The following is a 288,358-nucleotide window of genomic DNA, read 5'->3' on the forward strand; positions in this document are numbered from 1 at the left end:
AAATGTCCAGCAAAAACCTCAGAAGTACCCCACACAAGTGACCATAAACCCTCTTATGCATATCCGTGGTCCACTGCTCCCCAAACCATCAGCTCTTTCCCAAAAAGTTCCTCACTTTACAAGAGATGGGTCTAATAACCAAAGGCTCTTCCAAAGAGGGGATTTGTTAGAGCTGTCTGAGAGAGGTGGATGAACCTGAAAGTGTGCCCCGTGTTCTGTCTGGCCACTGTCTATAGCAAGTGTTTAAACTAAATGTGATTTTTTAGATTGACTGGAGTTGGATAACTTCCAAGTAACTAGGACCTGTAAACTCCTAAAAGACTTATCATCCTATAAGCTCCAGGAGAGTCTGGGGATGGACCTAACCCAGAGGGGAACATTTTGATCAGTGAAACAGCAAAGTCCAAGACAAGACTTTTAAATTTTTCCCCTCTGAGCTCCAACACGGAGTTCCCTGGCTGAGAGCAACTCCAGGAGCAGTGACCTGGCATGTCCAGGCCTGGTCTGAAAGATTCTTCAGCACAGAGGTTTACTGTATGCAGTCCTTACTTACACCAACCTTCCCGCCTACTGCATGGAGGCTTTTATCAAAGTCACTAAGATCTGATACAGCTCAGATGCACAAGTTTTCAGTAAATATTAGTGCCACATTGCCAGATAACTTCAAAATATAAGTAATTATTGAAGTGGTCCCAGACCAGTTTGTGACTATTGCAAAGGGACAGATGGGTTACCTGGAGCAGAGCAGAAAGTACAAGGCAGAAAACTGAAGCACTGTAGCTGGAAAATTCCTGGAGTCTTCTACAGGCCCACGTTTTACTGCTCCCAGCCCTGGGTTTCTCTGCATGACTGAGTCAGCAAATTAAGACTTAAGCCATTATAAAAATTTGCATCACATCAGAATCATTTGGTACTCTGAGGATGATGTATTTGGCACAGTCTGACAGCCAGCACTGCATGATGGCAGCAATCCCCAGTGGGACCAGAGTCTGGACACAGCACAGGATACAGGGGGACCACCAAGAAGCCTTGATGCCAATCATTTTGGAGTCCTGTATTTCAGTCAGCAAATGGAAAGTTTCCTTGGCACTCGTAAGAGTGCCAGGAGCAAGAGAAATAATCGTATTGAACAGGCACTGTCCAATCACTGCAACTAATACACTACAGCTGCTCTTTGGACTGAGGCTGCATGGCTACTTTCCTTAGAAAATTAAAAGATTTACATGTTTATGGAGTCTTGCAGCTTCCAAATCCTTAAGCAATCATCACTGTTTTCATCTTCTGCAAGGAGGAACTGAGGAAGGATTCCCAGTCGCAGAGGGGCTGGACAAGCAATGATGCATACACAGGTCCCAGGTCCACGTCCAAAGGAGAAAGTTTATCCTCCCCTAGGCTTCTGACTTACCTGACAAAACCAAATAAACATCAGCTGCTCATAACTGTCTACAGATAATGGAGTTATTTACTGACTAAACTGCTCTGTGAACAATATTCAAGCACTTGTTTCTCCCCATCTGCTTCACTGTCTTATCCAATGTGATAAACAGGTGAGGTTTCTTCCTCAATTTTTGTTCATTTCCTTCTTAGAATTAACCATATCACCTCTTCCCAGCAGCATGAGAAACACCTCATTCCCTGTTGAAACTGTCATTAGATTCAACAAGAAAAAAAAAATATTGCATCCTGCTGGAATTTCACCATCTCTAGAGAGAAGATCTGGATAAAACATATTTGTCTGATACCCTCTGATACAGCTTAACTTTTTGGGAGGGGAGGGGTCAAAGAGATGGGATGAAAATATACAGAATCTTTTTCACTTTCCATCCATCCAAAAAAAAAGAAAAGTAAGAATACAATCAGCAAACACAAAGTACTTCTCTTTGGGTCGATAGCTGGTAAAGCTCTCTGCAAAGAATCCCTGACCTCAACTGAATGACCTCCAAAATGATGCATGATCCTAAGATCTGCCATTTGACCAGTCACGCAGTCGAGAGTGTGCCCACCCCTCCCTGAAAAAACCATTACTAGCAACCGCAACCAGAATTGAATTTGAACTCAGAGGCAAAGAACTGGACTGTATTGATCTTCTTATCTGGAATTCAATGACTCAGTGGGGAGTCCAGAAACCTGAAATTATGGGCTGACTATAAAACTCTTCCCTCCTGTTGTATCCAGGCAATGTACTTTACAAAAAGCCAATCCACTACTTTTAATTTGGTGTCTGGCCCTGTAGCTTTCTTTAGAAAAGAATGATTATCTGGTAAATATTCAATTACATTTCAGTTGTTACTGTTCCAATTATTGAAGTAACCCATGTTTGTCAGAATTTTATTATTTTCCTCACGCTCATTAACAGCATCTAAATGTCAAGCAAAAAGCATCTTTGTGTGTACGTTCATCGTACTGTCCCAATTTATTCACTGAGCAAAGGTCAGGAATATGCTGACTTACAAATGCAATTGTTTAGCACAAGTTAGTACAACTTCGCGAAAGCTGCACTCAATTTGTTCAGCCCAGCATCCTGGAAGTTCCCACGGAAAAATATTGTGCCAGACCTATAAAGTGCAAATTGCATTATAAATTCATTTATAATCAAAACTGCCATTTCTGTGCCTCCTGCCAGACTCCATTCTGCTGAACAGACACATCACTCTATCCCTTGCTGTTTCTGTATTGGTTTTACTCTTCACAACAGAAGAGTAAGTCTTTCCACCTCCCTGGGAAATGCACATGCTCAAGAAACTGAGGCAGGAGTTAAGCAGCACTTCCACAACCCTGAAATGCTCGGAGCACAGGAGCTGCCACCTCTCCATCCGCCGCATCTCTCCCCCTCCCCGAGGGTGCACTAAGCACACCGGCCTCAAAAGCAAATGTGGGGTGTCCCTGCAGGCTGGACCTCTGCTCTGAAGACTCTGCCTGTCTCCCTCCAGTAATGATGGAGGGGACACCAGGGATTTGGTCCTCTCTGCTAAATGCCTAGAGACACTGAAGAAGGAACCACCAAGGACACCCATCTCCTTGCACTGCTCAGTGCCCATCTCTTCATGAGGCATCCATACCTGCCATAGTGCCCTCCCTGGGGCAATGAGGCTCCACTCAACATGGTTTCATCTCCAAAAAACCCCAAGCAGCTTGTCTGCTACCCCCTCACCTTGCTGGCAGTGGTACCACAGCCCCTTGGCAAGCCCGTACACTGCGCAGGGTGGACACTGGCCTATGGACTGTGCAGCCCCCATAAGTCCGTACCTTTCTCCGCTCCCACATGTTTATGTGGCAAACAGCTCATTATGGACTGCGGTAGCCCAAATCATCGCATCAGCACATGTAGATCATTTGAAAAGGCCTAAAGAGGATCTATCAAGGGAGAAAAGCAGGAAAGTATAGCACATGCTAAAAACCACTGTGTCACTGGGAAGACACCTCTGATGCTGAGCGCAGCTCCATAGTGAAACAGGTATTTATCACCATAGAAATCCAAGCACAGACCCAGGACTCCACAGAGTCAACACTTCTCTCTCTGGCATGATACACAGCCCAAGGTTGATCTGTCTGTGCTGAGCATCCCTTTACTGATCCCCTCCAGCAGAGCAGTATTTATGGCATGTACCCCACGGGACAGAGCTGGTCCCAGTATCAGTTGCGCCTTGCCCGGGTTCCTGCCAGGCCAGGACACAGATATAAGCTTTCCTTGTGAATTTTCAGTTTAAAGCAAGCTTATGGTACCCTTGGTTAAAAGGGCAAGAGAAGTGCAACTTAATTACCCAGTATTATAACGCAGCTATTCTGAGAGGCTGCAGAAGGAAATTGGCACCGTTCTGATGGAATATTCCATGTGGTTAACAGCAATTTCATGCAGCCTCAGAGAAGACAGGCAGTTATCTAGATCTGTTGAAAGGTAAGAGTGACACGCAAAGTGTTATTCTTTCCTTACATAAAGTATAACCATATATTTTCACGCTAGATAGCTTATATTTTTAGATGAAAAGAAAGCAAAGCAAGAAAAAAAAAAACATAAGTCAAGCTGAAAACAAATTGGATGCGATTCAAAAGGACAGTGGAAAAATACATGATGAGAAGGAGGTGGTAAAGCAACAAGTCAATAGAAAAGGATCAGGGCATCACCACAAATCACAAGTCAGCAGTGCCCCACAAGCATTGTGTGCATCTGCACCACGCAGAATGAACGAGGATCCTACCACAAGTAAACAGCTGGGAATGCTGGAGGCAAGTATCACCCAGGAATCACTTGCTCTTCTTGGCTCTAAGATCTCAGCAGGAAAATCAAGTGTAGCCTTGGGTGTCTGTTTCAGATGCGTACCAACTGAAGACACCCTCCCCAGGAGACCAACAGGCACAATCAGCAACCCAAAAAGTACAGCCTGAGGGAAAAGGCTGGATTAAGTGAGGGTTAGGCAGGTAAGGGGGGAGAAGGCTGAGAAGAGGCTTGATAATTCCCTTGAAAGATGTAGAAAGGAGCCACCAAGCCAAAAAGACTAGTTGTCTTCTCTGGCATCAAACCTACAAAGTTTAAATCAGCAGAAGGCTTAGAGTAGACAAGGAAGGACTTTTTAACAGGAAGGGCTTCTTAATGATAAGGGTAGTGAAGGTCTGGAGCAGGTTGCCTGGATAAGGTGTAAAGTCTTTGGTGAATGTAAGTAAAGGAAAGGTACTTCAGGCATAGTCCACCGTCTCTGGGACAATGGATGGCCTCTGACTTCTACAGGTCCCTTTGGAGGCCTGGCTTCTATGGCTGCACCCAGGAGTGGATTGGGGCCCTGACACCCAGCCCTGCAGGAAAACAAGTCCAAGCCTGCTTTGAATCACCCTTTCCATTAAGATATCTAAAGACTGAGCAGCTCACATCATGCTCTGAAATGTCCTCAGGACCACATGAGGACGGGCTTTGCCCTTGCTAACCAGGCAGATGTTTGGGAAGGAGCTTCCAAGGGACCTGGAAGAGGTGCTCCTTTTGCCTCTTGGGCTGCAGGTGGGTAAGGAGAGCCACTGGCTGGTTTCTCAACACCAGAAATGACCAAACCAACCTGACCTCAACAGCATGCTCACTCATCTCCTTATTCATCAGAAAGAAATTAAACAACCTGCACAAGGAGTACAAGCAGAAAGAAACCAACAGCATTGGAGGGGAAGTTCAGCTTGGCTTAAGTAACATCACAGCAGCATGCGAAGCTCTGAGTTGCAAATGTCCTGGAGGGTGGGCAGCAGGCCGTAGCTGGGTTTTCCCACAGAGACTTGTCCTGTACTTGGTTCACAAACCTTGTTACCTCTTCTTGGACACTAATAAAAGTCTCCAATCTCCATCTAACAGCTCCTGTCAATGTTAATTCTCCCCCAAATGGCTTGCTACTCACAGCAAGATAACTAAAGCAGCACTCATTACTTTAACTAGTGAAGGAGACAAAAAAATACAACCAGGAATTGCAAAACAGTCATTGTTACTTTATTTTAAATGCCTGCCACGGGCCTAAACCACAAATACTTTTAACCTCTGCCCATAAAATTTGTAAGCATTCCTCTGCGTATGTTGTCTACATGACAGAATTTCTTTTCTGCTGAGGAGAGCTGCACCAAAACAGAAAATACACTTTAAAATCTTCCAGGACAGATGTATCCAGAAAGACATTTTATAAGTGCTACTATGAAACCCAGGGCTACACTGAAGCAAATGATACAGGTGCAATGTCTCCAAAGGGACCAAGAACCAGAAAGCTCACCAGTTTCTTCAGCACTCTACTGCAGCGATAGCTTACGCCTGGACTTCAATTCAGAATTACTATTTACCACTGAGAAAATAGACTTTCCTTGGCTTTTTCTTAACAGTCATTCGACATCCCCTTGCCAGTAATGAAAACTGGTCGCATGTTTAACTTCTTTCCCTGATGAGTCTAGCTCCAAAAAGGAAAGCGGGAGGTAGATGTGGTGGGTTACACCCTAGTGACTGTGAAACCCTGGGAGCACGCCTGTCTGTGCAAGGCTCTGCCGGAGCAGTGAAAGACCCAATTACGCTTGTCATTTTTTAATTAGGAAATGACATGTTATTTAGAAGCCTTAATGCAGTGTGGTATTTGAACAGCCAGGAGTGACATTTCAGAACAGCATTAGAGTAACTTTTCCTTCCCCTGCCTCAAGCAAGGCATTCAGACAAAGAGCAAAAGTCCTTTGTCTCGGTTTTAATCCAAACTACTGGAGTCATGTATGTGTTCTTTTCATTCTTTTTTTTCATCTTTTTTCCCCCTCTTTTTATTTTATAATGATACAGTTTCTTCCCTGCAGGCAGCAATGGCAACTGTGAGTCCACCTGTCTGGATTCCAGCATACGTAATCAGGATCTGAGTTCCTCTTGAAAGAAAGAAAAGGGAATTCACAAAGCCTGGAAGAGAATTGTGCACCCACCATTCCAGTCATGTCCGAGACCTTGTCTGCATGAAGGGCTGTGGCTGGCATGGACCCAGCATCATCCTGCAGCCCGCTCCTCAGCCACATCCACCACTCACTGCTGGTCAAAGTCATGTCCAGCATGTGAGGTCCCAGAGCAACGGAGAGAGGAGGATGGCACTGATGTACAGTGTATGAGCGACAAACCTCCCAGAGAAATTGTGTGCAAGGAGCTCACTCTCAGCACACAAAGCTTGATGGGTCTGAAGAGGAGGAAGTTTTGTTCTTATCTCCTGCTGCTGCAGAAAGCACAGCACTTCAGTTACACAGCTTGCAGGCAAATATCCGACCACATGATATGTCCCCTTACCAGGGCTCAAACATGGTGAGGCACCTGGTCTCCACAGATCTGGTGAGACTTTTAAATTAAGTCATCATCAACCATGCAAAGGCCAGGAAGAAGGTCATGGCATCTTTAGAAACTCGCTCTCCAGACACCCAACCAGGCTATGGGAGATCACAGCCCCATGGTGGCAGCACAAAGGACTGTGGGGTGCTCACTCGGCACTGGTGGTGGGTACTCTGAAAGCAGCCTAGAATGTGTGAAACTAAAGCTATGAAATTATAACTGGCTGTGTGGGACGTAGCTGTGGCCTGCCACTTCGCATAGAGCTGTTACTACAAAAGTAAATCCCCTCCGTGCACACAAATCTTGAGCATATGTTCCGATTTTGTTTGGGGGGAGCTAAGGTAGCAGCTTCTGTAGGAAACTGCTAGAAGTCGCTCCCCTTTGTTCAGTGCACTCGGCCGGGCCTAGGGTGGACCTGCTGCTGGCCAAGGCCGAGCCAATTGGTAGCAGAATGTCCCGTGATAACACCTCTGTGATACCGTGTTTAATAAGGGGAAAACAGGAAAAAAAAAAAAGGAGAGAGAAGATGTGAAGCAGGTGAGTGGGGGCAGAGAGAGGGAGGCACAAGCCTTGTGGGCCTTGCAGGCCTCACCTTCTGGCCTCTCACCAGGCAGCCGACTGGGCCCGGCCTGGCTGCAAGAAGTGGAGAGGAGACGAGCAGTGAATAAGACGTAAAATGGATCCTGAGAGGTGTCTGCCAGCCTGTTGTGAGGAACGGCTGCAGACACCAAGGTCAGTGAAGAAGGAGGGGGAAGAGTAATGTGGCTCCTGGCCAAGATTCCCCTGCAGCCTGTGGTGATGACCATGGTGGAGCAGGTTGTCCCCCTGCAGCCCATGGAGGTCCACAGAGGAGCAGAGATTCACCTGCCGCCCATGAAGGACCCCACTCTGGAGCAGGTGGAGGCCTGAAGGCGGCTGTGGCCTGTGGAGGGCCCACTGGGGCAGCTGTTCTGGAGGGACTGCACCCCGTGGAAGAGATGACCCACGCTGGAGCAGTTTCACGAAGGACTGTGGCCCGTGGGAGGGACCCCACGCTGGAGCAGAGGAGGAATGCAAGGAGTTCTTCCCCCAACGATGAAGTAGCAGCTTAAAACAATGCGTGATGAACTGACCGCGACCCCCTTTCCCTCTTCCCCCCTGTGCTGCTCGGAGGGGAAGGTAGTAGAGATAATGTTAAGCCCGGGAAAAGGTAGGGATGGGGGGAGGTTATCTTGTTCCCTGTCTCATTCTCCTGCTAGTTTTAGAAATAAATGAGTATTTTTCCCCAAGTCGTCTGTTTAGCCCGTGGTGGTAACTTTAAGGATTTCTCCCCGTCCTTATCTCAAACCTCGAGCTGTTTTTCTTATATCATCTTCCCCTGTTCTCTCAGAGTGTGGGAGGAGCGAGAGAGAGACTGCATAGTCTGGTCCCGATCCGGGCTGAACTACGACAGCGTAACACAGGCTCTCCAGAAGAAACGCATCTCACTGGTACACACACACACACAAGGGCTTTAAGGAAGACAGAAAGAGTACAGAAGCCGCTAAGACTGCAGGTGGAAACTTCACTTGAGAACACCACAGTGTCAAAAACAAGAGGACAGAAATATTAATGCAACCCTTTCCTGCTGGGAGGAATACAGGAGCAGAAAGGCTGGCATAGAGTGTTTCAGAGTCAGAGGCACAAGTCAAAGCATGACTTCAGATAGCCAATAGAGATGTTTCTTCATCACAAAAGTCATAAGTGGATACAACCAGGCCAGGAATCAAAAGACTCATTCTAGCTGCACCACACCACTGTCCATGAAAACTCACATGTCTGAATGGGCTTGGCCACCAGTTTCAGCTGGAAGGCAATCATTTCCTCCAGTACACCACCTCCATGTGAAGAGGTGAGTATAAACCAAAGAGTGATGTGGGGACACAAACCATGCTACTGTGATCCTTGATCAAGTGCAACCTGAGGAACCACTTGGATCATCACAAAGCCTTGACTATTTTAACAAGCCCTGGAGCATTACGCAGGGAAGTGAGCGTCCAAAGCAAAAATGCCCAAAAATCTACCTGGAATGAAAAGCCAACATTAAGGAGGTAGCTGCTAAAACTGAAATTGCATTGCTAGAAACCATACTTCAACATAATCATCATATTTATATAGTTAAACAAAAATGTTTTGTACTGTTCAGGCTTTATTAGACCACTCACAGTTGAAATAACTGCTAAACCTTACACATTCAAAACTGATTTTTTTTTTTTTTTGCTATCTACATCTTTTCATTTTGACCAAAATATTAAGGTTTCCCACCTTGAGATTTGACCTTATCCCGATAAAGATGACCTGGACAATCTGAATTAAATTATCATTGCAACACAATTAAAAAATACCGCCTGTCGACTGCTAACGCGTAAATATCATTCAGTGATGATACAACATTAAATTATGCCATCCTTGGAACCTGCAGCTCCCAGGTTCCAATTCAGAATCCAAGCCCATGTAATTTAAATCTTGCCTCTCCTTAAACTGAATAAAACATGACCTGTGTTTGTTTATATTCTGCATATTTCATTCACTGTAGCTCTCTTCTGTGCAAGTTTCAAAGAGAAACTCAGTAAAATACAGAGGAAGATCATGGGATATCCATCTTCCAGGCTGACTTGCCTTTCACCTCTTTTAATTAATTTCACTGTTGATCTCGTTACTAAAGCACTCCAGAACAACTCACTATTTTTAGTAATTCTTCAGTTTTGTTTGGCTTTATCCATTACTCCACCTAATTCTAGGTGCTTCTGTTCATTTCAATAACCATGACAGAATTGGCACTATCCTACAGATAATTGAATTTCTGCTTTCTCTCCCACTACAATATCACATGGGCTTTGCAAGGGGATAACCTGCTGGGGTGAGAACGAGGCAGGATGAGCAGCAAGACTCAGCTACAAGAGAGTTGGGAAGAGTTGCTGTAAAGTAAAATGTGTTGTATGTCCTACCTGAGCCTGGTTTTCCAAAGGTAACACCACTAGTGGTACGATGAAGAGATAAAACAGATGATTCAATCTGTGAAGAAATATAATGGTGATGCACAGCCGCACGTGGAAGGCTTTAAATAGGACAGGTACTGGGTGAGAGGACACATACCTTAAATATTCCCACCTTTCCTGGTCAGAGATGAAGGAAGAAGTCTCTCATACAGCAGCAGCTGGAAGCTTTATCAGGAACACAGGGGAGTCTGGTCCAATTCCTTCAACTGCCTCAAAGACTTGAGCTGGTGTCTGAATTTGGTTACTTAAATCAACCCCAGGCTTCAGGGTCCCTCAGGGCTGGGTTCACTCGGTCACTTCCCTGCTCCGGTCACTCACTTCCCAGGTGGGAATGAGTGACCCCTATCAGGCTCTTAACAACTCACCAGGAGCAGCTGGCTTCCCTCACCTTAAAAGACTTGTGCTTCCGGGTAGCCAAGCCACAAAATACACATTGCATTCCTTAGAAAGCCAAAGAGCTGGGATGAGAAGGGGTACCAGCTCCCAAAGGCCATGGCTGGAATCGGTTGCTGGAGTCAGCTAAGCAAATCCAGGCTGCCTTGAAGGGATTCGGCAGCTCCAGCATCAGCAGCCCCTACTCTCCCCACGCACTCCAGTCACCCACAAGCTGGCTGCTCCCACACTAAAGTACAGATGCACATTCGGAGGCTCTTCCCTGGCCCAGCAAACACCCAGTTATTGAACTTAAGAGGGAACAAGTTTGACAGGCAGAGGACAAAACCCCTGGGGAGCATATAACCTGCACCCCATGGTGAGAGCTGGCAGGGGGAGCAAGAGAGGGGACACCTCATGTGGGGGTCAGAGCCAGGTACCAGCCGCTCACTGCCGTTGCAACCAGCCCTGCAAGCCCAGAGGAAATCTGGCTGGTAGGAAGGATGCATACCCTGGGATTTCAGACTCAGGCTGAGGGCCAGCTCCAGTGGGGGTTAGCATCAGGCTGCTTTGTAGCAGGCAAATAAAACACGAGCGGTGGAGAGTCATTTCTTGCCCTTTTTGCCGATTGCAAGCAGCTTTTTCAGCAGACAACTAAGCAGGAGAGGCTTTCCTCTACACCAGGGCACTCTGCTGTTGCCAAGCAGCTATAGCAGAGCACAGCAAGGACAGCTTGGTCCTTTTATCTATGAGGGAAGAATGTTAATTTTGCAAGACAGAAAAGATGTGCTTGATTGTCTTTTTAACTCCTTCCCCAGGGAAGGCTGTGCATCACAATTCTGCTTCTTCACAGATCTAATCACCTGCTTCATCTCTTCATCCTGCAAAAGTTGTTGCAAAAAACAGCCTGGTAATAAGTTTACTGCAGTTTACATTTTAGATCCTCAAGACTGTCAGCAAATTGCTGCTCCCTCCACACATCAGGCTGCCCAGAACAAAGTTTGCCAAACAGCCCAGACTCCACCTGCAATGCTCCCTGGATGATGCTGTCCCACAGCCCCAAGCAAGCCTGGGCATCTCTGCAAACACGGAGCTTGCTCATGAATGGTCCCCAGTTGTCTCAGATCTAACTCTGGAGTGACATGCAACAAAAAGGACACCTGGTTTTGGAAGAAGGTGCATCTCTGTGCAGCAGATGGGATCAGAGGGGTAGTCTTTGTCCTCATCACTGCTCCTATCAGCAGAAGAAAAAAAAAAAAAAATCACAAGCTTGAGAGTTTCTTTCCTTCAAGGACCTGTCAAATACATTAGCAGCCAAGGAACAGAGGGAATTCACCATCTGATGTCTTGCCATGAGACAGAAGAATGAAAAAAAACTGCAAAAGCAAAGAATGAGACAGTATGAGAGACAGTACGACATTGTTAGTGCAGGAAAGCACAGAAAACATGTATTTCTGTAAGCAGCAGGCCACTGTTTGCAGGAATGTTTATATGAAGGGTCTGTTCAGAGTCTTCACATAAAGGGTTAATAATGACCACAAAATACATGCATGTTTATGTATGTTAGTAAATACATAAGCTAACATGTAAATACATTGTTTATGCCCATCCGTAACACTTACTACTTTCATCTGATTTTTGTTATACAATCCTTACATCCATGACACGCTTATGAAGATCCATTCAACAAGTTAATCTTTGATACAGATTAAGCATGACCTAAATTTTGGTCTGCCTCTCTCATATGCTGTTGCAGGAGAAAGGCTGTGTTCAGAGAGCCATCATTCCTGTAGGTGGTCTCTGTGCCTAAAGGGGCTGCTCAGGTATCAGCCAGCATGAACACAAACACAGCTTGAGGATCTGCTCTGCGCGAGCCTGGGACGGCCTGTGCCCACCTGGGCAGAGACGCTCCAACACCCCTTTCTTCTCTTTCAGCCACATTTTGAATATGCAAGCATCAAATGAAAAAAAAAATAAATCAACATGAGCATCACGCCACTTGCACTCTTCATTTCAGCTGAGACGCCATGTCAAGCAGAACATCAGGGCAGAGTAAGCACAGGGGAGAGACAGGAGGAAAACAGGTCACACAGAGAGGAAAAAAAAACACCAGACAAAAAGCATAACAGAGGAGATCGGCAGCAAGACAGGGAAATTCAAGAGGCAGGCACTGATGAACTTGACAGGTGACACGATGCGAGGAGCCTGTATATGACTGTGGGTTTCAGCAGATACGATGATGCTCTTGTTCCTATCCAAATGGCTGTTGCATTAATGCTTTCTCCATGTCTCTCTCTTTACTTTTGCTGAAACCAGGCTGTGGCAGGCCCCAGCCCAGGACAAGCAGCAGCCTTTCAGAACTCAGTGATAGTCTGTGACACTACGGAGAGCAGCTCAAAGACAAGCAGGGCTGGATTTGGCTGTAGGGGCCTGCACCATTCCTGCCTGCTGCTCACAGTCCAGAATATTAGTGTAACCCACCCTCCTTGGGTTCACTCACTCTTTAGCAATCGCATAACCCTGGGGATTAAGCAGCAAACAGAGCGCCTGCTCAGCAAAGGTCTGGGAAAGATTGCGTGAGGCACAAAAGAGGGAACTGGAGGTGGACAGACTTGACCCCAGCATGAAGCGAGGGACCAGCAGCCAGGCAGCACTGAGAAACCCATTTACAAAGCCCACAAGCTTCAGATGCATCAGGGACATGATGTGGTTCCAGCTCTGTAAAGCTGGAAATCACCTGACCAGATGTAAATGTCAAAAAAGGAGTTAATCACCAAGATTGCCTGTGCCATCCACGGAAAGAGACAAGCACTTGATAGGCACCTTCTGTCCCTCTGAAAGCTGGCATCTGATACTGGTCAGATGAGTTGGCCCTTCCCCTTCATCATCTCTAATGGGAGCCTGGGGCTACCAGCCCAGAAACAAATTTCTCTGCCACAGGCATGGAAACTTAGATGAAACAACTCACGTGTGGCCCTTGCTTGTCACACTGCCACATGCCTGCTCCATGCCAGCATCTCTTTGCCCAGGGTGAATAAATATCCTTTTGACAGTCTGATATTTAAAAATACACATCTTCCATACCATGTCAATGAAGACTGAGGGCAGTGGCTTTATGTGATAATTAACAACTTTTTAGGGAAATTATTCATTATGTTTTAAGGGCAACGTTATTTGTCATATACTTGTCCTAATTAAGATCAACACCAAGGAAATGTGTCTGCCTTTTAGGAAATTACTCTTCTTGCAGACATTATCCTCTTGAAACATGAAGACTTAGCAACAAGTGCCTGATTTTGAGTGAAGGTCTAGAAGACTCTAGGGGGGCTGGGGGCATTTCTTATGGGCCTCCAAGAAAGAACAACAATCCACCCTTTTGGGAATCTGTACCCAAAGTACCATGCAGATGGGCTGTACCCACACTGAAACCCCAGCTAATGACACATATCATCGTGCTTCAGCACTGACCTGCTGCTTCTGCACCTCAAGTCCTGTTCCAAGGCATCAGCACCGCAAGCGGAGCTAACAACAAAACCCAGCATTAGCAACCTTGGCTCTGCGGAGGGAGCCACAGCCCCGTAATGCAAGATGAGGTTAATAATATATTTTGGACACACGGGTCTGGGTAACACAAATGACATGATGGTGATTCAGTTTAATTATAAACTTCCTGTTAGAAATATCAAGGTTCCTCTGATGGCACTGGCAATTGTTCTTCTGACTCATCCAGCTGTTGCCGTAACTAGGCAAAACAAAACCTTCTTTGATCCTTAAGGTATAAATAATTAAAGAAACCATTATTTTGAAAGAGTACCTGACATTTCGTAGTTACTGAAACACTAGCAAAAAATAGCGACATGCAGAGAGAAGTACGGCATTCTGCTTAGGCACGGTGGCTTTTATTACCATCTCCACTCCCTGAAAGATAGCGTTAAAACATCCATCTCATGTGGAAGAGGCAGATTAACTCCCCACCCACACATGCTTCCTGCAAGGTTATCCTACATGGCCAGATGGATCATCACTAGTTAAGTGTGAATCAGGAGTCCATACCCTCCAGGCCACTCTTACAGGATCCAGAGTTCAGAAAGCCCAGCTCGTTTGACACATAGGCTCAAATTTTCCTGCAAGTTAGTACTGTCTTAAAGCGCAGATCTAAAAGCCCAGACCTGAGAAGCAAAGTAGCTCCCAGAGGCAGTGCTAAGGTTGCAAAATATCCCACAAAACATACTATTTACCACCTTACACAGTGAATCCCATGTCCCGGACCACTGCTGTCCCTGTTCCCACAGTCTGGGAAGAGCCTCTTGCAGACAGGGGGATGATCTCCAGCCCCACAGAGGTGACCTGCATGAGCAGAGAAGCCCATGTAAGATGCCTGGCCAGACTGGACATGCACCTGAAGATGGAGGGACTTCTACCCACCCTCAGCCCAATGCACAGGACCAGCTGCTGGTGGACACTCCTGCATCTCCCAAACCTGCATCTCACACCCATCCAGCCAGACAACCTTAACCCTTAATTGCCTGAAGTCCACTAGTCACTTTGCTCCTGACTCTGTGGAACCAAAGTTTTCACCCCCTGTAGAGAAATTTAAGGGCACTACACCCCTTTCCAGCTGAAAGCCTAAACCTTCCCCATGAGAACAAGGGCCCTTGTACCCAGGCCCAGAGGGAAAATATATTCGTGGTAAACAGATGGACAGGAGGACAGATCGGCCCACACCAGCCCACAGCAAAATGATGCTGAGCCTCTCCTCTGCCTCAGCAGAGCCTCCAGCACAAAGTGAGAAGCAGCCTCCTTGCCATAAGGCTCTCAGGGCTTCCAAAGCAAAAAAAAAAAAAAACAAAGTTATGTTTTTAACTCACCCCTCAGGTCATCTCGAACAGGAATTGCAAAGCCTCAGGACCAAGCGGGCTCTCGCAGCACACAACAGAGCATCACCCCAAGCTCCTGGGAAACATCAGGGCAGCGGTTGGTTAATTAGGGTAGGGTTTGCAAGAGCCTCACAGCCAGCTCCCACCCTCATTACAGGCAGTACCAAGTTGTGCCATTCACTTCAGCAAGGGCAGGATTAAGTCACTTATGGTTCACAGTAGCCCACTTGTTCCTCTTGATTAGTCCCTTGTCTCTCTCTGGCACAAACAACTCAAAAAGCCCATGGACCTAGTTCCTGAGCCCTACGCAAAGGTGAGACAGCCTTTCCAATCTCCACTCAGTGAACTCCAAGATGAGGCATGGGGCATAACAGCCCCCATAACAGCATAACTTCAAGGTCTATTTTTTTTTTCTAACACTGTCTTCTATTTTATTCAAGAACTCCATTTTGGGAGGCACAAAAGGCCTGATTTGCCAAGACGCTGTGATTGACTTTGGGGGGGGGCTGGGGGGAACAGATGTACAGCTCTTCTGAAAATCACGTCTCACATTGTGAAGCCAAAGACCAAAAAATTACCAGTGAGAGCTCTATTTTTAGCTATCCTGTGTCATAAAGTTCACCATTCCCAAGCAAACTTTCTGGCAAATATTTAGATTGAGACTCACCACCTCATACTTTGTCAACAAAGCACAGCGATTACCTAGGGCAGCTGTAGGCACAGCACCTGCAGCACTGCAGACTGCATTGTTTCAGCCAGTTACCATGGCACTTTTAGTTGGATTCTGCCCATTTGCGTGTGCAGGATGCAAGATAAACCTTTTATGTTTTTAATATGTGATGAGCAGGGCACAAGTGACCCCAAATAAAATGGTTTAAAGGGCTCACCGAAGCCAGGGGAAACACTTTCTGAATTTTCACAGCCAGGCCTTTGTGGCAGCTCTGAACAACGCTTGTTGGCTGCTGGAGAGCTTTTCGTGGGTGGGTGCAGGTACAAGCCAGATGCAGAGGCAGATGCTGCTGTGCCCAGGTGTGGTGGGGCTGCAGCAGGAAGGGCTGAGGTTAGGCACCACGCCGCAGCCAGCTCCATCCCCTGCTAGCAGCCACATCTCCGGCATCACCCTGTGCCAGCACCTGCATGAACACAGGCTTGGTCCTCAAAGCTGCACGTGTAACCACACTGTGGGGAACTCCCTGCAGTTGTTCGGAAGATGTAACTTCTGCATTTACAGCACAGTGCATTTTAAATGAACTACCGACACAAGAATACATGGTTTTCTCAGCAGGTGAAATGCACCCTTCAGGCGAAGCCACTGGAAAAAAGAACTGCCTTCCACCCAGGTTCAGTGTCACCAGTGGTTTGTTCAGCAGCAGAGAGAGGGCACGTGCCAAGGTTCAGACCTACCAAACCCACCTTTAACACCTCACTTTGTGATTGCACCTGATATAAATTATTCCTGGACTGATCCTACCCTGAGCTGAGAACCCACCCCAATTAGAGGATTTGCAGGACGAAACAAGAGCCCCTCTCTGCTCTCTTATTTCACACCCTCCCATCCACCTCATTAAATTCACCTTTCTGCTTGGATTGGTTTTATCTGCTGAAGGCTGGAAGGAGAGACATGAGCCTGATTCCTGAGGGACTATTAGAAGACATTAGGATCCTCCCCTTCTGAGGGCAATGTGGTTGCATCCTGAGAAGTCCTTCTCTACGGGAGCTATCCTGCTTGTTTGCTATGGCCTCAGCATCCCGAAAGACCTGAGCACAGTCCGGAAAGGGCACCCAGAGCAGTGGGTGCCAGAGAGCACTAATGGAGTTCTAGCATTCTGAAAATACATCGATTTGCAAACCATTCCCATCCTCAAGCTGTCATGTTGCATGGTGAAATTAAGCACCTATGATGCACTTCCATGTAGTGCCATGTCTGTGAGGTTACAAGAGAAACATCCATGTTGCAGAACAGGCAGCTCCCTAAAAAAAAAAAAAACAGCAGCCCGTACTATGTTAAAAGAGAAAGTCTGCTATGGAACGTTGTGCAGAGCAGGATTTGCACATGTAGTCTCCTGCCCTGCACGCCGTAAGCAAACAGATAGGGACCGTACCTATGTTCACATAGGGAGGTCAAGCCCCAGCAGCCCAGCTTCTCCCAGATGTGACTGTCACCTCGCATTCCATAAGCGGCTGGCGCTCGGCCCTGTCACCTGAACTACTGGAGCAGCTGTTGCTCCCTTTACCGAGAAACTCCCCTGGTGACAGCCAGATGTAACACTTGCAGCAGGTAACCTGCAATCCAGCACAGATTACTCCAAACCAAGCTTTTAGATTACCCAACTCAAAGGGAAATAACGTTGAAGTGAGGAGAGAAACATACCAGCGAGAGGAGGGGATGGCAGGTCGTGGGAACACCCATCTCCTCCAGAGCCAGACATGCCATCCCAAGGGGCACAGCAGCACCCTGTCAACCTGCCTGCTCCCCTCAGCATGGTCACCAGGACCAGTCGCGTAACGATTGTTCTGGAAAGCCCATTCCTAAATGACTCCTTCAAGCAAAATCACTCTAACGTGGTGAAGAACTTTCCCTAATCCCCAGAAAATTCACTCCCCCAAAAGGAGCCTGAAGAGCTGTGCCTGAGTGGATAGGCAAATTTAAATGTGTCTCAATCTGGTTTTGCCTGTGTTATTTGTGAATATAAGTGGTGAAATCGCATCTGCTTCTTGAATATCTACACAGCAATGTTTAACATTTTATTTGAAACATTTTTGCTTTAATTAATTTAAATGCAACCCAGCCATCCTACTATCTCGCACATAATCCCAGGGATTTAGTCGTGGGAATGCAGTATCACAGCTAAATAATGGAAAGGTGGCAAGATTAAAAACTTATCGTAGAATTAGCCTACTTAGCACAGTAAATGGCTTTTCAAGTTGACAAGGGATAACCATTTTATAGAAACGTGTATTAAAAAATAATCCTGTTAGATTGCCCAATGTTTGCCAGTCTTAGTTCACACACAGCAATAAACCCAGATGGGAGTAACTTTCCTGAAGTCTGTATATCTGTACATATTTACAGTATTATCAAGAGCAACTATAATAGTTATATCAATAGAAGGAGATATGATTTTCAGAAGCAGTAATTGAAGCAGCAAAGTTATTGCTAAGCCTTCAATAAACCTACAGTGTATTCTGCTTAAAGTTATTACAGAATCCAATCTGCAATTAATACTTCTGTTCCTTTTAGGAGTGAATTACATTTTGGTCCTCTTTATAGCTGAGATTGCATTTAAGCTGCATTACAGAAATTTACAGCCAGAACAGACATCGAACGCTCGGCCCAGTGAACATTTCTCTGTTGTGAAATGCTCATTTCTAACACACCCCCTGCCTCAAAGCTCTGCTTCTCACGTTCATCTAATGACTGCTGGTTGCTCCACAGCTTTCCTGCCAAGTCGCTGCTGTCTGCTGAATGTTAACTTCTAAAACAGAGAAATTTAAGGATTTGGGTTTTTCTTTTGAGGGGGTCATGTTAGCATCACCCTGAAAATAAATTCAAATAAGAGATAAATAATTGAACTAAATACCAAGAGTAGACAGAGATGTATGGAAATCCAGCTGTCAGCATATTCTCTGCTACTTACAGAACCTCGATTATTAAACTAAAGCAGGTGGGAACTCGAGACTGCTATTTATTTGTGTCCTGAGTTGGGAAAACACATTTCAGTGTCTCCCAGAGCAGAGATCCAAGGCTGGGAGGACGGAGATCCATTCTGAAGCACTGACCCCAACACACTTATTGTAAGCTCCTGAATCACATCAGAACAACATCATTACACAAAAGAGTGCAAAGGAAGTGATAAAGTCACCACAAGAAACACGACTGAAGCCAAATGCTTCATCCTGATTTTGAATCACATCAGGATTTTGCTAGTTGAGTATTTCAGAGATAAACTCTGGCAAAATATTTTCGTTTTTAATGAGGCAGCGTCTTCTGAAGGGAAGCAGGGAAGATTTGGCCAGCACTGGTCACAGGGCAGACTCACTGCAGCCCCTGGCAGTGGAGCAGCACACAGGGCTGCAGAAGGATCCTAGACCACGCAGGCAAAGCAGGGCTTGGTGTTTGCTGTTGCCTGGCCTGGATCAACATGAGCTTGCAAATGCCTCTGAGCTGGATCATCAGGGTAACACCTTGCAGAGCATCTAGGAGCTGGGTTCTAGACAAGCAAGGTAGATAGCTCCCCACCTAGGGGAAGGATAGGAAAAACACCTGGTGATGTGGCTAAAGGTGTCAGAGAAGGCCAGCAAAATATGAAATAAAATGCTGTGTAAGTAGCCAAAGATGCAGATGAGCATCAAGTGAGACTTTGAAATGAATGGAAGAGAGTCACTCCACTGTCCACCCCAGTGCTCTAGCACAAACAGCACTGTTGGAGCCAAAGATGCAGAGGTACGCTTTTTCCAGAAACATACCTGGGACGTAATAGGCAAGAACTGGTTTGCCTAAATATTAGTCCATCCACAAAAAATACCTGCAAGCACCTTCCTCTAGGGCCAAACACCTCATTCTTTAAATGACTGATTAGCTGACTGGCTTAGTCACCCCACAATTCATTTGGATGCCATGAACTGGCTTAGTTACCAGACAACCCATCTGCTAGATCCTCCTTAAAATGAGAATCCAGCAACAAATAAACTCCACCACACTGCTAGGCCTGATCCAAGGGGGAGGAAAGACCACCCAAGCCATCCTGGATTCTATCAGCAGCACTTCACAATGTGAGAGGCTGTTAGCAGGGGTAACAACACCCCCTAACCCCAAAGAACAGAAACACACAGCTCAGCTTTTTTGGAAGCTCAGCACTCCTGAGATTTGGACACCTAAGAACTGTGAACTGCCCCCTACTTTAAGAGAAATCCTACAATACTGGGAAAATACAAATTACTCACCAGTAACTGGCAGCAGAAACTGACCTGGGATGCTTTTTTCCTCAGTCTGCATCTCAGAAGCACCAGTATGTATCCAACACCAGAGTCTTCACCCTTAGGCCAAAAGAAAAGCCTCAACACACAAGTGTTCAGCATCTGGCAAATGCTCCCAAGTGCTCTATGGCTTAAGCATCTCCTGGTAATTCACTGTAATCTTCATCTGATGAAGAACGCACTGTGGCTCAAACTACACACTGTATTGTAACCAGCGAAAAGCAGAAGAGGGCTTTGGTTACTCGAAAGAATTGCAAAGCCATTCCACTAAGGTATTTTTATATATATATATATATATATATATATATATATTTGAAGTTTAAAAAAAAAAAAAGACCAACAGCAGGGGGGGAAAAAAAGGCATTCACTTTAAATTCCTTCACCCTGCTGCATCTTAGAATTTGTACTTGCAGAAGGAGGATAAGCACCCACAGCAGGGAGGGCTTTAACACGACCCATTCTGCTGGAGCACAAGGCACTCGCCTTCAAGCTCTTTTCTCCAGCAGATTCAAAAGCAGTGTGGTGTGGGAGAAACCTAAAGTGAGGAGCCAAAGCCACAGCTCTGGTGGCCAGCCAGTGCCCTGGGATTTGCTGTTCTGGATCGTGATGGTGACACCAGTTTCTCAGCTGATACCCAGCAGAGCACCTGCCCCATCTCCGGCTGTGGGAATGAAAACTGGTATTCCTTCATCAACCCACAGCCATCTCTAAGAGCAGATGCCCAAACACCACCATTTTTCTGCTGATCAACGATATCGGCAAGATCTCATCATTGGAGTCCACAGTACATTCTAAAGGGATACAATGTTTTACTCCCATTTCTCTGCAGGCTCGGGAACTAGCAATGTTATCATTACTTCAGAGATCAATTTGACACAGCTTTAAGACAAAAACCACTATCTGACACAAGAATCTGACACATCTCAGATGTTTCTTCCTGTTAGCTTAATCTTTCGGCCATTCTTTATGTAAAGACTGTGCCATGCAGATCATCAGATCTCAGTAACACTCCCAAGGGATGAATTCCTAAAAAAAAAAAACAACCAAAAAACAACAATTGTCCATCAGCAAACAGGACACAAGACTTAGCTCTCTGTAACTCTTCAATCCTTCCTGATGAAAGCATTTACTTCTCATAGCTCGTTATGCACAAAAAGAGAGGCCAAAGCCTCTAATCAACACCTTAAAATGAAATGAGATGTGGCCAACTGTGAAAAGTAGGCTTTGAACGAGCACAGCTCCCTTCATTTGCTGCTTTCTGCCAGGCAAAGTTTCTGATTATTGACTGATGCAGAGGAAGCAGTTACCCTTCAGGGATCGCACCAGCCTGTTAACAGGCCTCCAGATTTGCAGGCTAGCTGCACTCTGAGCAGCTGCAACTGTTCTCTGACCTCTTCTGGGCACAAATTGCTGTAATCACTCCAGGAAATTTGAGAAATCTGGGGATTTTCTTTTTGTCATTACGCTCTGGTGTTGCAGTTGTTTCCTGAGGACAAGGCTGACATTACGTTGCTGCTCTTACTCCTCCACATCGCTAAGGTTTTCCACATTTGATATGTAACCTGAAGTGAAAAGGTGTCAATTAAAGAGTTACAAAAGCATTCTTACCTGAACCCATGCAATGTTTTAAACAAATTACAGTAGGAAATAAATATAACAAGAGAAACTATGTTTGAGGTTACTGTTCTTCCATGTTGTCTGCTGCTATTAAAAGCCATTAATTTTAACAGCAAGAAAAAACATGGGGGATAGCTAGGGATCAGCTCTGTATAAATTAACAACAGACATCAGGGTATTGCACCATCAAATATATCCGGTTTTACTTATCCCTCAGTATTTTTTCCCTCTACTAGCCTAATTGCTTCTCACTTGCGGCAATTACTGTGCCAGAACCCCTACTAGACAGCTGCTCTGATTCATACATTGACAAAAAAAAAAATATCAGCACTTGGTTTCAAATCCCTCCTGGTTCTCCAAACTTCATTCCAAAACAAATTCCAAAGGGTCGGCCAAATTTTTACTGAGACTTATTTTTCAGAGTATTAGTTTATTTTCTGGAAAGAAATTAAAAGATTGTTATCTCCTCAATGCTTATAAGGATCAAGTGTCAAAACAACTAGCATCTCATTTGAATTGGAAAGTAATCTGTTTTCAGTAAATAAGTATTTTATCAAGACCTGGACATAATCTATGCAAACTAAGCAACAGCAAGACTTTAAATCTGTGAGAACTGAGAATTAAAATAGGTGGGACCAGATGCATAACTTCTCCCCAGACTATACATTAAAAACTGATTTGCCTTATAGCAAGTACATAAACCAAAACTAAGTAGGCATTTAGACATCAGTGGCACCAGGATAAGATTAATACCAGCCACAGGAAGTCTTATTCTCTTGTTAAATTACTTCTAATTCTTATCTAATCACTCTCTGATGTATCCATGTCTATAGTATCTATTACCCTATAAGAGCAATACTTGGCTAAAAGGGACATTCTTCCCACCTGCCATTACAAATTATTACTTGGCCACCACACATCCATTTCAAGCAGTCCTTCTACATTATGTTGAAGATACAGTTCTAGTTCCTGTCTCCCAGAATTAAGGATAACAAGTTAAAGCTTTCCGCTCTAATCATTTCCATGTATTGATCCTTGGCACACACTAAGAATCAAGCGGGAAGAGATAGCTGTATCACCAGACCCTACTCATAGATAAGTCTTACCCTTTTTCTGTACTACTAAAGTATATAAATTAACAGATTTGAATATAAATTGGGTGCTGCTAAATCAGACTTCAGTCCAAACTGACCTCAGTACATTATTACAGTCTCATCTACGCTCTAAACACAGCCCTACACCATGAGTTCTGATGCGTTGTGTCAGACTTAATTTGATCAAAGCTTTGACTGCTAAGCAAAGGCAAAAAAAAAGCACAGGACTCCATTTGCTGAAAACAAAATGCTGGTATTTAGCCAGAAACCTGCCTTGTCTTAAACAAGCATTACATTTCAGGGCTTCAAAATGTTGTGTCTGGCTATTTAACTTAACATGTCCTTGTTCCAGTTCCTAATAGATTCTTCTCAGACCATGGCAATCGCTGACCTGCTACTAGTGGGGCATTAGAGAGCCATCTGTTAAGTCTTCTATCTTCTACTTTGAATGCCAGACTTTTGGGGCTTGGGATTTTTTAATTATTGATGTTTCCTCTGCTTAGTATAGCCTTAGAAACACGCACATCCTACTAGCTTCACAGACCCAGGGGAACAGTCACACACCATCACCTTCAGGGCAATCAAGAGCAAAGGAGCAAAGACCAGCAAGTCTGTTAATTTTTTACCAAGGCAGCATCTCTCAAAGCAGCACCATATCTATATACTACACTTCAAAAGAGGGAGCACTTTAGCAGAAAGAAGCAAACTCCAGCATTCTTTCCATTGAAGGAAATGCTTTAAGTTCTGTAGTTTATTTTCCATATCAACTACACTTGAAGAAGGCAGACTTGCAGGACAGTCCTTGTTAGTTAGGTGTTAGATCAAACCATGGAATCAACTCCTTTTTGTACATCAGGGCAGTAGTTAATTTCAGTCTGTCCCATTGTCATTTAATCTCACTGCAGATCATTTGCAGGCACTCTAATCTCAGACCACAGGGAAGTCCTTCATAGACTGCATGCCCTTACCAAAGTTACATTAAGCATACTCATTCATGTTGCTCCATGTTTAGTGTCAAGTAACAATGTTGTAGCACCTACTTAGTTTTTACTACTGCTAGGTATTAAAGCCAAAACTTAACTGCATGATGCAGAAGCTAAGAATGCTGCTCCAGCCTGAATCAGTTGCATTTACCCTGAAACACCATCCATTTAGTGCAGCCGATCTGAAAGTCAAGCTAAGCATAACAATTTCACTCAGCATCTACCAACCACATGACTAAGCAGCTATTTCCTGCAGAACTTGCATTTCCTCAAGAAGTCTGCAATTCAGAAGAAAATTAACACATAGCTTTGCCTACTGGAGCACAGAAGCCAGCACAACATTTGAATCCAACCAGCTCTTTATTATTACATGAAATACTGTTTGCAGATATTAAAGAAAAGGCAATTAAGTCCAGAAGCCAGCTGCATGTTATTTTCCAGTAACCAGAATATCTGATTCAAGTTCTTCACCTTTCATATCAAGTTTCTTCCTGTTCTTCGATAGGTTTCAAAAATCAATATAGTTTGATTCGCAGCACCATTTTTAAGTTACATACCCGGAAAAAAAACCACAAGTCATGAAAGTTTAGGTTGCAAAACTATAGATTTAGACTTGCATTTTACCAGTCGGGTATTACAAGAGTTTTGTTTTTTTTTATTTTAAAATTAAAGTGCCAGGTTTATGTACAAACTATTAACACAATAGTAAAAAAGGTAAACTTAAAAAACCTGCTAAGAAAGCAGTGAGGTCATGTAGTTGCCTCCAGAGTTTTCTGCAGACTAAAATTTCTCAACTGCTCCTTTGTTTATGGGGAGAACAGCAGAAGCTAGCAGTCACTGCCCATAACCTCCTGTCTTGCAGAAGGAAGGTGCTCATATCTTTCACAAAATGGAGTAGCATATGTTGTAGGAGATACATCTAAACATTCTATGAATTAACACCATTGGCAAAGTCTAATAAAAAGGGATTTTACTGCTGGAGCTACACTATCCTCCTGAAAAGTACCAATATCGCCACACTTTTCAAGAGTGGGATTTTAGTACAGGAATCAAGTCACACTGTGACTCTGTATTTAATGTTTCCCTGTAAACAGGGGAGCACACACTAACTCCTATGGTCTCAGTTCATTTAAAATTCTGCATCTAGGGTGAAAGAGTTGTCTGTGGGCTTCGACATGACTCCCATCCTCTGATATTCACCCACTCGCTTCTCAAAAAAATTGGTCTTGCCTTCTAGAGAGATGTTTTCCATGAAGTCAAAAGGATTCTCCGCTTTGTATATCTGAAACACAAAGGCAATTCTACAGTCACTACAGGTGCTCACATCTTGAATACGTGAGAGCATTAGAGATCAGCTGGAAGGAGTCTAAAGACAGCATCCGCAGGCTTACTGTACATAGTGAAAAAAAACCTCCACCCCAAGTCCTTTCTAATGTACTTGTTTTTTGCCTTTCAGCTGCAGCAGACAGAAGCACAGCAACTCTTATATAGCTGTTTTTCCATAGCATCCTTTTGCTTTTCCTTCTGTGTATCTCGAAACAGGTTCTAGCAGCAGGATCACTAAATGGTTTTACAAGTTATACCAATATTGCTGCAGCCATTTTAGGATTTGGGTTTCTGGAGGAAATTAAAAGTAATGTTATCTTTTCCCCACAAACAATTCAGTGTATTAGAGCCTTACCTTATTAAATCCCAGTTCCAACATAAGCCGGTCTGCTACAAACTCTATGTACTGTTTCATTAAAGTGCAGTTCATGCCAATCAGTTTTACAGGCAGTGCCTCCGTCAAGAATTCCTGTAGATAAAAGCAGCACTTTATGTACAGAAACTGGTATTCACTCTGTACAGTCTATGTTAATTTTATACCCAACAGCTCCCCAGCTTTCTGCTTAATTGCTATCAAGTTCCCAAACAAGGAGTAGACAATTACCTGTTCTATGAGAACAGCATTCATGATGATTTCCTTTACTCTCTCCTCTGATGGTTTGCGTATCAAGTGCTTGAACATGAGGCAGGCAAAATCACAGTGCAAGCCCTAGAAAGAAGTTTCAGGAAATTATTTCAGAACACTGATTTAAAAGGGCCACTCAAACCAGTAGCACAGAACAAAAGAACCCGATATCTAGACACCATCTTTGCCTTTGCCACATTAGTGTTCTTTACAACCTTCTGCCTAACCCAAGAGGAGGCAGAAGCAAGTTCAGCCAGTACCAGCTGCACTCGCTCCAAACAGCAAAGCACACTGAGTGCAAGAGTTGGCAAGAGCCCTTCAGCTACTTTAGAGGAAGTAAAATGCTAAGTTCATTCATTCTCTGCTGCAAGATCCATGATGACACATGTTTACACACTTTAGTGAGCTTTATAGACTGCCTGTTTCTAAACATACTCCTGTTTTCAAATACAGGCTCCAATTGAATATCATTACTTCAAGCTACTGTGGCACATTACCATCTTAACTGCTAAAATTTGATTCATACCTCATCTCTACTGATGAGCTCATTAGAAAAAGTGAGTCCAGGCATTAATCCTCTCTTCTTCAGCCAAAAAATCGATGCAAAAGAGCCAGAAAAGAAAATTCCTTCCACTGCTGCAAAAGCTACCACACGTTCTCCTGTTAAGAAAAGTAGTATCTCCTGTTAAGAATAGTAATATCACACAGAAAAACTTGACAGGACTAATACCCAGAAGTTGTGAATAGAACAATGCACTGCATCCTACAAGGAGAGTGCAGAAGTTTCTACTCAAGTGTGCTGTAGCCTGTCCTTAAAAAACTATTACAGGAAAGGCTTCTGGTCATTAAGCAAAACTTTTAAACATGAGAGGAAGTAAAAACTAGAGTAGCTACTAAGCAGCTAAAGCCAAGGCTCCTTCTTCCAGCTTTACCACTAATATCATCCTTTTTCAAAGATCACACACTGAAAAAGTGTAATCATTTCAGCAGCTGATTTAAGTCAGTGTTTGCTCATCTTTGAGTAAGGACCTTCGGCCATTAAGAATGCTTTAATACCAGTGAAATAATGAGCTGTACCATGTCATCTCACTTTTGAAGCAAGACATCAAGAATCAGTAAGGCAGAGAAGCTACAGTCTCCAAATGTACATGTCTGCTGTAGACAGTCATTGCTGAAGAGACTAAGGACACTTTACAGCTTCCCAGGTTTCACTGATGTACAGTAAGCTGGGAGGAATATAGCAATAACAGTTGACCCAAACCAGCCAAAGAGAATATTCCATGCCATGAACATCATGCTCAGTATATAAATGGTATATAAATGACAGTTGGCTGGGGGGCAGCTCTCTTGCTCCTTTGCTTGCTGCTCAGTTTTATTTCCACGATTACTGCTCAGGACAGGCTGTATCAGTCACTGGGACATCAGGGAGTGAGAAATTGTGCATTGTTCATTTTGTATATTTTAATCTTTGTATTTTGTCATTATTGTCATTTTTCCTTTGCTATCCTAGAAAACTGTCATCATCTCAACCCACAAGTTTTTTTTCCTTCCCAATTCTCTCACCCCTATCCTGCTAGGGGGGAGAAGGGAGAGCAAGCAATTGCATGGTGACTAGGTCTAAACCACAACAGCTACCATTACTCAAAATGGCAGCAATTTTACAAAGATTCATGTCAGTAGCTCATTTGGAAGAAGAGAATTATTTTCTTCATCTCCAGAATTATACCAGTGTCTCACACTGAAGAGCATGTACTTTCCCCATGACATCAATAATCCCTATGAACTGTAGAAATGGTGGTTCCTCCTTCATTTTAGGGAAAACATTTCACTTTGCTTCCAATAGATGTACTCACCATATGTTGCTTTCTTGTCCCCAATCCAGCGCATGGCCCAGTCAGCCTTCTTCTTAACACATGGTAACGTTTCAATAGCATTAAAAAGAAATTCCCTGAGAAGGATAAAACTCATTAGGATCGGAGATCAGCACAACTAATACAATAAGCATTCACTGCCATAGATGGTCTTACTCACTTACAAGTGCTCTGCACCTTCACTCTGATAAGTCTCCTTCCTCATCTTATTTTGCACCAATCTAGCTCCATTTGTACCCATCAACTTTTTGTCACCTACCCATCACATCAACACCAGTTCACATGAACTCCCATGACAACACCAAGGGGAGTACTGTTTCTTCAAGTGTTGTATTTGAACAAGTCTTTCGAAACTACAGATCAACCAGCACCCATTTTCCAGTGGCAAAGCAGCAGAGCTGTCACATAAGCAACTCAAAATATTTAGCAGAATTAAGCATCTGGGGGTAAAAATGACATGGTCAGCTTTCCACAAAGTAGCAGCAATTAAATATATCTAGACTGCAAATAGCATTGCAACACCACATGACATCTTGCTTGACTGGGTGTTGGTCTGACGAGACAACACCAGAATAACCGAGCCTGGACTGCTCAAAGCCCCACATTTAGTTTTAAGATAACACTCAAATTGATTCATTTTGTTATGAAAATTTTACTTTGGTTATGTTTATTTAAGACCACAAGCCACTTTCTGGCAAATGCAATATGCTCCGCCCCCCCAACCCCAAGCAAAATACTCAGGAGCAGTAAATGCTATGCAAAAGTGCCAGCCATTAACTAAATGCACTAGGGTTTAGAGAACATTTTATTAAAAGTGGTATCATTCTCAAAGAAACTTTTCTGCATAGCTTTCTACAAGGTGCAGGGGTCTTCCATGTGAGCACTTACTGTAATTTAGTATACTCCCCTTATTTGACTGTTCCCTCTTCTACATAGTTTCATTCCTTTATTTTAGTATTAGATGGTTTCAGTTTCACTCAATCTAAACAAGTTCTTGCTCATACACTTCAGAGAACGATATCTTGAAGTAAAGCTGCTCTTAAGCACCAGTGGTATTTTGTATAAACCTAGTTTAAATCCTAAAATTATCCTTAGAGTGACTGATAAGCATCATTTAAATCTCAACAGTTAAGAATTTTGAACCTTTCATCACCAAGCAATACAAACCTTTCTTTAGAATCTTTAATGTAGGTGTCAATAAGAAGACTGTACATTTCTGAATGTATATTTTCCATGGCAATCTGGAAGCCATAGAAACAACGAGCTTCTGTGATTTGTACTTCTTGACTGAAGCGCTCCACCTAGAGGAAAGAAAGGTGTGTTTGCAAAAGCCTTTATAACTAAGTTGCAGGTTAGAGGCATTGATGCTGTCCGTAACAGCTCTCGCTCGGCCCACTTCAGAGGAATTCCAGATATGGGGGTTATTAACAGCAATATGAAGAGCCGTAGCCCCTCACAGCTCTGAATCACGAGTTATCCTTTTGTCTCAGGAGAAATGGAAAAACTACTTAGCTTTACTTATACCCCATTAGGGAGAAGAGCACTGAACCCACAAAGTGTCACTGTAAGGCAAGGCTCAGTGCCCTGTTGGGAATCAGCAAACTTTTGGATTACAAAAGCAACCCCAATTTGCTAATTAGCATACGACAGCATTACACATTGTAATGCTGTGATGCTATGGGATCCAGCAAACAAGCTAGATCTGTCAGTGGGCATGCCAAACATGTACTTATCCCGTTATCCTCACAAAGTGGTGTTTCTGTCCCTTACCAAGTTTTCATTGACGATGCCATCACTGGCAGCAAAGAAGGCGAGGACATGAGAAATGAAGTACTTCTCCTCAGGCTTCAGGGACTCCCAGTGCTGGAGGTCTTTGGAAAGGTCCACCTAGAACATGGCCAGAAGCAGTGAGCAAACAAATGAAGGAGGCTCCGGGTCGGAGGCCGGTACCAGTGCCCCGGGGCTGCCCCCTCACCTCCTCCGCTGTCCAAAAAGAGGCCTCGGCCTTCTTGTACATCTGCCAGATGTCATGGTACTGGATGGGGAAGACGACGAAGCGGCGGGGATTGTCCCGCAGCAGCGGCTCCTCCTCCTCCTCCCGCGGCACCTGGAGCGGCAGAGGGCGGCTGGGGCTGCGCTCGCCTGGGCGGCGGGGCGGGCCCAGGCGGCGCCGGGCTCTGGCGGGATGGTGGGGGGGCAGCGGGCTGGGGTGGGGGGGCCCATGAAGGAAAGGGGCGCGGGAGGGGCACCCGGTGGGGAGGAGCGGGCACGGGCGGCCCCGGTGGGGAAGGGGAAAGGGAGAAGGGGAAAAGGGAGAAGGGCGGGCGCGGTGCCCGCGCCTTCCGCACCCACCGGCTTGCTGTCGCTCTCCTGGAAGATCTTGCGGGCCGCCTTGCTGGCCAGGACGCGGGCGCTGCTGAGCGCGGGGGGCTGCGGAGAGAGAGGGGCACGGTCAGGGGGCTGCGGCGCTCCCGGGAGCGGGCAGCGGGAGGGCGGAGGGGCGGGCGGGCGCTCACCGTGTTCTCCTTGTCGCTCAGCGCCAGATGCTTCATGGGCGACAGCCGCTTCGCGGGCGACAGGCGGGGCTGGTCGTGGCGGGCGGCGAGCGGGGCGCGGGCGGGCAGCATGGCAGCAGCGGCAGTGATGGTGGAGCGAGCGGCGGGAGCGGGCGGTCCCGCGCCGCCCCTTTATATCCCCTTCGAAGTTGGCGCCAGAAAGGCCGACTGGCCACTCACAGCCCGCGCCGCGCCCGCCGCCGCCCGCCCCCGCACTCCCATTGGCTGACGTGCCGGACGGGGCCCCGCCTCCCATTGTGGTGGCGGCGGGAGGGAAAGATCCGCCCTTTGCTTTGGCGCCAGCGGAGCCGGGGAGGGGGGGTGGAAAAGGCGGGAGAGCGCAGAGGCCACGCCCCCGCCGACCCCCCCGCACCGCAGGCTGGCGCGCAATTCAAGGCGGCGCGGAGGTGCGGGAAAAGCGCGTCCTCTCATAAAGAGGGGCTCGGCTGCGTGTCCCCCACATTGCATCCGCTTGTAAAAGATGTGGGGTGCAACAGGAAAGCAGAGAACGTGTTTCCCGATGTGGGAACGGCCCCGACCGCTGTTTAAGGTCTGGAAACACCGCACAGCCCCGTCCCTGCGTTGCTCTCCCCTGCTCCTTTCTGGTCCCCACGGATGCGTTTTCACTTCCAACACTGATTGATTCCGGCATTCAGAGACAGGTTTCGCTTCCCTGCATTTGGCAATAGAAATTGGCTTCCTGCAGAAGCCGGCCCTGTGTGCCCGTGTAGCACAAGAAAGGGAGCACACAGGTATGAAGAAGAAAAGGCGGATGTTCATCTTGTCTAAAAAGTCAGCATTTATTCTATATTGATTAAATTGCCTCTGTTTGAACAACGTCCTTTCCCTCATCCATCTCCACAAAGAATCTGCTGTTGTCAACCAAAATGTTTTTACCCAAAGCCGTGTTAATGAAACCAGGAGCTTAAGGAGACCTGGAGGCTCCTCTGCTGTGTGGGATGTGCAGTGTCCCTGATGGACACGAAGCAGTCGTTGTCACCTGAGCACGCGCTCCCGGGAACCCGGATGATGAGTTACTCGGCCCCGCACTGCACTGCGCGTGGCTGGGGAGGCAGGGAGGGCGGGAGGGCAGCGGGAGATGGATACCTCACCGGGGGGTCAACGCAGTCATGCCAACAGTGCAATGACACTACGTTACATTTACTGCTGCGACAGGTGGATTTGGGAGAAAATCATTTACCCTCCCACCCCAATAAAGGACCCCAAGGCCACCAGCCCGCAGGCCCTGGGCTGCCGCCAAGGGCCGTGGTGATGCAACGACAGCGCTATCGCTGCAGCTCAGCCACTCTTCCCAGAAGCCGGTGGCAGGGGGTCAAAGCCCTGCCCTGGGGACCGTGGCTCTGCAGGGAGAGCACAGAGAGGGCCTGCGAGGAAGCACCTTGCACCTCTGTGCTGCAGCAAAACGGTATTTGGGAACGAGTGGCCACGTTGAATTTTCCTGTCGCAGCAGCAGGAGGAAAGCAAGTGTGAGGAGCCCTCTCCCCTCCACATACCCCTCCTCCATGATGCGACTGCATTTTGGGACCAGCGTTTTCAGGCCAGCTCCTTTGCCAGAGCTGGGTTCTGGGCAGCAGGCTGCTGCCCTACTTTGAGGTGCCACCCCAAAACTTGATTTAGTTTCACGCCTTCTTTGTTTGCAGGAATGTAGGCACTCAGAAAGGTGGAAGTAAGAGTGGCCCAGGGCGGCCAGGCGAGGCAGGTGCGGGGAGTTGTGTAACTACGCTGTTGGCACAGGCCCCCCTCCAGACTGCTCACCCTGGGGTTCCAGCCAGAGGAGTGACCCCAGGACCCACCTCCACCCAGGCCCTGGCATGTCTCAGCAGCTGCAGATGGAGCTTGGCCAGGGACTCTGCCCCAGCCACAGCTGTTACTGTGTCCTCAGTGCCACTGTGATGAAGCCCCTTCCCACCAGGCACAGCTTACAGACCCTCAAACCTCGGGTCCCCATCCCATGTCCATTTCCTTGTAATGGATACGGCCTGTGCTCTTGGCTGACCTGCTTGGTGCCATTGGGTAATGCTCAGGGCAGGGTCTTCCTTGCTCAGAGGATTGGTTTTCTTCCATTTTAATGCAGATTGCCTACAGGACAGACAGACCGTGACTCCAGGTTGCTGCCTCCCACTACTGCAGTGACTGATCTAACTGATGAAAGCTGGTGAGGATAACTCCATGGGAAACATGGGCTGACTCATCACTAGCTGAGAACACAGCATTTGCTGACGATTTTCCCCTGATTTGAGGAAGGTGATTTGTTTGCATGGCCTCATCCATCCACATTAATCCGTGCCAAATCCTGAAATCCTCACCCATTGCTCAGTCTGGCAGGGCTGATATTTGTATAGAGCACCATAGAATGATACAATCTTGAAGGCTGGAAAAGACCTCCAAGATCATCAAGTCCAATGGTCAACCTATCACCACCATGTCCACTAAACCATGTCCTGGAGTGCCAAGTCTACCTGTTCTTTGAACACCTCCAGGGATGGTGACTCCACCACTTCCTTGGGCAGCCTGTTCCACTGCCTGACCACTCTTTCAGTAAAGAAATTTTTCCTAATATCCAATCTAAACCTCCTCTGCTGCAACTTAAGGCCATTTCCTCTCATCCTAGAGACCATGCTGAAGAGCCCCTGCTTAGGTCTGAGAATCCCAAAGCCTGAGTTCCACATGGAGCAAAAAAAAATCTAAATACTCTAAATATAAGCCGAGGCAGGGTGGGTGAGCAGGAGGAGGCCATCAGCCAACACTGCCAAGATGACAAGCGGTGGTCTCAATGGCCACCACTTTCTCCAACAGTTTTGGAGGTAGCCCTCAGCATTTCCTCGCACCCTCACCCAGCTGTGCTGAGGAGAAGGATGCTCCACATTTGCACAGAACCCATCCGAGCCATAAGGACTTAGACCAAAACTTCAACGGTTTGAACGAAAAATTTGCCCAGATAGCTTGCCTCTCTGTTTAGAGGTAGTTGCCCTCCACTGGCTGGAGGGTTTATAACACAAGGGAGCACTCTGCAAAAACTGAGCTGCAGGGCTCTGCCTGTTGAGCCAAGGCACTTTAACAGCCTGTTTCACTGCAAAATCTAGGGCTTAACAAAACAAGTCTTTATTAACTTGATTCTGGCTGGGTATCACATTTGCCGATGCAGCCCATTAATTTGCAGATCTGAGAGCACCATCATTCGCCGCTTGCTTACCTGATGACCAGCCTCTCTGGAGGCAATGAGCAGCTGTTGCAAAGCAAAGCCCTCACGTGCTTAGCCTCCCCACTGTCTTTAATTTTTGAAAACCACATTTCTCACATATTCAGGGTCCTTACCCCTTGTTTACAACCCTCAGCACAAAGTCTGCAGGTAATATACAACAGCATATGGGGTAATACTGGTGTAACTGGACTTGTTTCTTTGCTGTTCATGAAGCTGCGCACAATGCTGCAGACACAGTTCCACCAAGTGCCAGGCAGAGGAACTAGTGTTAAAAGACTTTCAAGAGCTGGAAAAATAAAGCTTTCTGATCAGCTCCACTTGCTGGTCATCGGTGGTCAGTAATACACAAGAATACCCCCAATTTTGGTGCTTTCCTCAGGATCTATGAGCACATTGTGGAGCTGGAGTAGCAAGACATGGCACTGCGTTTATATGTGTGCTCAAGGAGGTTTTCACTCTTCCTTCTTGGTAGCACCATCTTCTTGTTTCCTGCAGCAGAAGGCAGCAATGGCATCAGCAGAAGACTTCAGCCCACCGTTGACTCACCTCAAGCAGGTTTCATCTCGGCTCCTGTGCTCTGATCATGGGGAATGTGATCTCTTGCCACACATGGAAAATTACAGATCATTCCTGCTCTAGCAGCCTGTCAGTCACCACGGACAAATAGTGAACTTTCCTCAGGGTTACATTCCTCAGCACTTACTCATCCATAACTGCGCAGGGGAGGAAGGCAGCCCCAGGTCCCTTGTTTCTGGGCAGGCCCATGTTGTTTACATTGAGCAGGGCTCTCGCTCAGCAGCGTTTCTGATGCATCTCCCTCATTGCTATGGCACGCACCAAGTGGCCTGAGCCCCCATTGCTACAGCACGCACCAAGTGGCCCGAGCCCCCTCTTGCTCTAGAAAACAAGCTTGATGCATTAACAAAGCAGCCAGGAGCCCCCTGTACTTCTGAAACCATGAAAGTCAATAACCAAGGAGACAAAGGCAGAACCGCAAATAATTTTGCTTAACCAGATCACTGGTGAGTAGCTTGCTTCTTACCCAAACCTTGCTCATCGGCAGGGAAGTCCTGGGTCCCAGGTACCCCCCGTCTCTGCTCTACCTGCTCCCAATGACCTTTTCTCCCTCAGCAGAGAAATTTCTTCCCCTGGAAGATGTAGATCATCTTCAACAAAGCAGACACCTTCTACCACCAGGTTTTCTGGTCTATGCTGCCATCCCTACCCCAAGAAATCACCTAGTCAAGATTGGCATGAAAGGGCTGAGAAGGGATCCTGCCTCTTGTCTTTGGGACAGTACAGCACCTTGACCCTGTTCTGCTGCAGATGCCCAAGACATCTGCACACTTCCAGCAGCACAGAGAACCTACTGTTGCACATTTTTGCCAATGGCATTTTTGCCAATGGCATCTGCCAGGCGCTTCCCTGCAGAGCCTGAGAAGGTTCAGTATTTGTCAGGGTTCAATTGCAATTATTGGCCAAAAGGGGACTGAGAAAAGCAGGCTCCTTCCATACTGTGTCCCGTTGCTCTGCCAGGGCAAATTTCATTGTGGGGTCTAGCAGTGACCCCATGGTGACAGGACAAGGTGCAAGGGACAGTTTACCAGGTCAGTCCCTGTCCACAAAGAGGCAACAGTAGAAAAGATCCTGAATACGTTCAAGTAAGTGAAAGATGAGATAGGCATGTGCCTACATATGAAGGCAGTAGTTGACCCTCTGAGTTGAAAAAAGAGGTAAAATGGAAGTTAGAAAGATAGAGGCAAGTGCCCACAGCTCTCAGGGGACCATGGAAACACAAGAAAAGTGGTTTTATATTGCACTTGCATTCAAAGGGATAACTGCAGGTGGATAAATCGATGCAGGTCTGATCGTAAGTGACATAGAGGCCTGTATGGAGATATAGGAGACAAAAAAAAGATTGGCAGCCATTATCCTTTCGGCAGTATAGTCACGCCGATCAAAGGAAATCCCTTGCTTTATAAGGGCACATTTGATTTACTGCTTCGTGACACTAAGAGGATTAAAACTGTTTAACTGATAGACTTCAGAAAGCCATTGCAGGGGCATATCGTTACCAGCTCAGCGTCCTGAGATGGTCTGCAAAGTTTTCATGTGGTAGATGTGGTGGGTGGTGAATAATGAGCGTAAAAGCAGACTGACTTACTCTGCCCTTGGCGTTAATGAACCTAAATGCAAGATCACGCACAAGGGAAGAAAAGTGAAGATATTGCCTGTGAAACCCTGGGCTGTTGCTGCAAAGCGGGGCTCCTGGGTCATGATACATAGCAGCTCCATCAGCATCCTCCCAGGCTAACTCCTGGTCGCGGGGCAAACCAGGTCCTCTGCTGCGGAGGCAGAGGGATTGCAGCTGGAGGCAGCACTGCCTCCTCCTTGCATCCCATGGGAGAGCATCCGTGGGGCAGCCCAGGGAGGCTCAGTTCAAGATTCCGCCACCCAAAGGCAGGTACCTACCCATGGGTGGGGTGTGTAGGCACTGAGGGTACCCCAGACGTCCTAAAGCATCCTGCCTGCCCTCACTGATCCCTAAAGGTCTTTCATACCTCCTGTGTCACCACTGCCAGCCACACACCTCAGTCTCCTGGAGCCTCTCAAATGGCACACGTGTCCTTATTTAGGAGAGCCGAGCCAAGTCATCTGATACGAGAGAGACAGACCTGCCTCTGGAGATCTAAATGCGGAGTCACTATCTCAAACCCATCCCACCCACTGTGCCCAGTCCCAGCAGCAAAGAGAAGAAAGGGTGTTGACAGTGTGGGAGCAGTTCAGAATACAGCCCCAGGGCAGACTGGAGGCCTCAAGAGGAGCAAGACGCTGGAGAAAGCTGTCCTCCTCAGTGCTACTGAGAGGAAGCTGAGGAGCAACTCGATAACCACCCTGACCAAGCACAGCTGTAATCAATGTATGGGGGAAAAAAAAAGCTTAAGATCTTACAGCTTTGAGCAATAACCAGAAAGTGGGTTTCAGAAAGGAAATATTTCTTATCAACGGTAATTATGCATTGAACCAGCTTTCCTGGAGACAGGGTAGATTCCTCAATTCGAGGTCATGATTTCAAGACCTCACATGACAGTTTTATTCAGTCATATTATTTGCTCAGCAGTTACTGGCAAGTTTCATCTAGGGTAAAAGGATTAGGATAGATTATTTCATTAGTCCTTTTGTCTGGCATCCGTCAAGATGCTTTTTCATTGCACAGCAGGAGCAAGGGCATGCCAGCAGCTCAGCTCCCCCCAGCTGTGCCCGCTGACACACCCAACTGAAGAACAGAGCGGGGGGGAATCTTCAAGATAAAGTTTTAACAACCAAAACATCAATAAATAAATCAGTGGCATTTCACCAGAACAATCTAGTCTAGTCTAAGAACAGCAGACAAAAGCATAAAACAGGAGAAAACTCCTAGCCAACAGAGACCCGCTGTACCTGCTCCATCAGATATTGTCACATCAGGGGTTCAGTGACCTCTAGCATTTTCAGCGAAGCTGAGACAGAAATAATTTATTTACGGGAGACAGCAATTCCCATCCCTCTTTCCTTCTAAAACCCTTAAGCAAATCCACTCTCTCCTCCTTTCCCACGCCAGTCCTTGGGGAAGAAGACGGATTATTTTATTTTGTTAACAGATATATTTCTGGAGCTGAATTACTACTGGTATTTCCTTTCCAGCAGGAGTTGGGAAAGCTTCTGCTATGTGAGCATCCTGGATCAATCACACATGGACACAGCAAGGCATTATATGGGGATAGATGGGGCATCTACCACCTCTCTGAGCAACCCGTGCCAGTGTTTCACCACCCTCAGTGTAAACGTTTTTTTCCTTATGTCCAGTCTGAATCTACTTCCCTCTACTTTACAGCCATTACACCCTCATCCTATCAAACCTAAGTAATTCCCTGTATCACACTTAATGTTATGTGGAGATAATAAGAAGGTGAAGGAAAGCAAGAAACTGGTAATACAGCTAAAATATCCTGGGAGCCAGAGCTCAGACAGTTCTTTGTGTGTTTGAACCATCAGGGAGAAGGGTCCTGCAACAGCGAGGCTGGAGCAAGCATGGGGACCCACAGCCTTCACAGCTCCTGGGCGTGGGGCTGCTGAGGGTGAGATTCCCTTCATCCCACCCCTGCCCTGGGCCTGCCACCATGCTGTGCCTCAGCAGAAGCACTCGCCACCGACGCTGAGCCCAGTCCTATCCTGGATAGTCGAAGCCATTCGTTTGGCACATGTGGAGAGCGAGGCGCTGGTCTTGCCCCATGTCTCCCATCACACTGCTTCTACAGATCACCTCTATAAGCTGTAGCAATAATTCCTGGGAAAGATGAGCCACAGGAAGAAAGCAGAAGGAATTAAGGACATCACCGTTTCCCAGGTCCCTGCTATCACAAGGAATGAGTTATCCACCAACAAAACACATATTTGCACAGGCATTTAAATGCCCAGAGGAATGGTCCGTGTCAGATGAGAGCCAACAGCAGGCGCTTGTCTCCCACAAGGAGCTAGCAGTTAAAGAAAATATACATTAACTCCTGGCTGAGCATCTCCTCCTCCCACCACTGCCAGGAGGAAAACGTGCCTTTTCCTAACGTGCTCACGCTGCTTTCATATGGAAGCACTAATAAAAACACAGTGCCAGTACAGTGTGTCCTTTCTTGCAATGTTAGAGGGGAATCAGCTTGTCTCATCCAGATATTTGACAACTCAGAGGTCCCCTCTCTGCTCCTGGAAACAGAGCCTAGCTTTGCTCCAGCGGCAGCAGCTCTCTGACAATGCATGTCTGCGTGGCTGCGGGCACCGGTGGGCTTCAGGGGCAGCTCATGGCAGCTGGCAGGAGCCTGCTGCTGAGGCTCTTCTCAACCTCTGTTTGTCAATTGGCTCAACATTTAAAAAGACATCTTCAATTTGCATCACCCCAAAATGCCTCAGGCCAGCATCTTCTCCAGCGCCTTACTCCAGGGGAAGTCAGGGATCGTGAGGAGCATAGTCCATGACTTTGGAGGGCCCACAACTGCTTCATTTTTCAAGTCAGTCCAGCTGACTGCAGCCACAAATCATGCAAAGTCTTGTTAAATTGGGAAGAGAGCTGCACTGAGTTTGCCTGGCAAGCACAGGAGGAGCAACCACGGCTCAGGAAAAGTTTATTACCTGCCTCAGTGGTGCTGCTCCCATTTACCGCAGAGAGAGGTGAATGGCTATCATCTGCTCTGATGAGGCAGAACAGAAATATGGCAAACTCAGACGTATTTAGCAGCTGGGAATTTATACAAGTATCTGATGATGTAAAGAGTAACCACCATCCTGCTGTCACACCGAAAAACAAAAGGATTTGGCTGCCTGCCTCGACCGTGGTCCAGGCCTAGAGGAGCACAGCGCAGCCGTTGACACATCCCTCCACCAGCCCTTACTCATCCTCCAGAATCAGCTGGGTCTTTTGATCCTAATTTTGTGGGGTGAGCCCAGATTTCAGCAGGCGACTCACAGTCCCCCTGCAAGCTACAGCTCAGTAAGTCGAGGTGAGAGCTGGGAACAAAGCATCCCTCACTTCCAAAGGCAATGAGACCAATGTGGTCATCTCTAGAAAATGCTGCAAAGCGTTTTCATGGCTCTTTGAAAAGCCTCCCACAATAGCAGAACTTCAAACCAACAGGGAAAAAAACCCAAGCCTTGGTGCAGCACAGCATCCAAGGGCAGAAGAGGAAAGAAACCTCTCCCAGGTATTCCTGACATGGTTTTTACTCTCTGTCCCCTTCTCCCTCTGTGAAGAGGCAGGAGGGTCATAAACCTACTAAGGACTTAGCTGCCACCATTGCCGCTACATGGGAGTGTTATATCCAGCACAGTGGGATGCAGGTGAAAGTCTGGAAAACCAGCGTCTCCTAGCAGGTATCTCAATCCCTGATCCCTGTCCCCATTCCTCATTAGATCTCAAGCAGCTCACCCATGTGCTTGCAGAGACGTGAGGGACATCGCGCCCCTGCAGAAGCTGGGCAGCCCTGGTGCACGCATTCAGCCAAATACTGCCCCCCCTCCCATGGTTTCATGGAGATGGCTTTGTCTGAACAAGGACCGCAGGACTCAGCCAGAACCTGCTTGCAACCCCTAGAAAACCTTTCACAGCCATCATGAGATGCAAGTACATCAACCCCCTGGCCGTTAATAACTCCAAGCCAGCTAGATTTAGGGCAGGGGTTAAACCCAGCTCTGGCTGTTGCTGCTGAGGCAGGAGGAGGCACGTCCCTGCTGCACTGGGCGTACAGCGATGCTCTGCTTGCACACAGCGCGCGTGCGTACACAAAACCCACACTGGGTGCGGCTGGTGGGCTGCAGACCTCGGAGCTACTTCTGAAGCCTCAGGAAATGGCATGTCCCATGAGCAGGGGATTTTGTACCCAGCGCAGAGGTGGTGGCCGGCTCCTTGGGGGCTTGGACACAGCCCTCGAACTGGCGAGGGACCTTGCAAGCTGAAAGCCTGATCCTCCATCTCCTGCTGCTTCCTAGGCTGCAGCCACAGCATCCTGGAGGGATTACAAGCACAGGGCAGGGGCAGCCTTCAAAACTGGGTGGCCACAGCCAAACCACCCAACAAAAGTGGTCACTGATGATGTCAACTTCCAGGGGACCAGAACCTGGCTGGTAGGGCAGAGTCGTGCAAAAGGAGGTGCTGCTGAGCTGCTCTCCATCCCTTCTGTCAAGGTCCTGGGTCTGATCCAGGCTCTGTGTCAGGGACAGTGCTGGGCAGTGGCCACCCTGGGTACCACCAGTGACATGTCCTGTGGTAAATATGGGGTTTCCCAGACCTACACCACTGTTACAATCAGGTTTTCACCCTCCCTCAGTGCCCAACGTTGGCTGAGCCGTAGCCAACTTCCACGTACGTCTGCGTTTTGAACTGTGTAGTGTCAGAGATGAAAGCATTGAGGGCTGCACCCCTGAGGTCTGCTCCTGACTCCAAAAGGTAACACACTTTAGATGTTCACTGGTTGAGAAGTGCTCATAAAAACCACCATATCCTGAAGTGACAGAAAACAGTGACTCTCTTCACCAAACTGGACAAGCATTTCCCTGTTCATTGTTATCTCCTTTTCCCAGGCTTCCAGTGGTGACATTTTATGAGCATATTTTTAGATAGCTTCTTCTCACTGTTTGCTCAAGCCAGTTCAATCTGTTATAACGGTTGCAGTCGACTTACATGTAGCATTATAACAAAAAAAAAAAAAAAAAAAAAAAGACTCCTGACAGTTTGGATTTAGATAGAGGAAAAAACATGGTGATGTTGAGGGGTTTTTGTTGTGGTTTTTTTTGACCTAAAGCCAAATCAGCCTCCAGGCAGTAAGCTAGAAAAAAAAAAGTTTCTAATGCAGAAAACCTCCCTGGTCTCTAGTAAGCATTAAATGTCTGTGCTTTATTCACCATGGGGAGGGCAGAGGGTCTTCTGCTCACAGTCCTTTCAAGATTATTACTATTCTACTTAAAATGCCTTCAGAAGTCTGCTTTTGAGTCTAATCTGCATTAAAAAAAAAGAGCTGGGGGAAGCTTTGTCTGGTGAGCTAATAGAAGCCTCGTTTCAAACTTAAAATAACCCCTTTATGCGAAGTTCTTCTGGAATCAGTGTAAAAACAAACCTTAAAAAAAACCAAAAAACAACAAAAAAAACCAAAACAGGAAAGAGAAGAAGAAATTATATCCTCCTTGTTCCCAAAGCAGACCTCTGCTGCCACCGTTGCCCTCCGTGAAGAGCCGCTCTTTGCAACCCTCCTTGCTCGGAGCGTGTGCACATCCCAAGCCCACGTGCATTTATCAGCAGGCTCAAGTCTGTAAGCGTTAAAAGGTTCATTTATGATAACATGAAAATTAAATACCTTTAGACTTGAAGAGAGCAAGGGCTGTCTTACAAATACCGTACTCAATGTTCAAAACTAACAGGAATAAAAAAATATACTTTTCCTTTTGTTTTCCCATTTTTAAAATAAAGCCGGGTGAAAAGTAATAGAAATCTTCAGCAAGATGCCTGTTGACACCAGCCTGTGTTTATAGCACAATGTAGGTTCCTATGACCTTGTTTCAGAATGATTATAAATATTTAAAATAAAGACTACTATATAGCCGTGCCTGAAATTATTATAGATATCTGAATACTACAAAAAAGCTAAAGAAAGCAATGCAGTTAAGTAACAAAGTGCTGAGAAGTTCTCATGTCTCTCCAGATTAATACTTCTCCTTTGTAAAAAGTTACTAAATCCAACTTCAAAAGGGGCTTTGTTCCCCTGATGCCTGAAAATGACAATTTAAGGATACACTTGTAACGGCAGCACACTCTAAAAGTCACTGTGTCATTCTTACAGCTAATAAACCCAAGGTAACCTGGGTACAATATTAAAGCGGTCAGCGTTAATGGGTTACAGGACGTGTAAGCAATCCTTCTGTGGAGGCATCCAAAGCACTGCAGGAATGCAGTGCTGCTCCCCGGCTTGGACCTGTGGTCTCAGTCTAGGACTTCTCCATCTCAGGAGGTGGTAGATCATTCGGATGATGGTCTCGTTTGGTTTGTTCTTGTGATGGAGATCTAGAAACACTGCAGAAAGCAGGCAGAGACTGTGGCTGAGGCTGTAAGCATATCGCACCCGCACTGGGGCAAGGCACTCCATGCCAGTCACACCACACAGTGTGTGGGATGAGAAAGTTACTCTCAGGTGGGTGGAGGAGGCGTCACCACTGGGACACGTAGGAACAGACACCAGCACACAGCAGGCCCCAGGGCTTGGCATAGTCCGTCTGTACTTCGGGCAGTGTGGTCTGGCACATGTGCATCCCCCAGGTGCCAAGGTCAGGGTGTGGATGTTTCTCTGATCACTGCAAGACCAAGAGCTGCACAGCTCAAATCACATCTTTAGTGGGTGCAGCAGGACCCACTCTGTTGGGTGCTCTTCACAGAGCACGTACTTGAAAGAAAGATAAGTTCAGTCACAGAGCAGGTCAACAGCAGAACGAAGAACAAAACCCAATCTTCTCACTCCAAGCCCAGTGACCCACCACCAGTGGTTTTTGATGCACATTTTCTGTAGACCCCAAGAGTCTTCATACTATTTCAGCAGGTCTTCAAAAGTCAACTAAACCTATGGTCACAACAGGCTGAGGCTCACACCTCTAGGACGAACAGCCTTTGGGGACCCCTCAGATCAAAAGGAAGCATGAAGATGTGCCGTGTTCAACCAAATAGCATTCCGAAACATGTTCTGAAGCACATTCTGAAACACGGCCAACTGTTGAGCGGAGGCTTTTGCCGCTGCCATGGACCGACTCAGCTAAAAGCAGCACGGCATTAGACTGCCTTATGGGAAATGCGCCACCGTCAGCACAAAGTGAGCCCATGCACAAGATCTCATAGCACGCCATTTATTATTTCCATCCTTATTACACCAAGGTGTCAGACAAGATCCTGAAGATGAAACAGCAGCAGTTACCATGCTAATAGGTATACTCATTTTCAGCCCCACGCCACAGCATACAAACCACTCAGACTTGGAAAAAAATGTAGCCTGCCTTGGCATGAGTACTTTGCAATTAAATTCTCACCTTGACATCTCTTGCTCAGAGCACTGTGTTGCTAGAAATAGTGCAGCCCAGCTCTGGCTGCCCACTTTTCTCACATTTTTACTCTTCCAGCAGACTGAGACCACTTGGTTTGCGAGGGCCAGCAGTTAATAAATCCTTGCCTTGATGTATGGGAAGCCAAATCGCGATAGCACAGAAACCACATCAACACTGCTGTTATACACAGGCTCTGAAAGCTTTGCAGTTAAATCCATTAAGCGTGTTCATTTATGGGAGACACAGTGACTTTGCTTGTAGCTGTATCCTGCAGAAACACTGTGGACTTTCAGAAACAACCACCACTCTAGATCTCTGTGAAGTGAGAACTTGCTAACTAGTCATTCAGTTGCGCAGCACATTGCCAGCTAAGGGAAGCGTAGGCAGCCTCTTCTACAGCCTTTGTAACTGCGGTTTTAAAGAAAAAAGACATGAAATTTTAATTAAATATGCTTACTTCAAAACCAAAACCTACCCACATTATCAGGAGATGTAGCATTAAGTTCTTCTGGGGATGTGGGAAGCTTTTGTACCAGCCAACGAGGCTTCTCTGCGCTCTCCGTTTTGCCAAGGTGACCACATCCACCCCAAACGGGGGCAGGGAAGCTTAATTAACTGACGGTTACACAACGCTTTCGCAGGGAAAACACGTGTTTATGGTTTCATTTTGTAATAATTAGTGTCACATACTGCAGCAACGTCTCCAGGACTTTAATACTCAATCTGTGCAAGGGGCATTTCCCAAAGGTCAGCAAAAAAAAATCCTTGTTATTAAGAAACCTATTATTCTCACATAAGTATGCTCTGCTCTTACAGGCGCCCTGACATGTCTCAGAAGGAGCAGGTAGTAGGCAAAAGTTTGACTTGCTCATGACTCAGTGACATTACATCAACTTGCTGTAACTAACTGTCTCTAACAAAGTGAGCTCTGTTTACCCCACTATTAAAAAAAAAAACAAAGAAAAGAAAAAAAAATGTGTTCTTCCTTCACTGAAAACAAGCCTGGTTCAGACAGCTATTTGAACACACGACTGGAGGAAAGACATTATTTGGTGCTTTCTGAGCTAAAACCAATATATTTTTCAGGACTGGTCAACAGAGAAGTCCAAAGCCATGTTGTTCATTGTGAGACTGGAGTTATAACTACAATTCTCTTTCATCGCAATGCTTGGACTTCACGATCTTGGGTGCCTCTTCCAACCTTAATATTCTATGGTTCACTGACCCCAGGTCTAGCCATTGGTCTCTCTTGGGGTCAAGGCAACTGATCAGACAAGCAGATGTGACAACAAACTTCCAAATGGTCTGCTAATGGAGATCACTAAAGGCCTTCAGTAGACGCATCTTTTGATATATCTGGGCAAAACCACATTTCCTTTTGATCACTGTCAGATGTCATTTGAGTACTAATCCCTAGAAATACCTGAGGCACATGACCTCCTTCTTCTGGGAACCTCACCCTGTGTTTTGGAGACACAGACTTGTCTGCAAGCACTTACTGAACTGTTGCTGAAAACTGATCCAGACATTTCATAGAGGGACAAGAGCCCTAGAGAAAGAAAAGGAAGGATTTTTGCAGAGATGATGTCTGGGTGGTATACACAGACTTTTAAAACCAAGGGCATAGAGGGTCATTTCAGGTCTTGCCTGTCATCAAGGCAGGCCTGTAGAAAAGCAGAGTAACAGTAGAAGAGAAGTGCCTGTGAGATTAAAGGTAATGAGTAAATAATGTCACAGATCCCATAGTTTCATTTGAAATTACTTTTCTATGCAGGACACCTGGTATCTGCCCCCATAAGCTACCCCATCTCCCTGATTCTTCTGCTCAGGTTTTCAATCTTCAGCCACGCACACATGACAAATCCACCAAGACTGCCATTTACACACATCCATATCTACCTCCAGCTTTCCATCAGCTCCAGAACAGACTTTTCCCTTCAGTGCACCACCCCACTGATGCTTAAAACTTCATACAAACGTGGACATTGAACTTAAGTGCACCGTTTTCCGCACACTAGCCCTGGCTTGACCAGCCAGCCCAGATCTTCAGGGTCAACCACTCCAGTGGTGATTTGTTCTGTCAAGCTGCCTCATTCCCATCCCTGTTAATCCATGCCAGCACAGACAGAAAGGGAGCATTTCCACCTCTTGCTCCCACTACAGCTAGTGTGATGCTGGCCACCCGTTTGGGATCCACCCAGCAGTACCTCCTGGAAAACAAGACTGTGGCCTTCCTTGCAAACCAATGCTCCTCACACAGAAGCAGATGTCCTGGAGGATCCTCCCCACACTTTTCTCATCATTCCTACACTTACCAACCAGTTCGGAGCTCAGGATTTGCCACGTTTTCCTGCAGCAGTTGTTAGAAACGAACCTGTCCCCCAGCATAGCATTGAGCTCCTCTGAACCAGGACAGAGCTGATGTTTGGGACACACTCCTATCTCAGCCCCTTGGCCGGGTTGATGGACTTGCATGGGGCTGGTCCAGGCCACAGGTGAGCACCACAGGGGCCAGGGATGCACAGCAGCTGCCTCCTCTTTCCAGCAGGAAGGTCTTTGCTGCCAGGACCCGGCAGCTTTGTGTCCTACAGCTGGTACAACTCCCTGGCAAACGCAGTACAAGGTCACAGGAAAATTCACAGAATCATAGAATAGTTTGGGTTGGAAGGAACCTTTAAAGGTCATCTTGTCCAACCTCCCCTGCAAGGAGCAGGGACATCTCCAACCAGATCAGGTTGCTCAGAGCCTCCAACCTGGCCTTGAATGTTTCCAGGGATGGGGCATCCACCACCTCCCTGGGCAACCAGTTCCAGTGTTTTCCTGCCCTCATTGGCAGAATTCAGGTGGCATGAGCCTTGTGATGGTTGCCTGCTCCAGGCCCAGTTACCGCTGTGCAGGAAATTAGGCTTTGGTGCTCTCCTCCTATTCCCTTCTTACTCGTATTACAGCCATTTATTTGCCACCTCAGCTTCTTGCCCAGTCTTAGATGCAGCTCAGACATCCCAGCGAGCAGCCTGGGAGTGGGGTCCTGTGCTCCTCAGGTACACGTTGGCCCAGCCAGCTTCAGGGCTGGGGGTCACAACCTGCCCCTTGCCCTTCTTCAGCAACACTGCTAGGTCACGGGTTCAATGTGTCCACGAACATGTCACATGGACATTTTGAGAGAACTCATAACGGGTGGTGATGCAAATGAGTACTGGGAATAATTCTGAGCAAAGCACCTGAGGGTTTCAGTAGCCCACTTGTGGGAAAGGTAAAAGAGCAAACATTATCACTTAGTTCAGTTGTTTCCACATGGGCCATGTGCTGTTTTTTTCCCCTGTGCAGACAGGCTGCATGCACATTAGCGAAAATAACTCCCCTACGGTAGAATTTGATTGTCCAAACAAAAGCTAGTGTCACAACATCCATGACTCTTCTCAGAGATGCTCAGCAACAGGACAAGAGGCAACAGCCACACACTGGAACAAGGGAAACGAGTTTTTACCATGAAGATGGTCAAGAACTGGAGCAAGTTTCCCAGGGAGGATGTGGACTCTCCATCCTTGGAGATACTCAAAAATGGACAAGACCCTGAGCAGCCTGATCTAGCTGTCCCTGCATTGAGCTGAGGTTTGGACTAGAGACCCTTCCAGGTGGGACATCTGTAGGGCATCTAAAATGGCTCTATGTTCCCATGGGGAGATTCAGTTGAACTGCAGTTTGCTGGATTCTCTGCTTCTCCGTGAGCTGGAAAAGCAAAAAAAATCTTCCTTGCCAGCAGTACCAACTTGCCTATCTCCGTTCCCAGTCAAGCTATTCTGTGTTTCCAGATTTGCCTCTCAAGGAAGATGCAATCACTGAGTTTACAAGAGCCTTGGATCTGTGACCTATATCTTTGGGGAGATGAAGAGAGCAGTCCTGGCTCTCCTCCTTCCGTTTTGTAACTTCCCAGCAGCACAGAGCTGAAGGCAACATCAATCCCTGAGCTCCCAGCCCTTGGGCCTGCCTTCTGGAGTAGCACAGCTTGACATCATTAACAACATGCTGAAAGGTAGATTGCACATCAGTTACATGCTGTACGGATTGACTTTTTTATAAAGGAAATGCTTTTAAAAACTTCCCTGCCATTAGTCTCTTCAAATGTGAAATACCAAAAATTGTAGAGAGTGCTTTCAACTAGAAGAATGCAAAGGCTTCCCCTCGAGGTAAATGTGCGTGATTTCGCACTTTAAAGCCAGAGTAGATGAAAGAAAGGTCTCTTCACAACTGTTACCTCCAGCACAAGCCATCCCATCCCCTTTGCACCCACCACCCTTTTCAAATAAAGCTCTGGAAAGCCCTGCACTGCCTCTCCCTTGGGCCAGCCGGCTCGGTGGTCCCCCCTCCACTGCCTCCTCCATCCCACCCAGGGGCTGGATATGCTCTGTCACGGGGCAGCTCCAGAGATCTTTGTAACAAACCTGCCTCAACTCTGGGGCTCATTAGGAGACACAGGTTGGCTGGCACTGGGATAAGTCACACGTACTGTGCAGGGACTAGGCAGGATCCCGTTACAGCCGCTCAGTGAGTTACTCCATGACCTGAGCCATAAAACCTGACATTACCCAAGCACATGCTTTTAACCTGGCTCGTCCATGAGACACGGGCTTGGCTGGAGCCTGAAGTGGGCTAAGAGCACAGAGGGGCAGTCAGCATGGCCCTGCTGCCAGGGGGTGACCCTGTCAGCTCCCCTAACTCAGACGGGTGCCTGAATACCGGGCAGTTTTGTTGCTTGCTGGTAAGGCATTAAGCTCGGCTATTTTTTCTCACCTGAGCAAGTTAAACCAGTTTGACTGCATCTATATTTGGTGGTCTCTCTCTATCAGACCTCTCTGCACAAACAGGGCTTGGCCCTGGCTCCATAGAGCTGAGTAGCAGAGTATTTATTTAATCACAGGAGTCCCAGTTTGGTGATCAGGAAGGGCACAGGGCCGGAGGCCAACAGACCTACCTGTCCCAAGTGGCAGTAGTTTATGTTTGCCCTTGATCCCCCTTCACCTCATTTGCAGGGCTCCAGGCTGTCAGGCTGGGGCAGAAAGCAAAGGAGAGACGTGCCTGGGCAGAGACGTTTTGATAGCTGAGCTTGGTGAAGAGGACAGACAGCAATCCCCGGTGTGATGCTGCAAGTTGCTCTCCAGACAAGCATCACCAGGCTGTGCTGAGCAGGAAGCCGGGGAAGCGCTCCTGCAGCCCGATGCCTTCTCCCAGGCTGGGACAGGGCAAAAGCCACAGGAGAGGGCTGGAGCACCTCTCCTGTGAGGAGAGGCTGAGAGAGCTGAGGCCGTTCAGTCTGGAGAAGAGAAGGTTCCAGGGAGACCTTATAGCAGCCTTCCAGTACCTAAAGGGGGCCTGCAGGAAAGACCGGGAGAAACTCTTCAGCAGGGCCTGTTGCGATAGGACAAGGGGTAATGGTTTTAAAACAGAGGAAGGTAGATTCAGATTGGACATCAGAACATTTTTTTTTACAATGAGGCTGCTGGAACACTGGCACAGGTTGCCCAGAGAGGTGGTAGATGCCCCATCTCTGGAAACATTCAAGGCCAGGTTGGAGGGGACTCTGAGCAACCTGGTCTAGTTGAAGATGTCCCTGCTTCTTGCAGGGGGGTTGGACTAGACGACCTTTAAACACCCCTTCCAACCCAAACTCTTCTATGATTCTATGATTCTATGAGAATCAGATGCTGCCCAGGCAGCAAAGCAGATTCTGCTCAGAAGCCAGGCCTGGTGTCACCTGCCTGCTCACCTGTCACCCCAGGCACCCTGCCTGGTGTCACCCCAGGCTTGTGCAAGTCTGCTGAGGCCCAAGCCCAGCAACTCTACAGCACATTTGACTGCTGAAGTCTGGGATACAGTGCCTTGCTTAGCTGAAATCCCACAAGGTGCTGGACACTGGGCATGTTCAGCCAGTCTTTATAGACTTCAACCTTGTCCACACTGAGGATGAGAAGCAATCTCACAAAACTGGAACAAGAACAAAGTTTCTGCTGAGAAGAGGAAGTTCATCTCCTGCTGATCAGCTTCGTACACCCACAAGATCTCTGCAAAGTTCTTTGGCTTCCCTATGCCCTTGTGTTTACCCAACAGAGTTAGAAGCAGCCATCTCTAAAGGCCACCCACAAAGTCCTACCTTGAGCACTAGGACAAAGAGAGGAGACATAGCTGGACATAGCTGAGGAGCCACAGCAGGATGGGGCAACCCACCAGGGATGGGGCAAGGGCACGGGGTCCACAGGGTGTCCCCTGTTTGGAGGGACAGCAGGTTTAGGAGTCACAGTGGGAAGGGCCAAGGGAAGCGAGGCTTGAGATGAGGAAACCATGCCAAACTCAGAGGAGCCAAGTGGGGCTGGGGGGAGGCATTTATGCTACCGATGAGGCATGAACACCACAGAGACAGCTTAAATCACTCCTCCACCTTGGTAACTACATCCACACTGCGGTCACTGATTTCATAGTTGGAGTTGTAAGTCACTGCGGGGAATGCAGCACTGCCAGTGGACACCATCTTGTCCGCATGGTGCTGTGCCTCACCCTCAGGAGGCCCAAGAACATCCCTACCATAGATGAGAGCAGGATTTTGGCCTTTTTTCCTCATCTGGGTGTAGTCAGACACTGACACAGCGACTCAAAAGAGAGGGTTTGTCTTGTCAGCACACAAGCTGCTCGTAGGGGACATACTGTCACGCTCCAGCTGTGTCACAGCTGCCTCTGGCACACAGAAATGCTTGGGCAGGAGCCATCTGCAGCTGTCGCTGGCGGAAGCACGCCCAGAGCACGAGCCCTCCGCACTCCTAAAGGAAAGGCTGCAGAAAGGCAGAGTGGTGAGACAGACAGAATGTAAATCTTCACCAGGCTGGGTCTTTGTTCTCCTGTTTTTGAACAAAGCAGAGCCCTTCCCTTAAAATGTGGGAAGCAGGGAGAAAAAAAGCATTTACTAACAACGCTTAGAGTGCAGTGAAATCCAAGATGTCTTGAAAGGACACTCCTAAAAAAGATGCTTTTATATTTAAACATCTGTTCTGAGCAAGTTTTTTTCAAATTAGATGAGTCAAACTCTAGCCTGGGCCAAAGCCCAGCTCCACTAATTACATGGGGACAACCTCCATCCCTCCTCTAGCTGTGGTTTCTCCGCTGCATCCTGGGCCCTGTCCTGCTGTAGAATGGCTCTTCAGCAAGGGAACTGGTCTCTGTCACTATGAAGCGCCCACCTTTCCAGCTCATCTCAGCTGGTGAAAGGGACCAGCAACAGAGATGGAGCAGGCTTAGGAACATTAACTCTTAACCATCACCTTCCACCTCAGCCTCTTGGACCTTTCCTCTCTGTGTGTCACTGGCCTCTCTCTTGCAGTTATTTTTCTTCAGACAGCTTGTGGCAGCAAAGCCCATTCTCTCCTCCCACTCCCCCTTTGTGTCCCCACGCAGAGAGCGCTGGCTCTGGGCTCTGCTGTCAAGCCTGGCTTTTTCCACACGCTGTATTTCACAGCACGTCAGCTCAGGATGTGGCTCAGACTCACAGAACATGAGGTCTCTGCATCAAAGCAAAGGCCTGAAGAACTGTCAAAATTAGAAATAAGTTTCACTGGATTTTTGTGACAGAACTGTAGAAAACCCAAGTGAAAACAACATCTGGAAAAGGCTTGGAAAGCCGGGTGATACAGGCTGGCTCTGATCCGAGCAATGTACACATTGCCTTTGCTATGCACAAGTGAGTGCTAGAAAGGCAGATTAATAAATAAACCTGTTCACTGGAGGGTAACACGAGTCCTGCAGTTTGCAGAGGGAAAGACAAAGGTTTTCCCCCTTGCTCCATGGAGACCAAATCTTCTTATTTTCTTCTTAGAGCACGGCAAAAGCTACATTGGCTGTTTTGAAACCTAAACAAAACACTAATGGGCATTCACTGGGCTTCCTCTAACAAATCCACAGTAAAAATCTGTATCAAAATCTCCAGGCTCTCTCCAAACATGCCAGTGTGTCCTCATGGCACAAGGCAGGAGTGTCAGGGTCCCAGCAGTGGTGGGGCAGCATCCGTGCCACCGTGGGGGACAGCTGGGAAGACACGGCATCTCTCCATGCTGCATCCCAGAAGTGGATACCCGCAGGGGGACCTTGGGATACCCAGACAGCACAGTAAACCGTCTTTTTAGTTTGTGAGCAAGAGGGAGAAATTCATTCTGACATGATGCATTTTAACTTAGAATTATAATCCTTTTTGTGGTTAATATAGAAGACCACAAAAAAAAAAAAAAACAACCAAAAAACAAAACCCTAGCTTTCCAGATGTCTTATGCCAAGGGACCATATCTATCTCTACCGAAGACTTGCTGAAACTACAGCAAGTATCAGGAAAGAAGACAAAACCTAAACACATGTGGTGTGATATTTATTGTTACAGGATCAGCTTCTTCAATGAACTAACTGCAAACAGCCTAGAAAATTTCTGATGGGAACAAAAACCTGAAAAAACAGAGCTCCCCATGTTCTGTTTTGGTTATTATACTGGAGGGAGCCTGTTATTCTACCCAGCAAGCAAACTCCTCATGTGCTTGTTCCCTGGTGCTCCCATAATAGCTACTGGCAGTGCTGCAGCTGCCTATCATGCCTTACCAGGGTGAACAGCAATACAGCCCGGACAAAACACCCCATCCCAAATGCCGGTGCTGGGACCCTCTTGGGGTGTTGCTCCTGCCAGGGGAGCCTTGTCTGCAGGACAGCGGGTGTGTTGGTGCCTTGTGGTGAACGGAGTTAAAACCAGTTGGTGGCTGGTCACGAGTGGTGTTCCCCAGGGCTCAGCACTGGGACCAGTTCTGTTTAATACCTGTATCAATGATCTGGACGAGGGGATCGAGTGCACCCTCAGAAAGTTTGCAGACAACACCAAGTTGGGTGGGAGTGTCAATCTGCTCAAGGGTAGGAAGGCTCTGCAGAGGGATCTGGACAGGCTGGATTGATGGGCTGAGGCCAATTGTATGAGGCTCAACAATGTCAAGAGCTGGGTCCTGCACTTCGGTCACAACAACCCCATGCGACTCTACAGGCTTGGGGAAGAGTGGCTGGGAAGATGACTGGCAGAAAATGACCTGGGGGTATTGGTTGAAAGCTGGCTGAACATGAACCAACAGTATGCCCAGGTGGCCAAGAAGGCCAACAGCATTCTGGCTTGTATCAGGAACAGAGTGGCCAGCAGGAGCAAGGAAGTGATCGTGCCCCTCACTTGACACTGGTGAGACCACACCTCGGATACTGTGTGAAGTTTTGTGCCCCTCAGTACAAGAAAGACCTCGAGTTGCTGAAGTGCGTCCAGAGAAGGGCAACGAAGCTGATGAAGGGTCTGGAGCACAAGTCTTATGAGGAGCAGCTGAGGGAACTGGGGTTGTTTAGTCTGGAGAAGAGAAGGCTGAGGGGAGACCTCATTGCTCTCTACAACTGCCTGAAAGGAGGCTGTAGTGAGGTGGGTGTCAGTCTCTTCTCCCAAGTAAAAACAATGGGACAAAAGGAAAGCCTCAGGGTGCACCAGGGGAGGTTTAGATTGGATATTAGGAAAAATTCTTCACCAAAAGGGATGTCAAGCATTGGAATGGGGAAGTGATTGAGTCACCGTCCCTGGAGGTGTTTAAAAGACTGTACATGTGGCGCTTAGGGGCATGGTTTAGTGGTGGACTTGGCAGTGTTAGGTTTACGGTTGGACTCTATGATCTTAAAGGTCTTTTCCAACTTAAATGATTCTATTATTCTGTTCCTTATCCTTCCCATCCCCTCCTCGCACTAAAGCTGCTGAGAGGGACGGGCCATGCTGGTCCTTGCACCTGCTAAAGCCACAAAGATCTGTCCTGTGGCCAGGGGGTTACTTCAGGGGTTGCAGCCAGAGAGCAAAGACCCGAGGAAACAAAAAGCTGAAGCTCTGGATCACAGGGAAGCAGCAAGCCCTTGGCTTCAATAGAGAGAAAGTCTGGGACTACAGGGTCTCAATTTGAGGCTGAGATAACATGTAGGACAAGGTTTGTGAGACCATCCTGCAGTGACCAGAGGCTCACGACAAAGCAGGGAACAAGGAACTTGACTGGAGCTGGCTGCATTTTTTCTCATGCCCTGTCCCTTTGCAGATGAAAGACTGTCAGGAGACAGAAGAGGGACAGTCCTATCTAGTCTGGGGATGGGATGAGACATGGGATGAGACAGAGTTGGTCTGATTTATTCTTATACTCAGGGAACAAGCAATCTGAAAATAAGATCTGAAAGTCCCATTTAGTCCAGGCAATCACATGTCTCAACTCCGCTTTGGCCATTGCTCTTGAAAGGCCAGTACAATACCACAACAAGACAAACCAGTGATAGCGGCTGCAATGGATAACAGCAGTCTTAAAATAATGCCATGTTCCTCAAAGGTATAAAGACACAAACGTGATGGTTTGGGCAAGATTTGGATGTTAATATGTATAAGTACAGATATGTGTGTGTGTATGCATGCATATATATATATATATCTCCGTAATTAGTTCTTTTATTAGAAGAAATGACTGCCAGGTTTGAGGAGCGCTGGCTGACAGAGGTAGGCAGCCTTTCACATTCAGCATATGTGCTCTTCTTCCTCAGATCAGAGGCTGAGGGTGCCAGAACAGAAGGAGTTAGAAGAGGCCACCTACCATGCAACTCCAGGATCATTCTCCAGAAAAGCTCCCAGGCTTCCACAGGGTTGGGAGAAACCAGGAGCTGGCTCTGTTGGCTCTCTCAGTGCTGCACTTTGGATGTGAAGGCTTCTGGCTCCTTGCCGGCCTGGCTGGGTGCCATCCAAAATTGATCCACGTGCCATACTTGGCACTTGCGCTACACACTTCCAACCCTTGCTCTTGAAGATCAGCCAAGGTATTATCTATAAAACCTGCTGGTAAAAAGTGTTAAAAGCCACCAGTCCATCATAAAGAGGAATTTGATAGCCAATTTTCATTTATTTTCCTGAGAAGTCATTTGCTTATCAGGCCCTTAGCTTTTGGAAAATCCTCTCTTTAATTCTCAGCCATCCTAAAGTCTTTGCAGCAGGGAAATATCACTGAATGGCCTCAGAGTCCTTCGGCGTTGCTGCTAAACCACTGCAGTGTTTGGGGTCACCGCTGCTCAAACACTTTCCTGCCTTCAGCAGCAAGCTGCTTCAAAATGCGAGGAGCTTGGCTCATTTTGACAGCTGGTTTATGGAGCCAGCGTCGCTTCCAAGTGAATCTGAGGGACTGCCCTGGAATGAACTGTTTCCATGCGGGCAGCCAGGAAGCTTTCCGGGAGGCTCCAGTCCTTCAGAGGCAGCCCACAGGGATAGAGGAGGAGGAATCTGCTTACTTCTTGTTGGGAACGCTTTTGGTCCCTTGTGCCTGCAGAGCCTTTCTCCTTGGGGAAGGACGCACCGCACATGGTGAACCTCAACCCGCAAGCCCCCAGGAGCCCACACTGGGGAGAGCTCAGAAACGCTGCCTCTCACAGATTGAGAAAACAGGACAGGAAAAGGCATCAGAGCCCCACATCCTGGCAAGCCCTGTGTCCCCGTGAGCCCCAAGAAACAGCACCACCACAGCCCATGGGGGCTGATGACACCTCTGCTCCCACCCAACCCAAAGCCCCAGCTGCCTCCTCTGATTTCAGAAACGCTTACATCTTAACCAAAAAGCAATACGACTACAGAAATGTTTTTTCCCTGGGTGAAACAACGTAGGCTGGGTTAATTCAAGGAACCAGTTTGAGTTAAAACTTGGGACTGAACCTCCTCGTTATTGTTAGCAGGGCCAAGGTCAAAAGTCCTCTCCTGCCCCTCCCCTCTTCTCCAGTTGGACCAGCCCATTGCACTAATGCGCATGAGATGTGCCAGCGCCCAGAGCCACATGGTGCATGGGAAGAGATGGGGCTGCCTTTAACCACTCAGTAAACATGACCACGTGGCCAGGGAGAGTGCCTCAGCCTCCCTGCCAAGAAGATCTTCATAAAGTGTGTGCTGCTAGCTTAGAGCAGAATGGTGGCAGTACCTCGCCTTGCATCATTCAGCTGTTTCATATGTTGAGTATTTTGTTTGGGGCTATTTAATTCCATGTTCAGCTTCATCATCTTCTCCTCAACAAGCAGGCCCCATCGCTTCTCCTTTCTCCAAGACCTGCTTCAGATCCAAAGCATCTTTTTTGTCACCTCCCCTGCCCCAGAGCCAGGTCCTGTGTGTGACGCTGCATCCCTAGACTCCTAGCTGATCTCCTCCTTCTGCAGAACATCCTTCATAGAATCATAGAACAGTTTGGGTTGGAAGAGACCTTTAAAGGTGATCTAATTCAATCCCCCTGCAAGGAGCAGGGACATCTCCAACCAGATCAGGTTGCTCAGAGCCCCATCCAGCCTGGCCTTTAATGTTTCCGGGATGGGGTATCTACCACCTCTCTGGGCAACCTGTTCCCCCAGGGTGGGGGAAATTACAGCCTTGTCTTTAACAGGTGCTTTTTAAATTTGAGTGATACTTTCCAGAGAGTCCAACAAATGTGCAAGTATTTCGTTCTCAGAAGCAAGGACAAAAAGGAGCAGCCAAGGACAATTAGGGGGTCCACTCCATGGGCTCAATGCTGCTGAGAAGCAGAGAGTGACTCTGGCCATGGGAACAGGCTGCAGAGCTGCCCAGCTGTCCCCTCCTTTGCATGGGGGCTTCCCCGAACCTCTGCTCCTTTTGCTTGTTTGTTCCGGGGCAGAAAAGTTACCCGGTTCAGGAATACTGCCGGAACCAACAGCCAGTGCCCAAAACCTGCCCCAAATTACATCCTCCGGACTGTGTTACTCTCTTAAGCATTTTGTTTGGGGCTATTTAATTCCATATTCAGCTCATGTGTCAGGCACTGGAACAGGCTGCCCAAGGAAGTGGTGGAGTCACCATGCCTGGAGGTGTTCAAAGAGTGCGTAGACACGGCACTTCAGGACATGGTTTACTGGACATGGTGGTGTTGGGTTGATGGTTGGACTTGATGATCTTGGAGGTCTGTCTGAGCAAGGTGTGCCTGGATTTAGCCCAGTTCCTGCTGCATGCTCCCCAAAGACGACCATGTTCTCACCCTTGGCTCCCAGAGATATGTGTAAGGAACAAGAGCTCGGGAGGCCTGAGGTAACGGGATGATTTGACGGTTTTTGGAAGGATAAGCAGGGCGAGGCAGCCTGCCCGCTCTCCGGGCTCAACAGAAGCGTGGTGATAAAGGTCCGTGCATCCCTCCCCTGCATCCCCGCCTCATTCCCGTGGCCTTCGGGGCTCTTCTGGATGGGTTTTCCTCCTGCCCCACTTCAAAAGGTTTTGGGAGACCCGGGCTCCGAGCCCCGCGCCCGCCCCGGCCGGGAGAGGCGGCGGGGCCGGGGAGCGCTTCCCGCCGCACCCTCGCCACCCCCCCCCCCCGCCCCCGCCCCGGCCCAGCCCCTCGGCTCCGGCACCGGCGGCCATGGGCAGCGGCAGCAGCCGGCGGCGGGGCCCGCCGGGCGGAGCGGCGGCGGCGGCGGAGCGGGAGCCGCTGCGGGCGGTGCCGGCCCAGCGCCGGGAGGCGGTGGCGCTGCCCGAAACTGGACCCCGAGCCCCGGACGGCGCCCACCCGCCCCCGGCCGCCGGGCGCTGCTGGGAGGAGGCGGCGGCGGCTGAGGGTGGAGGGGGAGGTGGCGGCGGGACCCTCCCCGAGCAGCCGGTAAGTGCCCGCCCGGGACCCCGCGGCTGCCCCGGGACCCCCATCCCCTGGGTGGGGGTCACAGCTGGAGTGGGGGGGTCCTGCCGCAGCCGGCCCTAACCGCCGCAGCCGCCACCGCCTCGGATGAGAAATGGCATTCCGCTCCTTCTCTCCTCGCTGGCAAACCGTGCTCGACCCCGCTCGCTGCTGCTCTGCGCCTTTGCTCTCTCTGCTGCGGGGGAAACACCGCCCGGCAACCGCCGACCCCTTCTCCTGCCGCCCTGCGCTACCGGCAGCTGCTTCTCCTGCCTTGGGGAGAGAGCTAGGCTTTGTAAAGTACAGCTCACACTGTTCCCTGGGTCGGGCTTGTAAACAGAAGTTTGAAAATGTGAACATAAAGCTGCTGTTTAATGTTTGCCAATCCGCTCCAGTTGCAGTCTGGCTCTTCCTAAAGACGCATTTCTGTTTAACAAGTAGCGGACCTGACTGTGAGGGAGCTGAGATTTTTTTTTTTTCTTCTTTTTTCTTCCTATCTGAACGTAACAGCAGCATTGATATCATCTGGTGATAAGGCCAAAAATCACCGACTTCTTTTGCCTTAGCTTGGCTTTGGAAGTTGCATGCTGTTTGTTAGAGAAACGCTGCTCCGCGCAGATGCACAAAACTTGCCAGACTAAAGCAATAAGTTTAAAAATAGAAACGAATATTTAGGACCCAGGACTTTCTGCTTCACTTGCCTCGGTTTTGCTCTTTAGAAGTGTGTCGTTTCTGTTGCCAAACTGCGTGTCCGTGGGGTAAGGATAACTTCAATACAAAATAATTTTGCCGTTAGGAAACTTGGCAGGGTTCAGTATGAGAACCCCTTTTTTAAACAAGTTTTAAAGAAAGGCCTCCAAGAAAGTAAGACTTGGAAATGGAAAAAAAATTAGAGATCTTGTCTTGTCAGATTTTTTCCTTGCCTTTTTAACTTCAAACCCTCCCACGGTATGAACGGGAGCTCGGTCCAGCACTGCTTTCCCTCTGAGGGACTCCCATTTGTTTCCACTCCTCCTGGCTTCCCCCGTTTGTCTCTGCTTAAGGGAACAGAGGCTGCTGGTGTCCAGGTTTCCTCTGTCTCCACGTGTGAATATCGTGGCTGGATCTTTGAAAATCATAATTATATTGGTCGTGAATTTTCCTGAGCATAAAGTGGTATTTTAGCTGTATTCTGCAGGGATGTATATTCTACCTATCAGAAAGGCAGTGGAGCCACCCCATCTTTCTTTACAAAAATCAGTAGGGAGACTGTGTACCATGGCAGTAGGTAGTGAACTAATGACAAGGGGCAAAACAGAAAGGATGAAGAATTTAAGATGTGGGAGTCACCATGCTCCCTGCCGCAGACCTCCTCCTCTGGCAGAAATGGTGATGAGGAACCCGTAGCATCCCCTCAGCCACCCCAGGTCCCAGACACACCCAGTGCAAACCTGAGGTGGGAACACCATCAAGCCTTGCAGCACTGAGATGTCTGCGAAGGCCCTCAAAGTTCAGCCCAAAGCAGGCGTGCGGGGCTTCAAATGCCCATTTTGGCCAGGTGGGTGCAGCACGCAGCTCTGCCTCCCGTGAGGTGACAGCGATACTGAGCATCTCATGGGTTTTCTCGTCCAGCTGCCACTGATGCCTCTTGTTTGGGAAGGAAGTTCACATCTCTGGGGTGCACCCAGACAGGTTTTTTGAAAGATAGCAAAGAATTACCAGTGTTTTTCAAAGATATAATAGACAAGACTTAGATATTTTAAGGCAAACTTGAAGCTCTTTTTGGTAGCACTTTCTTTACCTCAACCTGAGGTGGCCATGGTCCCGTTGAGACAACAGGCATGGGCTTACCGTTCTGACTCCTCAAGGCCTAAAAAGTCACTAGGCTGAGAGAAGGAGAGAGAAAACTGTTTGCAGCACCAAGTTTTGCTTGTTTACTGGATGCAATTTAGTCTTTTAGGTCATTGTGCAAACTGTAGTCCCACCCTTCCCATGAGGCTGGTGGAGGAGGTTTCTGGAAAGGGATACCAGCTTTGTTGAGTCACTAGTTTCTTGCTAGAAATTTTGAGGGCAATTTGTCTCAGTCTTGCCGGTTTCTCAGCCAGCCATTCATAACTTGTTTCATGGTGGGAACTTGCTTGCTTTGCCCTATTCAGCTGTGCAAACTGGGGGATGAGCAAAGAAATTTCAGAGAAGAAAGGATGTGTTGGTTGAGCAGAGCTAATGGGGGAAAGATGAGGGAGGAGGAGAAAAGGCAATGAGGAGATACTGCAGTAGAAAAGTCTGATGAGAAATAGCCCGTGGAGAAGCAGAACTTGGCTGGTAGGAGGAGAGGAGAAGTTTGCCACTGGCCAAAAGAGAGCGGTTGCCTGCAAGCAGGACTCACCTCCCTGCTGTCATGGTTGGGTTTCTCCTGGGCGTGATGTGTGCACCAACGTTGTGCTTTCCCACCTGAACCCAAATGCACTTTGTCACCCAGCAGCAAGCTGACAGCACCAATGGGCGGTCGGGCTGGGCAGCAAGGGCTGGTGGAGAGGAATGTGGCTGCGTTCACAGGCTTGAGCCGCCTCTACTGCTTTCAGATAGTGCTTGGGGGTGAGAAGAGTGAAAGCACATCACAACAATGGGCTGGGAACCAAATCCTGGTGGGGAACATGAACCCAGACCCCAACACCTCCTTGCCAGTCCCAAACGTCCATTTTCAGGCTTGTTTTCAGTTCTGTTTGGTTCTACAGGCTTTTTCCTCATTTCTTTGCTCAAGGCATAAAAAGAGCAGGGTGGCAGCTCTCGGTGGAAACCAGAGGAGAGGCTGCAGCCTCAGGCATTTCCCCATTGGTTTCCTGAAATGGAAAAATCATGCAGACGTGCTAGGGTCTTGCTTTTAACAGCTTTTTCCGCAGCGCCGTCACTCCTCCTGACTAGAGACGGGGTGATTACAGTAAGCCAATCACCCCAGCTGCAGCGCGGGAAGAACACAGGTAGAGGGTGCATTTACCATCTTCTAGAGAGAATATCATATATTTCCAAAACTCCTAAGTCTTCAAAACTTTGCCTGGTTTTTTTTTTTAGCCAGATAAACCCTGTTTCTGCAGATTGGTGTGGTGCAGTGTCATCTCATGGCTGGCTGGTCCCAGCTGCAAACACATAGGGGTCCTGTGGGGACATTTAGTGTCATACCCCATTAGTTTCTTACAGTAATTCAGATAGGTTTATTTTTCTACTCTTGTTAAAATATGCTTCCCACCACAGAAATTTGATCTTTCTAATTCAGGGCTGATAGCAATTTATTTCTGCATTTTCTTCCTGGTTGTATTGATGGTCAAAAATGCCTTCAGGTCAAGATGGTCTCCTACAGCCGTGCAGGGAGCCATGCTCCACCGGCCAAGATGACTTCAGAAAAGGTCTTTTCCACCTGAACATCTGGAACTCCTTGAACTCCAGACAGCTAAGGGAAGCAGCTAAGTGAAAAGTCCAAAGTCAGATTGTATCAGATTCTGCAGTTAATTTCCAGGTGTGGCTCTGGCAATGGCTGAGCAAGAGGTCTCCCTCTCTTTCAACTTTACCTTCCTCGTCTTTTTAAAAGTACCCAAAACTCCACCGAAGCCCAGTGAGCAATGAGTTGTGCTGTCCCTTCAGCCAGTGTCACTCTCCCAGCACAGCTGTTTTGCAGCTGGACTCAGAAAACTGCTGACGAGGTATTTTTTCCGCAGCATCACTCAGCAGAGCGTGGATCACTTTTGCCTTGAAGCAGAGTAGCAGGGAGCTGGTGTTTTAGGTGGCAGGAGAGGAGAAGCGTGGGAACTCCTCACATCCCTGCCCACTTCCCATCCACCGCCTGTTCCTAATTCCTGCACTGGCCAGAGGATGTTGCTGCAGACCGGAGCAAGGCTGGGTGTGCTTTGCCTGGAATGCAGCTGGGGCTACACAGCCCCTTTGGTACCTACCGACACGTTAGGTAAGTTAGATTTTTTTTGGCCAGTGGTGACTCCAGCTATGGGTTCATGAGAGGCTGTTTTCGGCAGTGATGACTGGTTTAGTCGCCCACATCCTTTGCTGGTGTTGCTGGAGGGTGCAGCCCTTCTGCTGTACCAGCTCAGCCATCCTCAGCTCCGCTGCAAACGGCATCTGCGATGTGCTCTGCCTGACATCGCCTCCCTCTCCTCCAAGGGGAGGGATTTTAATTTCGTCTAAGTCTGGTCCTCTGGTCCAGTTTTCAGAGTGTTTGTAAGGAGGGATTTGGGAGCAGCAGAGGCAGGGAAGGAGGCACTGGCTTAGATCCCACAGAAAAACCGTGCTACGAAACCACAGCCCAGCAGAGCAGCACTGGCAGGGGACCACACTGCTCCCATGTAGATGTTTTAGGTGGCTCAGTCAGTCTCCAGGCTCCCTTGTACGTGACAGGATCACTCAGGGTCTGTATCTCTACTGTATCTCAGAGCTGTATCTGTACTGGTAAACTGCAGCATAGCAGGAGCCTGGCATCGGACTGTGACGGTCTGCCCCGCTGAGCTGCTAGGGTGGTCCCTGGCATGAGTTTGGCCTGGGCCAACTTGCAGTCTCCCAAATGATTCTTGGGCATGGCTCAGGGGCCAGCACAGGGACCAGCCCCAAGAGGGAGCTTGAATTTGGCCACTGAGTTTTGGAGACAATGAGGTCAAGACTCCAGTTGACTGGTTTCAGTGCAGCTTGGGGACAGCTCAGAGCTGCTGAAGGTGCCTGGCTCCAGTTCACCTCGCGGATCCCAGGGGAGGGTGTTCTCCCTCAGCTTACCCGAAGCTGCTGGAGATGACAGAGGGAGAAGGGAGGGACCGGAGGGGGCGAGAGCTGGCAGGACGGGTGAGGAGCACCAGCCAGAGCTCATACTGGGCTGGGGTGAGTGGGAAGCTGCACCCCAGAAGCGCTGGTTCGTGCAAATGGTAAAGAGAAATAGCTCCTGCTTCCAGTCTGCCCTGACATAAAGGGTGGCTGAACTGCATGTGCAACCACTGTCAAAGCACTTGACCTCACATCTCCTTACGTTAAATCAAACCCGAGTAAATGCTGAGGGAGCTTAATATCCAAGCCTTTAAACTTGGAGGAGGTGGTGATGTGGGGCTTTATAGCACAACGGACCCCAGCACAAGATGCCTATGTTAGAACAGGGTGGAAAACAAGGAGCCACACTGCGGTCTGGATGAGTAATAAAAAGATGACTGCAAGCTGCAGAAAGGAGAAGCTGACTTCATTTATCTCTTAACAGAGCACAGGCCAACCAAGCCAGCAATTACTTATTTAGCTGTAGGATAGGAACCCATAATATTAAAGTGTCATGACGTGCACATCATCTTAACCCACATAAAGGGCTAATACTCATTATCTGCTGAACTTGCAACATATACATTACAGCAATCCCGAGCGGGCTGGGTGGGGTCAGGTTTTATTGTGTCTCACTGCCTGCAACGACCGACCACTGCTCTGCATCCTGCCCGGCGCATGGCGTCACCCGGGCATCACGGAGCCACGCGTCGTTTGCCCGGATTAATTAGGAGCAGCTCCCGAGGCATGGAGGCTCTGGTGGTGGTGGAAAGCTGGAGGCTGGAGGTGCCTTTTGTTTTCACTCACCACAATTTTCTCCTCATGCACCGCATTAAATATCGGTACAGATCTCCCTGCGCCAATGCCGAATTCTCTTGGGAAAGAAGTGTTGTTGCTGACAGATCCCTTGGAGAAGGTGGGAGCTGATTTTGCACAGAGAAGCAGATTTTGCTAACCAAAGCTGCTCTGTCCTGATGACTAATTAATTCTGTCTTCCACCTACACAACACGTACAGCTCATAACGTGGAGGAGTCAGCCACAAGTGAAGAAAAAAAGACAACCTACTGTACAATTCGAACCCCTCCCAAAAATGATCCAAACCCATCCTTTGCCCGGAAGTGTTGGAAGCCAGGTTCTTGCTGTGGGAAGAGCAGCATCAAAGCACTTCTGGAGAACTGTGTTCCCCTTGGTGCCGAGGAGCAATGATGTTCTTAGCCTGGTGGAAGGGAACCGGGGTGGCAGCTGTAGTCAGGTGAGTGATGGTGATGGCAAGGATGAGGGGCTGCGTTGCAGGGCGCCCTCCCAGGAAGAGTCAGCCCTCAGAGCTCAGCATGGCATCCTCCTGGCACTGCCACTTGCTCTTGTTGTTTGTGGGACATGTTGCCAAGAAATGATGCAAAATAACCAGGTGGGAGCCCTCTTCCCTCACCATCAGCTTCATCACAAAGCCTCGTCTCCACCTGGACCCAGGAGCTGCCTCTAGAACAGTTCAGGCTCTTCCAGAGGAAACAACCTTCTGAAAGGAAGTGGAGTGCCTTTTGGCAGGTACCAAAAGATGTTACAAGTCTTTCATAGAGATTTAGTTTGTAATTTTAAGCAAGCAGTTAGGATATGAAATGCTGCAGATAGCAGACGCTTTTCACAGCTCCCGAAATTGAAGATACTTAGAACTCACTTGGAAGAGGTGTTGACCCACTGCCATGAGAGGTGTCTTTGCTGCAGCTCCCACTCACCCACTTAAGCACGGGAGCCAAAGATGACGGTGACCATGGCAGCACAAAACCCACCAAAGAAGCAGGTAAGAGCTGAAGAGTTTGCTGCCAAGCACCTGCCTACCTAGCAGCGTCAGAGACCACTGTGTTTAAACCTCAATTCCTGTCCATTCGCATGTGAAGCAGCTAAGGAAGGAGAGTAGTGGAAACATATCCTCTCAAATTAAAATCAGGTGTCACGAGATCCCCAGGTGGATGTTTCTATCCAGCGGATGGCACATACAAGCCTGACCAATACCAACTGATTTAAATCAGCACAAAACCGCATAAAGCCATCATTCCTGTACCAGCACTGCCTGTAGAGGGATATCTCTCCTCTGTAGCTCCGACATTTAACGAGGACCAGTCTTGTGCACTGCTGGACCTCAAGGCAGTGCAGGTTTGAGCTATTCCAAGAGCAGATAAATGATCTTACTGAGCAATCGCTTGATCCCATCCAGCCCTACAGAAACACTGCACAGCAGTGCTCTGAGCTGCAAGCTTTGCCACACCACTCCCTGGTTCCTTTGCTTCTCTTTTTTCTTGTACAGAAAAATCTTGTCCTCTTTTCCCTGCTGATGGAACAACTTTTAATTTCTATTTTTCTGGAAGCCAAGTCCCCACTTCTGTTCTGTGCTACCTGTTTAACATCTATTAGTGTCATCATGAGATTCAGGATAACTTGTATGAAGGAGGCCCACCAGCTTTAGGACTGAAGCTCAGAAAAAAATAATGACAAGCCAAAATGGGTCTGTTTTGTGCAAAGCCTTGTCCCCATCCCCGTCCCTTTCTCTGTAAGTGTACAGTGAAGAAAAAGATGAAAGCTGTATTCTTCTCAGCAGCATCTGGCTGCAGGGGGTTTATTTTATTACTGGGCCAGCTGGGGGCTCAGACAGACACAAGGTCCCAGCAGTACTCCAGGTGGGGTCTCACAAGAGCAGAGTAGAGGGGCAGAATCACTTCCCTCAACTTTTAAGTGTTATAACTGAAATATGCTTCTTTTGTTCTTCCCCAGGCCTTGTCAACCAGAAGCCCGCCAGCCCCGGAGAACAACAGTGCTGACCATCAGTGAGTACCCCATGTTTTCATTGTGTCTTCAGAGGGGAAAAGCAGCTGCAAGGAAAAAGCATAAAGGGGAAAGCTACTCCTACACTCCTCTTGCTGTGCAAAAGAGAGGTGGGAATGGTGTCAAATTGTTTATAGCCCGAAATAATTTGTCCTTTACCTATTTGCCAATTTAAAAAAAATCCAGGAGCTGCACTGCCTGAAAAGATCCAGGCTCCAGCTCAAGTACAGTATAGAGATTCATTCTTGGTCATGATCAATGCAGAATTTAGGATGCCCGCATGTCACACAGGCATCTCGAAGGAGTTTGTGAAAAGCTGAAGAGGAGTGCTCCAACAAGTAGCTCAGGCCCTGGTTCACCCACAGGGCAAAAACGAGGATAACGTCTTGCTCCCCAGGAACCATAAGGAAAAACTCCTAAGACGCTACCGTGCTACACCAGTTAGAGACATGAGCATCCCTCAGAGACAGGAGAATGGTGGGCACCTACTGCACCATGTATCAAACGACAGAAATCGGAAATCTTCCTTCCACAAGATAAAGTCAGTGAGCAAACTGAGCCTGCACCGAGGGCAATGGGAACTGCTTGACACACACGTTAAAGAAACTCAGATGAAACAAAAAGGCTTGAAAAACCATCTTAAAGTACCTTCTCCTTACGCTAAAGAGTGAATCTCTTCAACGTTAAGCTCTCTCTGAAGGTCATGCTCTGTTCCTGCAACACTCAAGGGCAGAATAATCTGTGGGTCCTGGCCATCAGCCTGTGTGACCTACTAACGCCAAACAGGGCTGGTAGATGTGACATGAGAGCCCAGGCGCCCGCCGTGGTCCTTCCTTCTCCCCTCCCTCCCAGCTGGCACAGAGCTCGCCTGGGGAGGCTGCTGTCTTCGGGAGCACTCAGAAAACATGCCTGAACCCTGGCTTTCCCAACAGCAAGGCTCCTACAGGCACTCTCGTGGGGACCACAATCTCTCTTGGGCTCTCCAGCATCCTTGATGAGCTTTGGGCTTTGATGGCAACTGAGTAGCTTCCTCTGGGGGTGTACACACAGCCCTGCCACCGTCCCCCACCGAGCTCCCCAGCCCCAGGCTCTTGCTGGCCCCTCTTGTCCCCTGCCAGGACTTTCTTCCTCCCTCCCTCTTTGAAACACAAAGGGAAGACTTGAGACAGCAGAAACTGGTTTCTGATCTGGGATGATGAAACAGGAGCTTATTTTCATTTGGATAACATTTAATTTATACCCACTGCGGAGTCTCGTAGTGCAGCGCACGTGTGAAGTGCCTGTACCGCCCGTGATAAGCAGGGCTGCAATTTCTGCTGTTAACAACTGCATACAAATATTTTTTAAATGGTCCAGCACCCAGCAAAACTGTATTTTGAATAAATCAAATCAAATCAAGCCCCAGAAACAGCAGTTAATGTGCGTAGGTGTCTCATCCTTCACATTTCTGCAGCTAGAATTATTCTAGGTAAACACTCACATTACAAGCAGCAAAAAATCAGCCTCATCTTGGTGGAGTTGCTGACTGAAGAAATTCCCAGAGAGCCAATTAAAGAAGAAATCAATGTCAAGCAAGGAGAGAAAAAAAAACCCCTAGGTATAGAGACTCAATACTATCTGCCAGGAGAGCAGTCACGCGAGGGAGATGCTGTAGGGGTGCACCTCCTGTGCTGCAAATATTCCTGTGCGACACCAGGCAAGCAACTAAACCAGGCCCCAGTAAATACCTTCACTGTGCATGGGAACAGAGCTGAATGTGTTCCTGATCATGCTGTGTTACCTCTCCTTCCCCCTGCAATTCTTTTGGGAAGCGCTCTCTAGCATCTGGTAGTGCACGGGGGGGGATGACACAGCCCAGGAATGCTGTAGTGATCTTACAATTGCTGCCAAGGCTCATGTCACTGGTGGAGTTACTGGGGTGTTGTTTTGACCCATTTTTCAGCTGCAAGGTCTTGCAGAAGGCATTGTAGAGATTAACCCTGGACTTTCCCATCCTCAGAAAAACAATAAAAAACACTGGCCTAGATTCACCCTAACCTAATTTTCAGTCACTTAACTCGGGTTTCCACCTCGGGGCTTGTCACCCTAGCCACTCATCAGGGATGTTGTCACCAGAGCCCGCGGGCTGCTCTCCCCCAGCCCAGGCAGCTGCCTGGCCCCGGGGATGCAGCTCTGCCAGCCATCCCCGCTGCTGGGGAGGATGGCACACCATGCCTGACATCTTGCTCAAAGGTGGGTTTTGCTCACTTTCTGTCTAATTTTGCCCTTTGAATTTTCTTCTCCTCATTACATAGTTCATGGTCTTTCCATTAAAAAATAAATAAATAAATAAATTCCTCCTTCCCTTAATAATCTTTAAATACAGAGCAGCCTTTAGCTGAAATGGAGCACTTCTGTTTTCTTCTTTCCTAAATGGCTTCACTCTAGCCCCTTAAATCACTTTTATTGCTTCATTCTAAACTCCCTCCAAGCTGTTAATAACTTTTTAGTAATGAGATACCCAGAAATCTGCACAGTAATCTTGATGGAGCTGTGTTGGCTTTTCTTTCTTTGCTGTTCTGCCATGCTGCAAATTCCCCTCTCACACGTTTTTCAGCTAGCTCTTTCCCCCTCAGCATTGCTACTTTCCAGGTTTCTCTCTTCCCCTAGAACATCTGAGGTTTGAAAAATTTTTCCCCTCTATGTGCTGACCTGTTATTTGCCGAACCAGAAAGTCTAACAGCCTGCAGCTGGGTTCACTGTCATTGCACGTCCTGATCTGCAGCCCTGGGTGCATGTTGAGGAGCGCAGCAAGGGGCCTCCTCTCCTGCTGTTAGCAGCTGGAAGGGTGCAGGAGCAGGATTGTGGTCCACCAGCTCCTGTCCTGCCCATGTCCTGCGCTCAGAATTTCCCTGCCACAGCCTCTCACTTAATTCCAGGACCAGCAGAAATGGCTGGAGTGGAGCTGCACCCTTGAGATCACGGTTCAGGTTGGGAGGATGTCAGGAGGTCTCTAGTCCAGTCTCCGACTCCAAGATAGATCAGGCCAGACTTTGTCCCATCAGGTCTTGAAAGCCTCCAAGGATGGAGCCTGCACAAGCACAGGCTCTTCCTCTGCTTGTGTCCTCAGGGTGCAGAATTTTCTCCTTTTATCCAGATTAAACCTCTCATTTTTAAAATTTATTTCATTTCAGTTTTTCCATATTAAATGATACAGAACTTTGCAACAGCAAGAGAGAGAGAACATGAGCAGCACCTCTGTTTTGCTTTGCTCCTGGAATAAACACAGCCCTCTCTATTTCTTTGAACTCTGGGATGTGCGTGGAGGGGAGGGTTGCTTTCGTTTTTATGAAAGCATGTCTGTGTTTCACTGAGTTTGAATTTTACCTGGAGATTTTCTCCCATGCTTGGAGGTCATCATGTAAGCCAAAGCATCAAGAATAATTAACAGTGGGAAATTATGTAACTGCTAAGAGAAACAATGACTCTTCTGTGGGCTTGCAAGCACACGGCCAAGCGCTGTGCCTCTAATTCACCACGTCATAAAAAATTAGTTTAAGGATTGTCACAGTGCAGAGTTTAAATCACTAAATGGTGTGTGTAAGTCAGATTTCTACGTTTCGTTTTCCCAATTCTTACAAAGAATTTGCTTTGTAGCTACTGGTGTGTGGTTTGAGCTCTTGGACTTTTAGCCTCCTTCGCAGCTCTCAGTTACTGTGGTGGAAACTGAATTGCTTACACTCCATCAGAGGAGGGAAAATTAATAAAAGGAATAAGCAGAAGGGTCCACTTGCTAAATCCAACTTGCTGCTAGTAGAACTTGCCATCAAGGGCACGGTGCACTGTGAATAAGTGCAGGACACCCACATGGCCCAGCTGCCATGCCAGTTGGTCATCAGGTGGCTCCAGGGAAAATACCAAACTATTTCTGACATGCAGGGGGCACGGCCTTCACACAGCTAGGTCAGAGCAGCTGGGCTGGGGTGAAGCCTTTCTGACTTGGACACATAAGGACAGAGCAGAGGTTGCATTGGTGCCGTTTGCTCTGCAGTAACTGCAGGAGACTGGCTGCTGCCTGTTTGAAGAACGTTGCAGATGATCCCTCAGCCAAAGAGAGCAGTTTATGAGCGTACCTTCTCTATATGACAAAGTTTTCTTAGAAAAGCATTTCAGAGATGTTTTCTTCGATTTTCATTCTGCATTTACTTACCTACTTTGAGGCAGGTCCTGAGATTTCATCTAATAAACAGGTCCTCAGTTTTTTCACTAAAGGATGCTAATGACCAAAGTCATCCCAGCTGCAAGACCAAAGATGAGAGAGATCTCATCCTTAGAGAAATGGTAAGTCAATAGATGCTACGTAACAAGTCTGGGACAGAATTAGAGCCATGCTATTGGATATGAAAATCTCTTTAGCAGCCAACTAGCCACCGTACAAAACCTTTTCTTGCTTATTTGTTCTCCACCAGTGGATGGCCACAAAGTAAGCCCGCCAATCTCAGTTGACATGGCGTGACAGAGCACTTCACAGTTTGCATTTACCAACTTAAGTCTCCACTTAGCTCTGCACCTTACCCTTCCCTCCTTTTCATGGAACCACGTGCTCCATCTTCCAGAGAAGACTAGCCAGAGGGCTCGGGTTGCTCACCTCCCAGTTCCCTACAAGGCCAAGGAGTGCTCACTTGTCAGCTGTTGTCCCCTCTCTTGAGTCCTGGAGGGCAAGGTCGAGTAGACCCATTTGGTAGTGCGAGCTACAGTGGTCAAAGCTTGCAGAAGATTTTTCACTGTCCTCCCTCAGGCAGGTAGGGACAGATTTCCCTTGTACCCAATATAAACCACCTTTGATAATACCAATAAAACTCATACCAGTTCCCTTTGAATTGTACATCAGTTCCCACTCATGGGAGTTATGTTGATGTGAAAATAAATAAAAGACCTAAGAGCAGTTTGAGGTAGCTGCATTCATATTTTGGTTGAAACTCAAATCCCTTACAGATACAAACAAAAAAATCCCTTTCTCCTTAAAACTAGTAACTAGCGTAAAGGTTATGCAGTGCTTTAGCTGGGCCTCGAACCTAACTCACTTGAAAGGTCTGTGAGTTTGATCTGAAGCACTGTAAGGGCTGTACTGTACTGAACTCGCAGACTAAAATAGATGCCAAGTGATAGCAAATGTCAGCAATCGCTGTGCCTGTGCGGTATGGGAACTAGATGTGACAGGGTATCTGTGTCTCAGTAAGCCATGTGCAGCTCGATCTTTCCATTCACAAAAAAAAATGAAGTAAGGGTAATTTTGTGTCTTCAGAGCTTGATTCTTTCTCATGACACCAATAACTGGTTCACTTCCATGGCAGGAGCCCACAAAGGAACAGCAAGAAGTCGTCAGGACAGTCCACAATATCGTATGATTACTCAGAGGAGGAGCTCATGGCAAGCATCGAGCGGGAGTACTGTCGTTGAACCCAACCCCACACCACGAGAGCTTCAAGCACGTTCTGGAAGCCCAGCTGGAGCAAAACTGCTGCTGACAAAATAATCCTGCGTGCAGTGAGACACCATGGGAGAGGTGGGTTGCGAAGGAAGGTGAGGTGTGTGAGGCAGTGTGGCTGCTTGTGGGAAGCACAGAGGAGAGAGCCCTCCTGACCAATTCTGAGTGACAGAGTCAAGATCCTCACCAACTGCTGATTTCTGATTGGTGCTGCTGGAAGAGGGACCAATTAATCTTGCAAATCAATATTTAGAAATTCATTTCTAAATGGTATTTAGAAGTGAAAACATACTAGAATTGAAGTGTCATACAAGAATTAATGTGTTGAGACATGGCGCTTTGAAGGGAGAATTTGTTTTGTCTTAGCAAGGAGAAAAATGCGGCAAAATAATTTCATTCAGATGTCACTTAAGGGGGTGGTGCATGAAATTCATGTTCCTGCCACTTGAAACAGGCCAAATCCACTCCTTGTGCTGTGCAAGCCTCCAGTCCAGGTCTGAATTTGGCACTGTCTCTTCAAACATTGGCCTCAGCATGGGATGTGAGATGAAAAGGGGAGTGAGCCCACCATCCAGCATGTAGGCTCACCTCAGAGTTCAAATCCCACCACCTAGGCAAATGAGGCTCCTGGGAGCCAACAGGGAGCATCGGATTTGCACAACCCCTTTGAGGTGGGATCCCAGCATCGGTGTGGTACCTGAGGCTCCTTGGGGTAGATCCTTCAGCAAAAGCAGGCACGTCCCCAGTGCTGCCTTGCTGCGGCCAGCAGTCATCTGTCTTGAGAGGGACTTGCACGCTATTGCAGAGCAGCTGTTTGTGATCAGTTTCCAGAATTATCAGACCTGGCCTCTCATTTATTTCTTGTAGGTAACCTAGGAGAAAAATCACTATGTTTTACCACTAGGTGACTGCAAAGTAAAACAGAAGGTCAACTCTCCAAATAAAACCATATATTTTCAGTGCTCCCTGACAGGGAAGCCTGTTATTTCAGGGTTTCTGCCTTTATTTTACCTGCATCTTAATGTATTATGAGTAGCTGCTTATTATCAGGAATAGAAAAATACCTTATTTCTGTTTTCAGCTGAAGTATAAAAGATATCAGATTAAATCTTCACTGTGTAAATGCAAGAAGAAACAGCAGGACACATCTTAAGATGCTGTATTTTAACTTCTTTGTAATTCCTGGTATTTGTGAAACAGAAATAAATGCACCTGTACTCTATGTAACCCACAGTAAAGGCATCAAATGTTGTTTTGAAAGAGGCTCTCCAGCTTACATGGCAAATCATCTTATGGTGCCTGCAGAGACGAAGCACAACACATCCTTGGGGGATGGCAGGAGGGATGCCGTGAGGCAGACTTGAGATTACACCGCTGGCACACATACTCATGCTCCAGTTGTCTTTCCTGCTGCAGCCTTCAGCGAGGCTGGCCATTGTGCTCTGCCCCAGGGCTCAGGAGCTGCCAGGCAGCCCGCAGAGGTGGGCAGCAGAAAGAGAGCCAACCTCCCACAAAGCTACATAAGCTTGGAGGCAAGAGCTCCCAGCACAGTGGCTGAGGCACTTTGCTAGGACAAGGGGTAATGGTTTTAAACTGGAGGATGGTAGATTTAGATTGGACATAAGGAAGAAATTCTTTACTGTGAAGGTGGTGAGACACTGGAACAGGTTGCCTGGAGAAGCTGTGGATGCCCCATCCCTGGAAATGTTCAAGGCCAGGCTGGATGGGGCTTTGAGTGATCTGGTCTAGTGGAAGGTGTCCCTGCCCATGGCAGGGGGGTTGGACTAGATGGGGGGTTTAACCTATCTTTAAGATCCCTTCCAACCTAAACCATTTTCTGATTCTGTGGTACCTCGGTGGCCCAGAACTAGCCAGAGTAGGAAGCAGATATCCTTGCATAGCTTGGGGGCAAGTGTGCCCCCTGGAGCATGGACTCTGAAAAAAAAAAAAATCAATTTTGAATGCTAACACTTTATTTTTTGGCAGAAACAGTCAATTTAGACCTACCGATGCTGCTGAGCTGTGGCAGGAACACAGCCCATTTCTCTGCAGCATGTCAAGCGTCAGCAGCCAGATCTCCCAGAGCTTGCATTAGTTTTCAGCAGCTCCCAAAGACCTACTGGTGTGAGCAGAATGTGCCTGTGGTGAGCAGGAAAAACACAGGAGACCTGCTGACTCCAGCACCATAGGTGACCACGGTGCCCTGCCTCCCCTCGCAGAGTTCTCTCTCTGAGGCTGCATTTGGTGAGTGGCTGAGGCAACAGCTGTACAAGCCATTTCAGGCTCTCCTAAAGGAAAGTCTCAGTATTAACAATTTTGCAGAGAGTGACTAATGAAAAAAAAAACAAAAAACACTAAACTGAACTTGTTAAGTGGACAGAAGTCTCTCTTGACTGAACACAGCAAACGACTAAGCTTCTTTACAAAATTAGTTTATTAAATAGCCAAGGGACAGGCAGGTTTCTGCACCTGGAATAAAGGTGCTGTGGGTTCCACAGGTAGCTTTTGCAGCATCATCCACAGAAAAGGAGGAGCCACAGGAGCATGGGAAGGCCCAGAAGGGAGTGATGCAGGTAGGACACTTACTGCACCAGGGAAAAGGTGGGAGAAAGAAGATTTGGGGATGCAAGGAAGGGCCTCAAAGTGTGCCATGGCCTCACAGGCTTTCTCTGTGCTGTGAAATTACACGTGCTCGGTGCTGTGCTCTGACCATAGAGCCAGCCAGCAAAGAACCACTCACAACCATCTATCTTACTCTCATGCCATGCAGAATGCAGGCAGTGACACCCAACCAGCTCCCCAGTCCCCTCAGGAATTGTCAGGGACTGTGCTCCTCCACCTGTGTCAAACCTGCGCCAAACAGTGCACCAGAAATGGGAGGGTGGCAGCGGGGCTGGTACCCACGAAGGCACAATTGCAGTTTAACTGCCTGGTCTCAGTGTAACCCTACTTTTGAACCATCCTTTGCTCAGGGAAAATAGCACAATAAATCATTTGCAGATAAATAATCATATTGAAGAAGTACCAGAGCCCATGACTAATTTCAAGGGAAACATCTTGAATTAATTGCTCTTAAAAAAAACAACCACCAAAACAATTGCAATACACAGATCACTTTGCTACATCTCAGGCAGTGAATGCTGACATCCCACCAACTGAATTATCAGAAAATCTATTTTATTTTCATTGTATTCCTTTATAACGATCATCAAATCACAACCACTTGTAAGACCAAAAAAAAAAAAAAAAAGTTGTTTGGCTTGCCAATACTTCTTCCTCTTCCCAGCACACTTCTGCTGGATTTAAGTAGGGTTCTGGGAAGTCTCTGGTTCATCATTTTAGGAACTACTCCCCCTGTCTGATACACCCAGCATAAGACAGGATAGCTAAGCACAGGTTTTGAGCTGCCACTATTAATCACAGTTAATGAAATAGTAATAGGCCACGTGCATTAATCAAATTACTACATTATTCGTCTAACAAAGAAAAATGCTACACATCATGTTTTGCACCAGTCCAAGAGAAGTAAGAGCGCCTCACTGGCCAGCTGGCTGACTATACACACCTCCTATTACTACTATTTGTTAAGTGAGGCAAAACAATTGCTGAGAGGAGGACTGAACAGGGTCATATTTTCAGCTAATCACTACAAATTACTCTTTAGTGTATGAACAGATATCGCCACTTCTGAACTTAGTGACTTCCACGAGTTCTGGAGGTTTCTTACTTGGCCGTGCAACAAGATTCCAGCTGAAAGGTTCTGGTGGTGAAAGCATTAAAGACATATTTTTTAAATTACTTAACCTAAGATCTTAAAAAAATAAAACCAATTAACTTGAAACTACAGAATCAATTTGCATACTTACTCAGACTCTGGGTTTCACTCAAACCTGGATTTTTCATGTGCAAACAAATGCTTTGAATGTTTTTTTTTCCCCTTTCTTTGTAGATGCCTTTTCTTTCTGGCAGTACTGCAACAGATGCAGAGCTCTGCCTTTTCAGTAGCCCAGAAAACGGGCAGAACTTTTTCCCAAAGAGCAACTAAGAAAACAAACCAGTGATAGACCAGTTTTAGGAAGCAAGTTGTCTTTTACCTGGCATGTAGTCATGCAGTGAAAGCTTCAATAATTTGGTTGGGAGTTGTAGATAGACTTGAGCAGGGAAAAAGCTGAGACTTGATCTGTGTTTGGATGAGATGGCTGGAAAGAACAATGAACAGCCAGTCACTGTAACCATAGCTCCTCAGGATCGGAGGTCTTCAGCGTCCATCTCCACCTCTGGGACCCCAAATGTCAGTCCTTTTGCCCAGTGTATGTGAGGACGTTTTCCGTACGTCTATATCTGCCAGCATCCCATTGCCAAGACCTCTTGAGAGTAGAGCAACCAATGGTTCCCTGATACCTCACGTCCAGTGCCCTGCTGTCACCTACTCGCCTTACAGTATGAGAGGAGAAAGGAGGGTGGCACCCTCACCACCCCAGGGATGTTCTTCCCCAACCTCCTTCCTTTGAGGATCAAACACCAACAAGGTTTCAGCCAAACCATTTGCACACACACCCTAGGAGCTGAAACAGAGCCACTGCCCAGGACAAGGTGCAGCCCTGGAGTTGCGCCACATGAGCTGGCAGGGCTGCCTGGCACAGACTGCATCCGCAACAGAGTGGTGGCTTTTCCCCCCCTACTCTGGACACAGGACATGGCAATTATTTGCACAGACTGAAGTGCGTTTATTTGGATTATGATAACCAATAGAAAAGAAATTGCTCTGAACTCAAGAGACATTACAAGGGAGAAAATGAAACCTAAGGTATTCTTCCCATCCAGGAAAAACTCTCCCAGGAAAGGGTACGCTCTGGCTTCCTCAAGTTTTCTGCACTGCAAGATGTGCCCATGGCCAGCTGCACACATCTGAAAGTAAATGACACTATTTCCTTCTCCTGCACTCAAAGACTGAAGCAGAAATTGAGGAAGGCTGCATTCGACTGAAGATGAAACCAATCTGGAAAGAAAATCCCACAGCGCTAACATACTTCCTGCAGGGGAGGTAATCCCAAAGACAGCAAATAGACCTGGCTGAGGCTTTGCAGAATCCTTCCGAACTGTTCCATCATTTCCTTAGCCTGTAGGTTGCCAGGTTTTGAGTCACAACTTTATGCCTTCTCATTGCTGTAGCCTGCCTGCCTCAAGCTGCCTTGCCAGACACAAACGGAAGGTAAACAGGCAGATGGGTTCACAGATTAAACTTCAAAACTGGTTAGAAGATTTACCCCAGCAGATGAACTCAAGGCAGATGCAACCCTGAGGCAGGATTCAGCTCACAAGAGAGGACAGATGCAGTACCATCTCCATCATTCACAAGATGCCGAGCACAGTTTTCACAGCTGGAATTGGAGTTAGCCAGAGTTGCAGTCTAAGCCAGAGGAGCACACCGAGCGTGCAACCACCTGGCAGCATGGGCTACCTCTGCCCACTCAGCACCGCTGCTTCAGAACAGATTCATACTTCCAGTAGCCTAACTGTAAGCGGATCGGTGCTCATCGGGTTTGTGAACAAGACGAGGCAAGCTGCCACTAAGCTGGAGGTTTGGCTGTATAACCACACACAGGAAAGCAACACTCATCTAACAGCAAAATGCAGCATTAAACCAGCAGATATGTCTGAGCACATATGCATTTTTCTTTATAAAATTATTCATTTTCATGGATTTAGAATGGCTACAAGATAGAAAGACTTTTGCCCGCACAATGTCTGTGTTAGCACTGCAGTAGCTGGGAAGGGCTTCCCCACTTGCAAGCTGTTTTCTCCCACAGGATGAAGCTGTTCCAGACTCCTGCCCCATCAGGACGTGTACTGACTGCAGCTCCTGGCTGTGTGTAACAGCTCAGACCACAGCTTGGTTCTAAGGAAAAGCAGAAAGATGAGTGCAGAACTGTGAAATCCATAGTCATGTTTCACATAAGCAAAGTGAGGGAGACAATATAAATACCAGCAAAAAATCACAGGTATTGTACTGGTATCTGCTACAGCATTGATCCTGCAGTAAAGCCTTCCCTTTCAGTGGTTTTTCCTGAGGGGGACACAGGACCATCCATGGGATTTTCTCTTTTCATCTTCCACACACTTTCAAGAATGATGTACTCTTTTGCAGACACAGCCTTGAGTCACTGCTCCCGGTTCACTCTCCAAGGGCTCTGACTGGATAGACTGTCACCTTGCAGTGAAAGGCTGTGACAGAAGCTGGTGTCATTACACCCTGTCCTCCCCTTCTCTTCCACTAAAAAGTGATCCTGCTAGAAATAAACATTGCTGCAACGCGGGAGCTGGTCAGAGGGAAAGAAACAGCAGAGATGCTTAAAAATTTAAAGTAGTTGCTGCTGCTGTCACCGTTGCTGGACACCTCTTTCCCAGCTGAGACCTGGAGGTGACATCGGGCCTGGCAGAGCCGCTTCCCTGACAGAGTGCTGGTACACAGGAACGGGAAGAACCAGAGCTAACGCAGCCATCTTTTGAGTCAAATTCTCAACTCTCCTTTATTTCCAGCGTTCATGCCATGCAGAGCTTCCAACACTAACAGCAGCACTCGGACCACCACCTTTTGGTGATAGCTTCTGGAGGCTAGAAGAACCAAGTTATGAGCCCTGAGACTCTTGTTTTCAGACAGCAGGCAAAAACCCCAAACCCTGCTGGTGGTGTATGCATTCTGGCAAATACACAAGAAGCGTTGTGTTAAATTATAAATGGAAAGCACTGGTCAATTTACAACAGGATCCAAGAAGTTATGCCTTTACAGGTAAGTGAACTAGCAAGCCCCAAAGTCTTCCATTGGCCTAGATATAGAACCTAATCCAGATGGATCTACAAAGTTCTGGAACGGACATGTATGAAACTTGAAAAGTCACAATTTTTTTTTATGATTTAACACCAGTCACATTACATACTTTTTATTTAATAAAAGTTAAAAACAGGTACAAAAATGTGATTCCATTTCTTTAAAATATAGGCTCAAAATAAAAAGACTGAACAATAGAGTTCAGGCAGTAAAGTGCAAAGAGAGCAGCTATCCCAGTCATGCTTAATCCATAAATAACCCTTACACAGCAGGAAGGAACAGAAAGAGCAAACAGAGCAGACGCAGCCACACCGTGGCTCAGCTATTCATGCACATCTGCAAGAGAAGGAGCCGCACGTCCCAGACACGGGTGGTAAGAGGCAGCACACACCTCACAGGAGCAGGCTGCAAGGAATTGCAGGCCAGGTAGAACTTAACAAAGAGGGAGCCATTGCTTTTCCGCACTGTGACACACATTCACAATAAACACATTTTGAAATTCCATATTCTCCAGTCCACTACTTCCTCATGATGCAACAAAATAACACAACTTATTAAATTATGACACGAGTTTCCAAACTATTTTGCCCAGGTGAACACCATAAATGGTTAGTCTGTAAAAAACATGCAGTTCTAAATTGGCTACTGGACTGAGACAGGGTACTCTTCCCCCTTTAAAAGCATGCTAAAATGGCATCCAAAAGTCAAATTTCTTGTTCTAAGGGAATTCTGAGGGGAAAAAAAACAAGCAAGCAAGCAAACAATGTCTCTTTCTTCACCACAAAAATTTGGAAAACTGGGTATCAACAGACAACAGCACCACTACAAGCATCCATTTTACCAGGAAGAGGGGTTTCAACCGAGCCCTTTGGAGAGCACCACGCGAGGTTTGCATATGCAGACACACTCACCAGCACGTATGCTGCGGTCAGTGGGATTACAGCGTGTGTCAAGTGAACAAGGTATTGACACGTTAAAGGTCAGGCACAAAACTTTAGTACACTTAGCACAATACTCCAATTTAGTGCAGTTTGAAAACTTGTTACCATTAATTATAACTATAGACTTAAGGTTAAAAAAAAAAAAAAAAAAAAGACATGTTCTGCTTTCAGCTGAAACAGGTCTCTGCCGATTTCAGGGGAGTGCTAGCTGAGATCAGCAAGTCTGCACTTATTTATATGAGAACCATGCTGTACCCACACCGAGGAGCAAGACCAGGATTTTAGAACAACAAAGCGGTGCAAGAGATAGCGCATTCCTAGTTAACCACATTTTACACACCCAGGAAAAACAGTCCTCCTCAGTGCTCCTTCAGTGTAGGAGTGGCTGAAGGGAGAAGAGTCCAGAAGGAATAAACGCCACAGAAATATTTCATCCAGCAGGTGAGCTGTCTCCCAGCAAAACACCACCTGGTGCTTCACAGCACAACAGCTCTACTGACAGCTCTGCTACAATATATATCCACATCCTTCCACACCACGGAAACCGAGCAGTCTGATTGTGCTACGGGCATTTGGTTTTATTACTCATACCATGCCATTACAACACAGCACTCCTGCGGCCAGTGATTCCATTTCTTAGCCATATTTACACTCGGTGTAAAGGAAAATCCATTCAACAGGGAGAGTATCTCATTTAATAGAAAAGGGTGATTTTATACAAAGTACTGTGGAGAAATGTAAGGCCACATGAAGAGCATCATCACGTTGCTACGGTGGCTATTTCTTAAGTCAAGACACGATTAGTACTTCCTCTGGTGCTTTGATACAGGTAAATGAAAGCCTTGAAAAATTTCCTATAAGGTGCACAAGCATCCACGATACATAGAAAATTAAGGGATTTTTTTATTTCTCCTGTACTAAAAAAAAATATAAACAGAGACCCACCTAATTATTAATGAGTTATCTTGCCATTTTTGCATTTTTCTAGAGATTCCGATATGCTGGTTTAGGAGGACTGAAAGTAAAGCATGATTTTTAGTGTCAAATCTTCTAAACAGTGCTTGTGCTTCTACCTCCATCAAAGGAGTCTGGCTACTCCAAACTTTGCTCCAGTGGAGTGTGGACTCAGGAATGCCAAACTTCTACCAAAAGTCACAATGTCTTCCACTTGCAAAGGGTATGAATTTATAAAATGTTGAGGATTTCAATAACTCTTTTCTGAAAGAAAATCATCTTGGTTTGGTTTGTTTTAAAAATGACGACACACTTAGATCTTAAACCTCTAATGTCATCTGTGTAAGGAGAGTGTAACAGCACCAGCCTATTGCAAGATCAAGATCTGCAAGTGTGAAAATCCCAATCGCTACAAGTTACCAAATATTATGCATTTACAAAATGCTCTGAATGCAATTCTTCAGGTTTACTGAAAAGGAGTTTCCAAAACTCTAGGTCTCATCCTGCACACCCCTATTAATGCAGGTCAACCAATTTGCCTGCATATCAAGACCAAAATGAATAAATATAAAATATATTTGGTATAGAAAATACTAGTATAAAAATTAAAAATCACCCTGTTTTACTGTCCATCAAAATATTAACAGCAAGCATTATAAGTGACTTTTTTAACCTATTGCCAAAATCATTTCCAAAGAATTCTGCTTTCCTGAAGTGCTGGTGATTGCATTTGCCCAAGTATCGAAAAAAAACAAATAGGGAAGGGATGAGGAAAGATATTATAGTTTTTCTCATGGAATTAATAACAGAGGACCTAAACTGAAGGAAACTAAAGTATGCACAAACACAGGGGGGAAAAGCCATTGCCAGTTCTGTTGTAACCATCTTTCTGATTTTCAGAAAGTTTGTGGAGAAGGAGTTTTCTCTCACTAGCCCTGACAGACAGATGGTGGCACAGGGATGAGCATACTCAGAGCACTGCCACTTTTCGGTTTCTCTGCTGTGGCAATCCTGTTGAGTTTGCCAACCTCTGTCTGCCAGCTGGGGACCTTCTTTGTGGTCATATGACGGCGGGTGTGCTTTGTCAAGTGATCGCTGCGCATGAAGCGACGCTCACACACAGGACAAGCAAACTTCTTCTCTCCTGTGTGAGTTCTACGGTGGCGCGACAGTTCATCTGAGCGGGCAAACTTCTTGTCACAGCCTTCCCAGTTGCAGCTGAAAGGCTTTTCTCCTGCAGGACAGAAAAGAAGCATAACTTACTTTTGAGAGGCTGTGTTACAGTTTTATCAAAAAACTAACTTAAATCCTGCCTTGCAAAAACCGATGAATTCCACAGAACTGCTCGCATGTGCAGTCAACGTTACCTTAACCTCAAGCTGTGTTCCAGAGAAAAATCATAGGTATTGTTGCTACTTATTGTCTCCTCTCTTTAAATGTTTTTTAATCAAATCTATTTTTTAATTGTCCAAAACCCTAGTTTAAAGTAAAAGCTTCTTCATAAAGCTGCCTTATCCACTGACTGAACTAGAAGCAACCCCCCGCCCCCATCCCTGTGTGGCCACAGCTCTATGGCTGCTGCATATCACCAGCAAACACTGCAGGCAAACCGGAAGCCTGGAATTGAGCCTCAGAGTCCTGCTGTTCCAGTGATCCGGCCCTAGACACAAACACACCACCCCAGTGACTACTACCGAGGAACAGCCCATCCTGCCATCCCCACACAGCTGGAGGTCCAACAGCCAGCCTAGTGGAGTTCTGCACACCCAGGAATAACAGCAGTCAGGAAGGCTGTCCACCTCAGCTTCTGCTCATCCTGAGCTACTGCTTAACATCAGGCCTATCCTAAACAACATGATCTACCATGTTGTAAACCCTGTAAAGCTGCAACCCCTGTGAAGCTCCAGAGAGACATCTACCACCTGACCCAAATTTATGGTAATACTGGAAGCCCCATCAGAAGTGTGGTTCTTATTTTGGGGAGTAAAGTTTTATGTTTGGTGTGTGCAGGGAAAAGGTGGGAAAAGAAAGCTGAACTACGATTCTGTAATGTGGTTTGGCTAGTGAAGGGTCAGTGTGCTTCACCTTCTGTAGACATCCTAGTCTTCATCACCATACAGGGACACACACAGCTTCCCTATGGATCAGCAGCAGCACGTGCCCAAAGCAAGACACTTGTTGCTAGTCTACGTTTATCCTGTAGTGCCAAGTTAATTCAGCAGCCTGCAGCACTTACTCTCGAGCCAGAAGCAGAAGCATCATTCTACCTCTGAGCTCTAGTTTACAAGGATTATCAGCTTCATATGGCGTTTAAGCTCTTTCGCCAAAGGAACTGTAAAGACAAGCTGGCAAACTAACGCAAATCCTGCCACAGAAGCTGACATCCAATAAATCACAGTGTTTGTTCGGGGAAGGGAGGGTGGGAGAAAAAAGCCAAGGAAAGACAAAATTAGACAGACTTTTGAATGAGCTATTCTGTACCAATCTCCTGCTATGCCTACCCCTCAACATCAAAAATAGTTCCCAAGAACACAAAGTTAGTTTTAATTTAGCAGGATTTTGGAGTCAGAAAAAGGATAAGTAAAACACATGCATACTGTCTCCACAATGATCGGATTTTATGGAGCAAATCAGCTCATATTGATTACAACTAATTTTCATTTACCTCTAAGATTCCCTTTCTGTAACCGAATCAGCTGCTGTGTTCCTGTAGCAGCTCTATTTCCTAACACAGTAGCCCAAAACCTCAATGCATTCCCATTTAGCCTGAACAAAACCCCATAAAAATGTGCAGTTTCTGACTTTCTCTCTTACCTTTTCCTCATGTATTAATTAAGATCAACTACCTGTACTACGGTTTGCTTACACCAGACCTCTCCGCGCCTCTAAAAAAAGGGACTTGCACAATTTGTTTCCATCTAGTTCAGATGGCAGGCTTCCACTCAAATCTAAACACACACACACAGACAGCAAAGCTTTGCTCCAACTAAAGCATGTGAAATTCAACTAACACTATGGGGTCAGCTGAGGTCTCAGAACAAAGTCTGTCTTGTTTTGCTTGCCCACAGAGAATGAACATTCCTCTCTTCTCTGAGATGAGCACAAGTTTCCCGATCACCTGCCTCTTCCCTTTCCCACCTCCTCCCCTCAAGAAAATGTGCATTTCAGCACCCCACTGCAAGCCAGAGCTGGAGCAACAAAGGACCTGCCATGTCGTACACACCAGTATGGGTGCGAAGGTGGGCTTTGAGGTGGGAACTTTTGAAATAGGTTTTCTTGCACCCAGGGAAGTTGCAAACGTAATTCCTCCGTCTAGAAAAGTCCATCTGGGGGGCGCAGCTTTGACCAGAAGCAATGAACACAGGAGCAGGTGCAAGGGGCAGTAACTTGGTGTTCCCAACAGTCATTACTGTTTGCGAGCACTGTGGTGTCTGTGTGACAGCAGTCTGTGGAAGAACCAACATGACAGTCCCCTGAGGCACAGAAGGTCCCATGAGTACGGGCTGAGAGAGCGGGGTTGTCTGCGGTAAAATAGGTTTCATGGGAGTTGAGACCGTTGTCGAAGGCTTGACATAGGCATTAATCATACTGTTTTGTCCATTTAAAGGGATCATTTGACAGAGAACTTGAGGGCTTGAAACGGGGGCAGGTGTCACTGGGGTAGCTCTTTTTTGCAAGTCATTCTCACAATTCTTTGGTAAGCGGGTCTGTGGTGAAACGGGCCGGACTGGTAGTTGTCCTTTATTGGTCACAATACCACTGGAGTCATGTGCATAAGGCTGATGTACCGGAGAGGCTTTTTTAATTAAATCATCCGCAGCACACGTGTCCTGTGGCAGTCTGGAATGTCTTCGGTCGTCCGCTCCACACCAGTCTCTGGAAGTGCTGTAACCTGAAGTTACCTCTGTTTTCTCTTGCACAGCAGGAATGTGACGGTAAGCAGAACTATCACCTGTGTGACGGATCACGCTTGTTGTCATGGCCCTGCAAGGCTGAGAGTCAAAGGATTCGGATATCACTGGCTTCTGGCTGCACTTTTGCTCCATGTTGATAACCGATGGCTTGGTTATGGGAGAGGCACCGGTCACTGATGTGACTGAGCAAGGAGCTGTGTTAGCCATGACAGTCCTTGGTTTGGAGTAAGTGACTTGTGAGGAGAGGAGCATAGCAGCTGATATCTCAACAAAGTCAGGGCTGTGTGGAGGGGTCATGCACTGCAAAAAATGAAAGCATCATTATACAGCAGTGTAATTTCATAGCACAATTTTTCACTATCTTTACTGTGAAAAATAAAGTTATACCCCCTCCCTAGAATCTCAGAACCTGCCCTCTTGGGAAAAACTGATTAAAGTATACGTTGCCTCATCTGATGGTCACTCTGAATATGCTCAAAAGTGTATTAATAAAAGGAAAGCAATGAGGCAGATGTAAACCTGCATAAAACATCACGTGTACTCCCTGCACTACAAAAAACTCTCTCATTCCCTTCCTCTCAGCAATGGGTGCAGCTGTAAGAAGCTACGAACTCTCTGCTGTTCACAGAAAACAGATTAGCAACAGATAGCAATACTGTACCATCTTAATTTCAAGCTTCCAGTAAGCCCTAGATCTTCTATCAACAATTACCCCATCAGCTGCTGGCTACTTCTGGTGGCTAAAAATGGAACTGCTCTCTCCCTTCTTATTCATCCACTTCTCTCTCTATGCTCTCCTGCTGCCACCTCTCCTTCCTCCTTTACTACTGAAATCTCCTGCCCATCTCCTGTGCTGCTCAAGAGACAGTGCCAACGCTCAGCAGGAGTTTAAGAGAAGTCTGTCTACCAGCTGCCACCCCATCTCAGCCTCTGCCCTCTGCTGTTCCCCTTTTTCCTGACATTACTGCATACTAGAAGCTTGTTGATCGAAAAAGGCCTTAACCATCTGAAACCTGAATAGCGCTAAGCCCTTTTTTAATACCTACTTTCGTTGCAACATAAATTGCAACAAAAAAAAAAATTGTGATTCAATCAACATTAGTCAGCTGGAGTAGACCAATGCGCTGGAGAAATAACAGACTACATGTAGAAACACATAGCACAGAAACTAATTAAATTGCCTATTTCATAATGGTAACTTGTACTTTCTCTTATAATGACCAGAGTGAAGCCAAATGTCATCAAGAGCCATTTTCATACAGTGCCTGCAGATAAGTCGGTGTCAAATCACTGAGGTTGCCTGTGCATTCTTACTCAAAGTGCTCTCAGAAATCTACAATAGCTATCCAGACAGCATCCTCAGTGCACCTGTCAAATAAAATAATCCCTCAGCAAGGGCTTTCACATCTAGATTTAACAAGGGATCAAACCCCCACATTTGCCATTCCAGAGACAGCAGAAAAACCCAAACTCAACATGCCCGCCTCACTAGTCTATGTCCACACACAGAGCACTGGCTATACTGTAGCTATTCTATGCAGGGACACATGAGCAAGCTATCTTTTCCATCCAAGTTAAAACACCGCAGATGTAAGATCCAGATGTCAGGCATATTTATTTTGCCTTCATGTTTTCCTTACCAGTGTAGATAAATAGTCCTTTGGTAATTCAGACGTAGCCTCAGCGTGCATTGTGAAATCACCAGAATCCGAGAAGGGCGTAAGCGGCCTTATCTTTAATATGTCACCTTTCTGCAATCTTTGACCCCAGGAGCTCATACAAACGAGCGCTTCAACGGCTTCAATGTCGTTCTGCTCCAAGGTGCTGCAGGTAGACCTTTCGCTGTCATGACGCTGCCTTTCACGGATAGACTCATAGATGTCCACAATGTCAACCTAAATGTAATCGGATTACTGACTATTAGGACAAGTCAGAATACAAAGCCGACAACACCCACAGGCTGTCTGCTCCCGATGAAGGTCATCTGAAACAGATCCCATGCCCGTGGCAAGACTTTTACCAACCAGCTCAACTCTTACCCTCCCCCACCAGCTCATCCTCCCACCTCTGTTACACTGGAAAAAAAAAAAAAAAAAAAAAAAAAAAAAAAAAAAAAAAAAGTAGTATGATTTGCAGGAAAGGAACAGATATGTGTGCAGCTCACATTTCCAGAGTTACTTTCCTGGATTACACTGCTCTGAATAAACACATCCACATTTAAAAAAAAAATCCTGACTTCCAACCTTGTTTAGACAAGGCTGTTTCCTGGACCCCAAAAATGACTGCTATTCAGCACTAGTCTTATTCTGGTAACATTTAGAAGATAGAATTTATCTGACAGTAAGATGCTTTAAGGTATGATCACTAATTCAGAGTACCACACCTTGCAAAAACATTTTAATCTTATTTTTACCAATAGGGAAGCCAGGGTAAAGAGAAGGAAGGAAGGAAGGAAGGGTCTTCAAAGTGCAGTGGGAATTTTTTGTGTCGTACTTTAGAAACGTGTACTCACACTACGCAGGTGCAAGGTATCCCAAAACGCACTATGAGTAGCTTGAAGACAAATGTGATCACATTGATTTGCTTACAAAAGCAAGCATCACAGAAAATCTGTGTTTGTGCATGTGTACGCATGCACACAAAACACTTGACTTCTCTGTGAAAGGATACCCAGACTTCATAAAGCTCTCTCAGTGCTTGGCAGTGACTCCAGAAGCTATGTTGTGCTGGTGTACCAGCTCAGTCTCAGCTAGGTGTCCAAATCCTTCCAGTCTTCAGGCACACCAACTAACTGTGAAGGCTGGGGTTCAGAAGCATGGACTAGGATCCTCGAGCCTACTGCTGTTATACAGAGTGCTTACATACTGCAGCAAAACTAAAAAAAAAACACCACCGCACCGTTAGCATGGCCTAAAGCCCCAGAGGGAACTGTACTTGTTGGGTGACATCACTTACACACCTAAGTCAACAAGGTTTGTTAGTGAGTTTTGTGAGGCAACATGGAACGACCCTGGCTCAACAGTGTTGCTAAGATGCAAAGCTGTGTGACATTGTCTCCACTACGGGGATGTGCATGGCAAACACACGTTACACACGAGGGATCAAAAACATCAGTACTGGACTCACAGAGGACTTTTGCCTAAAACAAGAGGTATCAGGCACGGAGACGTCAAGGCTAGGGGGTAAGAAGGGGTTAAAGCACTCTAAAACTGGGATCCAAGCGATTAACTGCCCCAGAGAGACTTCTAAGAATTTCCACTGAAAACAATGAGAACGGGAACAAGGGCAAAAAACGGATCGCCTGTCAGATAGGGGCCACACCAGGCGAGGCTCTGCACCAAGCAGCCAGAAAACCTGCGTTCCTCAAAGCCTGACTGCACGCAACCAAACCAGCTGATTTTATTTTTTCCCAACCCTACGTTTCAGGAAAGCAGTTTTCCCTAAAGAAACATGAAAAAAAAATACTCTTCACGTAAAAAAAAAAAACAAAAAAACAACACAGACCTAAAAAAAGCCCTTTCCTAAGGCGACTGCTGCAGCCCAGGCTCCCCCGCTGCCCGGGAAATGCCTAACCGCGCCCGGCCGCCTGTCCTCGCATCACCCCACCGGCTGCCGGGGCCCTACGTGCGGGGGCGGTGCGGGCCGGGGCCGGGGCCGGGGCCGGGGCCGGGGCCGGGGCCGGGGCGGGCCCCCCACCCCACCGCCGGGCAGCGCCTCTTCCCGCCCGCAGGGGCCGCGCCGCCCCCGCCCCCGCCCCGCTCCTCGCCTCACGGCGGGTGCCCGCAGCCGGGCGGCGCCGCCGAGGGGCGGATGGCGAGAAGGGAAGGGAAGAGGGAAAAGGAGGGAAGGGAGAAGAGGAGGGGGCAGCCCCCGCCCTGCCGCCGCGCCCCTCCCCCCCCCCCCGCCTGTGACCGGGGCTACGCCCGCCCATGAGGGCCCTGCCTTGCCCCCCGCCCCCGGCAGCAGCGGCACCACCGACCACCCCGCGCGGCGGGTAAGGGTCTCAACCGACCACCCCCACAAACACCGGGGCGAGTAACGGTCCCGAGGGGCCGCCGCCCCCCGCTGGTAACGGTCCCCACGCCCCTGCCCGCGGTCAAGCACGTGCCCAGGCCGGACCGGCGCCGGCTGCTCCCGGCTCGGGGGGCGCGCACCCACCCGCCGCCCACTCCTCCCTCCGCCCGCCCGCCCGCCTGCCTGATACTCACTGCGGACGCGTCTCCCATCTCCGAGCAGGGCGAGCCGTGCATGGCGCGGCTCCGGCGGGCGGCAGCGGCGTGACCGAGGAGCAGGAGGAGCAGCAGCCGCAGGGGCAGCAGCCGCAGGAGCAGCGCGCGCGCGCGCACACAGCAACAGCAGCAGCAGCAGCAGCAGCACCAGCAGCAGCCGGCACCGCCCCCGCCTCCTCCCCTTCCCCGCCCTCCGATAGCCGAGCGGCCCGCGCGCCGGGGCCAGCGCTCCGGAACGCTCCCTGCGCCAGACAGCGCGGGCGGGGCGGTCGGCAGGGGGCGGGAGAGGGGGGGGGGTGTCCGGCTCCTTGCCAATCACCGCCCGCCGTGGCGCTCGCCCGGCCAATGACCGGCGGCGGCCGGCGTGACGGCGGCGTGCCGCTGGGCTGCCGGCAGGAAGGGCGGCAGGCGGGAAGGCAGGCAGGCAGGCGGGGGGGGGCGGGGCGGCGGCGGGCGGGCGGGGGGGCGGCGGCAGGAGCAGGAGCAGGAGCAGGGAGCGCGCGCTGGAAACTGGGGGAAAGGTCGGGGGGGGCGGGGCGGCGGCCGGGAATGCCCGAGCGTGCGGGGGTGTGGCGGGGCGGGGCGCGCGGCTCTTCCCTCCCTCCCCCCCCCCCCCCCCCCCCGCGGTGCGTGCGGCGCGGCACGCAGGCACCCCCCCCCGCCCCCACCCCTGGGGCGGGATTTTGGGGAAACATCGCTTTTCCAGCAGATTTCCGCCGCTTTTCTTTCTGCTTTTTCGCCGTCTTCAGAGAGGCCCCGCGTGTGGCGGGGAAGGGGCTGGGCCCAGTGTTAAAAATAACCCTAACACCCCCCCCCCCAAAAAAAAAAATACTGAGGGCCGTTGGTACGGGGGGGTTTTGATCCCCGGGTTCGTGGCCCCGGCCTGTGCTGAGCTGTGCGCCCACGGGGCCAGCGTGTGTCCCGGGAAGGTCTCCCCTGTGCCAGCCTTCAGCCGTCCTTCAAAAAGTCACCAAATCACAACACGTTTCTTTAAAATAAAAGTTTATTCTTTGTTTTTCCACCTTCCAGCCCCTTCTTGTTTTAGTGGAAGCCGAAATGCGTCGGCCATCCGCTTTGCCAGCTGGGTTTGTGGTTTTACCGGACGACGCAGAATCCCGCCGAGCCCCGAAGGGACGGACGCGGGTCCCCGGAGCCCTGGGCGGGCGCGCCCGTGCGAGCGCTTTCCCAGCCCTGCCCCGCGGGTGCCTTGCTGCCGGCCGACACAAAGTACAGACAGCGTTTTTTCCTGCTGGATTATCTCTGCCCGTGCCCTCCTCGGTTTCTCAAGACGGGACATCCTTCGTGGCCACGCAGAGGACATGGGAGGGATCATCTTGAATCTTTAATCTGCTCTTGCCGCTGGCTTTGCTTGACCACAGGGGCTCATTTTTCCTGTTATAGCTCTTCCCTGCTGTCCATGTAGTTCCTAAAGCTTCACTACACGGTGCTCAGCTCCAGTCTCCATTACTGCACATTTCATCTACTTGAGCTTCCCCAGCGCTACTACTTCCCAGCCCATCAAACACCAAATTAAAATAATCCCCCTTTCTGTTTGTGCCATACCTGCAGTCCTGGAGCCGTAGTCTCTGCAGCAGGGCCCCGGGCCTTCTGATGGTAAGAAAAATGCTGGTGATTCAAACTGCAAATCCGGCTCTAACGTTTGTTATGTTCGCAAAAGGAAATCAGTTGTGTGACAGGGAATGACACAAATTCAGGGAAAATGCTGTCAGTGACCAAAAAGCACTATGAGGGGGTGGCACAGTCAGGGCACAAGGTGTGTGCCTCTTGTATAAATTTCTAGCTGTTCCTTGCCAAACCAGAGCCTCTCCTGCGGTCCTGTTTTGAGGGAAGCCTTCAGGGAATTGTAAAACTAGGGAAATACTGAGTTGTTCTATTTTGCGTTTTCTCCAGTTCCTCTGTAGTTGAGAAACGAATATATTTGTCTCTGCTGCTTGTTGAAACACATGCAGATTCTGCTTAAAGTGCTTATACGCACAGCCTTACTCATTTACAGCGCAGATTGTTAATTGACTAATAGCATCTGAAGGCAGCACAGCAGCCTCACCAGTGAAAAAGCAGTCGGTCGCAGGGAAGCAGAGTGGGTCACTTCTGCCAACTCCCAGCAGGATGTTTTCCCACGTCACGTACCACAGACTCTGCCTGCGTGTTTTCAGTCCCCAGGCGGAAATTGCTGGACCAGGGGTCCACGCTACAGCATACGGATGCAAGACCAGTTAAAAGAAGTGATGTTACACGTCTGTACTCCAACTTGCGCCACAGGGGAAGTATGTTTGATCATGTTCCCTTTACTGAGCTAAAAATGGCAACTAAGATTTTTAATGTAGTCTTCAGAGCTCTTCCAAAATCACCTGGTCTGCCTTGTTCTGCTGTGGGCAGCCAAGGCAGTGTTAGATGAGGAAGGGGCATCATCTTCTTCATCCTCACATCGAATGTCAGCGGTGGAGCACAAGTCTGGAGCCCCAGCCCCCAGCCCTAACAGCCTAGAGCTTCTCCTCCTCTCCGCATTCTTACTTCTCCTCTGCTGTCTCTTTCCTCTCCCGAGGCTGCACGAAGGTGAATATTAATGCAGTTAATATCGTCTGCTTCTCTGTACTTCTGCCTACGCCCACTGCCTTCCCAGTGGGTTTCAGCCAGCAGCACAGCTTCCTGAGCAACACACGAGTGTGCTCATCGGGATGATCCACGTGGGCTACGGTTTCCCTCCTGAAGCTGGTAACCTGGAACACGGCCAAACTATCCCCAGCGCTCCTTTCCGAAGATCTCGGAGGGCACTACCCATGTGGGTGGCTGCAGGGTACCCATGCCTTGCCCGGCTGTGCAGCCCCCAGCCCAGCCATCCCACCCATGCCGTGCTGCTCCAGATCTGGCTCTCGGCTTTATAAAGGCCTGCTTAACTCAGACTGTTGGCAAACACTTCAGAGAAAAGCTTTCTTTGACAAAGATAGACAATATCTTTGTTCCAATGTAGGAACAAGCAGATGTAAGTGGCTTCAGCAGAGGGTTGGGAAGGCTCCACTCAAGTTATCTTATCCTTTCGGCTGGGAAGACAAGAAAAGAATCAAACATTGCATGCAAGTAGGAGGGAAAATATTTAATACTCTAGACTGAAAACAACAAAAGGGCACACAGTCAGCTCTCCCTCATTCCCTTTTTGCAGATAATTATACAAGAAACAATTCAAAAGAGACTGCGGGAAGAATATTACGGGCTCAGACACTTTTGCTAATGTTTACCAGCAGTTAAAAATAGACCAAAGCAGTTGTCTGGGGTGCAGCTTTAGAGTTAGTGCAATTTGGCAGCGGCATCTGGTCTGGCTGAATACAGCAGCAGGCTACTGTAGCAAACGCATATAGCCTAGCAAATGGGAGGGAGATTAAATAAATACAGATAATTACAATCAGAGCTCCCGTACGGGAGACGTGAGAAGGCACAGCGGAATAAATGAAAGACTGCCATGCACGTGTAGGATGCATCTCTCCATCCACTCTCCTTTCTCTGTTGTGCACTTGAAGGATGGAGCAGTCGGAGCTGCTGCAGCCCTGGATTGCACCAGTTGGGCTGACAGCAGCAGCCAGAGGAGAAATTTCCCCACCACGCAGCAAATGAAGCCACTCTGCCAGGTGGTGCCTGGCACCAGCTGATGGAAACAGCTGCAGCAGCCCCTGGCCGATGGCAGGAGTGGGACTGGGAGGATTCACCCAGGGGGTGAACGCACTGACCTCTGAGGGAATAGCAGAGTTGTAGAAGGGATTTATAGTCAGAGAGTTATATATGGGGTATCTGTGAAGAGTAGAGGGGAGAAAGGGATGTAAGGGGTAACCATGAGGAATAGAGGGGGGAAAGGAAGAAAAAGACAAAAAAAAAAAAAGCAGACAGACTGACAAGGAACATTTCTCAGGGTAATAATTTCTGAATGCAAAAGCAATGATAAATCCAAGTTCTTTTATGCAGACTTTGGTCTGTGTGAAGGATATTTTGATGGGTTGCCTCTTTCCTAGCTAAGGGGTGCAGCCTTTGGCCGCTGTCACGCCTGTCACTGTGCCCGGCAGTGCCGCAGAGCTGAAGGGACGCGTGCCCAACGTGTGACAGAGGCGAGCACGGTGCTAGACGGCGCCTAAGAGGGAAGGGGAGTGCAAACATATGGTCCCTCTGCACTGTCACGCTGCGTGTGGGCCAGCTGCCGAAGAGGAGGTCTCTTTTATCGCCGCAGGCTGTCGAATAGCACAGCAAATCCCCCCCAGCCGCTGGCCGAGGAGCCCCAGCCCTCCCCGACAAACTGTGTACGTGTCTGCTCGCAGGGACGGGCTGTGACACAGCAGCCTTTGCCCAAAGGGAGGACGAAAAACACGGTCCTTGCGTGCCATCCCCAACTGGTGCGAGTCGAAAGTCGGCTTCTTCCTTGCCTGCATCTTTTGTATTCGCTTTCAGAAACAGATTGACCTTTCAGTGCACGGAAAAGCAGTTTGAGCACGGCGTCCAAGGAGTGGGTAAGCAGCCAGCACAGCATAAGGAAACATAGCCAGGTTACAGCAAGAAGAAAGGGTTTAAAAGAGAAGGGTCACACAGACTGCTTCCCCCATTATTTTGGAACCTGGGTGCTCATAGAATAAACACACACTGCCAATTTTTCTTTTTCTCCACTCCCAAAACCATATTTCTACCTGAAATAGATACCGACTACATCAAATGCTTCCCGAGACCTAGCAGTACTACACAGAGAAATCACCACTCAACCAGATTTTTTCCAAGTATGTGAAACATAATGTTTACTGAATTAAAAAAAATCCAGCCCACAAATATTGATTACAGATGAGGACTGTCCAGAGATCCACCGTAACAGAAATAATAAAGTGAGTGACAGTAGTATGACACACTAATGCACCATCTGCTCGCTCGAGTGCACCATGCGGTTTTTCTACTGCTGCTATTTGTGCCCTGATCTTGATTTAGTGGCACCAGAGGATGGATGCAAATACTAACAAAAATAAAAATGAGATGTTATTTGTTTATTGTTCTACTTATTGTTTTTACCATTCTCTTGACCTCAGTATTACTGTTAGCTAAACCCACGCGTATTTTCTGACACACGGTATATTAAAGCATTAGCAATGCTGACAGATGTTCCCTTCTTTTGGTCATCTCGTGGCTTGCTTGGGCAGGTATCAAGCCTGTGTGCAAACACGTGTTTCATCCTGAATCATCTTTCACATTTCATTAACTCTGAAGTGTTTTCATGCAGCACTTGGATGCTGGGAAGATGTCCCGTGTGACCAGAGGTCGACTTCTGGACCATCGGACATGGTTCACACTCGCAGCTGGCAGTGACTGGTACCACAGACTTTCATCGGGCAGGAGTGGCTTGCACACAGAGTTTGCGATGGTGTCCTCACAGGCAGAGAGAAGGTCCTCCAACACCAACACTGCTACCTCCTCTAGGACCGTGTCCATATTGCCCTGTGTACCTGCACAGCACCAAGCACAGTGCGGTGCCAAGCCCAGGGGAGGTCTGTGGGTGGAGGGATTTGGCTGATTGCAGGCATCCAGCTGTCTCATCAAAGGTGCTTCGTTATCTGCTCGCTGGCTTTTGGACAAGGTCCATGTGGTCGGAAGAGATGGTCAATTTGGCCTTCCTGCACAGCCGCTGCTGGCAGCTCAACAAAGGTCGTGTGTTTGGACACCGGTTGGGGTTTGTTTAAGATCCTGGCACTTCTTCCCCATTCCTCGAACCACTTATGGATTGCCCGGCTGGTATCAGAGGGGTTTTCTGCGTGGCTCAGGTGTACGACTTCTGTCATATTTGATAACCTGAGATAACGCTACCAAGCATCTTCAAAGGCTTTCCCAACACTCCTTTCTGGGAATGGGTCCTTCTTATGTGCCTGGGAAGGGCCATGACATCCCAAAAGTAGTTGCCCAATGAAAGGTTGCTGCCTCTCAGGTCATATCTCTAGGCAGACCTTAAAATAAGTGTCCATTTTACTTCTGGGCTAGTGCCTTATCTTTTGCCTGTGCTTTTTCTCTCCCACATCGTGGTGACTCCTGACCCTGTGCTTCTTGGGGAATTATCCACTCCCATGACCCTGCTCTGCATCTGCCATCCTGCAGCCTCCCTTTTTCCTCTCTTCCCTTCCCCTGCAGAAAGAGCCGCTCCCTCACCTTCTTGTCCCTCTTCTGGCAAAACATTAGAAATAAGGAAGGTCCATGTGAAAAAAAAAAAAACAAACAAAAAACCTATCTTGGGTTGCAGTTGATGACCATCACCAAAAAAGAGCCAGATGAGGGGGCTGAGGAGGAGTAGGAGACCGATCAGGGCATACTTGGGCAGAAGTAAGCGTGAGATCTTGTGTGGAGGAAAAGGGGACAGATGAGATGGCCACCTTCAAACAACCTACCTTGGCACCAAACACAAAGTCACGCCTCTACCGCTGCCCTCCTGCATGTGGATGCCCTTGCAGACACCAAGGCTCAGCCCTGCGTGCCTCTGGACGTTTCCCAGCCAGGGCGGAGGAAGCTGGCTGTGGGGATGCCAGCGTGGCAGGAGCACGGTTCTCCCCACCTTGACCCTCGCAGACGCACAGGGTCTGCAGGAGCAGACAAGCGGGAGACAAAAGCTGAGTTACCCCTGCTCCGCTCGCCCAGATTCACATGTTGTCTCCAGCTGAGCCAGCCCACGCTCCCTCAGAGGTGACGGGGACTCTGCGTCCCTCTCCAATGCTACCTTCCTGCTGGGGGGCCCGAGGATGGAAGGCAAACACAGGGACAAGGACTGCTGTTTAACAGCAGCCAAGGCAAAGCAAAGCAGGAGGTGGGGATGGGATTGCTTGCAAGCGTAATATCCCCCCCCCAAAGCTTGCACTCAAACCATACAAGTAATAATTGTGTGCCCTGGCTGCCTTCCATATATAAATGCTGAATTAACACCGTGCTTTGCAACTAACTGTATTTATTAAATAGAAACAATCCAGTATAGGATTTTACTACTGACAAACATTTTCCATTAAGAGCTGAATAAAGAAAAGGCACCTATGTTCTTCTGAGTGTTTGGGGCGTCTCGTAGGGAAAAGTCAGTAGCAATTCAGTTGCTTAACAGTTTAAACCCTCGTCCTAGGGTCTAAGGGGCGTGTCTCACCCCGGTGATGTCTGCATCCCACCCCTGCCCTGGTTAAGGAGCTGGAAAACCAAAACTCCTGCTCTTGTGATACTTCCCTAGCAGTATTTCTGGTCACGGATGGCAGCCTCCTCCACCTCCACCAGAACATACCCTACTTGCTGCTTCCATAAAGCATCCCACCAGGCTGGGCAGCTGAATATGTCTTCATGCTTTTTCTCATAACTGGTGCTTGCGTGGACTCACTTGCTGTAACTGCCCTTGCACAGCAGAGATCCTAATGCCCTTAACCTGAAGGTTCGTGCTTCTGTTTCAGTGCCAAAGACAGACTTGCCTGGCTCAGAGCTTATTTCTTTCCCAGCTCTGTCACTCTCAGGCCAGGTCCTGCCCCTTCCCTCACCTGGGCACTGAAATCCAAGCATCACTGCAGCTGGCCAGGTCCCCACTGGCCAGACACCCACCTGCTATCTCTGCACTTACGGCATTCACATGGCCCATCACACTGCATTACATCCACCCAAGCGCCGTCGTCAGGGAGCTCAAGCAGGCTTTGTGAAAGCCTCGAGGTGTACCTTTGGAGCAAAATAACAGCGGGGTAATGGATATGTGTAATGCAGCGTGAAGAAAACCTTGAGGATCAGAGATAGAGGGTTTTCAAAGCAGGGCAATGGGGGGAAATTCTGCCAAGAAGTTAAATATTGAAAAATTGGATGGTGTTGAACAGTATCATTAATCCCAAGCATTTAGATAGTGGAAGATGGACCTGAAGAAGAAAAAAAAAAAAAAAAAAAAAAAAGGCAAGAGAGTGATTTAGGGTCACAATCATCTTCTTCATTTATCTTCCTCTTGAGGCATCTTCGAAATTTCCTCTGCAGTCCCAAAGGAGGGCTCAACATTTTTCTTTCAAAAAGCAACAGCAGTCAGTGCGGGGTCCCGAGAGTGCTGCTGGCCACAGATGGGGCAGCACTGCAGTCTCCAGCCCCACAGCGCACACAGATGAGCAGGGATGAGCCGTGCCTCCGCAGAGATCGGGTGGATGTGGGCCCCTCTCTCACCAAAACCATCACTCCAGCTGAGCTCCGGGAAGGCCATGGGCCAGCAGCATCTGCGCAGGCACAGCTCAGCCCCCGCCGAGGCCGGGATGGGGCTCACTGGCAGGTGAAGCTCGACACAGGACTGCCATGAGGTGCCAGCTCATTTGGGAACGGCCATGTGGCATGGCAAGGGGTAATTTAAGCAGCAACAAATTTTTTAATTTTTTTTTTTTTTTTTTTTTTTAGCTTACCATTGCTGCTTTTATAACTGCCTTCTCTTGTCTCACACGTTATCCTGACCTGGGGCTTTGTACACAGCAGGTCTCGACCAGCCTCTCACCTGCAGCCTGGGCTCTTTTTTAAGCACACAGAGCAGAAGAAACTGGGAGAGCAAGGGCTGGTTTAAGGCCCCGACACCCACAAGTCGGGGGACCCAGCACTGCCACCCCCCGAAAGCCCTTGGTCAGTGCTGGCTGATGGGCTCAAAGCCAAGTATTTCAAGTGAAAAGAGTCACAGAGCAGAGACTGTGGAAACAAAACCTGCCAAGCTGACCACCGAGCGATCATTTCTACTTTATTTACTTATTAGTGTTTGCAAAGCTCATGTAATTATTTAAGTAAAAAAAAAAAAAAAAAAATCAAGCAAACCTTATCACAACAATTAAAAGCAGCAGCAAACCAAGTGCTGGCAACAACCCCAGTGCTGCTGGCACAGCACAGCTGCCTGGCAGAGCTGGTGCCGATCCCCTGTGCTCCTGCACCTTGGTCCCCGGGCACCCGCCACCCCTCCAAGCAGGGCTGAGCATCGCCCCATGGCGCAGTCCCTGCGATGGCAGCCGCTGCAGCCAGTGCACCTCTCCAGGCTGGGGACTGGGCTCTGCCCCGGCACGCACCGATGGCTGGAGCAGGCAAGTTGGCTCAAGCTGGGCTGTCTGGCAGCAGCAGCAGGACTGCGCCCTCTTTGCCCCAGGCCATCCACCCCAGAAACTGTGGGTGCAGACTCAACAGGTTGGCAGGGCCAGTGCTGCCCAACTGGGGCTCCATTCAGCTCTCCTCACCCACTGGGAGCTGAGGAACCGGGGGACTTGCTTTCCCTGGTGCTGGGGAACCACAGGACTCGATTCGCCTGCCTTTCCCCACATCACTTTGCCCTCGCTTCAGATTTCGCTCCAATTTACACCTCTTCCAGCTTGGCGGCAGCAGCCACCCACACACCACACTCCATCATCCCTTGCTGCCATTGATCCCTGAGCCTGGGGCTGTCCCCACCTCCAGGCATCAAATCCCCAAGAGGTACAAACACTTTCCCCATCACGTTCCCACTCTTCAGAGCTGCTGCCAGGCTCAGCCGCGCACCTTTCCCCTGCCTGGCGCGTGCTTCCCACCCATCAAGCCGCAGCAGAGGTGACCGACCTGCAGGCCAGCACCAGCCTCGAGATGCTGCCCAAAATAACTAGCACTGCAGCAGGAGCTCACAAGTTCAATGACATTGACACTGGTCACCAACTGGTATTTGTGCACACATCTGCAGCCTGGCCACACTGGAGAGGTGACAAAATAAATAACGCTTCAGCCAGCGGGCAGGCCATCCAGCCACAGGCTGCATGTGCAAACGGATCAATGGGGTAACGGAGCATTGCCCTGCGCACACGAGGAACTGCAAGATGTGCCAAAAGCCCTGCAAACATTCCGGCCACAGCAGGTACTGAAACTAGCCAAGAAGAAAAGAAAAGCCAAAAATATCCCTTCTGTAGTACTGCAAACTATGCAGAGATAGTCAGCAAAGAGCACTGGTGGTATGATGGTAGAGATGTCTGAGGAAAAACAGCAAAACAAGCTGTAAGACCTCATATTTTTTTTTTTCCATCAGACCAATTCATCTAGTTGAGATGCCATTTAAGTACAATCTAACACTTAATAATTTAATCATACTAATAAATTAAATCACCTAAAATACCAAACAAATCAAGTAGAGGTTGCAAGCTACATGTTCTTGCAAAGCCTTCAGAAAAAGACTTTTGAGACAAAAGCTCCTGCAATTCATATGTATAGAGAAAAGATCCATCATGAAGCTGGAGACTGCTGCCCAGTTCAGCTTTCCCACATGAAAAAAAGAAAAAAAAAAAAATTGGATCTTAAAAGCTTAACTAAACATTTGTGATACTAAAGCCTGAAGTCACACCCCAGGGAAGTAATGCAGATCTCCCTGTACGGCTGCCTGGCTTGGGAGTTCACCTTTCATCCACTGACGATCTGCTGTAGATAGGAGCTGCTTAAAAATACGCTTTCTTTAAATTCACTAGATGAACAGAAAAGGGCCGACAGAGCAGCAGGAGGAGGAAGGAGGGATGGCGTGGGCACACACATGCACACCACATAAGGGCTTGGGAAGAGGAAGCTATCACATGTCCCAGGAGGCGGCAGCACTGCTGCCATTTTGCAGCCCATACCAGAACTAGAAATAAGTTAATAAATAGAAAGTGTTACCTTCCTAGCCCAGAAATCTTCTGCCTCCCACGCTGCTCCCCACTGAGCTCTGGGCACGCCGATGCAAGCCCAGGTGCTGGCGCAGAAGCTGCCCCAGGGCAGCATCCTGCAACCGCTGCAGGGGCTAGGGAGCCAGCTAAAGCAAAAGCTTGTTGAAGCATTTTGTAACAGTGAAAAAGAGGTGGTGAACACCTCTCCAGACACTACAGCAACAGCAGCATTAGGATATTTCTGGAGAATTAGTGCAGACTTCATTAACTGAGTGTTTTTATCTCATGAGAGTCGATGCCTGCAGCTTCACTCGTGGTCCCCCGTGCCACTTGGAAAGTGCTGATTATAACAGTTCCTCCTGGAAAGACACCCAGCACTCCCCATAGTGATGGCAGGCTGGTGATTACATGAAGCACCTCACACCTGGCAGCCAGGGTCAGTTGTTCGCACTGCTGCGAACCCACAGCTCCCCTCTCCACACCTGCAGTGATGGGAAACCCCATCCGCCACTGCACAGGGCGCAGAAGGTGGCAATGCCCCCACTGCTTTTGTTCAACCGCCAGCAGAGACCATTGGCCATCACCAACCCACTACACATCTGAGCTTACTGATGGCTTTTTTGGTTTTGTTTTACTGCCAAAAGGAAAGAGTCCTACTAAAATACAATGCTGCACGGCTTCCCCACCTCAAAAATGAATGAGGTCGGTTGAAATCAAGCAGGGAATGAGAATGGAACAAATAATTTCTTATGTGGAATAACAGCAAGGCTGGCATGGAGATTATTTTCTTCTGCAAAGAGAAACTAGTAAACGATCACAGATTTTTATAGATCCCCTATCAAAGGAAATAAAGGGAGAAGGGCAGATGGGTTTACTAGATAAAAGACTGATCATTAGAAATGAACATATAAAATTTAATAGCTTGGTTTAAAATACATTTTCAATTAAAAAACAGCAGGCAAAAAAAAAATCAGTTTCATAAAACATACATGACATTGCTGCTACTGTTATAAGACCCGTGTCCCAGAATATCTCATAGTGGAAAACAATCGTCAGATTTAGTTCACATACTTCTTCATTAAGCAGTAAAGAAATAACGTTCATGTCAATCCTACCTCTATGGAGACTCTAAATCTACTTCCCTGACCCTAGACTGAGTTTCTGTAATAAAACTTCCATTTTCAATAAAAACGTGTAAATATATATACGTATTTTATATATCAGGTTTAAAAAAAAAAAAAATTCCCTTGCCATAGTAACATTATTCCCGTGACTGAAGGGAAGCCCAAGCGGCGGGCTGGGTACGAGTCCCATGGCTGCTCTGCTCTGCAGGCAGTGGATTCCTGTACAGGGTGGCATGTGTCAGCCAAGTCTCTTCAGCACCACGCTGCACGCTGGCTTCTCTCCTTCATCTCCAAGCCCACGGGCTCTGTCCACACGCCCACAGTTGTGGACACATCCACATGGAGTTTGCTCAACTCCGGCCACAGAGCAGAGAGGGGAGCACGTGGTGCCCAGAGTGTCAGCAAGCCTCTGTGGGGTCCCGTCAATGGAAGGGGCAGGAGGGGGGAATGGAGCTATGAACCAGCTCAGGATTGGTCCCAAAATACTATATTTCATATAAATCATCAAAAAAAAAAAAAAATAGTGGGGAGGGACTTCAAGAGGTCACCTAGTCTCAGCACCAAGGGAGAATCAACTATACCTGTGACAGTCCAGAGATACCTTTGCCTGTTTGGCTCTGAAGACCCCCAATGCCAAACTCCACTGCCTCCCTGGGCAACCTGCTCTTCTCACTACATAAAACCAGCTCGACACCTAACCTGAATTTCTGCAGTTTACACCCACTCTTCTTGTGTTTGCGATGGACTGGGAGAACACCTCTGCATGTTGGGAGGCTGCTCCCCTCAACCTTCCCTTCTGAAGATGACCGCTCACCATGCAACTCATCTAGCCCTTCCTCCTCAGAAGCCATGAGCTCTGGCTGAAGGACCAGGCAGTCTGGCCTCTCTGGGACATCTGACAGGATGAGGCTCTGCTGGAATGGCCTGGAACGGCCGGGCCCAGCGCTCCAGCACAGGCCTCAGCGATGCCAAGTAGGGCAAAAGGCAGGTCTCTTATTTCTTGCAGGCCATGCTCCTGTTTATCAACTCAACGTGGTATTTGCCTCCCTCTTCCAAACAGCAGCATGACACAGCTGAACAACATTCGGTTACAATTCTTTAACCATTAAGTAGAACTGTTAACCATTAAGTAGAATCATATCCTACTTTTCCGGACTATTTCTCCAGCCTATCCAGATTGACCCTCACATCCTAGGTGAGGCATGTGCAGCTTTGTGCTGTCTAAAAACGTTATGAATCTCTTTCATTAAGCAGATCCCTAACAAAAGCACTAAGTGACACTGGACCTGGTACTCGCACTCATCTGCTCACCCTGTAATGCAGGTTTTTGCCTTAGAGCCAAGTGCTGCTCTTTAAATGTTTCTCTCTCACTTGCTACTAACCAGAAGGTGCCTTCTCTTCATAAGCACATGAGTAAATACCGTACTATTTATTGCAGAGCAGTATTTTTTTTGGAGGTGTTTGGCACTCCCAGCTGGGGCTAGGCTCAGGAAACCTGCTACCAGTTGCCCCTGTTTGGTCTCTCCACCTCAGCAGCTGGTCAATGCCTGGTGATGTACACACACCAGAAATGCTCAACCTGCCTGCAGCTCCTAGTCCCCATGACCGCTTGGCCTGCTGCACTGAGATGCCACCTTCCTCTCTCAAAAGCCTTGCCTGTGCACTTCCAGTTGGTGACATTCTAGGACCTTGCAAGCTGGCTCCGACCCAAGGGACCAGCCTAAGCTGCTGTTGCAGGCAGCATCCAGCTGATCCTTAATTACACTGCTACAGAAAAAAAAAAAAAAAAAAAATCCAGAAGACCTTCTTCCTGACTCCCAGAAGTGAGATTTCAAGGAAACTGCAAGTGCTCAGCTCCTCTTGGGACCCAGCTCTTAGACTCGGCCCAAATCACCTGCCAGGCCAGCAGTATGCAGCCATTTCAGGGCTCACACTGGCAGCTCATCAGAGAAGCCAGGACTGCCATCACCTTGCTGTGCAGGAGGGCTTAGGAGAGAGCCGGTACCTTTTTCCTTCCACGTAGGAAGATCCATGTTGAACAAGCAGGTCTCTTGTGCCTTCCATGAATGTACAAACATGTGCTCACCTTTGGTGCATGTTAAGGGTTTGTCCATTTTTAAATAGCTATGTTAAATATCTGCTTTCTCTGTATATGGCATCCTTTTAGATGGGCTTCATTGCATATATTCACGGTATATACAGAACACCATATTTTATATATATTATATATCACTTGTATGTACACATTTACAAACCTTCAAAAAATATATTGCACTTATATACAATATAGCTTCATCTGATGAGAGTTCACACAGTTACTAAGGCGAGTTCTTCATAAGCAAGGCAGTTTTACATTCCTCCCAAATGACACAAGTGATTTCAACAGTCTGCCCTGTTCAAGAGTAAACATTATAAAGACTTTTCTCCAACCTGCACGCAATTCCTACTAGTATCAGTTAGTAGTTTTGCAGCTCTACCTAGCAGAAAACAGTCCAATCAAATGGTATCAGCTGGTAACGGACTCAAACATAGTTACTGAATAGATAAATAAGATATCACCACTCTAAAAGGCCACCTTCCAGGGGTTTCCCCCTCCCGTATTTACTAGTGTTTTATACATGCTCTCTATTTAATTGCTGATCTTTGCTTGCTCATTTCAAGTGCAAATAAGGTCATGAGCATTAAAATGTTCTTTGGAAAGAACAGAAACACAACTGTATTAAGCAAAACGACTGCTCTGCTCCCCAGAACAAGTCAACTTCTGGCTTTCTTCTGGAGAAGGCTATTAGTGTTTTGCCCAACATCCTGAATTATGGGAAAATGTTCACTTGAGACACCTTTGTTTAAAATCCACAGAGGATCCATGATCTTAGATCTCAGTGAGAGTGAGCTTGTAAGATCCTCCAACTTCTTCAATCTGCAACTGGAAGGTATCTTCATTAGAATAGTGTTTCACAATGTTATCGTCCATGTTGACCAGAATTCTGGAAAAAAAATAAGAGAGATATTACAGTTCTAAATGTCAGAGAGAGCAAAAGTGCCCTCAAGTCTCAGAGAACCTGGACTGCCCAGAGGTAACGCAAGACCCCTGCTCATCTCTGACGCATTGTTTCCTATAGCAGATCTAGCTGTTCTTACCCAAACCTGCCATCAAGGCTTGTCATCCTTCTGCGATCTAAATGAAGGGGTTAACCCTGGTTTCTGGACCAGGGAGGGAGGGAGACCTCAGAACTGGGAGAAATCCTTCGGAAGCTGCAGACACTTGGGCAACCCTGGGGCTCTGAACTGGTTTGTTTGAAAGCTATAAACAATCAGCACAAAATCCTAGAGAGCTTGCAGGGAAGAAACATTGACTGGCTGCTTCCAGTCAATGTGTGTGTATATACACACACATGTGAGTGTGCATATGCACACACACAACCTTCCTTAGCAGTGGTTTAGCTACCACCAATTTGAAACTTCTGCTGTTACTCTCCTGCGCTAATTCTGCTATGAAAGCACAACTCTTGAAACTACATTCCAAAGGTGATTAAAGGATGTGTTTTACCAGCCAGAGGGGCTTTGGGGAAGGGGCTAAAATGCTGAAGTGACTTTAGAGAAAAACCAAGAAAATTACTGAAAGATTAAAAGGAGAAATAAAAGCAGACATAGTCAATTATTTATGCTGCAAAATAAATAGTGTGGAGTGTGGCCTCTGTGGGGAACGGATATTTTGCAAGTAAAGTCCTCTTCAATTTAGCACACAGAAAGAGAAGCAGGTTTAGTAGTTGCAGCCAAATGTGAATACAGTGAGTACAATTAACCACTGGAGCAATTTAACATGGGTTAAAGTAGGTTCTTCGTCACTGGGAGTCTTTAAACAAACTAAACTCTTCTTCCTCTGACATGATCAAGTCTGGTTCAAACAGCAATTAACTTGGAGAGGTCCTGTGACTTGTATTTACCGAGGAAGTCAGACTACATAATTCTAGGAGACGACTGGAAGGGTCCTATATGAATGACATTGGAATAGGATTAGTAATGTTACGTGTACACACGCACACATCCACATATATGCAGTGCATGGAGGAATTACAAAGCAGATTTGCCTTCAGGTTTGAAAAAAGGAATTCATATTCTCAGACAGTTGTTGCACAGTTATATACTCACCCTTTTTTACATTTTTTGAAGATTTTTCCTATTTTATCAAAAGGCACCTCATACTTGTCAGATATCTAGAACAAAAGAAAGCAAGCAGTGGTGAAGTAAGGAGACAGCTGGCATTGTCTTCCACTTATTTTACAGAAAGGAACAAAAAAGGTCTGCAGATCAAAATGACCACTCTGCCCTATACAGGCAATACTAAATCCCAAACTATAGCATAAGCCTACAGAAGAGAACCTCGCCTCTGCAGTTCGCCAACTTCTGTGCAAAAATTTTAATCATGTTCTAAACCTGGCCACTGACTTCTCATACAGCAACCCCCTGCCCCCACACCAAAAAGCCCACGCATTAAAAAAACACCTCACACTCTGTTTCTCATCATCTTTTGGCTCTCTGCTCTCTCAGTATATCAAAAAACATTTTTAAATTCCATGTCAGAGGGATCAGGTGAAAACCAGTCATCACAGCGGCTGGTGCACGAAGAAAACAGCAAAAGACCTCTGCTGCTAAGGACACGAGCTGATGAGAAATGTCCCCTTACCCAGCAGAGTGACCTCAGCGTGAAGCCACAGACAGTAACCATGGCACTCCACCATACAAACCTCCAGAAAAATCACAAGATCAATAACCCAAGCTTGGTTTACTTTTGCAAACTGCTCCATCAGAATGGCAGCAAGTACCAAACCAACACACCATTTCAGGATGCAAAAGCACAGGGGGTTTCCTCCAAGCTACAGCTCTAAGCTCTTGGTTGCTTGCTTTAAGAAGTCCAAGCAGAACAGCAAAGGTGCAGCTTCACTTCAGGACCACAAGGTAAGGGAGGACTCTACCACCTTCACTCCCCCTCGGAATTAGCCCTTCTCTGCAGCCTGCCTGTGCTAGCAAAGCCGCACAACCAGGAGGGTGCCTCAGACTACAGAATCATCCCCGAGTCCCAGAGCTAACGCCAAGACCTGGCTGCACAGCCCCAAAGCCTCGGTCCTCCAGGCACCGATGAGGCATTAGTCACAGAAAGAGGCAGCCAGAAAAGTCAGTTTTGAGCTCGTGCCAAACATTACATCATTCCTCAGTTAAGCTCTGCATTTCCTTTGCAGCACCGCAGAAGCAGGGGTAGTGGAAGGCTATTTTGGAAGTCAAGTACCAGAGAGCAATTTCATGCACATGTGTACAGATATATAAAGGTCTTCAAGTGCACTCAGAAGCTGGGACTTGGAGCTCTTCATAAGCAGGTTATGAAGCAGGAGAGGAGGCCCCCAAACAAGGCTTTGAAAGCTCAAAATAAACCCAAGCCACTGAACATGTTCTGGAAATCACTCCATCTTCTAATTAAAATACCCTCTCTGACATGAGGAACATCCACAGTGGCAGTCTGTTGACCATTTTTTGACAAAACTAGGAAAATATCTACACAGCTGCTTCTGCAGCTTGGCCAAAGCAGAGCTGCCCTGGTTTCATCAGGGATGGAGTTAATTTTCCTCTCAGTAGCCAGTGTGTTTTGGATTTTGTATGTGAAGAATGTTGACAAACACCCTGATGATATGAGTTGTTGAGACCAAGGACACTGTCTGGCTTTCCAGGTCTTGCTAATGTGCACGTGCAGGAAGCTGGGAAGGATGTAGCCAGAATAATTGACCCAAACTGGCCAGAGAGAGTATTCCATGCCATAAATGTCATGCTCAGTACATAAGGTGGGGTTGCCTGGAGGGGAGCATCACTGGATCTGTCTCTCTCTCTTTTGCTCCTTTGCTTGCTGCTCAGTTTCGTTTCCGTGATCGCTGCTCAGGACGGGCTGTATCAGTCATTGGGACATCGAGCAGTGAGAAATCGTAAATTGATCATTTTGCATATTTTAGTATCCTTATATTTTGTTATTATTGCAATTTTTCTTTGCTGTTCTAGTAAACTGTCTTCATCTCAACCCATGAGTTTTCCTTTCTTCCCCAATTCTCTCCCCCATCCCACTGGGGAGGGTGAGCGAGAAACTGTGTGGTGACTGGGGCTAAACCACCACAAGAGCCTACACAAGAAGCGAATCTAGAAGGCCCTCTTTCCAGCAATGACTGTCACTTTGGGACTATCTCAGGTATCCAGTCATCAAGCTTGAACATGTTTGTATTTTCAGGAAGACTGAGAAACACCTTCTTACACCCAGCCCTCACAGATGTAGGGTAAGGTACTTAAAAGGGAAGCTTCCTGAAGACCCTTAATAATGAGTTAAAGCATTATTTACATTAATTTCCATGTTATTGAAAGGAAATCAGCCTTACACTTCTTATCCAGAAGAGCAGGAATATGCGAACACAAGCAGCAATTGAGAATCTAGCTCCCGTGACTGCCCAGTGTACAAAGACTGGATAGCCAGGGACTACACCAGTTTTTTTTCAAACTGGAGGCAAGGACTATAAAACAGCCTTCTTACTTACCGCTTCCATTAGACCTTTCAGAGATGGTGTCTTTAACATTAGTGCATCAAAGACTTCCTCTGACTCTTTTCGAACATACAGCAACACTGAAAACCAGATTGGAGAGAGTAATTTATTGTACAATTGCTTCTCAAAAATGATCTGTACAATACAGTGGCTAAGTCCAGAGTAATACACATTGAGGATCTCACGAGGAGATATACACATGTACATTCAATATACGTTGAAGATTGCATCAAAAACACGCATAGCTAGATTAGTTCAAAACACACTTCTTCCACGCAGAAATACTGCATGCTCAGAAGTCTTTATTGTCAAAATACTTTGAACCTTTTCGCTATTTGCTATTTTCTATATTTTTGAAAAAGGTTTTATGTGAAACACAGAAAGGTGGAACACAAAACACACAGCTTTGAGACTCTTGAGCATCCCTATCTCCCAGGTCACCTGCCATAGGACTTTGCACAATAAAATGATTTAACAATGCTACCACAGCAGGTGAAGCCATCCTAGCCACCCCCTCATTTTTAAACAATTTATTTGTACAGTCCTCTGCTCCTCCTAGGCTGTCTCATCTCTCTTCCTACCCCTTGCCATGTTTCAGCAATACTCATACCACCTCAGCTGACACGCAAAGCAGACGTAAGTCTCCTGCTAGGAGGGGAACGGAAGAATAAGAAACCCAATTAGGTAAGCATCCCTAGCGTTCTCAAGCTAGCAGAGTCGCTGCATGTAACATAAGCCTCATTAAAAACTGCACTAAGGCTGAGGAATAAGCCACAAGAGCAAGAAGCTTGGACTTTAACAGTTTTGCTGTCTTTAATCCCTCTTCTAATGACTAGGTATTGCAGCCTGGGTTGTTTACAAGGGTTCATCAGCCACAGCTCTGACACACCTGCAACATGGAACAATTCCTGGCACATCTAATTGAACAAGGTGAACTCAGGACAGCACAGCACCTCTGCTAAGGTAAGTTTGAAAAAAGGAGGGCTGCAGGTTTAAAAAAGGAGGACTGTAGATTTAAAAAATGAAGACAGCACACACACTCTCAGTTAAGCACAGGTCAGATGACACACCAGCCAAAGGAGAGAGAATCCCACGGGTCTCGTTTCATGGGAGACAGCAACAAGGAAAACCAAGAAGTGCAATTTCCTTTTATAAAATCCATCCTCCCTTCCTCTAGTTTATCCAGACTACAGAAGTGCAGCCCCATTAAGGGCAGACTTGCTAGACTTAACCTTCTCCACACCAGTTTGGCTCTTAGCAGGCAACAGCCCATTTTCTGACACTGTGCAAGGTGCAACAGTTTTATACTCAGAACCAGCTCATTCATTGCTTAAAGTCCTACAGAAGATTTCCAAAGTATTTTGTAGTGGGTTACGTGATGAATTCTCTCCTCCAGTCCAGGAGGGAGACTGGTAAGCTGCTCACATCCTCTGCTTCTCTTTCATTACAGGTTCAGAGCCAATTGGTACTTGCGTTGGCAGAAAATCCCAGAAATTCTGACATGGTGAAAGATCTGTGGAGCTGAACTACATCCTGATAAATAAACTCTTTCTTTCTATTACTACTCAAAGCCAGAAAAATCAGGCTAAAGTATCCTCCAAAATAAACTTAACTAACTTCAGATGCATTTCTCTATCATGACGGACAAATACTCCAATAATTCAGCCTCTGAAAGAAGAAAATAATACCTCTTTTTGGTTCTTCTATTCTAGCCATCTTATTTGGAGTAGCGATGAAATCCTCTTCACCGATATAGGCTCCTCGCTTCAGGTTGGAGCTGTCATTGACAGGGCAAAGGGTTAGCAGCGGAACTATTACAGGGCCTTACCCCTCTGTCTGAGGGCAAGACTTGAGTAGGCTGAAGTAGCACAGCTCTTACCTTTCACCCTCCAGTTCTTCTGAAGCAACAGGAAGGACCTTTTAAAACAAAGGGGAGATTTTCTTGACATATGCAGCAAAACACACAGATGAATTAGCTAGCTAGTTAGAACATTATGTAGTACTCAGTCCTCGGGAAACACTACAAAGGGCTCTGAACGCTATAAAACAAAGTTGCGTAAGGACAGACCCATTAGCTGGTGTAACATGGTCATGTCAGCAATGCTCTCTGTCCCTCTAAGTGCTATCTGTTAATAGCGACTTTGCAACAGCTTTGTTTGTGTTAAAGAGTCACTGGAATGGAACAACAACCTTGCTGCATCTGGCATGAGCAGAAGTCCAACAGCATCAAGTTAAAGCAGAGGGAATGCCTGAGCTCACGGCAGGAGCTGCGAGGGACGGGCAGATGGCTCACCCACCCAACTCACTCGTCCAGTACAGGACGTTGGAGAAAACAAGGCTGCCAAGTGCCTGATGAATTTGGTGGCCTTCTATGATGGGGTGACAGCATCGGTGGACAAGGGACAAGCAACGGATATCATCTTCCTGGACTTGTGCAAAGCTTTTGACACTGTCCCGCATGACAGCCTTCTCTCTAAACTAGAGAGGCATGGGTTTGATGAACAGACCACTCGGTGGATAAGGAGTTGGCCGGATGGCCGAACGCAGAGAGTGGTGGTCAACGGGCTCGATGTCCAAGTGGAGACAGGTCATGAGTGGTGTCCCTCAGGGGTCCGTGTTGGGCCTGGCCCTGTTCAACATCTTTATCGGTGACATGGACAGCGGGATAGAGGGCACCCTCAGCAAGTTTGCTGATGACTTGAAGCCGTGTGGTGCCGTCGACATGCTGGAAGGGAGGGATGCCATCCAAAGGGACCTTGACAGGCTGGAGAGGTGGGCCCGTGCCAACCTCATGAAGTTCAACCAGGCCAAGTGCAAGGTCCTGCACCTGGGTCGTGGCAATCCCAGGCACAAATACAGGCTGCGCGGGGAATGGATTGAAAGCAGCCCTGAGGAGAAGGACTTGGGAGTGCTGGTGGACCAGAAGCTCAACATGAGCAGGCAATGCGCCCTTGCGGCCCAGAAGGCCAACCACATCCTGGGCTGCATCAAGAGGAGCGTGGCCAGCAGGTCGAGGGAGGTGATTCTCCCGTTCTACTCTGCCCTGGTGAGACCCCACCTGGAGTACTGTGTCCAGTTCTGGAGCCCCCAGCATAAGAAGGACATGGACCAGTTGGAGAAGGTCCAGAGGAGGGCTGGAGCACCTTTCCTATGAGGACAGGCTGAGAGAGTTGGGGCTGTTCAGCCTGGAGAAGAGAAGGCTCTGGGGAGACCTGACAGCGGTCTTCCAGTACCTCAAGGGGGCCTACAAGAAAGATGGGGAGAGGCTGTTCAGTAGGGCCTGTTGTGATAGGACGAGGGGTAATGGTTTTAAAATAGAGGGAGGTAGATTTAGATTAGATATTAGGAAAAAATTTTTTACAATGCGAGTTGTAGAACACTGGAACAGGTTGCTGAGAGAGGTGGCGGATGCCCCATCCCTGGAAACATTCAGGGCCAGGCTGGATGAGGCTCTGAGCAACCTGATCTGGTTGGGGATGTTCCTGCTCCTGGCAGGGGGGTTGGGCTAGATGACCTTTGAAGGTGCCTTCCAACCCTAACCATTCTATGATTCTATGAAGTAGGGAGGCAGCCATGACTGCTCCACTAGAAGCAAGATGCTTTGCTCCAAGCAACAAGCACTAGCCGTCATTCTAATACACAAATAACACTTGTGCTTAGGGTTGTGAAAATTTTATCCACAACTAGAATTCATTTCCTCTTATTATTTTTTCAACTCTGCATCAAATGACACCTTGGCTCTATCTTTCATAAGCAGGTAAGCATCATCTTTATCTCTTCTCATAAAGAGAAATGAAAGGATCTCAAACAAGAGTGACAGGAACATAAAAGAGCTAACTAGCTTACTATCTGAACTGGCATAGTCTCTTCTGACCGAGCTTAGCACTAGAGCCTTGCCAGGAAAACATGCAGAAAATTCAGCCTTACAGATACAAGTTTATTCTCCACCCCTGTAGAAGCTTATTCAATGCTCTTAAAAAGTAAGATTAACATTCTGTTAGAGCATGCCAGAACTCCCAGCACAGGAAAGTTCAGGATTTTGAAACTTGTTTGCACTCCAATTTTTTCCCTTCCAGTTTCCTGTCAGCTGGGACTTTCCAGGAACACTGAGGCAGGATGCTCTGGCAGTGGATCACAGAGCTGACAGACTTGCCAGTTCTACAGAATGGCTTTTCACCCTGCAGCAGCAGTCTGGAGGAGCCCGAAGTCTACAGAGGCGCACCAGAAACCCAACGGATTTTACAAGAGAAAACCAGCCTGCAGTTCGTTCAATGAACTCTTGGCTGGAGATGCTTTGGAAACACCATTCCAGGTTCATGGAAATGGGAGTTCATAGGCAAATAATTTATTCATAAGACATCCCGATTAACTCCAGCCAATGTGACTAGGAGCAACATCTCCTGCTCACACGAGACTCAGCCTGTATTTGTTTACAGCATCAGTGCAGATAGTCTGGCATTTCATAGATGTATACGTACACACAGCATCCTAGCCGTTTTGCAAATACATCCTATAGCCCTCCTCATCCCCACACCCACAAGCTTTACTTACGTGAGCACCACGCTGAAGATTTGCAAAGTGAACGTCAGGAATGAAAAGGACTGGCTGAGTGTCTAGATCCATGAAGGGCTTGAAGATGGTGATGTCCGTACGTTTGTGTGAGGGAAGCATTGGCACTTTGACATCAGAAACTGCAGAGACACCAAAGATTGGAATAGATGACAGTGAAGACACTGATGGGGCTGTGGCTTTCCTACATCATTTAAGAGGCATGTACGCTGTTGAGCAAAGGTACTCCGTAGTCGAAGCTCCTGTGGTAGAGGAGTTTGAAGCTGGGTTGTTTGCCTCTCAGACAAGGGTCTGGACCCCCAGGAGTCCAGCTCATTTCACAGACAAGTTGGAGTTTACTCCATCTCTCCAAGTGAGCTACTTGACTTTGTTCGTGTATTAAACTGGGCTGGAGAATGGTCTGGCCACACACTCCAACAGAGGAACACAGGTCTTCCATGTACCAGGCAAACGCCAGCCTGAGTCCTCTCTTATCACTGTCCTTCCCTCAGAAGGTTGCTGGATTTCCCACACCAGGAAGGCAGAAAGAAGCCAAAGAGAAGAGACAACCTGCAACCCACATGGTTCCAGTTGGGAGCCTTTCAAAGAGACAGCACTATCACACTACACAGGTGGTACAAATACTGCTTCTTGCAAGATGGTACTTTTAGAGTCACGTTTCATTTCTGCACTTTCAAATCTTCTACTTTTGTCATCTCATTGCTCATCCTGGTCACCTCAAGCTGCCAGACCCCAGTTCACCCTCCACCACGTCCAGCACTGTCGCCCACAGAGCACTTTGGCTCTCACAACACACTAGCTAACGTGACACAAGCCACCAACTGGACAGACTTCACCCACAAAGACCCATTTGGCAGAGTGAGGTAGGAGGCACCTTAAACTGCACTTCAGCACATTAATGTCAAACTGACACCAGCTGAAGACTTTGCTCATTTTACCAAGCGGAAACATTTCAATTTTTGTCGAACCAACTGCAAGCCAAACACTTCTCACGTCCCAGGTCGAAGACATGGTTTTTTTTTTTGGTCTTTTTTTTTTCTTTTTCCCTTGCAAAACTGAGTTTTTCAAAGATTGCTCAATCCCTGTAGAAAATAACTTTGTTCAAAAGTCACAAACTATTTCTGCTGTTGATGAGTCCATGTGCACATGGCATTGTGACCCTGGAGGGGGGTGTAACAGTTTATGGTTTAAAGTAACTAAAAACTTCCCATACAAAAACTAAACAGCAATGGACTGTACTTTCCAGGAAAATAACGGTCACACCAGACTAAGTCCAAGCCTAGAAAATGCTCACCAAAAAGCAGCTTTTGTAAAATCATAAGATCCTCGAAATCTGCATTGAAACTGTTTGCACTTTCCAGCCATTAGGCAAAAGGCTGCACGCAGTAATCTTTTTGGGAGCTGCTGGGGCTACTACGTTTGTGAAATGCTAACAGTGTGCTAAACCTACCTTTCACCATGTATTTTGGGAAAGTAACCAACCAAACAACAACAACAACAAAAAAATCCAACAAACCAACCCAGCCCTTTCTGCAACTGCCCTTGAGGAAATGGGTTCCCTCGTAGCATAATCTTCTTCTGAAGCTGCTCCAGCAGCCTGTATCTGCTGTGTCAGGAAAATCCTGCCCAGCAAGCCGTGAGGTGCATGCTTGTTGAACCAGTTGGACTGTTAATAGCACAGCTCTGACAAGCACACTGAGCAGAGCCAGGGAGAGCACACACCTGCCACGTGCGAAGGAAGAACAGGGAGATACATTTTCCTCTAAGCAGTTATGTTGGTGAATAACTAGTCATCCAAACACAGGATCTGTTGCATTCAGCTGCAGCAGTTAAAGAAAAGATGCCCAGACAGAAGAAGCTCCACAGCTTTTCCATACTAGGAGTGCTGAGGCCTTCACATCCTTCTCAACTTTATCAAAATCATTTACTAAGGACCACTTCGCTCTAGAAGAGCAAGCATAAGGCTGCGATGCTGGAGGCTCAGTCCCAAGGCTGCCACCACCTTGCTGCACAGTTATAAACACATTTTTAACATAAGTTAAAGCCTAAGTTTAGGATCAAGCTGGAAACACTTGGAACAGCTCCACTACTTGCTGCCACACCGAGCTGCAGGGGCTCTAGCAGTACCCAAAAAATCACACACTCACCCTATCATTTCAACTGCCAAAGACCATACCCAACTGAAAACATAGCAGGACCCTGTCTTGGACAGGAAGAACCAGGTGACTCAGTATGCTGCAAAACACAATTAATGGCTCCATAAGGAACTGCTTAAAGCAAACACTATTCCATAGGAGAGAAAAAAATGACTTAGGAGAGTTCCACTGCACAAGTTATTTGTAACCAAAATAAGATCTTATTTTTAAAATACTGATGGAATAATTTCTACTTACAGGCATTCAACTGAGAGCTGGGGTCAGTGCACTTGCCTTTTCTTTTGCTTTGCTTTCGCTCTTCATCCCTGATCTTCCTCTCTGCTCCCTGCGAGAGAAGAGTTTAAGGGGAAGGAGGAAAGAGAGAGAAGGTCTTTTTAGGGTTTTTTTGAGTTTTTTTCAGCTGCAGAGGCAGGAACACCAATTCTTGCAGAGCTGTTTTTGTGGAGCTCAGCTCCACGGTACCTGAGCTGCAGGTTTGCCAGAATGTGCCAACTGTGAGATCTGCCCAGTGTTTACTTTCAAGGCCTGTAATCTAATGAAATCCAACAACCATATCCAAGATGCAAACACTTGCTTTTCTTTCAGGTCAGATGGGGATATGACGACAAAAGATACCCATAGCTATAACAACTGTATATAACAAGTGTAAGATAAAATGTATCTGAAGTGTTTAAAACAATAAAAACTTGCAGGTTCCCTCAGTTTAAAAGTTCACTAGATCATCATTAAATCCTGATCTACAAAAATCAAGCCACACTTGGATCGTCAAGTGCAAGATACCTTCCTGCACGTTGCACATGGAGCCAGCAGCAGTTATATCAGCCTTCACTGTCCTCCAGCTGAAGACATTCTTTACCGTGAGGATGGTAAAGCACTGGAACAGGGTGCCCAGAGAGGCTGTGGATGCCCCATCCAGGGAAGTGTTCAAGGCCAAGTTGGATGAGGCTTCAGACAATCTGATCTACTGGAAGACATCCCTGCTCATAACAGGGGGATTGGACTAGATGATCTTTAAAGGTCCCTTCCCACCCAAACCATTTTGTGACCATGCAACAGAAGGAACAGTTTCAGTGTTGCTGTCCATCCACTTCAACGCTGCTTCCAGCCTCCTTGTACCATCCCTCTCCTTCCAACAGCAGGTCACTTGCCTGTTCCTACCATCCTGTAAAAACCCTCCCACAGCACTGCCCATCACTACAAGCAGGTCCTAGAGGACAACACTAGCTATAGCCTGTGAAATCTTGTATTTAATCTTCCTCATGTGGATGCTTAGCTGAGGCACCATTTACAGCAGAGATTTTCTTCCTCTGGGACAGGTCAACCCAATCCCTGTACAGCCCAAATATTGCTAGGACGAGCCTCTACAAAGCTTGTGCTGTAACATGCCACAGGATGACACCGTTACACTCGTACTGCTTTACTGAGGTCTTGAAATCACCTAATATTAGATGAAAACCAAACATCCTGGGCACCTGCGGACCTCCTTTCCATAGAGAGGGCATGAAGGGGAAGACAGAAATGCATGAAGAAAAGCTGCTAAACTGTGGAACAGCTTTTCCCAAGAGTCACTGCAACTTTGACCCAACCTTACCTTGTCACAGAAGACTTTAATCTGGCAGTAGGCTCTGTGGACAGGTTTGTTACTCCTGTTATTGTAGCTGTAGGTGTCGATTTGAAGATTCAGGGGCAGGCCTTTAACTCCCTTCTGAGAGGAGAAGTCTGTGCTGAGGCAGTTCACAGAAATGAAAACCTGTAGAAGAGGAAAGCAGCACCCGTCAGTAGTGACACACAGACTCAGGGCTGGCTGCTGAGCAAGGGACTACTCAGTGAGTGCTGAAATCTGAATGCTGGTCCTTGCCACTACAAGCAGGACCTTGTTTCTTCTGAGAGATCAGGTAAAATTCCTAAGAAGCAGCACAACATCCTTAGTTCTTTATACAAACCTTTACAAGGGGCAAAGCCACTTCGTCCAGAATGAATTTCAACGAACTCTCCAAATGTTATGAAGACTCCACCCATCTTTCCCAGATATTTCAGCCCAAGAGATCTCAAATGTCATCATCAAACTTTCAGCAGCAGGATTCCTCCTACACTCAATCCTCACTGTCCAGTGTTTCACCATTTTGGTAAGAACACAATCATGCTTCGAAAAATTTATGTTACTTTGGGCAAGTTAGAACAAAGCGTTTCATCAGTTTTACATAAGCTGTTGTGAGCACAGCTTATGCTTGAAACTATCTAGGGTTTTTTGTTTTGCTTTGTTTATTTTTTTTAAATGATATTAAAAGCTCTTTAAAAAAATATTAGGCAACATGTTATCTTGAAACACAGGAAAAATGCCATTATTTCAGTGAAAGAGTTTCTGGGCTTTACACTTAAAAAATATGAATGCTATTTCGAGTATTCCCCTGTAAGACATACAATACCCTGTTAGTGTTCACTTCAAAATGGAAAGAATAGTATTTTTTTTATTTAATAAAACAATTGAACTATGGTGAAAATGAGTTAAGAGTGATTTTGAACATATCTAATTTCATTTTCATAATTGCCTAACCCCCCCGCCCCCCCCCCCCCCCAAAAAACGAAACACCCATGACAACCCCCAAGCAGAGAACCAGTGTGATGCTGCTTAACAGAAGGAAGAAATACCCTTGTGTGGCCACGAACAGATAGACCAGAGTACTTTGTATCCAGAACATGGGCTTGTTGTGCACTAGGTTTTTCTCCAGACTCAATCCTCATTATCAGCATGTCTCAGAAGACGACGCAACGATTAATTACCAGGAATTTACAAGCTACCAAGACCTGCAATGGCTCCTCTCCTCTCTGCTTCAAGAATAAAGGCTGGGAACCTACAGCTTTAAAAGATAATCAAAGCTTTGGGAGCCAGGAGCACCTTGCCAGAGATTTTGCAGGAGTACTATCCCACTACGTGATCGCTTACTTATTGTGCTCCTCCCAGGTAGCCTTTTGTCAGCCTTTGCAGTGAGTTAGTGCCACCTCCCGGAGCTGTCCCGCTGTTGCAAAGTCTCTAAACAGGTTTTGAAAAGCTTATGGGTTTGGGATGGATCCCTGGTTTTGCAAAGTGCTTATCATGGGCTTCTTTGCACAGGCTCTGCAACATCCTTTACTAGTTTTAACAATAGAAAGGAAATGGATGTAATAACAATCACCAGATGAGGGATATAAACTCTTTTTTTTCCCTCCTCAAACATAACACAGTAGTATAAAAAGCTCAGGGAGTGAGGATAGGTGGAAAAGTTTGTCCGGACAGGCAAACAGTCCCCATCCCTTCCCCTGTGCACACACATCCTCTCACAGAGCTGGCAGCACAGAGTCCTGCTGTGCGAAGGGACACTGAAATGTGTGAAACGACATCTAACTCACGCCAGCACGGCACGCTGGCAGAGCCCCATCCCCAGTCACCCCAACCTGCACTGCTTGTTCTGCACTGGTCCAAGCCAGGATGACGTGCAGGGACAGCAGCGCCGAAGGTAAGCCAGCGCTTAATGCCCGCTCGCCTTCCAGCCCTCGTCTCAGCATCCCAAATTTGTGCTGTTCCAAGACAACTTTTTTTGAAAGCATTAAGTACATCCCAAAACGTAGCCAGGGAAATTATTTTAAAGTTCTTCTCAGTCTTCCCCAGACTAACCCAAATTATGGCTTTGCCAGCTTTTATCCACCCCCCTTCCCTTTTTGCTGTCTTCAGCTTTACAAGGGCATTTGGCTTGCAGTGCTGGCACACCCCAGGGGAAAGCTTCAAGGAGCCTGAAGAGCTGCTTTCACCCGCTTCGGAGCTAGGTAATCAGATGTATGCACAGCCTGAATAATTGTGTTCCCTGAGTAGGGGTTCTCTTTTTTAAAAAGAGCCCCAGCTCTGGTGTTTGCATAATTTACATTTTAAATTTTAATTTTAAGTATATTTACACATACTGAATATTCACACACAACTCTTACGTCTGTATGAAGAAATGACTGCGTTCTTCAAGAAAACACGCCCGAGCAGCCACACCAGCAGGTCCACCGCAGCCTCAAAATTTCTGTGAAATCCCTTGTTTGCGTTTCACGTCACTGGACACCAGTGTATTTGACGTGCAGCATCAGCCACCAGTTCCCTAGCAAGCACTGTTACTTCTTTACTGGGTAATTCAGGTCTATGCTTCAGTTTTCAATGCCACACAAAGCCCACGCAGGACACTGGGCTGAAGGGAGAAGAGTTGGTCTCAGCACAACAGATGCAGGCTACAGCAGCAGAGCTGCATGGGTATCCCATGGGAATTTGGGATTGCCTGTCAGATGACAAAGATTATCCTCCTACTTTCAAGTCTCCTCATTTGATTAGCTTTGGCTTTAAGCAGTTGACTTCATTTTCATGCTATTTAAGTCTTCGGGACTCTGGGCAGGACAAATAAAACCTAATCACCTCTCTGAAGCAATAGAGCACCAGGCTATCTTCTCCTGTTGGTACAAAGCCATTCCAGTTCAAAAAGACCATCTACTTCTCCCTGCCAATCCTGTAACTCATTTTTGAGCAACCTCAAGCCGTCTCAACTTCCACAAAAACAGCATTTTGGAGAATAGCTTTTCTAGTTTGGCCTAAAACAATTTCAAGCCAGTTGCTTTTTGTGCAGGAAGATTTGACTTGCATTCAAAAAGAAACGTAAGGCTGAGTGACTGAGCCAGCTACATCCCCACCCCAAAATTGCCAGAAGAAAGAAAAACGTAACCGCAGAAGTTGCTCTGCATCTTCAGCCTGCTGAGCAAGATTCCTTTTCATGTGTCCAACCTATTTTTCTAAGGGCAGTTCCGCATTCTCAGCTATATTAAGATTTGTTGTTACTTTAAAAAAAAAAAAAAAAAAAAACCCAACATTTTCATCTCACCTCCCAAGATTCAACATAAAGACAGCACTTAAAAATAGAGCAGTATCAAGCCTGAGCACTTACAAATATGAGTCAAGCCCTCAAAAGTTACGCAGACTTTCTTTAAAACCGAGATTTCTAAAAGGATTAGAAACCTCTTCTCAAGTTATTTTGCTTGCTTGGCAGTTAAGTCTTTAGTCTATATTTGAATCATATTTCCAGACTTTTCCCTCCAACGAAAGCCAAGCTTTATTTTCCTTTTCTTTTTTGTTGATTTTTTTTTTTTAATTATTATTAGTGAAAGGTGAGATTCACTGAGACAAATGGCTCCACAACAGCAGGGTTTCGGACAAAACACCAAACAGCATGAAATCTGTGAGCTGGGATGAGTTGCTGACCCCCCACATCTGGCGACATTCACCCCAACACGCTACAGAGCCTCCTCCACCCAACACCAGGTTGGGCTTCCTGCAGCCTTTGGGGCACACAAGCAGCAACCCAGCCACACACAATGAAAGACTGAAGGCAAAAGGATTAAAGCACCTCCTCCGGGATCACGCTGGAAGTCAGCGTGGGAAGAAGCCAGACCTCATGACTTCCCGGTCCGCTTTAACCACCCAACCTCTTGCAGCCCTCCTCACCTAACTTGGGGAGAAACGCACCGTGCCTACGTTCAAATCTACGAGAAACAATCTTCCATTTTAATAACGCAGAGAAAAAAAATTAATCCGGCAGCTCTGCTGTGTGCCCTCAAGGAAGGGCAGCAAAGACAGCCAAGTTCTTTCCACACAGCACCTTTTTCTAACAAGATCTGCCTTTCAAACAAACCAGGAAAAACAGGCATAATTAAAGGGCAATCAAAGCGCTGCAGGAACCTTGCTGTCAGCGAGATGAAAGATGCCTCTTTTAAATGAAGGCTTGCATACCCAGGTCTCTTCTCCTCGGTTTATCTTGGACGCCGTGCTCTTTTGTCACACAAAAAGCACCAGTAATTTTGATTAGTCCAAAGGCTACATATGCAGCAGCTTTAGATTAAATGTCACCTTGTACAGCCTCTTCTGACTCACCGCAAAGTAAAGTTGAAAAGGAACAAAATGTAGGTACACATCAACAATGTCTGGGGTTGCCATAGGTAATGGCAAGCAACTCAGATGGGCATTAGCACACCATAAGCTCTGGCCAGTCCCCAGCAAACACTGGCATGGGTAAGACCGTAATGACCACCTAACAGATCTCCCCAGCATGCAAAGGCTTGTATGTCCTTCTGGATAAGAACCTACACAGACAGACTTGGGACTATTCCAGTCTGATCACCTTGCTCCACATGGCTTTCACTCCAATAGAAGACAGGTAAATTGAATTCACCTCCTCCTACTTATACTCCTTTATATTTTTGTATCCAGAGGATGAAGACATCACTCAACAATCCAAGTCCATTGGGTATTTCTTTCTCTATTGAGAATTCAGATAAAAATTTTAGCTCTCTTCTAGCACTAGTAGGTAAAAGTCATTTTAATGTTATATTCAACTTAAAATTGTCAGGATGCCTTTGATTTTGGATTACTATGTTTGTAAAGAATATGGAGTTTGGAGCCTACAACACAACCAGGGACAGGTTAAACTGCGATGAGTTTCCTTCCAGGGAATGTAGTTGGATACTGTTTTTCTTGACCCTGGCTAAACGATTTTAGCATTCTGCCCAAGATACAGCAGGCAAAGGATTCCAGTGTGTCCTGGGACCATTTCCCCAGCACAAAAGCAGTGTCTCACCACACATTCTACTCGCAGATCAGCCTGAGGCCACATGCAGCCCTTGCACATTGGGACCCACTGAACCTATACTGTGTCTCGCTTTGCTTTCCTTCGGAGCAGCAAGGCCATTCCTGTGGTCTCTGGCTGGGGAGGGCAGCAGTCACTGCACAGCTGACTTGATCTACATGTTATTTCCATTTTTTTCAGGACAAAGTGTCATAGAAACCCTCAACCAAACTGACGTGAAGAGGAGCCTTTGAGGTTACAACAGCAGATTAAAAACCAGAGGAACAAATAAGGTAAAGGATCCATTAGACCTAAATAAAAGGACCTGGGTAACGACCAGAGGACACAAACCAACTCCCTCCTCCTCTGCCTGCACAGACTCCCTCAGAGAACCAAGACATGCACCATCCAACACTAACGAGCAGGAAGCTACACAGCTGTTGACAATGCCAGGACACAGCTGCTCCCCACCCCGGCTGCCGGCAGGAATTTTGGGAATGTCAACATAAAGCCCAGCAGCCAACAGGTTGCTTGGTCTCCCGCAGATTCGTGTGCAATTCAGGGGTACACAGCCAGGTGGTCACAGCACTCCTTGCTGGCTAGCTGAAGGAGCAGCCCTAGGCCCAAATTCCACAAACAGCTTATTTATCAGCCCTCCACTAAAGAAAAATTACCCGGAAGCTCAAAGGTTGTTATTCAAGTGCTGATGGCTGAAAGCATGTGGTTTCTCTAATGGGCTGGACAAATATAAAAGGGAAAAATAAAGTTTTTTTTCTGAAGATTTGCCCATACGGATGTGTACATTATAGGCCTTAACGGGCTTCATCTGCAGTGTGAGCTGGCTGGATGCAAATCATCTCCAGCCCAAAAGCCTTATAAACTAGACCAGCACAGCTCCAAGCCCTTCCGAGAGGCAGAGCTGTCGGCCTCGGCACCGCGCCACGCTAACGCAGCTACATGGCTTCCAGGATTGGCGCTGGGTCATGGCCAGGCAGCTCAGAGTGCAGGCAGGGCAAGCACAGGTCTGCCTGCACACATCCGTGAAGGCATGTCCCAGGAAAGCAGCGCTGGGAAGACTGTTGGGTCTTTAAAAGAACGAAAGGGAAGGAAAAAAAAAAAAAAAAAAAATCTTGGTACAGATCACCTGAGAGGTGGCTAATCTTACTGCTCTCACATTTGTTTCTTCACCTCCCACATGCACCACAGGTTTTGCATCAGCAGGAGGTGAGCCAGAAAAGAGAGATTAAAAAATTGGGCAACTCATGCACCTGTGGGCTCCCCAGCCACCTCCTCCTGCCTTTGGGATCGGATGCTCCAAATAAGGCTTGTCTGGCAGATGTGTGATAGGGCTGCATCCGTTCCAGCTCCGCTCAGCCAGACCCAGCACCGTCCTGCTTGCAGCCTGGGGAAGTTAGTTTGGATTCAAACCTACCAACCCCAAATTGGGTGACTGACATAAAACACATTGCGAGTCCCACACCACACCAAGGAATGCCAAGTGGGAAATATGACCCAGTCCCGGATAAAAGAACATCCTCCTAGCAAGTTCACTCCATCAACAAGACAAAAATGAATGGTAATTAAAGGAAAATACATATTCCTGCTACAAAGAGCAACACTGATTGTTATTCCAACCCGTTGTAAGGCAAGGAAATACAGGAACGCCTCAGCTTGCAATATGTGGGAAACTCAGGGACAGAGGTTCCCAGTCCTATTGATGCTTCCTCACACCCCACGCTCTGACAAGATAAAGGTGAGGGGCCAGGTGTCAGCTTTTGTTGGGCTGGTTGGAAAGAAAGTAAAACTAGCAGTTTGGCATAAAATAGTAATAAGTAAAAAACAACAACAACCAAACAAAAAAAACACAAACAAAAAAACCCCAAACAAACAAAAAAACCACACCACCCCCCCCAAACCCAACAAAAAAAAAACCCACCCAAAAAAACCCCACCCCAAAAACTCAAGCCACCCCCCCAAACAAACAAACCAAACTCCTAAATAAACAAAAAAAACCAACACAAAACTGAAATAATTAAATCTACAAAGGCACAAAAATGGCTGAAATGGAAGCGTTGCCATCAGATATAAAAGGCAATGGAGAAAAGGGCGGTGTGGGGGGGGGGGGGAAACAAACACTTCCCAATTTTCTCTATAAAAGAGCTAACTTCAGGAAGATTTTCCTTCCACCTTTAGGAAACACAATGTGTGCTCTGTAGGTGGTTCGAAGACCAGATGGTGGAGTTTGGGACACCAAGTGCTGAAGAAAACTTATGAGTTGAAAACCTGATTCTAATTTTTAATGCTTAAAATAAAGGGCAACACATGCTTGTTTTCAAGAAAACCCAGGATAGACTAGGGAGAAATCTGCATCAAGAGGCAGGTAAGCAATACCTGCTACGACTCTTGTGTCACTGCTCCAAAGGCTGTGTGTACTTTTGCCTCAAAGTACTTGTGGTCTGCAGCCTTGGCTTCAAACCCATCTCTTTCCTTTAAGTATGTTTGACTCATCACATTTCATAGTTTCATTTCCAACTAGCCAAACCTGTACCTCCTCAATGCTGCTGAAGGTGGCAACACCTTCTTTAATGAGGCATATGACTGCTGTTTCATTACAACGGCATCCATATAAATGCATGCAACATTCATCAATCAAAAAAGTTTAAATTCTTCCTACAGTGAACACCAAGTGAAGATTACGCTAGAATAAACTCTTAAAATAAATTACTGGTGTACACCCCAGCCTTACTTCAAGTTGTAGCAAGGGATCCACCCTCTCCAAAAATTGAGCTCATCTGAACAAAAAGTCCTGCCCAAGAACTTCAGTCAATATACATGAGGATTGGCCAGAAGACCACCCTCGTTGCCCAAACTGTTATTTCAAAAGGGCAACGCAAATTAGCTGCAAATTACCTTAATACAGGACCATTCCACCTTTATTGGGGAAAAAAAGAGTCCATTGTTTAATTGCTCTGTCATTCAAGACCTCACTTAAGAGACACCACAGCACCTTCCCTTTAGTGGACAGCCAGCAAAAAGCTCTACCATTGTATTCTCCAGCTCAAAATGCCGGTTACACCCTCACCAGTTACACCCTCACCACATATCCCTTTTTAGGAGAAAGGGTCTTTTGACACAGAGCATCTGGCTTAGAACACCTTTTTTTTTTTTTTTTTTAAGTGGGAAGGAGTGGGAGGACAATAGAGCCCTTAATATGCAGTGACATAATTTTTGGCTACAGTCCCACCATCCAGTCTAAAGCAAGCCAGAAAGACACCTCCATGGGGGGCCCTTCTCTGGGAGCTGCTGGAAGCACCACTACGTTTCAAAAGGGACCCGTTGGCAAGCGTGGAAGAGGTGCCCCAGTGTAACAGCGGGGTCCTTCCACTGTGAGGACTACAAAAGCAGGGCAAAGATGTTCTTGCAATCACTGTGCAGACAACAACTCGCCCTGTTCAGACATGAGGCCCCAACCCTCCTGCTCCGCTGGGCAGGAACTCAGACGGGATTTCAGCAAAGCGGGATCCAGCAAAGCCAGTTAACCCTGGGGAAACCAATCTGTCCAGATTGTTCAACTGCCACTGACCTGAGAGCAGGCCATGTCCCCAGGCCAGAGTTAAGGGATAAAGAATTTGCTTCACAGCCTAACGGGTAACACAACAGAGGTAACAGGACAACGGCCAACATTATGAATAGAGTAGCAGGAAACACTTGAAAGAAATGTGCATTTAACCAAGCATGTAGTGGCAATTTTCATTAAAAGACCTTTAACAGGTACCTATCACCCAAGAGGAGAACCAGGCATGCTGCAGAGACCTGGGAAGAGATGGTTCTCAGCCTCAAAAACTCATGACTTGAACCTACAAATGCTTCTCCTGATTGACACACAAACACAGGAAAAGGGTTCCAAGGACAGGATTCCTCTTCCCTACCTTAAAAATTCCTTGATTTTAAGGACAATCAAGCCCACTCAGTCAACAAGGAGGAACAGGCACTTCCAGAGAAAGCTTCATCCCAGCCCTACACATCCCATCCCTAATGAAGTCACAGAAGAGAAAGATGACGAGCTTGTATTCAGACATCTAGAAGCTGTTCGCAGGAGAAGAACTCCACCTTGACTGTCTGCCCAACACAACAGATGTCCAGGACAGGGTGGGAAACTGTTTGAAGTCTCCATAAGCCTCAGGGTAACTCCAGCATTACCTGTTGCATGCAAGCGAGTATCAGCTATGCATCTTTGTCAGACTCATCAGACCATGCTTCCATCCAACCAAGGATGGCTCCTGACTGAGTAGGCACTCTGGCTTTCCTAAATATCTAATTCAACAACTCACTAGTTTATCAACTAATTTCCCAGTTCACCATCTCCCTCTTTCTCCTCACTAAGCACGACTGCCTCCTCATCCAACTCTTCCCCTCCTCAGAACTGTCAGGTGGGGGGGGTCAGACCTCACCTCATGGACACCAGGAAGTCCATTAAAACCACTACTTCCCCGCTCCATGGTGTCTCCTGTCAGTCTTTCTACCCTGTCATCACTTTCCTTCCAGTTTCAGGAGCAACCACTTTAGGACAGTCTGTCTTTTGCTCCCTGTCCTCAGCTCCCTTCACTGTCTCAGAGCAAGGAGGCTTTGGGTTCTAGGTCCTTTTCCAGCTTGAACACTCAGAGAATACTTAACCTACCCCTACTTCATAGAGTGGCTGCTTCTAGCAGCTCCTGTGATGTCTAAAAGCAACAGAAGAGGGCAGAGAGGAGCTGTCAGAAAAGCACCCAGCATTTGCTCCCAAAGCCATGGACACTGCCTGGTCCCGGAGTGGGAAGTGTCTGTCATGCATTAAATACTCCCGGTTTCTACACACGCGGGCTCACGAACAGCACACCAACGCAGCCAGATGTGTGACAAGTTCATCCGTGCAGGGCCAGACCTGCCTGCTGCATCTGGCACCCAAAGCCCTGGTGTTGCCCTCAGCTCTCCCAGTACAATGTAACTGGGAAATACTGGTCACCGAGGGCATCTCAAACATCCTTTCTATCCACCAACTCATCAGCTGCAAAATTTGCAGCTTCAAAACTTCCATGTTTTCCTTGCTACAGGGAGCATATGACTCATATTGCCCTAAACTAGAGTTTCTTCATCAGAAAGCTGTATTTTACAACATCCTGAAGTGCCTCAAGGGGACTGGCAAAGCACTCTCTCAGGCAGGCGAGACCCTCCCGCATGGACAAGATGGCAGAGGTTCAATACTCCTGCACATCCCTCCAACAAGAGCTACCATAAAAAGGGCAATCATCTGGTCCCAGAGCTGCTGAGGGCAACTTCTTGTGATAATACGCTCTTTCTCCCTTAAATCTGACATACACCCAGCGCCCTGGGTGCCTCAATGAGCAATTACATCCAAAACCCCAGATGCAGAGCCTCATCAGCTCCTGTTTGACACCTCTGCACAGGACCAAATCATTCCCACAGCAAACTGAGAGCGAGAGTAAGAGGGAAATGGGAGAAGCAGCAACTCCAGAAGAATCATTCGGCTCTGGACCGGGTAACTCCAGGGCGCAGGAAGCAAGTTTCTAATCATCAGCGTTTGCTGGCTGGTTAAACATATCATCTATGCAAGATTGCTGCTGTTATTAAAGGTAAGATGCTGAATTTATTACTGTGGAGGACTTTCTGTAGCATCAGAAAGTCAGCTCTCTCTTCCCTGCTCTCTTCGTATACTTCAAGACTATTGCTGGGAAGGAGGGAAAGAAAAAAAAAGAAAAAGAAAATAAAAGAGAGAGAGAGAGCATGCAAGGTAAATGAACCATGCAATAAAAATTGTTTAAATTGGCTCAGGCATCTCCTGATAAGATCATAGGACCTGAGAAAGAACTGCAGGTCTACTGGCAAGAAATCAAATCATTGACAAAATGCATCCACTCAGGGAAAGGAAATAAAGTTAAACAGAGGCTTAAACACATGGAACACTTGCTAAAAATGCTAGTTCTTTGAACACTGAAGTCCAGAGTACTTTTGTCTTAATATGACACTGATACCAAGAGCTAAGGCTTGTACTCTTGGTATCTACAGTCCCCTCTGCAGGCTCATGAAAACCAATACTCAAAGTATATGGATTTCACAGACTAAACTGTAAATCTCGAGGTAAATTTGCCTACAAAACCAGTCTGGGTCATGCCTCTCCACACCACTTCATCCCATGAAGTCTGGCCCTGAGCTGAAATAGCACACTGAGGGTCTTTAGACCTTTGCAAGCTGCTATTGGCAATTTCACCAGGGACCTGCAATCACTGAAACTACTTATTCAGGGGTCTGTAGAGCACCTGGGCAAGAACCATCTGCACCAGCTCCACAGGGCTGAGCTCTGGCACCTGGTGGGAATGGATGGCTTTCCAGGAGGCAGCCACAGGGGCTTCTCAGCACCATCTCTAAGCCCTTCTCCAGGATTAGCAGCCTGTCTCTACTGCTGTCGGATGGCTCAGCCAGCAGAGAGGCAGCTGCACAGCTGTGAAGTGCTTCCAACTCCTTGGGGACCTAAAAAAAAAAAATCATTGCTGTGTCTGCATGATCCATCTCCGCGTGCAAATCCTAAGACCTCGAGTACCTTGCAGACACAGATTACCGGAATTCCTTTAATGGGACAATGTCAGGCTGTGGCAGCAGGATACCATTTTGGGAATACTTACTGCCTCCTTTTCACAGACTTTCTGACACTTCACCTGCTTGTTCACATAGCAAAGTGCTCCATGTTTCAAAAAAAAAAAAAATCACAGGAGCCTTTTAGCACCCTCCAGCAGGTAAGGTCCTCCCCGCCACTCCTCTCAACCTAACTGAAGCCAAAGCCAGTAGCTGAATCTGGGGAACAGGGAGGGAAGCCTGGCACCCAACACCAGCCTCGAAAGCAATGTCACACGTGCTGTAAGGCAGAACTTTCAGCAGCAGCACGTGTAACTCCTTGCTGATGCAAGCCAAGCGCCCTAAACCTCTCCCATAGAGCTGAAACCTAACAGCAGCCCTCACACAGCCTCTCCTTCTCTCTTTTCTCCGAAATCTTTGTGCAGCACAGAGCAAAGCTTGTGGTGACAGCAAGCTCTGTGTAGTGACACCATCCCCTGTGTCTCCTGCAGAGCACAGTGGCACACACAGCTCCAGAGGGACCTTTGCATTCTCTGCTGAGAGATCCTACATCCCGCAAGCAAGGCTCTCCCTAGACAGAGCATTCACAGCCACCAGTGGTTTTGCCCATGATGGCGGTGATGAGCACATGACATACTAGCAAGGGAACAGCCAGCCTCCAAAAATTGAAGGAAATCATTCCCAATTTTTAATGAAAACCCAGGCAGTAATGAAACTCTCCAAAGAAAACTACTGCACTTTGACTCCAGCAACAAACCAGTCAGAAATGTCTTTGGAATGGAGGTGACACTGCTACCTGACCTGCTGTCCTGGCACCAAGAAGATGCATGGGCCTTTCTCAAAAGCTAGAGTGTCTTCAAAAAACTAACAGCTAGGAAAGCTGTTCATACTTACACACCTACCATAGTGACCAAAGTTCTGTAAAAAAGATCAAACCAGAGCTCACGAGGAGGCTGCTCTAACTTGAAATAGGTCACTGAGTGTTGGGATCCACAGTTTCAGCAATGAATGCTTTTGGAGCTCAACAGCAGCAGCTACTCTTCTGCTAAAGGCAAGCCCACTGCCACAGCCTTACGTCCCTCAGAAGTTGCCCCCCACCTCCTGCAGGGATCCTCCAGGAGACTGTGTTCCCTGCCAAGCCAGCTACGCTCCATCACACCTCCCGTGCCACTTCATCTGCTCGGGAAACGTTCAGTGCTTCCTTTTGTCAGTACTCGTCTGTCAGGGAGGCAGTTCTGCCAAGAACCTTAAAGCAGTTGCAAAGCTCTGCGCGGTTGCACACACGCAAGCCCTCTTAAGAAATAGCCAGGAGGTTTTGCCTAATGTAAGAGGGTAAACAAACTCGTTACATGCTAATCACCAGGTAGGCCACACACCCTTCCCCTCCCCCAGCCCCCGAATATGCTAAAAGGACAGGAAATAAAATCATAGTCACTTACCTTTGCTTCCTCGTTGATGTCCCAGGTGAAGGATATGGCATTGTACGCAATCTCCTCAATGTTACTGATGGTGTTGAAGCTCTCCTTGTAGTCAGCTGTCAGAAAGAAGGATGCATGAAGGAGGGGAAGAGGGAGACCATCTGAAGTCCTAAATCACACAAAGCAGCCAGAAACTGCAACTCCTCAGCAACCTCTTGGGGGCAAAGGAAGCTGAACTGTACTTAAGAATGGATCCTTAAAAAGGCTGGAAATGGTTCTCATACAAAACCAAAAAAAACCCCCACAAACAGTAGAAGGAGGAAAAAAAGGGACTTGGCAGAAATTCCAAACTAGAAACTCCAATGAGAAAGGCCGACATCCCAAATATCACGTGTCCCGTGCCATAGCCTGCTATGTGCGGGAAACTCTACCCTGCACGGCAAGGGCATGAGCTCTCAATAAAACTCCTTCAATAACAAACAGAGATTTGCATGCGCGTCTGCTTTAAGCGCCAAGTGATTAATCCCTGCTTTTATTCACAGGAGGAAGGGACTAGGAGTACAACCCAGTCTTCAGCCAGAGAAGGCTGGAAGCCAGCCAGCCCCAGCCTTGTCTGGAGGCAAGTGGAAATTTGCAGTGTTTTCTTTTTTTACATGTACCAAAGACTAGTTGTGAGCAAAGCTGTGGGAAGGAGAATCATTAGCGTCAAGGTATTTCTACAAGAATCTTGTCCTTTGAAGAAACACAGTATTTAGGACAGCCACAGTCTATAACCTGCGATTTAGTTACAAGCACCAGGATATGCAAAAGCAACTGCAGTTTGGAAGGAGGTGTTAGACCTCCCAATGCAAACCCCTAACTCAGCCTGCTCACCAACCAAACAAAAATCCGCCTCTTTAATGAGCCCTACAAACTACAGCACTAGCAATCAGAAGCTCTCTCTGGGCTTTCAGCAAAGGTATGGATAGCAGGGAGTGTCACCCAAAGGTTCCTTAAAATAACAAAGCTTTAGCAAAAAAGCCAAACCTTGCCAAGGAATTAGGTTTGGAGTTTGACATCAGCAATGAGAGCGTTCCCTACCTATGTCAATGCATCTTTGTTTGGCCGTGTGCTGTCTTGAGTGCCAATACTTCCAGTGCCTGAGCTGATCTTCTCTTGTCTTGTCTTCAGCAAACACAACCATGATGACACTCTGAAAGGAGAGGGGGAAGGGGCAAGATTTAAAGGGAACAAAAAAAAAAAAAAAAAAAGCAAACATGTGAAAGAGAAAAGGCCACAGGGTACATTTGTTTTGGAAGTTCTCCCTGGTATCAGGTTTTCTGCTTTAGGCTTTCCAGCTTGACACACTGCAGTATAGCTGGCTCACGGCTGCCAAACAGGAAGGCAGTTAGCAGCACTTTCTGGGTCATAAACAGAGATGAGCAGAACTGCTCTCCTTACTGGAGTTCAAGCCCAGCTCATTCCAGGTGTTGCATCACCTTTACACAAGTGCTGACACCACTTCTTAACAGACTGAGCCAAGGATGGGTTGGTCTGGAAGTAGGTGGACAGCAAAGGAACGAACACTGACGTAAGAGAGCGGGCAAGCTGGCCTTAGTGCTGATGCTCTGGTTTAGATCACTGCACTTAGTTTAAAGCTACCATCATACACACACTCTTTCCCAAGAAACCACAAGAGCTGCCACTCACTCGGACTTTACTGATGGGGTGGTGGATTCCTTCACTGCTGCTGACTTCTTTCAGCGTGATTGGGTAAAATTGACCTTTATTCAGGTAAGTCATCGTGCTGTCCCCAGGCTTCTGTCGGAGGGACTTGGAGGCTTCCAGAGTGTATTCAAAGTTATTCCTGCAGAGTGAAGAGGACAGTGATTGGCAAGGCATTTTCCTGGAAAGTCGATTAAACGTTCTACATTTAATCTGGAGAAATTCCAAAGTCATTAGTTGACTCACTAAGCCATCAACAGGCAAGGAAGTTGGAAAACAGGATGAGCCCCTTTTTCAATCGTTTCCTTAATGAATTAACATTTAAGAGAAGTTCTTGGCAAGCTAAATCCCAAGATACATCAGCAGGCAAGACTGGAAGCTCCCTATTGAGACTGAGAGCAGCAAGCTACTCCCATGGAACAGAAAAGTATCTACTAGCAATTAAATTAAAATGCTCAAGCTAATAAGCCATTCAGTGGCCACAGTCTTGTCTTCCCTCTTGCTCAACTGCAGCTAACCAAACAACTACATTATACCCCTTCCTTGGGATTCAGATGAGTTTCATGGTTCCTATTTCTGCTGTAGATTTCAAATAGGGAGAGAACAAGGCAAGCAGGCTAGGGAGAGGGACACAGCTGAAAGCCAGCTCCAAGACCACTGCAGAGCTGACAGACAACACTGCATCTTCCCATGGGACAGGGAGTTGTCAAAAGGACATTGACTGAAATGGGGCGGTACTGAAACAGTGGTATTTCCAACCCTGCGTGTAGTTTTCCTTAAATATACAGGTGGGATTTTCAACTGTGAAATTCAAATGAGTAGGCACTGTTGTGGTTTTGAGATTCACAGCGTTCCCAGCGCCTGACAGAAACTCAGCACAGGAGGGAGCGAGCTGTACTGCTTGCTCATGTCAAGCTAACTGTAAGAGAACACGGGGATATGGGCAAGCAGGGCTTAAAGCATTACCCAGAAATGCTGTCAAACACATAATCTTCTGAATTCATGTTGGCCATCCGGAGATTCAGTTCAGTAGGAAAGAAAACCTGGGGTAGATGCAAAACAAAACAACATAACAATTAACAGAGCAGCAACAAGGAAAGTCAAGATTAAACAAATACTCATTACCACAGAACTTCTGGCAGGCAAATTGATCATCAGATAACAACTGGTTTTTGGTCTGTACAAACAGGACACTTGAGCAGGATTTTAATCCAAAACTTTTGGGTGTCAACTAAGCACAACATCTCACAAGCCTTCCGAGTTAGCTTAGGGCAACATTTTAAAGTTATCTCAAAGAAAGCACATAGCCACATAATTCCTTGATGCCTGGCTTAAGAATTAAAACACATTTACTCTGTTGTTTTCAGTTGATAGCACAAAACAAAAAACATGGATTTTCATCCAAGTTTAACTCTCACTCGAGGCCCCTAAATAAACCAATTGTTTTCCACTAACAGACACCACACCTAGAAACTGGCAGTGAGGAAGCTTACAGACACAGTCACTTCACTTCGGTACCTGCAAAGGCACCGCAGAGTGCTGCACTCTTGCAAAACCTGGCCCAGTGCTGTGGATTGAGATAACTATTTCCACACTCTGCAAGCCAAAGGCTCTGCCACTAGTAAGATTAGTCATTTGCTTTTGATAATGATTTCATGTTGTGAAGGCTTTATTTACTAAGTTATACTTATGCACCTTTCTGAGAAAGTCTTCTATTCCTAAATCACTGGACAGATTTCTGGCTCATGTAACAAGAACAATTAAAGATGGAACTGGATTTCTTCATCCAGATCAAGACACGCACACACGCACACAGCGACTGCCTCTCTTGATACCTCTTGCACGCCCTCCTTGAAAGTCTCTGAGAAGGTGGAGTCTGGCGTTCGCCTCTGGGAGTTTTGAGGCTGGGTGTTGGAACTGAACTGGTCAGGATTGAGGTTCCTGTCGAAGACCACCACGCGTTCGGGGGGCTCAGGGTGGTAGACGCTTGGTGGGATGCCCACTGCAAAGCCATGGGGCTGCGTCTCCGTTTTGATGGAATGGGTGGGCATGGTGGCAATTGAAACGGTGACCGTTGTGTCAGGGGTTGTAAGGTGGCCTCTCTTGTCCATTCCCATCTGGGGTGTGTGTGGAAGGACAATATTGAAAGGCACATTTTTCAGAACCTGGACTCTGTTTTCTCCAGTAGAAATGAGGGACTGTTCTGTCACATTTGGGATGCTGTTCCTATAAAGGACAAAAAAGAAAATAATGCCTAAATTATACAGCTCATTTTGTCATTAAACAAGAGCTAGAAATACTTCTCAGCCTTTTGGACACAGACAGCTGATACCAACTCTCCTGCTTGTGCAGAACAGCTCAATCCTAACCGGAAAAGCTGAGAAACTCATTCAAAAAACCTCACCCACTGCTAACAACCCCACCTTGGAGGCAAATTACCCTGGAGAAAAGGGTGAGGGTTCACAGCCCAGATCCTCACTGCCTGGAAAACAGCTGTCCAAAACTAAGCACTTTGAGGCCCTTCCCACCACACACTGGCACACGCGAGCTCCATTAAATTGCTCTTTGGCGATGAAGGACTGAGCAAGGTTGCTGCTCCTTTGCCCTAGGACTGCGCATCACTCGGGAAGCACTAATAGGGAAATTACACCCTTCTTTCATGCACAAACCCCCAAGAAAATCCACACTGAGACTCCTGGGAGTTGTTTGCATAACTTCCCACTCTCCATCCCACCACACTAATTTCTGCCAGGACAACACCGGGATCTGTGGCTGAGGTGACCTCATAGCTAGTAGCCACCAAGTTAGCCTGCCCTCCCTTTCTCCCTCCCCATAACGTGGTCCTGCCCTCTCCTTTCCACCAATTCCGATGCTCCCCTGCCCCCGTGGTAAGCCAGTTTGTCTTGTTCCATGGGCAGAAAACTAGCCACTTTTTTTTTTTCTTGCAAGGTTACGGGTAAGTGGAAGACCAGAGCTGGTATGAAGGGAGCAGTGGGAACACATGGCTGGGAACCAGATTGCTCTCCTCAACGAGTCGTTCAGTCGGCTCAGCCAGACCACAAAACCTCACCTTGAGTCCTTAAAGCATTCTAGTCTGTCCAAAGGAAGAGGATGGTAGGAGTGGAAGCCTGGCTTGAATGAACCTCACATTCATAATGTTTACTTAATCAGTATCATCTTCTGCTTGGGAGGCACAAAAGAGGGATGGCAGGAGGAAGAAGAAAGAAAGAAAGGAGTTCCAGAGGAAACAAAAGAAGTCCACAAACAATACAAACCAAAACTAAATCACAAGCACTTTTGAAGTCCTTCCCTATCCGGCCATGCATGAAGAAGCAACGCTGCTGGTGCCCGAGAACAAAATCAGCAGTGAGCAATTGATGTAAAAATCAAAGGGTCACCAGTCACCTCTGCAGCCTCGGGAAGGGGTGCCTGTGCTACCAGGCTGTGCCTAGTGTTAAAAGGAGCAGCTTTTGCTATGCTGACTGTATGACACCAGTACACAGAAAGCAGACGGATGGTGATGAGAAGCAGTTTGGGTGTCAGCTCTCCAACACCATGGTCCAATCCCCGTCCCGTTCCTGTGGCAGCACAGGAATTGGGGACACATAGTAAAAGCAAACAATTGCGCTCTTCCAGCACGACACTGCAGTGCAGCAGGTTACTCTCCTTCAGCAGCTTTGGTGGTCCAGGAGAGAACGGAGATATGCAAACACACAATAATAAAAACTAATACCTTTTGCTATGGTCTTGGTCAGGATGTTCTACCTCTGGTTTAGCTGTCGAAGATCTCCTCTCTCTTGGAACCTGGGAAACACAAGACATGCTGCAATTGCGTTCTTCCTCTCACACACACACAAAAAAGTAATTAGCTCCTTCAAACACAGCCATTTAGTCAAATTAAGAAAGCATTGCTCTCCAATACCAGTAATTATTAGCATGACAGCTTGACTGATATTCGCATGCCCTTGAGATGCCAGGTCTGCCCCAGGTGATGCCCCATAGATCCCCATGTAGCCGACCCAGCCCGCTGGGCCAGCCCTGGGCTCCTGCCAGCACCAGGTGGCAGGAAAACCGGTGCGGAAAAACCGTACATCCCTGGCTGAAGCACCAGCACTGGGGAGAGCAGGACTAGGAGAGTCCTGCAGCACAGGTTTTCTTCTCTACAGGCTGGCAGGGTTCAGCTCGCCGGATGAGCTCAAGGCTTGTGAAAGGACACTGCTCCACAGCCCCTTCCCCACGAACATGTGCTCTCTAGGCCACTTCCTCAAGGACCACTCAAGGTTTCTCTTTCTCCTCAGAAACTAGGGAATTTGGGGAAGATCAGGTTTGATAAGTATACCGGGATGCTACAGCTTATTTTTGTGCATGGCCACGTACAACTTGCTGGCCCAAACTGTATTAAACTTTTTGTAACCAAAAGGCAGTCACCAGATGCAAAGCAGCTCAAGGTAGCACCCCGTATTTTATGCAATGAACAGGATTTTCCCTGAAAACATCGCACACTGCAACACCCACCACAGAAACCATGTCATCCACACACAGACGCACACCATTTTCCCGGCGGTGCTGCAAGGCCAAGGTACACAGAGGAAGTGGGACACTTCAGCCTCTGGCAGCTCGGTTCACCAGGGTATGCAGTCAGTGCCCCAGCGACCCAAACAGCTCCCGCCACTGCTGGCACAAGCCTGTGGTGCTCAGTTCCCCTCAAACACACAGAAAGCTCCTCTGCAAACCCATATGTGGTGCCCAGGACTTTCGACACCTGCAACAAGCCTCCTGAATGAGCAAAGCAAACACTCTGCAGTGTAAGAAAGAGTAAACTCCCATCTCCTTCCTCTGCTGAAGCCTGCCCAGATACTGCCAGCGTTTGCCAGCTTGGGTGCAACATGTGGGACCACTGCTTTACTGCTAACTCAAAGGTGGCTGGCATACCTGCATGAACAGCATACTTAACAGCCCCCAACTAAAACCTAAGTCCTGGCTCTTCCACATAACCCAGAATCTCCAAGAACACCACAGTAGTTGAGTTTTCTATGGTAGCCAGCAAAATTTGAAGAACCTCTATCTGGAGACTGCCAGGAGGCCAACGCTAACTAGTCACCGAAAAATAAGGGCCTTGCAAGCTGTGTTTGGCCTCAGATCCAACACTCCTAAACTCTAGATTTCGGTCAAAAAACTGTTTCCCGTAAGACCTTATTAATCACAGCTGAGCTATCAGGGTAGCCCATTAGACAAATGGAAGAAAACTCAAGTTGTTGGGTGGGGTTTTTTTTTTTTGTTTGTTTAATACAAAGGTGATCTCATCAGTTGCCTTTAATATTGCAGAGAGGGCGTATTAGAAATGCCTAGATGTTGTCCCTCTAGCATTACTTCAGAACAGCCCTCAATAAATCTTTCAACCTCTAACCATTCTGCTTCATTTAAGTGTGCGGCATACCTGTTCTTCCACTGATTTTTCTGTACTCCCACTCATACTCAAACATAAGAGGAAACCCCAAATTAGACATTAATGTATAGCAAATCCCTTCTGCTTTGCCAAGCGTGAAGGATCAACATCAACGTTCTCTTTTTAATCTACAGGTTTAGAAATCAAAATTGATTTTGTGGATTAAAATCATTCTGGTGAAAGTAGTTTTAGTTTTTTCCAAAAGCAAAGCAAGCATGAGCACAAAGCAAAAAGCCAGTTTTCTCACAAAACCAGCTGAATAACATCCACATCAGTGAGTTTGTGGCATTTTGTCGTGTGTGCGTGTGGAGTGCTAATCTCCATATTAAGCATTACAAGAATATTTTGATACGTAAGACATGCTCAACTCTTAAAGAGCAGGCAAGGATTTTGTATGCACAAGACAGTCTCTCCTCATGCTTGAAGAACACACCGAGGCTGCCACGCACTACTGTTAAAGGACACTAGCCAGCGTCACGCACACAAGCCAAGTCAGCTTCCTGGCCTCAGCTTTCCTGGCTCAGCAAAGAAAAAATAGGCATCTCCACCCGGTGAGCCAGGCCACTTTAACACAGGCATCTAACAAAAGCATGACACCTCCCCACCTGGAAATGTCTGCTGGTCTCCACTGAGTTGGACATGGACTGGAGATAACTACACTGGCTTAGACTTCTGGTATTTAGGAAAGAAAGCTCAGCAAAATGTATCCCACAAAAACCAAAAGGTTATCTGTTTGACTGCGTTTGATTCACATGTGAGCACCTAGGCAGGTGCACGTCTCTGAGAAAACAGTGAACATCAGGAACCATAGCCACAGTTGTCAACGGATTAACAGACTACGGCAGCTGAAGCTCACTGAAGGTTGGAGGAATGCAGACAGCAACTCCTTCAGGTGAACACTTCTGCCTCGCACATCAAAAACCTGTAGTTATAGCTTAGTATCAGCTGCAACTAAGGCAGAACATCAAATCCCCAGCAAAAGCCAGCGGTCTCACCAGAACAGGGATCACAAAAGCAAAAGGAGAGAAGTTTCTTTCTCCATGTGTATTCACATAGGGACATGCTCCCAAAGTCTCACTCTTCATGACTATTTCTATAAAGCATTGCCTCCCACAAAGCCTGGAGTCGACAGGCAAATTGCTACTGATGCTTTTGACTCATTTCATTAAGATCCAGGGGATCTTATTTTACTGAACTAAAAAGAAACTAATTTTCAGAAAAAGGGAATTTTTTTCCCATTTAAAAACCACATTGTTTAAAATCCTCATGATCTATAGCTTCTGTACAATCCTCTAGCAAAAAAAACCTTTTCCACAGGTGGAACAAGAACTCCGCTGGCTGCCAGAGCGTACCCACGCCAATCTACCTTGTAGTAATCATACAGCAGTCCGAGGGCAGCTGCGCTGTCTTCATCACCATTGATGCTCATCATAGCTTTGGTAGCTGCTGTAAGGGGATTTTCAAGAAAGGTTTTCCAGGCCTCATCTTCACTGGTATAAGGACGTCTCTGAGAGTAGAGAGAGTCATTCTGAAGAACCAACACGGGTCTTTTACTTGAACCATAAAAAAAAAAAAAAAAAAAAAGAAAAAAGCCACCTGTTAGAACACATGAAAAACATTCCTTAAGTTCCTCTAAATTAGCTGCCCCAGTTTCAGAGGGTTCATATTCTGATTCAGTGCACTGCAAGGATTAGTCAACACAAAAAGCCTAGAAACCTAATTCTGATCTCACTCACGCTCAGTGTAAATCAGGATTAATTTGACCAAACTCAGCTGTATTACACCAGCCTATATAAAATTGCAAAACCATTTAAGAGCACAACTGACCTGCTCACGCTCTGAATCCAACCCAGAAAGAATTACACCTACCTACAAAACCTCTAGCCCATCCTACGCAACACCACCAAGATGCAACCTGCTCCAGGTCCCATGTAGAACTAGAAAATATGAATTAAGGAAACATCTCTTTCCCCCAGAGCTTTCAAAAGGCGTCTTTGCTCTCAGAGTGTATCTGAAAACACCACCTAGAAACTGCTGATTAGCTACAACTACACAGAGAAACTGGTTGAAAGGACCGCAAATCAATTTGGCGGTGAATTATTTCTGACAAGGAAAGCCTAAAGACTTAAGACTTACTGCCCAGTTACTGCTGAAATAACCCGTGACACTATTTTGAAACACCCTCAACAAATGACTGGGGGGCAGGGGGGGAGGAAAGAAAAACTAGAGTTTTTCCCTTGATGTTGTAGCATACTGAAAAACTGTATTTGCTCTGAACATTATGTGATTGCTGGGAACGAGAAAGCTCAAGATGACTTGGACCTTCTGCCCACAGGTGAAAGCTGACATCTGTAGAAAATGCTGTCCTACCAGCTTAGGCAACTTAATATATTTTGGTTCTATTGGTAAAATAGAAGTCAGTTCAAACTACTGTTGTTTAAATCTGACTTTTAAACCCATTCAAACAGTTTTCTTTCCAGTGCATTACTCTAGTAACATTAGTTTACCACAGATTGGCAGGGAGAGAAGGGAGGCTTTTTTATTTTCTTAACTAAACCCAAATTCAGCATTTTAAAATTAATTGCTAAGAGTTTAAAACAAATAAATAATAGCTTAAAAATCCAAACCTCAGGAAAAAAAAAAAAAAAAACCACCAAAAAAACCCAAACAACAGTTCTCCCACCACCATCACACCCCTTTCCCTGGTAGATAAGCATTCTTTGCATTTATTTGCCCAGATGCATTCAGAGATTGAAATATACTACAAATACGAAAAGTTGTGAAATACAAAGTTGTGAAATACTCTAATCACTATAATCAGCTTAACAGTATCCTACATTTATCACCACCTTCTACCAAAAAGATTGCAAAGCACTTTGCAAATTATGCGTTCAATCCTTTATCAGTTACACAAGGAGTCTCCCCGAACTTCAATGGGACAGCTTGGCTGGGCTGAAGACACTTCGAGAGTGGGAGTTTCCAGGACTTGTCAGAGTGCTTTGTGGCTATAAATCAGTATTATACAGCTGGAAAAAAAGCAAATAACAACAGAAAAAAAAAACCAAAACCAAACAAAACCAAGCTCTTGCAGCAAGCCCTTTCTTTAGGTCTTTGTACATATTTGTGATACCTCTGGTATCCACTGGTGATACCTCTGGCCATCCACTTACTATCGAAGATTGCACAACAGAATATAAAATAGAGTTTTCTTTAGGGACACGGCACAAGCTCCTTCTCTTATACTATGAGATAGAAGAATCCTGGAATATCCATAGGGAATGGGTAAGTCTACAAGCTAAAGTCACTCATAGAGAAAAAGGCAACTGAAGCAACTTCCCTCGATCCATCCCTGCCAAGCTGAAGGGCTGAGTCAGCCTCGCCGGAGTTCACAAGACCACTAAGCTGATTCCCTCCAGCGATGTAATGCTCACATGGAAAGAGAGAACCAAGCGAGAACCAAAAATACGAAGAACTAAAGCAGCCACTAGCCAAAAACGTAGCAAATGCAAAAACTACATACTTTGTGTGATCTCTCTGTCATTGCAACATCTAAATATAACGCACGTTGCCCTGCAGGTAACCTACTCCCCTAAAAGCAGTGTAGAAAGAATTATCTGCAGAATTATCAAGAGAAGCACAGGGTTTGGCAGTAACTCAACCCCTTAACAGAACTACAGCTTCTTTCAGGAAAATGAGAACGTATTACTAAGAGAAGGCAAACATTTATTTTTCCTAAGTTTTAGGTTTCAAGATTACTGACGCATGGATCTCCTCACAAAGTAGCAGACGTGTCCAGGGCTGGAAACAAGTTTACCACCGCAGTTTTAATAATTTCTGAATTTTATTTTCTATATGACAGAAGTGAAGCAGAGGAATATTACAAACAGCAGATACTCTTCCTCTATTTGTGAGGATCCTACAGCCCACAACGTTGTATGTTCAGTCCACAGAAACTATTCCTACTTACTGCACCAGTCCAAAATCCACCCTTTCTCTCCCTGACCGTGCAATTTAACTTGAGACATCAGGAGATCCTCAGCCACAGCGTCTTTCATACCTGGCCTTGCACCGAGCACACCTTTCATGCTGAGGCAGCAGAGAGGATTTCTTTCGCCGGCTCCTGCGTGCCAGAAAAGTGAAGCACAAGTACCTTAACTGCTGTGCCCTCATCTATTAAGCATCACTAGAGGGGAAAAAATAGACCTGAAAAATCCTAATGACAGGGTGAAGCTAGTGAGTGGCTGTATTACAGTCCTCTTCCTTAAAGGTAGTATATTAAAAAAAAAAAAAAAAAACCACACTTTGGTAAAAATCCTACGTTTTCCCTAGGAAAGGAATGCCTTTGAGTCACTGCTCATTCAAAATACAGGAATTTTACGATCGTTTCTTCGAATCGCTTCCGAGTTATCCCGTTTTCTACCCACGTACGGCGCCCACCGCCTCCAGACGGGCACAGCGACAAACCCAAGCCGTCAAACCCGGCGAGGGACCGGCGCGGGAGAAGGCACCGCAAAGTTGCAGAACACGCGCGTGAAGCCCAGCGTTGGCTCTTGTGGCCGAGCCCGCCGGGAGCCCCCGTACCTGCCGAAATCCACCTTGCCGGAGGGGTGCGCCTCGTAGAAATCCATGGGGGCCGCTGCTGCTGCTGCTGCCGCCGCTGGGCAGCGGCGCGGAGCCCCGGCGGGGGCGGGGGGGCTCAGCCCGCCGCTGCGGCTCCGCCCGCCTCCCTCGGCCCCCGGCTGAGGGGCACGGCCCGGCGCTGCGGCGGCGCCCGTTCCTCCCGACGGCGCGAGCCCGCTCGCCACCGCCGCCCGCATTTAAGGCGCGGCGCGGAGGGGCGGGGGGGAGCGGACGGCGGCGGCGCCGACCCACGCCTCGCTGCCGGTGTCCGGTTTCAAAGTCGGCCCTGCCTCGCCGCTCGCTTCGCGGGGCGGGGTGGCCGCCGGGGTCGCCCCGCCGCGCCCCCCCGGGGCTCACGGCCCCCCTCGCCATTTCGCGCCGCCCTGCCGTAGCCTCCGGTTACTCCTCCCGAGGAGATGGAGGGGGGCGGGCCCCCGAGGAGAGCGGCTCTCCCCGGCCCGGCCCCACAGGAGAGCGGGCAGCGAGCCCCTCTCGCTGCAGCCCCCCGCCCTCCACCCGGAGGGGCGGCAGCACCGGTCGGACCGGACTCGGTTCTCCCTCCCCTTCCCCGCCCGGCTCACTCACTTGTCGTAGTCTTGTGTCATGTCTGGCGGAGGCAGCGGGCGGCAGAACTGGCCCGGCGGGTCGGGAGGGCGAGGCGGGGGCGAGCGGAGCGAGCAGCGCGCAGCCCGCCGCACCGACGGGTTTTGTCGGCTTTTCTCGCCCGCTCAGGTGGCTCCCACAGCCGCAGGTGGACGGGCGCCGCGCAGCGCTTCCCATTGGCTGCCCTGGACCGCGAGGCGGAGCCGCCGCGCCCCCATTGGGCGGTCGGGGGCGAGGGGGGCGGTGCCGGCGGCCTGTACGGGGCTCGGCCGGGGGACAGGGGGCGGCGGCGGCGGCTGAGGCGCCAGGTAGGGCCCGGCCGAGCCGAGCGGGACAACGGGCGGTACGAACTGCGGCCCCTTCGTTACAGCTTGGGTGACGGCGCAAGTACGGGACGAGTAAAACTTCCTGGGGAAGGTGCTCCGCCGCGATTGGGGGCCTCCCTAGGGCCCGGTTTCCGTGTACCCCCCGCCCGGCAGCGCACCCCGCTGTCCAAGGCCGCTTTCCTGAGGGAAAAACCTTTTCCCCCCCGGTTTCACCTCTCCTCCCTCCGGGGAGAGTACGCGGGAATCGCCCTGGGATCGTTTTGTTTTCACGCTAAAAACGGGTTTCTCTTCTCCCTCTCCCGTCCCCTATAACCTTATTTCATTTTCCTGCACTAAACCCAGTTTTAGGCGAGTCTGAAAACACCCCAGGCACGTTAATCTGCGCGAGCACCGCACCGACTGCCGAAGTGCGGTGGATCCCAGCGTCCTTACACGCCTCACGCCAGGCTGGAGGAGCAAGGGATGGAACCACTGCTGGAAATGCACCGAAATCCTCTGGTTTAACAGCAGCAGCGACATTACACATACATCGGATATACCCAAAGCGGCGTGCGTGAACGTAAATCATAAAGATCTTAAGTTTCTCCTTGAGAAATAAGGGTGGGAGGTTGCTTGTTTAAGTAACAAGTTGAATCAAACCTATATAGCAACAACGCTATCTATCACATGTCAAGATGCTTCAGATAGCTACTGTAATTTAAAAGTATGCACACTAATAAGAGGTCTCTCCTTCTAGGTCAAAATCTCTTCCCTATTTGTACGGGATATACTCCAATGCAAAATTATAGAAGGGCAATTCAAGCAGCCAACCGAAGGAAATATGAAACTAAAGGGAACAAACTTTCACTAAGGGTCTAATCCTGGAAGTTGCTTAATATCCTCTGACTGGATTACAACTAGCATTCTAGAAACAAAATGCTTTGTCTGGATCTGCAAACATTGCCATGAGGATCTTGCTTTACAAAGTGAAATGAACTGATGCTAATTGTTCTTCATGGCATGTAATAAAAGGCATTCTATATTTTTAACCCATTTTAAAAATCTAATTCCAGATTGCATGGAAGAAAAATTCTTATCTGCTCTCACATACAAAAAAAAAAAATACTGTCATCCAATTAAGATGTCAGAAAGCTACATTTTTCCAAACAAGTATAACTTGCTTTGTTTCCAATACAAATTACAAAACCAGCTCAAAATTGCAAGTATTAGAAAGGATTGCTAACTTTCTCTAACTTTCACTTCTCATGCTCCCTGCGTCTGTTCGTAGAATTCTGGGATGTGCAGACACAGTCACTGCTTTTTGGCACACGTGTATACTTTTCACAATAAAATATAATACTACCCTGTAGCACTAAGTGACCCAGATGCAGTACGTGCTGAAGTTCAGTCGCATGTTTGCGTTTCACCCAAATTGCTGAAATATTAGTAACGTGCCACGCTTGGCATTTCTACTTAACTAGAATTTACCAGGATTTTACTCCAAATAAATCAAAGCTGTTGTCTCTGCAAAAGGGACAGCTTTTCTTAACAGCCTGATCCAATGATGAAAACTTAGTTATCAACATAGCGATCGCTTCCACATTCAGGAGACAATGATACAAACATCGGATTGTGACACCGCTGACTAATCTGCCGGTCACAATCTAGACTCTAACACAACTTGTTTCTGTGATGTCACTAACTGGCTTGCATCATTGCTGAATAAAATCAGGCAAGAAGCACAAAGGGATTTAGCAGAGCTTTGGTTTGGGCACAAAGCCATGCCAACCTGATGTGGCAGCGCTCTGGCAGGACTTCTCTTGCCCTGCACTGACTGGCATTTGCTCCAACTTCTTCCCTCACTCAGCCCTTTCACCTTGATCTCACTGCTCTCCTCCACCTCTCATGCCCTCCCCTTTACCTTTCCCTCTGCCTCAGTCCCGCCTTCCGCGTTTTCCTTCCCTTCTTTACGTATTCATCTCCCTTTAAGTGAATCCCACTCGAAACACACAAGGAACCCTACTGAACTCACACACCATTTGCAACCATCTGTCCGAGCACTGTCTCCAAGTGCTTGCACCTCCTGCTAGTTTGTCTTTTGACAGCTGTCTAGAGAAACTGGGAATTATTCTGCACAAGGATTAGCTAGTGTTATGACTTACCTAACAAATAAGGTTTTAAAATTGCACACCTGATAATTATCATCTACACGCACTGGCCATTCACACCTGTGTAATATACAAACAAGTTGCATCAAGTTTGTAACAGTACTTTTGATTTCACAAAACGCGTCAGGGAGTCAAACCAAAAGACTTTCTACTTAATCTGAACCCCTAATACGTGAGGGCCAGGCCGCAGAGCTGGCTGTAAAGAGCAGTGAATCTTCTATACTTCTCTCCACTACATGACACACCAGGCAAGCTTTTCTCTTCTGCAACAGACCTGTGGTCACTGACGACAGAACTGGAAAAGAAAGCCTGAAGCTGATCACTGACCTCCACAGAATTAGCTGAAGGCATGAAAGGGCTGAAAAAAAAGGAGAAAAGCCCAGGTAGAGGTTGTGAAGTGAGGTGAAAGCAGGCAGAGCGGAAAGAAACAGAAAGACAAGTGACAGTGGAAAAGGAAGCTGGAAATGCCTTATGGGAAAGAGAAGATGGGAAAAGCTGAGGGGGGGAAAGGGTAAAGAAATAAATGAAAGTACAGTGCATGAAATACAGAACCAGAAAATAAAGAAACAGTCTGCTTTTTCACTTCAGTTATATTCCTATATGCAATCTTGCAGGCATTCCTTGAAGATTGCCCTTTTAATTCTGTATCTAGCCGTAAAGATAGCGCAGACACTGTTGAGAGCATAGACTATTCAGGGGCAGGAGATGCAGCTCCATCAGCCTGACTGAGGAGCTCTGAAATGACTACAACGTAAACGACTCGATTTTGCAGTAGCCTACATATTAAAAAAGAAGTCAGTCTGAAGCTTAGAATTTTATCAACGATAAAATCTTTAGCATGCTAACCAGTCTCACTGAACATTTCTCATCTGTGCTCAATACTGCGCTTCCTCCGGGTTTGACTTCTGTGTACACAGGTCCTGCCGCACAGGCTGATAGTGGCGTAGCAAGAGAACAGCGTGTGCAGCTCCTTTGCTGCATACTGTCCTCTGTCTAATCCGCTTTGCTCCGCAGCACGGAAACCACCCAGCTGCTCAGTTAGGAGTTACAAATGCCACGGATCTCAGTTTGGTAAACAAGAGTGTTTTGTCACAATCTTATATTGATGCAGCACGACTTGCTGTGCAGATGAGATCCAGGGCCAGGTGGATTCCTTCACATTCTAGTGTCAGAGAAAGTTGCAGGCGGGGGTCACGGGGAGCCCTGCCACACCATGCACAGGGCTGCGGCTGAAGTCCTGCTCAGAAGCACAGGAACCAGCCTGCCTGCAGACATGAAGCCTCTCTAGCTTGTGAGGAGCTGACAGCTCACTAGGAATTCACTAGCTCTGCAGTCTGATATCCTGACCTTGAGAGCTGGGGCACCTGGACGTAGTTTTAGGACACTCTTCCCCCTGGGCCTGTAAAGAGGTGGCTTCTTCACCCCTGTCTCACAGCAGCCTGTACTCTGCACCCCTCAGGCAGCCCTGTCAGAGGCACGCAGTGCTCGATCGACAGCCATTGCAGGTGTTCTCCATGAAAAGGCCGCACAGAAGCACCCCAGGATCCAGATCACAACATAGACACTAAACATGCTCAAGTGGTGTTCTCACGAGGCAACGGCAGGGTCTGCAGCCAATGAGCAAATCCACTGCTAGGATAACAGGGAGCAGACACACAATACTTCTATAATACAGAGCAGCTATGTCAGATTATTAGAGGAATGTGCTTATATTTTCTTTTGAAACTACCTTATGTACTGCCAGAGGCAGAGTGTAGATGCTGAGGACTGGGGAGGAGTGTTCTGGCTCTCAAAATGCTGCCATTAGCAGTTGTACAAGGGCAGCTATAACCTCACGTGAGGACAAAAGCATTCATCATCTCCTGTTCTGCCAGTCCTTACTCACTCTCGTTCACCGTTTCAGCAGCATCCTAGCACAACAGCAGTGACGAAAGCTCTTTCATGTACGCCTGTTTCCACATCTTGGCATCCCCTTTATGATCTCCCCTCATCTAATCCGGCCAGAAACAAAGGAGCTTCACATGTGAGGAGCAACAAGACCAGTAACTGCGAGGAGGAGATACTGGAAAGCAAGCATTCTGCGTTTAGTGCAAGGACAAATGCAGTGAGAGACATTGCACTGGCAAATCTAACGTGCTCAGCCAGGAAATACATATGACCATATGTGCTGGGAAGCCCATTTCATTTTGGATCAAAATGGGAGATTAATTAATCAAAGTTATCCTGATTCTTCTCTGCATGTGAAGCAGCATTAAACTTACTCAACCTGACATGGGGAAGGGACGGATGAACCAGGGAGCAGCCTCTTATTCAGGGACTTAACACTGACAGACTTGACCTCTCCCAAAAGCCCTGTGGGTCCTGGCCCTGGCCCTTTTGCTCCCAGCCCTGCAAAAACACCCTTTTAACTTTCCATAAATACCCTGAAGTTATTTTTCAGGACCATCAGCAAAAGTCTTGTTTGTCCATAAAGGGAGAAAAGTCATTTGAGGGAGAGACTTCTCAGCTTCCCAAGAAGTTATGAGAAAGCAAGTTATTCATTGCATTGCCTGCAACATTGCACAAAGCTTTCTCAAAGCTTCCAAACACAATTGTTTAAGGGGCCATGCTAAAAATAGGTTAGGAAAGATATAATTACAGTGAAGCCCATATAACACATTATGGACAATAAATTAGACTAGTATTGCTTGCAGGCATTGGGCTTTGCTGATTCTCATTCTCTGGTTACATCAGGTTCAGGGCCCCTACTCTGTGTTAGAAGTTAAGGAGAAAGTCAAACATCTTTCCTTCATGTCTGGAAAATGGTGAAACTTTAAAAAGAAAAATATATTTCACTGAGACTAAGATGATATTGAGAACGCAGACACAGTGATGTAGTGAAAAACTAGTAAGGTAAAATTCCAATTCTGGTGAAGGCTGTACCTTTCAAAAGAAAATGAGACATCTCTCATATTTCTCCACTAAAACAACAGAAAGGTTGCATTTCTGGGAGAATTCATAAAACAAGGTTCCTCTTGCACTCTTAAAGACAGAAAAAAACAGTGTGTTAAAATATAAGATACAAACTAGGAGAAAGCCTAAATTCACTTTAGAAGGCACATCAAGGTGTCAGAATAACTTATTTGCTATTGTCTAAGTTAATAATTATTCAACTATCCAAAATCTTCTCAATATATAATGTTTTAAAAGTTTAATCTAAAAAACCCACTTGCCTTTATCTATGTACTTAAGAACTCTCATTCAACTTTCAGAGTAAGAAACAAAACAAACTGAGTCTCTTTACTTAAAATTTCCACGGGAAGTACAAAAAAGTAACTATCAGAAAGTTGAGCTTTCCCCAGACATTTTCAACAATTAGCTACAGAAAGGAGCTGTAACTTAAAAGTAGATAGAAGAGGTGGTTGCAACGGCTGGGTGCAGCAGACACCCTACCTTTCAGCTATCCGCCGGCAGCTGTCTGTTCAACCAGCGCAGCTCCACCTCAGGGTTATATTAACTGGACTCAGAGTAGTTGTCCCAAGAGAGCTCAACTACACTTCAGTGAAGATAAGGTGCTCTTGTGGCTCGTCAGCTTCTTAAACATCATTACTGCAACATAAGTGTTGATTGATTAAACTGGATAGAACTAACATCAAGTATTTTAGGGGCACACCCTTTACTTTTAAATCTGACTCTTAACCTATGTGTCCAGAAGGCACATGGCTCTTGATGATTAACTGCAAGCTTTATTCCAGTTTATTAAAGTACAGCTTTAATTTATTCTAACATCTAAGGGAGCTTTGTTACATTTGTAACAATGTAACAATGAGCACAGTATTTTTAATTTATGAAGCTCAGATTTTACTACTACAGTACATTTAAAAGAAAGGTGTACCTATAATTAAGTGCATAAGTCTTTCAAATAAGTCTTTCAAACTTCTGAATTAAATGAATCCTTTATGTATAATAAGGTGTCTTTTAGATAGTTAATTCAAAACTTTAACAGATATTACAGTAAAAAGAATGAGACACTTTCAGTCACTTGAGCAAGCACTGTTGAAAACACTGACAATGCATATTACACTTCTGTAGATTTTTAACTGATACAAATCCTCATCTAAAACATGAATAATGAATAATTTTACCAATATTTATAAAGTTTAATAATTCGCTCAGGTGAGGTCAAGCATAATAGATAATGGCTAATTTTAGAATACAAACACCAGACACAAGATGAGATTCAAATTGGTATATTCTGAGTCCATTAATGTAAACATCAGTTCAAGACACACCTTGTCAGAAGCCTGAAGTATCTAGCACAACGTGGCAATAGATTTAGACATACTAAACTGTACCCACTTAGGAAATCTCTAACACACACACACACACACACACAAGTAACAGCTCAGTCTGCTCTTTCTTCTTCTCTCACCAAGCACAGTTTAGCTCTGTATGGCTAGAACTATACCTTGTCATCTGCACATTACAGTCACTTTACAGGACCATTGCTCTAAATCCCTGTTCTACAATAACTACTTAAACTATCTGAAAAAAAAAATTAAAACTTTCACCCAAACCGTGTCTTGTCTGTCACCTTAAACTAGGACACCACGCTCAATCACCTCCTGCCTCTACTGAGTCAGCAAAGCCTCCTGGTTTGCCAGCATTTCCAAGTAACTATTACAACTTGCCTTTAATAGTCCTGTCTGCTTTACTCATGCTTGAAATACTGCTTTATCACTTTGCTCCAGTCAGGCAGGGAAGCACATCTCCTCTCCTATCATTCGCCTGTTCCCAATTTTTAGACAATGGCTTCATAGATTGAACTGCAACATATTTTACACCCTTCCATCATACTCATAGTCTACTCACTGAACTGATTACCTTCCCAGAGCGCATCTCACTGAAGCCCTTGTCAGGAAGGAAGCTATTACTCTTCGTAAAGTCTGCAATCACTTGTCTCGTGGTTTTGTTTAATTTTTATTTACTATTTGTATTTCTTGTCTAGAATAATGTTTAGAAATAGCTGCTGATCTTGGTTTTGATCAAATAGATTTGGCAACTTCTGTACTCTGTACTGATGGCTGGAGTTAATGAATTTTATTTAATTCAACTGAAAGCAGCATTACTCAACATCGCTGTTCAACTTATGTATATGTTATGGTGTCTCTAATGTAGTGGCAGCACCCAACTTCATTTCTACGTTGTCTGGGACAGTTTAAAAATACAGTGCATGAATGAGCACGAGAAACTTGTAGAATGGCTGAGATGCAAGCTGCTGAAGATGCTAGATTATAAAGTGGTCAGAAGAAATTCAAACAACAGTAGACTTAATGACAGGAGGACCTGGCAGTTACCATTGCACCAGAAATAGGATGGGCAGTTCCAGGTATAAAAGTAGCTGCAAAATCTGTGAAACCTGAAGTGGAACGTGGACCTGAAAAGTGTTAACTTGAATGAGAGGCTCAGGCATAACACGAGACTGGGAGATACACCGGATACAAAGAAATGTAGAATACAGTGCCAGAGTTGCTCCAGAACAACTTGTTTAAAAACAAGGACTAAAAATCTCACTGCAGTGAAAACATCAACCAACTGCTCCTTTTGTTAAAATACTATTTCAAAGCAAAGTAAACATTACTTTCTAGAAATATATTTGCTATCATACAACAGTAGGTAAAAAAAATATATTTTAATTGCAAAATCTCACAACGTAATTACATGTTAACATGCTGTCCAGTATACTCACAGTATGTACAATTATGCTAAAAAAAAAAAGGGTAATATCATAGCTTCCTGTTGGCTCTGATGCAAAGTGAGGAAATAAATTGTGATAAATAGTTTCCTTGGTAACTTTCCCAGCTGGAAGCCAGTGATTTAAATTATAGATAAAATGACACTCCAACTGAAGTACAGTAGTAGATCTCAGCACTACTATCTTAACAAAAAATTTCCAGGCAGGCAACAGGACCAGCACCAACTAATGTACATAGTTTTAATACTGTTATTTTTAGGCCTTTTTACTTCCTTAGGACTGTGTTGTATTTTGGCTTTCTACAGAGCTTTTTATTAAAAAGTTTGTGCTCTATCACACACACCTCGTCATGGATACTAGAGGGCTGTATCCTCAGAAGAAAGGAGAATAATCTTAGTACAAAATGGTAACTCTGGGGAAAGTCCACTTCCCTGTAATGAGCCAGATGACCACACAATCTGAAAAGAAAGAGGAAAAAAAAGCCCTAAATGACAAATTTCTTTAGTCAGTATTTAGCTAGCATTTATATATTTAAATTGTAATTAGAGGAAAACCATACATTTTATCAACAGCATAAATCACAACTCTTGTCTACAATGCAGATTCTGTGAAAGGATCCACTCCTGCAAAACCTTGATGCCGACGACTGGACCAAGACACGTTCAGAGATGGTGCAGACACGGTAAGAAGGAAAAGCCTGTACAGCTTCTTGCATTATGAATCGGGAATCATACTCAACCGGGCAAATAATATGTTCTTTGCCTTTCAGGACTAAATTGAACCCGTGCTCGTTCTGCCAGCCTTTAGTAAATGTAGCAAAGTGTGAAAATGGCTACCTTAACCTATTTTTAAATTTTCTAAGACTACCCAATGCAGACACTCTAGGCCCTTCTCTCTATTCTTTGCCCACACTTTCCGTAGGGTTGCCTCTCCTCTTCCTGACACTGTGCCAGGGGACTATAACCCATCCATTTCTCATCCATTGTCTTTGTGGACTAAATATAAATTACCTGTCTAGAAACAAGAGCGAAAAGCTAAGTTCAAGTCAACGGAGTAACATAGGAAACACCGGAGCAAACATTGACCAGATCGACAGAAAGTAATTAGTGCTGTAGCAGCCTTCTGCTTAATTATTTTGTAGCTTTCACACTGAAAATGTTAATGAAAATGATGAGGTGATTTTATTGATGAAGTACATAATGAAAATAGCAGACTAGACTTGCTGGTAGCAAGTGTCAGACTGAACAAACGATGACACAGGACAGACTGCAGAGATAGCTCCGTAAACATTAAGTTCAGCAATTTAGGTTGGAAAAATACCCTATTCTGGGTTAGTTTGTTTTCACTAAAAGTCGTAAGTTTAAAATACTATAAGATCCAGCTGTTTCAATTAAAAAAAAAATTCTTTTACATTGATATGGAGATTTAGGTGCTATTCACCATATACAAGCCCTATGCACCTTCTAGCTTACTAGGTATTGCCCTGGGATGTGGAGAAGCAGAGTTTAAAATTTCCCCTCAGTCTGATTCAGAGCAGCGGTCTTAAATATTCACCAGAACAAGGACTGGAACCTGTCTGTCCCAATTTACGGGCAAGTGTGCTAATTACTAGACTATAGAGTCATTTGCTCACTCCCTCTGGCCCAACAAACATTTACATTTCACCTCAAACTGGAGGAACAGACGGACCCATCCTGGAGTGCCACACAAGCGGCACTTAAGGGATCGGAGCCTTTGTTTAAAGCCTCCCGAAGTCTGGCAGATGGGAAATCTGAAACTAGGTCTATCACCCTGTACATCCCATCCTATGCACTCTCATGTTCCTCAGAAGCTGCCACTGACTTCCTACAAAAACTAAATTAAATCAGATGTTTCAGCAGTGCCAGAATGAATTAGCTGACCCCATGACTCAACATGTTTGCTGAATTCAAGCTTCATGAAGAAATGTTGCTTGAACCAAATCCGCATTTTTTTGGCTACCATGAATTAAGACATTTTGCTCTGTCCTAGTCTTAACCCTGAGATTCACCAATTACAGCTCTTATGGCAACTTAAGTGTCAAATCTCAGTTTTCATTTGGGGGGGGCAGAGGAGTGATATTGTATATTCTGAAGCAAATGTATAATTACATCAATACTATAAAGCACCTGTATGATTAACTGGAGTTACACTTTTCACAAGAGTACCTAAACACACAGAAATTTTTGCGCTATTTACCCTAAAAGCACCTCTGAAGAGCTAAAAAATCCGAGTGATTTTAAATTTACTTGAGATAAGGGAAGTCCATTTTTCTCTAGTTTCACACATTGTAATATTTTGTTATATATCATCTAAAGACTTCTATACCAAATCAATTCAGAATCCAGTTAAAAAATTAAAGTTTTAAAATAAAAGAAAATGTAAAAGTATTTTACCATCTTTTTGACTGATCTCAGCTTTGCTGATCTGAAATCATACCTTAGTCCTAGGATTAAAGCATTTCAGTAGCCCCAGTTAGACCATGCTGATTCTCAGAGAAAGAGGATTTGTAAGTTTGGTTTTAGTTCTATTATACATACAAACACTTGCATAGGATAAAACTTCATATCTGAAGGAGCAGATGATGTTTTCCAAAGTTAAGTAAGTGTCAGATGTATAATTAACTACTTGCATTGCAAATGATATAATGGGAAATTTAACCGGTAAGAATTTAAATTCAAATCTTGTTTCATGAAGGCTATGACAATTTGCCATTAACATTTTAATATATTACATATGAAAATGTAGGCTTAAAAACAGAATTTGCATGAAAGATTATTCACACAAACATACACCGAAATATCCACTAATTCAGTGTGTACACAAGATTTACGCAAATTTGTGGTAAAAGGATTATTACCTCTCCTCCCTTCAAGAAAAAGCTTCTTATTCATACAAAAGAATGAATCCATACAACCAAAGCTCTTGTAATATAACACTGTGTTTACATTATTCCAACCCATTTCTGTCATGGTGGATATGTGAAAGGTAATGTGAAAACGAAAATAAAGATAAGCAAATAAATCCACTGAAAGACAGAAAAGATTGCATACATGTAAAAGCCAGTTATTTTCAAGGGGAATATGTAATGTTCTAAAAATCAGGAATGTATCTCTAAGATTTTATAGAGGCTGTTGGTCTCTTAGGCACGCCATTTAGAAGTATATACCAGACAAAGATTTAAGATGCTATTCAACATGCTAATTAAATCTCATTTCACATGAATGTACCTTCACCTCCTTTCCAAAAAAAACCAACCACACTCTAATTGCATACATAAGAAATTCAGAAGAATCCAAAGTTCGTCTCTTTCACTGGTACCCACCAGTACATTCATCTTCTGGATGAGGGTTTCATTATACAACCAGTAGCAGAACTGAAATCTGGCATATAATCCAGAAGTTGTATCTACACTACCCAGGAAGTTTATGAGAAACACTGTTTTACATATTCCCTATTCCTTGGAATAAAAGCTGCTGAACTCCTACGCTCCCTCAGCAAGGCTTTTGCTCTCTATCTTTGGCCATGGTTCTCTGCCAGCACCCAACCAAGTAGAAAACTCACCAGTTTTTGCAGAATTTGACACGGGAGGAGAAGGTGTTAAAGGAAGAGTGAGAGGTTTGACACAAGGTTTGACAAACCAGGCAGATGCTGAAATATCTATATACAATTTTGTACTAGGCTGGATTAGCTGGGCTATCATTCTCCTTGCTATTTAGGTCCTTTAAAGAAAATATTTTTACTAACAAACAGCATGACTGTTTTGATACATTGTTAGTTGAGAAAAAAAAATATTCTTTTTCACTTGTGAAGGCAAGATTTGGGAACAGTTCCCCAGTAAAGACAGACACTAAGCTTTCTTAATAGCAGAAAATGTTTTCTTTTTCCATATTTCTTATTTTACTTTTTCTGATTGCAAAAAATACAACTGCTGATTGCCAATATGCTTAGATGAAATAGTAGTCAAGTCATTTTCACTCGTAATTATTTTTTTTTAAGGTATGTTCTGGAAGTATTAATTGTCGCTTATTTGAACTCCAACTGCTAATTTTAACTTTAATTTTGATTAAGGCCACCACCAAAGAAGGATAGTGATTTAGAAAATTAATTTCCTATGCTTTTTGAGGGGCCAGGGAAGAGAGGAATGGAATCGTTTTCCCATTCTCTGGAGAACTGTGGTGCAATTTTTTTCTAAAATACTATGAAGAAGGAAGTAAAGTGAAAATTTGTATCTAGCTGCTACTTCTGCCATGTGACTTTAGCTGTTGATTTTGTCTCATCTCCTCTCTTCTCAAAAGCTCACTTTGATCACTCTTCGTATTACAATTTGTCTACTCCCAACCCAAGAGTAACCATTCTGCACATGCCCCTTTCTACAAATGATTTAAACTATACATGAATACATAATTGTGTACATACCCCATATTTGTAATTTGTAAAAATATATATGGCACTTCACTTTCAGAAGAACTTTCTAAAATGCATTTAACAAAAATTTGAATACTTACTTCTCATTACATAGCTTAACTGTACATAGCCAATAGTCAGGGTTCATGGCTGTAAGTAAACCACGTTTTTCTTGCAAAATTCCCTTCAGGCTATGTCCATGAAAACAATTCCCATCTGTGTTTTCTTGAGACCAACTTAACTGAAAACTTGAAGGATGTGGCTTTTCAGCAGGTTGCACTGAACCAGACAGCTTGCCAAACTGATTTTGTAAGTTCACAACCATTTCTGTTCAAATAGAAACAAAAAACAAAGGCGAAAGTATTAAGTATTAGAATGCTGTTTAAAGGTGATTAATAGAGGAAGAAAAAAGGGTATTTGTGGCTTTTTTTTTTCTTTTTATTTCTTTTTTTCTTTAAACCTCTGTGTAGAATACTGAGAAACCTTGACGGTGTGTATGTTCTCTCCCCCATTCCATTTAAAATTCAACTCTGTCACATCTTTTAGGGAAATATTTTGAAACATAATTCAAAATGCCAGGTCTTTCATACCTAATGAGAGTAATACCAGGGTACTCCAAAAGCATTCCCCAAGTAAAACCTGTAAAATCTACTTAATACGGCTGGTATTTTTATTCTGATAGAAAACACACACCAGGATGCCTTTCACTGTATTTACCTGGTCATATGCTATCGCTCAGCCTGGCTAAGATTTTTTTGAGTAGTTTCCTGTGTACCAGAATTAAGAAAGCGTAGTTTCACAGAGACGTGGATTTAAAGTTAAGCTTTTCACAGTGCAGACTTCAACTGGGAAAAAAAGAACAGAGAAACCCACTCCACCTTTCCCCACTGCTGGTGAAAGAACAACAAACTTTCCTAAGTTACTGAGGCTGAGAAGGGCAAGAAGGTAACAGATCAGCACACACAATATGACCACCTAAGCCTTGTTTCCCTAGAATAAAAAACAGGTTAAAAAACAGTCACTGGAACTTTTTAAAATGACCTGTATCTGAATAAACTCATTCATAAACTGGAAAATAAGCAGAAAAGACATCCTAAAGTAATCCAAGGACTGGGAAGCTTAGCTTTCAATAGGACACTAAAATCTACCATCAAAAACAAAGGCTGAGGACAGTTTCTGAAAACCTGTCTCTGGCACGTAACTGTTCTAGAGCACTCTTTGCATAGGTATTCTTTGTCTCTATTTTAAATTTGTTTTAAGATGAATCTTGCTCAGTTGCAATGGCATTATGTGATATTCCTGCTTGCAACAGCTAGTGGTAAAGCTCCATAATCTGGTCCACTTCGAGCTCCAAGAGAAGCAGAGCCAGAAGAGGGGTCTAGTATGATTATGATTAACAATGAATCACTACTCACTTTTTCTTATAAACACGGGAATTAAAGGACATCTGAGCAAAAGTTTACCTTGAAATAAATAATAGAATCATAGAATCATTTAGGTTGGAAAAGACCTTTAACATTATAGAGTCCAACCATTAATCTAGCACTGCCAAGTCCACCACTAAACCATGCCCCTAAGCGCTACATGTACACATCTTTTAAACACCTCCAGGGATGGTGACTCCACTGCTTCCCTGGACAGCCTGTTCCACTGCTTAAGAACCCTTTTGGTGAAGAAATTTTTCCTAATATCCAATTTAAATCTCCCCTGGAACAACTTGAGGCCCTTTCCTCTCGTTCTGTCACTTGTTACTTGGATAAGAGACCGAGACCCATGTCACTACAACCTCCTTTCAGGCAGCTGTAGAGAGCAATGAGGTCTCCCTTGAGCCTCCTTTTCTCCAGGTGAAACAACTCCAGTTCTCTCGGCCGCTCCTCATAAGACTCGTGCTCCAGACCCTCAGTAGCTTCGTTGCTCTTTGAATGCACTTCAGCAACTCAAGGTCTTTCTTGTACTGAGGGGCCCAAAACTTCACACAGTATTCAAGGTGCGGCCTCCCCAGTGCTGAGTACAGGGGCACGATCCCTTCCCTACTGCTGCTGGCCACACTGTTCCTGATACAAGCCAGGATGCCATTGGCATTCTCAGCCACCTGGGCACACTGCTGGCTCGTATTCAGCCAGCTGTTGACCAACACCCCCAGGTCCTTTTTCGCCTGGCAGCTTTCCAGCCACTCTTCCCCAAGCCTGTGGCATCGCATGGGGTTGTTGTGACCCAAGTGCAGGACCCAGCACTTGGCCTTGTTGAACCTCATACAGTTCGCCTTGGCCCATCAATCCAGCCTGTCCAGATCCCTCTGCAGAGCCTTCCTATCCTCAAGCAGGTTGACACTCCCACCCAACTTGGTGCTGTCTGCAAACTTACTGAGGGTGCACTCAATCCCCTCATCCAGATAATTGATAAAGATATTAAATAGAGCTGGCCCAATACTGAGCCCTGGGGAACACCACTTGTGACCAGCTGCCAACTGGATTTAACTCCATTCACCAAATTCTTTGGGCCTGGCCATCCAGCTAGTTTTTTACCCAGCAAAGAGTATGCCCATCCAAGCCATGAGCTGACAGTTTCTCCAGGAGAATGCTGTGGGAAACGGTGTCAAAGGCTTTACTACAGTCTAGTTAGACAACATCCATAGCTTTTCCCTCATCCAATACATGGGTCACCTTGTCACAGAAGATTAGGTTAGTCAAGCAGGACCTACCTTCCATAAACTCATGCTGACTGGGCCTGATCACCTATTGTCCTGTACGTGCCATGTGATGGCACACAAGGTGATCTGCTCTATAACATTCCTCAACACCAAGGTCAGATTGACAGGCCTGTAGCTCCCCAGTTCCTCCTTCTGGCCCTTTTTCTAGATGAGTGTCACATTTGCCAACTTCCGGTCAACTGGGACATTAGGACCTCCCTGGTTACCTGGGATTGCTGATAAATGATGAAAGGTGGCTTGCTGAGCACTTCTGACAGCTCCCTCAGTACCCTTGGGTGGATCTCATCCAGCCCCATAGACTGAGTGTGTCTAAGTGGTGTAGCACGTCACTAACCATTTCCCTTTGGATTATAAGGGCTTCATTCTGCTCCTTGTCCCTGTCTTTCAGCTCAGGGGGCTGCGTACCCTGAGACCATCTGGTAGGTTGAAGTCCCCCATGAGAACAAGGGCTAGCGATTGTGAGACTTCTCCCAGCTGCTTTTAGAATATTTTTGTCTGCCTCTTCATCCTCGTTGGGTGGTCTATAACAGACTCCCACCATTATATCTACCTTGTTGGCCTTACCCCTGATTCTTACCCATAAACACTCAACTCTATCATCACCATCATTAAGCTCTAGACAATCAAAACATACAGGGCTACCCAACCACCTCTCCTTCTTTCCTATCCCTTCTGAAGAGTTTACAGCCATCCATTGCAGCACTCCATTTGTGCAAGTCATCCCACCATGTTTCCATGACTGCAAATATATCATAGTTTTCCTGCTGCACAACGACTCCTAGCTCCTCCTGTCTGTTGCCCATGCTGCCGGCATTGGTGTAGATGCACTTCTGTTGGGGTATTGATCCTGCCACCTTTTTGAGGGGAGAAGCCTTAATTCCTACATGACTGTTCTCAAGCATTTCCACGGTTTCTAACACACCAATAACCCTTTTGTCTTTGCTGTCACCTGGATCTCCAGTCCCCACATCCACTGAGATGGCAGATCAAAAGACCTCGCTAGCATACTGTCCCTCAAACATTGGTATGCCACCTCCAGGCTTATCTCTAGTGAGCCTGGTTTTATCCCTTTTCCCCATCAAATCTCGTTTAAAGCTCTTTCAATGAACCCTGCTAATTCCTCTGCAAAGGTCCTTTTCCCCTTTGAGACAGGGGTACCCCGTCTGTTGCCAACAGGCCTGGTATCATGTAAACCCATGATCAAAAACCCCCAAATTCTGCTGGTGACACCAGGCTCGGAGACAGGTATTGATCTGCTGGCTCTTCCTGTTTCTTCCTTCATCACACCCTACAACTGGAAGGACAGAGGAGAACACTACTTGTTCTCCTGATCCCTTAACCAGTCGTCCCAAGGCACTGAAGTCTCTCTTAATTGCCCTGGGACTTCTTGTTGCAACTTCATCACCACCTACCTGAAAAATCAATAATGGATAATAATCTGAGGGCTGCACCAGGGTAGGAAGCTTTCTCTTCACATCTTTAATCTGGGCCCTACGGAGGCAGCAGATTTCCCTAAGAAGTGGGTCTGGTCTGCATACTGGGCCTTCTGTTCCCTTCAGAAGGGAGTCTCCTATGATGATGACCCGTCCTTTTTTTCTTTATGGAAGTAGTTTTGATGCAGGGTGTAGGCATGTTTTTCCTAAAACCTAAACATGTTTTTCCATGGAACATGACTTGACTGCAGGATCACGCCTACTGAAATTTGAAGAATACGAACATTCAAAAAACCCCAGTTACATTCTTGAAAGAGAAATCCAACATGAGTTAGGATTATACAACTTGTTTAGAAGTCCCTGAAACACTCACTTCCAGAAATTGGAAGAGTATATAAAGGGGAAAACATCACTTGCCACACTTAACATCTCTCTCCAAATATCTGGTCCTTACTAGATACTATTAAATGTAGAATGAAGAACTTCAGATCTCATTTGGTTGAATAAAATTTTGGTTTTCCGTATTTCCACAGATGAGTGGTATTTTTGTTGTTTTGTTTGTTTGCTTTTACATCAACATAAAACGTGACAATTTCTTGTAAGTACTTCTAGAGCTACTACAATAAAGTAGATGTACCTGCATCCTGACCATGTACAGCTAGCTATTCAAGTAAAGTCACGTTCAGACAAGCCTTCCTCACTTTCTATAGGAAACTGCAAGGAGTGGGAGAGAAGAGGGACATGCAAGGTCTACCAAAGGACATACCGGGATATCCATACCAAAGGATACGAGGACGTAAAGGAGAAAAGGGACAGCTTTGAAAAAGCTATGGAAAGCTGCGGAAGACCAACAACACCTCACAAAGACAGCTGACAAACCAGGGAAGATGAGGACAGAGTACTCATTCTGAGATGAGGTTCAGTAGGTCATTAGGAAGACTGGCAAAGGCAGTTTCAGTTATCTATGAGGAAAATGTCTGTTTGAAAAATTCCAGCCACAGGTTGTAAAATAGTACTACATGAATTGTACCCAGAGATGGAAGAGAAAAGAGTAAGTGTTTTAGGATGTAAATGTTATCACAGTCAGGGCTACAGATTTTCTATGATGGGAAAAGTTGGAGCAGATTTCTGTGTTGCTCGGAGAAGGCAAAGTTTACTCACGTCTTCTCTTAAGAACTTTAGATTTATTCTTGGCTGAATAAAACAGTGGCTTTTCACATCTCCACAGATACCTACCATAAGACATAAGAATTGTTAGGAAAAAGAAAGTATGACCAAAGAAATAAAAGAAGAGTTATTTCTTACAAATACTGCTAGAGCTATTAAAATAAAACCAAAATAATCTAAGTTAGTGCTATTAAAAACCACTGCCCTCCCAACACATCTAGGAAGTCTTTTTTCAGGGCAAACTGAGGCATGTAAGCATAGATTCACTGTAATCAGTTAATTGTTCAGTTGTACAAGCTACTTGTCACAGAAAGCAAGCATTTAATTAATATGCTGGATAAACATTATGAGTGTAAATATAAAATTAAGATATGACTTCAGTGACTCTATTCACCCAAACTTGCTGGATGGAAATGTGAAGGAAATTCCTAGCCTTTTTAATTTCTATGGGGGTTAGGATTTCGTGTAAATCTGTCCACCTTAAAAAAGAAAAAGTACTTAAAAACCTCTTACTTGGCTCTTTCTTCATCCAATTTCTTTTGCTCCATATCCAATGAACACTTTATAACTTTGTACCACTTTTTGAACTCAAAATATGGACCACCTGAGCAAAACATTCACATTTTAGGTTGGGAAGAAGTAAAAGAAACATGTAATACATAGAAGGTGGTCTCCACCCAGTTAGACCCTGCGTCTTCCACCTATACGCAAACCTGTCCTGAATTCTAAGTGCTTTAAGATGACATACTTGATCAAACAATTCTGTAAGAAATAGAAATGCAGAAATGTAATGAAACAACAGCATGTCACAAGAAGTGTTGAGAGGCTCCTTAGCTTAGAATAGATTTCATAGATTCAGCACAATTCAAACCTTTTCCCTCCTTTCTAAAAGTTAAGTTTGAAAGTCTGAAAGTTTCCCTCCTCTCTACCAAATGAACTAGATCTCCACAGTGTGAAGTGGCCTTCACTTGTTTGTAAGTTGACTTCAAGGGATTAATGAAACTATACATCAAGTTTAGGTTTAAACAAACAAGATCTAAACAAGCTCAGATGTAAACTTTCAAACAGTTTCACCAGCTCCTTACTGTCTATCCTATTACCCATGAAACCTCAGGACTGGAAAGATAAACTAGACAATTATATTAACTTCATACCAGCCTCTCACATTTTTGAGCACAGGAACTTCACTCATTATGCAAACAAATATTTATCAGCACATGCAAAAACATCAAGACACATGGCATTCTAGCGGCACATTTATCATTGATGCTCCAGAGAGGCACAGGACTGAATATAGTAAGTATAAAAATTCCAAATAGAACTATAGTGTAGATTTAGATATTTAAAATATAATCAACTGTCATTACCAGTGCGTGGATTATCTGCATTGTGAATTAACCAGGCTTTGCATTTCCCCATCACCCCAGCTGCACTGCATGCGATGCTTGCATCATACTTAGGCTTTGCCAGCTAGCTGTTTGAAGTGTTTTGAAGGTGAATATACTGTTCTTATAATCAAGCTTGTATATGTTTTGTATTACCTGCATTTTTGCCAAAAAGCAACAGACAAATGAAGGGAAGAAAGACCCTTCAGTAGTTCTTAAAATTCAAAGGCGTGGATATAACTGATTTTATGAACTCCTTAAACCCAGAGGTTTAAGTAAGTACAGAGTTTAAGTAAGTACAGGTTTAAGGGCAGTTCAGGGCAGGGGGCTGGAAATTTTTACTGAACTTTCTATGACTTATTAAGCATCTGTCACAAGCAAAACCATTGTCAGAAACATGATGCAACACTATAATAAGCATTTACCTGGCCAGTCTGGTAGTCTGATGTTCACATAGCTGAGCTGACTGGGAAACACAGAGCTCTGTGATACACACATACATATATACATCTCCATCTCATGTTTTTTTTAAGCATAAGCACCATTGTGTAAGTGTGCAGTTCATAGAACATACACACACACACACACACTAGGTAACTACAACTATCTGCTGTACAGCTTCCGGTCTGTCCTGAAAAACTGTAGGAGCTGAAATACTATTTTTTAAATGAAAAAAAAGAAAGACTAGAGAAAGGATAGTTAAATGGAGCATGAATTCAACATAAATTAGATCTTTAAAACTCAGTATTAATCATTATTGCTTTCAGTACGCTAACTTTGGGAAAATGCCAGAGGCAATTTTGAGCTCTGGCACTAATCAGTGCTCTAACAGAAATTTTCACATCAGTTCCTCTGCGCAGCTCCTCACCGACACCCCAACATTTTAAGGATAGGGACAACATAACACAGCATATGAATCATTTTGCACCAACAGATTAAAAAGTAATAAAGTGGGCAAAGAATGCACTGTTAATTCCCAAGGGCAATGAGACTTGTTAATAAGGGAGAAACCCCATTAAGACGTTAATGGCTTTGAGCCTCAGCTTGCAAGCAGTTGTGCAACTTCTACTCTTGTCACTATTACATACTTTAAGTTTTCAAGAGAAATTAGAAAAAAAAAAAGATACAAAATATGTTTGTATATTCACTTGAAAATAAGAATTACTGGTTTTAGTGAATACTGATGACCATCTCTAGATACAGCAGTAATTGTGCTCACGCATGGCTAACACTGATTTTGGTCTTGGCTTCAATTTTTAAAAAGTAACAGAAGGGTCAAAATGGACCCAAAACTGGATGGAAAGGTTAAAAGATAAATGACTGTAACACATCTCTCATCTCATCTTCAACTGCAATCTGGATAAGGCCATGAAGCATCTTCCTGAAGATTTCTAATCTTTGAGTTGGTCTTTCTGTCCTCAAAGAATCATGTTTTCTGTCTTAATTGCTGCTAGCTTTTCCACACTCTCTCACGATTATTTGGACTAAGAAAATAGATTACATCTGAAATATGTTACACAATAAGACATTTTATTTAACAAGACTAAACAAGTTTGGATTTTATCATAAACATGGTTTGATGCCCCTAATGAGTACCTGCCATTTATGATCAAAGTATGTTCCCTCTTTACTGTGTATCCATTCATCTTCACCTACCATGCACAAAATTCTAAAACAAGAGGCAAAGATGCACAAGAAGCAGCAGAAAGGTACCTAGCAAAACGTGTACCAAATTCTCCTATCCAGTACAATAAGATTTACACAGGTAAACTGAGGCAATTTTACATAAACAAGATCTACTGTTTTCTTTGAATAAAGATTTGTCCTACAAGAATAAATGACAAAAATACAGTTTAACAATCAATAAGACAAGTCTTTCTAAGCATGATTACAAAGTTATTTAATTGACAAAATCATGAGACTGCTTCTACTGGAATATTTATGTACCTTCTTTGTTATTTTTATTTCTTTCTCCAGCAAAGTCTGAAAGCAACCTGAAAAAAAAAATGAAGGTATTCTGTAGATCCAAATACTGCACTTTTCATATGAAATTGGAATACAACTAACAAAAATTACACTTTAATTTTATTCTAAGTTTCAGATTCAAGTTTATTTTAAAAAGAAGTAATATTTAATGTCTAAAATACCTTCAGTGTATGTTCTATGCTACCAAACTTAATAGAAATTCAAATACTATAAATCTAATATTCCCACAGAAAGAACGATCCAAGACAATAATATGCACTATCTCAAATTTAGGCTTTGCTACAGATTTGCCTATATACTTACCATTCATAGTGATCATCTAATAAAAACAATAATTTGAGCACAACTACAATAACTGCTGCAGCAAGAACATCATATTTCACGTTTCTTGTTGACTTATTTCCAGGCACAAGAGTCAGGAAATCCGCTTCTCCAATACAGATCTTTTTCACCACTCGACAAGTCCAAGTATGCAATTCGTCTGATTAATGTAAATAAAAATATAAAATAAGTATGCTGAGACCAGCTAGTAGTACTTTTGCAGTGCAAATACGTTGGTCGCTTGAGTAAAATAACGCTTATGTTATTTTACAGTAATTTTATTACTGTAATAATTTTATGTTATTTAACAGTAATTTTTTTCAGGCTGAGAAGTATTTTTGAGTGTTTTTAAAATACTAGGCAACCTGTACTGTGCTTATATGGAAAACAGTCATGACATATATTCACATGGAGAGAAAAGATAAAAAAAAATTAAGAGTGTTTTGATGATACTCAAATGTTGTTGTTAGATCATCCTGAACACTGCTGTGGGAAAATGTATCTTAAATCTACACAAATATAGTTCCACAAAACTTCAAAAGCCAAAAACTTGTCAAAAACTTTTTTTCTGCATGTTTACTGAACACCCACACAAGGACAGATTCAGTACTGCCAAGAGGAACAGGTCTAATTTTAAAGTTAGTTGGGTATGAACAGCAGCCCAGCACGGCAGGGCAATGCTCGCTGCTACCCCGACAAAACCCAGCTGAGGTACAGACAATCCCAGCCTAGGCTAAATCGCACCTGCTAGTGCAGGTTATGGTAAAAAACTACAACTACAGCTCCAAAAGCAGCAGCGTGATATCTATACAGTCTCTTATTACTCTATGCTTACTTTTCACAGATACAAATCCCCTAAATTTCTCACCTTTCCTGTTCAGCAAGAAATACAGGAGTTGATTACATCACCAACAGATTCCACAAAGGTTAGCAATGTATGACTAAGTACAACCTTAATCTAGCTATACGTTATACTCTCTTGCTGCTTACAAAGAGTTCAGTAGGAACTCATGTTTAATCCTCTTGTACATAACAGTAAAAGTTAAAGAAAACCTGTAAACCAAATTTTCTTGTAAATACTGTCAGTATATTTTCTTTTGTTTCAGATACTTAAAATGGCCTTTTCAGCAGTATTTAGTGTCCTAAGAAACACTGCCAATTCATTGCTTAATTTTTTTTCTTCAGGAGTTGTTTGACAACAACAGTAGTCTCTTTTCAGTTTGTAAAAAAATGCTTCTACATGATAAAAAGCTTAGTTGCAAGGCAAAAATAAAGGACAATATATTCTTCTTTTACAGTAATTTTCAAAGAGTAGTTAGCTTTGTATTTCTCTGTAATAAACCTGAAAATGCCAAATTTCTAGCTTTTTATTTGATTCCATTTATACTTCAAAATCCAAAATACAACGTGATCCTCTACAGGATCACAACACTGGTGTAAAACTACAAAATCACAATGTCTACTCTGAAATTTTAGCCCTATATCTGTTGGTTATCTTATCTTCATTCAACACCTGGTAAACAGAAAAGCCAAATAGCTTTATTCAACATAACTAATTGCAAAATAAGACAATAACCCCCTCCAAACTATTAATTGTTGGAATGCTTTGAGGGGAAAAAAAAAAAAAAAAAAAGTAATTTACAGGCTATTTGTCTCTATAACTCATCTTCAGTGACATTGGTATTTGATAGGAGGTATGGTAGTCCAACAGACAGTTCACATACTACGACTTAGTGGTCTGCCTTTGGTAATTCAATATTCAAGACTTAATTTTAGGATAAACAAAAACATTCAATATTATATGCAGTATACGATTTCAAAACTATATCGGAAATCAAATCAGACAGCAGCTGATTTGTCACACAGCATCGCTTGTTAATACTAAAATTAATGTTAATATGCAATATTTTAGAATATATAGGCAATATTATATGTGAAACAATTCCACTACTAAGCAATCAGGTCCCAACTTCATGAATCATTTAGCTAAAGTTAATAAATCAAGTGACTTCAACTAGTGCCTCTTAGTTCACATGGATACTGAAAGATTTGAAATGAAGTATCCACTCCACAGCCTTAGAGAGCCAGCACCAGAGTGCCCCTACATATCTGGGCCTATAATACGTACTCTAAATGTTTGAGAAGGTGCTTTCTATAGAAATTATCTTTCAGTTAAAGCTTAAATGGGTATAAATTAGAAGGAAAGGAGTAGGCACTTTTAAAGTAGTAATTCAAGTCTTTTTGCTAGAGTTTAATAAACTAAAGAAAAATTTTATCAGTTTGGGTTTGGGAAAATATTTACCAGGTAAATTAGCTTCCATTAAGTACTTCATGCACAGCATGTCTGGATGAAGAAAGCAGCTGTCTGTTATATCTGGAAAACGAGGCAGGTCTAAAAATGCTGCAAGTTCAAGCATTTTCTTGTATACTTCTTCATACACAGGCCACGACTGAAAGACAGGGTTAGAGGGTGTTATACATTTGCTCTATTACTACATGTATTAATGATTTTAAATTAGTTATCAACGCAAAGTTCTGTATTATTTAATACAGAATTATTTATATAGACTGTTTTAGCACTCTATGACTAAACACACATGCAAGAATGGAGCCAGACTGCAGTACTGCAGAGAAACATGTCCTAGTTTTAAAACCCATGAAATATATAAGGAACAAACAGAAAGCTGCTTCAGACTTGCAACAAACCCGCTACCTTTTTTGCGATCAGTATGTCTCCAGATGCTCCAAAATTGAAAGAGTATTGGGAAAAAAAAACCAAACCAACATATGCAATTGAGGGTGAACTCTCTAAAGATCACAGAACCACAGAAAGCTGGAGGTTGATGGGGCCTGCACAAGATCATTGGGTCCAAGCCCCTGCTTGGGTCAGCTAGAGTAGGCTGCCCATGACCACGTCCAGTTGGATTTTGAGTATCTCCATAGACGGCAGCTCTACAAGCTCTGTGGGAAATCTGCTCCAGTGTTTCACCATCCTAACTGTACAAAACAAACTAGGGTTTGTTTTTCCTTATGCTTAAAGGGAATTTCTTGCATTCCAATTTGTGCCCATTTCCTCTTATCCTGTTGCTGGATATCACTAAGGAGGACCTGCTTTTCCTCCTTTGCACCCTCCTGCACATATCACATCATGTCCACCCTGTGAGTCTTCTCTTTTCCATCTCCAGGCTGAAGTCTCAAGCTCTCTCAGCCTCCCTTCGTTTGTCAGATGCTCCACTCCACACTTCATCATCTTCATGGCCCTTTACTGGACTGACTCCACCATGTCCATATCTCCTTTGTACTGGGGAGCCCAGAACTGGACCCAGCGGTCCAGATCCATCTCACCAGAGCTAAGTAGAGAAAAAGGATCACCTCCGAGTGATCTGAGGCAAAAAAAGCATTCATCACCTTAGCCTTCTCCTTGGTCTTTGTGACCACGTTCTCATTCCCATTTAGCAGCAGGCTCATGTTCTCTAGAACCTTTACACAGAACCTTTAATATAATTTCATTTTTGAAATATTTAACTGCATATTTGCAGATTTATTCAGGAAAATAAATCTGCAATTCTCTTTTCAAAACTATTGACTGCATGAAATTCTCCCAATTTCTACTGAAGTTCTCCTGCTAGAGAAGAATGTACCTAACATACAGATTTTGACATGGTTATTCATAATGAACTCAGCAGGACCTGAAGTTTGCGTAAGTATGGACTGTAAGATTTGACCCTTATTTCTTAATGCCTGAACTGTTTTATTAAACATTCTTAATTCTCTATCTTTTGAATGATTACTTGAATTTACCTCTTAATGTGATAACTTCCAGTTGTTCAGGCCACTTTACAATTTTAAACATATAAAAAGCAATGCTTTTTCTGCTTTAATCGGTGGTTTTAATTCAGCAGAGCACTTTATCATGTATTCATATTTTATCAAGTCAATTTGTGCATAAGGTACTTCCCTTTAATAGGAATTTAGCAGGGGTTTACACTTTGTGCCCAGGTTCAAAACTTTTTTGAACAATAGTGAATTCAGGTTTCTGGCTTTTTTATAGACCAGGTTAAAAACAGAGCAATCACATTTACAACAACAAGACTGAATAATATGGTTTTATTCAATAATTTATTTTCATCTATTTTAATACAAGCTATGTAGCCAATGCTCAAATTTTATTGTTTTGAATGATGGCCAACATTTCCTTTTCTTTTTTTTTAAATGATCTCCCCTCAGACTGCAGTTCAGACTTGCTTAACTGCATGAACATATGCTTAAGCAAATGAATAATTCTGCTGTCATTACGATTACACATGTAACTTTTTGTAACAGTTAGGAAGTTGTATCATGTTCATTATATTTTCTAAACAGTGTTAAAAAATGAGTTAAGACTGCTACAGGACTATCTTGAGAAACAAGAAAAACACGCATTACCAGACTTCTACAGAGTACCAGGCTCAGAGTACTTTCCATTCCTCTGAAAAAGCAGGGCTAAGCTGAATACCAAAACAATCTCGGAACAAAACCTGAATCATATGTAACTTCTCTTGAGCATATTCAGAGAAAAATTAAATTAAAGTCCCATATAATTCAAATAAAAGCATTACATAAATACTATTCCTAATTAGATATGAAAGAAGTTTTTTTCCTTTTAATGAAAAGTAGTTGAATTAGTAGCTTCTTAATAATATATCACAAATGAAAATAAATTAAGACACTGGGAATTCAGTCATTTGAAGCATTCCTATTCTCAAACATTCAACTAACACCAGTGAAGTTATCTGAACAGTCTAATTTAACACAGGTACTTTAAGGAATATAGCTCTTAATTGGAGGACTCAAGGTAGACACTTCTATCACCTTATACCTGAGCTTCTCTCGGTGTATCAGGGGAAGGAGACAGCTTTCCTGTCCTAGCAACTTGTGAATCATCCCTTCCTCCTCAAGCCCAGTGCTGACTTTTGTTTCAAAGCTTTTGTTTACCATCTAGAGAAAGCAATTCAGTTCTTTTTCAAAATGGCTAGCAAACAATCTGCTTTGCAATGACAACTTATGTGTTGTTTTTTTTTTCCAGAGCAAATACAAGTGGTGTAAAAACTACAAATAAAAATTCATACCAAGAGGTATCACTTGGCTTATTTTAAAAAGAGTGTTAACAGGCAAAAACTGTTCTTAGTTGATGTATGTTCATAAAGAGATGTAAACCAACTGGGACGTGCAGCTCTAGGAAGGGCATAGTAATCCGCCAGAAAGATCAGCCAAATCAATTGCTACTTTCCAGGGCTTACCCCCCTAAGCTCAAAAACATTCACTGTACTCATGTTTCTACAACACAGCGCTGAGTCATGACGATGCAAGTTGAACCGAATGCCACGCTTCCAGGAGTACGCAGTAATCTCTTGAACGGTAAACCGCAAGCATAAGCTGGATCCAACACAAGATCACATCGCAGCAGGACACATCATAGCAAAGGGCTGAAGGCTGAAAGGATGAGGACTGAGGAGACTGTAGAGTGTTTCAGTAATCAAGCACTGATAATTCTCACCAGTCATTTCATACTCTGTTTAATTCTGAAAGACCTGTGAGTTCATACAGCAAATCTCTTATTCTGCAAAGTTTCATACATACTGAGAGAGTTAAAATGGAAAGAACATCCAAATTTCACACAACCAACATAGCAAATGTTAGGACAATAGTAAGAAAAAGCAAGATACAGCAAACAAGCAGCCTCAAAACTAACAAAAGTTACCACCTTCTACCTAGCTATGTATCTCTGACAGAAGAAAAGAACCTGATAAAACAAGTTGCACTGAAAGTCAACCAGCAAATCAACTAGGAAAGCAAGATCTAGAGCTGGGGCCTCCCTTCTTCAGGTGAAAAAACTCTGCCTCCAGCACCCCGTGATTAAACCCCAAGGGAGGGGTACTTGGACAAGAGCGGACAGCGTTAGATCATATGCCGCACGCTCTCCAAGTATAACTTTCACTTATCCAATCATAAATTAAAAAATTTTGCATTACATATATTCAAGTTTTATTTCTGTGCTAAATATTAGGACAACTCCCCTGTCCATCAGCACATGGAGTTACTGAGCTCTCACCTTGTTTTGAGAACCTGGGAAACACTCCACCTATAAAACTCAGTTACAAACCCTTGAGGGCACTTAATAATTTCAGGAAAACTGACAGAAAACTCTTCTAAAGTTATGCCACCTGCAAGCCTTTTCAGGTGTTTCGCAAGCTGGGATTTCTTCAAGACTGATCAACAACGCTGACAGAGTCTGTAACTTGCCTAGATGGGGTACAGAGGTTACCAAGATCTTTTCTTAACTGTTTTGTCTTTAAAGTCTTTGTTTCTTATTCCCACATGTGACAAATACGGTAACTTCAGGTCTTCTGCAGAAAGCAGGAGGAAAGATGAGTACTACTTCAGAATATTTTTTTCTTTTTTCCCCCCCATCTTCAACTGAGTATAGGAGGACAAAATACACACTGCTGAGTTGGTGAAGAAGTGTCTAGAACAAGATTTTCATTATTATAAATATTCATTAGAGTATTTAAATCAGTTGCCTTTATCTTTCAAAGTTACATGGAATTTTTCACCTGTATTAGAAAAGAACAAGCTGGTTTTCAGAAGCAGATGAGCCAAACTATTAGCATGATAATCAGATCACAGTAACAGGTAATTGTTTGGGGTAAGCCAAGATTGCTGCCTCTTCTACTTGTTTGGACAATAATCAGAATGTTGCTGATCAAGAAGTAGAGAACAGTATGCATTGGCTGGCTTTCTAGATTCATTTGCAGGCTTTGTAGCTTCTTGTTTTAAATACAGTCTGATTGACTCTCTTCTTAGATGACCATATAGGCTGTTTCCTCCTGTATCAGGACAATATCCTAGTGGCCATTACTTACATATTCACAGTTCAGTTTATTTTATTGTGATAATGTTCTATCCTTTCTGAAAAAGAATTAATTATGGAGTTGTTTTTAATCCTCCCTTTTATATTCTTCCCCCTAAATGCTCCTCTCCTGTTCAGTAATTTTTTCACAGCACAGTTTCCTTCCCTGACATCCTTCTACTTGTGAATTTCCATCCTAGGGACCCTTTCTTCCTGTGCCTGCACATTTTCTAAGGCTCTCCCTTCACTGCTCATGTTCAGCAGTGGACATCTTTCCTAAGTGATTCTTTTACTGATGATTTAATACTGGAATCTAACAAGATTCAACTTCACTTTTTGATTATTAGCTTTTTGTAGGTTTCTGGGAATCTCTGACATTTAAGAGTTTGGATATGCCTAGAATTACCTAAAAATCAGCAAGGCTTCATCATTTTTAAGATGACCAAGTCAACCTAGACCACATTTGAAAAAGTGTGTACCAAACTCCTCAGGAAATGGATTAAGAAAGCAATTTAAGATTTGAAAAACCGTTAGGTTTAGTTAGGAGGGTTGGAGAAAGGGTTTTTGAAACACAACCCAGAATTTCAGTTCAATCCATGCATAAAGCAAGAAATGTTCATAAAACAAATTGTATTTATTGTAAAAGTAATAGATCACGTGGATGCCCTAACATGTGTAAACAACTCTGAATGCAGCCTGCATTGAAACACACATTGCCAGGAACCCAAACAAGCTTTAAAATTATGTAAGGTAAATTGAGGTACCAACAATGAACACAGCAGTTAAGTGCTCTGTGGATCCTGGTTCACCTTACTTTGCTTCTGCTGCTGAACTGGTTCAGATATATCTGTTCGTCTGCAGCATAAGCCTGATGTGGGACGATGCCAGCCACAGTAAATGCAGGCTACATAAAAGAATTGACAGTAAAGACAATAACTGTATCAGTTATTCAGCTGTGAAATTTACACCCAAATTAGTATTTAAAACTGAATGAAAAGATCCTGTGAACCAATTGTTACGTACTAGATCCTTAACATGGTCAGCAAGCCCAAACTCCTAGATTACTAAACATTTTTTTTCATGTTTTTTGTGTACTCTCACAGTACTATCAATTTGGCTACCTCCCATACAAACATACACAAATGAATCTTATTGATGTATATTTTTAAACATTTTCTTCCCCCTTGCCTAACCTCTATCTACCTCTCAGGGACCATCACCATCCCACCTGGAAAAGCAGCAGTCTAATGCAAGAACCATCACACACAAATTAAATGTGCTTTAACACTGTGTATTATGAACACAAACTTTAAAAGTAAGCAATACTCGCTAAAACTTTTTTGACTTCCAACCTAGCTGGAAAAAAACTAACAGGGTCAACTCTGCTGCACAGTTAGATTCTGTGTAGTCTCTTCATGAACACCTTCCTTGCCAGAGCACAAGGCATACAGAAAAGATGTACTCAATGTTTAAAGGGAATCTCTAAAGGTCCCTTCCAACCCAAACCATTCTATGAGTTTATGACACTGTAAGCAGTTACCACTGCCGTATAGAAATGCACCAGACTTGTGAATTGCTGGTGAGCGTGAAAGTGTACTGGGGAGAGCCACTGCACCCTGCCCCGACCAGGTCACTATCAGAAGCAGGAGACCAGATTCAATGAGCTTCGAGTCTGCGTCGGCGCAGCCATTTTTATATGGACTAAATGAGCGGATACATTTCTTCAAACTCTGATATCCATGAATCACAGACAGATGCTGATGCAACAGCGAGAGGGTGTGCCTGGAATTATTAAAAGGGAACCAAATGAAAAGGAGAACAAAGACAGGTGAAACTGCTACCACTCCATTTAGATAACTGCTAAGAAATATGCAGCTTGCGAGATCTCTTCCACTAGAAAAGACATAAAGAGAACAAGCACACAATTAAAGTTGCTCCTTTACAAGCCTGCCATCAAGCAGAAAGGATAACTGGAAGGTTAAGACAGGACAACAAAATCAATCTGCCCACCCTGAAGACACACAAACAGGTTGCCCAAGTTGTTTGCCTGGCAACAAAATGGCAGAGATAAAAAAAAAAAAAAAGTCCAGATGCTATTTGAAAATCATAAATGTCACACTGGCAGCCTCTCTCTTGTGCTCTCCTTTGATAACTGTTTCAGCTGAAACAGCTACTACATCTTAAAATCCCAGATTAGTCCTGATCATTGTTGCAGAGGAAGTGAGAAGGATCTTTGTATAGAAAAAAGGATCAATTTTAGAAGATGACTCAATAAATAAAGTTTATGCATTTTTGAGAGAAAAGAAATCCAGGTGTGCTAGGATATTAGACAGCATTAAATTGGCACAGGCAGTTTTTACTGAAGAATTTAAGATGGCATGTGGATGAGCCAGTAACCCACACACAAGAGACAAAGCTAATTGAACATCCAGTATAGATGTACTCCTTTACGGGGTGGAGGGGGGAGGGGGAGGAGGTAGAGATTTTTGCTGGGTGCATAGCAGACCTTTTAATATGCTACTTTCAGAGGAAGATATTTTGTTCATTACATGATTCCTGGCTAAAGTTGTTTTTGAATAAATGAGTTTCAGTATTATTAGACCAACAGACACTTACTTGAGTGTCAGCCTATTCATGCTTACAAGCTAACTGGGACAAGTATCACTTTTCTAAAAAATGCAGTCTTTCTACAAATGAACAGAGTAATCCACTAAGGAGCTGAGCTGTCACAATGTATTGAAATTTAAGAGTTTGGGAACAAATTTTATTCAATTTAATAAATATTTTGGTAGGTTTGTTTTCTTTCTTCATTAAGTAATGCTATAAGACAGGTATGGACAAGCTAGAGTTTCTGTTACACAACAGCAAGCTCCCATGATAAACTTGATTACAATAACCCTTTCAGCAGTGAACTTCCTCCTCAGCTTTTTTTTTTTCTTTCAAATAAAAGCCTCACCCTTGCTTCTTTTCATTCTGCACTAATTTCTACCCTGAACAAGTACTGCATGCACCTGTTAAAATGCATAAAAAATACAGAGTTAGACAGGAAAAGAAAAAGTCCCACAGACAGAAAGACACTCACCCCCAACAAAACTGAAATTACAAGGTATCTCAAAACATGAGCAGACCAAAGCGGGAATCACTGCTTGTTCTGGAAAGTAAAAGCAGCATGGCTGAATAGCAGAAATTCGTATGGCTAGAATTTTATACCTCTTAGAAGATTATTTTTTTTTAAATAAACAAGAATGACCGGCTTCTGTCTTAATTTGAATTCTTAAAATAGTTACCACTAAAAAAAAAAAAAAAAAAAAAAAAAAAAAAGGCATAATGCAATTAAGCTCATCCAAATTTTAGTCAGGAAAAGAGACTCTTACACATCAGACCCAAAATGTTTTTAGAAAAGGACCTCAGCAAACAGGGGAACATGTCTAAAAGCCAGTCTGGTGGATACACTTTCCAGGGAAGCAGAAAGCCATTGTCATTCCCGTCTAAACACTGTGGGAGAAAACAGCAAAAATTTTGACCTGCATTCATGAGTTTATTAATAGATTTAGTCAGAAATTACTTAGTTTGAATCAGACCCAAACTACAATAAATATGCAATCCACCAAAACCTGGAGTGTGAGACAATTCAAACAGCAGCAGTTTCCTGGGAGATGCGTGATGACTTGAAGACATGGGTATTAGCCAGCAGCAGAGTATTAAGTGATATAAAATCCTTTTGAAAAGCCAGTGTGAAAAAAAAAAAAAAAATACGAGAACAACTTTACAAGATTTAGGAGATCTTCAGGTTTCTTCACGACGGTGCCACAAGCCTACCCCGTTGCCTCAGGCAGGTCTCTTTGTCCCAGTTTTCCACCTTGTGACAGAGCAGCACAACGCTAGCCAGAGCCGAGCCCCGGAGCAGCAGCCACCGGGCAGCTGAAGGCGCTGTCGCATGATGAGGGGGAATGACCAGCATCAAAAGGACAGAAAGAACCAAATATTCTGTAACTGAGCTGGCTTCACATGGTGTATACTAATGCAAGCTTAAACTCCCACATTAAATGAAGAAAAGGAAAATATATACAGAGCAGCTCACTGCTTTCTGCATGCTAAACTAAGACGCTATCTTGGTTTAGAAACAATATGAGAAGGAATGATTAGTGACTACAGCCCAGTGCATTTATACATCAGTCTCAGCTATAAGCAAATTAATTCCAGGAATTCCTAAATTCCATATGCTTAACTTTAAAACACCTTAATCGCTATTCAAAGCCAGGAAAAGAAGACAGTATTAGCTTAACCTATTCACAAATCCAAGACCCGTGCTTACTTTTAGGGCCAAAAGAGAATTGCACAGAACTGAAGGTTGTTCAGAAATATAATGGGTAAAGTGCAAAACCCCTTACGCTGCCATCTCTGCCATTCCAGGATGGCTGCTCCATGATCTACAATATATTTACTCTCAAATGGCTTTTCACATTTCTCCTCCTGTCACATTTCTAGGCCAGACTTCTTGCAAGCGTTCCTTCTTCCTCCTGGTGTTGGGATCATCACTACTACTCAGTATGAAATTTTACATTGTGAGTTTTTAAACAAGCAATTTCTTTACTTCCTCCACCAAAACAAACCAAAGGATCACTAGAAAAATACAAGCATGCAAAATCTTTTTTCAAAAAGTTTTTGCTTAAGAAAACTGTGTAGTTTTCATTGCTTAGGATTCTTTGCCAGAGGCTAGAGATACTTCTTCTAAGCAGTGATTTTGCATACTTTCACCGTTTAATCATTCCTCAACTTTTTCAAGTTGAATAAGAAACATCTCCAGATCTCTAAACCTGAAACTTTAAAGGATGGTATTTAGTTCACCTAACTTAAAGGCTTGAACTATGACTTAGAAAAGAGCTGTTGTGAGATAACTAGTTAATGAAAAATGAAGTTTTACGATCTTAAAAAAAAAAAAAAATCTCCCCAGAACACAAAAACCACAAAGTGAAACCCTAACAGAAATCCCAGAACAACAACAACAAAAAAAAGTGGCTATACCACATCAATCCAAAAAGATCTATTTAGCCTTGCATCCAGCAGTGAACAAGAGAAATGCGTAGGGAGGAACTTATGAACCAAGCAAGCCACAATGACACTTTACCAAGTATCTGTCCAGCTTCACACCATTTGCGGCTGAGTCAGCAGTGAGATCTCTGCATTTTTTTTAGTTCCAGATCCCTTTTCCTTATGGCATCTGCCCAGTTATTATCTGGCCCTTTTAACATGCAGAACATCCTAATGCGAGGAGTTTTACCAGCTACCCAAAAAACGTATGAAGCAGCATTTCCCTCTGTTTGGTTCTGAACCTGCAGACCAGCAACCTTTTCAGACACCTCCCAGTCCTTGTATTGGAAGAGACATTGATCAGCTGCCTCCTAAACACATTCTGCAAACCATCACCACATCTTCCTCTTAGTCACCTCCTCTTTGTGTTGAAAGCTAAGTAGATAATATTAATTGTTTCTTGCAGGAAAATTGTCCCTACATTTGCCTTATTGTGACACTCTGTACCTCTTAGTTCTTCTATAACTTTCACACGAGAGAAAAAAAAGCAAAAAACGGTAACCAAAATTCCATGGAGTATTTAAAATATGGGTGCATGAAAGATTTATACATCAACATAAAGTTGATCTCCATTTCTTTACTAGAAGTCAGGAGTTATTAGAAAATAACTTCCATGTAGCTGGGCTACAACAATGCCAAGTTTGAAAACAGCATCACGAAGGAATGACAGAAACATGTGTAATTAAGATCACACAGATATTTAAACTAAGGCTGGTACATCAACATAATAGCATTGGTAACACCAGCTTTCAGAGAAAGCTGCAAATTTCATTCTTTAAAAAAAAAAATCTCCCTATTTAACGAACACAATAGCATGGAGAAATCTGTTGATTGGTATGTATTCATGGGTGTGCTTGGTCACAAAACCAAGGTAGGTTTTGTGTCTTTTAATAGCAGCTATTAAACACAACCTATCTTATAATATTTTTTAAAGAAAACAAAAAACTAATGCATAATGTTTACACACTGTAATGATGCCATACAAAATCCCCAAAATTTGCATTTTATCTGTCTTTTAAGGTCGTCTCCTTCCCACTCAATTTTTCTTACTATTTTTTTTCTCCAAGTAGACTGAAGATATTTGTTTAAGTCAACTGTTGGACAGGAAGAAAATTTGAGAAATGTCAAACTATTTGTTCCATCTGCATTCTCAAAACTGCAGCTCAGAGATTATATATTTCAGCAGATGCAGAATGGGAAAGGTTTGCCTTTTTTTTTGCTTTTGCATTTTCTTTGGTTTGTTTTTTCCCCCCTCGATAAAAGAGGGTAGAATTTTTTCAAGACTTGTTCCGAATTGCTCATAACATAGGATTAAGAATTTTATCAAGGAAAAACAAAAGTGAAAAAAACCAAGACCAAATAGAAGGAGGAAGGCTAAGCAACTTGTAGATATAGTTTTGTTTACACTGGAATTTTTTTTTTGTTAAAATTATAATTCTTCTTTAAAAATGCAAGTGTAGGTAGTCTTTACTTGCATAAATGATATGCATTTTACTTCTTCCTACAAGGTTTATTCGTCAAAAATGGTCATCAGACCATTTTATTTTAAAAACCATCTTCAGATTAGAAAATGATTTAACAGATCAGCATTGAAAACAGTAATGTCAGTTCAGAGAATACATTGTTGTCACCTATCAAATTAGCAATACCAAAGCAGTCACCAAATGGTATAAATCATTTCCACAGTAAGAATCTCAGTACAGTGGCCTCATGTGATATTCATAATACAAAAGTATACAGAGGAATTTCACTCCTCCTTAGACAGTGGGACAAAAAACGTAAAGCCCTAGAACAGTGATTCACTTCATCTGCCCCTCCTAGAAGAGTCCTATAATTAGGAGACTAAATCCACACCCACAACTAAAGAAACACAGGCACTTAAGAAATTCTATTCACATTCCCTAACTCTGTAACGAAGTAAATGCTAATCCTTCTGCTTTTAGGTTGATGAAATTATAGTACTATAAATAGCATCTTTGATATAAAACAGTTACAAAGAATGAAGTATCATTTGCTGTATAAAAGCACTCAGACACATTGCATCCCATTTAGGGTATAAGTCAAGGAATGGTATCACCAAACCTGAGGAAGGCATTGGCCTGAAAAGCAGGACAAATAACTGTATTTTTAGCAACACCAAAACCAGTCATCATGAGATTTCTAAGGCTCTTCAGTGGTCAATATTACAGCTTCATATAAGCTTACGCCATATAAGCTAGAGTTTACCCAGGACATCTAGCCCCTGGCTCTGCATTTGGAGAAAGGCAGGTATGAGCAGCATGCTCTACAGCCATTCCTAAGTAACATCGTCCTCACAGACATCATGCTCTTCCCTGAGCACCTCATGGTTTCAGTAGAGATCTCACTCTTTCCTGTGCTGCAATGAAGTTCACCGCTCATCTGTTTTATTGTGTGAGGAGATAGTAATTTTTTCTGTATTCGAAAGAATAATGAAAAAGTACTTAGGCTTTGTTCTCGCTGCAAGGTGTGAAGAATTATCACTGTGAATGAAAGCAGCATGCAAACTCTACACGCTTGCCCAGCCCTCCAGGAAAAGAGCTGAGCGTAGGCAAGAAGAGAGAAGCATCAATACTCCAATAACAGTCCATCTGCTAATCTCTGTCTATCCTTCTTCAGTATCTACATTTAAGTTATCTAATGAAAATGCTCTCAGTAAGTGAGAGAGGTAGCTACTTTTCAAACCCTGCCAAGGCAGATCCTATCTGTCTAAGTTTAGGTACTTCAAACACAGTAAAATATTTTATCCATTTGTGATATGCTCCTGACTGCAGGAAACAAAACAAGACAGAAGCAGCTCAAAGTATCTAACAAGAAAATGCAAACAAATGTTTCCAACATGAATAAGCCAAGCGATACATTTAGATACAGAAGTGATAGACAGTTTTCACGTGTTATTCAGTACTGTAACTTCAAAGAACCAGTTTTCAAGAAGCCTGCAATACAGATGCTACTTCTGGTCAGAACACAGCCAAATAACTCAATCAATCCCAGTAGCATAAATTGCATTAACTCCCTCACACTTTGTAACAAGCTGGGAGAGATGATTAGAAATTAATGAGGATTAAATGCCAAATTACTTCTAAAATTCAGCCATTAGCCTCAAAAGCTGAAGACTACAACAAAGTCCTAGTTTTGGTTGTATACAGCAGATCATCATCAAAATATTGAGCAATTGTCTTTTCTTAATCCATGAGAAACTCTCCAATTTTATGTTTTCCTCCAGGCTACCTGACAGTTCTTCTGCCCCCAACATTCACAGGGAAATCAAAATCAGGAGGCGTCTTAAACTACTTACACTTGTCAGCTAAATTTACAAAACAAAATGGCTTTTACTATGCTTGAACAATGTTGAATTGATTCAAATACATTTTTGTGGTACATCCCCATTTAATGCAAACCAGTTTTTACTGAGCAACCGAGTTGTTAGATGGTCACAAGGCACAAAATGTTTATACAGCACAAGTATTAATAACCGTATTCCAACTATAATGTTGCCTGTAATGAACAGAATCAGAAAAAGGGGCTGAATCTGAGCTTCAGTATCTTTAACCTTCCTTCCATAGGAACATTTAACGATACTGTAACATAAATTATTAACATTACATTATCATTTTGAACCTGGAAGACAAGTCCCACACTGGGTTGTACTGCACAAGGATACTGGTCCTAAGTTTAAACTCTGTTCTCAAGTAGAATATTAAATGACAGAAAAATGTGTAGCTCCTAGATATGAAAGCACACGTTTTAGTGTGCTCTCCAAATACAGTCCTAGAAGGTCACTACACTCCCAGACAGGTCTGTCATATCCCTCTTTTTATTGTGGGATAATGGGATAAAGGGAAAACCACAAAGAAAAGATCCCCCTTTCTGAGGCAGAGGAGGGATTTGACTGTATAGTGCTCAGGGGACAATTTGGATAACAAAAGGCAAGAAGCAGCTCTACAGATATTCTGCAATGAAACAAGATGTAAAAGTGACTAAGCTGTAAGCAGCAGGGAAAATAATAATAAACAAACAACCAAAACTCCAAAACCTTGAATTTCAATGCCACAGGTAAATAGGTAAGTCATTAAATAAATATGAAGAAAAAGTAAGATTGTTCTGTAACTGGAAAAATAATACAGATTCATCTCATTAAAATCATAGGTAAGGAAGAGAAAAATTATGTCTGTGAAAAAGTAAACCAGTATCTGATAAAATTTTGTATTTTACAAAGGAGAGGCCCAGATAATTTACACACAAGAAGCTTCAAGGAAATAACTGAGAAGCTCTCTGAAACACAAATGTTGTTTTTTGAATAATCTTAAGAAATTCTAAACATCAAAGGACTCTCCACATTAATATGCAGTATTTAAAAAAAAAATGTAAAAGGGGAGATTCAGGAACTCTACGATGATTAGCTTGGCACAGATCCTGAACAAAATAATACAATGGCAATGGGAAAAATGCAAGCTAAAAATATCCTGTCAGTCAAGCAACCTTCATAAGGTCAGGAGAGGAGAGAGACGACTGAAGCTCCAGCTCGCACAAGGAAGACAGCACAATCTACTGGCATTGCTGCTCTGAAAAGCCTTTCTCCTTCTTTATGGGATAGTTAAAGGGGACCCAAATAAATAAAATTACCACAAAGTCTCACTGGAAGATCATAACTCATAATTATACTCAAAACTCAAGAGCTGCTCCACTAGAAGCAAAGCGTGCAGAACAAAGGAGCAAAACAGAAGCATCCTTGACAGCAGAGTAAAATCCTGGCAAATTAATCTCAGAAATCAGATATCTCAAATCCTCAACCGAAGTGAGATTTGATAGAAAAATGAGTGGCAGAAGGATTTGTGGCAGAGCAATACGGATACAAAAGTGTTGCCAAGAATAAAATCAAGCAAAGTAATAATAATAAAAAAAAAAAGAAACAGAAGAGAAGAACAAAAAGAAAACACAAGGTGTAGGATACTGTAAGAGAATAAACCAAAGAATTGGAAAGTTTCCAGAGAGTGTAGAGAAAAATTATCATATCTCAATGTTTAAAGCAAGTCTTTCATTCCTGAATAAAAGAGGAAAGAAATTTAATAATCCAAGCTAGGGAGGATTTGTGTGTGCACGCATGCGTGCAAGGTGTATACTTCTCCAACTCAAACAAAACAAAATAAATCCAAAGAATCACACAGAATAAAACACTCTGCACTGAAGTGGCACATTCTCAAAAGAGCTAAAGTTTTCCAGTCTACTTTGTAAATACATTATGGCACCACCTATTGCAGGTTACTTTAAGGATAAGGAAGACCCTGGATGAACCAGACGTTGTCTTAGAGGAGCAAATATTTCTTTTCAAATTCTTCCTTTTACTATCAAAGCCAATATCGGTTCATAACGGAGCATGAATTAAAGTTCTTATTAAACTGAACACAATGGAGAGCTGCCCAGAACTCCTGGCCTAATCTGACACAACCAACACCAGACATCATTTTCATGTACTCTGCCCTGGTGAGACCCCACCTCAGTGGGGGTGTCCAGTTCTGGAGCCCCCAACATAAGAAGGACATGGACCAGTTGGAGAAGGTCCAGAGGAGGGCCACAAAGATGATAAAAGGGCTGGAGCACCTCTCCTATGAGGACAGGCTGAGAGAGTTGGGGCTGTTCAGCCTGGAGAAGAGGAGGCTCCGGGGAGACCTGATAGAGGTCTTTCAGTACCTCAAGGGGGCCTACAAGAAAGTTGGGGAAAGGCTGTTTAGTAAGGCCTGTTGCGATAGGACAAGGAGTAATGGTTTTAAAATAGAGGGGGGTAGATTTAGATTGGAAATTAGGAAAAAAATTTTTACAATGTGAGTTGTAGAACACTGGCACAGGTTGCCCAGAGAGGTGGTGGATGCCCCATCCCTGGAAACATTCAAGGCCAGGCTGGATTGGGCTCTGAGCAACCTGATCTAGTTGGGGATGTCCCTGCTCCTTGCAGGGGGGTTGGACTAGATGACCTTTGAAGGTCCCTTCCAACCCTAACCATTCTATGATTCTATGATTCTATGTAGGAAGATAAGCCTGAAAGAAGGATATCAGAGAGAAGAAAGAAAGAAGAGGCCTTTCAGTTAGGTGGGAGAAATGGGAGAAAATCCTGACATGTGCTTTTGAGTTTCATGATTCTTCTCCTCTTGTCCATAACACTGATTTCTGACAAGCACAGTGTATTGCTGCCACTTCACCAGGATGCATTCAAGAATTTTTCACGGGCAAAGGTAAGGAAGATGCTAACATCCCTCTCAGATGGAAATTTAGAAAGTATTTCTGTATCATGGGAAAACCTGAAGAGTAACACTAGGAGTTATTCAAGAACCGAGACGTCTAGGAGTGGAAATAACTGAATTATACAGAGCAGAATTCAAACTAGACAGTGCTCCTGTTAATATGGCTAAGCTGGCGGTAGGATGTGTAAAAGGAAACAAACCAAAGCAAATGTGTACTAAGACAACCAAAATGTAACCTGGATATTAATTTCCTCACATTGCAAGGTCAAAGCTGTCTAGATAAGTACACTCCTTGTTACAGGCAGCAATACTCAGCAGATTTAAAAAAAAAAGCAAACAAACAAAACAAAACACACAGAGGAAGACAGAGAGGAATGGGAATGGAATTAAATCATAACAAAAAAGGAAGCATTTTTAAGATACAGGTTCCTGGACAGCAAGGTATAACACCACCGCTCTGTCAACACTGAAGCACTCAGTGGCCTTCTCAGAAGACACAAGACAATAGCAAGGATAATTCAGTAAATACCCGTTCCTTTTGTCTTTGAGGGCAGGTTTGGTTGATCATTTCTGAACAGAACTCATCTAACATCCACCAAGCTCAACTTTCTCCTAGCCCCCTCATCCTTGAGAAAAAACAAAACAAAACAAAACAAAAAAGATTCTTAATAACTCTAGGAAGAAAGGAGCTATTTTAAAGTTGGAGCAGAGATTGAGAGAAGGGAACTTCACTGAGGTCACACATCGGGCTCCTTGCCAAGACCAGATATTTGTGCATCTAAGACAACAACCATTCCCGAAGCTCTTCAGAACAACAAGATCCAAAAGATATTTATGAGACTACACCTATCCTGTTCCACACAGCACATACCCCAAAGTGACGTGTTTGTTATCTTCAATACTTTAGTAAATCAAGTTGCCCAACAGCCATGGGAGTGACCTGCTTACCTATATATATATATGTACATTTAAGTTTGTGTGTGTGTTAAGAAGACGAGAATCAAGAACAAAAATTATTTTTGGACACAAAAAAAACCCCAATCTACAATGCATTAAGGGTAAAATACGCCAAAAAGTAAAGAGTTTTATAAAAAGTAATGAAAGCTAAAGGCAAACTTGAGACAGCAAAGCAGAACAACTCTAAAGCACTGTTCTGGTTTTGTTGTGAACTGGAATCAGAATACTTGTTTTAGAAAAATGAAATTTTGCAGAGTAAGATGAAAACCTGCTCTTCTTTTCTTGTATTGGGAAATTAGAACTTCTGAACTAAGAACTAAGCAGAAGCATCCTGCTACTGCTGCTGTTTGCCCTGTGAACCCTCTGCACTCACGTGAAATCCTTTTACCAAAGGCTAACTTCTAACATACACACTATTTTAATAGAGAAAGCGATAAATACGATGACTAATCAAATGAAGGCTTAGAAAAGGGACTTGGAGCAATGGAAAGATAAATATATATGGAAGATAACTCATTTTACACAAAGATATTTTATAAAGTACTTTTATCCTTCATAAAACATTTCTGAGGTAGTACTTATCTCCAGCTAGGACCATGTTATACAGTCATACATCATAACAACTGTTATACAGGTGTCCAGATACAATAACCTTTGTGGTAGGTATTATAAATACAGTTCACTTTAGGTAGAATGAAAAATTATGCCCTTTTTATTAGCTAATCCATTACTAAAATATGAAGGGCTTATCTGCCACTTACCCTGACAATGTGAAATGCAATACAAGTCATACTATACCATTTGAATCATAGCATACTTGAGGTTGGAAGGGACCTCTGGAGATCATCAAGTGCAACGCCTTTGGCTCAAAGCAGCATCAACTACAGCAAGCTGCTCAGGATTGTATCCAGTCAGGTTTTGTACATCTCCAAAGACGCGGACTCCACAGTGGCTCATGGCAGCCTGCTCCAGCATTCAATCAGGCTTCCAGTAAGAGTTTTATGTTTAAATGTAATTTTCTGTATTTCAATTTGTGCCCATTGACTCCTGTCCTTCCACTGTGCTCCACCAAGAAGAGAGCCTGACTCCATCCCCATTCCTTCCTTTCAGGTGTTTGTACAGACTACTGAAATCCCCCCTGGCCTTCTCTTCTCAGTGATAAAAATCCCAGTGCTCTTAGCCTCTCGTTGTATGGCAGATGCTGCAATCACCGCTAATTGCTAAGCTGTACACAGGACAGGGAAAAATTGTCAGTGATACGGATTCCATTCCTGTATCACACAGCTGGAAAGCCTGATACTAGCCACAATCCTTGCATATGAAATACTACTACTAAATGACAAGGCACAAAAAAACCCTTGTGCATGCACACACTTACACATATAACTACAGAGAAAGACAGAAAGCACATGTGACTCACCTTGTAATAACTGTTGCATTTACGTTTTCAAAGCTATAACAAGTTCAACCTTGTACAAATTCAGTATATTTTGGGTACCTGGGAAATTGCTACTGAAAAAAAAAAACTTTAAGCCACTGAGAAAGTTTTTATGTAAGATGAGCCTTATCAAGTTAGACCTCATCTGTACTTAAACTGATAAAATGACATTTAGTACGACTTCAAATCCTTCAAGCTACTACAACATAACTACTTCTTGACGCAAATTTGGGCTGCAGGGAATTAGCACAGCACACAATTAAATGCACTAAAAATCTGTTCAAAATAAAAAGGAAATACATTGAACAGTCCTGTTAGTTATCAAGATTTTTGAACATGTTTGCAGCTTATATTCATCAGACCTGAAGCACAACAAATAATGGCATTAGAGCATCTGACCTGCCTGGTTATTAACAGTCATAATCCCATAAAGGTTTTGAAGATAATTGTCTACATAATATTATATACAGAACACCAAGGAGAAAAGAATGCAGCGTGTATTTTCAGGATGGGGTGTTACACAATTTGACTTCCTGCTCCAGGACAGTAACTTCATCTCTTGAATTTCTCAAAACTCAGATGTCAAAACTAGATAGAGTAAACTATATGTAATCTCAGTGCTGCAATGAGCAGCAAGATCAGTTCTGAAACATAAGAGGTAGGAAACAGCTAGCAAGGTTTTTGCAATTATTGGCCCAACGATGTAGTAAAGAATGTTAAAACTAAATAAACCTGAGGAACACTGAAGGTAAAATACAGAGCAGCTATTCCTAGAAAGAGAAAGCCACAATAATACTGGAGTGGCTGGAAAACAAACTGCACAGAACTTTACCTATGTATCACAATGAAAACAAAGTTAAAAGATTACTAGATTAGTGTGCCTACCTACTAACACATTGGAAGTGAGAGGTGCAGGTGTCGGTATTATAGACAAGTAAGATGGAAGTTAAAAGTTACACAAATTCAGCTTTTAGATCAGCAATTCCTGTAAGCTAAGTAGCAGACCACACTAGATACAGACTCATCATAAGCAATATGAAGAAAAAATAAATCAGACTTGAGTTTTTTTTCCTGGTTTGTGAAAAAAAAGGAAAGTGCATATATGCTGTATAAGTGTTTAAGACAGAGGGTGAAGCGGCTAAATTTCCTCTTTCAAATAAAGGTGGAATGAGAATAAATTGACCAGCTTGTGGCTCTCAAGTTGTGAAGTCCCACTTCCACATCAGGACATGCCACAGTCCATAGTGGAAGTGTGCTTATGGAGGGACAGTAAAATAATCCAAACCAATAGCTGTGGGAGAAAATAAGCTAATAGGGACTGACAAAATCACCTTCAGGTTTGGCATCAGATCATCCTGCATGCCAGAAATGGCTCTAGCCCAAAAGAGCAGTAGGATCCTCCAAGGACAACTGTCATGTCCTCTCTGCAAAACAGATCTCCCACTTTGAGGCATAGTACAGGCTTTACAGCTGCAATTCATATGAAAATTTTATCTGTGTGATTTGTAGGACTGGGGAGGAGGTTTATTTCATTTAGTCAGGCCAGAATACAAGTTCTAGGTAACCATTTTTGAGAGACAAAAACACCTCCAAAGGATGGAGGCAATCTAACGTATCTTTTCTATTAAGGAAAGATCTAAGACATAAAACATCTTGATTTCTTTTTCTATTAAATTTATCTCCTCATTTTTAAAAGTTGAGGTCATAACTATTATTTATCCAGACAGGATATCAGTCATATAAAAAAAATGCTACAGATTAGCTTCTGAACAACTCACGACTGGCTGAATATAAGCTACATATTGGAGAACAGTAACGTTACTCGCAACATCATCACTGAGAGCTTGGGCTACAAACACCTTATAGCAGACCAAAATCTAGCTTGTCCTACTAGCAGAATTACTGTTTTCTGCTCTTAAAAGCTAAAATTGTATGTGTACACTTCAAAAATTCATAATAAACTTTTTTTTTTCTGCAAGACAAACACCAGTGAACAATCATTACCACAATACATAATAACCTCAAATAAGGGAAAATTACATTTTACTCAAGACTGTCCATCACTATTCAGCTTTTAGAAGGGCTGTAACCCCTTATGTAGATTTTAGGTTTGATATATTTGAACCAGTACAGGAAGAAACAGAACAAGAGATAGCATCTAAACCATATTTTCTGAAAATAATATGGAATTACAAACAAATTCAAGAGATATTTTAAATAAGCACCAAAAAGGATAATATATTGCCCTCAGACATGAAGCCAAATCCTATTTCTGAGTGTTCCAAGAGCAGTTCTGGATATCTATTTCTCCACAATTACTGATTTCATTTTAACTTAGGTAATCAGCTTAGTAAGAGTAGTTAAAGATTAAAGCACTCCAAGTCACTGAGTGCACTGGTTTCTGCACAGGCTTAAATAATGTGAAACATGAACTCTACAACATAAGAATAGATGTAATCAATGTATTAGTATAGTGACCAAAAAAAATTAAAATACCACCAGATAACTAGGTTTTGGTTGGTTTTTTTAATCTTTCCCTTTAAGAAAAAAAATTACCTCTACACAAAAGATCTTAAGATCAAGTCCACATAATTTCATCTTCTCTGGAAAATGCTGAAAAACATTCAGATATGGAATATGACCTTCCACAACAAATCTGCGTTAAAAAAAAATGAAGACCAAATAAAAATAGTATTTAGTATGACAAATGCATGTTTATTCTATAATTAACATATAATTCAACTTCTTATTTGAAACAACATCAGTATTATACTGCCTAAGCAATTCTATCTGAAGTTACACACCTCTAAATACTCCATAGGACAAAAAACAGTTCAATCATTTAACAAGCTTTTAAGTTCAAGCTCAGATATGACTGACAAATGATAACGTTATGGGAGTAAGCTTACAATCAACATGCTCATATGGAGTTTGTTCTGCACATTCCTCAGCTACTGCATTTCTGAAATGGCTTCAAGCTTCCTTTGAATGGTACAGAATTTTTTTTTCCAAAGGCTAAAGCTTTAAGTAAATTTTACTGTTAAAACACACACTTTCTGCTACAGGAGTTTGAATCAGGTAATGTGGTAGGAAGGAAAGTCACAGAGATGAGCAGATACTCCAAACTGAAACACGATTAGTTACATCTGTATTGCGATTTTTTTTTTTAAAGTATTATATGAGTATGAATAGAAATGATTTTGTAAGCTAATAAATATAAAATAATTTATTTTCTATTTGCACCCAAAGAATACTTTTTTTTTTTTGTTAAAAACTGGCTTTGGTAAGTGGTTGACAGTATTACTTGGGATGTTTCTTGACTTTTTCATATATACATGTAAGATAGAACTTAACAACAGATACGAATAAAAAGCCACCACCACACCAAACCCCTGCTCTTATCTAGCACCTTAGCTGACATTCACACCAGGGAAAGCAAGCACTGAACAAGCATGGATCCTCACAAGGGAGCAGATACCACTCTCATTCCAGATCAAAGCATGTTAGTGGTCTCCCATAGGGCTAAGTTAGAATTGCTTTCCCATCTCCTCTTAGAATCATAGAATAGTTAGGGTTGGAAGGGACCTTCAAAGGTCATCTAGTCCAAGCCCCCTGCAAGGAGCAGGGACATCTTCAACCAAATCAGGTTGCTGAGAGCTCCATCTAACCGGGCCTTGAATGTTTCTGGGACATGTACCACCTCTCTAGGCAACCTGTTCCAGTGTTCTACAATCCTCAGTGTAGACATTTTTTTCCTAATATCTAATCTAAATCTGACTCCCTCTGTTTTGAGACCATTACCCCTTGTCCTGTCACAACTGGCTCTACTGAACAGCCTCTCCCCATCTTTCCTGCAGGCCCCCTTGAGGTACTGGAAAGCAGCTATCAGGTGTCCCCGGAGCCTCCCCTTCTCCAGGCTGAACAGACCCAACTCTCTCAGCCTGTCCTCATAGGAGAGGTGCTCCAGTCCTAAAACAATTTTGTTAACAACAATTTTGTTAAAAGAGTACACTAAATTGGAGTAAGTTAACACTTCAAACAGAGAGAACTCTGCTTTTTAAATAATAGTAGAGATTTGAAAAGAGTTTTCTCTCCTGCCAGCTGCGTTATCTGCAGTGTATCTCTCTGATCTTGCTACATAGATTAATAACTTCTTGGTCTACGAACTCTGCAAGTCCTTCCTGGGTTCCTACAGTGGTTGTAAGGCTGCGCTCTGCATCTGCTCCCAATGCAGGGCTGTACCTAAACACTTCAGTTGCTAGCTGGATCCAATCCCATAAGCTGAAACACCAAGCTCCTCATAATACATAGCAATCTGCCACTTTCATTTCAAAACACATCTGGAGAGAAAAAGAAAAAAAAAAAGAACAAAAAAAAAAGAACAAAAGGGAGAACAATGTATTTACACACAGAGCAGCCACTGTTTAGGAGGATTCACCTCCATCCTGAGCCTATGGCAATTCACAAGCTCACCTTCCCCCTCACAGTACAGTGCCCGAATCACTACTCGTTGTACGTTACATAATGTGTATCTATTGTAGTTGACTAAAATTCTATTTAAAAGCTAGTTACTGCAAAGTGTACAGCTACATCCTATTTTTTTTTTAAAAACATTATTAACTGAATTTTCAGTTTAATTGAAAAACTTAATTCAAAGCAGGATTAAAATGAAAAGTGCATTTCTTAATCAAAACTCTCTCTCGGTTAGAATTAACCAATCATTTATAATGATTTCTGAAAAATAACAGCAATCCGAAAAATCACATTGCCCAATACTTTTTATTCTGAAGCTCCATTAGTCTCTTAAACTGAGAAGTAAAAGTCACTGTACAATCACTTCTAATTAAATTCTGTGATGTGCATTTTGCTAACAAAATTTCAGTAGCATTCCTCAACCAGAGTGAAGAGGAGGCTGAGAGGAGACCTCATTGCTCTCTACAAGTACCTGAAAGGAGGTTGTAGAGAGGCAGGTGTTGGTCTCTTCTCCCAGGTAACCAGTGATAGGACAAGAGGAAATGGCCTCAAGTTGTGGCAGGAGAGGTTTAGGTTGGATATTAGGAAACATTTCTTTACTGAAAGAGTGGTCAGGCACTAGAACAGGCTGCCAAAGGAAGTGGTGGAGTCACCATCCCTGGAGGTGTTCAAAGAACGTGTAGATGTGGCACTTCAGGACATGGTTTAGTAGGCATGGTGGTGTTAGGTGGATGGTTGGACTTGATGATCTTGGAAGTGTCTTGCAACCGTAAGATTCTATGATTCTATAAATAGCATTTCCCCACCCCAAGTGGAGATGTGCATTGGTCCACATACTCAGTGAGGTTATCATCCAAACCCAGCACTGATTGCTTGTCCTTGCCATCCTGCCTGATCTGCTGAACAGCTTGCACAACAACTCCTTAGCTCATTTTAGTCAAGGTCAGTTGTGCTAAATCGAAGAACTTAAACTTGAGGAATGGTTTCACAAAATGGACTGAAACAACCTAAAAGCTCAACTAAACTATTCGTACTTCTCTCCTCCTGGTCTGGCTGTGTACTCCTGTTGCTCATCATCCTCTTCCACAGATGTAATTCTCAACAGCAGCAAAAGACTACGTACTACCCTACTGCCAGAAAGAAGAGTTTCTTTCCTGTCATCCAACAACACAGATGGCTCCAACAAGTGCAAGAGTTGGCAGAGAGAAGGGGATGCATCATACAGGCAGGAGGAGAGAAGAAAGGGAAGGAAGACCTTCCTCTTTCAGCACCAGTGACCCATTACTGGCTCAGCTGATGATAAGCTTTGGCTGACGCGTGTTAAAGCACAATCACACAATTAACTGTCAGATCTGAAGAGCTGGTACCAAGATACTGAGAGAAGCAACCTCCTGAGCCAGCACAACAACAGCTGGAAGAGGACAAACAATCAAGACCTTCCTTCGGGTGTGGTGTAGTGGTGATTGCGGCCAAACCACCCTAACAACTTGCTGCCTCTGAAATGGGAAATCCCACCCTCCTGTCAGTCCTCTGCCACACACTCCTCCTTGCTGACAAAAGCACTTGTGTGACTTCCCAGACAGAGGATTAGCTTGAGAACTAGTCTTTTGTTTTCCAGGGTTTGATTTCAACCAGACAGATTTCCAGACTCAGCTGACTGCACGAACATTATTGCCAGCACAAGGCAGAAAGGGACTGCGGTGAAGCAAATTAACCTGTGCTAAAAAGTCTGGTGAAACTTTCTTTCGCAAAATTAGTTTTCTACAGATCTACTTCTTTAAACCAATACACCATAAACTGGATGAACGCTAGGGCAAGAGAAAAGGCTGGAATGTTCCACAGCAACAGAAATTCACATCAGCTTAAACTGATGCTGGAACCACATCCTTACACTGAAAGAGACAAGCAACATCCATCAAAATGGCTTTTAGAAAAAAAGTAGTAAAGGAAGTTTTTACTAACTTGGCTGTACCAAGTCAAAGCATTGTTGTTTAAAGAACAACATCTTTCCTAGCTTGAAATTACTGTTTCCATACAAAAAAATGCTCTTCTCTCCCAGGTTAAGAGTTAGTTTTATGTTCTAAAAATACATGAAACAGCATAAATACCCTGTTATGAATACAATGTGTTGATGACTCAGGTTTTTAACACTTAGTCTAAAAGCCCAGATTTGGAATAGCACTTGAGAACAGTTTCTTCTGGCTGCTTTCTTCAAACCTTTCATTTAACAGACAGATGATTAAAACACTTTTAAGACTACATTGTATCAGTGAAGCACTTGAAAACTTGACTGGCAGAGTAAACAGCCCACGTTCTTTTAATTACAGCAGCAGCACGTATTAGTAAGGTCCAAGAATGAAAAAAATTCAAGGTCCTCTGCATGCCACGAGGAAATGATGCATCTGTTAAAGCCAGCAGTAATGCCACAAACTGATTACAAGTTTGGTCTTGCCAGCATAACTAGGTATAATACCATTTGAAAGGCAGTAGTTCTCACAATCTCAAAGTCTAGCATCTTGAAACCTTCTCCACAAGCCAACAGTTTTATTCATTATTTAGATAAACAACATACAGCATGTGGAGTACTGTGAGACTATTCACAATGGAAAAGGATTTAATGCATTGCATAGACTTGAGCAGAAGGTTGTTAAAAGTGTTATTTTTAAACCAAAATGTCCCTGTCAGAGGGGGTAATTGTAGTGTTTTTCTGCTAAGTGTGTCAAGTAGCAAGGAGGAGTATATTTTTGGTGTTGTAAATCCTTTAAAAGCTGGCAGATTGCCCTACCACGGTGCCTAAGCATGTATCATAAGGGAGGAGTGGTAGTCAGCTGACTTCAGGGTAGGGAGAAAACCAAACTGAGGAAAAAGCAAGGCAGAACTTTAAACACAAATGTAATTCAGCTGGTTTAAATAAAACAATTTGCCTTTTAAGATTTAAAAGGTAATGCTGAATACTTAATGTTTTCTCTGCATAGTTTTCATCTCTGGTCTGTCGCCATTTTGATCTGTGTATCTTAATGCATGCAAAAATGTGAACATTGTCTGATTTTTAAAACTTAAATATTCAGAAGTTAGAAAACAAGTGTTTTGTGGTAGTTCATGCAATTTAAAGTTCCTTCCCCTTCTTCATCAAACTTGTGAAAGGCAAAGACCTCAAGGGCAGGGAGGGAAGCATGATAATGTAATTACGGTCTTATATAACTATCGTATCATGGTGAAACTTTGCAATACAAATGTCATTCTTTTAAACATCACTTTCTGCATTTAATTCAGTTCATATGTTTGGTGCATTTGAAGTCACGGAATCATTCTGATTTGCCCACTTTTAAAAGTACTACACCCATAAATTGTATCTAGTTAAATGATATCTTCTAATTCAAATAATCTCATTTCAATTTCCAATTATGTTTCTGATCATGCCTTTCTGTGCTATATTTGGTACTTGATTTTTTTTTTCCTCTCCTTTTCCAGCTTTTTTTGCCGTTTTCATGTTTCCTCTAAATCTCTTCAAGCAAATGCGCTCAGCTCTTAAGCATCTCAGTGCAAAGGATGTTCACTACATTCTGTATCATTTTCATGGATCTTTTCTGCTGTCCCAAATTTTTAAAGTGTCAAATACAACAATATACCATTAATATGCAAACAACACAATCTACCTTTCCTCTTAACAATTGACTTTGATAGTTGTTTTTTTGTTGTTGTTTGATTGGGTTTTTTTTCAAACACCATCACACTAAGACAAGAACTTGTGAGGACCTATTTGCTTTGTATGACCCCACATGCTTCCCAGAGACAGTTCCCAAGATACAGTAACCAAAGAACAGATATTTAATTATCCATTTTTCTCTCCAAACAGGATGGGCTAAGTAATAATTCTTTAGTGTGAACCACTGCTCTGTCCCAGTAATTGTAATTTACTACTCGGATTTTTGCCATATACAAACATTATCAGAGATAGCATTTACATATTTATTTTCTAATCACTGACAAAAATACAGAGTATGCTACGGTAGTTCCCACTCCTAAAGAATTTTCTTGGGGAGAGAGTCGTCAGTAACAAATCTTGTCATTGAAAACTACTTTTGAGTTCTACTGTTTCTTAATCTACTCAATATTTCTATATTGCAGAATGCTAGTTTGAATTCTGAATACTGCAGCATTTTGTTGAACATTTTACCTTATCAACTGAATTTTGAATCAGTTTTTCCTTTATTTTGTCCTAGTTTTCAATTTGATTTGCCAAAGTACAGTTACTTGAGTCTTTCTCTTCCTTAAATTTTGGCAAAGCAACTTTTTTTCACCATCTTTTTAGAAATATTAAATATTTCAACATTCAATAAAATGGAATATCAGTATACAAAAGGTCTTCCAAGGAAAATCTAAGAATTCCTGAATTTAAACTACTTGGGCCTGATTTAAAATATTTACTGCTAACAAGAAAAGTTGATGAATTATTTTTCATTCCTTAAGTTAATAAGGAATGTGTTCATAGCCTTGTTGTAGGGAGCAGAAGGGAACTGCATTGTCAGCAATAATTTGGTGATCTCCATTGAGCATCAAGCCCTATTATTAGAACATCTTATTTCTACTGTATTAGAAGGTGTATTATTCTCACCTCTGATAGTTACAGATACAAAGACATGAAGACAAAAAAAGGACTTCCTATATTAATTTCTGTGCTCAAATTCAGTTTGTGAAGCTACCTAGATACCTTTCAGATCACTATATACTGCTAGTATTGTTTGTATTATGACATTGATCTAAGTCCTGGAGAATGTTTACTCATTTAATTCTGGCACGGTGACAACAGTAAATGTAGCAAAAATGTGACCATACACACCCCCAGTGAATCTTAAGAAATTTTGAAGAAGAAGGATAAAAAGCTTCCTTAGCTCCAAAACCTTTCCTTTACAGGTCTTCAAGATTCATTGCAATCAACAGAGGAGAACATTCTCCAAAATTCTTATTGCGTGAATTGTTATGCCAAAGAAAAGATAAGGCAACTAAATATAGAGAATTTCTCACTACTGCTGAGCAAATTAAAGCAGTGCAATAGTACAGATCTAATTTATTTTAAAAATACTATTTATAAAAGCAACAATTATTTCACTATTCATACCTTAAGAGATCAGATAACGTCATTGGTTCTCTCAACCAGAGTAATGCCATGTAACACAACGAAAGGGTCATTGGCATTGTCATCCTCAGTTTCTCCTTTTGGTTCTTCATTAAATACAAGCTACCATCTATCGATCCAGAGCACACAGAGGTGCTTTCTTGGGTTTATGTTAAAAATAGAAAAGAAAAAAAAAGCAATTGATATGATATACACACGATGCATGGCATACAGAAAACAAGACAAAGGAACATATAAGGACCCTTACTCAGCAACTAGGAACATTTTGAAACCATGACTCTGAGTAGTTTGGTAGTTTATGTACTTTTCTACTAAACCACTTAACTCTAATTTATTCATCTACCATGACATGAGACGACAAGCTGTCTCATAAACTGCTACTTCACTTGACTAAGACCCTGGATCATAGGAAGAGACAAAACTCCCTCTGGTACCCATGAAAACAGACCTTTTGTTGGGAACTACACTTAAACTTGGAGTTCTAGAAGGACATGAACTCCTATACAATATAAAACTAACAGTCGTTACTAGCTGGAAATACTATATTCCACCTGAGAGATAAAGAAACAGTGAGGAAACACGGGAAAACTTGATGTACTTAAATCAGTGTCTCAGAGTTGGGGATTAAAACACAGAGTTTTAAACTTCAGCATAGTCAGGACTCTAACGAGAAAATTATTTACAATGCAGATATTTTACTGAGGTTAAGGTGTGTATGCATCTGCTATCCGATCTCTAACTGTGGAAACGTAGGCATTCTTTAAAAAAAAACCATAAATTCAATTAAAAAGAAACACCTCTAGAACAAAATGTAGCAAATGGTAAAGAGGGTGGAGAAAAAAAAACAAAGCTAAAAACCCACAACCAACCAACCAACCAACCTTCCTACTTCCTTACTGAGATGAATCACTAAAAAACTAAGAGAAGCAGCAATGAGAAATTAAATTTAGTAGAGTGATTTATGAGTTAGGGACCTTTTCAGCAGTGAAACCTGGCAGTTCAGGGAAGGAGGAAGGAAAAAAAAAAAAATAAAAAAAAAAAAAAAAAAAAAGCCTCTCTTCCCTAAATCATGACCCAGCCAGGACGAATGAAAATGCATTTAAAGCACATCAGCACAAAATACCAGCACTGATTCTACAGAGATTTTTCTCAGCAGACTGTTCACCTGTTCACACAGGAACAGCGAGGGCTGGATCCACAGCTCCCCAGCTGGGAGCTGCAGGGCTATGGCAAGCAGCCTGCAAAAAAACAGTTTAAAACTTCAGAGAGCTTGGCAGCTCCACGGTTACGGTGGCAGATGATATAGCCAAGCCTGTAAGGTGACAGCGGTCAGTGGTAGAGGTCCAGCGCCCACTGACAGGCAGTATGAAGACAGACACTGCAAATACTGTGTTCCTGAGCCAGAATTGGTCTTTGATGCCACCTACCGGCTCCTAAAACGGCGGCCAGCAGCACCATAGACGCAGCAACAGGTTAAAAGAACCGGCTCAAACATAAGCCTGGAACAGGCTAAGAGAAGGTCTAGATGAAACCATCCCATGAGGTCTATCACGTACAGGAGCATCAGAGAACAAAAACAGGAACATCAGTTAATCCTTTAAGTCAACAGTTTCACCTTTCACATGGACACTTGTGCTTAAAGGCAGCTTCACGACTGAAGCTTCATTATTAATTTCACATTCAACTCAATTTAAAATAATCCTCATTATATTTGTGGCCGTAATGATGGCACACAACTTCCTTTTATTTCTTCCAGCTTATGCAAGGTATGACAACACACAGTTACACACATATAATAATTTAGGAGTTGAATAGGCTTCTCTAGCAATATCTCAGTACTATACTCAGTGGAATTTGCTATTATCCCTACACAAAAATAACAGAAAAAAAAAAAGCTTGCACATTGGAAAAGCCCCTTAGGAAATAAAAATAGTACTGAGGTTTCCAGTCTGTAGCATTGACAGCTCAGTAAAAACAGCATAGAAAAGGAAACATAGGAATCTCCACAAGAATTTACAATCAACTAGAACACATTTAGTATTACTTGTGTTAAATTTCAATACAAATTACAAAACAATTCCTCTGTTTGTCCATTTTCAGCAAAATGTATTTTCAGTGTCACTGAACTCTTAATCCATTTCAAGTGCTTTTAGTGAAATCGGAATGACTACTTAAAGCTGAATTCAATATCTGAAACAACAGACCAAGGACATGTTAAATTATGGCCTATCTTAAGGCTATCTAGCTGTTACAAAACTCTAAGAAATGTAACTATAAAAGGCACAAGTACCAAGGAAAAAAGGAGCTTCCCTAGACATCAAAAAGGGGAAGAAAATTCAATGGAATATTTTAACTAGAAATTTTTCACTCAATTCTTTCCTCTTCATATAATACATATTTGTGTAGCACTCAAGATCTGCTACATGCACAAAAATAAAGCGACTCCTTACCTGAAAATTCTGTCATATCAATAAATAAGGATGAAAGGTACTCGCATTATATTCACAAAAATGTTGTCACCATTTTTGTCCCTTTTTTCCCTCTCTAATTCTGTTTGGATTTTAAAAAATGTTTTCTTTTTTTAATTGCTGCAGATAAAGTTTCTAATTGTATTACCATTTCTAGACTTTATGAAATAAAGAGAAAACATAAACATGAAAGAATAAGATTGCATTCTTTTGAGGGTAGACAGGCAGTATCATAGATAAACAGGAATGAAACATAAAAAGGACAGTACATAAGAGGAGAAAAAGAAACACTGAAACAGACAAAAAAGGAAAAGGCAAGCAAAGAATAAAGCAAAAAAGAAAAACTATCAGAAGTTTAAAACACAAGCAAAAGCTTTCAAATGTGCCTTGAAATGTATTTCCACTATCAGACTTTGCAGCATTGTCTAGCATTACACTTGCCCAATAGTACAAAACACTCCAATTTTCTATAATTTTTAATGTTTTAATTACAGAATTCAAAACAATGTAAGTATTTTCAAATTGATATTGTGAACAGAAAGAAGAAACTGATGGAATGCTAAAAGATTTAAGGGGTTATAGAGAAACTAGCACAAAGAATGCAGAGACAAAAGATACAGAAGTACCAAAAACATTGTAAGGAAAAAAATTATAAAGCTAAATATATCTATGGGATTAAAAAAAAAAAAAACAAACACCAAAACAACAACAAATTCATGGGTTTTAACATCAAAGTCACGACTGACAGCTCTGCTATTAGCTAAAAAAGTGCTTATTTTTTAAAGCTACTGTGTTTGTGAACATCTAGCTTTGCAAATATAATAGCAATTTTTTCCCACTCCAAACAGGAGGCATGGACTAAATTTGTTATCAAACAGAACTTGTATTTCCCATTGTATTTCCAAGTCCTAGTCAACTTTCTTTGTGGGGGGGGTTCGTGGGGGGGAAAAGTCTTCTATTTCTGGTAGAACATAAAGTACTCTAGTGGCAAACAGGACTGCAGACTTCACACTTTCCAACCAGTTCCTCCAATTCATTGTACATGAATACACTTTATATATATTTATATTAAAAGACAATACAAAAATGGTTTCCAGATAGTTCGTTTATTGCTCCTACCTGACATCTTGCTAGCTGATGAGGCAAAGCTGCAATCAGTCTGTAGATCCCCCTCACTTTCAGAGAGAGACAAGAAGTGAAGAAGGCTAGGTGTCTCTGGTTCACTGTCCACATCGGTACTGCTATCGCACACCTGGTTTTGTAAATAAGTCATTGTATTATCTACTATTAGTTACTGTTTCGATCCGAAGAAACCAAATAAAGCACGACAGATGCAAGGTCAACAGTAAATGAAGTTTGAACCCCAATTGTTCACATTTTCACTTTCTCTGTGAATCACCAGTTTGTAAAGAAACTCTGCAAATAAAGTATTTTTAAACAATTTCTCGAGATAAAAAGACTTGAGTGATTACATTGCATTTCAATCTGCTACGATGACCAGAAAGTTGGCAATACATAAAATCAAAGCCTGATGAAATAAGTAACTTCAAGAGAGCAGCCAAGAAAGGATGGCAGCGGATGATACATTCTGTACTGTAATTTCTGCTCTATCTACTGACTATCTATGCCAAGACAAAGCAATACTTTTAAATAAGCAGTTTTCCATACTCTGAGAAGTATTTGTCTCTCAAAATAGGAAAAAAAACCCCAACATCAAAATGGACATGTGGAACCCTGTTTAGAAGACATCCTTCATAGTGAAGTGACATTAACAGAAGCCAGATATGTAGCATGAACAAAGAGGGTTTCTGCTGTTGTTTTTTAAAAAGATACCAAACACCTCATGGGATTTGAGCTTTTTGCTTACTGATAATGCTTTGACAGTTTCCCCAGCTGGTCTGTTGCAGTATGCCTGTTTGCTCTTCTGAAGGTAACGCCTCCAAAAATTGCACAGAATTTCATCCTGATAAATACAAATGGATAGTGATTAGTACAAAGTTTACAAGGCCATTATTTTCTGAGAGAACAGAGCGTAATTTCTAACTCTGGAATCTGAATCATGTTCCAGCTCTGATTTTATTAACTGTGATTTATAAACGATGTTTTAAAATTACCAGAGAAGCTAAGTTTGTTTTCACACACTCAATGTTTTTAAACAGGGAGTTGTTTGATTCACTTTAAAAATTACAATCTTTTAAAATAGCACCTCCTGTAACACACACCCAGTATGCACAACTCACACTGACATCTACACACCTTCATTTGTGGACATACGCCTAATGCTTCTAAAGCTTCAGCTTGTTTCTTGAGTACAAGTTGAAAGCCTTCACAAACGTACCATTCACAGCCTTTATCTAAGTAAAAAAAAAAAAAAAAAAAAAAAAGTTTTTTTTTGTTTGTACTGTTGTTTTTTTTTTTTAACCTTACACACTTATTTCCACTTAATATGCTGTTCTTTTGGTATGAGGACAAAGATGTCCCTCTATTAAATAATTTCAGATCCCAGAGCATAGACAAGCTACACTGAATGTACCATTAACTTCCATTTATTCACAGTCTTAATCAAGAAGAAAAGCTACTGAACAAGCACTGTTCTCCACACATTTCCCAAGAATAATATATTTCATTATAACTTCTAGTGTGGCATTTGTAATCAAGCAGAGAGTTGTTAAGTGATCAGTTTTAAAATAACTGAGAACCTGTCATTAAAAAATGAAATATGATCATTTATTTCCCATCCCTAGCACAGAAAACAGGAACACATTACAGTGGTGAGTCAGGCAAAAACCAACCAATATCACCATGTTCTTCACCATTCTCTCCCACAGAATCACATACATTTAAATGAAAGAAGCTTTTCGTAAGGAATGTGCCTGCTCCAGTCCATTCACTATTCCCTCAGACTGCGTTACATTTACTTTTCACCCTTACCTCTCTGTATTTACAACTCCTTTTCTGCAGGCTTTTGTTCTTAGAAATGTTCTCTGTGTTTCTCAACTTTCTTTTCATTCCCTCCACACTATTTTTCCTTCCAATAGCACCTTACATCTTAGCATATTAGAAGTTATCTGTCCAAAGCTTCTGCCCTGCTTTAATGATGCTGGCTTTAACTGTTAACTGCAGATACAGCTTACTCCTATAAATGCATGAAAATAAGCTGCCATAGTATGATGTAACTGCACTCACTGAAGGGACTGTATGAAGCTAAGGATTTCTTTCTTAAGAAGCCTAGCTAATGAATAATATGGCTAACGACCTCTGTAACAGAAGTAAAAAGCATGAAGTGGTACACAGCTCAGGCTTTAGAAGCAATACAGGCTAAAGAAAAGTGGAGGTGTTAAGGTTGGTCCCCTTTTCACTCCTCCCTTGACTCCCCCACAATTGTTCTTTTCAAAGGAACATAGTAACCCACGGCAAACGCAGTAGAGTGAATATAGGTCAGCGTATCAGAGACAAAGATAACCCTATGCTTCATTTCACATTGTAATGCATTTTTGCTTTTTGAAAGTGGCCACAACAGTAAAACATCTATCCAGCCACCACAGTATACATATATAACTCCAGCAGCAGCCTTACTGTAACATCCCTTCAGCTTATATAATTATTTGTAAGAAATTCTATTCTTCTGAATCATGAAGTTAAAAGTATAGAAGTGACTCTGGACGAAAGACGTAACATTGCTCTAGCTATTGTAATTGTAGGAAATCTCTTCCGTGTAGGTTTGTGTGTAGGTTACAGGGCCAAGTACCTGTAATGCAAACCAGACTGACATTCTAAGAGCTGGACCACTGTCACATCTCCCTTACAAAGACAGACAGCTTTTCTGGTTTTGTGATAGCCATCACAAGGAAGGAACAAAGGGATCACCACATCTGAATGCATGCCACGAGCATCTCCAGTGAGTACTGGCTTCCACAAATCAAAGTGGCAAAAAGTAACTTATAGCTCTGTTCAACGCAAAAAAAACCCCACCATCAGGTTCATAGAGGTCACCTGTGGTTCAGGCAGTCACTGAAGCTGGGATGGCTGAAGGCTCTGACAGCATCTGGGGGCTGTGTTTTCTTCCTGCTCTTACAGTCTTTCCTAGCTGCCTGTTTTTCATCATGATCAACAACACAGTGGGCTAGGTGAACCCTGGCTGAATAGCCACTCTTATGCAAAATATAGAGAGAAACTCATACATACCAGTTTTTTCCTGCTTTCTTAAACTTTTGGAGATTGTCTGTACTCTTGTATTAGAAATAAACTCAGTGTTTACAACTTCTCTACTTCTCTGCAAAAGAGGAATATATATTAGCAAGAAAAAAGCCAGGCCTAACGTGCATAGTTTACCCTATCATTAAACAAAACGGAGGAACTTGTTCAAGTTTTCTAAACTAAAGGAAGATAGAACATCCTGAACATTCAGGAATTGCAATAATAGAGAATTAATATCCTAGACATAGAGGTGACGTGCATCACAGTTCGCTGACATTGGTACTGTACTAAAATGCAGCAACACCCAGGCAATACTTCTAAGGCATCCAGACAGCATGCCGGCACTATAGCTACAGCAACATAGCATCTTATGGTGGCTCATCTTAAATTTTGTGATTTCAAGGAACATTAGTTTTAAACACTGTCAAGTAAAACATGAAAATGAATGAAGAATCACAATATTGCCTTCAACTCCTAATGCCAAGGAGGGAATCTAACGTTTCTTAATATAAAAGCGAGAAACAATCAAAATAAACCTTTTCCAAGGCCAGTAGCTTTGCTTTTTACCTCAGTAACATTGTGGCAAGATCTGCAATAAAATCTGCCTCCATCAGTGAGACCCCAGTTCACTTCTGAACACTGGGCACAGCGTTCATTAAAATCTCTCTAAAAGGGAAAAAAAAAAAGTTTCACATGTGTTCAAGTAAAACAAACAGCACTATTACAAGTTTACTGCCAGCTTTTGAGATTATTCATAGAGGAGACTATTTATGCCCTTTATGTTATGTTGATAACAAGTAATCAAAGCATTTGCTGTCAGTGATAGATAACTGAGAACAAATAATTTTAGCTAGCAAACATCAGCTCTTGTGTATGGGAACATTAGTACAAGGGGAATAATAACCCAGACCTATCACACATGACATGGCTTGAAAAAAAAAAACAACCACCCATCAGACATGGAAGCAGAGACAAGTAGAGAGGGTGAGAAGAAAGTAAAAATAAAATCCTGTAACTGTAAAGAAACACAAGGGGTGGATGAAAGCCTGCCCTAGTCGGTGAAGACACCGTGCAGGGAGAAAAGCAGATTTCTCGGAGAAACTGGAGGAGGAACGAAAAATGAGGGAAAACAACGGATTAAAATAAAGCATTTTTCAGGAGAACCCCACACGAGCGTGCGGGGGCCGGGCAGCTCCCTCCGGGCTCGGGAAGGCGGCCGGGAGCACACCCGCGGCTCCTCACCGGCCCCCGGCCGGGATAAAGCACCGGCCCGCGGCCGCCACGCCGAGGGGTTCGGGCAGCGCCTCGCCCGCCGCCCGCGGACCCCGGACGTGCCCGGCGGGCAGGGCCGGGCCGGGGCAGCGCCCAGCGGCGCCTCTGCTCTCCCGCCGGAGCCGCCGGGACCTCCCCTCCCGCCAGCCCGCAGCCGCCGAACGCCCGGCGAGGAAGCGCCTCCCAGGCGGCCGCGGCTGCCGTGCTCCGCCAGCTCCCTCCAGCCCAGCGAAACCAGCCGCCCCCACCGCTCCCTGCGCCGCGGAACCACCCGCCCCGCACCGCGGCCTCCTCCTCCTCCATGCCGGCAGCAGCCCCGGGGCCCGCACCACGGCAGCCGCACCGAGCGCCGGCACTACGGGCCGGCCTGGAAACGGCAGCCCTGGCACTTGCGTTCCGGGCCCGCCGCGGGGCCGGGCACCCCCGGCCTGGCAGCCTCGGCGGCCTCTCGGTTGGTCAAGCCTGCCCCCGGTTGAGGCGTCGCCGCAGGGGGTGCCGTCCCGTCCCCTCTCGCCGCAGAGCTCTCGGCGGGGTGGCTGGAAGGCGCTGGGGGAGCTCCGCTCCCCAGTGCTGCCATGGGGGGCTGCGGGACTGGGCGCTGCTCCTACTGCTGTGGCCGAGGGCCCCACACGGGCCCCTGGGGGACAGCGGGACACCGAGGGGACGTGGGGCCCTTCCCCGCCGAGGTGGCATGGCGCACTTCCCCACTGAGGGGACATCGGTGCTTCACCTCAGAGGGGACACTGGGTGCCTCACTGAGGGACATTGGGCACCTCGCTGAGGGACATGGGCGCTTCACCTGAGAGGGGACATGGGGCACATCCCCACTGTGGTGTCCCAGGGGCCAGAGGGGACACATGCCCCTCTAGCCCCAGCCCACCGCCATGCTTCTGCGCTGAGCTCCTGCGCCTTCGCCCTCGTGTCGCCCTGGCCGGATACACATGGCGGGTGACCGCTGAGGCTGTGCCGAAGCTGTTGGAACGGGGACTGCGACTACCTGTACAAAAGGAGGCCACAAGAGCTCATTTAACTATGTAAAGGGCTTGGCGATCCTCGAATGAGGGGAACTATGATTTGAAATTCGCTTTCAATTAAAAAAAAAAAACCCAAACCTCCAGATCTTGATGTAGGTCTCTAATTTCTTGCACACTAATAATAATGTTTGAAGATGTCTAAACCCTGAGATCTGTTATTGCAATGAATTTGCCCACAAAATTGGAGAACAGGTTTAGGCCCCTTAAAAAAAAAAAAGGTCCACGAAGTGAAAGCATGGGAAAAAATTAAAGCTAAAATATACATAGAAAGAGGTGAGGCTACCTTGACAGCTGTGGTTACATTGATGTTGGAGGATATGTACAGAGCTAGAGGGGAACTGCTGATGTTCAAGAAAAAAGTTATTACTCATACCAACTGTGATCTTTTTTCAGTGTGGGATGAACATTTGTAACACCCATTAAAGAGAATTACACATGTAATTCCTGACATGTTAAAAAGGTGATTGTCAGCCTCACAGAAATGTGGCTAATAGTTTGATGAAACAGATCCTACCTGTGATTTTAATTTCCATATTTTTTGTTTGTGGAAATGCTGTTCTGGGAAAGCAAGGCCATTTTGTGTGACAGAAGGAGTTTGATGTTTTTGTAATGAATTTCTAAGATTAAATACTACCTTGAAAAAAATCAAGGTAGCTGTATCTGTGATAAGGCAGAAAGAGTTTTGTTCCAGTTTTGAAGATAAGCCATGGCTCCTGCTGAGAGCGGTGCTCGAGACTGTCAGCAGGCAGCAGGCCTGCTCAGTGGAATTTAACTAAATTGAAGAACTTGTTTAAATTAAGGATGGAGGTGACTGCTTTGATGAGGCAGGACCTTGGAGTTAAAGCTTCTGTTTTCTAAACACAGCTGGTCAAAAGAAAAATGTTGAAGAAAGCATAATCACAGGACTCTTGACAATTTGCCAAAACCTGAACACTTCATATTCAGTGGCAACAGTTGAAGATAAGCGCAAGAAGAAGAAAAGGGTGGGTGACCGCATGGGGAACTGTACTGGTGTAATTCTGGGCTTACTGGTGTAGCGTACCAGTAAGGTTTTTGAACAGGTAGGCACTTACTCTCTGATTTTGGACATCTCGCACTACTTTTTCGAGCTGCATTTTCCATGCAGGTGAAACAGAGATGAAAAGCTATCAAACTTTGGAAGGGAAGTCGTACAAACACTAATACTGATATTACTGGTCACTTGTTAGTATCCAGGCTCTATACAAATGCAAAGCTTCTATCGATATTTCTTAAGAGCATCAACTAATTAGTGCAGACTAGTAATCTAGTAGCAAAAAAAATCAAGCATAATAGGGGTAGCAAGTCTTATATCTATTTCTTGAATAGTTTTTGAAATGACATATATAAAACCGGTTTTTCAGCATATAAAATGATGTGTAACCTTTGTCCCTAATTACGAGTTACCCAAGCATACTGATAGGGGTATGATAATTTCAAAGCCAGGAGACAGACTGTCTTCCTGCTTTGGCTTAGTTTTCTAATTAAGATCATTAAGCATAGTAGTCAGATTGATTCAGGGCTTAGATAAATAATACGTCCGTTGTTTCCATTGATTTGAATTTTTAATTAACTGGGTTCCATTGCTGATACCACATTTCTGGCTCTTGACTGCAGACTTTCTACATGTGAAAACGTAAAAATGACATACTGGACTGAAAGACATGTCCCTTGGCCTATCCTTCAGGATGCGGCTCATGAAATTGTGCTGGCTCCAGGGTACAAACTTCTGTAGCAGAGATTTTCCCCAGAGTCTTTACCCATTGTCAGACACCTACTACAAAGAGTTAGAGCAGAAAGGCAACCTCAACTGCTTTAAAGGTTGTGCAGATGAGCAGAGGGCAGATCTACCAGATTCAGGTTTATAGAAAATATACAGTTATCAGTGCCTGTAATTTCATTTTTGCACCATCTCTGCATGGAAGAACTTGTGTTTAAAGACAGACAGAAAACAAAAAGGAAATAGGAAAAGAAGCAGCAGATCTAACTGATCTTTAAAAGAGACCATGCTATGGAAAGGGTCAAGGGGAAAAGCCGTGCCAAGCAGAAGTGCAGCGAAGGCAAAGGCGCAGAGATACAGTTGTGCAAGGAGCCGTCAGGAGAAGGGACAAAGGTGGGAACAGCAGCGAAGCGTGGGGTTTGCAGCAAGCTCGGCAGGGGAGGATAACCAGGGAGGGGCTGAGCTCAGCGGAGCTTTGAAGGAAGCGACAAGAAGAATGAATTTAATGTTACGGCTTAGACACACCCAGCATTGCCTTGCTATAGCTAGTGTTTATTATACAGCTTCAAATCTCAAACTTTATTTTTAAAATACATTTATAGCCCTGGAAATGCTGAAAATATGACCTCAAACATCCAAAACAACAGAAAGCAGATAACTTTGTCCACAGTTTACTCAGGTTTTCTTAAGCTGTTCTTAGGATGTGAGCAGCATGAGGTTGAATTTTTAACTACCGAAAGCAGCAATGCTGCACCCAGGAGGGAGGGCAAACTTATTCAGTCTTACACACCGAGTTTGGGGTTTGTACTATCAGCTTCTGCTTTGCATACATGCTGCAGCCCAGCCGGTCTCACAGAGGTACGTTGTGGTGCCACAGTCACGCTCCAGTTTCACATGTGACTTTCCATGCCGCAGAGAGCTGGTGATCATCTGCGATCATTTAACCTGGGGTGTCTGGAGACATAGACCATGTGGGGAGACCTCACATTCAGATAAGCTGCTCTAGGAAGTTAAACTCTTTAGGTTCAACCTCCTTGTGTGATCTGAAGCCCTGCTAACACGTGGTCAGCAGCAAAGTGATTTGGGAGGTCTGCTTGGGGATGCTGGAGTCCTGGCTGGAGTCAAGTAAAGACCTCATTGTGAGGTTTCATCTTCCTGAGGAGCACCAAGCTGCTTTCTCTCTGTCCATATTGGCAAAGGTCGCGCCCCTCAGTACCTGGTGACTGTGTTAACCTGATCCTACAGAGCTATAGAATAGGGGAAAGACACTTCTAGGAGAGAAGGTAGCCTTAGCAGTCACAAAGAAATAGAGTAGGCAGTGAGTGTTGCAATGTCCCATTTCTCATGCTAGGCATGTGTAACGCCTTTATTTTCTCCTTTTTCAGATTTTATTGAGCAGCTGACATGAAACATTCCTTCAAATTTTAGTACTTCAATAGTGTCAGACTTTGTCTAGTTTTCAGCTTTACTGAAAGAAAAATACAGAACATGCTGGAGGGGATCCTGGGCTCCAGTATAGTGTTGTGCGTCTGTAGAGCCCTGAAGAGGCTTCTCAAGATCATTCTCAGATGTGTTTATTCCACAAACTCAGTGGAATTTTTACAGGAATCGAGAGCCACCTTGTGGAGCTGGGATTTGTGAAGGGGCTGGAAATCATACTGCTGGGAAGAGCTACTCACTGCTAGGAATTCAGATCCAGCGGGATCCTGGAGGTTGTTAATCTGGTAAACATACACATGTCTGCACATATTCAGTGAGTGCACTGTACACAGCTCCTCTGCCAAGTAAAACTGGGCAGCAAAGAAATATGCTTGTGGGCAGTGGCAGACAGGAATGTGAGACACAGAAAAATGCAGAAAGCAGCAGAATCAGGGAAGCAAAGTAATGTACTCACTGTGTCCTACACAGCCTTGGAGGGGGGTGGTGTTGTTCACAGGGCATTTTTCACCCAAAAGTGCTGATAAGTTTTGGAATCATTATATGTATATTTCTGTCACAGGCTTATTTTCTCCTGCAGTCATTCATTAACATCAGGAGTTAGGACTGCCAGAGCCCAAATACTGGCCCGTGTTCCATAACCAGAGAAATAGCAAAGATGAGATCGCTGATGGACATAATCCATGACTGGAGGTATTCACCAGTCATTGCTCCTACGTGGAAGTAAAGAGTAGTCTTGGTTCTGAGGTTGCAATAGGGGCTACAAAATATTTCTTTTTCCATTTCTCTCCCATTATTTTTCATTATGAACTCTGAGCTATTTGTCAGTACCAATATGTGGATACCAGCACATAGTCTTACCAAAAAAAAGAGGTGTTTGATTTTTTTTTCAGTACCTTTATGCAGCAGCAACTTTATCTCCAGCACATACTGCCATTAGATGATGTCTTAAAAATGTATTTTATGTAAGCACAAATTTTAAACAGTCTCTCTAAGTGGTAGACCTCAAATACCTAAAAACTCACACACAAAAAAAAGAAGGGACTGTGATGCTGGAGTCATTCTCCAGGTGCTAGAGAAGCCCTTGCTGAGGTACATGGCTAGCAGTCTGGTGGTGATCAGTCTAGTTATTGAATCGTCTCACAACCAAGTCCAGAGCAGGACTTGAGCACTGAGCACTCTTACATGCTTTTACCCATCTTCTAGAGAGCTAAGTTTCAGCTCCAGAAGCTTTTTAAATTAGTTACACACTAGCAGAGCTCTAAGTTAAATTAAATTTCAAGATACCACTTTCAAAGACCTTGTTAGCCAAACAGTCATTAATATCCCAAAGCATGCTACAAGACAAGTAGCATGTGAAAGCAACCTGAGAAGTCGTTCTTTTTAGGCCAAGTCTTAACAGACAAGCCCAGCATATCCTTTATGATTAATAAAGTTTAGATTTCCCTTTTGTTCAAACATTGTTTTGGTAAACAGGAGATATCTATTGGTATCATTAATGGTTGCTTCAGACTGATTTTATTTTTCCCCTGGTAATTTAAATGTAACCACATGTAAGATGACATGTGGTAGTAGGAGAAAATTCATAAAAAGACACAAGACTATGGCAAGAAGCCAACAACTTCTATTCTGGTTTCAAAAATGTGGAAATCTCAAAAAAAACCTGCAGCTTTTCCTATCACGCTTCATTCTGTCATGTTTCCAAGAGGCCATGGTGCATGAATCTGTAGAGCACCAGGAGCAGGTTTCCAATGTTTGTTCCAAAAAACACATGATAGATGATTCCGTGTTAGGATACATGGAAATGAATGACAGCCAAATCTAGAAGAAATAGAAATGAGCAGAATGCAAACCCGTATTTTCAGAATGTTGAGCTTTGGACTCAACTCTGCACTTCCCAAGTTGTCTCTGTCAAGAGGAGAATGCAGCAGCACTCAGGAGAATCCAGAAGAACCGGTAGGATCACCCTAGCCAGGATGCTGTACTCTTCAAAACCAACGTGTGTGTTCAAGGTTACAAAGTTTGATAAATGCCATTCTAAACTACACATGGTCATGGCAACGTGAACGTTCTGCAAATAAAATTAAACTGAAAATAATATTTAATATACCTTTACAATAAAGAAACAAATTATCTTTCTCATTTTCTATTCCCCACCCACAACACACAGCGTTTATGATAGTTTTTGTTGTAAATACCTATGCAAGATTGTGAAATTTAAAATGAGAGTTTAGAAACATATATTTTCTGTTCTCACTACAACATTTAAAAACCCCTGTAATTACATTTTGAGGACCCCCTACAGTTCATGAACTACTTTTTAAAGAGGAGAGGCTATAAAAAGTAGTTGTGATTGCTACAATAATAATAAAAATGAAAATGTAGTAAAATAGAGGTATAGGTTTGCTTTGACTTACAGTCTCATTTCTCCAATGGTTTTTGTCCTCCTTTTCTCATAATGTATTTTTCTGTCCTTTCTTTCTGAAGAAAGAAAAGGTCACCATCCCTGTTCAAAGCTTGATTAAGCCTGGAAGCTACAGCATGCTATGGGACCTAGATAGCTTCACACCAGCATGAATATATTGTGCCTCAGCAAGGTCCAGTGCTGGATTGAGCTCACCTGTGTGCTGGGACATTTGCGGTGGTGGTGGTGTTACAAATACACCATAATGGCAAGAGGACAGAGCCATGATGGTTCCTTTTTGCCTCATCCCTAAGTAACATCCTTAAAACAACTTATTCCTGTAGCTACACATAAAAGTCACAAGAAAAAAAGCTTTGCTCCTGCAATGCTGAAGACTGCACACATCTTTATTTCAGGTATCAATTCTACAACAGGACGTCAAAAGTGCAGAAAGGCTCTGGCCGGGACTGAGATGTACCTGAGACTCCGTGAGGACCTGTTTGAGTATTTTATTTGCAAATACTTTGGGATATTAATGACTGTTTGGCTAACAATTGAATTGCAACCCTGTTTTATCAATACAGTTCTAGCAAATTTTTAGCTTAAGAGGATACATTTAGCAGTGACAAAGGGATCAAGCATTATAATCAGGAGAAAAACACTGAAAACAATTTTTAAGAGTTTTTGTGCAATGAGGATGAGAAGAGGAAAGCTAGGAATGAGTTATGCTTTTTTCAACTTATTGATATGGTTAATCTTAAGACTTTTTAGTTTTTAAACGATATAGTCTCTACTTGAGGACAGTAATTAATTATGATTGAAAATTGTCCATCTGGTGGCCTTTTGTGTTCCTGCACTAGTTGTTTCCCTGGTTTTAAATATAAAACTATTTTATTGCTCATTAAGGTATAAACTTCAAGATCTCGTACAAAGTCTCTTAAAGCCAGTGGAAAAAATGTCACTCACTCATTTCAGTGGGTTTTGGATCATGCTCTCTTGGACACTGGCTTGGACTAGGTGTCTGTACGCATACGGTACCAATTATCCGAGATTAATGTGTTTAGCCTTGGCTCACCCTTGGGAAACAGAAGTATCGCTGTCACCGCTTGCAGGTGGATCTGTAGATCTGCAAACCACAAGTTCTCTTAGTCAGATCAGCACATAATCCTGCAGCACGTAATTCTGGAGTGATAGCTTGCTATTGCATCAGGGATTTCTTTCCCTGCCATGTCTTTGTTATTTGTTTATTTATTTATACATTCTTTTATATGGCTGGCACGTGAAGAGCTTATAAGTAATGAACTTTCTTACAGCCTCCACTTCTTGGGTCCGTCTGCACACAGAAAATGTTTCATGTTGGCGATAAAGGTTTGAAAAAATAGTAATTCTCTTTCCCTGTCCCTGCCACCTACCTAGGGCACCTCTTTGAATGAGCTTTCCTCAGCAGAGACTTTGAAACCAGGAAGGTGGGATGCAAATCCCCAACACACCGAGCGCTCCGGGAATCCCACCCTCGCCCCGAGGAAATGCCAGCACATACCTGTGTACTAAAGTCACCTTCACTTAGTGGTCTGATCACACTCTGAAGGTAGCGTGTGAAATCATGTGGCCTCACAGAGTAGGAATTTGGGGCTTGATTTTACGCAGGGTGGTTTTTTTTGTTTGTTTGGGTTTTTTTTTATGGTAACCAGATAGATGCTTTTTTTCTCACGAGTATAATGTGTGGTAAAAAGGCCACGTGCCCAAATTACTGGTGCCTTCACAATCTTTGTTCCATTTCTTCTCTTTAGCCACACACATAAGACACTTTGTGCTTATTATTCAAGAGTATGTGCAAGATAAGGAAGGGATAATTTAATTCATCCTGCTGATTTAAAAATCCTGATGTATTCTAAATATCCTTCACAATTGTGAGAGAGGGAAAAAAAAGGAGATCTGAAAGTCAGGCAAGGAATCTTATTTTCATCTTATCCCTGTCCATATGACAAGAGCAAGCAAACCCAAACAAAAGCATAAACAGCATACACCCATCCTCAGAATTGCTCACGCCATTTAGGCAATTTAGAGCAGTAAACAAAGATAAGCGATCTGCATAGAAGCAGCTTTAGGTGACCACAAATGGATACCGCTGTTTAATTCAGCCCTCTCTCACCTAAACAAGTTTGTTTTCTCAGCGGTGTTTATTTGTACTAGGGAGTGCTAGGGGAAAAAAAAAAATTCCATCCTCCTCCAGATTATCTGCTTCAATGTTGTGAAAATTCAGTATTTCCCCAGCCTGAGAATATATTCCTCCTACAGACACACTGCATTTTGCGGTCTTGCCAGCATTTGTAGGTTGGTTATTTTTTTCCCTGTAGCTCATAGGATTTTGCTGGGACTGGAGCTGATCTCCAAAATGGGATAAGCCCTACAAAGCTCAATCTGGAAGGGAAACTCCATCTGATCAGCATTTCTGTCTCAAGAGGCAGGAAAGTGGGGAAAAAAGAGATAAGGCAGAAGTAGGTAAGTGAAGGTTTGAAAAAATAAATTTGAGATCGTGACAGGGGAATCTTTTTCCCCTTTTAATAAATTTTCTGCTGCTGAAAATTGGAAATGCTGAGGAAAAAAAAAACTTAAGAAAAACTTCTGTGTGAAATATTTTTTAAAATACACAATTAAATAATTACTAGGCTAAAAAGTTGAAAATTACATACACTTCAAGTTGTCCAAATGTTTTTCTGTAGCTCATACACGTTTTGGTCTTTTCCGCTTTCCTGTGAAACTCTGCAATATTAGGAAATGGCACATCCCTCGTGATACTGCTGGCCTGGATACTGGAGGCAAAGCTTAATCTCAGTCCTTACGGAGTGCAGCTTGGTTAACCTCTCAGATACAGGAACTCAATAGGAAGACCCCACCCATTCCAGGTTGCCTTCGTCTGTCTTCCTTCTTGTCTTTCTGTGCAACAGCAGACCTGGGAAGGTGGAATAAAGGAGCCCGCCGTGTTTTCCCTTCTGTCTGAAGTTTCCCAGACTCTCTGAGCAGGCAGAGGAGCACACCTGGGCTGGCTGGCTGTGCGGAGGAGGGCTGGTGTACAGGCTGGGAATGTGAAGGGGAAACAGATATAGGATGAGAACTTCTGCATCAGGGTCTACATTCCAGAAATGTGAGGGATACCACAGTTCTCCCCTATCTACACCCAAGGACAGGAAAGTCTTGGAAATATCAAGAGACAGATCAAAATCCACAACTTCTTCTCCAGAGAAATTTGGGCTAGTTTCCTGATGTGTAGGGCCTGGCACATGAGCTTTGAACTTTCAGGGTGACAGTCTTTGAGGTATCTCAAGCTTTGGCAAAGGAGTGGGAAATTGTTTGTATTTGCCTCTACAACACTCAAGTGCATTCTTTTGCCTGGCATGAAATTGGTGCAGAATTAACATCTGAAGTGAAAATCTGTCCACTTTCCACCCTTGTTCATTCACAAACCCATGAGAAAAAACAAAACATGGTTGATGAGTTAACTTTGTGATTTCTAAACTTGCAGGAAGGTTCTTTCAACAAGATTGTATAATAAAGTATGTTAAAATAATCCATTCACAAAGCAAGTCTGAAATAACTTTGAAGCACAGACTGACAACAACAGAAAGTAGTCATATGTGACCCTCAGCTTCAAAAGAGTTAAGAAGGTGCTGGCAAAGGCACAGAGATTATCTCCACCCACACAGGAAAACATACATGGCTGACTAGCTCTGTAGCAGCACACAGGGAAACAAAACAGTCTAGCCCAGAATTATCCTTGTGAAGGAAGAAGTGCACTTTGCCGGGTAGCAGAGAGTTTCCAACCTGGCAAACAGATCAGAGACCTGCAGTTGGGTCTGAATGCTCCATCCTTGCGTCTCCATCACTCTTTGGAGAGGGTGTAACCATCAAGAGACAGAACGACTCAAACACATACATATTCTGGCTATAAAAAAAAAGATGGAAAATATGACCCAGGTTTTTACTGCTTCCCCTGATGTTGATGGTCTGGGCGTCCCACGCAGATGCTGATCAGCTGCTGTGGAGCACACACCAGCATCTGGGGAGATGGTGCTGGGGTGTGCTGGGCTGGTAGAGCTGTGGCGTTGCTGCTCCCTAGGTTTGCCAGGCACTTTCCAGACAAATGCTGTTGTGCACTCCTTGCTCCAAGGACTTCATCATTAAGGAAGCTGAAGTGATACGTGAAGAGACTGAGGAGAAGAAAAATTCACTATTTTTATATATATGTATATTAAATTGGAGGTGCAATTCTGAGCTCTCAACTCAACCATCACTCTTTGGACATGTCTCGTATTAAGAAGCAGGCCTTGAGGATGGAGTTACACACAGCCTAAATATTCTCCAAGCCTAACTCAAAAAAGTATCATGAAGAACATTCCCACTAGAACCAGAAAACACAGAACATTTTTCTAAGTCTTTGTCTGAGGCAGAAAGAGCTAGAAAATTCCATGTTTGCTACTTCTTTTTGCAACTGTCTATTCATGAATGACGAATTGATTGTCACTGAACCCCAGGCTCTGTCACTTTCTTTCTGTCTGGGATGCTTATCAGCAGGAGAGCGTGAGGTTCATTACAGATGCGGTTGCTGTGGTCAGTACACAGCCATCAGGCAGGAAACTGTCATTAGTGGCATGCATGTGCCAAACTGGGTCGTCTTTTCCATTCACCTTCCCTGCCGTCCTCAGAGAACAGCATTCAATCCTTTTTTCTCCTGGTCGCTCTTATAAAAAATATCATAAAAATTTTCATATCTGTTCCCATTTCCTTTTCTGAGGACTCTGAATGCCGGCTAGAGGAGTCTGGGGTTTTGTGGAGGTTTGCTCCAGCACACGGTGTTGCTGCATGTCTGCCATGCTGCAGTGACTGCCATCAAATCTGCCCCAAGGAAACCCCGTTCCTCCCTCCCCATCCCCTACACTGGTAGTTTCTCTTTGCGTATTGCAGTTGCTAAAGCATCAGTGTGGATACACACGGTAAACTTTTAAACTTTTAAACTTTCAATGCCTTCCAAGAAAAAACAATGTACTGTGACAGAAGTTTGGTTTGGGTGCTATATTGCACCAAGCCTGGAATCATCGTGTTGCCTTGTTTAACACAGATTGCCTTCCAGTACAGTTTATACTTCTACATGTGTATATACTTGATTGCCAAATTAGAAACAAGTAAATATAGTGAAACAAATACAAACAGCACAAAGGAGTTTTCAAGCTTTCAAATGCAGCCTTGCACAAGGCGTGCAGCTGTGCCCAGCCCTGGAGCGGAGCTGCCAGGCTGGCTGTTCGCCATCGGGTGCTGCAGAGCCATCAATAATACCAGTTTTTTCTGAGTCCTTTTTAAATAACAGCTATGGAAAGTTCCTATACTAAGGTAAAATTGTGCCTGACCAATTTAGTGGCCTTCTATGACAAGGCTACAGCATTAGGGGACAAGGAACAACCAACTGACGTCATCTACTTGGACTTGTACAAAGCATTTGACACTGTCCTGCATGATGTCCTTGTCTCTAAACTGGAGAGACATGGATTTGATGGATGGACCACTCGGTGGATAAGTAATTGGCTGGGTGGCTGCACTCAAAGAGTTGCAGTCAACAGCTCGATGTCCAAGTGGAAGCCAGTGACAAGTGGCATTCCTGAGGGGTCAGCAATGGGACTAGCCCCATTTAACATCTTTGTTGGAGACATGGACAGTGGGATAGAGTGCACTCTCAGCAAGTTTGCCCACAATGCCAAACTATGTGGTGCAGTTGACACACTGGAGCAGAGGGATGCCATCCAGAGGGACCTTGACAGGCTGGAGAGGTGGGCCCATGCAAACCTCATGAAGTACAACCAGGCCAAGTGCAAGGTCCTGCACATGGGTCATGGTAATCTCAAGCACAAATACAGGCTGGGTGGATAACAGATTGACAACAGCCCTGAGGAGAAGGACTTAGGGTACTGGTGGATGTGAAGCTGAACATGAGCCATCAATGTGCACTTGGAACCCAGAAGGCCAATTGTATCCTGGGCTGCATCAAGAGGTGCATGACCAGCAGGTCAAGGGAGGGAATTCTGCCTCTCTACTCCACTCTCGTGAGACTCTACCTGGAGTACTGTGTCCAATTCTGGAGCCCCCAACATCAGAAGGACATAGACAGTTGGAGCAAGTCCAGAGGAGGGCCACGAAGCTGATCAGAGGGCTGGAGCACCTCTCCTATGAGGACAGGCTGAGAGAGTTGGGGCTGTTCAGCCTGGAGAAGAGAAGGCTCCCGGGAGACCTTACAGCAGCCTTCCAGTACCTAAAGGGGGCCTACAGGAAAGATAGGGAGAAACTGTTTAGCAGGGACTGTTGTAATAGGATGAGGGGTGATGGTTTAAAAATAGAAGGAGGTAGATTCAGACTGGATTTAAGGAAAAAATTTTTTACCATGAGAGTGGTGGAACACTGGGACAGGCTGCCCAGAGAGGTGGTGGAAGCCCCATTCCTGGAAACACTCAAGGCCAGGTTGGGCGGGGCTCTGAGCAACCTGATCTGGTTGGGGATGTCCCTGCTCCTTGCAGGGGGGTTGGACTAGATGACCTTTAAAGGTCCCTTCCAACCCAAGGTGTTCTGTGATTCTATGATTCTTGAAGTGAAAACTTAATGGAAATCAGAAGGCTTGCCTTAAAAAAAAAGAAAAAAAAAGAAAAATAATTCAAAAAATGGGAAGCAGTTAAGAAGTGTCTATATTTGTGCACCTACTTCTACTTTCACTCCTACAAGCAAAATGCATAAATCATTCTCTCCATGCTGGAAAAAAGGTGCAGCCCCAGGACTAATAGCAATGGTGGAATCTATGACTTCAGTATTTTAGCACTATGTAGAAACACACAGCCTGCTAAAATATTGACGGGAATGACTAAGCCATGTGCACACAGCAGCTCCTACAGTTACTGCTGCTCATAGAGCTGCATCACCTTGTATGGATCCAGTCTGTAGACAGGCGCCTTTGTGTTATGGTGAAACAGTCAATTAGGTAGAAAATCGTGCTGTCTCATTAAGGCAAGATTCCAGCATTTCAGCTGGGGAATATCGGATGGTGGGCAGAAATAACGTTTGGAGAAGATGTCTAAGATTTGCATCAGAAGAGCTTCAGTTCTTCTTTTCACAGCTTCCTTTGGTTGATTCAGGTGGTAAGGATGGCAAACAAACCAGATGACTTGGAACAGGGTACGGTTCCTTTCCAGCTCTTGCCAAAGTCCATTCCAGCATCTTAGCTGACTGGAATGGAAAAGGCCATGCCCTTCTTTCTGCTAGAGAGTCATCTCCTCAGAGCAAGCCCAGAACACTGCATTTTAGGGATTATTCTCAAAGAGAACCTCTCCTGGAGATGGGAGCTGCACCTGCAAGAGAGATGCAGGTTCTCCTAACACACTCTTCAATATAAAATGACACCATGTTACTTCCAAGCAATACAAATAAAGGTGCTTAGGGCATATTGGTTTTAGAAATATACTTTTTCCATCTCAGACTGTACACCTAAGAGATCACAAAGTACTAAGGCATTCTTCAAAGCTTCTGCATAATAATCCTGCTTTTTAATCTGAGGCAGTTAGACCATCAATAAACAAATTCTTGTACTTCCAAGAAATGTATGTATCTGAATGCCTCCCAGTAAAAAATAATGCAATCACATTAATATCATACATTGCATTATACAGGTTAATTTATCCTTGAATAGACAATTGATTTTAAAGAACATCATTCATACCCCTTGAAGTTCTGATGATAAACCATATATAGCAGAAACAGCTGCATAAATATTTATTAATTGAGCTCCTAAGCAAATGACTACAGTAATAAATAATTTGCCATGTGTCCAAATAATAAAATGGGGCTGAGTTCCTAACCGATGCAGTGCCACCATCTCCAAAACACCCTGTTTAGCTCGTTGTCCTTAGATAATTTGTTACCTGCGCTTGACAAAACATTTTAAAATTCTCTTGAGGCATATGTAGAGCTTTACATCCCAGTTCTGGAAAATCTTTGGCTTGTCCTTAACAAAGAGCTTTCTGTAGGAATAAGGGTTTCAATTATGTGTTTCTAAGTGTTCAGTTATTTCAGCTTTCTGGTATATAAATCGCTCGGGGGCCTACTGGAGTGCAGGTAGCTATCCCAGTCATTGATGAATGAAGTATGAATGAAAATGTAATCCTCTACTGTCATCTTGATCTTTTTTTTCTTTATTTGAATCCCAATATTGCTTTCATGCCAGTGTCCCGTTCAACGGATCATTGATTTAACTGGATTGTACTACAGAGACTGACAGCAGAGAGTTCATCACACATTTTACACACTGTGGGCTTGTGTCTGCTGCTTCAGTGCTGAGCTGTAAGCAGCCACTTCTTTAATAAATTTGACTTCACAGAGTTTTTATAAATCTGTGATTTCGACTTCATCTGATTTTATCGTTTTGTTTTGTAAGTTTGGAAGTGTTAGGATTTTTTATAGTTTCCAGTTTACGCATCGTTTTCTTGAGGCAATCATCGAGGGGCCACAGTTGTTCTTGTAGGGAAAAAACCTTTGCCAAACTAGGTGGATTTGGAGGATTCTTCCAAGCAGGGCTCAGAGAGAGAAAACAAAAGATATTACTCTCACATCTGGCCAGAATTACAAACTGTAACTGTTTGAGCAGATTTAATAATCCCGTTATCAATCTGGGAGCTCGGTGTGATTTAGCTGCAACAAAGCGTGCCCAGCATCGTGGCAGCCAGACATGGGGGGTCCCTGGGGAGGTTTGCCTGGCACAGTCCTGAACATAGCTCTTCTCCCAGTCTGTGCTCGTTTCCCATATCTATTCAGCCTCTGCTGACAGTTGGGTCCTGACATGATAAATCCCACGAAGCAGGGAACTGCGCCGGCTGTGAGTCAGATAGGGAGCTATGGGCTGCACAGCCTCCACATTTATTTCATATTTCTGAATTTCCTGCTTGTAAACCTGCAATAGAAGAGCCCAGCCAGAAAACTCTGGTCCACTAGCACTGAATCTGGATTAACCACCAATCAAGCCCTAAAGCCAGGCTTACAGAGGCTGCTCTTTTGTATGTCTGACAGGGATTTTTTCTTTCTGGTCAACTTTCCCTGAACCCAGGAGGAGCAGAATTGCCTTAAACGTGTGGTGTGATTGACTGCAGGAGCTGTCTCGGTGGCTGTGCTTTGTTTTTCAACAATGCCATTCTCAAGGCTTCTGGAATTTGGGTAGTTTATCTGTTGGTCCAGTGAAATGCTGCCTTTGCCAGCTACTTCTCATCTCTTGCTACCATTTGAAATGTAGAAATACATTTTAGAGAGGGGGCTTGTTTTATTTTTATTGTTGGCAGCTTGGTGAAGTCTTTTATTCCAGTAGCAACACAGAGCTGTGCTTGATATGTTACAGCTACTTCTAAGCTTTAAGACTGGGCATGTAAAGATGTTCTTGGCTCAGCATCACTACATATGGAAAACATCAACGGTCACAAAGTTTCTTGATTTAAAAGGTGGGATTTATTTTCTTTTTACTAAAGCTCTCTAATTTCCTGAGTATCATATATTTGCTGTGATGAGCCCTACTTTGCTTCTTATTGCACTGGAGAAAGCCGTGGCTGGGGATTGAAATTCTTAGATCAATAAAAGGGTTTTCTTCATGGGATTTGTCACAGCAGGTTGAATAGTGCAGCATAAAGGTGAAGATTCATTTACAACTGTGGAAAACAGATCCCTTTCTTTGCTCCAAAGCTTTATACTTAGAACAACTAAAATTTTCCCTGGCTTTACACACCATGCAATCCTGATAACTGTTCTGTCATTAGTATTATTTTGGGCAAGTTTCACATATAGAAATAATTGTTTCATTTTTTTGATCCTTAGCATGTTGGCTCAGTATGATGGAGTGGGTTACATTTTCCTACTGGGATAATTCATTAACTCAGTGGCTTCCGTCCCCTTTTTTGACTGTGAAGCTTCTGAATTTCTTGCCAAGAATTTCAGTGCTTACCTAACAAAACTCCTGCCAGGATTCAACAGCCTATGTAATCTACAAGATCCTATCAAAAGTAATTAAGGCGTGATGCTATTAAAACCAGTTAGCAGATGTGTATGCCCAAACCTACAGCTGCCTGGCTTTTGCTGCCGTGCCTTTCCAATGTGCTCTCACATTTGGGGAGTGGAAGTGACAAGGAAGAGGCTCAGTTTTTTTTCTCTCCCACCTGGTAGTATTCACCTGAAACGACATCTCCTGAGACATGGAGGGGCTCTGACCTGGGGAACACAAAAAAGGAAAGGATCCTTGGCTTTTTTCAGTGTTGCCAGGTTGAAAGAGATTTTCAGAAATCTAAGAGAGGCCTCACATTAACAGCCGGGCAGCTGTTGGAGGTGTCCCCTATGGAAAAGAAAGCACTCTTCTGAAAGTTCCTTTAAAAACCTTTAAAATGTAAAATATTGGGTAATCTAAGTATATGCTGATAGTCTCCATCTCATTAACACTCCTCTTGTGATATGTAAGATATTAGGTCTAGCTGATGTGAAAAGGCAGGGCCTGCACAGAGTCTAACTAACTAAACTGCTGAAGATCTGAGGATTTTAGTTATTCTGAGAATCAAACCATTCGAAAAAAATTATGAGACCTTTTATAGTATATCTTTTAATCTGTGATCTTTTATAGTACAGCTAAATCATCTGCTAGTATTCAGATTTTTTACAAAATCCCTAATGAATAGTAAAATATATATAAGCAATACATATATATCGCATAAAATGCTGCACTTTAGCCAAGAGCAATACCCTAGAAATGTCGTTCATCTCTGTCTGTTTGTGTCAAGGTTAAGAGTTGCCATGCAAGGTGGCTGTTTAAGAAGCACGACTATAAAAAACTCCTCGAGTCTATGGAGGACAATATGTTAGTGCACAAAAATAAATACTCATGTAAATTTGATTGGGAAAAAAAATAAAATAGGATAATTATAAATCCACTGGAACAGTGTGATGTGAACAGCATGGTTTGATTAGATGATTTGCAAGTTGATTAGTAATCCTTATCTTTTCCTCTAGCATTTAATTGCCCCTGTTGGTCTTACTTGGCCTGATGAGTGATCGCAAGGCAGAATTTATCATCTAATCATGTGGGCAGGTGCTCACAGAGAAAACCGTGTATCACCGCAATGGAAATCCAAACTCTTCTCAAAGCTCTCTTTACAAGGGATTTTCACTGTGCCGGGAGGATTTGGTCCAGGTTGACTTTATTTCCCAAGACTCTGTGGTATATGCTAAACAGTTTTTCCATCTTCTGAGTCTAGTAGCTGCAGCTGACTTGCAGTCAGCAAATTATTGCTTTCCATTGGAGCGTCCTGGATATTTGCTCCTTATGCATAAACCTCCTCCTGGAAACTATTTATTTTTTTTTTTTGTGCAGTAGTGCCCAGACCTTTCCTCTGGGTAGCTCCTGAATCTTTACTGATGGCAGAGGGGGGTGATGCATCCCATGGCATGGAGGTGAGGAAGGCTGGTGGCACCCCCATTTTGCATCCTCGTTTCCTTGGTTTTCTTAGGAAAAAGTAATAAACCAGGGGAAAGAGGATACAAAATAAATAACCTGGGGTTTTTTTAATGCTCTGGAGTTATTTTTACCCTCTTCTATCAACAGAAACAACCCTAATGGCAAGGGAAGTTACTGTTCCCATACCTCAGCATGAACCATGCAGACCTGTGCATACGTGTGTGTGTTTACACTCACTTCTAACAGGCAGATGGAGAACTCCTGCTAATCACAGCAGGCACAGGAAAATAATACTTCGCTCTAGCTTTCTAGCTGAATATGGGAACTACAGCCACACAGTCCAGCAGCTGGGTGATGCTACCGAAACACATTTTGTCTCCTAGCAACAGCTTGGGCTTGGGTGACAAATGTACAGAGTAGAAAAAATAAAACAAAAACCGAGCGCAGAAAGAGAGAGTTTTGCTGGAATTTCACATAGGTGTTATGCATATACCTGAGGAGAAAATTCAAATGTCAACAAAATCACAAGCAGCAAATTTAGGCTTAACTCCAGCTGTCAATAATGTCCAGCAGTTATTGGTAAATCACAATCTGGGATTACATTTCTGCATTTCCCGATGACTGGAAGAGAGGGAACATAACCCCAGTTTTAAAAAGGGGAACAAGGAGGACCCGGGCAACTACAGGCCGGTCAGCCTCACCTCTGTGCCTGGCAAGGTCACGGAGCAGATTCTCCTGGAAACCATGCTAAGGCACGTGGAGAGCAAGGAGGTGGTTGGTAACAGCCAACATGGCTTCATCAAGGGCAGATCGTGCCTGACCAATTTGGTGGCCTTCTATGACGGAGTGACAGCATTGGTGGACAAGGGACGAGCAACGGATATCATCTACTTGGACTTGTGCAAAGCTTTTGACACTGTCCTGCATGACATCCTTCTCTCTAAACTAGAGGGACATGGGTTTGATGGACGGACCACTCGGTGGATAAGGAGTTGGCTGGATGGCCGCACTCAGAGAGCGGTGGTCAACGGCTCGATGTCCAAGTGGACACCAGTCACGAGTGGCGTCCCTCAGGTGTCCGTACTGGGCCCGGCCCTGTTCAACATCTTTGTTGGCGACATGGACAGTGGAATAGAGGGCACCCTCAGCAAGTTCGCCGACGACACCAAGCTGTGTGGTGCGGTCGACACGCTGGAAGGGAGGGATGCCATCCAGAGGGACCTTGACAGGCTGGAGAGGTGGGCCCGTGCCAACCTCATGAAGTTCAGCCAGGCCAAGTGCAAGGTCCTGCACCTAGGTCGTGGCAATCCCAGGCACAAATACAGGCTGGGCAGAGAATGGCTCAAGAGCAGCCCTGAGGAGAAGGACTTGGGAGTGCTGGTGGACGAGAAGCTCAACACGAGCAGGCAATGCGCCCTTGCGGCCCAGAAGGCCAACCGCATCCTGGGCTGCATCAAGAGGAGCATGGCCAGCAGGTCAAGGGAGGTGATTCTGCCCCTCTACTCTGCCCTGGTGAGACCCCACCTGGAGTACTGCGTCCAGTTCTGGAGTCCCCAGCACAAGAAGGACATGGACCAGTTGGAGAAGGTCCAGAGGAGGGCCACGAAGATGATAAAAGGGCTGGAGCACCTCTCTTATGAGGACAGGCTGAGAGAGTTGGGGCTGTTCAGCCTGGAGAAGAGGAGGCTCCGGGGAGACCTGATAGCGGTCTTCCAGTACCTCAAGGGAGCCTACAAGAAAGTTGGGGAGAGGCTGTTCAGTAGGGCCTGTTGTGATAGGACGAGGGGTAATGGTTTTAAAATAGAGGGAGGTAGATTTAGATTAGATATTAGGAATAAAATTTTTTACAATGCAAGTTGTGGAACACTGGAACAGGTTGCCCAGAGAGGTGGTAGATGCCCCATCCCTGGAAACGTTCAAGGCCAGGCTGGATGAGGCTCTGAGCAACCTGATCTGTTTGGGGATGTCCCTGCTCCTTGCAGGGGGGTTGGACTAGATGGGGTTGGACCTTTGAAGGTCCCTTCCAACTCTAACCATTCTATGATTCTATGATTCTATGATTCTGTGTCAGCTCAGAGGCAGGATGATCCCTCCGGAGACAACTGCCTGGGATGTACTGAGAGTATCTGTGCTGTGTCCCCAGCCCTCCTCCTTGGACTCCCAGCTGAGTTCAGCACCTTCATCTTTGCAATCCGGTGATCAATAGGGGTCACTGATTGCATAAAAATACGACCCCAAGCCTTGGGACGTCTGGTGATGTAACTCTAAGTGTTTGCGGTGCATTGGTCAGCTATTCACGGTGTGAATCAGCGCAATCATCCTTACCTAGTGAGCCTTGTTGTAGGGAGGCCTCCAACCACAGCAACACTTTGCTGGGGCTGAGCTCACCGCCACCACCAGTTTTAAAAGGCAGATGGCAAAAGCATTTCAAAGACAGGATTGAGACACTCAAGCCTTTCAAATATAATTGAAACTTCAGACTTTTCTAGCTTTGCTTACCTCCCATGAACTGCTTCAAGCAAAAGTCAGCGGCACCACACAGGATGAAATACAGAGTAAAGCAGGGCTTTCATGCAAAATATTTCTCAGGGAGGTTCATCTAACTCAATTTTATATATTCAAACATTGTTGTCTAAGTTTAAGATTAAAGTCCCCTACACAGGTTGTTAATCTCATTTTAAAATAGGAAGTCACAGTGTCTTATTTCTTTCCTGACTATAAAGGAAACCTAAGATTTCAAACACCAAGTTTAGCTTTTTCTTCACCGTAGTTACCAGACTTAAAGGTACCAGTGGTCAGCTAATCTTCTCAGGTTTTTTGCCTGTCAACAGATTAATTGCAAGTTTATGGCAAAACAAAACAAAAAAAAAATGATGTGTCACTCTTTCCTGAAAAGTCTATCCTTTCCTTATCCTTGTCATCCTCAAAGCTCTTCAGGTTTTTCTGAACTATATTCTGATTCTTCTGTCTTTATCAGTGGCAAATGACATTATCATTGGCATGCTTTTTACATCATGCTCACTAATAAAAACAGTAAGTTGATTACAAGATCAGTTTTTTAGTAGAGTTTTCTTCTACCCTAACTGTTTATTTAGCTACCAGTTGCATTTTAGCCAGTTCTTCCTACCTTGGTGTTGTGGTTTTGTTTAGAGAGGGGGGGCCTAAGGGTGGGGGGAGTGAGAGAGAAAGACTGCGTAGTCTGGTCCCAATCAGGGCTGAACTACGACACTTGGATATGTTCCTCATGTAGTTGTTTCTGAAGTGATATCGTATTAAATACTTTACTGAAAACAAGATGAGAAAAAATTGGGGAATTTTCCCTGCTAAGGATCAATTAGGCTTATCAGAGTAAGATAGCAGGGTCATTAATGTTCTGTGACCTACCTTGGATTAAGTTGTGCTAAACTATACTCTCTTTTGTCTAGGTCTGATGACAGTTTAAATCCAACTAACAGTGGGTGTTTAGATCAAAAATTTCCATACTTTCTAAAACAGAGAAGATACTCTTATTCTTCTCCAGGCATCCATTCCTGAGGTAACATATCAATTTACTAGTTTTGGCAGGTTCCTGTTGGTTGTGTTGGTTCTTTCAGGGTTTTGGGTGGAGATAGGACTGCTGCCTTCATCTCAAAATATTAAGCCCTTAGATTTTTGTTTCTGCTCCAGATGCTCTCTCATTCCCATGTGTCACGCCATCTTTGCCCCACATGTCACCATACTTACTAAAAGATGAAGCAAAGTTTTCATTTTGTTTTTGGCCCAGGCTTAGGTTGTCTTTAACCCCCACCCTCAATCTTTACTGCGAAGCAGCCTCAAATTGCTCTTTTTTGCTCTCTATTTGTTTATATGACTAAAGAACATTTTACAACCTGTTTTTAATTTCCTTTGCAAGGTCTAACACAGCCCAGCTTTTGGCAGATCTCACTTTCTCCCCACACTTTCTGACCTGCAAGATGCAATTTTCCATGTTAGTCAGCCCCTTTTTTTCCATTTCTTGCAGGCCCTTTGCCTACTCCTCATATCCTTTTCGAGGTGGATTGTCATCAGTTGGGTCTGGAATTCTTCTCCGTGAGTTTTTTCTCCTTCCTGAAATGCAGACTCAGTTATGTATCTTTGACTTCAGGAATCTCCCTTGCAGTCAAGTCTCCAAGTTCCTCAGTTCAGTTGACATCACTGCTTTGAGATTAAAAAAAGCCAAGCATGAGAACCTAGAAAGACACAGATTTGTTTATCTTTCCATTCAGTTTAATCAAAATCCTCTATGATCTGCTTGATCAGAGCTATTTTCTACAGCCACGTCTTCTGTAACATCCTCACTGTGTCTAAATTAGCACTACCTCCTGCGGGCTCAATAAATATCTTGTTGAAAAAAAAGTCTGTCAGCAGTCCAGATTCAGGAACATCTGAGCTCTGACTTCAGGCGTACCCTCAGTTTTATTATTGATATCATTCTACTCTGGTCTGTCTCTAGGAACTGGAGGTCTCCCACAGGTCCTGTTGACTGTCTAATACTGTTCCACTGTTCCATAGCCACAGTCAGATTTTATCTAGAGGAACTTTAGTAGACCTGTGCTACTGCTGTAATAACATGTAGTTTTACAATGCTTTTCAAGAAGACAGTGGACTGTGATTAATTTTACTGTGTTATGCTTTTCTTGCTTTACAGGCTACTGCATCGCTAGTGTACAGTGCTGCTCTGTCACCTCTACATCCATGTCTGCCTGTCCGGAATACTGCCTTCCTCTCAATACCTGTACTCCAGTCAGAAGTGACATCCCACCATGTTTCTGTCAGCCTTGGAAATGCCTGGTTGTAGGTCCTACACCAGAAGATTTGACTCCTACGTCTCACTGCAGAGACTCGTTATGCTAGGTCCAAGCAATCAGCTCTTGCACCCCGATCTCAGTTTCCTAGCAAGCAAAGTTGTTCCACTGCCTTTTGCTTACCTGGACCCCCATCTTGTGAATATAACTTTGTGTTTCCTCCTTGCTTTGCAGATTCCTATCTCAACTATGCTGTTTTTTCCCCTCTTCCTCATTTATTCCATGTTGTGTTTCCTACGTATTAACCCAGGGTGAGATAACTTGAGTCTATTCGAACCTTAACCCCAGCACTTTGACACTCCATATACAAATGCAGTTCAGCCACGGAAGGCAATATTCCTCCTGTGACAGCTTTCCAGTAATTGAATGTGCTGGAACCATCCTCCCTAGCTCTGTCCTTGAGCTATTTGTTGGTTTTGTTAACTTGACATGGTTTTTTGCCTTTTCTTGCTAGGAACTCTGAGACCTGAACTGCAGGTCACTCAAGCCTTCACCTCTTTAGCAGACAGAAGAAGTCACTTCAAAAAACGTCACTGGCTATTCCCGCCCCCCCCCCCCCACCAGTCTTCTCTTGTAGCCTAAAGAGATCTAAAAATGCACAAACATATAATTTTCACCAGAGCATCAAACAAATAAAAACAAGATTCAAAGAAAAGGTGCAAATTATAACCAATCCCTGTAATTCTTAATTTTTTTTTTCTATATTTCTGAAACTTTGCACATGCAATCCTGTGTAGCTGCTTTGTGTAACTGATAACTTCCCATCTGACACGCTACATCAAAGGAGTTATTCCCTTGTACATTTGCTAATGTGACATATACTCTTAAAATGTTAAAGAGATGAAAGTTATACTTTAAATGTCTGCCTAAAATGGCATGTGCTTCATTAAATATATATTTGGAAATGAGGAGGTTGCTCTAAATGAGTATATATTGTCAAATATTTAAGATAGAATCAATGCAGTCAGTCTTCCTAAGTTTCATATTAAGCAATAAAAAATACTAAATGAACAGTTTGTAGTACAGTTTCCTACACAGGGCTTTCCAAGAGTCAGCACTTAGTGTCTTCTTTGATACATGCACATTAATTTAATATGTATAGTTTGCCTCAGAACATGAATAAGTCATTCCTTTTAATGTTTTCATTTGCATGTTTAATTTGAGTATGGGAATCAGTGGAAACGCACTTAAATGCCTATGCTGGTTTATTCACTTTGTTTTGAAAATTGGTGCGTGCAACATGGGCGAGGAAGAAGTAATCCAGGTAGAAGCAGAGTTGATGGGAAAGTAGGTTATAATTTACTCACACGTTGTCCGTGTAGTGGACAAGTGGTCAAATCTGCAGGGAAGTCAGTATTTTCTAATGCCTTTGAATGAGATTTTAAAATAATGTCAACGTGATCAGAACGACAGTTTCTACAAAAACATTAACTAAATTGTATATTCTTGGCCCAACCCTGGTATAAGCACTATCATGCCTGCTTCCACTCAAGTTCAGAGAAATCGCACCATTTGTGGAGGCAGAACTGATGCTTTTGTGAGCATGTGTGAACATTTTGACTTCCAGTTAAAAGATCATGATTTTTTTTTTCCCAAATTCTCTGGAAGTGCCCACTCCATAAGAACTTCAGGGTTTCTTTAAAAACTAATTGAAGAAGCCACAGAATTTTTGTGGCAATTACTGTAGAAAATTTCTGCAGTTGGTATTTTTGAACAAGCCTGTTATAACAGGTTGTGTTAGAAGAAGGATATTGCTTCCTGATTGGAAACCGTAAGGAAGACCTATCTTTTCTTATGATATCAAGGAAGGGTTGTGGATGGGCAGATTATGGGAAGAGGAAAGGAGAGGGTGCTGGTATTTCCGTGACAGCACCCCAGGGATGTTTTAATGCATTTTTGCCAAAGAGCTTCATGGAGCTCTTAAAAGAGATGTGATGCTGCCCTGCATGTGTCCCCATCTCTCACATGAAAGTCTCCTAGTAAATGGTGTGGTCTGGCAAAGAGGGGATTCGTGTGCCGGGATCTCCTGACTGTGCTGCAGTGTCATGGAGCCCGGCAAGGCATCTTTGTGGCTCTGTCCATCTTAGAGGGGGAGAGCTGGGGCTCACAGTCTCCTCCTGAAAAAAAAAAGAGAGATCCCTCCACTGCCCCACTCCTTTTCTGTAGAAGCTACAAGTGATGGTGGCCCTCCATGCCATCCCACCCCTCCTTTGCCCTTGTGGGAGCTAGCGCTCTTTGTGCTGACCCCAGCCCTGGAACTGTTCCTTCTTGCTCCGTTGCCTGAGACATCTTTGGTTTTGGTCATTCCCTTCTCTCCCAGGGGACATAGGCTTCCTCTTCACTTAATACTCCCCATTACCTTCCTGCAGCTCTCTTCCTGCAAGGGACCCAGCTCCCCCTGACCACTCCCTGCCCAGCTCCTGTGCCTCTCCTGCCCCCCTGCCCAGTACATGCCCCAAAACTCTTCTGTCCAAAATGAGACCTTCAGCAGCTACCATCACCCTCAGTCTGACAGAAGCCAGCTTCTTGCCTCAGAATAAAATTATCAGTGAACTCTCACATTAAGATTTTCAGTGGATTTCTCTTTTGTGGACCCTGAATGGGGTCTGCAAACTTCAGCTCGAAAGTCCTCACTGGACCAAAAAAGGATCCTTCAGAATTTGAACTCTGATCATTGCTTTTAGCTACTTTGCAAATAAGTGCCCCGGGCCTGCATCTCAGAAAGCTTTTTCTACAGCAACCAGAGAAGCCATTTATTAAATAACGTTTCACACTGCAGAAGAAGTCAGTCTGAGTCTTATCTTCCTCTTTTCCCCATGAATAAACATACAAAAAAAAAAAAAAATCAACAATAATTTTACTGGAAACCAAACTGTAAAATAACATGTAACAAATGACATTTTCATATAAAGTACAAAATGCCTGGAACACAATTCAGTCTAAAGTGAGAAGCTGGAGGTCATGTTTTACGGCACTGGAAGACATTATTATATTTTTAACAGTGGGTCATTGGTTTGAGGGACTAAGTGAATGCCATGTATAGACAAGTGCCCATTGTGGAGGAATTACTTTTACGTATTGCAGAGCTGCTCTGCCTCTCCAGTTGGTAACCTCCCAAGTCTCTGGCTGTTTGCAGCCCAGCTGCAGGTCACCCTGAAATGCCAAGAAATGGCATGGAACAGCTCCAGAACCCCTGTAGAAGGACTTCTCTGACTCTTGGACCTGCAGATGTTCACAAGTCTGCATGTCCTTCAGCAGCTACACAACGCAACCAAATATCAAGTTTTTCACACTCCACCTCAGGGCTTGGTTACTGCTGAAAACCCAACTCGTGTTATACGGTGACAAATCTGTCACTGGTGAGCAGGGACTGGGCTCTTGTCACTCGCCTGTTAATGCATCCAGGTATCTACAGTCCCTCCTGGGCCACTTCACCTTCTGACAATATGGAAAGAGCTATTTCTCACCCGAAATTCTACACATTTTGGCATGCAAAAGCCAATGGAAGCATTGGCACTTATAAGCTAGGGTAGGATGCATTTCACTTGTTTTTAACAAGCTAAAATTGTGAAAGGAGATTCCTGCCCTTGCTTAGATGGTGTTTTAAGATGGGGCGAATGCTCCCTCTGGAGGTGCTCGTTTCTGCATTGCACACAGAGACAGCCTGGGCATGCAGCAGGGCCACCCGTGCTCTGGCACTTGCAGAAGTCACCAGAAATTCCCAGAAATTCTCTAAGCAGGGAGGGTGACCAGGAGAGGATGGGACAGGTTGGGGTTTCTAAACCCACCGACCAGTTTTGGTTGCATAGTACAGTGGCAGAGACCTCAAAGGCATACGAATCTCTACTACAAGTCCCTACTACGAGTCCCTACTTGTAGTGCTTTGACATGGGAGGACTCACAGGAGACGTGGGAGGTGATCGCGATCAAGGGGTACAGAGATGAAAGACCCAAAACTGTGGGAAGTGGGGTTTCACCTGCACCGTTGCTTGACAAACATCTTTCAAAGATGATGTCAACTGGCGTGTCCTTCAGCCAGGTCGAGTGTGGGTCCTGCACCCTGCGTATCACGCCATCTGCCCAACAGCCCTTGTGCTAGATAAAGTGAATTGCAGCACATCTCTCCCAATTTTGGCATGGATTAACCAAACTTGCTAGAGGCTCACAGAAAAACGCAATCCCAGCTGTAAGGAAAATCAGCCCTGTTGATTTTTGCACTATCGGATGTGAAAAGCTTGGCTGAAAAGCCAACCCAAATTGGGCCCAATGTTAACATGGGACAGAAAGATCATAAGCGCAGTGGGCACGTCCATGTCTGTACATGTGTGGCCAGACACTTCATAACCAAGAAAGTATATGTCGTGTTGAGCGAATTTGAAAGAGAAACTTATCCTAACAAACCCAACATTTAAAGATGGAGAGAAGTAAATAAGATGAAAGTATGTTTCTACCCGCTACAGCTCTGTTGTGGTTTGCAAAATTAGCCTAAAGCACTTTCCAAAATTATTTTCAACACTCCTGAACACTTGCAAATTATGTGTTTTGTTTGGTTTGGTGTTGTTTGGGGTTTTTAATTTAGAGGAAAAAAAATACATCCTTTCTTCTGTGTTTTCTGAAATACAAAAACAAGAGCTATGATGCATCTTTCTGCTTAGCAGGGCATGACATTGTGGGCTACAGTTCTCCATCTTCCTAAATGCTGCCTGTTCTTTCACTGGGACCTGATGGAGACAAACTAGCCCATGCACTGTCACCCTTCAGGTCATCCAGAGATGATGTGGCAGCATCTAGTGCAACAGGAAAGTAAAATCATGGCTATTTCCATGTAAATTCTCTACCTCTAGAGAAGAACGATAAAACCTGTGTAAAACTGCCTTTAGTTTGCTGTAAATTACTGTGGTGGTGATTACACAGAAAAGACAGTGCATTATTTTTGACTGCTCTTTTATCACAAGTCTGACTGCTGTCTGTTTGTTGGGACTGGCCTTTGCCTTATCTGTGTCCCTTTTTGAGCTGTGTGTGTAGCCATCAGCCATCAGACTGTCACCCACAGTGCCTCAGTACTGCTCTCTCTGACAGAGCTCATAAGTAAATCTGAAAACTATTAAATCTGTAAAAGGATTCATAATAAACATTCTAGTGACCACGTTGGTCCTCTTAATCCATCATCAACAAGAGTATTTGATTATTTATGTTATACATGCCTGTATTATTGCTGATTATTTTATTATTATCAATATTATTAATAATATTATTATATTGATGTTATATATTTCTATATTTGCTCCATTGGGGGAGTTGAAAAGGTCTGTGTTAAAGATGCATCAAAGCAGGCAGCTGGGCCAGGAGCAAACAGCAACCTGAAAGTCTCCGCGGACTGGTCCGAGGAAATCAAAGCACCTCCAGCGCACGGCTCGTCCCCTTGCACAACTGCTTTGCCACCACCTCAAACAAAGCAGCCTCGGAGAGTCACCAGCCAGGGGAGCAATGTGAAAGAGCTCTGGGTCGGAAACACCTTTGAAGCTGAAAACTCTGGGCCTTATTCTCACATACGGCGAATTCATGTTTGTGCCAGAAGTGGAAGGGAAATGCATCAATTGCTTTTGAGGCGGCAGATTTGGGCAGAGGGATGCTAAGGCTGGTTTTAGGCTGGGTTTTGTTATTGGCTTGGAGCTGGCTGGATGCTCAGCGCTGGTTTTCATCCAGACCAGCCCATGCCAGCGTCCCCCCTCGGCTGCTCCGCACTGGCAGTTATCCCTTACCTGGGATTAACGCCATCCGCTCTTAGTTTTTGTTATTCCCAGCAAAAGGATATTTGTCAGGAGATAAGTTGGTCTTTTTATAGACAGGCCTGGAGTTTCCATGGTGAAATTAGCCAACAGGAGTTTCCTCTGCAAAGCAGAGCATATCCTTTACTGGCAAAAACATGCTACTTCCCTTGGTTGTGAGGAAGTGTCATTGTCCGAGATCTATTCTGGCTTTTAAGGGCTCCATATCCTCAAAGAAATATTTTTAACCTGAAAGGAATATTTATACTGTCCAGTGAGAGCAGTTCGCCGGGTTATTCTTAGTTCAGCTTGTGTGTTTGCTTTATCTGTGCATCACTTTTTCCCTATTGATCTTTTTTTTACAAACGTTTAATAGAAAATGAAAGCAAAGGTAAAAGATTAAAGTAATTCCTGGCATTAATCCACTGAAGGGACCGAAGTAACACCAGGGATTAATTTAATCTGCCACAGTCAATGTGTATCCTAACCAACAGGAATGTTTTCGATATAATATTTTTTAAATATTTGGAAGCCTTTGAAGGTGCCCAGAGCCAGCATGTGGACTGGACCTTGGCTCTTAGTACCAGACATCGAGCAGAAAACCACTCCTTGTCCTTCTGATATTCAATGTGCTGGGCTAGAAAATGAAAATTCATCTTATTTTAAACTAGGCACCTTGAAGCAGGAATTAATAAAAAGCTGATTATGAAGCTGTATGTAAATCTCTGGTGTTGGCACAGAGCTCAGTTCGTGGGCTAACCCAGATCTCACCCATGGTGGATGAGGCCCAGCTCCATTAAAACCCACAGGGCTGCAACACGGTAAGCCTGCTGTGAGACCACAGTCGGAACCAAAAGGCATCAGGGGATTATACATGTAATAAGTTAAAGAAATCTGGGGATTTTTTTCCCTTAGGCTTGGTTATTTTAATAAGTTGGCATTTTGCTGATGCTGAGCATCCAAGGCTATGGGTTTTTTTTTCACTGGCTGCTGAAGTCAGCATGGCTGAAATGCCTGTATTCAGTATTTTACAGAATCAGGGCCTTACAGTGCTCATCGGCTCCAGCATCCTCATCTTTCTTTCCTTGATGCTGCCTCGAGGGATCGAAGTGACTGTGATGGATGTATTTTACATTGCTAACAGTCGGTTAGAGCTACCTGCTACCCCTTGATGGAACAGCTCTGGTTCTGCTGTGGAATAATGAGAATTAATGACTCATCCGCTAATTACACTTTTGTTGTGTACCTTTGTGCTTGTTTTCTGCAGGAACTGAGCACCCTTGACTCTTACTGATGGCAAGGCATGAAGCACCCTTGACAGTCAGAGTACTGGATGATGTATAAGCACAGGCATGAAAACATGCCGGAGCCATGGCACATTGGTCTCATCCGTGTTGCTGAGGTCACCAGGGCAGATCTGCCTTCTGCAAAGGGAGGTTTGCTTCTGGCAGTTCTGAAGCGTCCCTCCAAAATACATCCAGAGTTTTGACAAATGCCAGCACAAAGCAATTGTTAGACAGTTTTATTTAAACATAAATATGAAGGGAAAGTTTAGATAAAATAATTCAGATTGGAAATTCCAAACATTCTGTTCAAAACATATGGATAATAAATCTTGTATCCTTTTCTTTTAGAACAAGTGATTCATCAAAACAAAAACACATGTGTTATAGAATATGATCTTGAATTTGTATGGCTACATTAATCAAAAAGTTTGAGCTAAAAAGCATCAAACACCAACTTGTCATTAAACACAACAGATCACTATCAGCAGAGGCACGGAGATTCTTCCAGAAAGAGAAATGACGCAAAACTCCCCTGTGACATACACTGGAAATAGAATCATTGAATCCTAGAATGGTTAGAGTTGGAAGGGACCTTCAAAGGTCATCTAGTCCAACCCCCCTGCAAGGAGCAGGGACATCCCCAAACAGATCAGGTTGCTCAGAGCCTCATCCAGCCTGGCCTTGAACATTTCCAGGGATGGGGCTTCCACCACCTCTCTGGGCAACCTGTTCCAGTGTTTTACAACCCTCATTGTAAAAAATTTTTTCCTAATATCCAATCTAAATTTACCTCTCTCTATTTTAAAACCATTACCCCTCGTCCTATCACAACAGGCCCTACTGAACAGCCTATCCCCATCTTTCTTGTAGGCCCCCTTGAGGTACTGGAAGACCGCTATCAGGTCTCCCCGGAGCCTCCTCTTCTCCAGACTGAACAGCCCCAACTCTCTCAGCCTGTCCTCATAGGAGAGGTGCTCCAGCCCTCTGATCATCTTTGTGGCCCTCCTCTGGACCCTCTCCAACTGGTCCATGTCCTTCTTATGTTGGGGGCTCCAGAACTGGACACAGTACTCCAGGTGGGGTCTCACCAGGAGCCAAATAGGCTCTGACCTTATCTAATACTGTAAACTCAAGCACCAAATCCAAACAAGGACACTGGAACTTTGGATTTTGGGCTTATTTGAACTCTGAGGCTTAATGTCCTGATTCCCATATGCCATATCAATGATGGTATTGAGCAGATGGACAATTTTATTATCACTTCAAGATCTTTTATGTGCCTTTAGGGTCACCTTGCTCCCAGGGGACAAAACTATGAGTAACGACAGGTTGTTCCAAATAACTGCCATATAAAAAAACTTAATGATGCTGTGCAGTTTGCTTAACTTCTTGTTAGTTTTACATATATTTAAGAGTCCATGGCATGTAAGGGCATTCAAAGGAAAGGCACGAGTTCAGAGGGTGCCAGCAGCAGCACTCCCAGCCCTCTGCTGTCCCTCGCTCTCTGCAGCCCGCGGTAACTCATTTAACCTCTCTGCCTCAGCTTCTTCAGAATAATTATGCTTAGGCCACAGGGGTGTTGAAACAGATTAATTGGCTAAGGTTTGGAGAGACCTTTGTAGATGCCAAGCACTGTAAGTGCTGCGTATTATGAATGTATATTATTGCGTACTGTATGCACGGCGGGATTATGGAGTATTTGATATTGTGTGATTGGAGAGGAAAGAGAAACAAGGAACATGCTTAGGGAGCCTGACCGGTGTGTATTTCTAAACACAGTTCTTTCCCGATCTCAGTGTTATATTCCATTTAAATGCCTTTCTCAAGGCCCTAATTATTTGCAGAAAAGTTATCAGATATCCCTATGTAAACTTCTAGAAAAAGTTATAATTTGGAATTTAATATTTCCATTAGTTCCTTGGCTTCATAACTACAGTGGCCACAGCTGCCAGAACCATAGTAACTTTTAGCCAAAATCAGTTCGTTTTGCCTTTCGGCTGTTATTGGTTTGTTAATCCAGCTGTCGGTGTGGCTGCGCAAGCACCAGTCCTAGGATGAAATCAGAATATACACCAGTGGGGCTCAGGGCTCAGCAAGCCACGGTGTTGGGGCCTTTGAATTTGATTATGTTTATCCTCACAGCATCCTTGGGATAAAAGAAAGTGCAGTAAATAAATGGGTTTGCTGGCAAAGTACTGCCACTACAGATAAAAGTGGTAGAGGCTGGGTTTGATAACTTCAGTCTGTTTAAAAGTCACCTCACTCCTTCAGCAGTGATGGTGACGTACAATCTCCTTCCTCTCTAAGCAGCATAATTTGGAAATCCCTATAACTCTCCCTCTCTTCCCTCTGGCTATTAAGCAAACCGTGCCCAAGCACTACAATCTCCCTCTGAATGCAGAGATTCCCTTCCCCTTGAACAATTTCACCCTTCACTCCTTTTCTAACGCCTTTTATTGATGAAGCAGAACAGACTGAAAAGTGTTCCCAAAATGTGCACCATTTTCTGTGTAAAAGCTCAGCCCTCTTTCACTCATCATGTGAAAAAGGTTAACTCATTGGTAATCATTGTCAAATATTTTTTATGGTATTTGTGAATTACTATTTCTGATTATGCATCATAAAATAGCATAATGTTATGAATATTTGTTAGCAATTTATTTATGACTGTTATAGACTAAGTAAATGCGAATTGTCTCAAGCTGTTATAAACCTGGTATCTGATGACACCGTAACAGAGACGGTGAAGATTTTCTATCTCCTACATTGTGATGTCTTTAACCTTGGTTATGCAGTGTCCAATCTGATGTCAGCCTGCTTTTAGTGAAATCATAACAAGACCCTCTGCATTGCTTCTCTCCTGCTGCAGACCGAGGGTAATAGGGCCCACGTCCTTTGGAGAGCTGTGCAGCATCTCTGCCTTCACCCACATCTTGCTGAGAACCATTTCTTCTGCCTGGTCTTCTTGTGCACTGCTTGGATAAATTACACCTTTCAATTTGTCGTGATTCCTCATGCTTGAATTTGGCCATATCTTTTATGTTTCCTCTCCTCAGCTTTCAGAAGAACTCAGTTTGTGTCTTCTGCTGCATCGAGAATAGTTTTAGCACTTAAAAACTAAGCCTGAGACGACTGATCTGGCAGTATGGTGGCTGAATTTCCCGTGAGGCAGTTTCTCTTTTCCAGAAGGATGCTCCAAAACTCCACATATTCATAAGCCTTTCCGACCCATTCAGTCTTTTTTCCTTCTCCTTGCGTTTCTGCACCAGGTGGTGCACAAGCCTGGGAAGGCTGGATCATTCAGACAGGCTGCCTTTCCAACACGGAAATCACTGTTCACAGTAAAACCAGTTAATAAAGCTGAAATACACCTTCAGTGTATTCAGTACCTTCTGAACAATAAATCACCAACACTTCACACAAACTTTGACCCAGACTAGAGATTTCAGAGTGAAATTTTTTAGGACTCTTCACACCAGCCATACCTTTAAGTAAGATACAAAATGCCACTGCACAGTTCTCGTAATGAAACCATTTCCATCAGAAACCTTTGGCAGGGGAGGAGGAGGACTGAGGCGACTAGTTTTAAGATGGAGCTTTAAAAATATGTGAAGAAATGGTTGTTTCAACAAAAATGTCTTAAGAAACCTTAAGAAAAGACCTTTCTTTTTAGTCTTATATCCTATTATTCCAGTGGAAATATTGCAATTAGGCAGATTTTAAAAGTGGATTGATTCCCTATTTGGGGAATGAGACTTCTTTCATATAGCCATATCTCAGAGGGAAAAGCAGAAATGTTGTCACTCAAGACATTTAACACTGGATGGGACAGCACTAAACCACAACCTAGAGAAGAATACAGCCCTGGAAGAGAAAGTGTCAGTGTGCTGCAAGACGATCATTTCCTCTCTAATTTCTATTATATCTGTGTTTTTCATAGTGGCTTATTTATTTGGGCACCCCATCTCCTCTGGAGATAAATAGAAAGGATTCATCTTAACAAAACAACTCTCTGAGAGGCTGAGAGCCACAAAGAAGGAAGTGGGGAGTAATTAAGTTATGTTCATGTTTTATAAATAATTTGTAGCTAGGATAAGTAAAATTACACACAGCAACACTCACATATCTTTTCCTCTCTAGTTCCTAGGAAGTTACACTGTGAACGTGCTGAAGAGAAGCAGAAAAAGCAGTTTGTATTTGAGTTGTATCTTGAGGGCCAATGTGCTCTTGTGTGCTTGCCCCTTCTCACAGGGCATGGGCTATACGCCGGAGATCACGGGCACCTTCCTGTGTGGGATCTGTGGCTTGCAGAGCGCCAGCAAATGGGAGTATTTTGATCTGACAACTTCTGGTGTATAGGGAAACTCACAGCAGAGCAATATCCCCCTCCACCTTTTCCTGTGGCAGGACCTGTGCAATGGTAACAGTATTAGATAGAGGTGGAAAGGTTTTGTCATGCATTTCATGGGAGTGAAAAAAAAAATTCTTTTTTCTACCTCTTCTCCACCTTCTTCAAGTCAGTAACACTGAAAGAGGGGAGATGAAATAACCAAGCACAAGCTAAGGGAAAGAAGAAGAGGGTTTAGATGGAAAAGTGGTTGATGTTCTCCTATGCGTTCTCCTCTCCTTACTCTTGCCCTGTTAGCTGAAGGCTTACCAGCTTTTTATCTGATCTTAGCCTCTGAGCTGAATCTGCTCTGAGTTGTAGGACAGAGTTACTTGTGTGGCCGGGGCCTCTCAGTCCCTGTGTTTCTCGAAGCTACAGGAAAGCAGCAATAGCATTTCCCCTCCCTGCAGGGAGCCGAGCTCTCTAAAGACAGGGCTGGTAGAAGACAATGAGCAGCAAAGGGTGGAAGATAGTTTCAGCAGGAAAACAAACTATTTGAATATGTGTAGGCCTAAATTAAGTACTAGTTTTAAGATAAGCTGATGAGTGGTGTCGTGGTGATGAATTATTTAGAATTTGCTATCAACATTTTTTGCATATAATCAATAACACTTTGTGTATTCAAATGTGTGATTTATGGATTCAGATACTGTGTACTACATACACTTCTTTCACTGAAAGCAAAAATCAAGCTTCTAGTGTACTACCTGTTCTTCAATATCCCCTGCTACTTGAATGAGCTTTCACCTGCTCTTCTAAGTTATCAAGGGGAACGTAGAAACCATCAGTACAGTGAAGATCACAAAGTCACAAGACCCTTAGAATTTACAAGATGTGCTGCAATGAGTTGAAACCTGTGGGAAAGTGATCAATAACCAACCAGCAGATTTGATGAAGGCAACTGGTACCTGATGAGGTGATGAATGACCATGGATGAGTAGTCTTAATGGAGGGTCTCCTCTTCCTCTGCAGCAGTAGAAGCAGTTCATACGCCAGCCAGCAGACCTTCATCCCCTGGTGGCATTAAAGCCTCCTCAAGCAGTGGCACCTGACATAGCAAGGGAATAGACTGCTGCTTGGGAGGTTTGGACTGGACAGAAGGAAACTTCTTTTGCCAGGAGGGTAGCACAGAGCTGGGACAGGCATCCAGACAGGGATAAGTCTCTGTCCTTGGAGATTTTCATCTCAGCTAGGGAAAGTGATGGCTGGCTTGCTCTACTACTTTGAGCAGCAGATTGGAGTAGAGACACCTCCACAACCAACCCACCTTTCCATGATACAGTAATTCTGCAAAATCACACAGAGTTTAGGCGACATCTTTAGGAAATCACAGGTCAGTTGAAACCAAGGTTTTCTTGAAGCAACTGCAGAAACTAAAGTTTGAGGCTCATAATCCCAAATCTCCAGATCAAACCACAGAAGCAGACAACCTTTGCTGGCTTTCCAACCAGTACATCTGACTCTGGAAAAGGAGACAAGACAAGCAGGTGCCACAGAGTGGCAGATGGGTTTTGATCCAGAGCCCTTCTCTCACAACCCTTCCTTGAGGAAGAGGAAGCAGTAGCCAACATGAGAGACCGCCTCTCTGTGTTCCCTTGGCTGTACATACTCAGCCAACCTTCGATCACCCATGCAGCATCAGAATTTCCTAACTATATTCTCCATTGCTTTGTAATCTTCAAAGAAGACGGCATTCACCTGGGAACAGGATCTGATTTCTTTATGTCAAGGGCTGGGCAACAAAGGCTGTGCTTGGACAAAGCTCTTACAGAAGGCAAGAGTCATACCAAGAGCTTGTCCATGTGCAAAGATTTGACCATTTTCTTTACTGAACAGTCAAATCAAAACAATGCTGAAAGGCTCTGTGAGCATACAGTTAAATACAAACCCCGACAGGAGGATTTGGTTGTGAACTCAGTAGCTAGGTGTGGGAAGGAAGAAAGCATCATCTTAATTCACCTCTTAACCTTCTCCTAAAACATTTTGTTCCCTTTCTGTTTTCTCCCTCTGTCCCACTTAAGCAGCATTTAACATCATTTACACTCTGTGTACTGTTTAGGTATGCCTGTCCTCACCTCATACAAGGGTGAACATTCTGCTCAACTTCTATCCACTATTCATACTAAGAAGAGCCCAATGCTGAAAGCTGCTGAACATTTTTCCAGTGCCACAAAGCCTCAGCTTTCATTTACTTCAGGATAAGTGGCTGACACATTGCACATTGTAGGATGTTCTCCTACTGGGTCTATGCAAAGAAGAGCTCAGGTAATTATTAAAATCTTAATTTCAGCTGTCAGTAATAATTTCAGTTCTGCCTGTCAAAGAGGGTTGGAGCCACGTGTTTGACAGCAGGCTTTGGGCTCCAGATACCTTAGCATGTGAAGTCATCTGATGCACAAAACCAACATTTTACAATTCTGGTGCTTTAGAAACCGTCTTTGTTGACTACAGATGTGGCATTTGGCTACTCATTCGTTGCCTGGATTTAATTGCAACTTCAAACTGTGGTCAAATTGCACATTTGAGAACAATGCTAGCCATCTCCGAGGAGCAGAAGTGGGAGGTGGGAGATGCTCCTCTCCTCATGCTTGGTCCCCAAAGCCTCCTCCCTATCCTCCCTTTCTCTTTGTGCTCCTCTCCTAAAATGCGTATAGTTGGTCAGCAAAGAACAGGAAGAGATCTATCTATTTGAATATTCAGGAGCAGGCAATCCACAGCCATTGCCTGCTGGGGATCCATATCCTTCCATAGTGATGGCCAAGGCAACATGGGGAATCATAGCTGACATTCGAGACCGAAAGCCCTCAGGACCGCTGATGAGCTAGGTGCTTGTGCCGATGGGCTACAGAGGTGCTGATGGGAAACAAAGAGGTCCTGTTGCCTTCTAGGAGAGAATGGCAGCAATTTCCTCATATTTGATAGCTGCCCGAAGTGTGTAGATCAAAAGAAACATTTTAAAATCATCTCACCTGTTTTAAAAAATTTAGATGTGTCTGGGCCTTCTTCAACTAATTTATTACATTTTGATCAGTACTACCTCTTTGGTTTAGAGAAAATATCCTAAATTTCTCAAGCACATAATTTTGCTAATTGCTTCTTGCTACAAAATCCACATTTCCGTAAGAAAATATTTCTATTATGCTAAAATCTAAATTACATTTCAACCTCACAGTTAGTTGTCTCGGCTGGTGTAGCTGCATGTTTTAATTCTTTTTTTTTTAACTGAGATCATTTCACTAATACCTGTGGTCCCACATTACAGCATAGCCCACAGGTGGCTGCATCAGTTGGGAAACACCAGTGCTGAGGAGGTAACGGTGGGCTAGGAGAGTGACAAGAACTCTGCACACCAGCTTGGGCAGTACCAAAATGTTTATGCAACCACACGGTGATTTCAAGATGAAGATAGACTGATAGACATATTCTCAATATACTTACAATTATCTTCCATTGAAGTAAATATTAATACAAATTTGTGTCCCACTTAAAGCTACATGACTCTGTTATGTTTGATTAATGTGAAAGACATCATGGTTTTTACTTCTGTAGCAATACTAAGTTCAAGCAGCAGAGGCATCATTTGTGATGGGGGTGCTTTGTTTCTTCCCAACGTCCCCCTGGCTGAGCCGGCAGCCTCTATACACTGGTAAAGAATCCCAAATAACACTGCATAGAGCAGTTTTCAGTTTCACAGAAATCTATCAATCTAGAATTCAACAGTGTGTAACCTAATCTTTTATTATTATTTACATTTTTATAGCACATACATACAGATAATGTGCATTGAGGTATTCAGGGTGAATAATACACTTTAAAATCTTAGTGAAAAAAATACCACAAAACAGTCTGGTTAGCAGATACTACCTAGGCATTCAAAGCTTACTTATATTCTTAGTCAATACTGATTTACATTTAAATTACAAATTAAATTTTCCTAGCTTTAATTTACAGTGCTACTTAAAAAATACATATTCCGTGGTACATGAATAATAATTCAAAGCAGTCAGATGTTGTTGGATTGCTATGATCTCTTGATAGTGGGTGCTGAATATGTTGATAGTGGGTGCTCAATACGAATATTTCTAGAAAGTTTCCTCCATTTGAATGTAACATTTCTTAATGTATAAGCCTTGCACATTTGAGTTCAGCCAACCATTCGCAGTGCAGCCAGTTGCCATAGGATTTGCAGAATGAGCTGCCTGCACATGCATTTTTTAGAAGACTGCAGCAGAGCTCCGTGGTAAAATGCTCTAAACCCATGTACACTCGTTACTGGGCCAGAATAAGGAGCTTTCTGTGAACCACTTCACTCTGTGACCATGGTAAATGCCAAGATCCAAGTAGGATCCGTTGACATCGGTGTGTGGCTGGGAGGTTTTCGAGGAAGGCTCGGAAGTGAGCAGGAGAGTTCATCTGGGCCCCAGAGCAGGATGATCTCTCCTCTGCTTCCCAGGGTGAAGCTTTTACTTCCATGGAGCTGTCCCGAGGATTTGCACCCTTCCACCCATAGATGGTCTCCTGTTGACTATGGGCATGTGTTTATGCTGCTTGTGGAGCACATTTTGTTCCGATGGGCAATTGTTTCCATAAATCTCAGAGAAACTGTGTTTTATAAAATCACCCTTCACTGATCCTGTTCCAATGTGGTGACAGGTATCTTCCTTTGAGTAAAAAAACCAAAACTGGACGCTTTGCTTCTTCCTGCAAATTCTCTTGTTATAGGTACGTGCTACTGCAGCTGTGCTGCCCCTAGCAAAGGGCAACTCCAGTGATTATGTTGCGCATAGCTAGGACCGTTCTCCTTATTTCATCTGCAGATGATATCCTTTAGCTCCTGAGACTAAGTGTTGTGGTTTTGTTTAGTGAGGGGGGGCCTAAGGTGGTAGCTTCTGTAGAAAACTGATAGAAGTCGCTCCCCTTTGTTCAGTGGACTTGGCCAGGCCTAGGGCAGACCTGCTGCTGGCCACGGCCGAGCCAATTGGTAGCAGAATGTCCTGTGATAATGTATTTAAGAAGGGGAAAACAGGGAAAAAAAGAAAAGAGAAGAGAAGATGTGAAGCAGCTGAGCAAGGGCAGAGAGGGGGAGATGCGAGCCTTGTGGGCCTTGCAGGCTTCACCCTCTGGCCTTCCGCCGAGCAGCTGGCTGGGCCCAACTCGGCTCGGCCCAGCTGCAAGAAGCGGAGAGGAGATGAGATGGGTGATGTGAAGAGATTCTGAGAGGTGTCTGCCAGCCTGTTGTGAAGAACTTTTCTTGTGAGAGAAACAGCTGCAGACACCAAGGTCAGTGAAGGAGGGGGAGGAGTAATGCAGCTTCTGGCCAAGATTCCCCTGCAGCCTGTGGTGATGACCATGGTGGAGCAGGTTGTCCCCCTGCAGCCCATGGATGTCCACAGAGAAGCAAAGATCCACCTGCAGCCCATGAAGGACCCCACGCCGGAGCAGGTGGATGCCTGAAGGAGACTGTGGCCCATGGAGGGCCTGCTGGGGCAGCTGTTCTGGAGGGACTGCACCCCGTGGAAGAGATGACCCACGCTGGAGCAGTTTCACAAAGGACTGTGGCATAGGGGTGGGACCCCACAACAGAGCAGGGGAGGAATGCGAGGAGTTCTTCCCCCAACCATGAAGCAGCAGCATGAAACAACGCGTGATGAACTGACCGCAACCCCCATTCCCTCTTCCCCCCTGTGCCGCTCGGGGTGGGGGAAGGTAGTAGAGATTATGTTAAACTTGGGAACAGGGAGGGGTGGGGGGAGGTTATCTTGTTCCCTGTCTCATTACCCTGCTGTTTGTAGTAATAAATGAATAGTTTTCCCCAAGTCGAGTGTGTTTTGCCTGTAACGGTAACTTTAAGGATTTTCTCCCCGTCCTTATCTCAAACCTCGAGCCGTTTTTCTTATATGATCTCCCCCTATTCTCTCGGAGGGTGGGGGGAGTGAGAGAGAGACTGCGTAGTCTGGTCCCGATCGGGGCTGAACTATGACAGTTATTTTGGCACCCAACGTGGGGCTCGAGGAACTTGAGATAAGGATTGAGTTTAATTGGGAGAAGTAATGGGCAAAACAGGGATTGAACTTGATGAAAGAGCGAAATGATTATGGGGAATTTATGTTCTGATTGTGGTGAAGGGACAAGTGGTGAATTGTGTGTAAATTGTATGGTCTATCCACTGTTGGTGTTGTGAGGACATTATTTTGATTTTGGTGCGGGGAATTCTTTTTTTTTTCTGTTGATGTGTGTGTATTTTAATTGGAATTCTTAAATACGTAATTCGCAGAGGCAATCAGGACCAGACTCACTGAACAAAACCACAACACTAAGTATGGCTTAAGTCAGTTGGAATGGGAGGTAGGCAGGGTTGTACAGCATTCCATTCCAGTTTAAGAAAACTTCAGTCTTAAAATTCAGAAATATTGAAGAGACATCCTCAGTAAAAAAAAAATCCATGCTCTTCTGTAAGGGAAAATGGAAAGAGATTGTGAAAACAAAGCACCAAATAAAGCAGAAACATAGTCACTCTCACTTACTCACAAACAGCGGTAATAACAAATGACTAATAGGCGTGACTGTTCATAAAGCTGAATTTTTCTTTAATTTCCTCTATCAAAAAATTTTTAGGAGCATGAGCAATATTATATCAACTTTATTTTCCCAGAAAGCTGCTTTTTTGAAGGGAAAGGAGTTGCCTTGTAAATGCTGCAACAAATTCACCTGGATGGTTTCACGCTCAGGTTATTTCATTTCAGCTCCCTGAGACAATTTGCTGTAGAGAGGACTCATTCACAATGTCTGCTTTAAAAACTTCAAGGAAGATGTTCAAAATGAAGAGCCTGGCTGCTTTTAAGATCTTTTTCCATCCCAGTATAACTGAAGTAGAAAAGTAAGTGTTATCAGGTTTACAGAGATACGCTAACTTCAACAACACATCTTGGAGGAAGTTTGCCAAGAAACTGGCTTCAAAATAAAGCTCCAAAATAGATAATAGAAAAGGAGTATAACTTTACATGTGCAAAGTATCATACCATGAATTTACTAAGATGTTTAAACTGGTTAAATCAGGTATCTGTGTAAATCTTCATTCTTCTATTAAGCAATCACTTTTTCAGTAAAAAAATAACAACTGTCTCTGCAGAATAACTTATATTGACTTTCAAAGAATGGGAATTGCATTCCCATGAACACAATAAGCGTTGTAGATGTAGTTCTCACAATAAAATTACTTTTTCAAGCCTTTTGCAGTTTGTTAAAGCCCTGTTACTAATGAGATCAGCTTTACAGAGATAAATTAAGTAACTTCAACAACACGTCTTTGGTCTTGCTATTCAGTCCTGTTAGTTGGGAGGAGGATCTAAGGTTACTCGTCTATCACTAATGCAACATGAAACTAATGTGAGGCCGAGGGAAGCTATGGATTAGTGTCAGCATTGTCACTGCTGATGGATGTCCACGCTTTCCTGGGAATGGGCAGTGAACAGCTCCCACACTCCCTCCTTGTGGTTGCGCATCCCTGAGGAGCATGGGGAAAGTTCGGGATTTGGCCTCACTGCTCCACTTCAGTGCTTCCAGGCTGTCCTCCACTCTGTCCTGCAAAGGCAGAGGGCACCCCCTGTCTCCATCCCTCACCCTAACCATCTGTGAGCCCCAGCACCCACAGCCAGCCCAGGCAGCACTAGAGTAGAGATGTCCTCCTTCCTCACACACACTTGCAGTCACTCTCGTCCATGTCTGTGCCTCTGCAAACTTCAGGTGTTAACAACCAGTGTGAATGCCATGAGGATTAACCACTTTGATCTCCATAACATCTGGAGCTGTCACAAGGGCCATACAGATGTTGACAGAGGATCCAGGAACATGAGTCTCTGCATGTTGCAATTCAGCTGTATCTCATGGGTCTGGACCCACCAAAGTCCTCTACTTCTCTGGCCACAACCCAGGAAGGGACAGAAAAAAAGGCAGGATCTCTTCAGGCTTGGACAGACTAGGAGGACACTCTTTTACAGCTTAGTTTTTCAAATAGAGCATCGTCTTGCAGAGGATGGTCCCACCATGTCCCTAAACATCAACTGCACATGGGCCGTCAGCCAAGCAAGACACCTCTGCTTTAGGGGCAGTGTTTTCATGTTCACCTTTTATGATTTCCACCATGCAAAGTCATCCTCTTTGGGTAGAGGGGAGGACTCCGGGTTGAATATTCGCTTGTGTGTTTTCCAGGCTTGGGACCGTATGGAAGAGGAGAGAAACCATCCCACCAACCACCTCCCCACTGACATCTTTCCATGGGCCTCTCTTGGTGGTATGGGAGACCAACAAGCAGCTCCTCAAGGTTTGATCAGCTCATGTGCTTAGATCCACTGCAACAGCGGCTTCAGTAAGTCATGCACATTCATTTTTAAATATCATTTTTATTTCTCCTACCAGCTGGGCTTTTATTTACTGTTTAATTTGTAGACTTCTTTGTTACTCTCTCCATCATCACCTGGATACTGGCCTCCAGATGTGCACTGTTTCTGAACTATGTGCTCACAGTTGTAGTGTTTTAGCATGGAAAAGGCTTTTTAATGACTAAAATGAATCACATTTGATATCGTCTCATTTGTTCACCTCCTGGCTGGCTCACGTCTGGCATAGCTGGTATCGCGCGATCCCTCCCCATCTCTGTCTTATTCCCAGAGCGTGCACCTGTCTCCAAAGCAACTAACCACTTCTGCTGGGAGTGAAGCTGCCGTTCACTGCCGCCTACACACGATACCTCCCATCACGGCTGTTCTCCATCGCCATAGAAACTGCCCTCCCTCTGCGATCCCATCCTGGCTGACCTGGTGTTTGCTTTATCAATCCATACAGTTTATTCCCAGTGCCGATGTCAGCTTCTAATAATAGAAACACCTGGGAGGTTGTATCCCACACCGATATGAAGTTACTTCTCTTTTATATGTGTGCGAGTGTGAAGGGGTTGGGTTTGATTTTGTTTCCATCAATTCTAGCAACAAAAAATAAGTAAGTTTGTATCTTGCTATCGCTTGCCTGAAAAATATTAGTTTTACATTTGATTTTAACAGCTTAATCCCTCAGGTAGAGACAAGGAACAGAGGTGACAGCTGAAGGTTATATTGCTTTTTCTTTCGCCCTCTCTAATTCCCTTCAAAGCAAGTCCATTCCTAGCACAGGTTAATATATTTTTTCAGAACCTCTCAAGGTTTCCAGGAGCCTGAGAACGACCTCATTAACCACTCCAGAGTGCGCTTCCCACCAGTGTCCCCACTGGGGTGGGGTTTGTTTTGTCTGCTGGAGACCTGGAGGAGCTCTGTCATTGGCTCCAGCCAAGATTCTCCCCTCACCTCCAGACCCCGGGAAAACATCAAATTAGGGACAGACCCTCTCCACGTGGAAGGCAAGAGAGGATGCGAGTAGGTGAGAGTCCCTATGAGACCCACCTTGTTCCAAATTTCCGAAGGTGAAAATAGAGTCTCCTCTTTACTCCTTGCAAGGTTTTACACTCTCGAGTGGCACCTACGTGGTATATAGCAACTTATGTGCAAAATGTGGTGGCTGTAACTGCATGTCAGACATCGAAGTCAAATGAATTTATGAAAATTTCACCCCAGCTCTGTCTTCTGTTTCTTCTTGGTATATTACTTGGGTTTATATGACAGACAGATAGTAAAATATAAGGAAACAATGATGCAATATTGTTTATAGAGCCTTTTTAGTATGCGCTGCTTTCTCCCTAGGAAAGTGTCTTTATACCCTGATCACGTCACCTCTCAATCTCTTTTTATCATAAACTAAAGAGACTGAACTTTTCATGAGCAAAGACTGTTTATCCAAGCCTTCAAATAATTTTTCTGACTCTTCTCTTCACCCCTTCTGAATTTTGAGGATCAATTTCATCCTTTCAGCCTGAGGGTCCTTGACTTTAGATTTTCTTTCTCATCTTGTCCCAGTTTGCTAAATCTCAGTCCAAAGGTTCCCACTTTCTCCATGTTGCCTCTGGGATGAAAAGCTTCTTGTGATGATGGGTGAGATTATAGGGTGCCACTTTCCTTTGGAGTGACTGTGCTGATCTTCGCTCTTCACCTGGTGTGAATCAATCCTTCAGGAGCCCTCTTTGTGAAGTGCTCTCCAACGTGATTTGTGTTCACTTACTGCAACTGCATCTCAACAGCCTCTGCACCTTGAGGGAGGGATGCAAATCCTTGGCAGGAGGTTTCAGGAATCCTGTTCTGCTGCTGCTGTGTTGAACAGTGTCCCACCCCATACGGAACACAACTTTCTCATGTAAATGCTCACACACATGAGTCTGTTATCCATTTTCTGCAGGCATTTTTCTCTCACACTGAAATGATCACAGGAGCCATGAACAAAATGGCAGGGACTCCAGCCAAACCCATGTCTCTCTTTAATTCCAACGGGTAGCTGGAGAAATGCTTGTCAGTATGCAGCCAGCTCTATTTTTAATATCGTGTTTACATGTGTAATGACCATGTGCACATAATAGCTGTCCCCCTCCCTGCTCCACCCAGCACTTTCCGGTATTGCTCACTATAGCTTCAAGCAGACATGCCTCATGGCCATTCCTGAATTTGCGATGGCATCATCCAGGGAAAGCACCTCAGCCATTACACATGCAAATGCACTAACTATCAAGAACATTATTTTAATAGATTTTTTAACAGATAGCTTCTCCTATTTGTCCCACTCACCATCTCAGACACCCATTCAGACTGGGACGCAGGGAAGGGGAGACACCAAGAGGGAGGTGGGGATCCAGCAATCAGCGTCTTTTACAGCCACTGGTGCTCCACAAGCCCACCACAGCTCAGAGCTTCAATGACGAGCAGGAAAAACAAAGCAGTCACCCAGCCACCACTGCCAGGTGACTCTGCTGTGGGATAAAACACCTGGAATCACGGCTGAGCTGGGCTGAACTGGAGCACAGGGGGCCCAACTGCTTTAGCTCATCGTCAGTCAAAACTTCCCTTGATTTCTGCCTGCCTGCAGTGGCGGGTGGCCGTCAGCAGTAGCGGCCAACTCGTACTGCCAGCCTCTCCTCACAGATCTTTCACGTTCTGCAGTCATCTTTTCAGACCTGCTCCTGCAGTGACCTTGCAGATGCGGCTTTCAGGACAAACACAATACAAGCTCCCTTGGCAGCAGCAGCAAATTGTATGCGAGCGATGGTCAATACCATGGGGTCCTGTGCAGTACAGAACTTCCACTGAAAAGCAGTCAGGGCATGATGAAAAGCAGGATTCAGCATCGCTAAGGACATCTGTACCAACAACACTTTCCAAACCTGTAGCTGCAAACTTTGCTGGAAACATTATTCATTAAGCTATGGTCAGTGCAGGAAATAAATTTTGGACATCTTAATAGAAGGAACCATTTACTGTGCTTGCCTCTTAATTAGGTGTCCTGGGATTCAAGCATATAAAGAGTGGCCACTTGCCTCCTCATGGCAGGAAGGGTAGCACGATGCCTATCCTACTGCAAAGCACAGGCCCCAAACCCCTTGGAAAAAATCGGGATACTCCATGTTGAAGAGAGTCCAGAGAAGGCCACAAAGGTGATCAGAGGGCTGAAGCACCTCTCCTATGAGGACAGGCTGAGAGACTTGGGGCTGCTCAGCCTGGAGAAGAGAAGCCTCCAGGGAGACCTTACAGCAGCCATCCAGTACCTAAAGGGGGCCTACAAGAAAGATGGGGAGAAACTCTTTATCAGGGCCTGTTGCAGTAGGACAAGAGGTAATGATTTTAAAATAGAAGGAGATAGATTCAGATTAGACATCAAGAAGAATTTTTTTACAGTGAGGGTCGTAGAATACTGTAACATGTTGCCCAGAGAGGTGGTGGAAGCCCCATCCCTGGAAACATTCAAGGCCAAGTTGGATGAGGTTCTGAGCAACCTGATCTGGTTGAAGATGTCCCTGCCCCTTGCAGGGGGGTTGGACTAGATGACCTTTAAAGGTCCCTTCCAACCCTAACTATTGTGGGATTCTATGACTTATCTTGGTTGCTGCTACCAGGGCTGGAAAAGCTAAGAGTGCAACAGTGCTGCTGATTTGGGCTGCAGACATGGGAAAGGCAGCGCGAACACACATCCAGGCACATTGTATTGGGTCACTGACTATGGGACCCCGACCTATGTGTGACTCATACCAATCCTGCCTGGCACATGTACATCACAAACACCCCATTTAAAATGTAGTCTCATCCATTTTCACTCCAAAAGAGGTGTATCCTTTGCTGCTACCCTTGCAGCCATGAACACACAACACCCCGATGCTGCATTATTCTGTGGTAAGCTAAGCTGTTACGACTAAAATCAGTTTTAAGCTCTTGATGCGTCATTCGTGTCCTTATGTATTATTAACCTGTGCTCTAATTCTTGGTGCGCCAGGCTGAAAGTGAGTAGGAGCTGGTGAGAGCCTACAGCCAACATTTGTGTTTATTTTTCCCACAAGAGGGGAAATGTCCCAGCCATTCCTCTGAACTAAAAATTGTTTTTGTGTTTCCTGCTGAGCTGGAATAATATGGTGGAAGGAGGAAGAAGTGGAGCAGAAACACCAAACTGTTAGCCCCTAGCCATAGGAGAGTTTCTTCATTATACTGTTGTACGGTGCCTGGCTGTGAGGACCGCTGGCCTGTAGGCATGATGGCAATGGAGATCAGCCTCAGCATGACAGCCATGGGAAGGAAGGAGAACAAGCAAACAGCTAAAGTGACTGCACTTGTTCTGTTCACTGTGGCCATGGGCTGCCATCTTCCACCTGCTGGCCACAGGCCTATAATGAGATTGCTCCGGAATGTGATTTCTTCAGGGAATGAATTCCAATTTCTGTAACAGATTCAGCCCTCGAGAAGAGCTCTGTAAATAATAACTGTCTCACTGACCAGTTACACTACGCCCAGCCCTATTTTATCACCAGATGGCTGATGGAGAAGTTGATCCTCTTTTTATTTGTTCTGTGTTGCCCATGAAAAGCTTGTTGTTTAGCCCGTGCTCCTCTTTCCAAGTCCTTCTTCACAAAAGGAGACATTCTGCAAGTGGGATCATTCACATAACCATTGTTAATGGAGAAGAGCAGAGGGTTTGTTTCCCAGTCTTTCTGGAAGCAAATGGAAAGAAAGACAGCAAGGCAACTATCTGCTACCAAACCACTGCTTGTGAGCACTTCCAGAGAGCTGCCTCACTAGAGAGAGGCACGAAATGTCAAGTGCCAAGAGGTATAGCTGACCTCATGATTTTCTAGAAATTTTTGTATGTAACTTCTGTTGCCATGTCGCTAAAGGTATTCAGGAACATTTTGATATGGCCTAACCTGTTATTATCCTCCCAGGGCAAAGTACAGGAAATGAAGATGGCAATTACCCACTCTTTAATTACACTGTCCATTAGTTAAGCCTTTTCTTCCCATGCACAAAAAGGCTTCACCTGAGATGAATCCCTGCTCTACACCTCTGTGGAAGTGTGAAAGTGGCCAACAGCTTGACTAGCTAAAGCCATGCATCCTGACATCTGCAGGTGGACCCCACCAAAAAACTTCACGCGGTGCTACCTGCTCCTCAGCAATGCAAAGTTCCTTCCTCCTCCTATCAGCTTGTCCCTAGCCTCTGCACATGAGTGGAGCAAGACCTTGGGGGTTCAAGCAGAGCATGTGTTGGGTAGAGTCACTGACCTCAGGGGCTTCACCTTTTTGAGGAGGTCACCAGTAGATGTCTCTTCACTCAAGAGGGTTTAGTGCCAGAGCACTGCAGGATTTCACACTGGGATAAAAAGGGTCCTTTTTTTTTTTTTTTTTCAAATACACAAATAGCCTTAGGAAAGAGAAGCGACTCAAAGCATGCTCATTCCTCCTCCTACAACTTTAAAATAATAATGAGGCTGAATTTTTGTGGGCAAAAAGCAAAAGCTGCCTCAACGCAAGGAGCATAGAAGAGTGTGAGTCAGGAGACCTGGGCCAGATCCTTTGATGTGCTGCACTCTGAAGGGGCCTGGAGAGCTCCAGGAAGCTTTGTACTACTCAAGCCACAATGCAGATTCAGAAAGGACCAAAGAATCCTAATCCTAAATCTTTCTGCAATTAAACTGGAAGGTCTTCACCTTCTCCTTCATATATTTGTATAAGGCAATATATACATCCCCTAATTTCAGCCACTGAAAATGTAGGTACCTCATCTAAATACTTTTGGAGGGGGAGAAATAGGATTAAGACTTTAGGTATGATTTAAGAACAGAAATTAATGTGTGGGTGCTGTGGATTGTGAGGGTTTTGGGTCTGCTGCCATGACCCACGTGGGGCAGGGAGGTTCATGTGCATCTGGGACAACCATATCATTTCAAATCAATGTACTGTTGGCCAAAACAGGCACTGCCAAAGCAATGCTGCCATAAATATTTAAGAATTATATTTTTGCTTGTTGCACTGAAAATTGTGAAAGAAAATCCTGACTTTGGTCTTTGAGAGATGCTCTTAGAGAACTGGATTTTGCTGTCTCTTCTGTGGGCTTTACTCTGCAAACTCTTTTACTGAAAGGACCATTTATGAAGAAAGGCAACAGAATTGTGCTTTTCATTTAGACGGAGACAAGGCGTCCTCTGCATTGTAAGGGAAATATCAATTGCAGCCAAATGAAAGTATCTCTTTGTAAGCTTTCAGAGCCAAAACCAATTAAATTAAAAACTTACATCGCTGAATATAAAGTCCCAGAACACTTTCTTAGCTAATAAAACCTCTAAAACAAAATAGATGTGAAACCATCATCCTGTTAACCACTGTAACATCGCTAGATGAAAGGCCACTTCTTTTTTTCCCCTTACATTTTCTGTTGTGTCAGATTAAGCATTTCACAACAATTTAAAATATAATTAAAATTTAGAGTCCTCAGGATGAGATGGAATAATTATAATTACTTATTGTGAAAATGGGCGTGGAAAAAATCTTATGACTTGTTCTTAATAATCCGACTCACACTTCATTACAGCACCTGCAATACTTAATTTGTGAAACCAGAATAATTGGATTTGCAATCTGTGCTATCATGATGATGTGAGGAAAACAAGCAGCCTGCAAGCATGCCGGACGCAGAGCCCACTGCCCAGCCGCCTGGCCTGACTGCAGTGAAATTGCCAGCAAAGCAAAATAAATGGCTTCTGCTTAGCAGGAACAACACTCTGATCTCACCCTCCAAACAGAGAATTTCCTGTTCCTGCCACTCTGACTCAGCAGCTTGCTCAGAGCAACAGGAAGAAAACAAAGAGGAAGAGGTCAGGGAGGAAGGCAGAGGTGGGAGGCCAGTACTTGCCCATCCTCTGCTGCCGGTTCTCCTGCCGCGGCCTTGTATGTCCCACTGCTCTTGTGCTTAGGGCTGGACCTGGGTTGTGGTGCTGGAGTCCATCCATAACTCCGGCGTGTTTTCCTGCACAGCTGCAGCACTCACTGCCTCCCGCCTCTCCCCAGGTCCACCCCATGGAGTCTTTACTGGAAGGGTCCCTACAACACCAAAATATTTGGATGTGGATGGAAAGCTCCTATGTGAGTTTACCAGTTGGTAGCTGCCTACAACAACCATAGAAGTAAAAGACACAGCATGGCTGCTGTAAGCCCATCTCTGCTTCCCGCTGACACTAAACCTCCTCATCAAGAGGGATGAAGTGATAGCACTAGAGGCATGGAGGGGACAAGGAATGGTGAGCCCTGCCTATTCCCTGCCCCTTGCATCCAGAACAGCTATGCAACCCCAATCTGGGAATGGCAAGGCAATGAATCACCCTGCTACGCTAGATGTGACTCTCTCATGGCTTTGATGCTGATGCCATGGATGCTAGCAAGGTTCCTCCTGATTTACAGCAGGCTGAGATGAACAGCAGCATGTGAGGCTCATGAAGCAGATCTGTGCGATTCCAGTGCAGCCTCCCAAAAAGCAAGATGTGGAGGTGAAGATGTAACTGGGAACAGCGTAGCAGAGATCTTGGTTGGTGTTGGACAGAAGCTGGACTACAATAAACAAGTCTGAGCAAAGAGCACACGCCATTATATTGCTTACTTAAGTGCTGATTAAATACTACCTTTTCAACTTGTATTTGTCCAAGGAACCAAATTACTATACTGCTGGTGGTATTCAAACATGGGTTTCTCTCCAGTGGTATGCTGGCCACCCAGTATGAGCAAAGCAGTTCCTTCCCAGCTGAGCATTTCACTTGAATAGTTATTTATGGCGTGACTCACGGAAAACAAATAAGGTGGGAAGGGAATTAAGTGTTCGCAGTTTTTCTGAAATTGAGTCAGGAACCCACAGGCGAGAAACCCAGGCACGAAGCTTTGGCACTCTCCAGCGAAAGCAGGGCTGACCCCCTGGGCAGGTGGCGTAAGGCTGGTTTGCCCCACAGCTCCTGCGTTAAGTGGACTGTACAGATGGATATCCTAAAATAGCAGCCCCAGCTTTTGCCCTGAGCCCCTAGAAATGCTGTCTCTGTGTGGGTATGCTAACTAGAGCCAGGGTGCCGGCCCAGGTCCAGGCAGGCAGGTGTCCACATGCTGGCATGCTCATGGCAAGGAGCCACGGTCCCTCAGAGGCAGCCTGGAAGGGACCACCTTGTCCTCGAGATGTGAGCTCTGCCCCCAGGCCAGCATGGTGGAGAGGATGGAGGCTTTCACAGAGCTGGGGCAGGGCGCACTGCCACGTGCACCCCTGAATTCAGCCTGGGAGCCACCTCCCCTTCGCCAGGAAGGCAGTGGTACCCCACGAGGTACCACTCCGGGGGCTCCCAGGGCTGCTGGGGTTTGCTTATGGCAGAGCCCCGCAGGCAACTCCAGCAGCTGGCCCCAACCTGCAACCCCTGCACAGCCCTCATCTACAGCAGCTGTTGGCTGTGGCCCAAAAGTATTCATCAATAGAAGCATAAATTCTATGTATATTTAACCACCTAGATAGATTATATGAGTCAGTGTGATGGCATTGTTCACCCACAATGCCATCATCTGCTGCACTTGCCCCTATCTACTGTATCCCTCCCAGTCCTGGACTTTGCTCTCGAGAAGTTCTGGACCTAATAGAGGGTGTTTGCCCATGCAATAAGGAAATAGCATTATGATTTTGTTTTCCTTCTTTTCCTTTTCTTAGCAGCCTCATGTAATGGGGTTGTCAACAGGTTGATTGTATCATCTGATGTAAAATTTCCAGAAGTTTAATTCTGCTCTGCAGTGCACGCATGTAGGAGATCTGAGTTGTGTTTATCACTCACTTACATGGATACTGGGATAATAACCCAGTGGATCTCACTGCTTGAACTGTGGAAATGGAAAAAAACTCTTTCTGCATATGTATGACCATTTTCTATCATAGCTAGATCCAGCTGTATGCAATCCAAATACATTCTGTTATTAAAATCACTTTGTCTGATAACGTATTTGTAGACTTCACACTCGTACCCGGTGCAGAACGGAGCAGCCTGCTTTATTTCACAGGCGGGGTGTTTGGCAGAAGTTTGGCAACGGCCTCCAGCTGTGGAGCTCTTTCTCTCACCAGGTGCAGATGGCAGCAAATCTCCTTCCTCCAAGCTAAAATGCAAATTCCAGCCCTTTCCAAGCTAGCGTGCTGGAGAGTAACCACTCTCTTTCATAACAAAACTTGAATACACTGCCAGACACAGCCTCAGAGAAGGGCGGAGGGAAGGGAAGAGTGCGAGACAGAGGTGCATCCATCCTGTAGCAGACAGGGCAAGGGAAAAAACTTGGGCACTGGGGTAGATTATTAAAAATCCAGTTAAGCAGGGATCATGGGGTTTGCAACAATTAGATTAGAGAGGGATTGAACATACTTTAAAAGGACATTGTTAATATGCAATGCTTTCCTTTTCTGATTTGAATATCACTGTAGTAGCAGGCAAAGTCTGCAAACACCTTCTAAGCAGCTGCAAGAGGGGTGTGGGATGTGGGATGTAGGATGTAGGATGCGGGATGTGGGATGCAGGATGCACATGGGCCATCGCTGGGGCCGGGTGGAAGGAGCAAGCTGGGGAGCACGTTGCTGAAATCTGTGAAGCAGATCACCGACAACTTCTATCAATAGTACTATCATCAATATCCATGTTTGCACCAGGAAAGGAGCAGACAGGGACAGAGGCTTAACTGTATTTTCATACGTGTTGTTTATTTGGGAGAAAATACCATCACCCACCATCCTAACACAGTCCCTTTTCTCCACTGCCAAAGATACATCATTTGCTAATTGCAGATCACAGCTAATCACAGATGTGAGGCACCGAATTTAGGCTGAAAACAAACAAACAAAGCAAAATAGTTACAGGAGTCTCACAACTGAATACAATAAAAAAGTCAAAACAGAGGCAAAATAGCACTTTTCATCTCTAGAGCTCAAGCATCTCTGCAAAGCTGTGACGGGCTTGGTGCCTCCTCCTTGCCGAAAGGAAAACAAAGCACTTGGATCCACTTAAGACCCCCTGGTAGAATTAGGAAAACCTCCTGGATTTCTTGCCTCTGCAGAGCTCACTGCAAAGATCTGAGATGGAGAAGTAATTCTGAAACAGATTTTCTTCTCAGCACTGTGCGTTATGAAATAGAGTTCTTTATTTTCTAAAAAGCTCTCCATGCCAACCGAAAGCAGACAGGAAGCCAGACCAGACCCTCAAATCCAACACCAAAAAACCATGACAGGAAGGGCCCATGCAATACGTCCCCCAGGTCCATGCCAGCCCTGCCACACTGGTTCTTACCTACTACCAAGATATGTTTTTTCTGGTTTCCCCTTCAAGCTGGAGGGGATGGTGTGCAACCCCCTGAGCTTTCCAGCAACCACAGCAAAAGCTGACCCTAACAGCAATCTAGAAGCTGAAATTTTGGTAAACTGCTTCAGCCTTGAACACAAATTGTACCCCCCAAATACATTGAAAGCTCAAATTCTTTCTCATCTTCTCCCTTTAAACACAGAGGGGAGCACTGCTTTGCGGGGATGTGGAAAATGAGCATCCGTTGCCCCTCTGGCCACTTCCCATGTGCTCCTCACGTGTGTCCGTGTGTTCCTCACCTTCAATAGCATCTAAAGTGCTACTGGGGAAAGAGGCTGGCTGAGAAAGATGTGTTGGGACATCCACAGCAAACGACAGCTGTGTGGCAAAAAAAAAGCTGCAGAATGACAAGTGCATTTTAAGAAACAAGGGCAACATCATTAAAACTATTCCTTGTCCTCCAGCGACCAACGACGCTGCTGGGTAACTGTTAGTGCAGATGAGTGCTCCACGTTCAGCGCAAAGCAGCGACATGGTGTCGCTGCAGAATAATGCAGCTGGAAAAATTTTTGTCCAAAGTCCCAGCCGGCCAGAAATGTGCAGGGGAGGCGTGACCTGACGTGACCGGAGCTGGATGCCTAGGACCAGCAGTGCCAGTCAGGAAGGCAGAGGAGCCAACTCTGGGAACATTGGATCTGGGTTAAAACTCAGTGAAATCATGTCCAGCTGTAAGGATCTGCTCCTACAGGGCGCTCAGGATGTGCAGGCCTTTTCCCCCTTTTTCCTGGGAGGTCAGGGGCAGCTGCTCTGGGGAGAGTGAGGTATGACCCCCTCACACCACCTTGCTGATGGACATTTAGGGAAAAACACCAGGTATGGGGCACATCCCACTCAACGCAGAGTGGCAGCGCTGGGTACCAGATCCCGCTAAGGATCCTCAACTGATGCTCTGTGAACTGAAGGGGTGCTCACAGCACCGAGGTAAGGCTGAGCGCTGCGGATTGGGATTTGCTCTGGTCCAGTCCACAATACAGTTTACTTTGTACAGAGTAAAACACTTGTTTTCCTCCACAGCCTCCAGATTCAGCCCTGGTGTTCCTCATTTTGCTCATGGAGTATTTTTGGTTTGTTCTGGTTTTAAGACTTCCAAAAATGTCTTCACTTAAATGTGCCTTTTAAATTTATTTATTTCCTCTATTTTCTTATCAGCTACCAGGAGGCTATATTTAAACCTCAGATACAGCATTAGCTCTTTGGCAATATTTCAATACTTATGGGACGCATGTGGTCTGGAAAATGAAAAATTAGGTTAATTGTTTGACCAATTCAATAAAGCAGACAAGCATCTCTGCAATCTAAACTCAGACCCGCGTTATCTGACAGGGAGGGTGGTTTTTGTTTGCGTCACCTAGACAACTCTCCTTCAAACATCACCGATGTCACCCTTTGACATCAGCACAGGCACTATCTGCATTATTCCCCTGCTTGCCTGTCACCACTGTCTCCATCTCAAGGGCAGGAGCTGGCAGCCTGCCCGCTGCCGTCGGCAGGTACTCCTGCGTGGCAGGCATGACTCCCAGTCCTTACATGTCACCTCTGAATCAGCAGTGACCCCCATGATTAATGCTTGGGAAAAAAAGCACGTTGCACCATTCACTTCACATCAGTGGTTCCCAGATGACTCACAAGTGGCATGAGCCAGCACAGCTTGGTCGGAGATTTTCTGGGAGCCCTGCCCTCTCCTGCACACCCTACTCCCGCACCCGGCTACGTAGGTTGTGCAGAGCAAGAGCTGAAGACAACCCTGAGCAGTGTGGGTCAGCCAGCAGCTCCCTGGCAGCCATCCCAGGTCCCACATGAAGGCTGAGCTCAGGGGGCTCTATTGATTTTTCAAGTTTTACAAAAAAAAAGTCTAGTCGTCCTCAAAGTCCAAGGGGGGAAAGCTCCCTGAATGAAGGGAGAGAAAAGGTAGAAAAACCTCACGGTGGCAAAAATTATGAAGAGAGACCAAGGGTGACACATAGAGTGTGGGCAGGGAATCCAGTCAGCCCAGTGCATGGGCAATGGGACACCTGCCATCGAAACGGCAGCACCTCCCCTGTAGAAAAAGAAGCATAAACCAAAATGTAAAAGGAGAAACAACAACAAAAAAGATGCCTTGCCCTTGAGCAGCGGTGCTGGGCTTCTCTCTGACAGACACAAGCCCTGTGCATTGCTTCTGGCTGACCAACTCAGTGGATAACCCTCCAAATAAAGTAGCCCCATCGCTCGCTGGGAGCTGCAAACTGTCCAGCACCGGCTTGTTGAACTAACGGTAGGATTTTCAGTTTCTAATTATAACCTCATTAACTAAGAAGAGCAAATAATACTTAGGCACAGTATATAACTCCTGGGGTTAATAGGGAATTTGCAGACCTGGCATCTAGGCACTACTGACCTGCTGCTGGAGGAGGGGATCCTCTGAGGAATTACCTTGCTAAGGCATCGATTATAGGGTCAGCACCATGTTTTATTACAATTTATTTTCTACTCCTGATGTGCTTGACAGTGATTTGATACACACCTGGGGTAAGAAACCTTAAGGCAGGTTGCAGGAATAGCTCCAGACCCAGCTGGCTGGAGACAGCTTATCATTTGGACCCTCTATTGTACGCTAGTGTTTCTTAGCTACTTGCAATAATATTTTTCTCCAGAAACCTCTCTTTCTGGTTCACAGATCTTTTATTTCACAGCTTTGTTGCAGCTCATGCCTGCTTATTTTTCTGCTCCTTCCTGCAGATGACACACGGTTGATGCTACGGGTAGGAAACACCCAGGGATCACTCTGCTCCTCACTTCCTCTGTGTGATCCTGAGCTTGCCTGTAGGATGCAAACTCGGCGCAGCTTCTGCCACCAGTGAATTTCACAGCACAGCAATTTGAGCTGCCTTGACAACTGACCTGTTATGTTTTCTATCAATCAAAACTCCGATGGCCCTCAAACTATGGGACATAGTTTGCTGGGAAGCATTGGCAGGAGCCCACCTGGAGGTTGTCCTCAAACCCCTCCTGATAGGAAGAACACGATCCTCACTGTCGCTTTGGTACTAAGGGTTGCAAAGATGGATGTGATACAGATGGGGAGTGGTTTTTTACCCACTGAGATCCCGAGGGAAATCTCCGCTCAGTCCTCTGCCTCAGGGCACTGATGATGTTCCCCCCTCCTGTTGGTGCCCTGCTATTCCTGCCAGGAAGACTCATGGCTCTCACCCTCTAAAACTCCAGGCAGGCTAAGCCAGCAGCCGCCGTGTCTGTCAGCTCAGCAGCTCCCGATGCTGCGGCCGTACATCCAGCTGCACTCGCAGCTGAGCTCACTCGGAGCTCTCTCCTCCTTCAAAGTTGTTCATCATGGTGTGGGTGTTGTTCTGCACTCACAGATTTTGTTTTGTTTCCTAGGGCTCAGGGGAGCCTCAGTACATTGTGCTGCTACCAGCCAGTCATGCTTTGACAGACAAGCACTGGCAAATCTTGCACTGCTGCTGGAAGACCTGCTTCTGCTCTTCTCCATTATTGCTACAGAAAATAACCAGAGACACCCTGATTTCTCTTAAGCAGCTTTAGGCTACAGCTTCTCAGACTTTTGTCCTGATAGGCCTTGCCGATCGGTAGCCAGCGGCTGGCAGCAGGTTGAGTTGCTCTTTAATTTGGCTGGAGGTGCCATTGGGAAATGTGAGTTTTGAAGGCACTCAGAGGCTGAGCACAACTCGACACAGCTATAGCTCTCCTGCACCCGGCAGGCTGGTGGGCTGGGTCACGGGCACCCCAAAAGGCCCACAGCAAAGCCAGCCGGCACTTATCCCCGCTACAGCGCGTGGGCAGGGGCCCAGGGATGCTTGGCTGAAGGACACCGACAAGGTGGACTGAGCCATTTCCCAATGCAGAGCAGCACCAACCTGCCAAAAGGCCGCTTGAAGCTATTTAAGAAGGCATTGAGTGAAAGAAATGTGCAATTAAAGAACCTGCCTTAACGAGCAATGGAAACTCTCTGTGTGGTGATGAGGGGAGCAAACCCCACTAAAATTTCACTTGCTGGGGCTGTGCTGGGGTGCAGGACTCTCCTGTCTGGAGCAGGGCTTGTCTGCACAGGAATCCTCCCCATGCCATAAGGCTCCTCATAAGGGCAAGAGCTGCCCAAATCAGGCCACTTGGGCTCTGGGCGAGAGCCTCTGTGAGTCTGCTCCCTGATGAGGCAGGTGCGGGGTGTCTGGCAGTGCTTTAGCATGTATTGCACTGCAGCACGTAGTGTGGAGTGGATGTGCTGGAATTGCAATGCCTTAGGATGCTTAGGAAAAACCCACCTTCCCATTTCAGAGATGGAATCTGGGAGAAATAAAGGTGTTGTGTGGGATCTCCATCCATTTCCCATCAAATGCTGTGGGAGCTTAAGGGAGCCTAAATTGCTCTGCTGCTTGTTACATATCTTCACCTCCTTCTTCACGTCCCTGTCCTTCCACGTCTATACACCACTGCAATCCACCAGCAACCAATCTTTGTCATGAGTGGATTCTTGCTTTCTTTTCTTCTTTTTCAACATGAAGCTGGCAACATCCCGCTGTCTGAAAGGCACATGCTGACTTCCAGCTCTTTCCACCTCCATATTCAGGAGAGAGCTGCCCTCTCTTGGAGTAGCGCTCTGCAAACAAACCATGCAGGATGGGGAGAGCGTCTGCAGTCCTATTGACCTGGTGTCTTCCCAGGAGATTTAAGGCACCCAGCATTTTAGGAAAATGTGCATTTTTATCAGCAAATTGGGTTGTCCTGGAAGCAACTGTTTTCACCTGCATCTTAAATCTAACTACATCAGCAAAGCCCCTGAGATGCAAAATCATCATAACTGCATCAAGCTTCATGCTGCACTTCACGTTGCAGCAGAGTTGTAGCCTCTGCTTTCCTTTCCCCTTCCCCCTTCATGGTTTTCAGTCTGCCACCAGTCCTGTGCTTGGTTTTCAGACAACCAGAGACTTTCCCCAGATGGAGGGGAGAGAAACGGACCTCTTGCCTCTGGATGGAGGAGATATATAAATGATGTATAAAAGTTATATAAGTCAAGGAAGAGAGGATTTCACACTGGCTTCTGTTATCACTCTGATCACATTCTTGCTGGGGAAGGCAAGGCATGCGAAGAGCCCACAGATGCTGTACCACAAGACAGCTGGATCCTTCCATGAGGAGAAGATGCACTGGAGAACATCCAAGGCAGCCTTTCAGGCTGATGTGACCAGGTAAGGCCATCCAATAGGCTGACATTTTATTTCATTTTTATATTAAGGGGGTTTTGCCTGCCTTTATTTCTCTGCTGGCAGTCAAAATCGAAACACCATTTGTTTCCTGTGGAATTAGCACTCACTGGACCACTGGCACCACTGCAGCAGCAAGCATCTGGCCAAGGAGGGTTTTCTGAGGGATGCTCTCCTGGGCAGGGAGAAGTCTCCCAGCCAGAGAAAACCAAGAGAGCATTTGTTTTGTGCGGCAGAGATGCTCTGGGCACAGGGAAACGTGGGTGAATCTGCATGTCTTCCACATACACGTTGTCTTCCTGCAGCTCCTCAGGAGAGAGAGGAAGGTAGAAGGCAAAGGCTCCTTACATTTTCAATTGTCAGAGGAAGACAGAGCACCTTTGATCCCTGTGGCTGTCACTTCACACCTCCCAGTGCTTGCTGCCAAGGCTGGCAGAGACAGATCCGTTCTGCTCCCAGGACCGGGGAGAGGGAAGGATGGAAGCAGCTACTCCCTCCTGGGCACTGCACCACGGCTCCTCTGTTACCTGGTAAGCACGTGGAATTGTGCTTGGGAAGCCCCCATTGAGTCCCACGACTTCCCTGCCTCTTGGATAAGACTGCGATGGGGGAATTAAATGAGGCAAGGGAACCTCTAAGGCATTTGTGTTGCATTTTGTTCTTCTGTATATTATTAATTGCACATTTTGTGACAGGAGTTAGCATGCCAGATTGTTTTTCCAAATAATTATGCATGATACGCTCCTTCAGCCAACCCTCTGTTGACTCATCAGCAGGTAAAGCTCTCAACAGGGGGAAAAAAATAATCCTCTGGTACGTTTCCATGGACTCTGCGCAGCCACCAAACAAACATCAGGTCTAGCCTCTTTATACTGCTGTCAGGCTGCTGAATCCCACGTCAGACACGAGAGGAGTTTCATGTAGAAGAAAGCCTGTAAAAGATGGTTTGCTTTGGAGAGGAGTGGGGATTTCAGTGGTTTTGGTGCTGGCTTCCATTTCTTGCTTTGCTTTGTTGTTCTGAGCCACCAGGTCTACCAAAACAACCCACAGAGAAAGAAAATAATCTTCTTTAGGATGGGGCAAAACTTTACAGTTGTGTTTGCAGTGTAGTGTCATGTACCAGGGATGGCCCTGCCAACAAAGAGCATCAGAAATGGTGAAACTCTTCCCCCGTGTCCCTCCTCACCTGCGACGAAGGGACCAGGAAGAGCCAAGCCCTGGTGAAGGTCGGGGGAATCCCAGCCGTGCTGCCGGAGCCAGGTGTACGTGTGGCTGCGTTTGCAAAGGAAGGTCGTGCTCAGGAGAGTTCACACCTGGGCAGCCCACCTTTTGTTTTCAGAGTATGGTTTGAGGGCAGTGGGGTTAGAGTTTAATTGAGCAGTGCCTCAGAAAGGAAAGTCCCACTTAGGAACTTGCCATCAGATGTGGTTTCCCAAGAGCCTGAGCACAATGTCTCTTTTTAAGCATCCTTATTTTTGCACAGCTGATGGATGTGATACTTCACAGAAAATCAGATTCCCATCAGGAGGGACTGAGATATGTGATGGCTGCTGGTAGCGGTGCTGCAAAAGGAGTGGCAGAGGCTCAGGCACCAGGAGCCAGCAGGTCGCATCCTGCCTCAAGGTCACTAGCCTGTTGGCCTCTCCATCCGACCCTCCCTTCACAGGGCTGATGCCACCACGGGGTGAGGTTGTGGCGACCAAGCCCCAGCCGCCACATAACACAGAAATATCGCCTGTCCTCCCTACGTCCTTGTGGCCCACCAAGCCCCAGCTGGTTTTGGTAGCCCCTCCCAGATGCCGAGTCCTGGAGGAAGTGGCTGGAGGGGAAGATCTGCAGGTAAAGTGGCAGATTTCCATGGGAAACCAGAGCAACAAATGGTTAGGAAACCAAACAAACCAAAGCAAGTCCTTCTCCTTCATTTAGTAAGAGTACGCAGGCACAGAATGATGATGGGGCCAAGTCTCTCCAAGCTGTCTAGGTGCATAAATTCTTTTACTTATAATAGGAGCAAAGTGACTACTTTGAAAATCTAGGCTATGGTATGTCTGGTTACAAGATCCTCCTTCCCTCTATCTCTGTGAAAATCCAATGCAGAGACCCAAATGTAGGAGGATCAGGAGGAAATTGAGGGACAGAAGACTTTGTGAAAAATGCAGGACTTGGAAGAAAAGAAAAAAATGTTTAATTATTTTTTTTCTGATATAGAAAACTGGATACTTTGAGAAGAAAAGCAGAAGAAACAGTCTTGTAAATTAATTTCGCACAGAGTGAACAGTGAAGCAAGGTTAGAGAGATAATTAACATGACATTACTTCTGCTATACTCAGCTCTTCAAAATGCTTTCTATAACTGAAGTATTTCAGAGGAAGGCCTTTTCTTTCAGAAAAGAATGGTATTAAGCAATTAAAATGCTTACAGACTCTAGGCTTCAGTACTGTGGGTCTAATTTAATGCTGGTCTTTACTGCAGTGTTGTGTCAGCTATTTTGCGGAGAATATGGAAAGAGAGAACAAATGTTCATTTTTCCAGCCTTTGCTTTATTCTGTGAAGTTGCTGTTGAGGTCCCGTTGCTGAGCTGTAGGATATAGCCTTCCTTCTTGCTTGAAAAACAGATAGATGGCTGCTTTTTATTTTCAGTGTTTTCTTTTTCCTCAAGTTAGAAATATATTAGTGGGCAAAACATGCATAAGTACTTCAGCGCGTAGTGATTACCTCTCACCATTTGAAAGTAAAAAATTGGTGCTCTGCTTTGTAAATGTATCCATCAGCTCCTTTGCTGTGCTAACTGCATAAAACATTTTTCACTCTTAAAGAATTAAAAAAGAATCATTCTGATAAGCAGTATAACTACTGACATTATTTACATTTTCCCAAATTTGGTGGGTTTTTTGAAAAATGTTTTTTTTTTTTTCCTTAGGCCTTCCAAACATCCTGAAATTTTTCATCTTAGGATTTCCCTGTCAGATCCCCAGCATCACATGTTTACGGGCAACGACACCTGCCAGATATGACATCTTTAGTACCTACAGCCCCAAACCAACCCTGCTCCTGAAGCCAGGTGAGTATTTCATCTGGTTGCCTTCCCCCAGTCTCTCCTCGCCCCATGGTCTCACCGCATCCCTGCCCGCTTCACCACCACCACCTCCCTCCATCCCTGGCTGCTTTGGGAAGGGGTTTGGTGTCAGCATGGGGTGCTGGCTGCCCTCCTCTCCCATGCAATCCAGCTGGATCCTCAGCCCCACTGAGACATGTCATCTTGCATGGGAGGGTTAAAAGGGGCTTGGTCCCTCCGACTGACCGTACCACAGCCTTTTTGGATAAAAACCCGCTGCCCTGTGTAGCTATTTTGCAAAATTTTAGTAGAAGAGACTGTATTGCAGTGAATGTCATGCTTTCCCCAGAAAAGGATGGGAAAGTCATCCTTGTTTCTATGGATACCGTGTAACGGGAACTGAAAACGAAGCTGAAGCTGTACTTTCTGATACGGCTCCTTGAGCCTCCCCCTGTGCCCTCGTGCGCAGGGAAGGGACAAACAGCCCCTGAGATATGACAGGTCCCATGCCACAGCCACGGCCACCCACCCCCTACCTTGGAGGCTCACCACGAAAAAATCCATGTTTGTGGCTGAGCTGGACTGGAAACTTTGTGGAGACACCTTCTCCTCGTCATGCGGAAACCCTGAGGGCCAGGGAGGCTGAGCAGCACAGGGCTCTTTGCTTTCTTCCCTCCCAATTAAATCTGGCCAAGTACGAGTTTTATATACGGCCTTGACAAGCTGTTTGATCAAATAGACATTTATTTCGTCTATCCATAAATGCCAGCATTATGTGACATATTGCAAAAAAAACCAAAAAAAACCAAAAAAACCCCACAATAAACATAAAGCAATAGATAAGAAATCACTGGCATCACATAACTAATGATGCTCCCTCTGTTGCCAGCGACATAAATCCCCAGCTGTCAGGCTCTGTGCGATGCATCACGGTGGCACCAGCCATGGTGAATTCCATCTCCCGTTACATTGCTGCAGGCACAACCGCGTGCCTTTGCTTCGCATCCCCGGTGCTGCTGCTGCAGCAGGCAGGAGGGAAATGAGACTGGCCCTACGTCACTTGTGAGTGCTGTGCAGCTCACCTCTGAGCTTCTGCTTCCACCAGAGACACAAAAATCAGGCTCCTTACCCGATGAAAAGCCCAACTTCCAACATTCCCCTCTTTACGCACCCTCCACTTGCTCGCTTGCTGTTCCCAAGCACGACCCACACTTTTAAGAAGCCATGCTCTGCCCTGTTGTTCTATGCTGGGCTGCTTGCTGCTCTCTTCTTTCTCCTTGAAGAAGATGCAGAGCATCAAGAGGATGCTCCACTTGTGTTGCTCCAACGTTGATGCTGATGGGTACAACAAAGAGAGGGTTGCCTATTTCATGCTTCAGGGTCCTCCTGCAGACTCCATTGCAGACATATTTCTTGCAGCAGTGTTACAAACCATCTCCCAAACAGGCATGCCTCCCTATTCATCAGCGCATCCCTCATGGAGATATTCAGAGAACTGTACAAGTCCAGGTTTCCATTGTGCCAGCTGCTGGCTAATGCAGAGCTGGACCTCCTGCTGTTCTGCTCTGACCACATGCTGACCAATGCCACCATCTTCTCAGTACTTCTGTGCCCTGTCTTGGACATCAGTGATTTTATTTGCAAAATAAAATGAGAAAAGAAGGAGTATATTAATGTTAAAAAAAAAAGAGATGTGAATATTGGTGCTACAAAAGCATTTCAGTGGTCCTTGGAAGCAGCTCTTTTGTTGGGAGGAACTTTGATTTATTCAAGTGGATGGGAAGAAGGTTTGTGAGGAGGTAGTAGGACCTGGTGGACCTTGAGCCATAGTTCAAGCTAGGGTTTCTGCTCCAAGCCTGGCAGCTGGCCCTTGGGCTCTGTGGTCTCAATGCTTCTGTCTGGGAGTCCCTTGGGAGACGGGAAGCCCGACAAGGACCAGACCCACAACACAACTATCACACCACTGCTTTACCCCAACAGAGGACCTAGACCTGCAGGAGATGAACACACTTAACCAGCAAAAGTCAGCACAAGGGAGGCAAACAGAGAGTTAACTGAATATTCAAGATAGCATCCACACAAAGTGTGGCTTGCTGAGATTTTCTTTCAATATTATCTAGCGTCAATTAGTAATTGTATGCACACACACGCACACATGAAATACGAGGTGGTGGGATGCAAAGTTTTCCTGGCATGGGCTTCAACAGATGCATTACTCATGGAGGGAAGAGGCACAAGGAATTTGTTCGGACCATCCGTCACGAGTGCCAATAAAATCTTTATACCACGCCACTAAGCATTCACGATGCACCATCTGGACTGCAGAAAAGCTAATTTTGGAATGTTTCAAATGCACCAGTTTAGAAACTCCGGTGCGTTAGTTACCTAGTTACCTGGAGGGCAGTTTTGCAGGATTCAGAGATAAATGGTAAAAGGCACATGGGTGGAGCGGTGCAAAATGAATTGTGTGCGCAACCATGCAGTTTCCAAGTCCTGCATCCTGGGCTCGCGCAAAGCCGCTAAGGGCTCGGTCGTGTGCTGGAAAGCCACAGATTGTCCCATTCCCAGTGGATAAGTGCTGCTTTTCCAGCCAAACACTAGAATTTTTTTTTTTTTTTTTTTTTTTTTTACATTTAGCTGATGTTAGCCAAACTTTGCTGACCAGGAGTGGTGGAAACGGAGGGCAGCAGCTCCTGAACAGCAGAGAGGACAAGGAGGAGGAAGCAGCCGGCAGGTGGACGGGGTTGTCTGTGCAATTGGTGGTTCTTTGAACCGGTTTGGGGCTCGGCAGGCTCGGTGAGTGGCTGGCTGCAGGCCAGTGCTGCCGTCAGATTATTTATTCCTCCCCTGCCTTTGCAGTTGATCCTGATCACCGTGCGTGCAGCCCGCGCCGCCCCGCGCAGGCACCATGGTTAATCCACAGCCAAAGCTCAGGGCTGGAAGGAAACTTTCCAGACAGGTGAGCAGCCCGTATAAATTGGATATATTCATCCAACCAGAAAACGAGCATTTTCCATCTTTCCCCTCTGAGCAAGCGGGAACTCTGCAAGGAGCGCCATTACTCTGCACCCCTCTGGGGCTGCTGAGCCCCGTGCCTGCAGGCAGGTCCCCTCCAGACCCTGCTCTGCTTTTGTAATCAGAAAAGCTCTTGTTAATCCGCCTGATTTGTATCTGTTCCAGCCAGGTAGCTTAATGCCTTCATTAGGTCTTTGTCTGCAGCTGGTTTCAATATGCAAAGGCATTCAGCTGCTCTTTCTGCTGGCTTGGACCCATATCTACCTTAACGAGATCTGCAATTTTATCATTTTATTCCCCTCCTAGTGACGGCCATTAACACCTGCAGAGTTATAACTGTGCACACACACACACTCACACATCTTTTGGGGGAAAAAACCCACTGAAAATATGGAATGTGGATGTAAAATTGCCATGCCTCTGGAGAAAAAGTATTTATTTTCACATATTAAATGGGTTTACTAACCAATAACATTTTGAAGAATTGTTTCTTATATTTGAGTTTAGGAAACTTTTCTACCCAGTTTCACAGAAGTAAAAATATTCTAATGAAATAGAACTAGTTGTCCAGCTAAATGTCATGCCTTTCTCTTTTCCTAGCTACTTCGCAGTAGTGTATTTACCTTTTTTCCACTTCATACCTAAGGAAGTTCAACTCTGGCTTTAGCTGAGGAAGGCTTGGGGGTTTTATCCAGCTCTGAGCTCTTGTTTTGTGTTAACTTTTCCTTGGAATTGCTCAGCACCTCCCTTCCACCTCAGAGACTTACTTCATTTTATAGGAAATGTCACGAGGTGCTCGGCTGCCGTCGCTGCCGCAGGACATCACGTGCCATGGGCCGTGTCCCGCTTGGCACACTGGCTCATGCAGAGCACAGGTAAACGGAGGGCATCGTCGCACCGGGGAGCTGGAGGGTCTGGGCTCCAGAGCAGCATCCTGCAAACCCGCATGGCACAGCCTATTCACTTCTTGGGCTTTTGGGGTGCTACCTGCTGTACCAAAAACTGGCTGGGGTGCTACAGTGGGATCAATCCCCTGCTTGCTTATGTGTGGGTAACTGTACAAATAAACTGTCAGGCAAGATGGTTGCCCCAGGTGTGTAAGGAAGCAGCAATGAAAGGCAATAAGCTATCTCCTATTAGATCTGCTCCCATTCTAGAGTTATGATTAAATCATGGATAAGTCAAAACCACCTCCCTATGAGACGTAATATCAGGCTTCATCTGTGGAATGATTTTTTCACCTGCACAGGCACTGATCCCCTTGGCTGGGTCTATGGTGTTGGAGGAGGATGCATGAACAGGTCCATGTCCAGGCTGGAGAGAGCTGGAGGCAAGTCCCGTAGCAGGGACCGATTGGGAACACCATGGGAGACTTCCAACTCAACAAGCCAGAAATTTAATGATAGTATCCAGGGTTTGAGCAACCACCCCAGACTGTGAGATGCTCTTCCAGAAAGGAGGTGTAGCTTTATCATTTTAATGATGATAAAGATATCCCTTCCCTAAACCCCCATAAGTCCCCCCAGCTCTTTTCCACCTGCCCAAAACACGCTCATGCACCCACTTGCTCCCTACCCAGCACCAGTCACAGCCTGTGATTTCCAGATCTGAACATTTTAAAGGGCCTCCCTGGCACTTCCTGTGCTTTTCCCTTCCTCTTGGAAATTGTGGAAGAGGAAGGAAAAGTAAGAAACTCCCAAATAGCATTGCTAAAAAAATACCCTAACAAGGATCATCAGCTGGAGAATGAGATGCTTTCTGCACCAGGAGCTGCAGGCTCCTGGGGAGAGCAGTCTTTCCATCAGTCTTCGCAGTGCAAATGATGCCAGTTCTCAGCTGGTGTGGGACGCAGTGCAGGGTCTCCCCTGCCCTGACACCTGCTGAAGCCCATGGCCATGGGACCCCCTGTGGACTCTTGCCCTGAAGCCAGACTGCTGCAAAAAATCATCCAGCAGATGATAACCACACAAGAAAAAGCAAGGAGAGATCACTCTTTTAGAAGGTCTGCCCCAAAGGGAAACCACAGGTGAGTGTAGGGAAGGTATTTCTAACCAGCCTCGGTTAGAAGTGGGAGAAAAATTCTCTTACTCATTGTTTCAAGAAGTTCTACTTTTAGTTATTTTGTGATGGTCCCCTGCCATCCAGACTCCATCTTTTGCTGAGACAAGGTAGGTATAAATAGCTCCTTTGCAGCTGAGACCTCCCAGTGACACCCAGGGATGGTCTAACCTTGCCCAGCCTGAGAAGGGCAGATCTGGGCTTGTCTACACAAGGAACAATGCTGCCTTAACCACGAGCGCAGTGAAAATCACTCATCCTCCAAGCACGGACATGCTTCCCTGAGTGCAAAGGCGCTGGAATACCAGGAGAAGATGCAGAAGGGGGAATATCTCAGCTGAAATAAATTACCTCTGTGTTTTATGCTTTGAGTGAGGAGAGGAGCCCTCAGCAGCTGCGATAGCCAGAAAAACTTGCGGGTACAAAGTGGAACAGAGACCTGGACCAGCTCACCGTCAGATCCCTACACACCAGCATCCCTTAGCTCGTCTCTGCCTTTGAGGCACCGCCAGTGGCAGGAGACGCAAAGCCTGCACTCAGACTGTGCCCCGTCCTGGGAAGGGGAGGCTGCATTTCTCTTTCGCCTTGCTCCGGTGACAGCCCTTACCTGCTTTCATCACCGGGGACCAGAGGTATGGGGGAGGCCGATGACATAGGTCTTCAGGGTCAGGTAAATGGCTTAGGAGCGGCTGGAGCAGCAGCTAACCAAGGCTACAAGGCTCAGAGAGCAACCTTGCAAACCAAGGCATGGCGATGGGTCAAAATTTCCAGGACAGAAAGTGCTTCCTGAGTTTGTAGGGGATTTTTTTTTCTGGATGTGTAAGTACTGCCTAAGGAATGTGGAAGGTCTAGGGCAGAGCATTAGCACATTGTCAGCCTAATCACACAATAAAACCTGCCACAGCACAGCCAGAATAACCATTTATGGAGTGAGCCCGTGCTGAAAAAAATGTTGTTTATTGCTTCATGTCTCCTCTGTCTGAAAATCACCCAAAGAGAGGAAGGAACTGTGAGAGGATTCATTCTGTGATTTAATATTTAAATAAGAACATGAAATGGGTATTTCTGTCTCCGCTCAGGAGGATTCAGGATTTACTTCCTCCAGCTCCTTCCAGCCACTGCTGGGGGATGAGTACCTAGGCTGCGCCGTGCCCTGGATGTCCCCTGGAACAGATGCCAGCAGGTGGGAAAAAGCCTATGGGAACGGGGTGCCATCACACTTCTAGCAGTGGTGGAGAGGGGGAGAGGGAAAATCACATTTTTAATTAATTATTTCAGCAGGAACGTTTTATAAGTGACTAGATAAGGAATGTGAGTCCATCCTGTTGATGGCTTTGGGAAGAGCGGACACAGAGAGATCATAGAATCATAGAATGGTTAGGGTTGGAAAGAGCCTTCAAAGATCCTGATTCTCATCTCCATTTCCAGCCCTCTGTAAATGCATGGACTCCGGGTCTGGGGTTGGGTGGTGGCAGGGTTGCACCTGCATGGCTGTACAGCTCCAGCGGCAGTAACGTTCTCCCAGCCTGAATTCTACCTGTATTATGTTAGAGGTGACACTCTGAGCCACCAATAATTTAATCCCTGCAAAATCTTGAGCTAAATCAATAGTCAAAGAAATAATCTCCTGTTTATTATGGTTAGTTGAAAGAAATTGGTACCTTCTTCTAATTACTAGAGCTAATGATATTTAGCTCCTATATGAAGAAATATTCCCCATTTCCCAAATAAATTGCATGTTTGGGATAATTAACTCTCACATTGCCTCTGCAAGATAAATAATTATGATCACTGTGGAGTAATAGGGAGCACTTAAAGGAAAAAAAAATATAATTAGGAATCACAGTTGTTAAAATGAGACTGTTGGAGTTCCTCATGCCACCCACAGCACCATGCCCTTCCCAAAAAAATCCTATATAGATGCCCAACTCCACTATACGTGTATCTGTCCAAGCGCAAATGCTTGTTCCTCAGCAAACAATTTCCAATTAACAGGCTGGTGTAGATCCTTGAGGCTGCATCTACACCAGGACCCTGGCGGGCCAATGGACCGGTGGCCCCAGGAGGAATTTGGGCTATGGCAGAAGGCATGGAGGACCACACTGCCTCGCAGCACAGCCGTGCCCCAAAATGTTCAGCCATGCTGAGCCCAACTTTTGTATGTCCAGCCACTGTGTAGCAGTCTGCACAATATAAAATGAAATATTATTGCTCTGATTAGCATATGCTTTTCACTTCTTTTATAATGATGAGAACAGTCGCTCGATAAATCTGGCCCCGGATTTATCTGCTTTCCTATTTATTGTGCAGCCTGCTGTGTCACTTCCCTTCCATGTTACAGTGGCTGGAATATATGATTTCAAAAGTATTTTTCCTTAAAGTGCTGTTTTCAGTGTCACAGGCAAGAGCAAGCGTGGCCTTGGGAGCTTTCAGCCACAGCATCTGCTCTAACACACAGCACGGCTGCCAAAATGCCACCTTCTGATCTGGAGCCATGACGGTCACTCAAGCAATTTCACCTAAGCAATGCGATAAGGTTGTTACGGGTAGCGTACAGTCTTATCTTTCTACTGTCTCCTATGCCCCGTATCGGTGCCACCAGACGTCTGAGTCCATTTTCTCCGTTCTGCGAGATCCTCCCACATACGTGGTGTGCTGCAATAACTGCTGCTCGGAGACGGCAGCAAATGGACATAGCACGTCATCAACCATCATTTTCTGTCCTCCCCACTGCTCTCCTCCTCGCCCTCCTTTTACACCTCCAGCACCAGGCTAAAGGATCTCCACAGCCTTTGGAACCAGGGGAGAGTTGTTCTGGGCACCTCTTGAGACCATTTTCTACAAAGATCCCTTGAAGCCTGCCCAACTTTTCCCCATCTTCCTCAGAACAGGGGAGGCTTACTCAAATAAGCTAATTCCAAAAGTCTGCAGAAGGGCAATGTTAGCATTGTGTACATGAAGAAATGCATCGCTGTATAAGGAAGTACCAACATAATGATGGAAGCTTTTTGAGCTGCCCCACAGAATTCTTCAGTAGGTTTTGCTAACTTCCTAAAGACTTCTCTTCAGGGGACATCAGCAGGGTGTTTTGCTGGATTGTTATGCCAGTAGGTAATAAAAATAACAAGAAGCAATACAACAAAACCCACACAGGGCTGAGTGCAGAACTCAGTATGATCCAGAACTCCGTACGGGGACAGCACAGCTGTGCTGGAGCATCAGTGGCACCCAGGTGGGATAACGCAGCACAGGTCAGTAAGAGGTTAAACAATGTGTGGGAGGAGATGACCTGAAGACTGGAGGATGTGGTTGTTGCTCTGGGGCATAAGCAGGAGCACTTCCAGCAGAAGCCCTTTAATATCGTAGGAGACAGGAGCAAGCCCAGGTCTCCCTTCACTTCTGCTGAGGAGAGGCTGAAGTAGACAGCAAACAGAAGAGATTAAGTTAATTAGTTAAAAGATAATTAACCCTATGACTTCCTTGGAGCTTTCTGAGAGCACCCAAGCAGCAATGTGCTCCCTGCCATGCCACCATTCCTCCTTGGCAAGATGGCCCTTGCTGGCAATGGAAGACTTTGTGTCCACCAACAGCTTTGTTCTCAGAGATGCTTCCTGAGTTCAGAAGAGCATTGGCTGATGTGGGCTTCAGGAAGGGATCTCCCAGACGATGGATGCTGCACTGAGCTGGAGGCACAAAACTTCCCCATCCAGTCATGTATGGACTCCCAGCAAGTCCATATGAGTGAGATAGACAGTCCTGCGCGTGATTGCTTTCAAAAGCTCTGTGCACGTCTGATTGCAAGGACCTGACTGCAGCTCTGGAGAAGGTGATTTATGAAACCCCCATAGGGAGAAAGAGTATTTGGGAAACAGAAAGCTAAAAGCCATTATCTCTATACGCCTAATGCCTTTACTTAGGAGGCAGTTTCCCTTCTTCCGATGCTATTAGCTTCCAGGTAACACTGGGAGGATGAGACTCCTATTCACATGGAGTAATTAATCAGAATACCTAGAGAAGCATACAAAAGCACAAAAGTATGAGGAAAAAATGACCCCTCCTCCACATGTGCCCTTGCTTTCTCCTTGCCCAGGAGGAAATGCCACCTTGGATCAGAGGGCAGATTTGGTAGTTATGCCTACAAGTCTTTTCTTCATCACTAAAGTATTTTTTTCTGCTTCTGTTTTTATCTTTAATACTACCTTTGCATTAACACAGAAACTACCTTTGCTAGCCTTTTGTTGGGAAGAGGTAAGACACGACGTATAGGAACACCCTAGAACTTGCAGGTTTGGCAGGGGAGGTGTGATACTGGAGTTAAAATTAATAAAGATGAGTAAGTGACTAAAAAGAGCAGTCTGCACTGTAGCAGCTGTTAGGTGGAGCATTTTGACCCATGACTGCTGTCTCAACAGGATCCATCGGCCTTTGGTCTCCCCAGTAAGTTCACCAGCAGTGAAATTGTCTTAGGACAGCCAACACCAATGCGGTGTATGTAGCTAGAGGAAAAGCAGCATTTCTTCAAAAAACCTAAATGTTTTGCTCTGGGGTTTCCACAAGTGATTTCTGTGGCCGTGTTCATGTATCCTCTGCAGGCTCTGCAGGTTACCCATGGGGAAGCGTTGGCAGCAGTAACATGTCCAGGCTTGGTCCAGCACCAGTTCCACCCTGGGGCATGGTGCTTGGCTGCAGGTTGTGCTACACATGGCTCTGCCCAGAAGTATCTGCTTTTGGTCCCAGGCAACAAATCCTAAAGTGCAAGTAACCCCTGTGAGACGAATAAAAACTGGTTGCAGGAAGAGAGATAATTCACCAGAGCAGCTGTGGTTTTACATTAATAAGTAATAGCACATTAGCTGATAGAGGAACTCTCTTCTACTTTAATGGAGTAATATTGGTGTTTTAATAGGCAGAAAGCCCCACTCACCCAAGGAGGCTGCAGACGGAAGCTCCAGCTCCTCCCTTTCCCTTGTCTTGGAGGTTGGTTCTCCCTGAGCTCCACGGGAAGATGTCTCAACAGCATGAAAACGCCAACACTGCTGAAATTGCATCCAGGAACTTGTGCATCCTTTTGGCTATCCTGTAGCTGTAGGTTATTGTAAGAAAGACTAGCACCATGCATGTAGGGGTTGAGAGGATGCCAAAACTTCACCTGCACGCTTTAGGCCTGTAATTGGAAAAGTGTGAAGAAACTGCAAGCTAGCATCATCTGACACCAGCAATCCTGGCTAGAAAGCTGAATTTGACACGTAGCCTCACCAAAGCAGTTGCAAGCCCTGTCTGGCATCCTCCCAAGCAGCGCTGAACTTTTCTATGGGACATGTGGCCAAAACTGTAAACAGAAGAAGTTTTCCACAGCACACAAAATCCCCAGGAAGCCCAGTTACCCACACCTCTCTCTGTGGGGTTCGTGTTTCTGCCTATGCCAGTGGCACCCAATGGGACACGTGTGAGGACACACACTGGACACCAACCTCATCACCTCAGCCCACAGAAACCACTAATAAAATAAAATACATTTAAAATGGCTACCCAGATCCTAATTTCTAAGTGGACCAATGCCCCTTTTCAGGCTAAAGCTCTTGAAAAATTAGGGTGGATTTATCAAGGCGGTCCTCTTCCATAAGGCTCCAAGGGTAATTATAATGATCTTAATCTGAATTCACTTTTTAGTAATCAGTAGTTAATGTTCACTGGGAGCAAAAAGATAACTGAAAATCATATGAATTGTGGCTGAAAAGTTATGGTACATGGCTGAACGATCTGGTTCCACTGACCTCCACCATTTTTGGGAGAGCTTGAACTAAACCATTTTGATGGTTTAGTTCAAGTCTATGTTCCAGAACAGAACACTAATTTTGTTATCTACATTTATAAAGCGTGTGTCCCCTAAATCAAACATCTAAAAATAAAGAAAGACAAGACTAACGGAAATTTAGTAAAACCAAGACTTTTAGGGGAAATTACTCTTGTGAGTGTTAAAATGTATTATTGATGTTTCACCCACTGCTGGAAGAAACTAAGGGGAGGCAGGACAGAGCTGCTCCATCCCCAGCTTACCCCCATAGCCTAACTGGGATTTGCCAACGGCAGATCTCACTTACCCAGACACACTTTTGTGATTCATATAATGCACAACGGCAAAGAAAAAATGCACAGCTGCTTGATAAGCTGAGATTTATTGTCCTCTTTCAACATTCCAAGTTAACTCACAGGTACAGCAGCACTCCTGCAGTCGCTGTGCTGCGCAGTGCAGGGAGGATGGGCAGAGCCTTCCAAGGATAAATATTATTAAAAATACATCTGACCTGCAATCTCTGCATCCAGAACTGAATCCAAGCTTGCCAAAAGTTCAAGGATGCTCAGATCAGAGGTTTTGGTTCAGGCACATCTCTGGAGACCTTGAAAACCCGTTTACTCTGGGAAGAGAAAAACAGGAAGCAGAGACCATTTCAGCCCCCGGGGCCTTTCCTCCAGCTGAGCTGGCATGGTCCGGGAGAGATTATTTCGGCTGCAGGCACAAACAGTAAGAACTTTCCTCTGCTGTTTAGTAAGAGCTTCGTCTGTGGAGTATTAACCCCTGACAGGAGACAACATCCACTAGCAGGCTGTTTCCCAGCCAAGCTGGTGGAAACCAAGAGGCTGGACTAGTGGTGTCTTGGGCTCACTGGCGCTCGGAGGCAGCTTGCTTGGAGCATCCTTTCTGCGCTGTTAGCAGCTGTGCTAGGTAAATGACTGAGTGTTTTTTTAAAAGGAGAAGTGAGTCTTGGCTTGGCTGGCTCTTGTTTCTTGTCTTCCAGGTGGCTGTCATGGTCAGGTGGTTGGGGATTATCAGCAGGAAAACTCACAAAATAGGACAGCAAAGTGTTTTTCAAAACCGAATTTGTAAAATCCATACATTTGTCAAAATTCCATGTGAAGTTGAGAAACCACAGCACGCAACTTGGGTAGCTAATCAGCAAAGCTGTAATTGCAAACCCTTGCATCAGGTAGCTGAATCACAAGATAAGGTGGGAGAACTGGGGATGAACAGCAAGAAAATCCACATTCTTGGCTTGGAGAGCATTTCTGGTTCCCTCCCTGGCTGCTGTCAAGGCTTTGCAAGCAAATAATCAGCGTGAATAATCTATGCATTTCATGTACACTACTCACATAGAGTAGTTTTAACGGGGAGAGGGTTTAAAGGATTTTGAGAAAAACTGCTCAGAGCAGTTTCAAACAATTGCTTGGTATTAATGTCACATTTGCAAGTCCTGGTGTTTCCCTGATTTCAGCGAAACAACATTTTCTGCTTATTAAGGGTTTATCTTCTTGCTGTAGCTGTAAAAATACCAGGGAGAGACGCTAAATTGCAGGTAAATATGCCGCTGTGCTAGGGAACGGCCTTGTATCAGACATAATTGAGGCAAACACTTTGGACAGCTAAAAATTTGTTATTCATTCAATCTGCTTAACAAGGGTTGTTGAATACAATTAGGGAAAATCAGAGCTGTTTCATGGGCTATATATTGGCCAGAAGAGAAGTAAATACATGCTGAATACATTTTGTAATAAGTAGTTCAACCAAGTCTAATTTCAGAATTGTTCGCAGCACGATGATGTGCTTTTATTCTTGCTCTGCTTTTGAGATATCAGACAGAGGATTAAGTTCTTGTCCCACCCTCTCCAGATAATATGCCAGGCACTGGTCATAATAACACATCTGCTAAATTTCTAGTGTGAACATCCCCACGTATGCAGAGCCCCATGTGCCTTACGGTTTCACAATATCAGGATTACATGTTTCTGAGAAGCCTCTTTCAAACATGCAATTTGAAGCGATGGTTTCAACCACCATTCTGTGTGTCTGAGCCAGTGGCTTGCACTCTCCTGACAAACGGGAGACAACCTACTCAAACAGAATGAAAACCTTGGTAGGGAAAGGAAGTTAAATCCTCTTTAAGGAACTTCAGAGAGAGGTTTCCCAGGGTAAGTCCAGAATAACTTTGGGCTGTGATTCCATAAGCAGTGTAAGATAAGCAGGGATTTAACTCCCATTTGTGTCTTCTTTAGCACTGCTATGCTGCATCAGTGTAATTAAGGACTACAGCCCCTCCAAGAATCTCTTTTGTAGATCACCTGGTTTTATGGCATAAGGCAGAGAGCGTCTCTCTCTGATGCTCTCCAGAAAAAGGTGAGAGTGATCTGCTTCAAGTGCAGGAATAAACCACCCCACAACAAGCCAAAATTGCAAGTTTGGAGAAGTTTGGCTAACGGCCTTTGAGATACGGCTTTACAGCATCCTTCTGCCTTTGTCAATTTGAAAGGCCTCTTCTATCTTCTGCCAGCAACGCTTGGGTCTGTGACGCAGTTGTGCTGTGAAAGTCAAAGGAAGATATTTATAAGGACTGAGACAACAGGCAGCACCACAGAGGAGCTCAGCCTGCTCTGACCCCTCTCACCTCCACCACACACACGCACACCCACGCACACACTCCCATGCCCAAGGAGAGGGCACCATGAGACATGAGCACAGAGCAAGCCGTGCAGCCGCCTCCTGGAGAACGTTAGGTCCCAAAGGGTTGTCCTGTGTTCCCCACCAAAACCAACCCCCGCTGTGGATTCTCTGATGTCTCATGTAAGAGAAGTTTGCATCGTGGCCCCTTCCTCATGAGAGGCATTCTCTTTTGGTTGCCTTTATTTTTTGAGGTATCAGAGCTAACAAAAGTATGTAGAACAGGTCATTACCAGGAAGATCTCAACAGATCACAGCTGCCACTGCATGAGTGAGGTTTTAAGGCAGACTAACCCAGATCACTAATATATCCTCTGCAAACCATCCTACCCCCGAATTTTTATCTGGGAATGTGGCCTCACCCTTTTTGGACGTATTTGCCAGGAATTCTTGAGAAAGAGTTGTGCTGCTGCGACATGCCTGGAAAATTCCGTATTTGTTCATATTAGGAAATCAATCAAAAAAAGTATGGAAAACTGAGCCCAGGCTAGAATTTATTGTACACTTAATGTGTAAAAGTGTACACTTAGTGTACACTTGCACACTTTAACAACTTTTTTTTTGAGAAGGAGCACAGCAGGGTCTTTACATGACCCTTCCACCCCGCACCTCAAGAATTTCTGGTTATGGAACAGCTCATTTTTTATTTTACAGGGAGTTTAAACTGCAAATCTCTTTCATTTCTGAATGGACTGTGGCCTTCCACAGGGCTTAAACCCAAGATCTTTCCAGAGTAGTGTTGTAGTTCAGCCCCGATTGGGACCAGAATACACAGTCACTCTCACGCCCCCCACCCTCCGAGAGAATAGGGGGAGATAAAATAAGAAAAAACCTCTCGAGATTTGAGATAAGGACGGGGAGAAATCCTTAAAGTTATTGTCACGGGCAAAACAGACTCAACTTGGGGAAAAATATTCATTTATTTCTAAAACTAGCAGGAGAATGAGACAGGGAACAAAATAACCTCCTCCCACCCCTCCCTCTTCCCAGGCTTAACATTATCTCTACTACCTTCCCCTGCCCCGAGTGGCACAGGGGGGAAGAGGGAATGGGGGTTGTGGTCAGTTCATCACGCATTGTTTCATGCCGCTGCTTCATGGTTGGGGGAAGAACTCCTCGCATTCCTCCCCTGCTCCATCGTGGGGTCCCACCCCTACGCCACAGTCCTTTGTGAAACTGCTCCAGCGTGGGTCATCTCTTCCACGGGGTGCAGTCCCTCCAGAACGGCTGCCCCAGCAGGCCCTCCATGGGCCACAGCCTCCTTCAGGCCTCCACCTGCTCCGGCGTGGGGTCCTTCATGGGCTGCAGGTGAATGCTCCTCTGTGGACCTCCATGGGCTGCAGGGGGACAACCTGCTCCACCATGGTCATCAGCAGAGGCTGCAGGGGAATCTTGGCCAGGAGCCGCATTACTCCTCCCCCTCCTTCTTCACTGACCTTGGCGTCTGCAGCCATTCCTCACAAGAAAAATTCTTCACAACAGGCTGGCAGACACGTCTCAGGATCTTTTTACATCTCATTCACATCTCATCTCCTCTCCATTTCTTGCAGCCGGGCTGGGCCTAGTCGGGCCTAGTCAGCTGCCCAGCGGGAGGCCAGAGGGTGAGGCCTGCAAGGCCCACAAGGCTCGCGCCTCCCTGTCTCTGCCCCCGCTCAGCTGCTTCACATCTTCTCTTCTCCTTTTTTTTTTTTTTTTCTGTTTTCCCCTTCTTAAATATGTTATCCCAGAGGCGTTATCACGGAACATTCTGCTACCAATCGGCTTGGCCTTGGCCAGCATCAGATCCGCCCTAGGCCCAGCCGAGTCCACTGAACAAAGGGGAGCGACTTCTAGCAGTTTCCCAGAGAAGCTGCCACCTTAGGCCCCCCATCACTAAACAAAACCAGAACAAGCGGTTATGGAGACCTTGCAGTAGGGCTGTGAGTGAATAATAGCCCAGATGAACTTTCCAATACAGATTTTCAGACCGGCTTCCCGGGGAATATCCTAGGCTAGCTTTCAGTGTAACTTTATAGGCATGTTCATTCTCATTTGTCCTTGTTGCACTCGAATTGTGTGTGAACAGTTGGATTTAACCTCAGAGTAAAAGCCAAGAGCCCTCAGCTTCACCAGATTACCTTGATTTTCACCACAGTAAGATGTGCCTTTAACTGCTGCAGTTCCTGTTTGCTACCTGAGAAGTTATTTTGCCCTACCTGTGTGCTCTCATCTGACTTCGAGGTCGTGAGAGCTTATGGGTGGAGGTTACCTTAATATCCACAGACATCCAGATAACTTCTGCATGAAGATCTTAATTCGTGTTTATTCTAAAAAATGCAATGTGTAAATTTGCTGAAATGTCACGAGTTTAAACCAGTATAAGCCTATTGAAATCTGTGAGGTTATCTGGATTCACAGCATGAGGGCTGGCTCCGTCCTTGCTTGGTATACAAAACTTTTCAGTTCAAGCAATGGGACTTCCTCAATTTTACTGTCTTGGAGCCAAACTTATTTAATATATTAAGGAATCACCTTGGCATGAAATGCAGGAGGGAGCTAATGACGTTGCAGACAAGGCAGTGCCAGCCCAGAGGAGGGACAGGCTGTCCTACCAGTGTTCAAGGTGGGCCAGGCTCAAGGAAGGGCTCTGGGGAATAACTAGAGGAAAGCCTGGCCAATGCAAAGAAGATAAGCTTGATTTAGTCTAGTAAATTGAGGGAAGAGTGGGGATGGTAGTGATTTCCATTAGTGCAGCAAACATTAGGGAGGAGGATGATGATTAAGCCAGGGCATGGCAGGGCTGGTGTCAGCAGTTGTGCTGCTCCGCTCAGGAATGGCTGTGGACTGAAAATTAAATGGCTGTTCTGGCCCATTAGAGCAGAGAGGGTCTGGAAAGGCTTCCCAGGGAAGCAGAGCATGGAAAAACGCTAGTGACTTTGAATGCAGGATTGGATTTGACTGTGAGAGGGTGGGAGGTGGATGGAGAGTGGCAGTGAGGTCCTTGCCCATCCTCTGCATCTCACATGGCCCCTTCAACGTGGCCATCAGGTACTGCTCTGCCCACGGGGTGCTCACAGCCCTTTCCACATAGCGTTCAACTCTGCTAACAAAAATCCAGTCCGTTCTGCTGTTGGTTTGGCATTTAAGCTCTCACCCACTGGCTGCTGGGCTGCACTGAGGAACCACATCTTGAGGTGTGCAGCACAAATTGGGTTCAGACCAGCAGCACTGGAGTGAGCAGCCATGTCGTGGTGCCACTGCCCGGCTTCATCCAGCTCCCACAAATCCATCTCCTTGTTCATCAGTGTGGACCTCAGTTGGTACAGCTTTTGCACAAACAGTCTCTTTTTTCCTCTAAGTATATTGCCTTTTCATTTACTACTATTAACTAATAAAAACTCTGAAGCTATGTATTAAACAACTGTGCATCCAACTGAGTGAGCAACAACAGATTTTTTTTTTTATTTTTTCTCTCTTTAAATGAAGAAAGCCTCTTGTCAGCCCCTCCTAGAGCATAGGGAAGAAAAGCTAGACAAAAGTTAAATCAAAGCTGAGAAGCCTACAGATAATGGAGTCTGCACTCCAGCAGCACTTATCTCGTTGGTCAGGTAGAGCTTGTGTTTCAACATTAAACACTTAGCTGTATCAAAACCAACACTCATTTCCACTGAAGTCATTACTAGCTATTCCCAATTGATAAATACCTTATTAAAATGGAATGCTATTAAAATTATCTGCAGTAAAGCTCAAAGTACACAGATTTTCATTCAACAAATCCCTGGAAATATTTAGTATATAAAATTTGGATGTGTCACAAAGCATGCTTACACTTAATATGATGCCAGTATCATCGGATACAGTCCTCCTCTAAATAGACATTTGCCATAGAGTGGGCAATCACTATGACGAGACATTAGATGAGCAGTAGCTGCCCATTAGCAGCTACACAGCATAAATCCAGCAGGTTGGGCTGAACAGAGTACTGTGATCTGATGGATAAGGTGCCTGTACCATGTTCTTACTTGCTGTGTTATTGAGCATTATGTGGGCACGCAAAGGAGGAAAAAAAAAACTTATTTCAACCTGTATTTTAAGTACAAAAGCAAGTGGAATTGCTTTAAATTTAGTCTCGATGTAGGAAATCTGATTTGTAACTGAAAACAAGTGAGCACAGAGATGCTGAATGGTACAGTGATGCTCCTGGTATATCATTCTGACATTAGCCAGGATGAGAAGAGTTGAGGCAACCTGCAGAAGGCTGTTTCCTTCTGAAGGAGTCAGCTGAGACGGGAGCTCTTTCTGGCCTCTCATGCTTTCCCTCCCTACATGGGACATGCCAGGCTCCAGCCTGGCCAAAAATGTCATGGCCCCAGCTTGTGTATCCTGCAATTTTCTTAAGTTGCACATGAAGCTGTGACTCCCTGGGAGCTCCTCCCGGTCCCTGGGATGATGCTGGAGCAAGGCTGGTACACGCCCTGGTCCCTGGGATGATGCTGGAGGGAGGCTGGCATGGTCATCAGTCCAGCTGGCTCCCTGTAGGCCAGCAGCTGCATGAGGCTTTTAGGTGGGGAGTCTCACAGGCAGAGACGGCACTGCTTCCTCTTATCTGGAGATCTTCTTCCTTCCTCTCTCCCTTCCTGAGACAGACAAAAGTAGGTAAAATGCCAGGGCCAGTTCTCTGCATGGGGGATCATTGCTGACTTACTTCTGCTTCCAGACTCCCATATAAGTGACAGTTCTGGGTATTGCTAGACTTCATTTCATATAGGGTAATTTAATTGCCAACCTTTTGACTTGAAGATCTTGTTATTCTGTTCTACAAAAAAAAAAGTCTGGATTTTCAATGGATCTGTTTCTCTACTTAACAGCCACACCTAGTAGTTAAGATTTTGCTTTAAACATGCTAGGGGTTAATCATTCAGGATACAATTTCTGTTATCCCCAGCAGCACTTAAAGAGTCACAGACAATGAAGAAACCCTTCAGCAGCAATGCCACTGTAGGAAAACTAAAGAACAGATGCTTGTTACCGGCATTATCCGAAGAGTAGCACAGACCAGAATATCCTTAGTTTGGTGTAATCAGCCTAAACACAAGAGAGTGACTGGTGAGAACTGCTAGAATCTGAAAGCAAATAAGTTAATCAACTTGCCTTAAAAAATTGTAAGGAAATAGGAAGCTGACCTTGGGGAATAAATTCCTTCCTCAGGGTCACTTTGAATTGCCTATGGACCCAGAGACGAACACGGACAGAATATTTTTCAAAGACCAGATTATGATGGTGGTCTGGTGGCGTTCAGTGCAGATAAGAAACTGTTTGATTAAATAAAGAGGAGAAGAAACTCGCAGATTAAATCCAATGTCTTCCTCAGGTGAACGATGCAATCGGTGCAGCAGCGTGTGCCTGTGTTCTGGCACTGTTATTTTTGGACGCAGCTGCCCTTCTCCCCTGGAACTGACTCACCTCTGCAGGAAGGGCTCTTCCCCCCTGTGTGGTTGTCTGCGTTTTCCTTCCACGGCTCCTGATTTCCTTCTAGGGGTTTGCATCAAATCTCTCACACAAACAGTTTTAGAGCATGACCACTGTGACTGTTTTTACAGGGAGAAACCTGAGCCAAAGCAAATAATAAATGCTTGAACTCTGTCCTGTTAATCAGATCTGAAAGCATGATTATAATGAATCTCATAAACCCTAACAAATTAATTCCTTTTATCCTCACTTTTCATACATGGAAGGTCAGGCATAGAAAATTAAAATTATTTTCCCCAAATTCATGCTGTGTGGCAGGGCCAGGAATAGATTTTGGACCTAGAGGTTCGTAGGCAGCCTGAGTCAGGAAAGATGAGTTTTCAATCAACGTCAGATCAGAAGCTGGTCCGAGATGTCCCTTTTCAGGGCCGTGACTTAGATTGTACCAGGAGATAAAGCAGAGCAGGAACCCTCTGAGCCCAGAGGAGACACAAATCTTTCTGCCAGAAACATTGCAGTTACATTTTTTCCAGTGAATAACTGTTCTTTCATGTAGAAAATGAAACCTAGTGATTCAGGAAGCAAGCAGGCACCATGTTGCATAGCCCAGTGGGACTGGGCATCCTTAAAGCAGGGGCTGTTCCGAAGCTCCAAGGACATTTTGCAGAAGATCCCTGTGGTGAATCTTTCCTTCAAATTCCCACATAAGTTTGTCTTAAAAATAACAGACAACTGAAAAAAAAAAAGCAAGCATTTCAGTATTCCCTTTAAGTCTTTAAAAAATAATGGGAAGGTGAAAGTGCCTTGTTAGAGCTCGGCGGTCTGGTGGACCTGTGGGCACCCAGGGGTGTGTGTCCGATGGCAAACTCTGCTGGGAATGCAAGTTGCAGTCTTGCCCTCTCCTGGATATTTTTTGTTTGTTTGATTTCTAGCTCTTTGCCTTCCTGTTGAGCTAACATCCTCTCAGGTGATGTATGAACATCTCGCACCTTGCAAAGGTTTACAGTGAACTGCCTTTCGATAAATGTTTCATTTTAGCAGATCCATCTCCCCCAGCCCTGGACACGCTGCAGCATCCAAGAGGAAGGCCAAGTGCTCAGCATAGAACCATAGAATGGTTTGAGTTAGAAGGGACCTTTAAAGATCATCTAGTCCAACCCCCATGCAAGGAGCAGGGACATCTCCAACCAGATCAGGTTGCTCAGAGCCCCGTCCAGCCTGGCCTTGAATGTTTCCAGGGATGGGGCATTCACTACCTCTCTGGGAAACCTATTCCAGTGTTCTACCACCCTCAGTGTAAAACATTTTTTCCTTAAATCCGGTCTAAATCTACCTCCCTCTAGTTTAAAACCATTGCCCCTCATCCTATTACAACAGGCCCTGCTAAAGAGTTTGTCCCCATCTTTCTTATAAGCTCCCTAAGCATCTTTCCTCCCTGAGCCCCTCCACCAGGTATCAGCCTGCCGTGACTAGAAGAGCCTTCTCTATTTGATCAGAAAACCATAACATCAATGAAAACTACAATTTCTTTGCTAAATTTCAGATACAAAATTTGCATGTAAACGAGGCCTTGCAGGGTCACCTCCCTCTCTGGTTGATCACGTTTCTCTGCCCACTCTTTCTCACCTGAAGTTTTTAATGGCTTAAATATGTGAGTATTTGGAGCAGTCACAGTTTGCATCTGTGTTTTAGAATAAATAGGGAGTGAGAGGACTTGAGCAGCAGCAAGGTTGCCATAGCAATTGTTTGTTGGAGAAGAGAAATTACAGCAACAAAACCCTGGAGAACATATCACTGTGCCTCTACCTTTTGCATCACACCCGCCTGGACTTCAGAGAGGACAGATTGCATGGGAGAAGAGAGCACCCTCATCCTCCCTGATGCTCTTCAGCAGGCATTTTTGGGGAAGCTGCCTGGGGGCAGAGCTGAGGCAGCAAACTCCTCAGTTCAGCCTGAAGTTTAGCCAAGTGACACACACGGGAACGTTGCACACACGTTAAATCACGCGTGAGTCACCAAGTGATCCCATCATTATATCAGTGCAAGTACTTACTTATAAATCATAGATGAATCATAAGGCATTAGCCTGACTCTTTAAATCATGGAGTATCAATCAGTTTTGTCTCTGGTTAAAGCCTGCAATCACTTTGAAAACAAGTTAATCTCTGGTGTAGGAGAGTTATCTGCAGGGTACTCTTGTGCTACTCAACTGAACGTTGATGGGCCACTACCCAGCGAAGGAGCTAAATGGAAAATAAATCCATGTGCAATTTGGGAGATTTACCTTCACTTGCATGAGAATATCGCTGAGAACCAAACAGCAGATACATCAGCACAGCGACACTTGCGCCGCTGTTATCTGAGCAATGCAAGGATAAGTTGACAGCATTTGTAGAGAGTTTTTCACTTTTGGCCTTTCATTTGATGCTTTATGTATTTCATTTGCTTACACCTGGCACCAGCCTTTAATGGCTGATGTGCATTATTATTCTCATCTTACAAAGGGAGGGAGAGGGACAGAATGTAAATGGCGGCCAAAGTGAGACAGACACAGCAGAGCTGGAAATAGATCTTGTTTCCAGGCTCTGTTTGACACAGACCTTGCCTAACAGTATAAACTCATGGTCGTTTTGCTGCCGTTACAGCAGATGCTGCTGGCACCTCCTAGATGTGAGGGTCACACCAAGTCTGAGCATCAGCATCTCAGTGACAGCGTTCAGAGTCACCCTTGGGACATTTATATTCGCATGTCAACATCACTGGCCCAGGAAATAATGTTTGCATAAATAGTTTTAAAATGCTTCCTGGAAAATGTTAAGCACCATAGGACTCCCTTCTCTAGATCCAACAGCAAAGTGACCATGGTGTCTTGAGAAGAGGGATGGGGTGGCAGAACAATATCTCATCAGTTGCCAGACCAGCAGCCGGCTGCCCTGGGTGTCACAGAGCACTTGCAGGATGGCTCTGTCCTTCTCACCCACAGGCAGGACAGCTCAGACTAGCACGACGCTTCTACCATAAGGATTTAAAAGGTCACTTCATGACCATGTCTGTGCTAGATTATCCTGAGGCATGAATGCCTAAGCTGTACTCACAACATATACATGGGTGATGGCATATCCAAAACAGGTCTGATTGCCTTACTGGGCATCATTGGCCCCAAATGATCTTTTCTCTTGAAATATTTGCCAGCGTTTTGTCAGGCAGAGTTGATCCTGTCTTGGAGCATGAAGATGGACCAGAAAGCATTCCAAAATCCCTTCTTTTTCTTGTGGTCCTTGTTCGGAACAAAATAAAATCCATGGCATCATTTTTGATCCCTGCTTTGAACTATTGGATCTTATGAAGCAGAAAAAACAGCTCTGATACTTCTTCAAAGCAGGGAATTGACAGAAATATAGCTGTGTGAGGTGTTCACCAAAAGCTGTGGAAGAACACCAAAACTGCTTTCCTACAACAAACCAATGAGCCACACAACCTGGAAGCTGGTGTCCAACAGTGGTCAGTAATGCCAAAGTCAGAGGGAGATGCAAAGTAGCGCTTTGCATAAATTCATTCCCAGCATATCACACAGTGTTGACCATGAGTTAATAACATTTATGTTCAGAAAAAAAAAAAAGGCAGCTGTAGGATAATTTACACCCACTTGCCCCTATAGCTTTACATTGAACATAGCTTCCTCAGAACCGCCTGCTATTGGTAGCTGCCAAGCAAAGTTTTCATGCGCAAAGATCTTCTTGCTGTTTAAAATAAAAACCAGCTTGTCATAAAGACATGAAAATCTGGGACCTTTTAGATATTCCCAAGGCAGTTTCCAAGACAGGATATGAAAAGCTAAGACTGCATTTAAGAGCCTGCATTAACTGAATGCTTGCGTTAGTGATGATTAGGGAGGGAATAGCCACCTTGCCCTCAGAAAAGAGAGGAAGAAGTTTTGAGGTGGGAATACGTTTCATCTGCTTGGACCAGCTTATGAGAAAACTGCCCCATGCCAGGGAGGGTTTAGCCCTGGCACTTTCCCCAAGGCTGCTCCTTGGCACACTCTCTGGGGTGTTCTCCCTGTAAAAACAGTAAAACAGTTCACTCGCTTACTAATACCAACCTTCATGGTTACCAGCTGCACCAAGGAGTGAAGGTCACCGCAATAAATCCTACCTGTTTGCCACCATTTGGAAACAAAACCCCTCTCAGTCTGCAGAACGTATTTCTGTGCAGCCTTCCCTCTGCAGCTCGAAAATATTATGTATGCTTGGCGTCTTGCTACCTCAATAGCATAACGGTGTCATCAGATGAAGCTACCTCCCTTGAATAATGTACTGAATACCAAGGATCACAAACCATCCTACATGAGGATATTTAGTTTGCTTTAAACAAGCTCAGCTACCAAATCTAAATTCTTTTTGCTATAGACATATTCAATAAAAATTATTTATATAATGTTTGCCTTTGGAGGGTTTGAACTGCAGATTCGGCTTTCACCCTGACTGTGCTTCAACACACAAACGAAAGCTTTTTATTTTTCTATGTTTCTGGTTTTTAGCTTGGTCAAAGATAATTGCACTTGCCTGACAGCACAGCACATCTTCTGAAGCCCAAGTCAGAGCTCCTGCGCGCTGGCTTTCTGGCAGAGGCAGCGCTGAAGCCCCTGCTTTCAGAGATGTAAACACTGGCTTGATATCAGCCAAGCACCGTTTCTAAAGCAGATCTCAAAAGCAATTTCCAAATCCTCTGTGCTAAGGACCTACTACTGTCTTTTTCATCAGACAGGTCTGTTCACAGGCCAGTTGCCTCCTCTTGTTCCACTGCAGGTGTTTACCTGAAAATAAGATGCTTTGTTCGTGAAAGATCAGCTGTTCCTCTATGCACTCCCCCACTAAAATCCAGGTTGTCTTAGTATCATATGCAGAATTAGTAGGCTACATTAAGAAGATCAGAAAAAAAAACACCTAATTTTTTTTGAAGTCTTCAGTACAACAAGCCAAGAGTGGGGAGATGCATAAGCTTATACTTTCTCGTCAAGGCTATTTTCTACTGGAAAGTGTTTAGATTTGTCAGCAGTAGATTACAAAATTCATTTCATTTCTTAGCATCCCTCTTGAAGGTTGTCTGTCCCCTGAAACTCTTAAAAATTAAATTTTTTCCCTACTTCTGGCAGAAGGACTACCGGTGACTGAAACAAACTCCTGACCAGGCCGAGTCCTCTCCTGGATAGTAACCACACAGCATCAGAGAGAGAAACTCAGACAAAATCTGTGCAACATATCAAGAGAAAATTAAAGGACTTAACCTCTCCAATTTTGGCTCCAAAGGGAAACACAGTGAAAACTTGCTCTTCTCTCTGCTGCCACAAAAAGGTCCCAAGGGGGGCTTGCGCCTGCACACAGGCTCCTGGGATGGGAGTGATCCTGGGCAGATGCACGCTCTTCACTCAGCCCCAAGCAGCTGTGGAGAAAAAAAAAAAACAGGAACTTTGACGATAAGTGCTTCTGTGACTGCAAGTTAACGTTGCCTCACATCATTGCTGGCACATGTCAGCAAGGGCGTGGGCACAGGTGGCACAGCCTGTTTCCTTTGCTCTTCTGGAAGCACCTCCAAGCTCCCCACAGCAGATCAATAACCCAGCACCAGCTTCAACCCCTCCTGATGGAATTTTCCTCTTCTCATCGCAAAAGCAGTGTGCTGTGCAGCAGTGCCAGCACTGGGAACATCGCTGTCCCAGCGATTCCCCAGGCATCTGGCCCTTCTTTGGTCAAGTCAGGAATCAGCCTACCAGAGTTTAATGTACATGCAAATCTTCTTCTGCTGGGTGCCCTAAATTAGGACAGGTTTTCATGAATCAGGCCAGAAAAGCCCCCACAAGCAGGCACAAACATCTCATGGTTATCCCTTTTTGTTCAAACAGTTAAATCTCAAATATTTTGAGGTCTCTGGCTGCATACATGTTGCTATTTCATCTCATGGTGATGTTCTGCTACAGGAAGCATGGCCTATGTAATGCATGAGTAATATCCCATGTAGCTGACCTGTTTGTGTTCTCCTGTGGAGAGCAGACAAAGTGCATCTTTTCTCATGCTCACTAACAATCCTCACTCTCCCAGTGTAAGTCTGCAAGCTAGTCTCCTCATAAACTTCCTGAAAAGAAAAGGCCTTCCATGAGCAAATCACTATTAAAAGACAGAAAAAAAAATAAGATAGGAATAGGCAGGCACTATTCTCAGACATGGACGATTACTAGTGAAGTCCCACAGGGATCTGTTCTAGCACTTAGATTGTATGAATCATATGGATCATATAACAACATCTTCATAAATGGTCTGGAAGAGTGAGGAATAGAGATTGCTGATGATATGAACCGACTCAAAGCAATAAAACTGAAAGGTGACTGCACAGAGTTGTAGGACAATCTTGCAGTAGTAAGTGGCTGGATGATAAAAAGCCAGGTGAAATGTGATATTGATAAATGTGGAATAACGCATACTGAAAAGACAATTGTAACTCTGTATGCAGCTGGTGGCTCTGACCTGGTTGTTACCACTCAGGAAAAAAGACCTTAGGTAGCTCTGTTAAATTGCTAGAAAATAAATTGAGAACAAAACAGAAAATATGGAATGGCGGTATGCCTACATCTTTCCATACATCTCTACAGTGTATAGCATTGGCATCACTTTCCAAAATAGCACAGTAGTAGTAGAACCAAAGTACAAAGACAAGAGGCAAGGGTGATCTTCCTATATAGGGAACAACCTGATGGAGATAAGGAATCTTCAACCTAAGGAAGAGAGGACCATGAGGAATGTTATGTTAGGGTTTATAAAATAATGAGCCGTATAGGGAAGATTAACAAGGAATAATTATTCCATTTCTCATAGTGAAAAAAAAAAGCTAGAGGACCTCACATAAAGCTTTCTAGTGGCAGGTTCAGAAACAGGATTTGTATAGAGTGCATCATTAAACTGGGAAACTCACTGACACATGATATTGGTGGATGTCACAACTCTATGGGTTCAGACAGTGAATTGAAAAGCTGATGGAAGACAGAATATATCAAGGATTATTCATCACAAAGCTATCATACTTGACTGAGGAATTCCTTGGCACAGTCTCCTGGGAAACTGCCCCTACACCTTTCATAATTCTGTGTCCTTCCCTAAGCATCCACTATCAGTCATCTTTATTTTTTTCCGTGCTTTAATTTTGTAGTTCTAAATATTATTCTACAATCCTGCCAGAGGTGGGAGGATGCCACAGTGAAACTTGGTAGAAATGTAAGTCAAGCTCACAGGGGACTAAGTGACATCAGGGTGTGCTAACCCAGGTCACAAAAGGAACAGGTGCTTCTTAAAAGAGAGGATTTCTATGGCAACAGTAAAAAATTATTATCTTCTTGCTTGTCTTGACATCTTTTGATTCACAGCAACCTATGGCCTACACAATGTTTTTCTCTTCATTCAAACATGGGCAGAGACAATCTGCTGAGTGACCAGCCATCCAGTCTCAGCAGCACAGAGTTGGTCCTAATGTTTTCTGGCTGGCAGGGATCTTAAAAAGTTGGTACTGTGTAGTCTCTGTAATGTGCTTAATGCAGTGGAGGATTAAGAAAACAAAATCATGCAAAAGAGAAAAGTATACATTATTAATTATGAATAATAAGACAATATTTATTTGTTATATGTAGGAAAACAAAAAAAAAATGGCCTTTGTGTGGTACTTGAACTTGTGAAGAACTTTGCAGCTTTCTCCTGTATGTTCCTTCTCACTCTCTGCCATATTCCAACATGCCAACCTGTGTGAGCTTGGGGATAACCAGCAAAATTCCTGCTGCAGGTTACTGTGCAAGCATCTTTTAATGGGTTTCCTTTACATTGTGATGCCCAGATTGGTGCAAAAGTGACCTATGAACCACAGCTCCTGGGGATGAGTCTTGGCCACTCCTTCCACTTGCCAGGGTTCATTTGCAAGGTGCACAAAACAGATCTCTACAGATGAAGGACAGTCGCTCAGACCTCTCAGGGTCTGGGAAAAAAACAGGTAGCCTTTACTTTGAGCAGGTACAAACATTCCATCCTCACCATGGGTACACTCAGCACCTGCTAGCAGTTGAAGGTGGTTGGCAGCATGGTGGTCATACAGAAATGAGAGGCATTTCTTAGTCTGTGCTGTGGAGAAACTGAACTGCTTCTGCCTGATCTGAGAACAGGTAAGCAGGTGTTAGCCATGATCTTTGGAGTGTCCGCAGTGTGTGAATCAAGCTATGCATTAAGGGAGGTTGCTAACAGCTGAGTATGGACTGGCTCTGAACAGAAACACATTGAGTTTGGCTGTTAACCTGAGGGGGCTGTGCTCAGGGGAGTCGTACTTAGATGAATGACCCAAAGCAAGGCTGTACTTTCAACAAGTTTGAGAAATACTGACTTGGATGGACCCCATTCATGGTAAAACCTCTGTAAACAGGGCCTGGTCTGCTGTGCTGGTGTGGGGCTTTGCAGTGTCCTCAAGGACACTGTCCCATGGGTGCTAGTGCCAACACTGTGTGACTACATGGGCACAGCTGAAATGCCCTTTAAATGTCAGCAAAAAATGTAAGGAAGACAGCTACCCTGCCTTATTTTGTGCCTTGTGTGGCATCAGAATCCAATATTATAAAATGAGGAAATTTATAAAGAAAACTAAGGACTTCTTAGAAGAAGAAGTCATAGCTGGCAAGGCTATGACTTTCCATACAAGAAGCCAGGATGTCCGATTTGCTGGTGTTGTTGAATAAACCTCAGCTGCCTGAGCAGGTTTTGAAGTTTAGGAGAGGGTTGTTGTAGTAGCAAATTCAAAAATAGCAGGTTAGCACTCCCACAATGACCAAGAAAGTCTAAAAAGCTGATAAAGGACAAAAATAGAAATATAATTATGGAATATAAGATCAGCCAAAGAGAAGATTTAATTCTTTGAGGACATTATGTGTTTGATTTATAACGGCAAAGACACAATAGATTTTTGCAAGGTTTTTTGCTGAGCACTACATTGGCATTCTGATTAGAAATTATCAATATACAATACTAATAAAGCATTGAGTGGATTAAGAAGTCACTAATAAACAGCTCAAAAAGTATTTTCTTCATCAAACAGATTTGTTATCTATGAGATCTTAGGAAGATCAGCAGGAGCTTGGTAGCTCTCCAGAATTTTTATCCATTTTCCATAAGACAGAAAATCACAGTTGGTAAAATTTCAAATGCAGCAACTGTTGGGGAGAACAGAAAGATCTGGATCATGTAGCAAACTGAGACTTTTCAAAAGCAAGGCATTTAAAGGCAGTCAAATTCAAAGGCAGTCTGACCCAAGCAAGGTAGGCCAGCCCTAAGAACTGTGTCTTAGAAGTGACCCTGGAGCAAGCAGTGCAACACAC

The 288,358-nt window shown here is 44.7% G+C and overlaps 5 protein-coding genes across 10 annotated transcripts; 1 reads left to right on the plus strand and 4 right to left on the minus strand.

The window, feature by feature from the left end:
• Window positions 1-24,115: 24,115 nt before the first annotated feature.
• On the minus strand, window positions 24,116-30,209 carry RRM2 (ribonucleotide reductase regulatory subunit M2). 2 transcript variants are annotated; one of them, XM_086744544.1, is made up of 10 exons: window positions 30,078-30,209; window positions 29,914-29,991; window positions 29,537-29,668; window positions 29,332-29,448; window positions 28,729-28,862; window positions 27,544-27,638; window positions 26,217-26,350; window positions 25,670-25,774; window positions 25,421-25,534; window positions 24,116-25,021 (listed from the first exon to the last, which is right to left on the minus strand). In XM_086744544.1, the coding sequence occupies exons 1-10, from the start codon at window positions 30,186-30,188 to the stop codon at window positions 24,869-24,871; spliced, it is 1,173 nt and encodes a 390-aa protein (XP_086600670.1). In that variant the 5' UTR covers window positions 30,189-30,209; the 3' UTR covers window positions 24,116-24,868. The 2 variants fall into 2 exon arrangements, with proteins under 2 accessions (XP_086600670.1, XP_086600671.1); XM_086744545.1 differs by having other exon boundaries at window positions 29,537-29,703; window positions 29,910-29,991; window positions 30,078-30,188.
• Window positions 30,210-56,398: 26,189 nt separating this feature from the next.
• Window positions 56,399-70,931, plus strand: CYS1 (cystin 1). The gene is made up of 3 exons (XM_086745179.1): window positions 56,399-56,636; window positions 64,192-64,244; window positions 69,576-70,931. Exons 1-3 carry the CDS (start codon window positions 56,400-56,402, stop codon window positions 69,679-69,681), a joined length of 396 nt encoding a protein of 131 aa, XP_086601305.1. The 5' UTR covers window position 56,399; the 3' UTR covers window positions 69,682-70,931.
• A 7,113-nt stretch (window positions 70,932-78,044) lies between these two features.
• KLF11 (KLF transcription factor 11) lies at window positions 78,045-86,682 on the minus strand. The gene is made up of 4 exons (XM_086745625.1): window positions 86,556-86,682; window positions 83,988-84,242; window positions 81,657-82,647; window positions 78,045-79,667 (listed from the first exon to the last, which is right to left on the minus strand). Exons 1-4 carry the CDS (start codon window positions 86,595-86,597, stop codon window positions 79,363-79,365), a joined length of 1,593 nt encoding a protein of 530 aa, XP_086601751.1. The 5' UTR covers window positions 86,598-86,682; the 3' UTR covers window positions 78,045-79,362.
• A 14,527-nt stretch (window positions 86,683-101,209) lies between these two features.
• GRHL1 (grainyhead like transcription factor 1) lies at window positions 101,210-138,677 on the minus strand. Of its 2 annotated transcripts, none has more exons than XM_086744870.1 (16): window positions 138,658-138,677; window positions 134,819-135,005; window positions 131,740-131,810; window positions 129,842-130,232; window positions 128,973-129,049; window positions 127,992-128,148; window positions 127,383-127,494; window positions 126,324-126,418; window positions 113,229-113,387; window positions 111,911-111,962; window positions 109,464-109,603; window positions 106,792-106,829; window positions 106,601-106,689; window positions 104,907-104,992; window positions 102,490-102,554; window positions 101,210-101,324 (listed from the first exon to the last, which is right to left on the minus strand). In XM_086744870.1, the coding sequence occupies exons 1-16, from the start codon at window positions 138,675-138,677 to the stop codon at window positions 101,210-101,212; spliced, it is 1,854 nt and encodes a 617-aa protein (XP_086600996.1). The 2 variants fall into 2 exon arrangements, with proteins under 2 accessions (XP_086600996.1, XP_086600995.1); XM_086744869.1 differs by lacking the exon at window positions 138,658-138,677 and adding an exon at window positions 138,034-138,080 and having other exon boundaries at window positions 111,875-111,962.
• A 6,856-nt stretch (window positions 138,678-145,533) lies between these two features.
• On the minus strand, window positions 145,534-198,801 carry TAF1B (TATA-box binding protein associated factor, RNA polymerase I subunit B). Of its 4 annotated transcripts, XM_086745689.1 has the most exons (15): window positions 198,771-198,801; window positions 197,784-197,882; window positions 197,205-197,292; window positions 195,276-195,373; window positions 194,887-194,982; window positions 194,139-194,271; window positions 190,534-190,690; window positions 183,498-183,597; window positions 162,612-162,759; window positions 160,292-160,469; window positions 159,950-159,996; window positions 157,131-157,221; window positions 156,612-156,682; window positions 151,409-151,634; window positions 145,534-147,340 (listed from the first exon to the last, which is right to left on the minus strand). In XM_086745689.1, exons 1-15 carry the CDS (start codon window positions 198,789-198,791, stop codon window positions 147,148-147,150), a joined length of 1,746 nt encoding a protein of 581 aa, XP_086601815.1. In that variant the 5' UTR covers window positions 198,792-198,801; the 3' UTR covers window positions 145,534-147,147. The 4 variants fall into 4 exon arrangements, with proteins under 4 accessions (XP_086601815.1, XP_086601816.1, XP_086601818.1 ...); XM_086745690.1 differs by lacking the exon at window positions 197,205-197,292 and having other exon boundaries at window positions 197,753-197,882; XM_086745692.1 differs by lacking the exon at window positions 197,205-197,292 and having other exon boundaries at window positions 198,771-198,786.
• Window positions 198,802-288,358: the final 89,557 nt, after the last annotated feature.

Source organism: Chlamydotis macqueenii, chromosome 3 (genome assembly GCF_036417535.1).
Source record: "Chlamydotis macqueenii isolate bChlMac1 chromosome 3, bChlMac1.mat, whole genome shotgun sequence".
NCBI classification, from domain to species: Eukaryota; Metazoa; Chordata; class Aves; order Otidiformes; family Otididae; genus Chlamydotis; species Chlamydotis macqueenii.

What these genes read in the sequence shown, in the direction of transcription:
- TAF1B (XM_086745689.1), bottom strand. Translation starts at nt 198,791, where the DNA reads ATGGAGGAGGAGGAGGCCGCG. An exon ending in GCGTATGTCCACAAATGAAG is followed by an intron (nt 194,983 to 195,275) that starts GTGTGTAGATGT and finishes TGTATTTATCAG; the next exon opens with GATGAAATTCTGTGCAATTT. An exon ending in AAATAAAAATAACAAAGAAG is followed by an intron (nt 157,222 to 159,949) that starts GTACATAAATAT and finishes TGTTTTGCTCAG; the next exon opens with GTGGTCCATATTTTGAGTTC.
- CYS1 (XM_086745179.1), top strand. Translation starts at nt 56,400, where the DNA reads ATGGGCAGCGGCAGCAGCCGGCGGCGGGGCCCGCCGGGCGGAGCGGCG. An exon ending in GGACCCTCCCCGAGCAGCCG is followed by an intron (nt 56,637 to 64,191) that starts GTAAGTGCCCGC and finishes GTTCTTCCCCAG; the next exon opens with GCCTTGTCAACCAGAAGCCC. An exon ending in AACAACAGTGCTGACCATCA is followed by an intron (nt 64,245 to 69,575) that starts GTGAGTACCCCA and finishes CTTCCATGGCAG; the next exon opens with GAGCCCACAAAGGAACAGCA.
- KLF11 (XM_086745625.1), bottom strand. Translation starts at nt 86,597, where the DNA reads ATGCACGGCTCGCCCTGCTCGGAGATGGGAGACGCGTCCGCA. An exon ending in AGGACTATTTATCTACACTG is followed by an intron (nt 82,648 to 83,987) that starts GTAAGGAAAACA and finishes CATTTTTTGCAG; the next exon opens with TGCATGACCCCTCCACACAG. An exon ending in CCACCTTCGCACCCATACTG is followed by an intron (nt 79,668 to 81,656) that starts GTGTGTACGACA and finishes TCTGTCCTGCAG; the next exon opens with GAGAAAAGCCTTTCAGCTGC.
- GRHL1 (XM_086744869.1), bottom strand. Translation starts at nt 138,080, where the DNA reads ATGGATTTCTACGAGGCGCACCCCTCCGGCAAGGTGGATTTCGGCAG. An exon ending in GGCAAGGTGGATTTCGGCAG is followed by an intron (nt 135,006 to 138,033) that starts GTACGGGGGCTC and finishes TTATGGTTCAAG; the next exon opens with TAAAAGACCCGTGTTGGTTC. An exon ending in TGCTGTATGATTACTACAAG is followed by an intron (nt 131,811 to 134,818) that starts GTAGATTGGCGT and finishes TGTGTTTCCCAG; the next exon opens with GTTCCAAGAGAGAGGAGATC.
- RRM2 (XM_086744545.1), bottom strand. Translation starts at nt 30,188, where the DNA reads ATGCTGCCCGCCCGCGCCCCGCTCGCCGCCCGCCACGACCAGCCCCGC. An exon ending in GAGCGACAGCAAGCCGGTGG is followed by an intron (nt 29,704 to 29,909) that starts GTGCGGAAGGCG and finishes CCCGCCGCCCAG; the next exon opens with GCGAGCGCAGCCCCAGCCGC. An exon ending in ATTAAAGATTCTAAAGAAAG is followed by an intron (nt 27,639 to 28,728) that starts GTTTGTATTGCT and finishes TATCCTTCTCAG; the next exon opens with GGAATTTCTTTTTAATGCTA.